Below are 288,358 nucleotides of genomic sequence, written 5' to 3'. Positions count from 1 at the left end.
TCCTGCTGATGCCTGTGTCAAAACATCTCCATAATCAGGCCACGTCCACCATGCCCATTCTGCTCAGGCCACCATCTTCCATCACCTGAAATGTTGCAGCAGACTCCTGACTGGTTTCTCCACTTCCACACTTGCCCTCCTGTTGGGGATTGCATTATGCCCCAGCCCATAAAAGACATGTTCAGGTCTTAGTCCTGGCTCCTGTGTGAACCCAGTTGTGTATACGACCTTTGAAGTTGTGGTGCTTAGTTAAAGGGTGAGCTCATTTGTGACTAGGAACTTTGAAGATGTTATTCAGGTGAGGCCGGATTGAATCAGGTGGGCCTTAATCTATAAGGCTAACGCCCTTCTAAAGAGAGGAAATCAAGACAGAGACACAGATGGCTGAGCAGAATTAGAAGCCTGGAGAAGAAGCCATGCAATAGAGGCAGAGGTACAGACCAAGGAGCCCCAAAGAAGCCGGCATCGGAATGCTACAGACTGCAGGAGCATGGATGGCCTGTTGAGACCTTGATTCTGGACTTCTAACCTCCAAAACCATGAGACAATAAAATCCCATTGTTTAAGCCAAACCATTGGGTGGTATTTGTTTCATCTATGAATAAATGAATAAAATATAACACATTAACTCGGGGATCTCAGCTATATTTTGGATAACTGAGATTGGCATATAGTGATCTCCTAATAAATAGAGTAACATTACACTACTGCTGGGATACTGTACGTTCTAGTTTGCTAGCTGCCAGAATGCAATATACCAGAAATGGAATGGCTTTAAAAAGGGAAATTTAATATGTTGCTTGTTTACAGTTCTAAGACTGAGAAAATGTCCCAGTTAAAGCAAGTCTATAGAAATGTCCAATCTGAGGCATCCAGGGAAAAATACCTTCATTCAAGAAGGCCAATGAAGTTCAGGGTTTCTTTCTCAAGTGGAAGGGTACATGGTGAACACAGTCAGGTTTCCTCTCTCATCTGGATGGGCGCATGACGAACACGGTGTCATCTGCTAGCTTTCTCTCCTGGCTTCCTGTTTCGTGAAGCTCCCTGGGAGGCGTTTTCCTTCTTCATCTTTAAAGGCCGCTGGCTCGTGGACTCTGCTTCCTTTGGCTATGTCATTCTGCTCTACTTTCTCTGAATCGCTTTCATTATCCAAAATGTTTCCTCTTTTATAGAACTCCAGAAACTTAACAAGACCCACCAGAATGGGTGGAGCCATGTTGTCACCTAATCCAGCTTAACAACCACTCTTGATTAAATCACAGCTCTAGGGAGATGATCTGATTACAGTTTCAAACATACAGTATTGAATAGGAATTATTCTGCCTTTATGAAATGGGATTTAGATTTTTAAAAAAATGGCTTTTCTAGGGGACATACATCTTTCCAAACCAGCACACTGTGATATCTTGTCAAAGTTTTGCTTGAGGAGCAAATGTGCCCAAAAATGATGTGGGGAATCACTCTGGGCTGCCTGAACAATGAGCTGGTGGGATCAAGGTGCTATATTTTTCCAGAGGAAAGAATGACACTTGTTCTAGCTGCCAAAATGCAGATACTATAAAATGGGTTGGGTTTTACAATGGGAATTTATTATTTTACAGTAAATTTACAGTTCTGAGTCCATGAAAATGTCCAAATCAAGATACCATCAAGGTGATGCTTTCTTCCCAAAGACAGGCTGCCAGTGACCCTGGAGTCCTTGCCACATGACAAGGCACATGCTGGCATCTGGTCTTTTCTCTCTTCTTTACCAATCTCATGACTTTCAGCTTCTTGGTTCTGTTGCTTTCACTTTCAGCTTCTATGTCTTTCTCTCTGTCTCTCTCTATATATATTTTCATTCCTTTTATAGAGGTTTAAAACCCACCTGGAGCATGCCTCAATTGAAATAACCTAATCAAAAGGTCCCTTCCAGAATAGGTTTACACCCATAGGAACAAATTAGCTTTAAGAACATCAGTTTTTGGAGTCCATTCAACTTCAAACCATCACAATGCTCAAGGCTAGTTTCCCTGGCATTAGTGGCTCCCATCATTTGGGTAAATCCATGATCTTCAAGGTCTCCCTGTGGTCTACAGATGGTTTTCTCAAACAACCCAGATGGGCAGGCAGCTATCCCTATAAAAAGGGAAAACTACCAGGGTGGTAACTTCTCTTCCAGGAAGCATACCCGTAATGTGTGGCCAAGCAGGGTGCCCCGCCCCTACCATTCTTTTCTTGGAAAGAAGGGAAAACTGGGGCTTTTAGTGATCCCTGGCTTTTGAGTCTCTGTTTCAATAAAGTCTGTCCTTTAACCCATGTGTTCCAGGACTCCTCAAGACCACCCTCCAGTTCAATGATTCTCCTCATGGAATCAGAAAACCTGTTATACTCATGGTTATACAGACTAAAATCAGCAAACAGGAAAAGAACAGGGGCAGAGTCTGAGAGCAAGTGTGAGCTTCTCTTTGTCTACCCCCAGTGGAGTTGTGTGGACAGCACATAATTTTCCAGCCATGATATATAACAACACAGAGCATTGCCCACCACGAAAGCTCATAGGAGACTTGATGTCCAACGTTTTCTTGGGGGGGAGGGCGGTCAAGTAGGCATGGGGGTCTCCACGTGACCAACCTTAGTTACAAAGTCTTCCAGGGGTCAAACTGATACCACATGACCCAGGACTTCCACCAAAAAATCATATTGCCAGAATAAACCTTCTGGCATGGCCCAAGTTTCCATTAAATGAGGACACTTTTATGAGGTAGGATACTCTTAGGTCTCAGGGGTTATCTCCCAGGAGCGGGTTAAGGCCAGAACTTTCTTTGTGATGTGCAGGGTTTGAACGCCCTGAGCCTACTGAGTCAGCCCTTTTCTGAATACAGGACCTGTGATTTTGTCCTCAGCCTCTGAACAAGTGACAACTAGGAAGAAATGAACTCGCAGGGCATAAAAATATGAACCTGCCCATTCTGAACCATCAGACGTGCAATTCTTTTCCTTCTTCAACTAGAGAAAAGAGCAAGCTAAAATAATATTGGTAGTGGTATATTCATTAACAAAAGCCTGGAAAGTTCATTTACAATGTGAATAACTAAACTCTTATCTTCTATAGCCAACATATTGCAGGGTCATAAGAACAAACTGAAAGTTTTCTATAGCACACATGTTAGACACATTTTTGGGAGAGTAAATAAATCTTGGAAGCTAAATACTTGATTATTTAAGATAGAAGTTTAATCATGATAATAAAAAGAGCATAAAAGATTAAAATATAAAGAAGAGTTTTATCCTATTGGTCTAGATTCTCCATTTATACTACTCCTGTATTTACAGAATGAAAATATTTCTGAACTTTCTCTTATATATCATGGCCTAGGAGAATGATACAAGAACAGCATTTTGAAATCTCAAAGCAAACATGGAAATAAGAATTTTTACCAAACACAATTGTAACCTACACTCTTATTACTAGAGTTAGTCATAAACAAATGAACATCTTTAATTTCTGATTGCCTCAATGAAAACATCATCACTTGTGACTTTGCTCAAAACAGTGAGGAGGAAAGAGGAGCAATCTTGTTAAAAATCAAAAACACAATATTTCAGTAAACTTAGACTTTCTCCAATAAAAAAAAATGGAATCAAAGAAACCAAAAGAAGAGCTGTTTTCCAGCTTCACACATCAGTTTTCAGGAATTGCTTTACAAAATTTATTGCGCAATTCGAATGTGACCCCCATGTACATGTGAAAGGAAAGCGCTGGGGAGATGTAACATTTATTACAAATACTCCTCAACTCATGCTTTGGAACACACTATTTTTTAGGGGAAATGTTTCATCTCTAAGTGCCCAAATATTATTATTGAATCCAATCCAATGAGTTGTGTTTGTTTTGTTCTGCTTTCTTTCTTTTTTTCTTTTTTTTTTTAGGGATAACAGATCATTCAGAATTCCTTCTCTTCTAAAAGCATGCAACAGAGGAGTTTTTAATCAATTGCTCAACAGCCAGCAGAAATACTCCTCTGAGCCTCCAACTCAATATAAAGTTATCGATAGAATCAGACAGATTTGGAGATCTGAAAATTTCTGGATTTGCCCTTTAAAAAGTCCTCACTCTTTTTATATTTTTGAGCTTCAACCATAAATGAAAATTATATTTTCTATGGTACTGCAAGGAGATAGTAAAACACTCACACTGATCTCAATCCATCTTCTCAATGATTTCGCTTTTCTTGAGTAGTCACCGTGATTACAAGCTTAGAGATCTATTTACCAAGGAATTAATTAAAAGGAAGACAAGTTAAAATATATGGTGTTAAAATTGCAAAGCTGAAAGGAATGTAAAATTACCTTGTTCAACTGCCTCACTTGAAAGAAAGCAGAGACCCAGAGAAGTTAAGTGGTCTGAGCATACTCATCCACTTATTCATTCATTCAATATATGGTTCTTCAGTATCCTTCCTATGCTAAGATATGAAGAGAGCCATCATCAAGGACTTCACAGTCCACTGGCCAACATAGTTAGGAATATCAGCAGAGACCAGGAAGTGACTGAGTCTAGGAGGTGGAGCTTTACCTTTCCCTGAAAGTAGGTCCAACTTCTGTGGGGTCAGGTCTTCTCCAGGCTGCCTTATGACATGGGAAACACCCAGGGCACATGTGAGAATACACCTGCCAAGCCCTGCCCCAGACCTAGCAAACCTGAAACTACAGCCAAGGGAACTGGGACACTAAATTCTTAACAAATGTCCGGATGAGCCCAGTTTGGGAACACCGGCCCTCCCCACCTCATATTGGGGTGAAAGAGGGTCAATTGACCCTCTTTCAGTTGCTCAGTTCACAGCTGCCCCATATCTGGCTGTGTAGGTCAGGACCAACTCCAGCGCTTCTCTGCCCAGGGGGAATAACACAATGACCTACGGAGCTTTTCACAAAATAAGAAGCTTGGGTCTCAACCTAAACATAATAGACCAGAATCTCTCAAGTGCAGACCCAGGACTTTCCTCCTTATTTTTTATCCTTTTCACTTTTTGAAGTTCCACAAGGGATTCTGATGAGCAGCCAGTATTAAGAATCACCTCTAAGCCGAGATTCTCTCAGAGCCACCAGGAAAGTCTCCAGTCCACACTGCAACAGAGAAGAGGCTCAGAAGTCCTTCTTGAACCCATGGCACATGCACGTCCCGCCCCAGTGGACCTGCCATTTTCCTTCCAGACAAAGCAAAAGCAAAGGCCAACCCTGGGCCTGCTCTTGTGATGTTAGAATCAACATCCAGTCACACTGTACCTCTGCCCCTTCCCAAATGCCTCATCCTTGGTTGGCACATCTAACAAAGCAGTTGTCATCACAAAATAGCTCTATGTGTGGCTGGGCCGTGCCTTCTTTCCATCACCAGCATCTGCTCTGTGCTCAGCAGATGCCCAGTGACCATCACACAGATTGGCAGTCCCAGCTTCTGAGGCTCTTCCCTGTGTGCAGGGCCTCTTCTTGTGTGTGTGCCTACGGCAGCAGACAAGGCATTGGGGAGACCAGAAAAAAACAAAGACTTCCCCCAACTGGGCATGTCCTGGCACACTGACCCTGAGGAAATGAAGCTCCTAGGGACCAAAGAACATTGGTGATTGTGTGATGGTGTCGAGCTATCAGCAGCTGCACCTCCTATCATTAAAACTCTTAGTCTTGTACTTTTTCATGCTACATATTTCTCCCAAGAGTACGAGGAAGTACACGACACTTTCGGGAGAGACACCCATTAGCTTTGGACTCTCTGTCCTGCACTGAAATAAGGCAATGAGTCTAGCAGCAGTAGGAAATAAGCTCTCTCCTTGCAAATAGGTTCCTATGGTGCTACTAAAAAATCTGCATAGCAAGCTTCATGCTAATCACTTTCAGTTATGCTTGCCTAATGACACCCGGGCTCTTACAGATTCATTAGGAGCCCTCTGTGCTCCTCCTTTTTATTACTATGCTGTACTTCTTTAAAATTAGTGATGCTTTAGACTCAGTGTGTAACTGGACAGGCAACTTAAGTGGAACACTTGTAGAAAGTTCATTTTTCAAGGTCAGGAATGTTCCTTGTACTATTTATGCTAACTTTGATGTCGCTCTGAATGCAAGGGGCTTGTATTTTGTTTGCTTTTGGATTAACTATCATTTAGCAATTATATCAAGGGTACTGGTGCTTAGTCATACATTAAACCTAGGCTGCGTGTTTCATGTTTCTCAATAAACTGACAGCCATTTTATATAACTGAAAATAATTCCATGGTAGAATAAGGAGAACAAAATTCACTTGGCCACTTTAACATTGGATGCTGATGGCATAATGGAATATTTAGTAGCTAGCATACTGGCTTCATCTGCCAGCTTGAAACTGTGGTTTTTCCATTTGTTTTTAAACCATTTGATAAAATCATCTGCAGTATTTCGCTATTTGTAACAGAATCTCAATGACTCCATCCACACAGGGATTTCTCCTAGCCTGTGTCTATCACTGAAGAAAGCACCTCTTCCAGCCTGGAGGCCTCACTCACCCCATCATCTCGGCTATTGATACGTGCAGGTGTTTCCCATGATAGAGCCCAAGTCTTTCAATTTTATTCTGCTTTTAATGCACGGCTACCAAAATGCATATTCAACATGTGCTTTGAGGCATATGAAATGGGTTTTTCAAACATAACAACCCATTGCCAAAAGAAAAGCATTTTTGGTTTAATGTAGCCCTAGAAATAATGGCAGCCTTCCCTCTTGTATCTTTCTCCCGGGTAAGCATGACCAGAGTTTCCTATCTCAAGTTCCTGCAGAACAGCTCTCTATTGAAGAAAGCTCTAGAAGGGAGTACATTGCTTCTATTAACCATTTACTAAGTTAACAAGCTAAGTGATGACTATACTTTTCTTTCTTATACAGAGCAGGTTTTATTCATTTAGCAGTATTATTCCCTGAACAGATGTGTCTTTTCAAAGTCTTCCTTTCCCAGGCACACAGGATTCCTTCTTAATTGTATGCTTGTAAGCTGCAACTGCTTCAAAAGGTGTTTCTGAACACACCACTGAGATTCCTCCATACTGAGAGCTGGTGACATGAAAACCACAACTTCATCAATAATTTCAGCCTCCAGCTCCCCACATCAAGCACCCAATTAGCTCATATTCTTTGGCTAAATTACACTCCACAGCAAGCGCTGCCATTCTCAGGGCTTTGATTTCGAATACCTTAGAAATGCCTGTGAATTATTTGAATGTGGCAATGTTAGAACTACAAAAGATAAGCAAGACACATTTCTCTGTCAGTCAGTAAACTGTTAGACTCTGACAGCAAAGACATTGAAGGTTCTATCCAATTCCCTCCATGTTTGCATTTTGGGTAACTAAGCACGTTAACCAGCTATTTTTGCTCAGCACTTCCCTTTATCAATAAAAAGAAGTGCTCACAAAGGATCAATATCTAAAGCACATCAGGCAAACTACTCTTACTTTTATGATTTCCTCAATGCTGAGTGTTAACAAAGGAAACTTTGCTACTATACATTTGAAAGGCACCAATGCAGGCTGGCCACCAAGTTCCTATCATTTTATTCTTAGAGAAAGGATATAATAAGTTCTCAGGTCACCTTCAAAATATGGTGACGTTCTTCCCCCAGAGTAGAGTTACTGTTGGATCAAACGACTAGAAAAGCTAGGAGAGGTAAGAAAATGATGGTTCGGCAGGAAAAGTGCGGTGCTGTCATTTTCACCGGTGTGGCTGCCTGGAGCAAGGTCACGGCAATTAAATTCAATTCTAAATGGTGCTTCAGCAGCAGACACTGACTGCCAGGACCCTGGCAGACCCTGGCGTTGGTGGGACAGCTGTAGGCGCTTGAGTCCAAGCTCCAGTAAGTAATCTACCCAGCCCAACAGGTCAGGCGGTGGGGGAAGGGCGTCACCCTGAAATCTCCCCAGCAAGTCACAAGGTCAAGCAAGAATTCCACTCATGTCTCTAAATAGTCTTGGCTCCGACAAGTTAACGTGGGTGAGGATTCTCAGAGTGTGCCTGTGTGTGCCTGGCAGGGATATGCGGGTCTCCAGTTGCTGGTGGGGGAGAAATTTAGAGGAGATGTCTTTCACGGCCACCAAGTGACACTGGTAAGATCTGTTTTTGGTGGTTTAACAGAGGAGCCCATGCACAAATGTGTTAATGGAACCGTGGTATCGGATGATGACCGTGGGGATTGGCTTCACTCTTTTATGGATGGGAAAATTGACTTTGGGGTCTGCTGGGAAAATCACCTGCTTTTATGAGTAAGTTACGTGAACCCCTTGGAGAATCTCTTAGAAAAAGCAAGAGGGCAGCTTCTCACAAAAACTACCCAAGCTGAGCAGAAAGCAGCCCATTTCCCAGCACAGTTCCCACGTAAGGAGCGGTATGGGAGTTGGGATGAGGGGATTGCAGTTAGTGAAGGGTTTGACTGATTCATTCCCCTTTCAGTTTTCACTTCCTGAGGCTTTGGGGCTCAGTCCAATGTAGCCCATTTATTGTGCTGTCCTTGCCTGGGCCCATTGTATACTCTCTTCAGCAGGGATCACAACTTGCCAAATATTGAAGGATACCATGGGAGTCTGTCTTAACCCCAACCTGTGAACTCCCTAGGGGAAGGAGCAAGGCCTTATTTCAGTTGTCTTCTCAGCCCAGCAGCCAGCCTACAGAAGGTGCTAATAAAGACGTGTTCAATTGAGTTAAACGAAGGGTATTAAGAAGTCAGACAAGTCTTGGTAGTGCCCCCAAACCCTAAGCCTGATATTCTTTGCTATATTCCAAAAATGAAGCAGAGTAACTTGATTCTTCATTGATTTGAAGATACTGTACTTTCTTCACTGCAAACTTTGCATATTCTAATTCTTTAAATAAATATTAATGTTGTAGAGGCGCTTGGCTGCTCTGATAGCAGGAAGAGCCAATGGCCCTCTTGGCAGGGAGACTGTTTAGGGCTTGTCCTAGTGCCCTTGTTTACTGACCACTGTGTCCTCCTCTAATTACAAGCAAAACAAACAAGATTTTTACAGAACTTTCTGTCCCAAGTGCTTTTAAATGTCACTACATTTATTTTTAAGTGTCCACATGTGAAAGCCAAGTGGCAAATATTAGTCCTCTGAATTCCAAAAAGATAACTACGTTTCGTATGTGGCTTGCCTCCTCTTTCCTACCTTTTGGCCATTTTTTTTTCTTTTCATTATTAGATCACCTCTGGGAAGAGAAACCTAGTAAGGAAAAATAAGTGACACTAGATTTGGGTGATTTTGATTATCTGTCTCTAGAAAAGAAGTTGAGGGGGTTTGCGATGGGTGGAAGCTGATTGAGAAAGAAGGTTGAAACTGCATGTCACAAATGGTTTGTGTTTATTGTCTGAAAACCTGTAACTCACCACTAGACATAAACATGAACAGCTTGATTATTACTCTATGAACATGTTAAAGGAAAAATTACTATGAATGTTTTCCCCAAGACTCGAGGGGAAATCTCTGCCTGGTTTGGTCATTCAACAGAGCAGAGGCCCCGGCTCATTCCTTGGTCCCGCAATGAATGCTTGATTAAGGCTGAATGAGATAATGCATCATGCCGTTGCCTCCTGGCTGCTAATTGCCAATTCAAAGATGGTTTCTACCATACTTTGCACATAGAAGGTGCTTAATAAAAATTTGAGTTTTAAATTCCATTGAATTTAGGTCCATTTCCCACAGTTCCAAACACAGAATCTCACTGCTCTTTCGAAGAAGCAGAGCAATAGATCCTCTTTGGAGAAAACAAAGGTCTGTTTCAGTTTATGTTCAGAAGGAAATGAACATATACTGCAGAGGTTAATCAGAACATAGAGTAAAAATCAACACCTCCCTGCAATGGGTGTACCACAATGATTTAGCAAATATTAACGAAAGCATTGACAAATACAAGTAGAAAGTTTAGACTAGAGAAGTACCCCAGTGTGGCATGAGCTGGCTTCTGCCCACACCTCCAATGCCCAAGTCAGTTGTGCTTTTTCTCCTTGAGGTAGCTGAAGAGCATTTCCAGGCCCCCCTCCACCAGCTCCGGGAGAGGCTTGGATAAAGGGTTATGGGAAATGTGCAACCCTTTGTCCATGGGGTTCCAAGCAATCTTCGCCAGCTTGCAGAGCAGGTAGAGTTCATGGGGGAGTGTCTGGATATCATTGTTGTTTAAGTTGAGCAGCTCCAGGCTAGTGACCGAGCAGAGTGACCTCGGGAAGGAATGGATATTGTTGTTCTCGGCAATGAAAATTTGCAGGTTTACGAGGCACTGGATGCTCTCCGCTATGTTTTCCAGTCGATTTGAGCCCACATGCAAGAAATCCAACTCCTTCAAGGAAAACACGCAGACAGGGATGTGAGCAAAATAATTGTTGCTGAGGTTGAGCTTCCTCAGCCTGGAGAGGTCTGCGAAGCTGGCGGGTAGCTGAGAGAGGCAATTGTGAGACAGGCTCAGGACCTGGAGGCTGGTGCAAAGGCTCAGCTCGGCCGGCACCTCCGTCAGGCAGTTCATATTCACGAACAGGACCTTCATGCTTTTCAGAAGACCCACCTCTCTGGGCAGGCTCTTGAGGCGGTTCCCACACAGGTTGAGAACCACGAGGCGAGTCAGCCTTCCGACCTCGGGGGGAAGGACCATGAGCTGATTGTGGGACAGGTTGAGTTTCTGGACCTCGGAGAGGCCCCAGAGAAAGTCAGGGACGTCTATCATTCCCTTGGTCACCAGGCTGAAGCTGACGTGGCACATGCCCCGTTTCAGCAGGGACCGAGGGTCCCTTCCCGAGAGGAGGGCGTCATCCCAGGCGGAGAGCCTCTGCCTCCTCCCCAGCAGCAGCAGCCCCTTGGGGCCCTTGTCCTTGGAGTTGACGCTTGACTGCCTGCCTCCCATTGTGCTCTGCGGCTTGGGGACTCGGTCCTCCCCCAGCTAATCCAAGCCAGACCGTTGCAACAGAGCGCGCGTGTGCAGGCTGCAGGAAGAGAATGGTGGCCAGGCGGTCCCGGGTTTGAGCAGGCTTACGGAACGTCTCCGTTGGGCCTTGCCAACATCACAGGCAGATCCTGCCGGGGCAGCCTGAGAGTGACACTGGCTTCTCGTTGAGCACCCGAACTGAAATGACACACTTGTGCTCGAGGCTGCCGAGCAGAGTGGTTCCCCTTCAAATGCCACAGGCAGCTGTCCCTGTCGCTCTGCCCGAGTTTTATTGACCGGGTGTCTGCACACAGGTCGCAGGGAGATGCATATAACTTGACCCGCTCAGCTCTTCTTGGGTAACACAGTTGAGCCGGGTAATTAAAAATCCCATCCCCCAAAAAGAAGCAAAATCAGGAAACAGCAGGCCAGGCAAGCCTGCCTGCAGGGTGAGCTAGCTCATCGGGGCTCCTTCAGTTGGAAACTGGTCTCAGCGCTGATGATAGGGTTAAATGTCTCAGCCAGTGTCCATCGGACAGTATCGTACATCCCCATTTCAGACTCCAATGAGCTGTGTATTTGTGGAAAAATAACAGAGCTGGCCCGGGCAACAGAAGCCCTCCAGGTTGCTGGCTTTTGTACTTTGCTTGTCAGAGTGATTTGGGGCCACTACAGGAGGGAAGGGATGGATGAGAGGGTCTGGCACCCCCACTCCCATTTTAACCGGAGCAGCTTTGGTTTTTTCAGTTTACCTGTTTTACAGAGTGGGCTTCTGAGTTCAGCAGGGTGCCCTTTAGACTTCTGAACAACCACCTGAGTAGCCCCTTAATAAAGTAAGCACAGCACCCCTATTTTTCTGAAAGAATAGGGTAACAAGGCCTGGCTACACTCTCTCATTCTCTCTCTGTGTCTCTCTTACTTTCATTAACTTCAGAAAGTTAACACATGCCCTAAAGATGCAGCACCAGTTTTGGGGGAGGAGGGAGGGAGACACATTTGCATAGGTAAAAGTCAAAATAACATGTGTGGAGGAAGGAGAGAGGAGGTACCAGGGTTGGTGACCTTGGTTCTGGGAGAAGGGTTTGTGGCCCATGAAGAGGCTGGGGTGTCCCAGGACGTGGGTGGCTTCTGGGGCCCCACCCCAGTAGGTGCATTCCCCTGGCACAGGAGCTGTCAGTTCTGGAGGCCAAGGGCTGCTGACCCTTGGCCTCTGAAAGTAGCCATCACTCAGCTCCGGAAGCTCTAGCTCGGGCATGCCTGGGCCCTGGCCAGAGAAGCTGCAATCCATCATGCAATCTGGCCAACCGAGGCTGAACATCTGGGCAGGAGGAGCAATGGGTTCCAAAGGAAAAAACCAATGGGAAGCCACTTCTCTTTCCACTTAGCCTTGAAGGAACCCTGACCCCTTTCAAGCAGGATTCTTGGACAAAAGCAGAGATTTGGGACTTTATCTGGGCCAGTACAGGCTATTAATTAGAAAGTGAATTGTGGCTAAATTGAAACAGACCATACCTGCATATATGTAAAGTTTTCATGACTATAGGATTCTAGTGTTAAAGAAAAAAAAAAAAGCTTGCTCTGCCTTCCTCTTTCCTTCTATGAGCGTACGAATTATGTGGGAAATGTCTGAAATGTGGGGAATAACAAGAGCAAGAATCAACAGTTTTCTTCTTTGGGGCAAGTGTCTCTCTTTCCCCTTAATAAATGTTTTGCCAATAAATTTTTTGGGAGCACTTGTCCATAGCCAACATTTATTGAATGCTTGCTATGTGACAGGCAGTGCAGTAAGCCCATGGCAGGTATGACGTTATTAAAATTTTCTCCACTTAACAGATAAAAAAACCGAGCTACAGAGAGGTCAAGTTCCTTAGCCAAGATCAAATCACAGGCTAAAGGTCAAGTAACTAGGAAATGGTGGAATAGGATTCAAACCCAGGTACCCAGCTCCGCAGCAAAGGCTGGAACTTATAAGTAGATTCTCTGCTTAGCCCTATAAAGAGATGTTAACACCACAGCTAGGGTAAGGTTTCTTGTTTTGAAGTTGCTATGGGGTATGGCTGGAGGGAAACTGGTATAGAAATAACTACATAGTGACTTGAACAGAAATAACTACATAGTTAGACATTAACCCCATTTGCTCTACCACTCACACAGCTCAGAAGAAAAAAAAAAGGTAAAAATATCATTCCAGGAAACTTGGGAATAGCATATTTAATCTCCTATAAAAATAGCCTGGTTCTCCTCTTGTGGAGGTTCTCAAATATCAAGTGGATGAGCTGTGGGGATAGCTGACTTGATTTCTTCTGATTTTTTGCAGTGTGAATATTTAGACCACTACGTTTACCCAGTTGGAATATAGTGAGAGGACATTCTTTCTCTTTAAGGTTCCTTTCCTCATCTGTGAAGTGAGCTGCTGGGATAAGATGAGTTGCGAGAAACCCTTCCTGCTCTGTGATTCTGATTCTTACTTTAAATGGCACTGTAACCGAGAAGTTAAAATTTAAGGGATGATTGTGATTACTGAATCATTATACAGACATCCTATTTGGGGGACGGGGGGGATGGTGGGATCACACCCGGGTACCCCACATGAAAGGTGAGCACTCTCCCACTGAACCACCTGTATACCCTAGATATCCTTTTTTTACTTTCTGGTATATTGGAGTAGACAGGGGGAAGGACCTGAAATCTCTAAAGTGTAATCCAGCAGCTGCCCTGACCTCTGATAATGACTGCATAGTCTTTATCTTCTGCTCTTGTGATTGTAAAAACCTTGTGGCTAATTCTCACTTGTACCCATTTTATCTGTTTTTTTTTTTTTTTTTTTTACTTTGGAGCCTTGTGATCACTAAAGACAGCCCCTAATGTTTATTAATGAAGGGCCCTGAGTCTGCCCAGAACTAACCCACCCCAAGTCCAAAGTTATCTTGATAAAAGAAACTGGATCTAAGCAAAATGGGCCCACTTGACATCAGCAGTACCTTAAAACTTTAACCTATAAATGATCTATACCTCATTGTATCCTAAAACTCACAGCCATTATCATATTAAGGCCATTTTCTTACATGCATTCTGTGACTAAGCATGTAATCATGCCCTTGCTGGATAATTAGATTATCTCTAATTACATCATCTAAAAAGCACTGTACTCATTATCTTAAAACCTGCCCATGTTTCGACACTATAAAACCACCTGAATTATTGCAGTTCAGGGAGACAGACTTTCAGGCCATCTGATCTCCTGCTTTGCACCTACCAATAAGCCCCTTCTCTCCTTGAAACCCCGGTCTCTCAGGAATTGGTCATTTGAGGGCATCAGGCGGAGAATCCACCACTTTTCACGGGTATCAATTCCAGACCCTGAGAAGGAACAGATTCCTAAGAAGGAGTTCACTGCCCAGAGTTCTGGTCCCCAACAGGACAGCTGCACAGGTAACCAAGCTTCTTGTAGCTGCTAGACTCTTTTAGTCCAGAGGCTCAGTAACTAGGTTTTTCTCTGGTTACTGTCACTTCAGACCCTCCGGGCCTTAAAAAGCTCAGAGAGAAGCTCTTCCAAGTCCAGACATCAGGCTGGGTGAGTGGGTCATCACAGTAAACGTGGGTCGGGAAGTCAGTATGGAAGTTCAGGTTCCTTGGCCTGAAGCCCTGGCTCCCGCTTCTGGAACAATTCCTCTTGCTCTGACCTCCACCCCTTTCTGTTTTCTGTGTTCCATTCTACATAGAGCTCAACACCCTGACCTGAGTTTGTCTGTTGAGTATAAGCCTGGAAAATTAATAATCCAATGATCGGTTGGTATTTAATGAGATTATGTAAGTGCATGATGCCTGCTTAACTATTGGTTGGTGTGTTACTCACTGTTACTGTAACAGTAACTATTGGTTACTGTTAGTTCAGTGTTTAATGCCTGTTTAATTGTTAATTTTGTTCAGTCTAGTTATTAATCAGTGTGATACTTAAATATTGTAAGTGTAGCTGGTGTGTTACTGCATTGTATTGTTCAAGTTTTCCTAATCAGTTACTGATTGTGGAAATACTTTAAAATGGAAAACTGTAATTCTAATAGTATTCCTAAATAAAGTCTTTTGTACTGTGTTTTGAAAAACTGGAAAGATTTTGGTTGCAAACCTATGAGAAAAATGGCAACAAAAAAATAGTTTATTTCTGTAACACAGTCTAACATCAGTATGATTTAGAATCAGGAACAACATGGTCTGAAAATGGCCCTATATAAAAGAACACAGTGTTACAGTTAGAGTTGTTCTGCAAGAGAGAGCCGAAATGGGATGAGATGATGCATATGTAATTCATTATTTGCCCCTTTCAAAAGCATTTCTGTTTCTTGTGTGACTTTTTCTTTGTGTGTCTGCTTGTTCAATGTATCCTCTTATACTCCAAATGGTAATAACAAATTAATGAAAAATTCTTAAGCATCTCTATTTGAATTGCTTACAGATAATTAAGCATATATATATAAATTGGTGCCCCTGGACTCCCAGAGAGAAGAAGAAAAAAACGAAACCCTCTAGGAACCAGGGTCCTTATAGTCACTGTAAACAACCTGGGCATTGGAAAGAAACCACCTCTGGAATTTCCCTAAGCAGGAAGAGGGATGCTAGAAGTCTGCCTCAGGAAAAACCAAAAATCTTTTCCAACTTTCCAGGTCACAGCTTTAAGTGAAATAGATCTAATAAGTGGAAACAAAAGAAGTGGATAGGAACTCTCATCAACACTAAGGCCACCTTAGGGGTCTTAAATCCCACAACCCTCATTTAGAACTTTTAAATCCAAGTTCAACAGACCAGGCCCCATTCTTTCTGTCTCACCAATCCCTGCCCTCAGAGTCTATTTAGCCTTGACCAAATAGGAATGAACAAGATAAAGCAGCTATTGGGGAAGGGCTGGGTGTAGAAATTTGGGGGAGGTGTGGGCTTAGTTTGTCATTTTTTCCACTGGGCCTGGAGATTAGAAATTGGTAAATTCAGAGAAAATCTCTGGAATAGGTCATGTTTCTTCTGAAAGAATTCCTCAATTAAAATAGTTTTTTCCTATAATCATTATTGAAAAAATAAGCAAATTGTATTAAAATATAAATAGCCTTGGGATAGGAATAATTGAATAAGATTTAATTGCTGAATCTCAGTAAATGAATTGTCCTTGAGAGAGCCATGGAAAAGTTTCCTGGATTTATACTTGGGACAAATTAAACAATTGTAGATTATTTTGCAGAGCTTGATAGTCAATATAATCTTGAGGTTGTTCATAATTTGGGGGATATTATGAAAACAAAGAGAATTTTTAATCTGCAATACAAAGAATTTAAAAAGCAAATGCAACTTCAAAAATTGTACTAATAAAATCTAGTCTTAGTCCTGTTTTTTTGTGTATGTGTGATGACTTTTTGAATCAAACAAGTACAATTTTATTCTACTTGGGTATGTTCTCCTTAAATTTATACAAGTTTATCAATAAAATTAAGCTAGTTCATAAGTACATTCTTAAGATTCCTCTTAAAAGTAGCCTAACTAGACAGGTCACATAAATTGAGCAATGTACCTGATAATGATGACATTTATAGAAAATATAATAAAAATTGAGGATATGCTGATGCTTCAAATATCTACTGTTTAAAGAGTCCGTTGATTTTAATAAGAAATACAAATGAGATTTTTGTAACCTTAGTTACCTGGTTCTCAAAGAATCTGACTTCCTAATTACTTTGCCATTTGTCGCCCTATTACATGGGAGAATTTGGATTGGTAGTGACTTTGTCAATGTCAGACAATGTATTTTTGATGAATATATTACATAATCAGGTTAGTAAGTGCTGTTGTGAATGGTGTTCTTGTTTGCTAGCTGCCAGAATGCAGTACATCAGAAATGAAATGACTTTTTAAAAGGGGAATTTAATAAGTCTGTGGACATGTCCAACATAAGGCATCCAGGGAAATATACCTGGTTCAAGAAGGCTGATGAAGTTCAGGTTTCTTTCTCAAGTGGAAGGGCACATGGTGAATATAGTCAGGGTTTCTCTCTCATCTGGAAAGGCACGTGGTGAGCATGGTGTCATCTGCTAGCTTCTCCTGGGTTCCTGCTTCATGAAACTCCCTGGGAGGCATTTTCCTTCTGCATCTCCAAAGGTCGCTGGCTGGTAAACTCTCTGCTTCTCGTGGCTATGTCATTCTCCGCCCTCTCAGAAATCTCTCAATCTCCAAAATATTTCCTGTTTTATAGGACTCCAGTAAACTAATCAAGACCCACCCAAATGGGTGGAGACACACCTCCACCTAATCCAAATAACAACCACTCTTGATTAAATCACATCTCCAGGGAGATGCTCTAATTACAGTTTCAAACATACAATGCTGAATAGGGATGAGAAGTGGCTGCCTTTACAAAATGGGATTAGGATTAAAATACGGCTTTTCTAGGGTTCATACATCATTTCAAACCAGCATAAATGGGAAAGACATAATTCTTGGCTTCAAGGACTTTATATTCTGGTTGGAATATACTTGTATCAGGGCACAGTATATAAAACAGCAGTATTTAAAGTACCTGCCAATTTTCTTAATAAAGGAGTAAACATGGTGGAAGAATTCAGAAAAAAAACCCAGCAGATAGGTAAAAAATGATCTAAGGGAAGACCTTTGAGACGAGTTGACACTTGTGAGATCTTTGAATAAAAGGGTTCCATTTGAATAGGTCGAGCTCTGAATCCATTTTTAGAAGCCAGAACTTAATTTTGTGAACTAACATATTCTTGGTATTATTTAGTACTTGGGAATAATGCTGAGAATAGTTGAGGTTTTTTTTCTGGAATTTAATTCCTTAATTACTGAAGAACTGACTGCATTTCAAACTTGGCCTCTTCTGACCTTTGAAGGTGGTGCTGGATTGGGCTGAGAAATTTTAGACATATTGTGAAGTAATCATTTGTGCATTGTGAGTACAAAGTATATAAATGCCTGGCTACATTTCAAAACCAAGCATTAATTTTTTCTTCTTCTATTATTTTGTAGTATTTTTGTGTCTTCTCCCTTCATTAATAGTGTTATCGGAAGGCAATATGCATGTTCAAAGGGCTTTGTAAATCTGTTTTCAAATTTATTTCTAGTTTTACATAGTCTGGATAAATAAAAAGTATAGGTGGGATAGGTAGAGTATTTCTTATTCTCCATGCTAAGATGATTGTATTTTCTGACTGAAGTGAATTTTGTTTGTTGTAAGTTTGTGAAAGTGAATTTTGTTTATTATAGCTAATACTAACTAAAATTTGACAAGCTTGTCTAAGGGATTATGGTTTGTCCTAAAGTAACGCTAGTTTTAATATTTGAGACAAGACCTGAATGAATATGAAAGTCGTAGAAAGTTTGTGAAGGTGAATTCTGTCTGTTGTAGTGAATGCTGACCAAAAATTTGATAAGCCTGTTTATATTTTTAAAAATAGCTTTTGTGTCAAACTATATATTCATGCAAAAATGGAGTTTATTTTTCTCTCTATTAAAATAATGTGGATTGTTGGTCTACTCATAACGAAAGTCTCTAAAAAGTTTTTCTTAACCACCTGAGTACTGTTTCTAGAAGACAAAGATTCTATATTATTTCAGAATAATATCCTTTTTGATGTTTATGTTGACCGTATCATCCTTTATTTCAGAAGACAAATCTCACTTTTAAAGGAAAACTGTTGCAAAGGATTTGTTTTCTCTTCCTGTAAAAGTGAGGTGCTAAAATAGTTTAACATATTTACATATGTAGTAGTTTACATAGTGTATTAGTTTCTTAAATGCTGCCAGAGATAGAATGGCCTTTACAATGGGAATATAGTAAGTTACAAATTTACAGTTCTAAGCCTATGGAAATGTCCAAACAAAAGCATCCATAGAAAGATAGCTTAATTCAGGAAAGTGTGATGCATCTAGAACATCTGCCAGCTGGGAAGGCAAGCTGGTCCCTTGTTCCTGGGCTCCTCACTTTGCTTCTCTGGGACTGGCTTTCATTTTTTGTTTTCTCTTGGCTCTCTCTAGATTCTAGCTTGCTTAACATCTCATGGCGATGTCTGCTGGGCTCCAAAGCATCTCCAAACGATCGTGTCTCTGTTCTTCAAATGTCGGCGTCTGTCAGCTCTGCTCTGAAGTTTCTGTTGGCTCTCTCTCTGTCAGCACTTCCTCTGTCAGCTCAGAGGTTTCTGCTGTTTCTGGCTCTCTCCAAAATGTTTCTTCTTAAAAGATTCCTGTAAACTAACCAAAACCACCTGGAATGAATGGAGTCACATCCCTGTCTAATCAAATGTCACACCCACAATTGGGTGTGTCACATCTCCATGGAGATACTGTAATCAAAAGATTCCAGCCTACAGTATTGACAGGATTAAAATGGCTACTTCCACAAGATTGGATCAGGATTAAAACATGGCTTTTCTGGGGTACATGATATTTCCAAACCAGCAATCATAGGAAGAGTTTGAGAAGTATTTCAATAATTAAAAAGAGATTTTCTATCCCTCTATCAAGTTTATTTGTACGGATGAAATGTTATTCATATATTCGTGTACAAAATTCCTAAAGACTTAACAATGTTTTCACTATCCATGTCATGTACTGACACTGATCTGTGTGATGTTAGAAAACAGTATAATGGTATTAGACATGGTTTTAGTTTTTCTTAGTAAAAGGTTACAGATCATGAAAACAGCAAGATTTACTTGTCAATTATACTACGTTGCTCAATGCTTCTCTAATAGTATGTGTCACCTATAGTCAGAACTTCATCTTCAACAAAAAGGGACTTTAAAAGAGAAGTCAGACAAGTATATAAATTATGCTCTACCCGTTAATTGACATAACCCTGGGAAATGTGTAAAGGTGAAGCAGGGCAACATTTCTGTTATGGGTTTGTGATTGATGATCCAAATATAAGTCAGCTGTGAAATGTTTTTATTTCTGAAAATAGCAACATTTAGAAAATGAAATTATATAAGAAAATTAGGGCCTACATTGTAAGCTCTTACAGCAGTGACATTTATTCCTGAGCATTAACTGTTATTTCTAAATTCTGAGGTGCATTGCTCTTTGTGATAAGCTGATAGTTCCCTGAAACTTTGGGTATCTGTGTGACACCAAAGACTCAGATTTAGAGTTCACCACCTCTGGAAGTCAATATTATTCCAAACAGTTCCTATTAAAGAAGCTGAAAACGAGTTACGACTTCTCTTAGAGATGTAAATGAACCGATCCCGCTAAGATTAAGGTAAATCAAAATGCAGGGTGGAAGATAATATTTTCTGTATTTTAGGAGCTTAATTTCTGTGTCAGACCAAAGGAAAAGATATTTATTTTATCCAAAATTTAAATTTTCTGTAGCACACTATCTAATTTAACCTGTCTTGCCAGTGTATTTAAACAACCTAATTCTGTTTTATTTGACATGGAACTTAAAATAAGGAATAAAGTCTTCATATTCTATACAGGTTAATGTTATACCCTGATGCATTTCAGAGTACTGGGGGCAGAAAATGAAAAAGTATTTACAAAGTCCCTTGAGGGACTAGAGAAAAAAGTGGACTATTAAACTTCCCCACTTGGGGAATTTCTGCTATTCTCTTAAGCCATAGGGATTCCTAATTTAAACTCTCATTATGACTTTTCAGCTAATATCTACACATCATGTCAATTTGGGAATAGAGAACTGCATATGTTTAGAAACTTTACTAAAATAAGCTTCTGACAAAAATATGAAGAAGAGAGATAATCTAGTTAACATTTTTGATGTGTAAATCTAGGTCTTTTACCAATGCATTATCGAGGTCAATCTGTTTTGTTTATATATATGACTTAGCCCTGGCTTCCTCAAAAGCAGGGTTTATGGAGCTGAAGTTTTATTGAAGAGTACAGTCCCAGGTAGGTAGGAGTAAGACAGGAAAGGAAAGTAAGACAGAAAAGGAAGGAGAGTAAATATAGACAGATGCATTGCATTCCTGGGTTGGTCATATCTTTGCAAAAAACAGCCTGTAGTGGGCACGCCACAGTAGCTCAGTGGCAGTGTACTCATCTGCCATGCTGGAGACCTGGGTTCAATTCCCAGTGCCTGCCCATGCAAAAAAAAAAAAAAAAAACCTGCAGTCTGTGGCTACATTTCACAGATATCTCTAAAGAGATCAAATTAAACCTATTATTTCTCCCAGTTGTTATCTAAAAAATGCAATGAATACCAAAATGGAACGGCCAGTGTCTATAACAAAATCCTTTAATTCACAAATATTAATGCTCTAGTGCTCTTGTACAATCATAGTATATGATAAGAACCCAGTAAATGACAGTTATTCCTTACGTGATAGCTGTTATGCACATAACCCACACCTCATGCCCCTAGAGTCATTTAATAAACCTTCTCTGTGCCTTGAATTTTTGTTTTGTCTTTGTTCATGAACTTAACGCTTTTTCCAAAGCTAATCAAACCTACATCCATGAAGCATTAATCTTCTATTCTCCTTATAATTACAGAGTATTTACCTCGTTCTGAAGCTGTTATAGATACAGATGTTGTGTATCAGATATTCTATCTATTCTCATAAGACATGTGAGGCCAGTGTTATTAAACCGATGTTCAGTACGAAGAAGCAAGCTTCCATGGGTTTAAAGAATCAAATTCCAAAACTAGTTAGCACAGAGTCAAGGCCAACAGCTAGGTCTTCTGATCCTACCTCCTGTTCTCTTTCTACAACATCAACGCCCTGCCTTCCTCTGCATGGATTTTTCCCTTAGTAAGGCAACCTGTTATTATTCTGACTTAACATATTAGAACCTCCTAGCACAGAGTCCTTCAACGAGACGCAGCAGAAATACTGGTTAATGTCATAACCTCTGGTGTTCGACTTCCTTGGGTTTTAGTCCTGGATTTATTACTTGAAGGCTGTGTGATCTCAGGCAAGTTACCTAATATGTCTGTGCCTTTGTTTCCTCATATGTAAAACAGAGATCATAAGAGCACCTATCAATCTGGGATTAGGCTGAACTGTAAAGTCTGAATCACAGACCTCCAGACTGCCAAGTCTTCCCAAGATTTCTGACACCCATTGAAAATTTGGGGGGTAAGCATGGGTGAGCAGTTATCCTAAAACTATCCTCAGGTTCCATAAATTGCTAGGAAGACTCACAGAACTCACTGAAAGCTGTTATACTCACTGCCATGTCTCATATAGAAAAGGGATACAAATTAGAGCCAGCCAAAGGAAGAGATATATAGGGCCCAGTCTGGAAGGCTTCCAAAATCAAAGCTTCCATGGCCATCGGGAATGCTTTGCCCTCCTGGCACCAGTGAGTAGCAAGGACTATCACCAACCAGAAATGCTCACCCAGGCTTCTGCGTCCAGAATGTTCTCTGGGGTTTCAATGGATAGGCAAGATGGATGGACTCATTGTCCATGTGGCTGAACTCAGCCCCCAGGCCCATCCTTCCGGGGAGTTGGGCTGGCATGAGATGGATGGAGGATCCCACCATGAGACACGTCAACAGCATGAGCTGGCAGGGGTGGTTGACATGCCCACTTTGACTCACAAAGACACTCTGATCACTTAGGAAATCCCTAGGGTTTTGAGCTTATATCCAGGAGCTGGGATAAAGGCCCGCTGAGGCCAAATTTGCTACTACACTGTCTTATAAAGCTGATATAAGAATTGGATGACTTTGTACACAGTAAACGCTCAGGAAATGACATCTATGCGAGCAGGGGGCATTTGGTCATTTTCAGTGCCTTCCCTGGAAGTGCTGGTGTCATGACAACTGCCCAGTCTAGCCTGGACCCTATCCTTTCTTATATCCTTCCTTTTAACCACATGACACCCCAGTCAGCTCTTCCCGGGGTATGATTCCCTGGAGTGCAGGAAATTTAGGGGCAGGTTTTCAGGCAGTTGCAAATTGAACTGCTTTTCTGTGTACAGCGAGCTACTCTTCCAAAATCTTTTATCCCTACTGTTTACTGTCTTATTCTTAGGCATTCAGCTCATATTTGCTGTCAACTCAGAGTTTAAGTTTCTTGTCTTCCCCCAAACCCCAAACAATTCTGAGGACACTGAAGGTACTCAATAAATGCTCATTGAAATGCGCATGTGTTTGGGTTCTGATGGATGTTTGATGTAAGAAGACAGCACATTTTTAGAAAGCCTGTGAATTTCCCGTTTGTCTTCCATTGCTTCTCTGTTGCTGCATTTTGACATTTACGAGCACCTGGGTTATGTCCACATGCCGGGTGAGATTGGGGATCACAGAGTCCCTGACTTAACCACCATTGCAATGGCTCATGGAACAAATGCTTTGTCAGGCAAGCCAAATCTGTCTCATCTTTAGACGAGTCCTTGGGGTCTTCTCGGGGCAGGCTCGGCTTCCAGGCTCTGACCTCACCCCATGACAGGGTACAGGCAGGAGGGAGGTAGCTCATCCCCTCTGTGTCTCCAAGGGTTCCTCTGTGGATGGGAGTGATTGTATCTTCCCTCACAGAGCTGGTGTGAGTATTAAATGGAGGGGCTTAAGTAGAACATCCCAAGAGAAGGACCCACACATGCACTGCCATTCTTGCAGTCCACTGTAATCCATTCTCTGCATTGCCAGAATGTTCTAGAAGTCAGTTCCTAAAGCCCCGCAGTGATGTTCCTGAGCCCACAGGCTGTCTATACAGGCCATGGCTACACACTGGCCTGCATCTCCAGTCTCAGGTCCCCTCTGTCCCCCAGTACACACGCTTGACCTCCCAAAAATATGGAGGTACAATGAATTTCCAGCTCACTCCTGTGGTTTCAGGCCATCTCTTCTTTGCTCCTCCTGGCTCACACCACTCATGTTTCCACAGGAGACATGGTGCCATCAGCTCTGAGAAGCCTTCCCTGACCAGTCCACACACCTCTAAGACTGTGTGGGCACCCTTCATCAGGTTTCTAGAGTGTTGGGTATTCCCTGGGTCAAAGCACTTACCACTGCATAGACAGCAGTCCTACCCCCAGGGACGTTTGACAATGTCTGGAGATCTTCTTGATTGTCACAACTGGGAAGGGGGCGGTGTCATGGTTAGGGACAGGTGTCAACTTGGCCAAGTTGTGGTACCTGTTCATCTGATTGGGCAAGCGCTGGCCTGTCTGTTGCAATGAGGACATTTCATAGGATTAGGTCATGATCACGTCAGCTACATCCACAGCTGATTCCATTTGTAATCAGCCAAAGGGGAGTGTCTTCTGCAATTAGTGATGCTAAATCCAATCATGGGAAGCCTTTTAAGGAGGACTCAGAGGAGACAGGTTCCATTCCTGCTTTGGCTGGTGAGCCTCTCCTGTGGAGTTCATCCAGGCCATCCATTGGAGTCATCGGCTTCACAGCCTGCCCTGTGGATTTTGGACTCTGCGTTCCTACGGTCACATGAGACACTTTCATAAATTTTATATTTGCAAGTGTTCCCTGTTGGTTCTGTTTCTCTAGAGAACCCTAACTAATACAGGCGGCTACTGGCGTCCAGTGAGTAGAAGCCAGGGATGCTGCCAAATGTCCCACAGTGCACAGGACAGCCCCCACGGCAAAGAATTATCCAGCTCAAAATGTCAGCATTACCAAGGTTGGCAGTGTGGGCATCATCAGCTTTTTCAAAGTTCTCCTCCATTAGGCTCCAAATGCATTTTTTTTTTGGAGCTGGAGTTAAATCATACTCATCACCATTTGTTCCCCTCAAGCCTAGGATGTTGCCTAAAGCCAAGTCCCTATTCACTAAGTCCTCTCTCAGCTCCACGGTGGGCTCTGATTTATCAATCGAACCCACGCTAGTGCAGAAGGTTACGGCTCTCTGTAACACAGGGAATCACATGACCAAGAAGAATGAATGAAGCCTACCTTGTTTGTCAACAGGTATCCAGTTTCTACTTATCCAGGACTACAGTGCCGACATAACTCATTCAGGAAGAGGGAACCACAGGTGAGGACCTTTACTTTGTCTCTTCAGAATCCTAGCATCTACAGCTTCCCTTAGTCACTAAGCATGAGGCAGAACCGCAGGGCTGATGGAACTCTAAGAAAATGTGGAGTCTACCCTTGCCACCCAGTCACATTTTATTGAATCCCCCTAAGAAATTGTAATTTATCCTCCAAAGAGGTTGTTTCCAGAAAGAGATTCAGTTTGTTTTTCACTATGTCTCCTCGAAGGAAATCTGCTTTGGGCTCACCCTTGTTCTCTTTCTTCAGTTTTTCCGTGTCTTCCTGTTTGTCCTCAGTGGAGCTGATAACCAGTGAAGGCTTTTACAGTTCAGCTCATTGGGGCCCAATCTGTCAAAGCACGCTTACATGCTTAACTGCAGTACAGGAAGGAGGAAATAAAAAGAAGCTTTGATTAAAAGTGGAGAGAGTAATCAAATACCAAATCAGCATTCTGCACATGCAGTCTGTATCAGAAAGCAGGGTCGTTAATTTAAAAGCAATGAAATCCCATATCATACCCTCAGACCAAAGCGACAGAGCTTTATTAAAGAACAAGTCTCCTTTTAAGAAGTTTCAAATTATTGTGACATTTTAATATAATAAATTAATAAGCAGGCAAATGGAAACAAAATGTCAAAGGCAAATGAAAAGACTGAGGTTTGTCAGGTGACCTGCGTGGCCCTTATCCAAAATCTAAACCTCTCCAACAAGAAGCTCAAAACATGAGAAATGGGGACTTCATCTGAAAATTCCTCAAACTATATATTACTGCTTTAATTTGAGATTGGGCCTGGGCTATGTTAGCAAAAAAGAAACTCCCCCTCCCTGTAGAAGTGCTGAAAGAGAGCAGAAACAAGCTGATGCTTTAGATTCAGACAGATTCCAAACCCAGCTTCAAATCCTTGTTTAAGAGCTGGCTTTTCAAAGACATCATGTTGAGGGACATAAGCCAGACGCAAAGGGACAGTATCGTAGGATCTTATCCTGAAAGTAATAGACTAAGTGAACTCTTAAAGTCAGAATCTAGAATATAGGTTACCAGGGGCCTGGTGGGTTTGGGAATGGGGAGATAATGCTTAATTGGCCCAGAGTTTCTGTCTGAGGTGATGAAAAGTTGTGGTACTGGTTGGTGCTGATGGCGGCACAATGGAGTGTGAACATAACACCACTGAATGGGATAACTGAAAGTGGATGAAATGGGAAATTTTAGGTTGTATATATGTTACCAGAATAAAATTTTGTAAAAAAAATTTAAAAATAAGAACTACAGAACACAAAGAGTGAATCCTTAGAATTACAGTTAGTAGTATATAATAGTATTAAAATAACATAATTATAATATTGTTTCATCAATTATAACAAAGAACCACACCAATGCAAAATGTTCATAATGGGGAAAACTGTGTGGGGGGGTGGGGAGTGGTATATAGGAATTCTGTACTATCTGCTTGATTTTCTCTGTAAACCTAAAGCCACTCTAATTTAAAAAAATTATAATACTCGATACTGCCCCCTCCTGGTGGGAAGTGGAAGAGCAGCTGGCAAGGAACGTGGAGGCAAGCTGGGAAGTGTGCAATGGAGAGAGAGCCCAGCCTCTTCCCAGATGGTTCCAGCGTGAAGTAGATGCACACTGGGAAAGATGAGAATAAAACACTCCTCTGGTGATTAAACTTGCCCTAGCCTGGACTTTAGACTGCTATGTGTTTGCAGTCATAACTTCTCACTTATTTCTGTGATCCAGATCTTATTGAAATATTAATAAACTGAGATTCAAAAACGATTAATCCAATTAGTAGGCCATTGTGGCTTTAAAATCCCACCCTTCAGAGAGCAGGGATGCGGAAGAGGCAAAGGGGCTTCTGACTCCTGGAACTGCCCTATTTCTTAATCTGGGTGTTGGTTACGTAGGTGTGTCGAGTTTCTGAACTCTTCTACGTACGTCTCTGCACGCACGGTCTAATCAAAAAAATGTTTTGGAGATGTGAACAAGGCAAGAGAGTTGGGTTTTGGAGTCAGACAGTGTAGGATCAATTCTCAGCGTTCCCACTTGCCAGCTGAAATGTTAGACCAAGGACTCAGCTCCAACAGCTCAGTTTTCCCCTCTGGGGCTGGGGATCATGATAAGTTGGGTTGCTGGGAGGATTGACTGGGATGAACCAATAAAACAAATGACTTCGTAATTTCTAAGTGTTAGTCATAATAAGTGCTATTAGGACTTCTATTCTACTAGATTTCTGACTTGAGGCAAGTTAGCAGCTTCAAAGAGCCTTGGCTTGTTCCGAGGGTTAGAAATAGAAACTGTAAAACTCTAGTCCAGATGTGGCACTAAATCTGTGCCGTAACTGGGAATGATAAATGATTGTTATCATCTTCAACCATCCTTCTCCTCACCATCATCAGCATCATTGTCTTAATTGGTTACTTACTTTCAAGTAATTGTCTTTTAGCAGAAAGAGCGGGAGTTAAGATGCCTTTATGCTTAAAAACATCTACATAAGCGGTACACCTATTTAGAAATGATACAGCTTCCTGGGCAAGGCCCAAAAGAAAAGAGGGAAGAAAATATATTGATTTGTTTAAGTGTCAGTCTTGTGGATAAAGTTTTATTTTTCCTTTTTCTTTTATTTCTACTAATGTTATCATTGTATGTAGTAATAATGCTTTTTGAGAATTTTTATTATACAAGTAATAGAAAGAATTTCTTTATACCTGTCAGCCACTCTCAGAAGTCAATAATGCTTTTTGGAATCATGAAGGGAAATTCAAATCGGCACTGTTGCCAATTACAATAACTTCCATAAATGAATGGGACAATAAAATCGATCTGAAAATAAAACTCTGAAATCTGTTCTATGACGAATTCTTGTGCTGTGCTTTGAAAGTTATTGCTTTTTTTGTATATTTGTATATTTGCTATTTTTCATAAAAAAAAAGAAGGGAAAAAAGTCTATTGTGATGATAAAAAATATTTAAGCCTTCTTGCCTTCTGTATTCTGGAGCCGCTAGAAGGAAAAAGTCTGAGAGGATGGTATGGTAGCCCATGACAAACTCTGGGATCTGTCCTGTATCTACTTACTGAAGAGTAATTTGAAGACTATTGCTTTTTTCTTTCTTTTCTTTGTGTATATGTTATACTATACAATTTAAAAAGTTAAAAAAGTTGATCTGGAATAAGCAGGTGAGAAGAATGGAACAGAAAATGGAAAGGTCTAGCTCAACTGAAAACATCACTCCGTAGGGTTCAAAGTAATGAGGAGCAAATTCAGGGGTGTCCATGCCACAACTTTCCTTTATTTATTCAACAGGCATTAGTTGAGCACATACTGTATACCTGATAGGTGCAAGGGCTTAGGAATGCAGACGTGAGAAAGCCACTGGGAAACAGAGCAAAAAGAAGACAACGCCTATGCCCTGAATGGATTCCTACTTTAAATCTCAACCAATTCTTCCAGTATGTGGTGATAAGTGTGATGAAGACACGTCTGAGTTGTGATGGGAATGCAAGGAAGGGAAGAAGGAGCTCAGCTTGGAGGGGGCAGTGCAGAAGGATTTGGAGGAGTTTTTAACTCCATTTAGTAGGTCACATGGGAGGTGTGGGGTGAGAATGGCGGGAGGATGAATTAGCCTGAGCAGAAATGATAGAGAAAGCACCATGGCCAAGGCCAACTGAAATAACCTTGGGAAGGCTGGAGGGTGGGCAGCAAACTGGCAAGAGGCAGCAGATGGAGCAGAGAAGGTAGACAGATTGAAGACCTTAAAAGAGAAATGGAAAATGCACTCCATCAGGGTTCCTTTTCTCAGAATAGACCTTCTCTAAGGGGCTTTTTGACTTGAGTTAGTGACTTATCTTCATAACATGGTGATTCTGCTCAACTCAAGCTTGGAGAGTATTTCACTGTTGTGGTTAATGCTTTTAGAAAGCATATGGGTTTGGCTACTGGTCCCCAAGAGTTTAATGACTACACATTTAGGCATTTGCAAGAGTTAATAATCTAATATCATAATGAATTTTAAATACCTTTTAAGAAAAAAATAGAAAACAAATTCAAATGAACATAGAATTACCATAACCTGGCAACCCCATTTCTAGATATGTACCCCACAGAATTGAAAACAGGGACTCAGATAGATACTCATGCACTGATGTTCATAACAGCATTATTCAAATTTGCCAAAAGGCAAAACAACCCAGGTCCATCAACAGATGATGGGTAAGCAAAATGTGGCAAATTCATGTAATGGAATATTATTCAGTCATAAAACTGCTGAAGTTCTAATACATGCGACACCATGGATAAACCTTGAAGACGTCACATAGAGGAACAAATATTACATAATTCCATTTATGTGAAATATCTATAATTTGGAAATTCATAGAGACAAAAGTTTACAAATTTGGAAATTTGGATAAAGTCTGTAGATTAGATAACAGTATTGCATCAATGTTAATTTTATGCTTTTGAAAATTGTACTATGGTAGCATAATAAAATGCTATTGTTTTTTTCTTTTTTAAGCAATGCACACTGAGGTATTTAGAGGTCATGGGCATTCCCTGAATGACCTTTGATAATGGTTGCTTTTTTTAAATTTTATTTAATTTTATATAGGGAGAGGTGGGGATGGGAAATGATTGATTAATTGGTACAAAATTTCTGTTTGAGGTGAGTAAAAACTAGTTCTGAGAAGGGATGGCATGCACTGCCCACCGCCCCAAAGTTCCCATGAGTGGGCCTTGCATGATGGAGTGAGAATTAATGGGTTCCCTACCACCCAGTTATCCTACTTCCTACCTGGTTTTATCCAACAAAGAGCTCAGAACCAAGCTTTTTGGTTCCAAGGAGTGGGGGAGGAGAACTTTTTAAATTCGATTGAGTTTAAACCTAAAATTACTGCAAAATCACTAAATTTGATAACTTCATCCGGATTTTACTGGGTACATTTTTAGCTATCAAGCAGCCATAAGAGCTTGAGATAGAATTTAGTAACAAGAAAACAGGAAAGTTAACTTTTTGCATGGCTCAGTTTGGCTGAAAACCATGCATGCTATATCTACAGAGCTTTTTAAAAGTCAAAAACAAAATAATGAAAACATTATGGGAAAGAAAGCAAAGTGTTGTTTTGAAAGGGAAAGAAACTTAACCTTTGCCGTGGCTTGTGGTTCTACGAAAATTTGTATATTTGGATTCAATTCGTTCTGCAGTGCAGTAAATTGGGGCCATTTGTTTTGGCTCTTGGTTCAGTTCTGAGCTACAATTAGGAAAGATATTTTGGAAAGTCTCAGTATAACAAGAAAAAAATCAGACCCCTGATTTGAATGTATCCAAAGGGGATCATCTTTTGTCATCTTCAAATGATTATGTTACTAGAAAACATAGAAAAAATTCAGGTAAAAAATTGGTGGAGGGCAGGCCACAGTGGCTCAGCAGGCAGAGTTCTCGCCTGCCATGCTGGAGACCCAGGCTCGCTTCCTGGAGCCTGCCCATGTGAAAAAAAAAAAGATTAAAAATTAATGGAATATAAAACCTTAATTGAGCATGATTCTGCCTTAGAGGTAGTCTATACTCTTCAAAAATGTAAATACCACAAAAGTAAAATAATGGCCAAAGGATCATTCCAGATTAAAGGAAACTGGCAACTGAAGAAATGTTTCAACTCAATGCAGTGTGTGCCTCTGTATTGCATCTTGAACCAGAAAACTTTTTTATTCTTACTTTACTCTAAGGATATTAGTGGGGCAATTGTGAAATTTGGATAAGGTCTGTAGATTAGATAACAGTATTGCATCAATGTTAATTGTACGCTTTTGAAAACTATACTATGGTAACATAATAAAATGTTATTGTTTTTTTCTTTTTTAAGCAATGCACACTGAAGTATTTAGAGATCATGGGCATTCCTTGAATGACCTTTGATAATGCTTGGGTTTTTTTAAATTTTCTTCTTTGAAATACTCTTAAAGAACTCAGAAAAATATATATATATAAATACGTATTTATATATGTATACATAAGGTATACAAACGTATTATGTATATCATAGAATAATAAAGCAAATGAGAAAACATTAAGTCTGGGTGAGAGGTATATATGAACTCTTTATACTATTTTGCAACTTTTTCCTAAGACTAAAATTATTTAAAGTGTTTTTTTAAAAAAGAAAAAGTCATGAATATGAATTAAAAGTGATAAAAGAAGAATTAAATAAACTAAAGTTATTTTGTCAATGAGAAGCAAATTGTTAAAACCCACAAAGTAGTGCAGAGGCAAGAGTATAAGAAATTGAAGTTTTAAATTGGAATGAACATTTTTTAATGCCTAAAATTAAGGGAAAGGTGGGGAATTTACCCAAGCAGTGTTTAAGCAATAGAAAAGAAAAGGTATAGTTGAAGGAAGCAGTTGAAGAAAAAGGAAACTATGTTACTTTTTTCTCTAAAGTCCAAATTGTTCAATACACGAGTCTCACACCTACGACCTTATCTGGATATGTAGGGAGAATCATGAAAACATAGTATAGAAAAAAGTGGGTATTAAAACTCTCTCCTCATGGGGCAGAACTCGCCTTCTTATTCTTTCCTTGAATGCCCTTTGCTATTGTTTTCCCTTTTCTTTTTGGAAAAAAAAAAATCTTTCCTTGGAGTCCTATCACCACGTTTTCATAGGAAAGCACAATGAGCTTTAGGGAAATTTGATTCTGAATTCTTCCCCCTTTTAATTACTCGACTTGCTGAATAATTTGCAGCCTTCTGCAAAGAAACCCTCAGCTCACCTCCCCTCTCTCCAGGCTTTAATCTAAGACTACCAAAGAGGAGAATTTGGGAGCTGGGCAAAGCCTGTGGACTATCTCATCTAAACCCTCCATTTTACAGCTGAAGGAGGGGGCTGGGAGGTGGAGAAATGAAGTGATGGCTCAAATCAAGCAGCAAGCTGAAGATAAAGCTGGGTCAAGAACCTGAGGCTGGGACTGCCGGAGAAGATGGCGGCTTAGTAAGACGCGCGGGTCTTAGTTCCTCCTCCAGAACAGCTACTAAGGGAGTAGAAACGATACAGAACAGCTCCCGGAGCCACGACAGAGATCAAGAAGACAGCGTACCCCATTCTGGAACACCTGACTGGCTGGGAGAACCTGCTCCGGTGAGATCGCCGAGGGGCGCGGGCTTCCCCGGGCCGAAGCAGCAGGCAGCCGGAGTCCCTCCCTCCCTCCTTCCCGGGCCGGCTGGGAGAATTGGACAGGCTGTCCCCTCAAGCTGCGGTGGCTGGCGCCCCCCCCCACATGCGACCCCCCCGGACCAGCTGGGAGAATTGGATCGGAGATCCCTAGGCCGTGGAGAACGGTGACCAGGATCCCTTCCAAACACGTGGCTTCCCGGTCCGGCTGGGAACGGTGCACTCCCCCGGGCCGCGGCGGCTGGCACCCTCCCGCCACACTTGGTGCCCCGGACCGGCTAGGAGATTCGGACGGGCACTCTCCCGGGCTGCGGCGGCTGGCGACCCTCCCCGTGTTCGGATCCCCAGGCCGGTTGGGATATTCGGATTGGCACTCTTCCAAGCCGCTTTGGCTGGCGAACCTCCCCCACGGCGAGAGTTTTCCAAAGGTAAAGGACCCACAGCACCTTTTACTGGTGGGACCCACAGAAAAACGAGTGCCACGAGCGCCACCTACTGGGCAGGATAAGAAAAACAGAACCCAGAGATTTCACAGAAAAATCTTTCAACCTCTTGGGTTCAACACCCAGGGAAATCTGACTAAATGCCCAGGGGCCAGCAGAAGATAACGGATCACGCTCAGAAAATTGAAAATATGGCCCAGTCAAAGGAACAAACCAATAGTTCAAATGAGATACAGGAGCTGAGACAACTAATGCTGAATATACAAAAAGAAATGGAAAACCTCTTCAAAAATGAAATCGATAAATTCAGGGAGGACATGAAGAAGACATGGGCTGAACAAAAAGAAGAAATAGAAAAACTGAAAAAACAAATCACAGAACTTATGGAAGTGAAGGACAAAGTAGTAAAGATGGAAAAAACAATGGATACCTACAATGATAGATTTAAAGAGACGGAAGATAGAGTTAGTGATTTGGAAGATGGAACATCTGAATTCCAAAAAAAACCAGAAACTATAGGGAAAAGAATGGAAAAATTTGAACAGGGGATCAGGGAACTGAAGGACAATATGAAGCGCACAAATATACGTGTTGTGGGTGTCCCAGAAGGAGAAGAGAAGGGAAAAGGAGGAGAAAAACTAATGGAAGAAATCATCACTGAAAATTTCCCAACTCTTATGAAAGACCTAAAATTACAGATCCAAGAAGTGCAGCACACCCCAAAGAGATTAGACCCAAATAGGCATTCCCCAAGACACTTACTAGTTAGAATGTCAGAGGTCAAAGAGAAAGAGAGGATCTTGAAAGCAGCAAGAGAAAAACAATCCATCACAGACAAGGGAAACCCAATAAGACTATGTGTAGATTTCTCAGCAGAAACCATGGAAGCTAGAAGACAGTGGGATGATATACTTAAATTACTAAAAGAGAAAAACTGCCAACCAAGACTCCTATATCCAGAAAAATTGTCCTTCAAAAATGAGGGAGAAATTAAAACATTTTAAGACAAAAAGTCACTGAGAGAATTTTTGACCAAGAGACCAGCTCTGCAAGAAATATTAAAGGGAGCACTAGAGTCAGATACGAAAAGACAGAAGAGAGAGGTATGGAGAAGAGTGTAGAAAGAAGGAAAGTCAGATATGATATATATAATACAAAAGGCAAAATGTTAGAGGAAAATATTATCCAAACAGTAATGACACTAAATGTTAATGGACTGAATTCCCCAATCAAAGGACATAGACTGGCAGAATGGATTAAAAAACAGGATCCTTCTATATGCTGTCTATAGGAAACACATCTTAGACCCAAAGATAAACATAGGTTGAAAGTGAAAGGTTGGGAAAAGATATTTCATGCAAATAACAACCAGTAAAGAGCAGGAGTGGCTATGCTAATATCCAACAAGTTAGACTTCAAATGTAAAACAGTTAAAAGAGACAAAGAAGGACACTATCTACTAATAAAAGGAACAATTAAACAAGAAGACATAACAATCATAAATATTTACACACCGAATCAGAATGCCCCAAAATACATGAGGAATACACTGCAAACACTGAAAAGGGAAACAGACACATATACCATAATAGTTGGAGACTTCAATTCACCACTCTCATCAATGGACAGAACATCTAGACAGAGGATCAATAAAGAAATAGAGAATCTGAATATTACTATAAATGAGCTAGACTTAACAGACATTTATAGGACATTACATCCCACAACAGCAGGATACACCTTTTTCTCGAGTGCTCATGGATCATTCTCAAAGATAGACCATAGGCTGGGTCACAAAGCAAGTCTTAACAAATTTAAAAAGATTGAAATCATACACAACACTTTCTTGGATCATAAAGGAATGAAGTTGGAAATCAATAATAGGCGGAGTGCCAGAAAATTCACAAATACGTGGAGGCTCAACAACATACTCTTAAACAACGAGTGGGTCAAAGAAGAAATTGCAAGAGAAATTAGCAAATACCTCGAGGTAAATGAAAACGAAAACACAACATATCAAAACTTATGGGATGCAGCAAAGGCAGTGCTAAGAGGGAAATTTATTGCCCTAAATGCCTATATCAGAAAAGAAGAAAAGGCAAAAATGCAGGAATTAACTGTCCACTTGGAAGAACTGGAGAAAGAACAGCAAACTAATCCCAAAGCAAGCAAAAGGAAAGAAATAACAAAGATTAGAGCAGAAATAAATGAAATTGAAAACATGAAAACAATAGAGAAAATCAATAAGACCAGAAGTTGGTTCTATGAGAAAATCAATAAGATTGATGGGCCCTTATCAAGATTGACAAAAAGAAGAAGAGAGAGGATGCAAATAAATAAGATCAGAAATGGAAGAGGAGACATAACTACTGACCTCACAGAAATAAAGGAGGTAATAACAGGATACTATGAACAACTTTACGCTAATAAATACAACAATTTAGATGAAATGGACAGGTTCCTGGAAAGACATGAAAACCAACTTTGACTCAAGAAGAAATAGATGACCTCAACAAACCAATCACAAGTAAAGAAATTTAATCAGTCATTCAAAAGCTTCCTAAAAAGAAAAGTCCAGGACCAGACGGCTTCACATGTGAATTGTATCAAACATTCCAGAAAGAATTAGTACCAACTCTCCTCAAACTCTTCAAAAAAATCGAAGTGGAGGGAAAACTACCTAATTCATTCTATGAAGCCAACATCACCCTCATACCAAAACCAGGCAAAGATATTACAAAAAAAGAAAACTACAGACCAATCTCTCTAATGAACATAGAAGCAAAAATCCTCAGTAAAATTCTAGCAAATCGTATCCAACAACACATTAAAAGAATTATACATCATGACCAAGTAGGATTCATCCCAGGTATGCAAGGATGGTTCAACATAAGAAAATCAATTAATGTAATACACCATATCAGCAAATCAAAGCAGAAAAATCACATGATCATCTCAATTGATGCAGAGAAAGCATTTGACAAGATTCAACATCCTTTCCTGTTGAAAACACTTCAAAAGATAGGAATACAAGGGAACTTCCTTAAAATGATAGAGGGAATATATGAAAAACCCACAGCTAATATCATCCTCAATGGGGAAAAATTGAAAACTTTCCCCCTAAGATCAGGAACAAGACAAGGATGTCCACTATCACCACTATTATTCAACACTGTGTTGGAGGTTCTAGCCAGAGCAATTAGACAAGAAAAAGAAATACAAGGCATCAAAATTGGAAAGGAAGATATAAAACTATCACTGTTTGCAGACAATATGATACTATACATCAAAAACCTGGAAAAATTCACAACAAAACTACTAGAGCTAATAAATGAGTACAGCAAAGTAGCAGGTTACAAGATCAACATTCAAAAATCTGTAGCATTTCTATACACTAGTAATGAACAAGCGGAGAGGGAAATCAAGAAACGAATCCCATTTACAATTGCAACTAAAAGAATAAAATACCTAGGAATAAATTTAACTAAAGAGACAAAAAACCTATATAAAGAAAACTACAAAAAACTGTTAAAAGAAATCACAGAAGGGGCGGGCCGCGGTGGCTCAGCGGGCAAAGTGCTTGCCTGCTATGCCGGAGGACCTCGGTTCGATTCCCGGCCCCAGCCCATGTAACAAAAACGGAGAAACAGAATACAATAAAAAAACAAGAAAATGTTTAAAGATGTTTCCCTTTCTTCCTTCCTTCCTTCCTTCTATCCTTCCTTCCTTCTCTCTGTCTTTCCTTTAAAAAAAAAAAAAAAAAAAAAAAAAAAAAAGAAATCACAGAAGACCTAAATAGATGGAAGGGCATACTGTGTTCATGGATTGGAAGACTAAATATAGTTAAGATGTCAATCCTACCTAAATTGATTTACAGATTCAATGCAATACCAATCAAAATCCCAACAACTTATTTTTCAGAAATAGAAAAACCAATAAGCAAATTTATCTGGAAGGGCAGGGTGCCCCGAATTGCTAAAAACATCTTGAGGAAAAAAAACGAAGCTGGAGGTCTCGCGCTGCCTGACTTTAAGGCATATTATGAAGCCACAGTGGTCAAAACAGCATGGTATTGGCATAAAGATAGATATATCGACCAATGGAATCAAATAGAGTGCTCAGATATAGACCCTCTCATCTATGGACATTTGATCTTTGATAAGGCAGTCAAGCCAACTCACCTGGGACAGAACAGTCTCTTCAATAAATGGTGCCTAGAGAACTGGATATCCATATGCAAAAGAATGAAAGAAGACCCGTATCTCACACCCTATACAAAAGTTAACTCAAAATGGGTCAAAGATCTAAATATTAGGTCTAAGACCATAAAACAGTTAGAGGAAAATGTAGGGAGATATATTACGAAACTTACAATTGGAGGCGGTTTTATGGACCTTAAACCTAAAGCAAGAGCACTGAAGAAGGAAATAAATAAATGGGAGCTCCTCAAAATTAAACACTTTTGTGCATCAAAGAACTTCATCAAGAAAGTAGAAAGACAGCCTACACAATGGGAGACAATATTTGGAAATGACATATCAGATAATGGTCTAGTATCCAGAATTTATAAAGAGATTGTCCAACTCAACAACAAAAAGACAGCCAACCCAATTACAAAATGGGAAAAAGACTTGAACAGACACCTCTCAGAAGAGGAAATACATAGGCCAAAAGGCACATGAAGAGATGCTCAATGTCCCTGGCCATTAGAGAAATGCAAATCAAAACCACAATGAGATATCATCTCACACCCACCAGAATGGCCATTATCAACAAAACAGGAAATGACAAGTGCTGGAGAGGATGCGGAGAAAGAGGCACACTTATCCACTGTTGGTGGGAATGTCAAATGGCGCAACCACTGTGGAAGGCAGTTTGGCAGTTCCTCAAAAGGCTGAATATAGAATTGCCATACGACCCAGCAATACCATTGCTAGGTATCTACTCAAAGGACTTAAGGGCAAAGACGCAAATGGACATTTGCACACCAATGTTCATGGCAGTGTTATTTACAATTGCAAAGAGATGGAAACAGCCAAAATGTCCATCAACAGACGAGTGGCTAAACAAACTGTGGTATATACATACGATGGAATATTATGCAGCTTTAAGACAGAATAAACTTATGAAGCATGTAATAACATGGATGGACCTAGAGAACATTATGCTGAGTGAGTCTAGCCAAAAACTAAAGGACAAATACTGTATGGTCCCACTGATGTGAACCGACATTCGAGAATAAACTTGGAATATGTCATTGGTAACAGAGTCCAGCAGGAGTTAGAAACAGGGTAAGATAATGGGTAATTGGAGCTGAAGGGATACAGACTGTGCAACAGGACTAGATACAAAAACTCAAAAATGGACAGCACAATAATACCTAATTGTAAAGTAATCATGTTAAAACACTGAATGAAGCTGCATCTGAGCTATAGGTTTTTTTTTTTTTTTTTTGGTCTGTCTGTTTGTTTGTCTTTTTTTTTTTACTATTATTATTATTTTTATTTTTTCTCTATATTAACATTCTATATCTTTTTCTGTTGTTTTGCTAGTTCTTTTCCTAAATCGATGCAAATGTACTAAGAAATGATGATCATGCATCTATGGGATGATGTGAAGAATTACTGATTGCATATGTAGAATGGAATGATTTCTAAATGCTGTGTTAATTTCTTTTTTTCTTTAATCAATAAAAAAAAAAAAAAAAAAAAGAACCTGAGGCTGCAGAGCCCTGCTCTTGCGGTTTTGCACTTGAGTGCACGCGATCTCTAAGAGCCCGGCAGGGCTGCCCCTCTGGGTCCTTGAGGGAGGGGAGAGGAGAGTGGGACGGATTTCTTGTCAGGCCCTTCCACCCTGGAGGGATATAATGCCCCTCGGCGCACTGGGTGTCCCTGGTCCGTGATCAGCCTGTTTTGCTGCTGGGGCTGCTGTTCCAAGCCAAGCACCCATGTGAAAAAGTTTGCTTCCTCTGCTTTTGTTTTATTGCTCTTTTAAGCAACGCAGCATTTCTGTCTTTTAAATATAGAACCATCAGAAGAAGAAAAAAACAAAAACAAAAACAGAGAAAAGAAAACCTAGGAAAAGATTTGGAAAGTGACTCAACGGAGTGTAGGGAAAAAAAAAAAAAAAAGAAAGAAAGCTGTTTCATGTTAGCTTCAAACTCTGAGCCACACTTTTTCCACTGTAATTTGGAGGGGGAGGTTCGGTAGGTGGGGAATGGTGTTGCTAAGTGGAAGAGTTTAGTGGTACAACCCGGGTAGGGCTGGGAAGATTCCTTAACAAACAAATTCAGCAGAGCCCACCCCGCTGGGGTATGCTGTAGTCCCGTGCTGGGTCCCAGGAAAGGGCGGTGTGGTAGAAGTTTGGTGCAGGGACAACAACTCGTATTATTTTACCACTGGTTTCTCATACCAGTTCCCACGTGACCTGCGACGAAACGGTGTGAACGTCACGTGGCCTCTGTGAGCTTTCCTTTCTCATTTACCATCTCCCTCTGCAGATATCTGTCCCCACAGGAGCGTACTGACTTCCAATATGGGCGTGGGGAAGTGGAAATGGGGAGATGGAGGATGGTGGGAGGGGGGGTGTATTTCTCATATACGTCTGAAAAGGTGTTTGTTTTTTTTAAATTCTGGGTCTTCCAAGATTTCTTCCCGTAGCTTCTTGGAAATCACATCTCTGTTTCTTTTACCTTTTTTTTTTTTTTTTTGGACCCTGATTCTTTTGAGATGCATACAAACGCTCATATTTTCCACCCTCACTTTGGAAATTATTGCTCTACAAATCAATTCCTAAATCGGAAAAGTAATCCTTTTCAGAGTGAGAGAGAAGGGCTTCGCTGCTAAGTAACTGGCCCTGATCCCTGGAGTCTTGTAAGGATTGGGTTGGATTGTCCTCAACTCTGAGTCTGGGGCATCTGATGCCTACGATAAATGCAAACTGCTCCTGTCTTCATTGTCTTACTGCCCACTTCTCATCTACAAGCACAGAGGTAACGTATCTACCTAAATGAAACCAGGGAAGGCATAACAGAAAACAGAATTTCCTGAGGTACGTCAGGGAAACAAGACAATAGGCAACAAGGAAATCAGATTTGCATTGTCTTTTCTCACATCTTCCCATTCTAATCTGTTTGTGTGCATTTACTATACTAAATACCAGGTGTTTCTATTTTCCTTTCTCTTATTCAATCTATCGTGGCTGCCAAGTAGAAGGCACTAAGGCATTTGCTATGGAAACAGCCCCAGGATATGGAAAACCCCCTTAAGCAGCAACCAGGAGGAAAGGTGGAAGACAGAATGCCAAGTAAAGATACAGCTTGAATTTAGGAGGGCTGAATAGACTTTTGCAGTGTAATGACTTTTATTAACTAATTGCAAGGCTTAGCATAATCCCAAGAATGACATCTTGCAGGTTTCATAGATTCAGCAGTTCTATCAACTCGTTAGATAGCCCCAATGACACAATAAAACTCTTATGTTTATAGAAAGTCTGTAAAACATTGAAGTTTAGGCATTATTCCAAAGGGTAGAACAGGCAGTGAAAGTGTGAAGGAAACAGAAAATACATGGAGAGAGAGAGGTGGAAAGAAGAAAAGAGAAAAAAAGCATGTGGTGGGCGGGCCACAGTGGCTCAGTGGCAGAGTTCTTGCCTGCCATGCTGGAGACCTGGGTTCGATTCCAATGCCTGCTAAAAAGAAAACATGTGGCAAATATGAAAAGAACATAGGATTTGATTACCCACTGGATATAAGAACTGGGTGGTTATCGTCTGAAAGCTGTTGAGGAGCATGACAGCATTCAGTATTAAGTTGACATAGCATCATCTTTTCTTAGAACAGCGTTCAAGAAGGATTTTGTTTTCAAAAATTTCAACAAGTCTTTTTTGAAATGGGCTAACCACAGTCATGTCCTTACATACAAAGTCCAGCCAAAAAGTTTCACAACTATCTTTTTGGAGCCAAACAAATTATTTTTAACCTGTAGACACTAAAGACTCAGTGGAGTGTGTCCTCAAACAGAAGTCTGTGTTTTTCCACGTTGATTCTAATCTCATAATTCAAAACAGTTGAAATGGCTAAACATCAGCAAGGAGCATATAGCAAAGCATAAGGAAAACCAACATGCAAAAGCTTGGAGGAACTTCAATATCTGGTTTACTGCCTCTCAATTTATAGATAAATGAATGGAGATCCAGTGTTGCTGAGAGATGTTCCCAAAGCTACACTTCCAATGGGAAAGCCAGGGCTGAGTTCAGTCCTGGCATCTAAACTCCTGCTGCAGATGTCTTTCTACTCAACCACAGGGCCATTTCCTGAAGACACCTTAAAATACTACTCTTCTCAGCAATATCTTATTTTAACAATAATCAGGTCTTCAAAAGAACGGGAATGAGTCCCCAATTGGTAGACTTCCAGGCTTCAGTCAGCAGAGAGAAATATTTTAGTCATCAGTGTGCTCTCCCTTGTGCCTCTGAAATTGCCCCACGAAGAGGGATAGTTACGTAATCTTCCCAAAATTAAGACTGGCTTTGGGGAAAACATGGACTAATTTTATTAAGAAAAGAAGTTGAGATTCATGTCCCACCCCCGGCCCCTGGAACTAACACTCAGAATTTGGTCCTGAAGGCTATTACTAAGGCAAGGTCAGATGCTTTTGAAAGAGATGTTTGCCTGAGCTGGATAAAGGCTAGAGATGGGATGACGCTCATGTGCCATTGCCCTGGGCTATTTTCAAGGCAGTGAACATAAAATTCTTCCTTCCTGTTGTGAAAGTTGCAAGAGTGAAGATACAGACCTCTGTAAGTCTTGGGGAGAATTAGGGTGGCATGCAGAATGCTGGGTGTCACTTTGAAGCCTCCTTCCCTTCACACGAATAGAAAGGGGGGCCCTAGAGAATGTTTATCACTGGGGCATTGGGTGCCTAATAGAAGGCTAGATTTACAACGGGAAACTTGGGGTTGAGACCCAGCTCTTCCATTAGCACCCTTTGTGATTTGTTTTCCCATACAACCTCTCTGCATCTCAGGTTCCTCATTATAAAATAGGGAAGTTGTCTATATCAGGAGGTAGTGGAAGTCATTAAATGGGGTACCCAATAGGATCGCTCATTATAAACCCTAATGCACAATACAGATGTAAGTTATTTTTATTACCTGGTGTGCCTTTTTCAAAATGGATCACTCCTGTGGCCTTTGTCACTTAGCAAGTTAGCAGGTGCCTAAATGGGGAACTATCCGGTTTGACCAGGTTAGTCTAAAGTACTAGTTAAGAAAAAGGACTTAGATGTTTGACGAATCTGGGTTTGAATGCTGCTGCTACCATTTCTTTTTTCCTATGGGACATCGAGCACGTTTGGGGGATGGAATCATGTACCCCACAAAAAGGCACGTCCAAGTCTTAATCTGCAACCTTGTGCATGCAAAACCATCTGTAAATAGAACTTTCATGATGTGTTGCCAGTTAAGAGTATGGACTCATTTGTGAATAAGATCTTCTAAAATCTTATTCAGGTGTGGCAAGCTGATCAGGGTGAGCCTTAATCTATGTGACTTGAGGCTTTATAAAGAGGGTATCTCTGTAGATAGTCAAAGAAGCTATAAACCAGAAGTGGATGCCAGAGAGGAGAGAGAGGATGCCATGTGCTGGGGGCCACCAGCATCAGAAGGTTAGCAACTACAGAGGAAAGCATGCGCTACCGATGCCTTGACCTCCTCCAAAATGTGAGCCAGTATATTCTCACTGTTTAAGCCAACCCTGTTCTAGTTTGCTAGCTGCTGGAATGCAATATACCAGAAACGGAATGGCTTTTAAAAGGAGAATTTAATGAATTGCTAGTTTACAGTTCTAAGACCAAGAAAATGTCCCAATTAAAACAAGTCTATAGAAATGTCCAATCAAAGGCATCCAGGGAAAGATACCTTGGTTCGAGAAGGCTGATGAAGTTCAGGGTTTCTCTCTCAGGTGAGAAGGCACATGGTGAACATGGTCAGGGTTTCTCTCTCATCCGGAAAGGCACATGGTGAGCATGGTATCATCTGCTAGCTTTCTCTCCTGGCTTCCGGTTTCATGAAGCAACCCGGGAGGCCTTTTACTTCTGCATCTCCGAAGGTCTCTGGCTGGTAGACTCTCTGCTTCTCGTGGCTATGTCATTCTCTGCTCTCTCAGAAATCTCTCAATCTCCAAAATGTTTCCTCTTTTATAGGATTCCAGTAAACTAATCAAGACCCACCCAAATGGATGGAGACACACTTCCACCTAACCCAAATAACAACCACTCTTGATTAAATCACATCTCCAGGGAGATGATCTAATTACAGTTTCAAACATACAATACTGAATAGGGAGTAGAAGAAAAGGCTGCCCTTACAAAATGGGATTAGGATTAAAACATGACTTTTCTAGGGTACATACATCATTTCAAACCAGCACAAACCCATTGTCTGGTATTTGTCATAGCAGCCCCGGCAAACTAAGACAGCAACTCCTTAAGTTATCTAAGCCTGGTGTCTGCATCTATCAAATGAGATAGTACCAGCAACTGCTTCTCAAGTCAGCATGAGGATTACTGAGTTAGCACACGTGTTTAGCTGAAGACCTGACACAGACTTACATGACTTATAAATAATAACCAATTTTATCAGTAAAATAAATTAAGGTTTTCCTTAATAATGAGAATAAATAACAGACAAAATTTGGTCCTGAAGGCTATTATTAAGGCATGATTATACACCTTTAAAAGAGACGCTTGCCTCAACTAGCTAAAAAGCAAAGCAGGCTTGAGATGGGATGACGCTCCCATGCCATTGCACTTGGCTATTTCAAAGACACTGAGTATATGACATTGTTACCATATGTGCCGTGACAGTCACAGGATTATAGACACAGACCTCCATTTAATCCAGTGTCCACTGAGAATCTCACTACTCCATCTCACAAACCAGAGTGAGTTTGCAGATTGCAAGACTTTATTCAAGACAACAAAAGTTTTGCTGTAGCAAGGAGGTCTGATCATGTGAAAATAGAAGTAGCTTCAAGCTTCTAGGCATGGCAAGTGATTTTTATAGACGTAAAAAGGAAGTCAGCACTAAAGGATAGGCCGGATGTAATTAGTTGGTAATCTTGGAAAAGCTGGTTCCCTGGGTTTCAGGATAGATCTGGCCTAGGAACTCTTGGGAAATTACAGATTCCAGGAGAGCAAACTTAGTGTATGAAATTTGTATAGAGTCTCACATCAAGCCTCAGGTGTTCTTAAAAGAGAGTTAACAAGAGTGATGTTGGTTGGGGGTTAGCAAAACATGGCAATTAACACGCTCTAACTGAGGCATGCATAATAGTAGCCACCAGCATAGTCTCTTGACTCAATCTGATCTCTCTTAGTGGATGATGCCTTATTTTATTATATTTCTTTCCCCACTTTTGGTCAGGAGGGCATTGTTGATCACATGGTGTCAGGGCCAGAATCATGCCTCGGAGTCACGCCCCATGTTGTCAGGAAGACTCACCCCTGAATGTTGTGGCCCATGTAAGGAGAAGGACAGCAATTTCCTTGCATAGTTGAGAGAAGCCACATCTGAGTAACAGCGGTTTCTGAGAAGCAACTCTTAACCTCATTATAGATAGTCTCAGCTTCTCCATTGCAGAAACAGGTCTCATAAAAACAAGCCTCAAATTCAAGGGCTTGACTCATTTTCTTAGGCCTCCCCAGTGTTTGAGAGGGTACCAGTGTTTCCCAAATAGGAAAGTGTTCTAGTTTCCTAGCTGTTGGAATGCAATATACCAGAAACAGAATGGCTTTTAAAAAGGAGAATTTAATAAGTTGCTAGTTTACAGTTCTAAGGCCAAGCAAATGTCCCAATTGAAACAAGTCTATAGAAATACCCAATCGGAGGCATCCAGGGAAAGACAGACACCTTGGTTCAAGAAGGCCAATGAAGTTCAGGGTTCCTCTCTCATCTGGAAGGGCACATGGTGAACACAGCATCATCTGCTAGCTTCTTCTCTCCTGACTTCCAGTTTCGTGAAGCTCCCCAGGAGGCATTTTCCTTCTTCATCTCCAAATGTCGCTGGCTCGTGGACTGTCTACTTCGTGGTGCTGCAGCATTCTCTGCTGTCTCCGAATCTCCTTCATTCTCCAAAATGTTTCCTCTTTTATAGGACTCCTGAAACTTATCAAGACCCACCCAAGTGGGTGGAGACATGTCGTCACCTAATCCAGTTTAACAACCACCCTTGACTAAATCACATCATCCAAGGAGATGATCTGATTATAGTTTCAAACCTACAGTATTGAATAGGCATTATTCTACCTTTATGAAATGGGATTTTGATTAAAACATGGCTTTTCTAGGGTCCATATGTCCTTTCAAACCAGCACAGAAAGTTTAACAGTTGCATTTTTTTTTCCTTTGGATCTTCAAGGAACTCTACCAATACTTTTTAATCATCAGCCCACCATAGTCTGAGATATATCCAGGCACTATGCTAAGCTACACAGAATCATAAGGCCTTGTTCCTGTTCTGGAATCCAGGAGTCTGGGTTGTTTAAACGAGCTATCCAGAGAGGTTGATTTGGATTGTGTGTTATGGAAAATTTAGGTTCCAGAGCTAATAGACCACTCTGCCTTTGGTCTCATACATAGGTGAAGGTATAGAGTACACACTGTCATCTTTCATCCTGTGCTCTGAGTCATCTTAGTCCCAACCAGATTTGCTCCATTTTTTATCTCTCATTGAAGCCTGATTTATTTTCAGTTACTTTAGCTGTTATATATAGCTACGCTAACTTTCAGGGCTTGCAGCACTCCATTTCTGGGTCTTCGTTATCCCAGAGTTATCCAAAGTTCGAGGGACATACCTGCTGATATACTTATAGCTCAGTGTCTCGAAATCCAGAAATGCACGTACAAGTTCAGATCAAGCGTGACTGAAATAAGGGTTTACAATGTAGGCTCCGTTTTCTTATAAGCATTTTCTGAAAGGGACCTTAGAATATTAGTTCTTTTGATTCTGGCTTATTTTGCACAACACACTGTCCCCAAGATTTGTTCCTTTTGTTGCATGCCTTTCCACATCTTTCCTTTGTTATCATTTTTTAATGTAAAATGGCCATAGCCCAAATACTCTTAAAGAGTGGTAGAAGGCTCAAAGGAGAAGGAGGAGTTATAACAGAGAAGATAAGATTTAAAATAAATGAGTGTGACTGTAATCACTTTATGGTTATTTCTTCTAGCCTCCAGTGTTTTGGAGCAGCTAGAAGGAAAAATCTTGAAATAGTGGCATGGTAACCCATAGCACACTCCAAAATCTGTCCCGTAACTACTTATTGAAGTGTACTTTGAAAATTATTCCTTGTTCTTTCTTTTTTTGGATATATGTCATATTTTACAATAAAAATGTTTTCATAAAAAGAAGTTAGCTTAGGTTTCAGTGATTGAACTGGGGTTTGTCCATCTTGTAGAGGTGTGTTTAGGGCAGGGTTTTTGCTTGTTTGTTTTTTGGATTGGGTCACATATAATTAACTAGATGCTCAATTGCCTATCTCGTTAGCCACCTTGGTGGGGATTTCAAATTTCTGAAGGTTTCAAGAGGAAACTGAAGAGGGAATTCAAAGAGGAAGGAGGGCATGTGTTCTCTTGGCTCTGAGGAGCCCTCTAAATAATTTTGTCACTCTTCAACACAGAGCAGCATTGAAGGGTCCCCTTACAGTATAATTGGAGAATGCATACAAAGAAATCAGAAATATACTTTAAGATGCATTTATATCATTTAGTTGGATATATTCTTTAGGCTTGGAATTTTATTACATGGTGTGTTAGTTTGCAAGCTGCCAGAATGCAATACACCTGAACTGGAATGGTCTTTAAAAAGGGGAATTTAATAAGTTACAAGTTTGCAATTCGAAACCTATAAACGTGTCCAATCTAAGGCATCCAAGGAAAGATACCTTGATTCAGGGGAGGCCAATGGGTCAGGAGCACCGCTGTCAGCTGGGCAGTCATGTGGCTGGCATCTGCTGGCCCCTTGCTCCCAGAATCCGCTACTTTCAGCCTCTGTTCCTATGAGAGTTCCTCACTTTTCTTCTCCAGGGCTGACTTTCATCTCTTGGCTTCCCTTGGCTCCCTCTAGGTTCTGGATTGCTTAACATCTCATGATAACATCTGCTGGGCTCCAAGCATCTCCAAACCTCTAGGCATCTTTCTCAGCTCTGGGCTCTGTCAGCTCGGAGGCTTCTGTCATTTCTGATGCTCTTCAAAATGCTTCCTCTTTTAAAGGATACCACTAACCTAATCAAGACCCACCTGGAACAGGTGGAATCACATCTCCATCTAATCAAAAGTTCAAACCCACAACTGGGCAAGCCACAGCTGTGTGGAGAGAATCTAATCAAAATTTCCAACCTAAAGTGTTGAATCAGGATCAAAAGAAACAGTCGCCTGACAAAATTGGATCAGGATTAAAATGACTTTCCTGGGATACATAATATTTTCAGGCGAAAAGCACACCTGGTGATTTTAATTGAAGTGGGAAAACATTTTTAAAGTTGGTTAAGGTTGCAGATATTTAAGATGAAGCATATATTCAATGATTTATTATAGAAGAGTACAACCCTAAGGGAAAGTGTCAGGAATGCAGATGTGGAATGTTCAATCCTTACTTCTGGCATGAATATTTTATCTCAAGAAGAGAATGGAATTTTTGAGAAATGTCAACGGATTGGCACCCAGTAATTTTTCGGGGCCACGTGCGTGTATGCTTTTGCGTCATGTAGAAAAGATACTGGCATTTTGCCACAAGAACCTGGGAGCAGCGGCAGTGGTGATGTGAGATGGTACTGATGGTGATAACACTGAATTGTACATCTGTACGCGGTTAAAATGGGGAATTCTGTGTTGTGTTTGCTACTACAATAATTAAACAAACAAAAAAACAAAAAATCATGAGCACAGAACTGGAGCTCAGATGCACTCATCAGAAAGCTCTCCAGCTTCCCTCTGCCCTTAGAACAAGGAGAAAAGCCCATCACCTGCCCTGCCCACCCTGATCTTTGTGTCCCCTTCCTGTCCCTCCCCTTGTTCTCTTCACTGGTTTCTTCCAACTTTTCCAGTGAGCCTGCGGTCCCCACCAGCCACCCGAAGACCCTGCCTCTCCACCCTCCCCTCTGCTTACTGACCCAGCAGGTCTGCCCTTACTCACGGATATTTGCATTTCTGTTGGGTTTCCCTGATTTTTGTCATCTTTTTAGAGACCTGAGTGGCCAAGTCAAGATTATGTATAATTAAGAAATTATCCACCATGATCTTTTCTGATTTGGATGAAAGTTAGAATGTTGAGTATAATTGGGCCTGACTACTTTTGGTATTTAATTTTCATTTGACATTATCTTTTGAAATGGTTATTGTTATTTTTTTTTATTCTTCATTGGCTTTGAAAAACAGTTAAGGGCTTTGGTGTGTGAAAAGCCATTATTTTAAAAAAATTATGAAATGAGTGGCTTAGTGGTAGAACACTCAACTGCCGTGTGGGAGACCCGGGTTCGATTCCCAGCCCATGCACCAAGAAATATGAAATAGAAATAAGGGGGAAAGGGATAAACATATATTGGCAGAAAGTGTATGGCTAGAAATATGAATGTTGGAGAAGTGACAAAGCAGTGCCAACCAAAAAAAAGTGATATGTGCATACTTAGTTGTATGGAGTTCACTGAAGTAAAGCTATACATAGAACAATAGATACTCAATACCCCAAAACAATCCCCTTTGAATAGTAGTCTCGTCTGTGCTGTTTGAACATTTTTAAGACCAGTAATTCAGGCCAGATCTGTGTATCCTTTGCTTGCTATGGGCTGCCAGTCTTTGGCCTCTTAAATCTCTGAGAATCCCTGAAGAGCAAACACGATTTATGAATCTGTGAAACTAACTGGATAAACCAAATGGAAAAGGAAGGACAAAAGGGCAGTACAGAAAAGCACTGAAAAATTATATATAGCTAGATAGGTAGCAAAGTGCATCCATCTTTTCTTTTGTGGCTTCTGTGTTTTGATCTTTGGATGTTTGGATACATTTCTAACTGTCTCCTTCTCCTGCTATAACTGTAAAAAAAATGACTCCCTTTGTACATTAGGCTTTTAATTTTAACCTTTAAACCTTTACATTTTGGGTCCACCTGAAATTTGTTTATTTCTTGTGAGGTGTTAAGTAAAGATCCAATTTAATACCTTTTTTCAAGCATCTCTCCAGTTATCCCAACACAATTTACTAAGCAAATAATATTTTCCTCTGTATCAAAAGTTTGTGCTTTTCAGTCTTGGTGTCCCTCCATGGGAGAAGTTCATTTCACGCAATTTTCAGATTGCCTGGCCTCATCTGTCTGATGTTTTTACTTGGAATGGCACGAGGGACTTTTGCCCTAATTAGACTGGAAAGATTTGGTGAAGATTTCAGGAAACTCATGCCAAAGGAAACGAGGGCACTTGCTGCTATTAATGGGTGTCCCATGCTTTGAACATGCCCCGTGTTTCTTCCACTTCTGTTCCAGTGCTGGAGGGAAATTGGTTGAGTTGGATGTATTAATGGAAACTACCTAAGTGTGAGTGTGTGTGCATATGTTTTTGTGTGTGATTTACATATTTTATATACATATATATGTATATATATATAATTTTTTCCAGGTGTGCTAACCTTAGACCCTGATTCTCAGATATGATTCTACTATAGAGAAATATGTGACATATAATAGAAGTAACTGGCATGTTTAACATGGCCTGGTAGAATTGTGGCAGCTTCTGTTGGAAGTGGTAGTCAAGCTGGGACCCATAAGATGCAAGGGCCGGGTGAGGAGTGGAGCTGAGAGTCCCTAGCATGGCCTTCTGAGAGATCTTGAAATGAGAGAACATGGCGTGCTCCAGAAAGTGGGTAAGTTCAGGACGTCTGGGACATATGTAATAATGATGATAATTATTAAAAAGAAGAACTAACATGTATTCAGTGTTTATTCTGAGCCAAATGCTTTCCACGTTTTACCTCTTTTAATTCTCACAAAGTCTTTGTTTAGGTACAATTGTCTACATTTTACCCGTGAAGAAACCCAGAGCAGTGTGTTATTCTTTTCAAAGGTGAAATTAAGAATCATTTTGCTGGAGGTGCAAGGGTAGTTCAGTGGTAGAATTCTCACCTGCCATGCGGGAGACCCAGCTTCCATTCCTGGTCCATGCACTTCCCAAAAATCAAACAAACAAACAAAAATTCAACAAATGGTGCTGCAATCACGGGATACTCCCATGAAAAAATAACGAAATGTGACCCCGCCACACAGAGTACAAAAAAAAAAAAAAAAAAAAAAAAAAGGAATCATTTTGCTAAATTTTCAAAGAAATCGTGGCCTGGTTGTTCATTCTAGTTCTGCCGCAGATGTCTTTGTCACTTTATTTCTCTGCATCCCCTTCTCCTCCTACACAGAACAAGGGCTTGGGCAAAGAAAGTGCAAACATGATGCCTCTAGCCTGCTCTATCCATGCAAATCAGAGTGCTCTCCAGCTATGTTAAGCTCTCCTCTCTTTCAGACTCAAGGCTCCCCACTGGCACTTGAATGTTTTTTGTTTGTTGGTTTGGCTTGATTTGGTCCTTCTGCTACTGTAGATACCATAGATACCATCCTGCTTTTACCTTCAGTTTCTCACTAAACCACTGGACCACTTGGCTAATAAAGCTGGCCCCAATTTGTACCAGTCACTTAAAACTCACTTTTACTTAGCCATGTTACTGAACTTCATGCCTCGATGGCCAGGCTGCCACTCTGCTCACCCAGATCAATGGTCTTTTCTTGGGGTTCATTTTCTATGGCGATCGATATTATAATTTCTTCCTTCTCCTTGACAACTTTCCTTGGCTTCCAGAACGATTTGATTGTCTTCATTCCCTGGAAATTCATTTTTCACCATCTTTTTTTCCCTCCCACCATCAAAATGTGGGGATTATTGAAACTTTCAACCCTCAGATAAGTGCTCCTCTCTCCATGTGTATTCCCTCTTCAGATTTTATTGTTCCCATTATATGCATAACTCTGAAAAGGCAAGCCTGCTTCTGACCAGGGTGACTCAAGAAAATGTGATTCAAGACCACATTTTCAGTTCTCATTTTTTTTTGGATGTCCGCTTGAATTTCACAGAAGTATTTCAAAATGAATATAGTTAATATTGATTTTTTTCCTCCTCTCTCTAAACCCAGATTTCTCTATTTTTTATTATCATTCTCCCAGGAATCGAGGCTGGCAAACTATGAGCCATTCTTAACTCTTCCTTCTCCCTCACCATCTATCAGATCAATCACCAGAACATTCTTTCTCTAAATCTTTTCTTCCTTCCTTCTTTCCTTTTTCCTTTTCTTTCCCTTCCCTTTCCTTCCTCTGCCCCATCTTTCTTCCTTTTTTCCCTTCTTCCTTTCTCTCTTTCTTTCTTTTCTTCCTTCTTTCCTTCCTTGCTTCTTTTCCTCAACAAAAACACCCTTACTATCTCATGCCTGGTCCCCTAACCAGTTCTATGGCCCCTAGTACTTGGGCCATTCAATCTGGACTTCAAGGAGTCACCAAATCTAATATGCATAAATCTCAAAAGCAGTGTGGCAAGTGAAAGAAGCCAGACCCGAAAGAGGACATACGGTTTGATTCCATTTACCTGAAAATCTAGGAAAGGCTAGACTACAATAGTGAGAGACAGGTCATTGATTGCCAAGGGTCAGGATGTTGGAAGAAGGTAGACTGTAGAGGGACACAAAGAAACTTTTTTGGTGATACAAATGCTTTACGTCACGATTGTGGTGGCAGTTACATAACTGTATACTTTCGCCAAAACTCATTGATAATTGGTGAACTTCGTGTTATTTAAACTTGATTTTTAATGTGTACGTTTGTGTGTGTGCACGTACTTGGACCACATGCCTTACATTCCCAGGAGCTATTAGTTCACTTTTCCTATGTTACATGCCTTTTAATACTAAAGTCCTGTTGTTACTGTGGTCACCACAAGCCCATGATATTTATTCTGCCTCCATGTGTTCTTTCCATGTATTCTTCTCCAAGCCCTCTCTAGAGTGCAGGACTTTTCATCTTCCTAAACTACTTGAAAATCATCACACCAATCCCTAAATGAAATATGATGGGACTACCCTGTTGCTTCTGTTGGGCTTCTATTTACAAAGAGTTAACATTTGACTAGCTTGACAGTTCAGAAAATAGCTTGAAATGGCCTGTTTTTCCCTCCCCATCTGTTCATCCTATCCATCCCTCAAGGTCCACCTCAACTTCTGCCTTCTCCTGCAGCCTTCTCTGGGCCCTCCATCTCATCGTGACACTGTGAGGCAAGGACTGAGTGAGTAACAATAGACGCCCCTCACTGCCTTCTAAGGAAATCAGGTCCTAGTGATTAAAGAGCTCTTACTTTTGTTGAGTAACAGGAAAAGTTTGCATGTGCAAGCTTGAAGGGCAGTTCTGGTACAATACTGATTATCTTTCCTTAATAAAAAGAAAAGAAATTTAACGCTACTCATGGGAAGAAATTTCATAGTGAAGGAAGAGAAGCCAGAGAGCTTAATAGGGTCTTTGGAAAAGTGAGAGACAGCACTTCAACCAGCTCTGTGGCTGAAAAGTTTGTTGGGGAGGATGTTAAATAACCTTCTCCTCCATTTCCACTATCAAATGTTCAGCAGAATTGACAGTCTTCATGACACTTTTGCCTGAATGCAAAGAAGGGCTGAGATCAGCCTCTGAGCTGGTCCAGGGCGCAGAGGCAAGAGGTATAGACAGGCACTTGGGAGATAAGGGAGGGTTGTCATCTGGGGTATTATGTCAGTTACATAAAGCTCTATATGCAAGTATGAGCCCTTGTCTCCGCCTCAGGGAAGGACAGCCAAGGAACATAAATAACAGAATGCAATTAAAGATTGAGGTCTAAACTCTCACCCAGTGAGATGGACAGGGACAGGAAGGGTTTTCTTCTTTCTATCCTTGGCAGCACTTAGCCCAAGCTCTTACCAGGTGTGATGGTCGGATTTATGGGTCAACTTGGCCAGGTGATGGTACCCAATTGTCTTACAAACAAATACTGGCCTCTCTGTTGCCGTGAGGACATTTCATGGACTTAAGTTATGAGCAGGTTGGTTGCATCCAGGGCTGATTACATCTACAGTAAGTTAAGGGGAGTGCCTTCTGCAATGAGTGATACTTAATCTAATGACCCAAAGACTTTTTAGGAGAATTCAGAAGAGAGAATCTCTCTTTCAACTTCAGCCAGCCAGCTTCTCTTGGGGAGTTTATTGAGGAACTTCATTGGAGCTACCAGCTCATGGCCTGCCATACAGACTTTGGACTTTTGTGTCCTCATGGTTGCATGAGACACTTTTGTAAATCTCATATTTACAGATCTCTCTTGTTGGTTCTGTTTCTCTAGAGAACCCTGACTAATGCATCAGGTTCTCACTAATAACAGACTGATACGTGATTTTCTCTACTTTTTCTAAACTTTCTTTTCACATGGTTGATTGGATGCCATAGCCTGCCCCAATTGGGAATGTAACCCTTTTCTTTTGCTATGCTTCTATTCAGGAGAAGTTACTATTTGATTTAGTTGGCAACTTAAAAAAAAATAGCCAAGAGTCTAAGAATTAACTCAGATCATATTTGGAGTCTGCAGAGATCACCAGTGTTCCAGTAGAAGCTGGTAGGATCCTCCAATGAAACATTTATTAGAACTGTGGTTTTGCAAATGACACATTGATTTAGAGTAATGTTTCTTCCAGTAGATGGATAATCACAGCTGAGCTTCACGCTCAGCGCAGGCTGACATTTTCTTGAACCTCCTCACTTCAGCCTTTCGTTGTGTAGCAAATGTGTGACACAAATGTAGCAGGATGGAAAGCTCCTGCAAGGGTGCAAACAGCTCTACCAAGGCCAGCACAACAACCAGTGGGCTTCGACATAAACAAAACATCATTGAAATCAGGAAAACAGGATGCCTAAAGGAATCGAGATGAGCACAAGAGTCAGGTTTTGTAAGACTGCCCCAAAGTGGATGCTGCTGATGACTTCATCATTTCTTCTCAAATCAGGGTGAATGGTTGAGTTGGTACCTTTAGGAAATCTGTATTAGAAAGGGAAGGTTACAGACTCACAGAACTTCCAAGCAGAGTGCACACACGTGGTCTTATTGGAGAAATGCCTTTTTAGGAGGCTTGGGAAATAAATGGAGAGAGAAGCAAAGGAAGGAAAAAAGAAATGGTGTGGGGATGCCCTCTGTTTCATAGAGAAATCTTGAAGCCTTAGAAAAGCTGTTTTCCATAACCATATTAGTCTAGAAACCCTATAAGGAACAATGGTTTGTGCAATTCCATAATCCCTCCTGTCATGGTTAGAAACATGTGGCAACTCGGCCAAGTTGTGGTAGCTGTTTATCTGATTGGGCAAGTACTGGCCTGTCTGTTGCAGTGAGGACATTTCATAGGATTAGATTATGATCACGTCAGCTGCATCCACAGCTGATTCCATTTGTAATCATCCAAAGGGGAGTGTCTTCTACAATTAGTGATGCTAAATCTAATGATGAGGAGCCTTTTAAGGAGGACTCAGAGGCGAGAGGCCCCATTCCTGCTTCGGCTGGTGAGACTCTCCTGTGGGGTTCATCCAGACCCTCCATCGGAGTCGTCGGCTTCACAGCCTGCCCTGTGGATTTTGGCCTCTGTGTTTCTGTGGTCACGTGAGACACTTTTATAAATTTTATATTTGCAAGTGTTCCCTGTTGATTCTGTGTCTCTAGAAAACCCTAACTAATACACCTCCCTATTACCAAGTCCAGTACTTCACACACAGAGAAAGTAAGCAGTGAGGGTGCATTGAATTATTTTTGTCTTTAACTTTACTAATCCTCTGTTCCGTATTTTCTCCAAACCCTTGGTTTTTATTTGATGTGGTTTGGGTTGAATGAAATACTAATACCTGATTAGAAGTGGAAAGGCACACAGAACCAACAGAATCATGTAAATAAAAATCAGTATAAACAGTGAATTCAAGACTTTCATTTTATTTCAAAATGGAAGAATGAAAAAAAGAACAGGACAAAACACATGAAGCGATGTTTTCAGACATTGGGCATCAGGCAAAGTAGGTGATACATGAAATAGGGGAAATGAGCACAGTGAGCCTCACAATTCCACAGCTCACAGCTTGAAGAAGAGGGGGGAGTCCTACTGGGCAGTCGCCCTGAGTTCAGAGATGATACTTGGAGAAAGGGAAAGCCAATGTGGCTAGATTTGCAGGGCAGAGTGCAGGAGAGAAGAGAGCTACCTAAGGGGCTTTGGAGATGTGCAGAGGACCCTCCTCTGTCTGGGCATGCAGATGAGAAAACTATAAAAGGCCAGAAACAAAACTCCCAAAGATGAGAGGAAACAATCACCTTGACTCACACAGGGCCAGAAATACTTTTGTGTTCCGCAGTGGAAAACCTTGTAATTCACACTACGTCAGTACAATACTCAGAGGTCATAGCCTCAGGAATGGAGAAAGTTTAGCCTTAAAATGATATCTTTTCTGACCCTATTAACAAAGCTGAAAAGCAAGCCATGAAAAGATCAAGTATTTTAAGTAACTTAGTGACATTCCAGAACAAAGTTCAAAAATATTTATAGTAACACAAAAATATCAATCACCTAAGAAGGTAAAATGCACAGTGTTATTGGTATCCAATTAAGAATAAAAGACTCATAAAAAGGAGAAAAAAATTACCAAGTATTTAAGGAAGGAATAATACCAAGTCCACACGTAAGCTTCTAAAAAATGGATATGAAAACAGCAATACCCAGATACCAAAGCCAGATGAAGAAAATTACAGACCAACATCCCTTATGAACATAGATGCAAAAATCCCTATCAAAATGTTAGCAAATGGAATCAAAGAACATACAAAAAGACAACTTATCATGTCAAAGCAGGTTTATTCTGGGAATGCAAGGTTGGTTTAACATTCAAAAATCAATCAATGTAATTCATTGCATTAACTAACTTAAAAAGGGAAATAATTGATCATATTAATGGATGCAGAAGAAATCATTTGATAAAATCCAATGTCCATTCCTGATTAAAAAAAAAAAATCCCACAACTATAAATAGAAAGAAACATCCTTGACATGTTAAAGGATATCTGTAAAAACACTGCAGCTAACATCATATTGAATGGCTAAAAACTAAATGATTTCCCACTAAATTAGAAACAAGATGTCTATTCTCACCATTCCTATTCAGTATTTTAATGCAGGTCCTAGCCAATGCAATAAGAGAAGGGAAAGAAATAAAAGTCTTCTAGATCAGAAAGAAAGGAAAAAGTGAAACAATCTTTGTTCACAAATGATACATAGAAAATCCTACAAAATATACAATAAACAGCTACAATAGCTGAGTGAGTTTAACAAGTTCCAAGATACAGTGTTAATGCACAAAAATAATTTAATTCTAGAAACCTATCAACAAATGATCATAAATTTCAACTAAACAAACAACAACATTAAAGTAGTATCAAAATTATGAAATCCCTATGGATAAATTTTATAGAGATAAGATTTTTTACATTGAAAGCTACAAAATGTTGCTGACAGAAATGAAAGAAGAGTGAAATAAATGGACATATTTTTTAAAATAGATAAATGAGATCTCATCTAAATAAAAAATTTTGTGCATCAAAGGAATTTATCATGAAAGTTAAATGACAACTTCCACAGTAGAAGAAAATATTTGGAAACTACCTATCTGATAAGCAAATATATAAGCAAATCCCACACCTCAACAACAAAAAGACTAAAAAAAACAAACAAATAAAAACTTAAGAATTGGACAAAAGATTTGAATCAACATTTCTCCAAAGACATAAAAATGGCCTGAAAGTACATGAAAAGATGCTCAACATCATTAGTCATTAAGATAATGTAAATAAAAAACCATAATGAGATACCATTTCACACCAACTAGAATTGCTACTATTAAAAAAATGGAAAACTGCAAGTGTGTAGAGGATGTGGAGAAATAGGAATGCTCATTCATCGTTGGTGTGAACGTAAAATGGTGCAGCCACTATGGAAGACAATTTGGCATCTCCTCATTTAGCAAGTAATAGAATTACCATATGACCCTACAATCCCACTCCTAGGTATATACCCAAAATTATTGGAAGCAGGGACTCAAGCAAATATTTTTGCACCAATTCTCATAATGGCATTCTCACAATTTCCAAAAGATCAAAAGCATCACAAGTGTCCATCAACAGAAGAATGGATAAACAAAAAGTGATATATCCATACAACTGAATATTGTTCAGCCGTGAAAAGGGATGAAGTTCTGATACATATGACAATATGGAGGAAACTTGAAGGCATCCTATTGAGTGAAATACGCCAGACACCAAAGGACAAACATTATATGATCTCACTGATATAAAATCATTAGAATAAGCAAATTCATAGAGTCAGAAACTAGAGTATAAGTTACCAGGGCTAGGGTGGGGGTAGGGAATGAGTAGTTAATGCTTAAAATTTATGGAGTTTCTATTTGGGATGATAGAAAAGTTTTGGTACTGGTTGGTGGTGACGGTAGCACAACATTGCAAATACAATTAATAGCTTTGAATTATATATTTAAATGTGGCTAAAAGGGGAAATTTTAGGTTATATATAAATTACTAGAATAAAAATTTAAAAACAAGAAAAAACATTGAACTGTATACACAGTAAACCCTACGGTAATCAATGGACTATAGTTAATAGTACAATGGTAAAAACATTCTTTCTCGAATTGGAGCAAGTGTACCACACTAATGCAAGGTATTAATAAAGGGTGGTATACAGGAACTCTATGTTTCATATATGATTTTCTGTAAACCTACAACTTGTCTAATTAAAAAAAAATGTTAAAAAGAAAGAGAAGCTAAAGAAATAATGACAATTAAAGGCAACATATGATGCTGGGTGGGACTTAAACATGGAGGATAAAAGGTTCAACAGGACACTACTGGAACATAACAAAATGGAAAGTAGACTGCAAGCTTTATATTCATGTTAAATTTGTATAACTTAATTACTACATTTAAAGTGATTACATAATGAATGTCTTTGTTTGTAGGCAATGTACACGGAAGTTTCATATATTCAAGCAATACTCTCTGTACAACTGCTCTCAAATGTTCAGAAAATAGATAGATAGATAAATAGAATGGCATAGTAAAGGTGGCAAAATGTAAAATTGGTATCAAAATGCAAAAATGGGTTTTGTGTTACTTTGTAACTGTCCTATAAATTTGAAATTATTTCAAAATAAAAAGGGTTATTTCAGAAGAGAAAAAGGGTAATAGAATGACATAGTAATAACATTTCTGCATATCACTGGAATTAAGCTGATAAGTAAAGATATATACTTTTAAATATATATGTATTTTATATACTTTACATATGTAATACTTATATATGTATTTATAAACATTAGAGTGACCACAATAACCCCCCAAAAAAACAACACAGTGAAAACATCATTTAAGAAACTAAAATGCTACATTGGAAAATATTCTTAATGCAAAAAAAAAAAAAAACAACAAAGGAGGAGTAGAATAGATGTCCAATAAGACATTAGACATCTAGAAAATTAAAATGGCAAACATAAACCAAAATATCATAATGATAACGTTACATTTGAATGGATTAAGCAATCCAACCAAAAGGCAGAGGTTGTTATACTGGTTACAAATAGAACAAAAGAAAACAAAACATGATTCAACTATACGCTATATACTGGAGACTACTTTCAATTCAAAGATACAAATAGATTGAAAGTAAAAGGATGGAAAAAGATTTTCATGCAAATAGCAAAGACAGGAAAGCTGGAGAGACTATATTCATAATCAGACAAAATAGACCTTAGAAAATAAATGCTACTAGAGACAAAGAGGGACTGTGGTGATGGTTGCACATATCTGTGAATAGACTAAAAACCACTGAATTGTGCATTGTAAATAGGAGAATTATATCCCAATAAAGGTGCTTTTTTCAAGTTAAACCTACGCTTATTTCACGTGATCCAGCTGTTTTACTCCCAAGTATTTACCCAAGATAAAAGAATGCATATGTCCACACAATGACTCATACATGAATGAATATTCATAGCAGATTTATTTATGATTTCCTGAACTGGAAACAACACAAAAGCTATCAACAGGTGGAAGGAAAAAAAATTATAGTGGGCCCATACAATGGCTACCCACCAATGAAATGGAACAAACTATTGATATATGCAACAAAATGGCTGAATCTCACAACAATTATACCAAGTGAAATAAACAAAAAAGAATGCCATTTACGTGAAATGCTTGAACGTGCAAAATAATCTATGGTGACAGATGACAGATGATTTGTTGCCGGGGACGTGGTGGCAGGGGGTAGGGAGAATTACCAAGGGGCACAAAGAATTTCAGGGGACCTCAGATAAATTCATTGTTGGTTGGAGTGATAGTTTCATATTTATGTAGTCAAATTGTGCATTTTAAACACACACAGTTTATTTTATGTCTCTTACACCTGAATAAAGCTGAGAAAACCTACATTTATCTCCTGAGTTGCTTAACTGGGAACAATAATATTTACATTTTTAATGGAATTTGTTTTCAAACAAATTCGTCTTTCATTTTCAAATTTTCACAGCAAACTCTTGGAGCAGGGAGGTTGAGTAGTATAAATCTCCATTTGGGGGAGAATAATATGGACCTCAGAGAGATGAAGTATCAAGCCATGGTAGAGTTAAATTCAGGTTTAAATTCAGATTTTCTGACTGCTGAAACATTTACAATACCTGCTTCGTTTCATTACAAGGCCAAAAGGAAACATCGTAACTGGCATGTTAGACATCCTGTTTCCATTAGCCCAAATTCAGTCAATAAATTCAAAAATCATTGTACTTTAATGTGTTACTAGATTTAGAATAAAACCAAAGATACAAGTGACAGTTTGAGGGGACGTTCAATCACAAAATGCAAAGTACGTTGCACTGCAGCCACTATATGATGAGTTATTGGCCAGTTCATCGATCATGTTGGGCAATCTCCGTAACTCTCTAGAAACTCTAAGACAGAGAACTTTTTAATGTAGCACATGTAGTTCCCAATAAAAGGATGAGTCTACAAAAGAAATTTTCTTTGTGCATAATAAACTCTACATATAAACTCTCAAACTCCTAGCAATGGTTTTATTGTTTCTAGGGATACATGTTTTTTCTCCACATATATTTTTGAGTTTTCCTTTATTGAAATCATGTCTAATACTCAGCAAGAAAGTATGGATTGCTCCTGGAGTTCAAGAGCTCTGAAAAATTTTTGAATGTATAAGAAGGACATAAAATTCTATTTCCTTCTTTATTCCTCACTAGCCTGGTATCTTGGAGAAGTCTTTCGCCTGAGAGATTATTTGCTCCATAGGAATATTTAAAAATGGAACTATATTGGGCTTCCGATCAGAGTTTTTCTAAATGAAGAAATATATGCAAATTATCACTCACAATTAGGGCTTTTTGTTTTCAATGTCCTATCCGAAACTGTTAGCCTCAAAATTTCTGAACTAGATCAAATTTTCTTTCTTTCTCTATGTGTTCAGCTGGGATCTTTTCTACACTAATGTTTTCCTTTCTCCACCAGACTTACTGGACTTCTCACCCTTCTCTGCTCATTCCTACATGCCATCAGGCTCAGCCCCACACTCACCCAGGTGCTCTGCTCACCAAGATTTATCCAGAATGATCCTCACCCACTTCACATGTCCAAATTGTGCTCTTCCTTCAAGCTCCATTTCAAACGCCACCTCTTTTACAAATCTTCTTTGACCACCTGATGAGTCCCACTTAGCTCTCTGTCCCATAATGTGTCCCAACATTTGATGTGCAAGTTTACTAATCGTTTATCAATTTCTACCATGTACTATAGTCATTTAGGAACATGTCTGTGTCTTCCTCTAGGCAGTACATACCTTGAAGGCAGTACTGTAATTTTCTCAACTTTATATAGCATATAAAATCTCTCTCCTAATTTTTTTCTTTTTATTTCTTTTTCTGAATTGATGCAAATGTTCTAAGAAATTATCATGGTGATGAATAGACAACTATGTGATGATATTGTGAGTTATTGATTATATACCAAGAATGCAATGATCATATGGTAAGAATGTTCGTGTTTGTATGTTGTTATGTTTTAAAAAAATTTTTTTTTAACTCTCTCAGGTAACTCAGTAATATTGAATAGGTGCAAAGATGTGTAAGGGAAAAAAATATGGATGCAATGCCCAACTGCTTACTCTCAGTTTCATTTAAGAAATGGCACATTGGATAGTGAGGGTAGCACAACATTGCAAATGTGATTAGTTCCACTGAATGGTTTGCTTGGGTTTGATTGAGATGGGGAAGTTTATGTTATATACATACATATTTCACAATAAAGCAAAGAACAACTAAGGAGACAATAGCAGTTAAATGCAATACATGATCCTGGACTGGATCTAATAATAGAGGAGGAAAAAACCCAAAAGAATATATTGGAACATGAGAAAATATTTGAATATTGACTAAAAGCTTTATATCAATGTTAAAGTTCACACAAATGTAAGGTAATTATGAAGACCTTTGTCCTTAGGAAATGTATGTGGAAATATTATGTATTCAAGGAACATGGTATATACAACCTACTCTCAAATTTTTAGAAAATTGATAAATAGATAAACAGACAGAAAGATGGGTAGATAGATAGACAGACTAATATGTCAAATGTGACAAAATGCTAAAATTAGTAGAACTGGGTACTGGAGGGAGTTGAGGGTATGTCGGAGTTCTCTGTCTGGGTTTTGTTGTATTTTTGCAACTGTCCTTTGTATTTGGAATTGTTTCAATATAAAACATTTAAGGGGAAAAAAATAGAAATGGCATGTTACCACGACCTTGAGCATCTCATGGATATCTCTCATTCATCCCAGCCCCGTCCTTCCTCCCTTAGAAGTAGCCATTAATTTACATTTTTTGGTTATCCTTTCCCTCATTTTCTACATACTTTTTACTATATATATATCACTGTTCTAGTTTGCTAGCTGCCAGAATGCAACACACCAGAGATGGATTGGCTTTTAATAAATGGGGATTTATTTTGTTGGTTCTTCAGAGGAAAGGCAGGATGGTCTCTGCTGGTCTTCTCTCCAGGCCCCTGGGTTCCAACAACTTTCCCCGGGGTAATTTCTTTCTCCATCTCCAAGGGCCCGGGCTGAGCTGCAAGTGCTAAGATGAGGAATGCCAAGCTGCTAGCAGTGCTACGTTGCAATCTCCCATTTAAGCACCAGCCAATTAAGTCAGACGTTACTCATTGCAGCAGACACGCCTCCTAGCTGACTGCAGATGTAATTGGCAACAGATGAGGTTCACGTACCATTGGCTTATGACCTCAGCAACAAGACTAGGTATGCTCACCTGGCCAAGTTGACAACTGAATCTAACTAACACAGTCACATTCCTAAATAATATAACATTTAGTTTTGCCTGTTTTTAAACTTTATATAAAAAAGCATCATACTGCATTTATTCCTGTCACTTACTTTTTTTTTTTTTTTTTTTTGGTTCGATAATCATGTTCTTGAGAACATGCAGCTGTTGTTTGCAGCACGCCCAGTCCAGGGGACAGAGCCAAGGCTCCATTGAACTGTGTGTCCCAGCTGCCGCCAGGGTGCCAGGGACCAGCAGGTCAGAAAAGGAGCCATCCTCTTCATCCCTGGTGGGGAAGGAAAGGAAAGTGTGGGGCTCAGGTGATACACATGGTACTCTCTTGCCATCGTAACTAGGAATGGAAAAGTGCAGCAACCCCAAACTGAGAACTTTGTAGTTACCAAGTACCCCTCCAAGCTGAAGTTTCTAACACACCACCAGGAAAGCCATTAAGTAATCTGAGGAGATAGTTGAAAGTGAGAGGCATTTAAATGGATGGAAGAGGATGGAGAAAATGAGAATCAAATATGGCCCCGAGATCAGCTACAGTCATAGGTGTTGTTTGGCCCACCAGCCTCCTCTTCTGTTTCTTCTCAGGAAGACAGGGCCATGCCAACCATGGAAGAACTGCTTTCCAAATCTGTGCAGATGAGGCATGGAAGGTAGAAACCAGGAGAACATGCCTCTCAGATCTCAGACATTTTTCAGTTGACCGATGGCTCCAGTGGCTGTACTGAATTCCATTGCTACCTTTGCAACGAGTTCACATGTCCTATGAACTGCTCTCAACCAATGACGGAACTCAGCAGGTCACCAAGGCAGGGACATCCCAGGGAAGAAAGGCCACCTCTAATGGGTGGCTTTGGCTTGGGGACTCCTCCAATGGCCTTCTCACATTTTCATGAGAACTATCCAGCAGTTTCCACCCAAAATTCCTTCCTTCTTTCCTCCTTCAGTTGGTATCAGACATTCATCATAGTCTGATGACTTTGCCGACCCCTTCCCCATTTTCTCTCAAAGTCATTTCCCCCAATAATTTTCTTGTAGATCTAATCCCATCTTGGCATCTGTCCTCAGAGAACCTAGACCAATATAGGCCCCTATTTATTTTCTTTCCTTCTTTTTCTGTTTTTAGTTTTTATTTTTCCTTCTTTGTTTCCTTCTTTCTCTCTTCATTAGGTAAGTTGTAGGCTTACAAAAAAAATATGAAGAAAGTAAAAAAATCCCATATACACCCCCTCACAAACACAGTTTTCCCTATTTTTGACATTGTATTCTGTGGTATATTTGTTACACCTGATTAAAAATGCTATTTATAGTGCATCATCTAATTCAACCTATCTGCAAAATTCATTTGAACAATTGAAACACAGGAAGCCCAGAATAAGAAAGAGGACCTTTAGTCTTGTATAGATTATTGTAATGCCTGGATACATCCTAGAGTATATTAAACAGATAATCAAAAAGTATTGGCAAAGTCCCCTGAGGGAGGAGAGAAAGAATATGGAACTATTAAACTTTACCATCAGGGAATCCCCTGATACTGTGTCAAACTTTAGGGACACCCAAAGGTGTCCATGCCCTCATACATGAGTCTTACTCTTATGAAGCTTATGTAGGTAGCGGAGAAGCTTAGACTACCTATAGGCATGCCTAAGAGTTACTTCTCGAGGACCTCTGTTGTTGCTCAGATGTGGCCTCACTCTCTCTAAGACCAACTCTGCAAGTGAAATCATTGCCCTCCCCCCTACATGGGACATGACATCCAGGGGTGAAAATCTCCCTGGCGACGTGGGAGAGGACTCCCAGGGATGAATCCAGACCTGGCAGTGTGGGATCAACAATTCCATCCTGACCAAAAGGGGTAAAGAAGTGTAATTAATAAAGTTTCAGTGGCAGAGAGAAACTATTTATTTATAGTCACCATCTATTTGGTGGTGACTCAAATAGAGTCGAGAGGCTACTCTGGAGGCGGTTGTTATGCAAGATTCAGGTAGGCCTCGCTACCAATCATAACCTGCCAACCAGGACCATTCCAGCCAATCCTAAAGAACACCCAGGGCAATATATAAGATTCCACAAGGGTTCCAGGCACTAGAGTAACTTTCCAGAAACCTACAACCTCCGGATGGGCCCCTGGTCCAGATAAGTCCTGAAACCTAGGCCAGCCTCTCCAGAACATTCGATAGTTCCATCCCTCTACCCCATATTAGTGATAGACCCTTCCAATATAAAAAATTTAGAATAGCCATAGTCCAAACAACCCCAGTGAGAGGTATGAAAAGATCAAAGGTAATGGTGGAATTATACATAGAAGATAGAACTTAACAAATGAATATGAATGCTGAATCATTAAATTGATATCTCTTTCAGTCTCCAGTATTTTAGGGCAGCTAGAAGTAAAAACTTAAAATTGTGGAATTGTAACCCGTGTCAAAGTCTGAAATATGTTCTACAACTAATTGTGGTGCCGTGCTTGGAAATGTATAGCTTTTTTGTATATATGTTATTGTTCACAAAAAAAGGAGGAAAAAAAAGTCAATTGTGATGATAAAAAAGTATTTAAGCCCTCTAGCCTCTTATATTCTGCAGCAGCTAGAAGGAAAAATCTGAAAGGATCATATGGTAGCCCATGACAAACTCTGGGATCTGTCCTGTAACCACTTGTTGAAGACTGCTTTGAAAACTATTGCTTTTTTATTTCTTTGTTTTGTATATACGTTATACTATACAATAAAAAAAGTTTTTAAAAAAGAGAAGAGCAGAGGGAGATTTTTTAGCTACCTTTTAGTAATTGATTTTCTAAAATAAGTGTATTGTGGTCACTGAATATGTTTTATATTATTTCAATCTTTTGAAAATATTGAAACTTTATTAGTTAGCATGAGGTCAATTTCTTGTGAATTTCTTTGTATACTTGAAAATAATTTATCTTCCACAGTTCCTGGGTTCAATTCTTTGTGCGTATATATTTAGTCAATCTTCTATATCTGCTTATCTTAGCATTTCCTGAGAGAGGTTTGCATTCTGAGTTATGTCAACTTTGCTTTACATACTTACAGTATGCTGTTAGGTGCATAAGAGTTCTAAATTGTTTTATCTTCCTAGTTAACTGAAACTTTCATAAATGAGATATCGCCCTCCTTACCATTATTTATGGGTTTTCTTGCCATAATAGCTGAATGTTCCTGCTATTAATAAAAGCAGAAATCACCAGATTTCTTCTAGTTAGTATCAGCATACTTTCTCTTTTTCCATCCTTCTATTTTCTTTCTTTCTGTATCTTATATTTTGGATGTTTCCTTTATAAACACTTTGTTTTCTTTTAGTAATTCTGCTGTAAAATTCATTTTTCTTTCTTTGGAACATTTAGGCTTCTTAATGTTTATTCTAATCGATGTCTTATTTGGATTTATTTCTACGATCTTATTGTGCTTTCTCTTTGGTGGCCCTGGTTTTTGTTTGTTTGTTTTTTCTCATTTCTTGCTTTCTTTGCATTGATTGACTATTTTTCCATTCTATTTGTCTTTCAGTTATTTTGGAAGTTAGGCATTGTATTTCTTTCTTTACTAATTTATTCCTTTATTATTTAAAAACATTAAGAGTCAACCATATACCAGTCACTGGCATAGGGACTTGGGAAGAGATTGATATGCAAAATAGAAAAATATTCCTATTCTTGTGAATCTTATATTTTAGTGTATGTGCACGTGTGTGTGTGGGAGAAACAAGATACAATAAATAAGTAAATTAAATAATATTCCATAAAGTGATAAGTGCTAAAGAAAAGGAAAAAAAGGGGGTTAATGAATTGGGAATGCAAAACAGCAGGAGTGGGGAGGAATTTACAACACTGAATAGGAAGAAAATGACATATGAAAATCACAAATACCGAGGACAGTGACAAGGACATAGCCATGTGATATCTGATAGAGCTCTTAAGGCAGAGAAAACTCTCAGGACAATACTCTGAAGTGGAAGTCTTCTTGGTACTCCAGAAACACTGAGACTAATGGAGAGCACGGCAGCTGGATTAGAGAGGCAGTGGAGGGGTCGGGAAGGGAGGTCATATGAGGGCTTTTGCAAGGACTGTTTGATCAACTACGGTGAAGACTTTGGTTTTTGCTCTGGGTGAAAAGGGAAAACATTTCAGGCTTTTGAACAGGGGAGTGAGATGTTCTCAATGAAAATGTTAAAAGGATAACCCTGGATTCTGTAAGAAAAAAAAAAAACAGAACTTTGAGGGCCATTGGTGGAAATAGAAAGATTTGGAGGCTACTGCAGCAATCCAGGCAAGAGGTGACGGTGACTTGGAAAAGGTTGGCTAGCAGTGGGAAGTGGTGAGAAGTCATCTGGAAATACGTCTCAGAATCACCCAGGCTTCTGGAGGTGGCGTGGAAGAGAAAGAGCTTTGCGCATTGAGAACTGGAAAAATGGAGATGCATCAACTGAGATGGGAAACTAGCAAGTGGAATAGGTGTTTGTTTTTTGTTGCTGTTATTTTACGAGGAGTGGGGGGTGAGAGCAGATGAAAAGCTAAGTTTTGGACATTGTAAGTTTGAATTGTCTGATAGATATCCAAGTGGAGATGTCGAGTAGGCAGATGGATATATAACTGGAGTTTAAAGCAGAGGTCTTGACTGAAGATCAAAATTTCAGAGATTTTGTCATCTAGGTGGCATGTAGTGATAACTCCAAAAATTTTAGCCTGATTATTTGACTTACCCAAGTTTCAAGTTGGTGTCTTTACAGTTTTCCTAAATGATATAAGAAATTTAGTATACTCTAACTTTGATTATTCCTTCTGTTGAAGTGCATTTTTGTTCTTCTTTGTTTTTGTTTAATCCCATAAAACTTTTTATTTTAAATAGTCAGTGCTTGAATAGATTTATCCTTCTCAGCATTCCTTCTTGCATCTTCAACCTACATTTTGAAGTTACTTTCCTTTTCATGAAATACATCTTTAAAAATTTCTTTGACAGAAATTGGGGGTTGGAAGACTCTTAGTTTTAGTTCATCTGAAAATTATTTTATTTCACACTCATTTCTGATAGATTTATTTTTTGCTAAGAATACAATTCTAGCTGGACAGCTATTTTTTCGAAGCATATTGAAAATTACTATCTTGTTACCAATGAGAAATTAGAGCTCAGACTAAATGTCATTCAATGATAATTAATCTGTTTTTTCTTTCTGGATTTTTAAAAGATTTTCTTTTGGTCTTTGGCTCACCATGACAAAACCAAATGAGATTTTTTTCCTCTTCTTTTTTTTTTAATTACACTTGGAGATTGTTGGGTCTAGTGAAATTGTGAATTGAAGACTTTCATAAGTTGGAGTGTCTACAACTTATCTCTTCAGATACTGCCTTTGACCCATTCAGAAATTAAACCTTTCACTTGAGCCTCCACATCTCCTAGCCTGTCTGTCTTATTTTCCATGAGTTTCTTTCTGGTGCTGCATTCTGGACAACTCCTTCAGTACTAGGTTTTAAATTCTCCCTTTAGGTATTTAAATTAGGTTCTTTCATGAACTAGAATAAATATGCACTAGTATAAGAGTTAATAATAGAGGGGTATATGGAAAAAATGTACCTATTGCAAAATGGACTATAGTTAAAATATTTTAATACTCTTTCATCAACAGTAACAAATGTACTACACCAGTAATATGCTTTTTAAATGGGGGGGATTGGGAGTATGGAAGGATTTGAGTTTTCTTTTTCTTTTTATTTCTTTACTGGATTAATGAAATGTTCTAAAATTGGTCATGGGGTTGTATGCACAGCTATGTGATGAAACCCTGAGCCAGTGATTGTACACTTGGGATTGTTTGTATGGTGTGTGAATGCAACTCAATTAAACTACATTTAAAAAAAATATGGTATGGGGGTGGTGGTGCAAAGGTAGTTCAGTGGTAGAATTCTCACCTGCCATGCAGGAGACCCTGGTTTGATTATTCCCAGTCCATGCACATCCCCCCTACAAAAACAACAAAAGCAAAAACCAACCAACAAACAAAAATTCAACAAATGGTGCTTCAATAAAGGGATACTCACATAGAAAAATAATGAAATGTGACCCCGCCATGCAGCGTACAAAAAATATATATGTATATATTAAGGTATGAAAAATCCTGGACCAACAAAATTAAGAGAGTTCAAGATGCAACCCTGCATAATATATGGTGGTGATAAATTTTCAAGGAAGATGTATTCTCTCCAGCCCAAGGGTTTACGCTAGGCAATTGAGCCTTGGAGACCCTGAAAGGAGGGGGCCAAATATCTTTGGTCTACTCTTAGACATGTGGGTGACCCTTTGAGGTACCAGCTTAATACAGGAGGGTGTCCTATTAGATTCTTCTTCTTGGGTGGACCTTGAAAATCAAAAGCCAAAGCCCCAGGTTTGGCAAATGCACTCAGGGCTAAAACCTGCTGCTTTTTATTTCAGGCTCTACTTTCACTTAGCTTTTGTCATCTGATTATGCCTTAATTTCTTGTTCGTTTATCAATACAATATGATTATTTTGTAAGCCAGCATGTTTAGTTGACGTGAGTGGAAGAGTTAATCAGGGTAACTAGTACCCAAGACTGTTGGAATCATATGTCCTTTACTGCTTTTTTATCTTAGTCTAAACAATAGCTATTTTATGTCAACATAGTCTCATTTATTATGATTGAAAGAGATGCTACTTTGAGAAAATATACTTCCCTTACTTGACCCCCCAGTTAAACTTCTTAGAGCAATAGTTAGGGAGAGAAAAAAAAAAGGACATAAAAGGACCAAGGTTTTAAATGAGGCACAAAAAGTTAAAAGCAGGCAAATATGGAACCGGCTATATTAACTTCAGAGATGGAGTCCTCTGAACGTTTTGCACTTCCATATATTTATATGGTCATGATGCATGCAATTAAAAGAGCGGGGGCAGAAGAGATGGGCCCAAGTAATCTGGCTGGACATGGCCAGGACTCCAAATTTGGATCGTTAGAACAGTAATTATACATATTAAGATTTCATTAACCCTTCAAATTCTGTTAATGAGAAGTAATTCTTCAAAACTCATTTTTACATATATTTTCGTCAGAAACTCTGAAACTAATCCTGGTGTGACGATTGGGTTCAGGTGTTAACCTGGCCAGGAGGTGGTGCCCAGTTGCCTAGTCAGACAAACACTGGCCTCACCATTACCGCAAGGGGATTTAGTGGCTGGTTAATAAACATAAGGCTGATTTCACTTAGCTGATTGCCTCTGTGGCTGATTACATCTATGACCAAAAGCAGAAAATCCTATCAGTTGGATGTAATCCAATCGGTTGGAGACTTTCAAGAGAAAAGAGAGAATTTTCACTTCTTCAGCCAACCTCTCCTGTGAATTTGTCAAGGACCTTCATTGGAGTCGCCAGCTTCACAACCTGCCCTGTGGGCTTTGGATTCTTGCCTTCCCACAGTTGCATGAGACACTTTTATAAGTCTCATATTTACAGATACCTCCTGTTATTTCTGTTTCTGTAGAGAACCCTGACTGGTGCCCCTAAAATGTCAGATTTGTATTTCTGCTTAAGAATTTAAACTTTGCATCTTTCACTTTCTGGCTCAAACTGGTTCTTCTCTTTGTTCATTTTATTGAATGCAGAAGTGGTGGGTTAATACTAAATGTAACCCCACCTAAACATTTTTAAATTTAGTTGGGATAATAGGTAGTTTCTAACATGTTAAATGAATGCAATAAGACTGTGAATAAGTTTCACTAACACATGTTCGCATTCATCTACTCGCAGAGTCTGAAAGAAAGGATTTCTGCTCTGTCAAGCCTTTTCCATTTTATTATCAAATTTTTATTGATATGCAATTTGTGGCGCCACATAATTTTGGCCTTTGGGTCTTTTTCAGTTTAATTTTTGAAGTCTTCTTTGAATCCTTTTTTTAAATTCTGGTCTTCCATAAACTTAGATCTATGCAGAATAATTTCCCATTTAGATGAATGAAACAACTAAGACAGTAAAGAATGCCACAAATCTCTACTAGGCATTGCTCAGACTTGGGGAATGCATTTCTTTCTTGGCATTTTCTAATTCTACCAAGATAGATTAGTGGCAGTTACTTAACCATATTTATTAATTTTCCATGAAGTTCCAATCAAAATATTTTGGTCTTACCAGTTATACAGCAATAAATCATCTTAATGACTCCTGATGATTATATTTTGATACGTTATGATGATGATATTTTGAGACCGTTAAATTCACTTTTATTTATTCTGTTTGGTAGTTAAGACTAAGTGAATGCGTGATATTATAAAGATTTTCATTTACAGAAAGAATAATGATATATAATCTAATTCCTTCTCAACTGCTAGTTAGAATTTTCTTAACTTTTTTTATTATACTTGTGGAAATCCGCAATAAAATAAGCTTTAAACCTGAATTTGTTCTTACAGCGTTCATTTAGAGTATAAATACTCATATCCATCTTATTTCAGTAGGGGGAGCTGTTGGTCCTTCATTACTCAATAAGCCCGAATGGTTGCTGTAAAGCTACTCTCTGATTAGGAGCGTTTCATTATCACTTCATTCTTGGCGCAATTATGAAAGGACTCTCAAAGAGGCAGCAGAGAAGCTATGAAAAATAAAGCTGATAAACTCCATCAGATACCTCAAAATGTTCTAAACAATGTTCAACTGGCTTCAGGCTCATCATTAAATACTAAACACTGCCATATATAAAAAAGTGAAATTACAAAAATTCCATACAAGCAACACATTTCATTAGACTTGAAAGGGAGAGTAGGTCAAGAGTTATATGACAAATGACCTCAAAATTGCTTATTAAGGAATACTCAACTTGGAAATTTTGGTCAATTAACTTGGGCTATCTTTTTTGTGTTTTTATTTTTCAATCCATTGGTGTTTCAAAACCTGGATAGTCCTACCTTCAGCAGCCTGAGGCTACAAGAGTCCATGTTAACACCATCATCAACAGTTCTGTTACCTTATTAGACCCAGTTCCAAATGGGGACAGTATCGCAGCCCCATTTCAAGGTGTTCTACCTTTTCTAGAAGCTCTAAGCTTCCTTGTGGAGTCTCTGGACAATAGATATGGCTCCATTCTTATGGTTCTACCTTTTATAAGGGTCCAACATGGTGCAACATTCATAGAGCAAGCTCTGTTAGATGTGCACAGCACCTTTTCCCCAGGACACACCGACTGCAGCCTCAGTTGGGCCCTGGTGTCCTGGATTCCCGGTGCCTCTGGAGCTGGATGCCGAGGGCTCGCTGGGACATGCCTTCCTTTTCTTGAGGCATCTTCATGCTCCCGGGTTTCCTTGTACATCTTTCAAATTCAGTTCTTTTGACAAGTTATCAGGCCTATCCAAATGTATCTTCAGCCTTCATGCAAATGTAAGGGGGATGACACGCTGAAAATACTAAACCAACATATTCCATTTTTCTCCCCTGCAAATCACTACGATGGCAGCCATTTTGCCATTTTGGAAGAGATGAAGGTAGACCAGAAAGAGGAAGAGGTAAAAATATAAAATAAAATAAAATAACATAAAATAAAATAAAATAAAAAACAAACTCCTGCCCCAGAAGGAAGAAGAAGTGGAGAGTCTGGCCTTCTGTCCCCTGGTGACTCCTGCAGAAACTAAGATGCAGGATGTGGGGGACTGTGGAGGAGGGTCTTGACTCCCCTCTCCTGGCCGAGATACTGGAGGACGGTCAGCACACGAACAGGTTAAAGGGAACCTAAGAGCAGATATCTTCTGCCTTCTCCCCATCCTGGACTCTGAGAAGGAAATACCTCAGAGTCCTCAATCCAATATGGTGGCACGGTTGGGCGTGAGGGACAGATGTTTAGCTCCTGTGAAGTCTGGAAGGTTCCCGGATGATAACTAACACTGCATGGGCATGTGGAGGCTGCTGAAGATGGCTCAGGATGCCAACAGACAACCTGAACTGGGCAGCAGAGGCAATGAGGGAAACATCTGGACTCTGAAGCCCAGAACCTCTGAGTGGAAAACCTGGGCAAGGATCAAGTGGGAGTCCCAGTTAGAATGGGGTGGGGGAATCAGTCCTTGGCAATCTGGGGTAGGGCAGGGCTGGCAGGGAGGAGCACCAGACCTAAATGAGCCAAGAGAGTTCCTCAGCAGCAGCAGATACTAGCAGATTGAGCAGGAACCAGCTGGACAAGCCCCCGCTGCTGAGAGACCCTGGATAGCAGTTCTGGGGACAGCTTGGCACACTTGCCATGAGGCACAGGAGCTCCCCAATGCCCAGATATCATTTCGAGAAGAGAAGGAAGGTGTGGGTCATGGGTGCCAAAGTGCTGAACGTTTTCCTGAAAGGAGATGGCAGAAACTGAAATCCCATTCTTCAGCAAATGTAGAGCATCCTCCTACCTAAGGGAAGAGGAGCTCAATTTGCAGCCTTCCAACACAAGAAGCATGAGGGTAGCATATTTCGCCCCGGGATGACATGTAGTTGGGCAGCGTTCCTCCTGCCACACCCACAAGGGCGCCCATGTGACATCTGCACCCCGGGCCCTTAGTACCACTCAAATTTGACTGCTTGCCCCAGTGCCACGGGCTATTGTCCCTCTGCTTCCTTTCCTTTTTCTCTTTTGTTTCCATAAACCTTGTCAGATGGTAGCTCTGTTCAAAGGCCACCAAAGCAATCTGTTGAGAAGACAATGTTGTGTTTATTCTTGGTGTGTTGAAGGAGAACTCAACAGGAGACGGCACAGTGGAGACACTTATTGAGACTTTGAAGTCTGGTTTAAGGTAAGTTTTCAATACAAAGGGCCTTGATTAAGACTGGGTAAGGACAATGACCTAACAGGTTAGGATTGTTGGACACAGCAAGACAAAGACTTTGAGGCAGAGCTTCAAAGAGTCTTGGGGCTTAAACTATCATTTAATGCTCCCTATTTAAGAGGTGATAAGTCTTCAGGAAGATTCTGGAATGACAATAAGGAAGATTATCTGCAACCTTCCCCAGCAAGAGTTTCCTGGAAGAGTAAACTTAGATTAGTGAAGACAGTGGAATAGGCAAGTCCAGTTAACATGGCCAGATGTCTGGGCACAGATGGCCCTGGTCCTCAGTTGTTGACTAACCAGTGTGGAGAGAGCCTTTGCGCTGAAGCACAATGGGGCAGTGTGGTGGGATGGTCAGGGCGTGGGTGCTGGAACTGCCCAGCTCAGACCACGGCTCGGTCACCACCATCTGTGTGATTCTAGGCGAGTCACGTAACCTCAATGCTGGAAGAGGGCCACTTTTGCTATAATGTTATCAGAATCTACCCTCAGCCCTCAAAGAACTTTGGCATTAGTGATCAGTAACACACACAAAAGGCTGGCCCAGAAAGTAGAAAGAAGCCAGGGCAGGGAGTAGGATGAGAGAAGTGGTCTGTAGCTATGATTTCTAGACACTCCAGGAGGCAGCAGCGAGGGAGCTAAGCAGTCAGGTTGTGGAGGTGAGACCATAAGGGAGGAGAACTCTCCTCTGAAGTGGTTGGGGGTTCCTCTGTCTCACTTGGGTCCTCCTTCCTTCCTCAATGCCCCGCCATCGCGGGGTGGACAAAATCTGTGAGCTCCTGATTGACACACATTTCCTCACACCCATCTCCTTCCCAGATGCTCTCATCGTGACAAAAAAGGAAGAGCAGCCAAAGGGGGCTGGGAGGCATGCACTCACGTCCTGGCAGGGCTTGGAATTGCAGCGGCGACCGGTAGGATTTGGAGCTTCCCATTTCCCATCCATACCACCTCTTGTGCATCTTTCCTGGAGTTAGTATGAGATCAAATGAAAAATATATGCAGTCAAGTCTAAAGCACTCTGCCAGTGAATGCCTCCTTCGGGAATCTCCCTTTTCTTTCTTTTTTCCCATCTCCCCCCTCACCTTTTTACCTCCCCTGACCCTGTCCTTCTTCTCCCAGCCCTCTTCCTCCCCTCCCACGCCTCTCCCACCCTACCCCATCCATCTCTGAGTATCATTGGTTACCTCCCAAGGAAAAGCTATACTGCAGGCCTCCACTGATGGAGGTTCAAATGACCACACTAAATATGCTTACCATGTGTAATAAAAACAGAGAGAGAGTTTGGCTCTGGAGCCCAGTTGTAGAGCCAAATCCCGGCCCTTTCACTTACCAGCCACGGGAACCGAGACAAAACGCTTCATGCCTCTCAATCTGTTTCCACAACTTAAAAAAATGGTTGTGATGTGTGCCGCGTGGAGATGACTTCTCGAGTCAGCCCACACGGGTAAACACACAGCTGCTTCAATCACCTTCCAAGGGCTTCTGGGACAAAGGACCACCTTCACGGACGGCCTGGGCATCTATTGGGTATAGTATTCCTTCCCTTTCACTGCTTTTAAAGAAATGGCAAGTGCAGAGCTTGAGAACACAAGGTTAAAGTCAGAACGTCTGTTCAAGTCTTGGCTCAAGCCGCCCAGAGCTGCCGGGAATAGTAAGACCTTCAGCTTGGCACAGAATTCAGCACCCCAGAACTCGGCAATCCAGATAGACAGTATTTTAATGTAATATTTAAAAAAAAAATCATTTCAGTACACCACGGCCCAACCGTTCTTGTGAATGATGTTTTATCCCAGAGCTGGAATTAGGGTGAGTCAAGTGAGGCAGCTTCTGATCCTTTTATTTAAAATTTTGTGATAAGATATTATTTGCTTTGATTACTCAATTGTTTGGCATCCCTTAAATTTTGCAGCTGAGTGTCTTCTAGCACTTTGCTGTGTGATTTTGGGTAGTTGCCTAAACTCTCTGTTTCACTTTTCTTGTGTATCAAATACAGATAATAATAGCACTATCTCACAGGACAATGGTGAAGAACAAATGAATAGGTAAATGTAAAGCATTAATACCTCTGACTGTACTTATTATTATTATTACTATTTTCTTTTTGGGGCTTCATGCACATGACATGATCTTTTCCAGTCTCCCGCATCAGCCCCTGCCATGTTCACACCTTTCATTTGTTTTCCTCCTAAACAAACATTTCACAGGTTTCTAATCTGTAAAAGACAGTGCATTAGATGCAGTACAGGATTAATAAATGCATGAGACCTAGTCGAATAAATTTATCATCTCGTTCAGAGCTATGATAGGCTGATTTCAGCTGCAAATAGTAGAACAGATGACTGAAAATTTATTTAGGGAATAAGGCTTCACTTTCTCACAGAATTGGGAGGCTAGAACTTCTCCCCACGGCAGTGCCGCCTCTACCCGGCTTCCTGCCTGTCACTCGCCAGAGCCACAGCCAAGGGTGTGTGGCTGCCCGCCTGGGGTCCACCCTGTGGCCCCCCCTAAGCGAAAGGAGGAAGAAGGAGGGAAGGGCTGTGTGGACACTCCCCACATTCCTGCTACACTAAGAAGTATGTTTCTTGGGTGGATTTTCATACTCTTGCAAAAAACACAAAGGATCAGTAGCAGCATTTTAGGCAGTATTACTTGAAGCTAAGAGAGGATTCGTTAGTTCAGCAGGTTTGAGCTTAATGGATGGATGGATTCGGCATCTCTCCCAAGCTCCTCTCCTGTCCCGTCAGGCACCCGCAATGGCTCTGCAAAGTGTCCTGAGCCGTGACCGTGTCTCCGTTGAGGGCCATTTGAGGCAGAACCGGAGGGTTGCAGGGGACTTTGTGGGAGGGACTGTGGTTGAGTCAGGCCCCCAGAGAGGAAGGATTTGGGCTCGCAGAGAGGGGAGAAAGGACGTTCTAAGTACAAAGTCAGCATCCACGGGTGCTTTTGGACACCAGAAAGCAAAGAGCATGCACAGAAAGCAGAGCTGGGAGGTTGGGGTCGGGGGGCAGATGTCTGTGAAGGGGAGTGTGGGGCTGAGGCCCTTCTCACCCTCTGCTCTGTCCCCATAACCACAGGGCAGGAGAGTTTGTATGGGGGAAGCGGAGGGGAGCAGGCGTGAGGGGAGGCAGGGAGCAGAGAAGGCAGGCAACGTTGCACCAAGAGTCCACTGCGTGGAGTCCCCCCCAGCCAGGCCCTATGCTCTCGTCTCACCCAGGCCCACCCTTGCTCCTTGCCTTATGCTGTGTGTTCCCCCTGACATCATAAGCCAGGTGCACCACACATCTTAATCTAGCTTGTGAGAGCTTCTGCTCCTTGGCTTTACTTACTTAGGGGCTCCCGTCACAACAAGGTAATTTTTGCACCAAGGTAATTTCCCATCTGAGAAGGAAATTAGCTTTACTCAGCCATATTCCATTGATCCAGAACTTTCTTGATTTCGGTGTGCCTGAATAAACAGGACAAACCCAGGGCCACCAGGGGAAAAAAAAAATAACAAAGAATGCTTTGATTCACTGTTTAAAGAAAAGGGGGGGGTGGGGGAGAAAGAGAAGCTCTGGTGCAGAAGCCAGCTTTGCATCAGTCAGGAGCACAGGGGGTCCCATCCGGGGCCAGTGTGACACGCAGGAGTGACGTGCTGGGAAGCCAAGCAAGGGATCCTCAATGGAACCACGTGCTCCAGCCCAGTGCTCCCTTGGAGGCCACCACGCCTGCGGGGCTCATTCTGTCCTGGGGACAGAGCGGGGCGGAGAAGGGAGAAGCAAAGAGCTTCCATCAGACACGTCCAGAAGGTTCTGCAGGGCCACCAGCAGCTCTCCTCAACAAGTCACTGCCATGAAGAAAATGAAAAGGAGTGGCATGGGGAATATTCTGGATTAAAAGACTTAAGGGACATGATAACTAGAGGCAATAAGTGGGCTCCAGCTGGAGCTGGGTGTGGATAAACTGACTGTAAAGAGAATTGAGGGAACTGTTAGGGGAAGCTGAATATAGAAAAAAAGGTGGAGGTGAGAATGACAAAAATTCACTGGAGAGGTGAGAGCTGTTTGTTGAAAAATGGCATGGAAAGGAGCCTCTCGTATAGGTGGAAAGATTTATGTCTGTAGCAAAGATCACAGAAAAGGATCGATGCCAAAGCATTAGCGGCGTTAAGTCTCTTACTCCCGCCTGTCTGTGTTTTCTATAACGTACACGCTGCTTTCGGTAAAATAAAAGGTTATTTTTATTTAAAGAAATAAGAAAGAGACCGATTCCTGCCCCTGCAAGTCTCCTCTGGGATGGGGTGGGATGTGGCTTTGCAGCCCCTGCCCCCCTCCTTTCCCCGCTGCAGCCCCTCTCCTCCTCCTGCTCTCGGGATTTTCCTCTTTTATGCAATCCAGAAACATCCCAAGTCCCGGCCATGTGGCACTTCTCGCAGCTCCCTCCACATTCCCCAAACCAAGAGCTGCCTTGTAGTGTTTTCTGTGGTCGAGCTGCCCTCCCTCCAGCAGCTACAGGTGAAAATGGTCTGAGAGGCGTCCCCAGGGGCCCCACGGGAACCGTGTGTGACTATTCTATTTTGTTTTTATCCCAGAGGGCGAGTCTCTAGTGGTGAAACCTCAGCCATTTGAGAAAGTAAACACACACACACAAACACACACACACACAGACGCTTCTGCTCTCAGTTGTATTGGGAGAAACCGCTGCCCAGAACAACCTATCTGAAGCCCCGGCCCCATCGACCCACCTAAGCTACCCTCGCATTTGCTGAAATGACATCTAAGGGGCTCTCCCTTCCTCCATAACAAGCAAAGCAAAGAAGTCAGCCCCTGTTAGCTCAGTTGCTGAGCCACGTGGTTCCCCAAGGCCAATCTCTGCTGCAAGAGGTATTAGCTTTTAAAACAACATGATGTTTCTAAATGCATCTTGGATGTATCTTTTCCATGCTTTCTGTTTCAGGGAAATATTAAATGGATGCATTTTGAGGTCCCCTCAAAGCATAGGTATGCTGTTTCCCACCTTCCAGAGGCTTATCCCCCAAAGGGTGAGTCTGTACTCTTGAGCAAACCTTAAGCCTGGAAAGCCGCACTGTTGTGTTGAGGCAGGATTTCGAAATCTCTCCAGCCTTTGCACAGCCTCGGAACCACCAGGGGAGTCCTCTCCCTTCATAGAAAAAGTCCTTGGGCTCCCGGCCTCCAAGGCGAGGCGGTGGGAGGGCTGGGCTGAGTGTAGATATTTGCTGGCCTCGTGAGCTGGGCAACTTCGCCGTGGCTTCTGCAGCCGTTGAATGGGGATGATATGAGAGTATCTCATGTGATATCTGTTGACGAGTCAATGAGTTAGCATTTGCAGAGAACTTCAGGTGAGAGAGGGGAAGGTCTACATTTCATCCATAAGGGACAGACAGACGAGACGTTGAGAAGAAGCAAACAGAAGTATGAATCCTGATTTCTTCACTGGGGGTAGCTCAGAAAGCCAACAGAAGAACTGGAGGGTAGTTTCAGCAAAGCTCAGATGCTAAAGCATTGGCAAAGCTCATCTCAGGACTGTGTGGAGATGGTGGCCGTTCCAGAAAAGCCTCCAGTGGCCGAGGAGACCCTGGTAGAGTATCCTGCCTGGTCCCTGATGCAGACCAGGAGACACCCCTTGGGATCTGGGGGTAGGGTGCCCAGAAGCAGGGCTCATGGAGAACCCCAGGTCCGCACAGGCAGAAGAGACCAGGACAGCAGAGGAGCTTAGAGAGGTGGCTGCGTGGGTCTCAGGGGGCATCAGGGCCCGCAGCCCCAAGCCAGGTACACACTCCCACCCACTGAGGGCAAGTGAGGGGCAGCACCCAGCAAGGACCAGCCTGAGGCCAGGGCTCCCCACTCAAGACAACGTCCCCTGAACCCAGACTGGCTCAGCTCTACCTTAGCCAGGTCTCCATAATGCCCACTGCCTCTCCAGTCCCACCCAACCAGAAGAAAGTTCTGGAAAGGGCAAGTTAGGATGGAAAGAGAGAATGCATTTAACACTTTGTTGTTAAATTATCTTAATTTTACCATGCACTAAAAATATACAACCGTGTGAACATGTCACAGGTTCCCTCACAGCCTTATAAGGGACCCCAACAAACGAGGGCCCTGGAGGCTTCATTAATTTCCAGGTACGTCTTCTCCTGGAAGGGAGTGTTTAGTATAGCACTGGCCCATGTCCAAACCAAATTACATACTACTTAATTTATTTTCCTGACAACAAGGGGCTTGGGGCTTGGAAGACAGACAAAGTAAATGCCTTCCACGTCTCATCAGACAAAATACGTGTCTCCCAACCAAAGCTACAGGCTGAGCCCCAGGCTTGGGGTTTGTTCATATGAAACTTAACCCCACAAAGGATAGGTCAAGTCTACTTAAAATCTAGGCCTAAGAGTCACCCCCAAGAGAGCCTCTTTTGTTTCTCAGATGTGGCCCCTCTCTCCAGCCAACATGAGGAGCAGTCTCACCACCCTCCCCCTCTCTGCGTGGGACATGACTCCCAGGGGTGTGGACCTTCCTGGCAACGTGGGACAAAGATCCTGGAATGAGCTGAGACTCAGCATCAAAGGACTGAGAAAAACCCTAGAATGAGCTGAAAATTAACATCAAGAGACTGAGAGAACCTTCTTGATCAAAAGGGGGAAGAGTAAAATGAAACAAAGTGTCAGTGGCTGAGAGATTCCAGAGTCGAGAGGTTATCCTGGAGGTTATTCTTACGCATTAAGTAGATATCACCTTGTTGTTCAAGATGTAGTGGAGAGGCTGGAGGGAACTGCCTGAAAATGCAGAGCTGTGTTCCAGTAGCCACGTTTCTTGATGATGATTGAACAATGATATAGCTTTCACAATGTGACTCTGTGAATGTAAAAACCTTGTGTCTCCCTTTAGCTCCCTTTAGCTACTATATCAACAGAAGAGTAGAACATATGGAATAAAAATAAATAATAGGGGGAACAAATGTTAAAATAAATTCAGTTTGAAATAGTGGTAAATGAAAGCGAGGGGTAAGGGGTACGGTACATATAGTTTTTTTCCTCTATTATGATTTTATTTCTTTTTCTGTTGTCTTTTTATTTCTTTTTCTAAATCGATGCAAATGTACTGAGAAATGATGAATATGCAACTATGTGATGATATTAAGAATTACTGATTGTATATGTAGAATGGAATGATATTTAAATGTTTTGTTTGTTAATATTTTTTAATTAATAAAAAAAAAGTTAAAAAGAAACATGTCTCCAATTTTCTCTCCACATCCAATGTATCAATTTGTGACCCGATTACATTGCTAGGTAAAAATTCACTCCTTTTTCCTTTCTCTCACCTCCTTCATTCTTCAAAAAGCACGTATGCTACCCTCTCCACCACCCACCAATTTACTGGACACTTTGTGAGCCCCTTCTCTGTGCCCCACCACTCACCCATGCGATTTGAATATAAAGAAGAAGAAAAATGTCCTTTCACTCAAGTAATTCTCTTCCAAGCTTTTGGATTTTATGGTTTTATAAATGTACAAAATAAACATAAAATATTTTAAATAAGCAATTGAGTTAGGTTCATCTTGTGAGAAGAAATTTCTCTACTAAATGGGTCAAAAGCCAGAAAAAAAAGAGAAACTGGGGAAATTATGAATTTTCCTCCCAATTACATCTCTGCCCAATTCCATTTATTAAACTTAAGCTATGGTGTTTGTTTAGAGGAAAGATTAACTCCTTTCTTTGAAAGATAAGGTAGGTGGTGAAAAGGCATATATATATATATATATATATATATATAAGGCGTATATTAATGAATTAAAGCTTGCTAATAAAAACTGCATCATCAAAAATTAGATTTGAGGCAGGTTTGAAAAATGCAATTTATCCTCAAACATTGCCTTGGAAATGATGTGTACAGATATGAGCATTAATCTCTGGGACCTGAGAGCTTTAAATTCTTAATCTTTTTGTTGCCTATTTTGTCTAATCTTTCTGACCTTTCATAGCTGAGCAGTTTATTGCAGTAAGAATTTTGCTTTACGATGTAGTTTTTAATTTTTTTTTATGCTTAACTACTCTGGGGTAGCATATAGAGAATATCTCATTATGATTGCAGAGCACAATCTTTGGCAAAATAGAGTCACTGCAGGTTAATTAGGAAATTTAGAAAATTCTTCCATAGACAACTCTGTGCCCGGAGAGGAAGGGTTATAATTAAGATAGATTTCGTGTCGTTAGGATCAATTAAAATGCCAACTCCTCAAAAGATGAAGATAATAAAGTCAGCAGAGACACAATGTTATGTATGTTTAACTGGATTATTAGATGAACTGACCTTGTCAAGAACAAGGAAAAAGGAACTTTTCCTCCCACCACTGGTTCCACGTGGGCACCTTCTGCTTTCTAATTCCAGTGCGAGAAGGACATCCCTAAGCTTTTCCTCTCACTTTCAAGGACTGGGAGTGTCCCATTCAGAAGTTAGAAAGTTGAGACCATTATGATTCAAAATTCAAAATTCTCATCCATTAAAAACACTGGTCAAGGGTCGGTTCCTCCCTGGCTTCCCCAGGGCAAGTGGGAGGGCGGGAATGGAGCTGCCAAGGGGGAAGGGGCTACTTGCAGGAAGCTGCTGCCCGTTAGCACAGGTGCCCTCCTTCCGCGGGCCGATTCTCGTCCTGTGGGTTCCTCAGGTACACACACACAGAGCTGGGGACCCCTGACATGGCCACTGCTTGGCGAGGGTGATGCCCCGTCTGCCGATCTATGAGGGCTGGCCCCCACTCTTGCTCCCACCCCCAGCTTCCCTTTCTGGGGTGTCTCCTTGCCCTGGAGGGACATCTTCTTATATAGAGGTGTCCTCCTAAGTTGGCTCCCGCTGGACTTCCCTCGGAGCCGCAGGAAGCCTACACTCTCCACTCCCCCACTCTCCACCATCAGCGGGATTGCACCCAGTTCTCTGCTCCTGGGGCAACAGGTCTCTGGCCTTCAGAGATTCAGATTTCCCAGGTGAGAAGCAGGCACCAGGCTCCAGGGGCGCTAAGTCCAAGGCATCTCCAGCACTCCCCAGACGTCTTCCACCTCCCTTTGTCCTTTACCCATGGTGCCATGGCCTGGAGACTTCCCCCTTACAGCAAAATCCCCAACAGAAGACTTCTCCATGGTGGGAGGGGAAGTGTGATTTATTCTCTCACACTGACAACCGTTCTTAAAGAACTCCTCTCTGGTGCCTTTTTTCTCGTATAGCTCTCATCTCTTTTAGCCTAAAGGTGGATGACAAATGGGTGATGGGCAGGGCTAGAGAATGCACTCCCTCTGGAGTCCTGTGCAGGAGGCCAGCACGGCTCTGCTGACCAGTCAGGGTCACTGTCACTCAACCTTGGGTCTCACGTGAAATGCTTAGACTATCTAGAAAGCCCATTTCTTTATGAAATCTATGTATTATTATGAACTTATGGAAATTCTTCAAGGTGCAAATTCTCAGAATGCAAGTTCTTTTCATCCTGAGATCACTGACTACCAATACAAATATAGGGAGGTAAAAACACCTTCAATCTGAATCATCCCCACCATTTGGGAAAGACTCTTCATTGACATCTGATCCTCTACAGACTTATGGCTTTTACAACCTCAACAACAGATAATGTCTTCCAGATGCCTGAGGCTGCCATTCTCTATGCCTCCTACTCCTTCCCTAGGTCTCTGAAATAATCTATCTACTCAGTCAAGTCAATAAATATGCTGATGATGTACCTCACCTCAAGCACATCTCCTAAATTTGGTGATGGTCTGAACAGAAGTGGCATGGGTTTCCTGAAAGCTACAGGAGGCCCCGTTCCTGAGAGCTGAAGATGAATGCAGGGGTTGCAGAGGAGAGAAGATTTGTGCCCAGGTGAGAGGACCCAGAAGGACCCAAAGAAAGAGGGAGGGTCAGGGTGGGCCTTTCTAGGTCAGCTTCACGTGACGAACAAGGAGGTAAACCAAGTAGGTTGGTAAGACCTAGAAAACCTTTGCTGACTCCTCATGGCTCAGGGTTTCAACTCTACACATCAGTAAGGCCTTCACAGGCCCTCACAGACTGTCCTCAACAATCCTTTACAACCGTCCAATATCCTACTCGCTTGGCTCTCAAACTTGGTGCAATTTCCTGGTCCATTAGCACCATCTGGTCTTTGCTCTGTGTCTTCTCTGTGCCTCCCTACTCCTTTCTGGATGAATTCTTCATCCTTCAAGCTCAATAACAGCCCCCGCATGGCACCTTCCTTCAACCTTCCCACTCTCTGGAAAAGTGGATTAAACCTATTGCATCTTCTTTAGACCCCCTCTGACAGACCCATTATGTAGTACTGCTAGCTAGTCATCACGCCTTCTTAACTCTGCCAGTTACCCTCTTTAGGTTTTGGGCTTCTTAAATAATAAGGGTTATTGGGATTGGTAGTTAGCTTCTCAGCCAGCTCTCCAAAGCCCATTTAGTCCCTAGTTTAGTTGAAGTAGTGTTGCATTTGACACCCAGCCACTCAATGTTTGGTTGCAAGAAGACATGTCATCATCTGACTTAAGATGCAGGAGTGCATCCCTGCCCCATATATTGTAGGAAAGGAATGGAACTCCTCGAGTTCCAAGTCTCAGGTGGTGGCACCCAAGGTGTAGGGCAGGTCTGGTAGGCAGCGAATCCAGGTATAGGTCCCTGTCATGAAAAGATACAGAGGGTGAAGCTTTGACTACTTTAGGACAGTAATAGGGTTTAGGAGGAAGAGGGAAGCAGAAAAGAAAGAAAGAAAGAAGGAAATTCTAGGCATCTGCTTTTGGAGAAGAAGTGGAGTCCTTTAGGTTTCTACCCCTCTGAAGGGACTCTTAGAAGGACCCCTGGTGGGAATGGGGCTGATGGCTGAGCACGTTTGGAGTGTGCTACACAATATACAAAATAAGAACATACACGCGGGAGAGAATGTTTTTTTGGTTAGTGTTAGTCAGATGGTACCCAAAGGCAAATGAAATGGTCAAGTCACTCCGAATCCAAACGGCATCTCCCAGCTGGTGCGAGCAGTTGAACGTGACCTCAGGAAACAAGAGTGCGGATATGAGCTGCTGCTGCACGGGTGAGCGACGCCATCTACTGGGCTTTGAACAAATCGTTCCTGGACCGGGACCATATCCTCTTTCTTAACATCAAAAACTTGAATTACGACATTTGTACGTGTTGAACACAATTTGTTCTAGAACAGATAAAACTTTATTTAAAGTGCAATTCGGCGTGGTTAACATGCCTTTCATTGCAAACTTTGGGGAGGAGGGAAGGAGGAAATGATCTTCAGAGCTGAAGGGGGTCGTCATTGGACAAATATTACAAAGTGGGTCCCGGGCATGAGGCTCTGCGCACACAGGGCTCAGCACAAGCACAGCCCCACCCTCAGGAGATGTGTCCTAGCAAGTTCACAGCTTTTGCACATTCCCATACGTTGGAAAATCTGCTTCAAACCACACACAGTCTGAATATAAAGGAGAGGAAAGTGTATACAATTTTCTAGGACACTGGAAAGTATGTTTTTTATATACAAGGAACTGCTTTATTTCTCATTTTTAATTTTGAAGTGATATTACATATTACCTCTGCCATGTCAATAGCAGGCTTGCTTTAGTTCCTCCAGCCTCTCCTTAACTGGAGCTGCTCCCAGGACCCTCAATGACCACCCACGTCCGCCTTGACAATTCCCACATCTGCGTCCTTCCCAGATCTCCCACTCCTCATTTCCAAATGCCTACAAATCACCTCGGCTTAAATGACCTATCAGCATCTGACCCTCAACATGTCCAAACTCAATTCTTTATCTTCCCTTCAAATCTGTTCTTCTTTTCGCCTCCTCTTCCTTGGTCAACAGCACAGCCAGCCACTGGGTCCCTGGAGCCAGAAGCCTTGGCCCAGTTCCTCCTCGGCTCCTTTCTCACCCACATCCCACGACTGTTTTATCCTTCAGGCTCAGCGCTGGCACTAGAGAGAATTCAAAGTCTTACGAAAATACTCAAAAATTCCAATCAGTGCATTTGCTGAAAAAAAGCATTAAAGATTTTTCAAAATTGAAATTAATAAATGTGCCAAAGATTCTCCAAGCTAGCGGCATGTTATATTTAGTATTCGTAGCATTTTGCTTATGTCACACATTGTTGGTTATTTTTCTTAGCATTTCCTTTATCAGAACTCCTAATTATGCGTGATTATTTGTGTGGAATTACAATCACGGATTAAAAGCATTGTTTGTAGTCTGATAGTTTCGAAAAGAAAATAAAAAATACTTCCTAAATTTCTACAGCAGAAAAATTTGCAGTGTATTTAATGTGGGATGCACTTGCATTTTACTGTATTTGATATAATGTGCAATGGGGCCCCCCAAATGACATTGCTGAGACGAAGTCTTAAAATAGCTCCAGTCACGCTTCCACATCCAAATATTTATTAAATTCTGACTAATTTGCTTTAGAAAATCAGATAAGACAGAAATTTGTATTTTGGAGGAAACAGAGGAGAAGAGAGAGATTTCAACTAGCTTACCAACTCTGAAAGCTTGGTAGAAGCTGTTTAATACTTTGTTCTGGGAAGGATTCTTGAGTACCCGCCAGAGTTGCATTGTCCATTTAGAGAGCAGATGGGGTAAGAATTTCCATACCCCGAAGTGTGCAGCACCTGGCTCATACCAGAATTTTGCAAGGCAGTTGTTGAACATGGACTTGATTTAAAATTAAATTATATAAACTCATAATTAAATATATTATAGTAAAAACAAAGATAAATATTCAAAAAGCATCATTTCCTGAAATTATTTACGACAATTTACTATCGCCTATGCTCTTTTTTTTAAGCATCAGATTTTCTATTATTATTAAAAACTCACAAATGTATTAACATGTTTCTTTCAAACAGTGCATTGTCTAATGTACACTGGAGGTCACACAAGTTTAGGTTTCTTTGAACAGTAAAGAAATATAAGAGAAATTTAATATATAAAGAAAAAAGTAGCAGCTGTTGACTACATATCTGACCATAAAATTTAAATATTTTGGATTTTTATTTTAAAGACACAAAAGTGAAACCTGTGTGGGGCTATACAAGTCGTATTAACAATTCCATGAATGTTCAAAGGAATAGCAAAGAATTTTTTTTTAATTTTTTTAAACCTTGTAACACTTCTGTTTTAACATTTTCTCAGATTGCTGGTGCCAGGCACCTTTACAGTACTTGTGCTATAATTAGTCTGTTTGGCAACTGTCTGAATATCGAATTTTCTTTTTGCCACATTTAAACACCTTTTTACATACTAGCACAGTGAGCCACAAGCCCTGCAACAAAATCTGTCAGAACATCTACAAGAAAAGAAAGGAGCAATTTTGGTTGATTGCTCAAAACATTCTGTTTTTGAACAAGAGATTTCAAAACAGGATGCATTAGTAAAACAGAACTCCTGAATTTAACGTTAATGCGTAAAGAGTTGACTGTTTTTAGTTCAATAGTCTTTTTTTTTTTTTTACTTTGTGCACATGCAGGTAGAATACTTCTCTTGTACAGCTGATGTTCAAGCCATTTTAGCCAGCTGTCTCGCCGAGATCATGCTAATGTGTCTGGGTATCATCTATGTAGGCGTGTGTGAAGCTTTGTGAAGGTAGGAAAGGTGATATTGAGGATTTTACTTTTAGAATTTTGCAATTTTGGCAAAAACAAAAACCCAGTGAATATATATTATATATATATATAATTAACTATATATATATAATATATATGTTATATTATATTATCATATCATATCCTATATTATGTTATGTTATATCATATCATATATACAGCTGCACCTGATGCACAGCAGGTCCGGGTTTGTGAAGCCCTAAGAGTTTGCTGTCGCTGTCACTGAACTGGGAGACAACACTCCTAAGGGATTTCCGGGAGCCTGAACCCTCTGGGTGTCCCCTCCCCGCCACCCACGTCCCTCCGCCGTCTGCGGGAACTTTCCACGGCTCGAGGTCCAGGTGGCAGGCGGGAGGTGGGAGGCGGGCCGAGGTCTGCGTTCCCCCCCTCGCCACCCCGGGGAGCCCCAGCTCTGCACCTTGCGGCCAGCACGCGGGTCCCAGTCCTGCCTCCAGGCGGATTTGGATCCTTTCTCGTGTCCCCCTTTGCCATCCCGTCTCCCCACGAGAATGGTCCCCAAGGCTGCAGGAAGGGGTTGGAGACTTTTTTTTTTCTTACATAAAGGTTCATTTAAGAAAAAAATATTTATTTATTCTTAAATAAACGTTCATTCTGTACAACCACGGAATCCGCGGCTGCCTCGTTCATTCCGGGAGGGGCCTGGGGGCAGGTGCGTCCCACGCAGCTCGCATTTCAGCTCCTCTGCATTGCTACCCAGCTCTGCATTTAGTGACTGCATGTGAGTAGCTTGAAATGGTTGGGGGTGGTTACACCACGGAAATTGACAAACACTACAGATTAGGGCTGTGTCCCTGGAAAACCAGCTGCTAAATGTTGACCTGCATATCACTGTTTATGTCTCGTATATGCCATCCTCAGGTGAAGGAATCATTTCCAGAAGCAGGGTCCGGCAGAGAAGAATGACAAAATAAGGGCTAATGCTTACATACATGTTTTACTATGTGTCAAGCATGATTCTAATAGCTTGAGCTATATTGGCTCATTTAATCGAATTCTTACAACTGCAAGTTAAGTACTGTTACTATTCCTGTTTTATAAAAGAGGAAACTGAGGCACAGTGGTGCTAAGAAACCTGATTAAAATTTGTGGCGGGGACAGACTACACAGAATGCTGTAACAGGAGTGGGTAGAAGGTGGACTGAGGACACATGACTCTACCTCACGGGTATTTGCGATTTGGCACGAGGACTGTCATTTGTGCTGGTGTTTGAAGGATGAGTATGAGTTTGAGTCTTCAGTCTTTCCCAGTCCTATGGGTGTGTGTCTGGGGTGCTGCTATACTTACTTTAAGCCTAAGCAGATGGTCCATCACTCAGAGTACAGTCATTATGTTGCAAAAACAAACCATTCCAAATGTCAGTGACGTGACACAATGAAGGTTTATTTTCATTCACACTGCATGTCCAGGGCAAGCCGTTTCCCAGGCACTCTAGGCAGATGGGATTCCATAAGACACATAGTTTCGCCATCCCGCAGCAAAGATAAAGTGCTGTAGTGGCTCACGCTTTGGTTCTTGAACCTCCCACCTGGAAGTGATACATGCAACTTCTGCCACCTGTCCTTGGCCAAGATTGGCTGATGACCCCATCTAACATCAAAGGAAGTGAGGCTTGTCATCCTACCATAGTCTTCAGGAAATATGTTCCTTGAAGTGGGGAGTACGTGACTGGTGCCTGACTCAAGCCCACAAACCTAAGCTACCTGAACAGCACGGTAGAGGAGACCATGCTAGAACTGTCATGCACCCCCGCAGTTTGTCAGGACAAGGAGTGATGACAGGGATTGTGGTTGTAATAAGAAGTAACTTTACAAAACTTTCGCTAATGGTACTGCTCTAAATGCCTTACATGTGTCAACTCAACCCTCCAACCTGTGCCCCCGATAATTTGAGAGCTAAAGGCACTATCAGAAGAATCCTGCTTAAATGGTTTCTGACTTGTCTCTTCTTGACCCTGTAACATCTTATCTGGATTGTTGCACAAGTTGCTGAAATTCTTCACTCCCCCAAGCAAAATGCATACACTGAGTAACCACATTCTTTTGTAGCAGGTGTCTTGTCTGGATGGGACCTGGGGGCAATGACCTTCCCTCCAATTTCCATTGACAGCACTGTTTCTAGAGAATGATGTTGGGTGGCATCCTGTGTCCTGGATGTACATTTGCATCCACTGATGCGCACAGAGGCTAAAAAGCCACCTGACCAAAAAGGTTATTGCTTATGCATTGCTGGTGTTCAATCTTAAGGAAATGTGTCGATGGACTTGAGTGGCCCTTGTTAAGAGGCCAGATTTCAAGAAAGACACTAGGATCTTGAGAGAGAGCACATGGTTAGTAACTGAGCATGATGATGGAACAACCTCAGTCATGGTTCCAGATGCAATGAAGCCCAAACTCAATATAGGTTTACCCTGGTGAACAGGGGTTCGGGGCAGGACCTGAAAATCCTTGGGACAATTGTGAGGGTTTCAGAGCTCCAACTTCAGAAAACTGCTTTGACTTGGACTCTCAGGAACAGTAGTAGGTCTCTACCATACATCACCATGATCATCTGACTGATAGACATAGAGCATTCCATAGCTCTAAGGGCTTCATATATACTGAGCATCACAACCTCATACCTCATGTTATAGAGGAAGACCCTGGTACACAGAAAGTCAAGCAAGTTATGTAGGTCACACATCTGATAAGTGGAAAAGCTGGATTCCAAGCCAGTCAACCTGGCTCCAGTGTTTCTGCCTTTAACCACCACACTGAAGTGTTTCTCCTTGGAGAGCTACAGCCTTGCTTTGAGACCTCCATATACCCTGATTCCTCTTTCTATAGCATTGCTATACAACAGCTAGTGGCTGCTCTGTCCCTTAGCACAACAAGAGTTACAAAATGGAAGCAGAGTTTCAGACTTCGAATGGCATCTCTAACTGATAGTTGGATAATTGGAAAAATGCTTAGTATAGTCTTCAGTAGCTAGAAATGCTGATTATAATCATATCACTCAAGCAGCTTTGATTCATTTCAAGCCTAAAAGTCCTTGCTGGCATAATTTTCTGCAATTAGTCTCAAATGTTTATTCCCTGTTCCTGGGTACATTAATGAAACTTTCCAGCTCTGCTTTTAGGAATAAAGATAACATCCAAGGATAAAACACCACCTGAGCTAATATCAGCACCATCCCCCCTATGAAGGACATATTAAAAAAAACTTGAATGATCAACAAACAGAAGAGAGCCTGCAAGATAACAAGATATGCTGACCTAACAAAATGAAGCAAGCGACTCAATGTCAATGAATCCTGTGACTTATACTTAGTTTTAGAAGTTCTTTTTTTCTGCTTTCTTTTAGACCTTTGCCATTCCTTTGTCTGTTTGGACAATAAAGGCTCAAATCAACTTTCTCATTTCTAACTGGTCTTGGAAAGTTTTTTTCCCTCCAGTTCCTTGTTAATACATCTTCAATGAACTTATTTTCTCACCAAAGCAAAGAGAAGTGTTTCTCTGTTTGATGCAGGTTAGACAGGCCTAACTATAAAGGACCATGTAGCATAAGGACCCGTTAGGCCACAGGCTGTGAAGTCAGATGGCGCAGCAGCAAGAGGCAAGGATGGAAGGGACTATTTTATAGATAAGACTCCATGCAGCCAGGCAAGGTTGCTGGGAGGTGGACAGGCTCAGGCTTCAATATGGCGACCTCTGAAACTCCCAGCTACTGAAGCCTGGTGGAGGGTGGAGAGGGAGAGAGAGGAAGTGCTAGCAGAGAGTCTCTCAGAAATAAACATAACCCGTTCTTGGCATTTTTATACATACAATTGAGTTTCAGAAAGTTTTATTTAATTTTATGCCACTTTCAATTTGAATAGTTTTAATGTTACATTAGAGCATTTGGAAATCAATGGTGGGACAACAAAATACAAAAAAAAGTGGATTTCGGAGAGGAAATTTTAGGATTTTTCCTTTTTTATACAAAACTTTAATTGAAAAACTCTATGTAAGTGTTTTAAAGAAAGTATTTTTAAAAAGACAGTGAATGAAAAGCAATGGATTTTTAGTCTAAAGTTGATTTTTTAAGTAAGGGCATAAGTATTCTATGATATGACCAAGTAAAGCTTTTCTGGTTTAGGATTACTTTATAGAAAATGTTTTGAGGTAACTGAAAATAATTTCTGTTATCATAATGCAGAATTTTTCTTTCCTTTATTTTTTCTTTTTAGTGGGACCTAAGCAAACATTACCTTTGATTCAGCCTTAGTTCATGAAACTCTTCACCAGCCCACATATGGTCAACTCCTTAAATGTGTATGTTTGTTTGTTTTTAATATTCTAATAAGATCCTCTGAACCTTGATAATAACTTTCATAAACTCATATGATTGTAGTTTGCCCCATGTACCGGTTTGAATCTGTTGTGGACCCCAGAAAAGCCATGTCCTTTAATCCTCATTCAGTATTGCTGGGTGGGACCTTTTTGATTATTACCATGGAAATGTGGCCCACCCAGTTGTGAGTGCAACTTTTGATTAGATGGGTTCCACGGAGATGTGTTTCCACTCATTAAGGTGGGGTCACTTACTGGAGTCCTTTAAGAGGGAACCATTTTGGAAAAAGCTTTGCAGCTCACTCAGCCAGAGACTTTTGAAGATGAAAAGGGAAACACCCCTAGGGGAGCTTCATGAAACAAGAAGCCTGGAGAGAAAGCTAGCAGACATCACATGCTTGGCATGTGCATTTCCAGTTAAGATAGGAATACTGAACTTCATTGGTCTTCTTGAACCAAGGTACCTTTCCCTGGATGCCTTAGATTGGACATTTTTATAGTCTTGCTTTAGTTTGGACATTTTCACAGCCTCAGAACATGTAAACTTGCAACTTAATAAATTCCTCTTTTTAAAAGGCATTCTGTTTCTGGTATATTGCATTCTGGCAGCTTACAAACTAGAATACCCCATTTTCCAGTTTATTTTAATTTTATTTGATGATGAAAAGCACAAGGCAAACAAGACCTCTTCATATGCGATCTTGAAAGTCAATAATTTTGCTATTTCTAACTCTCTGAAGTGTGCTATCCTTGGAGATAAAATCACTTTTTATAAACGAAAAGTAAGAGTTTAAGAAAAGATTAAAATTTTAAAAGAAACAAACTCATAAACACAGGCATCTTATAATGATAAAAGGCTGATCTATAATGGAGAAAATAATAACAAAAAGGCATTGAGTGATTATCAGATCTATGTTAACTCATTGATTCATCACAAAAATCCTATGAGATGGGCAATATTTTTAACCTGCATTTTACAGGTCAGGAAGCTGACTACTACGAGTTATGAATATTAACATAGCAGGTAACAAAGGAACAAAATTCATAAAGCAACAAACAAACAAATTGAAAACCAAAACCAAACACTATATAAAAAAATTAAAAACTAGATGGAAACAGCTCTGGTAAGAATAAAGTCCCCTCTGCCTTTTATTCATTGTTAGATGAAGTGTACAAAAATCAAGTTAAGGCTTGAAAATTAAATAGCATAACCAACAAGGTAGATCTCTTAAGCCTACAGAAAACAGTAAAATAATTGTGTGGGAAAGTTGACAGGCCTGGGTTGCTCAAACCCTGCACTTTCCCAAGAGAGGCCTGTGTCGGTTTGAAAGTATTTACGTGCCCTAGAAAAGCCATGTTTAATCCTAATTAATTTTGTGAGAACTACGGTTTCTTCTAATCGCCATTCAGTACTATGGGCTGGAAACTTGATTCGGTTACCTCCACGGAGATGTGACTCAATCAGTTGTGGGTACCCACAAAATTTTGGTTCTGTTTTTCATGAGCTCTAAGCCCTTGGACTATTCTGTATGATAGAATGCTTTTGCATGCCTGAGGCCTTGGGCCACAGGATAACAGTTTAATTAGATAGTTTATGTTAACAATTTGATTTATGGTGAGTGCCTGATTTCTCGCTGGTGGGCTGGACCCTGAAGAGCTGAAGTGAGTCAGTCAGGTGCTATGTGCTTCAGTGAGTGACCCCAATAAAAACCTGGGCACCAAGGATCAGCAGAGCCTACCTGGTTGGCAATACTTTGCCTATATTGTCACCCATAATTGCCGGGAAAATTAAGTATGTCGGTGTTATTCAAAGGAGAGGACAACTATAAGCTTGTTCCTGGTCTTTCCCAGAACTTTCCTCATGCTGATGTGAATTTGTATCTTTTCATTGTAACAACCACACCCATGAGAATAATAGCTTTTTAGGAATCCTGTGTGACCTTCTAACAAATAATCAAGCTTGGGGATAATATTAGGGACCCCTGACCCAATAAGTAATCAGGTATATATAACTCTACTCCCTGACAATTGCAACTGAACTTGGAAAATTATGAAAATTGACCACTTATGAGGCCAAAAAGTAAACCTCAACAAATTTGGAAAAGAAAACAGACAACAGTCTCCGATCTAAGTGAAATAAAATTTGACATTAATGACCCCTTCACATAGAAATATTTACTCAATGTATCTCAGATTAAAAAATCAAAATCAAAATTGCAGAACTAAATTATCTAGACCATAAATGAACCACTGGCTTCCCAAATAGATAAAACAACATTCAGAGGAAGAGTCACAGACTAAGCACTTATTAATATTTAAGAAAGATTTAACATAAATGAATTAAGCATTAAACTCAGAAGTTAGAAAAAGAACAAGAAAATTATCCCTGGGGAAAAAAATAAGGAAGAAGCAAAGAACAGACAAAAATAAATTAATCAGAACATTCTAGAAATTGTAGAAATTATATATATATATATAAATATATATATATGAGTTCAAGAAAACAAAAAAACAAAAAATATATACATATATGATTTACCTCATCTGATCTAATAATGAAAAATGATAATAAGCACAAACAAAATAAATGGAATAGAAATATAGGGATAAATACAGAAGAATTGGAAAAAATCAACACTCTGTTCAAAGGTATTTAAAACAAGGATAATGTGTAAGTTTCTAGAAAAATATGAATCCCCAATATTATCCCCAGGAGATATAGAGAATCTAAATAGAATAATTAGTATAAAAGATAATTTTTAAGTTGTGAAAGAGATTTTGGACTTTTGCTTCTAATTAAAACGTTATTGGTAGCAGCAGCTACTGCAGAGCTTTTGATGGCTGTATGAGCTGGCCCGGTGGATTTGGACTTAAAGGAGCATCATATGAATGATGTTTTTCCATTTCCTGAGTACCAGGGAAGTATGGAAGGCCGGAGGACTGAGCTAGAATGGCAGAATAAAATCTCCCACAGTCTCACTTTTTTTGGGACACAGAGTCTGCTTGAAGAAAGATTGTTGCAAAAACCGTATTGCAAGTCTCACCGCACAGACAACTGAAACCAGAGGTGCACCAGCTAACCTCAACTTCAGGCCATCTCTGCTTGAATTCTGATTTAATTAAGGAAGAAGTTTCTCATCCTATTTTCTCAAGGAAAATGCAAACCCTCTGGATGTGATACTCCAATTTTCAATATCTACAATTGTTTTACCTGCAGTGTCTGCATATGATAAAAAATGTGAAACATGTAAGAAGAAAAGAAAATGTGAGCAATACTCACAATAGAAGTAGACTCAAAGATTGGGAATTGGCAGACATGAACGTTAAGTGTAATAAATATTTTAAACAAAATAGAGGAAAATATGTTCAAACTGGAAAATCTTCAGTGGAGATTCGGGATTCTTGAGAAATTAAATGAACATTCTATAACTGGAAGATAAAATATCTGAAATTAACAACTCGTCAAGTTTAATAGCAGACTGTGAGCAGCCAAAATATAGTCTTGAATTTGAAGAAAGATTAAAAAACATCTAAACAAAAGCACAAAGAGAATAAAGAGTAGACACAACAGAACAGAGCATGAGAGATATGTGGAATATAGTCAAATGCTCTAAAATACACGTAATTATCATCCTAGAGGGAAAGAATAGAGAAATCAGGGTAGTAGAAATATTTGAAGAGATAATCGTCTGAGAATTTTCTGAAACTGATGAAAACATCAACACGCAGATTCAAGTGACTCAGCGAATCGTAAACAGAATAAATGCAAATTGGAGCAACACCTGGCAGATTATAGGAAACTGCTGAAAACCAAAGACAAAGTATTAAAAGCAGCCAGAAGAAAAAAAGGTGCATTATTTTAAAAAATGCAGTTGTAAATTGACAGCCGTCTTTTCAAAAGGAACTATGAGAACCATAACTTCAGGGAATCTTTGAAGTCCTGAAAGGAAAATAATTACCAAGCAATAATTCTATACCCAATGAAAATATCTTCATCAAAAATAAAGGCAAAATAAAAACATTTTTAGACAAATAAAATTTAAAAGAATTAACTCCCAGCAGATTTACCCTTCAAGAACTAATAAAAAGGCTTCTTCAAACTGGGAAAAAAAAACAACCCAGGTGGAAAAACAGAATTACAGGTAGGAATGGAAAGCACTAGAAATGGTTAATATGTGAGGAGTTGTAAAAACAATGTTTATGAAATTTATAACATATATAGATGGAAAATATATTACAATAATGCCACAAAAGTGGGAAGATAGTAAATGGAGTTATACTGTTGTAAAGTTTTCATGTTGTTTAAGAGACAGTAACTTGCAAGAACGGATAATTACAGACCATTATCTTTCAAGAATATGCAAGGTTGCAAGACTGAACTAATGTTTGAAAATTAATCAGTGTAATTCACATGAACAGATTAAAGGAAAAAATATATATAATAATCTTAATAGATGCAGAAAAGGATTCAAAAGAATTCAAAATCATTCATGGTAAAAAAAAAATAAGCAGCAAATATAAGCAAACTATAGCTAAAGGATATCTACAAAACTTGTAGTAATATCATTTTTAATAATTAACTTATCAATATTTACCCTCATGTTGGAAATAAGACAAAGTTGTCCCCTGTTACTCATATTTAACATTTTACTAGTATTCCTAGACAATGCAATAAGTCAGGTAGAATGAATCACAACAACAATGAAAGATTGAGGAAGAAGTAAAACCAGCTTTATTTGCAAATAACATGATTCAGATACACAATAAAACCCCCCAAAAATCTCTAGTCTACAAATAAATTAATTTAGCAACGTCTTTGAAACTACATTAATATACAGATATTAATTTAAATACTAGTAACAAAATTGGAAAATGTAAGTTAAAAAGCAATGCCATTTGCAATAGCACAAAAATCAAATATCTAGTAATACATCTAACAAAAATGTTCAAGATCTTAATGCTAAAGACTACAAATACAGATAATAGAAATCAGGGAAGACCTAAAGAAATGGAAAGACATGCCAGGTTCATGGATTCAAAGGCTCAACATTGTTAAGATATTATCATCTTAATATTGGCTCTGTTTTTCTGCAGAATCCTGTTTAATAGAGATTCATAATCCAAAACGTGCACTTAGCTCAGTCCACTTGACCACCTCTATTTTGAGGCTGTCCCACATAATCTAGACTGGGAACCCAGAGTGTCAGTGCTTCCTGATACACTGTCCTGGGACCCATGCTTGTCCATGAAATTATGGCTGAGAACTGAAATGGGGACAAAAAAGGAAGATTTAGACAGTGGGAAGTGCCTCAATGGGACCCAGAAGGCAATATCCTGTCTTTAAAGCAGTCCCAAGCCAGCAAGTCCAACAGCACCTCTCACCACCACCAGCCCGGAAGCCTGGACTCCTGCCTCCTCACTTGCCTGCGTTTCTCCCTAAATTGAGTCCCCATCTCACTCACCTTCCACACCCAACAAGTCCATTCCAGCCAGGCTTTCAGAGGAGACCCGTCAATCCACTCAGTTGCTCTTCTAAAATCGCCCCATAACTCATCCAGTTTATACTGTAGCAAGTCTGGCAAACAAGGGAACTGTCAGAACTCAGTCTCCAAAGTTGTCACCCTTTCAAGGGGTTGGAGCTCATATGTGGATGCAATGAATATTTTTAAACCTGATGAAAATACTTGAAGGAAGCAGTATGAAAACAGAGCTGGAGACATTTAGAGAAATTAGTCAAAGAAGTCAACAGCCCCAGCAATCCTGCTCTGGCCCCCTTTTGATCCAGACCATTCCTTTCGAAATGAGAAATTAAAGTGGCTGGCTTTAGTCCTGATAAAGCCTGTCTTGTTATCTTGAAGAATAAGAGAGGCTTGGTTTGCTTTGTTAAGATTTTTATGAAAAGAAAGACAGGGTAAGTCAACTTCTGTAGAGGTTGGAGTAATTGTCATTATCAGACTCATTACATCTTCATTGCTAACAAGCAATACTCTTTCCAGCCTCTCCTTCTTCATCTACAAATCAGGGGAGCATGTGTGCTTACAGATTTATTTGTATGTCACTGAAGGAGTTCCTTTTCCTCTTCCATTTTCCATCCCTCTCTTTTCAATGAGAGATGGTTCCAACATAACACTCAGAGGACAGAGGAAACTTCCCAATTTCTGGCTGAGAATGGCTCTGCCTAGCCAACACTAAGCAAAGAGTATATTCTCGGCTTCCTTGGTCTGCTTGGGAGAACCCTGAGACAGCACCATGCTAGTGCCACCCACCTTTCTAACTCCCTCCTACTCACTTTACCTTCTCCTGGAGCATATCTTCATGATTTGCTCCCTTGAAAGGTGATGATTCATAATCTGATAAATTAAGTTAATTAAATCCTAGGAAGTGGAGTCCTTTAATGGTTTATTTTCTGGCTCAATGCTCCAATTGGTCCCAAGAACATAGTTAACACAGTGGTCTATCTTGTTTGATTGTCTTTCTATTTTTCCCCCACCTAACATTAAATAGCACTGTGACCATTGAAGATCACAGATGGACATTAATTCACAGAACTGCTTACATTTCCTGAGCATGTTTGCATTTCACATCAGATCGTGGAGTAACTATGTCAGTCTTCCATGCAACACCCTATCACAGCACCCTAACCAAGTGCTTGACACCTTCTCCAGATTTTAGCCTTGGGAATGGGAAGTATCCACAGAATATTTGTCGGTACATTTATTTCTTCTGACACAACATACAAACACTAGTAGCAATCTAGCTGCAACTTCCGCGAGTCTGTCCTGGAAGCCATAAAACCTACATCCCAGTTGACATTCTTGTTGAATTTAATGTGATGGGGGGAAAATAGCAAACAGCAGTTGCATACTTAAATTTTATTTATCACCATTATATGTTGGGTTGGTTCTTCTCCATCTACTCCTGGATTCCTGGTCCTGCCTTGTTCCTCCTTGCTCCAAGCCCCAGGAGCCTGACCCAGACACAATCCATTACCCAGGCTCCATTGATGGTTCCAGCTGGATTTAGCCCTGAGAAGCACCAGCAGGGGATGGAAAGAGAGAGGAGAGAGGGGTCAGGTATTTCTTCTTTGCTTCCTCCCTGCTTTGGCACCACACGGCTCGCACTGTCCTCCCATATGACCCCTCCCACGGTGTGGCCTCTCCTTCCTGGCTCCACTGTTCACTGCATTCCTGTAACTCCACTCAAAGCTTTCCCCTTCAGACCTGGGGCTGGGAAGGGTGGGTGACTTCTCAGTGTTGCTAGACATTCTGGGTGCCTCAACATCCCTTTCTGTGCCCTTAACTTTGCAAATAGAACCTTCATTCAAACTTGTTCTACTCTCTAGAGTGAACTCTCTTTCCTTTTGACCAATACAGGCATGAGAATTTTCTGTTTTAAAAGCTCTTCAATACCTTTAATAGGAAAGTTTCTTAATTTACTAAATAGAATATAAATACTCTTGTTCTTATGTCAATAGGAGATAAGGGTGGTCTAATAATAAAATTATAGAAATAGAAGTCAGCACGTAATTTAAAATGTGACCAATATACATCTTTTAATTATTCTTATACTATATAAAAATAAAGAGATCTTCTTAATTCTTTCACAGAAATTGAAATGAACTTTAGTAGCTACCATATGCAATTCACTATGCGTGGCACTAGTACTGGAAAAGACAAGATTTCCAAGGTAATTGCTGATATCCTGATCTTTGACAAAAACATAGAAGAGCAGAAGGTTGAAAAGAGAAGGGAAGGGGGTTGAAGGGAATTTGTTTTGGGCGATGGGACAATATAATAGAGTTGCAGTGGAGACTGCTACTTGCTTGAAATTACTGTTGAGTTAAAGAATCTTGAGGATGTAAAGATGTAGGTGCTCTCAAGGAGCTCTCCATAATGAGACAAGTACAGTGCTAAGGCTTTGTTACCAAGTAGGAAGTGCAAGATGAAGATGAAGTAGGCAAATAGCCACCTCACCATAACTCTATCACACCTTCACTTCCAGCATGAGAAAAATGGCAATGGATTTTAAAGGGAAGAGTCGAAAGAGAAATGAATGCATGTATCAATCAAATCCTTATTGCATGCCTCCAATATCAAGCTTACCTAGAGAGGGACAGAACTTTGGCAAAGATTCAATGAATGGAACAATTTTATAATCGGTCTTTGAGAAAAGATGGGTAGGGTTTCACCACATGGAATTGGTAGTAGGTGACTGTGCAGGTTTGAAACTGTTGTGTACCCAGAAAAGCCATGTTCTTAAATCCTGATTCAATATTGTTGGGTGGGATCTTTTTGATTAAGTTGTTCCATGAAGATGTGACCCACTCAGTTGTGGATGGGGCCTTTTGATTAGGCGGTTTCAATAGAGATGTGTCTCCACCCACTCAAGGCAGGTCACTTACTGAAGTCTTTTAAGAAGGAAACATTTTGGAAAAAGTTTTAGAGCTGACACATACAGAGACATTTGGACATGAGAAAGAAAACACCCCAGGGAAGCCATTTGAAAGGAAAAGCTGGAGGAAAAGCTAGCAGACTCTATCTTGTGTCTTCCCACCTGAGAGAGAAACCCTAAATGTCATCGGCCCCTTCCTGACTTTATGGTATCTTTCTCTAGATGCCTTAGTTTGAACATTTTTATGGTCTTAGAAACTGTAAACTTGTAACTTAATAAATTTCCATTATAAAAGACAACCATTTCCTGTATATTGCATTTCTGGCAACGTTAACAAACTAAAACAAGGGCTTTTATGTGAAGAAAGTTTGCTAGAAAGGCAAGTATATTTGGATAAAGCCAAAAGTCCGGTTGACTAGAAAGTATCATATGCACAGAGTGGAGTCAAGAAGCAGCACTGATGGTAGGTCAGCCCTGGGCCTGGAGGGTCAGAGCCAAACCAAGAGTATGAACTAACCTGGTCAGCAATAGGAGTCCCCATGGACACTTGCATGAAATGAACCTGGAGGTAGTTGATGGAATGTGATACTAGACAAGATTTCCAAGGTAATTGCTGATATACTAATCTTCGACAAAAAACACAGAGGAGCAGAAGATTGAGAAGAGGGTTGAAGAAAAGGACAATGTAATTGTCCCAGTGTAATAGAATTGTGGTGGAGACTGCCACTTGCTTGAAATTACTGTTGAGTTAAAGAATCTTGATTTTACTTGGGGTGAAAATGTCCCCCATCTGAAAGACTACATTTTCCAGCCTCTCTTACAGCCAGGTTCTGGCCGATGAGAAGCAAAGGAAAATGCATGGGAATTCCAGGACAGCTAACGCAACAGGATCTGAATAAGGAAACTATGCCATTTTGTCTTCTTCTGCTCTTTGCTGCAGCCAGAAATGCGCACACGTACTGGACCATCAGGTGACCTTCAAAAAAGAAGTCTTAAACGAAGAATGGTGACAGCCGCTATGGAAGACAGTCTGGCGGTTCCTTAGCAAACTAAATATCAAGTTGTCCTATGAACCAGCAATAGCACTACATGGTCTATACCCAGGAGACTGAAAGCAGTGACACAAACAGACATTTTTACACCAATGTTCATAACAGCATTATTCACAATCGCCAAAATATGGAAACAATCCAAATGTCCATCAACAGATGAGTGGATTAACAAAATGTGGTATATACATATGATGGAATATTATACAGCAATAGATGAAATGATGTTTGAGCCTTGAGGATATAATGTTGCGTGAAATAAGCCAGACGCAAAAGGATAAATATTGTGTAACTCCACTTTTATGACTGTGGTATAAGTAAAATCAGGGGCTTATAATACAGAATATAGGGGACTTAGAGGTACATAGAAACTAGAGATGGTTGAACGGCTAGCTAATGAGGTTGAACTCAAATGTAAGGAAATGGGTAGAAGTGAAAGTGGTTTTCTAGTTGGTCTATAAGTAATATTACCATATTGAAGGTGATCATGATTGAAAGAGGTTGTATAAATCTATGTGTCCCACTGATGAACACTAGAAATATAAATAAATTCTTGCAAGAACTACTGCAAAGGTACGATTCGTGTACAAAGAGTGTTTAAATACAGGGCACAGGGGAAAACTGCTGTTGCATGCTATGGGCTATGTCTAACAGTAAAACATAGCAGAGGTAAATAATGGGGGGAAGGACAAGAGTTAAGGGAAGGTTTAGATTTCCTATTTGGTGAGGGTGTGTTTATTGGTTATCTTTCTCTTGAGAACAATAAAATTATCTAAATTGGAGGACGTTGATGGACTGTGAACTTTGTACATTATGCATGATGCCTATTGAACGCAGGTGGCTGAAGATGTACTGACTGAGAAGCACATTGGCAAATGATGGTGGACACATATGATTAAATATTGTGCTGCTACAAAAAAGAAAAGAAGTCGTGAGGCATGCAACAATGTGAATGTACGTGTGGGACATGTGGTGAGGCAAAATAAGCCAGAAACAAAAAAAAACAATCATTATATGGTCTCCTTTAGAAAATGCTTATAAGAAAACGGGCCTAGATTGAAAGCTGTTATAGCAGACACATTTAGTCTGGAGTGGTAATTATTATTTCTGGATTTTGGGAGCAGTTTTATATGTGTACAATCTGATATTTACAGACAAGGAAGAAGGTGATCAGGTCGGGATTAAGGTAATTCAGAACACAGGGCTAAGGAAGACGTTGTCTATATTTTAGAACTACACCTACTCTTTGAGACCAAAGGAAGAACGGTTTATTTTGTGCAGAGCTTAAATATTCTGTAGCACATAATCTAACTTGACCTGTCTGCACAGCTCATTTGAACAACTGAAACACAGGGAGCCCAGAATAAGAATAAAGGCTTTAATCCTGTGTAGCTTAATGTAATACATGGCTACATCCTAGAATATATTAAGCAGATAACCAAAAAGTATTGGCAAAGTCCCTTGAGGGATAGGGGGAAAAATATGTAACTATTAAACTTTGCCATCAGGGAATCCCTTGATACTGTCAAACTTTAGGGCCACTCAAATTAATAGGACAAGCCCTTGATCTTGAGGCTTACTCTTGTTAAGTTTATGAAGGTAGTGGAGAAGGTTAGCCTTATGTATGCCTAAAAGTTACTTCTGGAGGGCCTCTTTTAATGCTCTGATGTGGCCTCACTCTAAGTCCAACTCTGCAAGTGAAGTCACTGCTCTCTCCCCTTACATGGGACATGACATCCAGGGGTGAAAGTCTCCCTGGTGGCGTGGGAGAGGACTCCCAGGGATGAGTACAGCCTTGGCACCATAGTATCAACAATTCCATCCTGATCAAAAGGGGAAAAAGAAGTGTAACTAATAAAGTATCAGTGACTGAAAGAGTTTAAAGTTGAGAGGCTACTCTGGAGGTCACTCTTACACAAGCTTCAGTTAGACATTTCCACCTATCATAACTTGCCAAACCCCAACCTAAACCATTCCAGCCAAGCCTAAAGAACACCTAGGGCAATATATAAGATTCTACAAAGGTTCCATGCACTAAGGTAACTTTCCAGAAATCTACAACCTCCAGATGGGTCCTTTGAAATGTATTGCTTTTATATATATAAATGTTATTTTTCACAAAAATGAAAGAAAAAAAGTCAATTGTGATGATGAAAAAATATTTATTCCTTCTAGCCTCCTATATTCTGGAGCAGCTGGAAGGAAAAATCTGAGGATGGTGTGGTAGCCCTGACAAACTCTGGGATCTGTCCTGTAACTACTGTTGAAAAGCGCTTTGAAAACTATTGCTTTATTGCTTTTTTCTTTTTTTTTTTGCTTTGTATATATGTTATATTATACAACAAAAAATAAAACAGAATGGTACCAGAAAAATAGAGACATCCTTGATTCTTGAAGACTTTTCTGGAACTCCATACAAGTTCTGGACTGGCTACCCCTAGAATTCTTCTGCGTGAAAAAATAAATGCTCACAGGTTATGACCATGATTGGTTTTGGATTTCTTGTAATAGGCAGTTGAATTTAATGTTAGCCAATTATCATAGTTAACCAGGAATGCTATGACAAATGCTGCGTACTGCTTGGCGTAAATAACAGGAATTTATTGTCTTAGTTTTGGAGGCTAGAATTTCAGCATCAGGGTGTCACCAGGCCATGTTTTCTCCAAAGTCTGCAGCATTCTGGTGGTAGCTTCTTAGCAATCCTTTCCTTGACTCATAAATGCTTCTCTGTCTCGCTCACATGGCAATTTCTGCCTACTTCTCTGGCTTCCAGTTCCATGCCCAAGTTCCTTTGCTCATAAGGACTTCTGTAGTATTGGATTAAGACATACCCTCACTCAGTTTGTCCTTGCCTTATCTAATAGAATTTTCAAAGATCCTATTTGCAACCAGGTTCCCATCCACCAGACCTGAACATGTCTTTGTGGTGACCATAATTCAGTCACCAACACTGAGGCTAACAGACTAACAAACAAGGGCTGCCAGGAAGTAGGTTGGTCCACTGCAAAATGGGCAAAACAATCAAAGTATGATCAAGGTTAAAGACAAGCATAGAGGGAAATATTTTGACATACATTTCACCCAAGAGTTGACCCCATCGATGTCTTCAAACTCTTCCTCAATTTAAGATCAAACTGAAATGACTCTGTCTCCCATAATCACCCTCCCAAGCAGGAAGTCTGGGCTTCCTAACATTTCTGGCCCTTTTTCTGGTGGGTTTCCATGGTAGCCTCTTGGTCACATGGTGTTCAGGATCCCTGTTCTTGAGGGTTATCCCAGCACCCCACCAGGCAGATGGCTCTTGTTGCTCTTTCCCCTTTCTTCCCCCAACTCTGCACACTGACACCACCTCTCTTCCTCACCCCACGAAGTCCTTTAGCACAGGCTCGTGTTGAGTAGCCTTTTCTTTTTAAGAAAAGACTATGTCAGGATGGTAGTATTTTGGAATCTGATATGATGCATCGCTGTTGTACTGCTCCTACCTCAACCATGAAGAGAATTTCAGTACTCACCCCTGAACTCACCCCTGCTCCCCAACTGCCTTCCTTCCTTCAGTTCCCTGCCAAAACCCTCTCCTCTCTTTTCTCAACTCTTTTGTGTGTTCCTGGTGATCTCAAAAAATCTTCTCTTCCCGGTCTTTCCATTAAGGAAAGATTTGCAATTTGCATATTTGCTTTAAAAAAAATTATTCTCATAAGCAGGGAAATGTAGTTTTCTTTGTTGCAGCTCTCCTTCAGTTACATAGCCTTGGGGAGAATTCATCACAACGGAAAGGTCCATCTGGTGTTTTACAAAACAATAGGACTTGCCTCCCAGACCTCCATCCTGGCAACATAAAGAACTGGCAAAAGCTTTGAAATTAAAATTTTCTTTTAACTTGGGCCAGATCAAATACTTGGGCAAATTCTTTCCTCCCTATAAGTGGATGGAGTCAGTAGAAGATTTTTTTTCTCCTATGGCCAGGGCAGGGTTCCAGGACTCCTGGTGCCTATTTTTCTTCCAGATATACAAAGGACAAAGAGTTAATATCTCTAATACAATAAACTCTTACACATTATTAAATAAACAATGAATATCTTAACTAGAAAAAATATTCAAACAAGCAAATGAGAAAAGAAGAAATACTTAGAGGCAATAAACTACTTTTTAAAAATATTTTCGACATTATATAATAAAAAAATGCAAATATAACCAATAGCTATAAACGCTTTAATGTTCAGTGTCAGCAAGGATGGAAGGGGAACGGACACTCTCTTACACTGTTGGTAGCGCAGTTACTTATTTTTGCTTGTTTCCACCTGCCTCCTGGGCCCTCTGCTCTTGCTCAGTGGAAAGTTCCAGATGCTTAGGGATCACCTCTCGTGCACTGCAGGTTGCCTTGACCTTCCTGTGATGAGACCCAGCCTCTGCTGCGGCCGTCCTTGCTCCTTCAGCAGTCCTGGCACCCAGGCCCATCCCAGCTCTGCTTCCTCAGCACAGGTCCAGACTCAGATGATGCCCTTTGGGCATGGGGCCTCATGCCCCATTTGGTGCTCAGGGTTGACACTGTGTGTCAGAGCAGGGGTGTTAGCACCCTGTTATGGATTGAATGGTGTCTCCCCAAAAGACTTGCTCAGGTCCTAACGCCGTCCTATGAATGTTTTTTGGAAACAGGGTTTTTGCAGAAGTGATTAGTTAAGACGAGACCAAACTGGATTAGAATGGGCCCTGGATCAATATGATAAATATCCTCACAAGAAAGGTAAGAAGCAGAGAAGACATGAGAGGGGGGAAATGCCATGTGACGATGGGGCAGAGATTGAAGTGCTGCATCTGGGCAGGCCAAGGGACTCTCAGGGTTGCTGAAACCCAGGAGAACAGCAAAGGAGGATTCTCCCCTACGGGTTTCATAGGACGCACAGCCCTGATGGCGTCTTGATTTTGAACTTCTGGCCCCAGAACTGTGAGAGGAAAACTTGCTGTTGCCTTAAGTCACCCAGTTTATGGTACTTTGATACGGCAGCCCTAAGGAAACTAACACATGTGCCATGGGATAAACTTTGAGCAATGAGAGACAGTACTGATAGGGAATTTCTTTCCTTCATTCCTTCCAGTGGACTGTTCCAAGGCACAGTGGTTCCAGGTGACCTGTCGAGAGATGTGCCCATGGCAAAGCAACTGGCTGAGTGTTTACAAGAAGCCGTGGCCAACTGTGTTATACATCTCTTTTATTGCTTTCCTTCCTTTTCTCTTTTCTTTTCTCTTTCTTGCTTTCCTGAGATAGTATCTCCCGCCCCAATAAAAAATTAGCATTTAAGCTTTATCTCAGGCTCAATTATCTAATAAAACTAGAAAGACAGTAACGAACATAGTGTAACCTTTTCTGGAGATGAGTTTGGCAATCCACATCAGTTTGTAAAAACTGTACGTACCTTTTGACCCAGGAATTTCACTTCTGGAAACTTATCCTAAAGGAATAAGAAGCACATCTGCAAGCAGAATTCTGTCTATAACATTTTAGTACTCAAACTTCATAGATATTTCTATTTCTCAATGTGTCTTTCAGTTGATATTTATTTAGGAAAAGTTTATTTTTACTTACAAAGAACACAAAGCATTTTAAGCAAAAAATTGTATGTAGTAAAAGTTTTGAGTGACATTCCAAGTAAAATCAACAGAGCATTAGTACCATGTGAAGACCTTTCCAAAGTCAAACTGAGTGTCTGCAAAGGAGAGGTAAGTCTCAGATATTGATGGAGCCAAAAGAAATATTGCAAGCTGATCACAAAACAGCAATATTATCGATCAGAAAGTGATTTTAAAGCATTTTTACATCTTTCCATAGTTGTTTGTTACTATCATATGCACATTTATTATCTTTTAGCCATGTTTTTAGTAAGCAGTTGGGGATTGGTATTTCCATATAATGAACTGTGTTCCTGGTTAGCATTTTCATGCAAACATCTGAATTTCAGAAAATAACTTGTATTTGGAGAAGTGTATGGGTAAAAGTGTTTATCACAGACTGTTTTAAGATCCAAATTTTGGAAACAACCTAAAAGTCTATTCATGGGCGTGTAGATGAGTAAATTGCGTTTGAAGCAATGCAAATAGAAAGTATACCCTAGCTCTTCTCTGGAGGGTGCTCAACATAAAGATACATTTCCATGTAAAAAGGACATGGTTTAGAAAGTCTTGGCTCTCTTGGTAAGGGAAGAGGAGATCTTTGTCTCTCAATCTGCCTCTCCGTTTGCCTTCACTTCTCTGACAAGGAAAGGCTAATCTATAAATCAAGACCCTGATTGGGTCACCTTTGTTAGCCACAAGGTCACTGAGCAGCAAAAGTCCGCTACTCAGATCAGGCTCCCCTTGGTCTCCAGTGGAGCTGCCAGAGCTCCTACGAGGGAAAAAGAATGAAATTAGGGAAGGCCCAGCTAGCACTTTGCCTTCTTAGTCTCTTTGTCTCTTGTTTTTACCCTTTGGCCTTACACTAACTTCCCCCACTTTGAGGTCTCTGTTTACTAGACCAGTAAGCTGAACTGAGCCTGGAAGTCTTCAAAGACTGTTCATTTCTCTCTCCCCTTCTCTGCTCAATGTGAGCTAGTCATTGTCTAGAGGTCCCACATCCCAAGAACGACCCACCCTCACAACTTGTGGGTGGAACCTGGGAATATATGAAATATCACTCTTGTGACTACAATGTCAGTCCAGAGATTATCTGAGTAGACCTAATCTAATCACACAAGCCCTTTAAACATAGGCTTGTCTCAGAAAGGAAAGTCAGAGGGATCTGAAACAAAAAAGAACACAATCATGCTGATTCTGTTATCGGACAAAGTCTGTGGATTCTTCTGCCCGACGTGCTCAATAACCAGTTCCTTAGACATCGGGGTTTCAAAGAGAGAGAGAGTTTATTACTTCATGCGCAGTAGGAGAGCAGACAGCTTAACTACCCAAAATCTGTCCCCCCTAGTTTAGAGGATTCAAGGTTTTTAAGGATTTTAGTAAGGGGAGATGAGGTTATTTAGGAGAGTAAGTTCAAAGCAGAAAAGGAGACAGCGTTATCATCATTTTAGTAAGTTGAAAGGAGGGGAGGCAGAGCTATCACATCCGTACTAAAGGTGTAAGCCAAAAGGAAGGGAGACAAGTTATCTTTCAATGGCAGAATCTAGCTGATATGATTTACAAACGTCTGGGGTCTGGGGCTGAGGCTAGTTAATGGCTGACTCTGCCCTACAAGAAAATGACCAGATAAAGAGCGTAACAGCTCTTCTGGTCACAAAAGCACAAGATAAGGGCTTTTACAATCATTTCAGATATCAGGGCAGCTTAATTGTAATTTAGGGCTTTCAGGTATTCCTCTCTATCTCCTCCAATATCCCAGAAAGCAAAAAAGAATATCTATATAATTGTTCAATAATCAAAAACATCCCCTTAACTCCTGATTTCTCAAGTACAACTTGAAGATGGAACAGACAATTGGCTTGTTCCAGAGAGGTCACTTAATGAATGGATGGTGTTTAAAGCTTGAATTTGTGATAATTTGTCACACAGTAATAGAAAAGTACTACAATTATCTTACCACCCAGAGAGTATTACCTACAGGAATTCCACTGAAGCTCAGTTTCATCACCTATAAAATAAGAGCAATGACACCAGCTGGGTATTTGTGGCTTAAATGAGATGACGAATGTGAAAAAATTCTATAGATGGTTAAATGCTAAAGAAAAATGGCAAGTATTTTTGTTGACATTAATGGTATTCCTGAGCCCCAGGGGTCCACTGTCATCTTTTCTCCAATTTAGAGTGGGCAGTGTGGAGATTGTAGTTGGGTTGGGAGGACAAGGAAGAGGTTGCTGTCCCAGGAAAGGGTCTCCACAGCTGATAACGTAGGTCCCATTGCGTCACACCAGCGTCAAACGAGGTCAACCCTCCAAAGGCAAACAGTTCTGTGTATTAAAGAATTCAGATCACATCGGAGGAGGAGGAATCTTTGGGAAGGACATTGTTCTCACATGTTTTAACTGATCCTCCTCCAGAAATGTCCTGTCCCCTGGTTCTAATTGTCTGTCAGGCATGACCTTTCATGGGCATCTGCTTCTAGGTGTCCTGCTGTCATGACTGCCAAATGCTCCCTTCATACCAAACCCGGGGGCTTCTTTGGTCTCATCCTGAGGCTCTCTGGATTGCATATCTGTGATAACTCTTTCTCTTTGCCTTGGGTGTTGAGAAAGAGTTCCTTTTCGCTCGTGATTTTGGAGGGTTGCCTTTTCCTCATCCTTTAAAGCATATCCACAGACGTGTTTCGGCCAGTTATACACATGATAAGAAAAGAAGCATTGTTAGGATTAGATTTTTGGAACAAGCAAAGTTCAACTGCTTCATATTTCTTCAAGAAGAATTGTTTTTCCAAAAAAGGATGACCACTTTGCTGAATTCATTTATTACTAAAACTGTGGCAGATCTTTCAAGATTTTCTGAATACAGGATCATGTCATCTACAAATAAGGAGAGTTTTACATCTTCCTTTCCAATCTGGATGCTTTTTATTTCTTTCTCTTGCTTAATGACTCCAGCAAGAACTTCAATACAATGCTAAATTGCATTGGTATGAATTATATTTTGAAGTATCTAATAAATTAAAATAGTTTATTGTAAACCTTAGAGAAAAAAGTAAAAAGATAAACAAATAAAAAGAAGTGGTGTTAATAAGGCAATATTAGAGATAAGTTGGAATAACAAAAAATGCTTAATAATTCCAAGAAGTGTCAGAAAAGATGAAAAGAGGGGAAAAGAACAGAATGGACAAATAGAAAACAAATAGGTAAATTTAAACCTATCCTTATTGAGTAGTCAAAGCAAATTTCAAAACAAGCAATTTGAGCAGGGATGAAGGGGTACGTTTCAAAATAATAGTGGGGCTTATCATCAAGTGGCTATAATAACCATACATGTCTATCTACCTAATAATAAAGTTTCCACATACATGAAGCAAAAACTGATAGAGCTGAGCCAGAGACCCGGGTTCGATTCCTGGTGCTTGCCCATGCACCAAAAAAAAACCTAATAGAACTGAAAAAATAGACAAATCTCCAAATGTTTATGGAGGCCAACACACCCTTCCCAATAGTTAATAGAATAAGTAGACAGATAATGAATCAAGATACGAAGACATGAGTGATACAATCAACCAATTGGAAATAATGAAATACTCTGCCCAACAACAAAAGAATACACATTCCCTTTAAATGCACATATAGCATACACAAAATTAGACCATATCCTGCTCCATAAAACATCTCAATAAGTTTAAGAGTTGAAGTCACGCAAAATATGTTCTCTGAACACAACAGAATTAAACTAGAAATCAAAAACAGAAAGATACCTGGAAAATATCCAAATATTTGGAAATTGTACAACATGCTTCCAAATAGCCCCAAGGCAAAAAAAAAAACAAAAACGCTTCAAGGAAAACAAACCCAAACATATCAAGACATGTGGAATACAACTAAAGCTACGCTTAGATGGAACTTTACAGTGTTAACATGGAAATTTGTAGAAGAGAAGAAAGATTTTAAATCAATAGCCTAATATTCCACCCAAAAAGCTAGGAGAGCAAATTAAACACAAAGTAAGTGGGAGAATGAGACTAACAAAAAGCAGAAATCAGTGAAAGATACTGATTTTACTGAAAACAGTAAAACAATACAGAAAATTTATGGATCCAAAAGTTGGTTCTTTGAAAAGATCAGTGGCCACACAAAAACTCTGGGCAGACTGACCACGAAAAAAGTTAGAAAACATAAATTAATAATATCAAGAATGAGAGAGATGCTCTACGTGGGACATGATTCCCAGGGGTGTGGACCTTCCTGGCAACGTGGGACAGAAATCTTAGAATGAGTTGGAACTCAGCACTAAGGGGTTGAGAAAACCTTCTTGACTGAAAGGGGGAAGAGAAAAATGAGACAAAATAAAGTGTCAATAGCTGAGAGATTCCAGAATGTGAGAGGTTATACTGGAGGTTATTCTTACACATTATAATAGATATCACCTTTTTAGTTAATGCATAATTGAGAGGTTGGAGGGAACTGCCTGAAAATGTGGAGCTGTGTTCCAGTAGCCATGTTTCTTGAAGATGATTATATAATGCTACAGTTTTCACTGTATGGTTGTGAAAACCTTGTGTCCAATGCTCCTTTCATCTATCTTATGGGCAGATGAGTAAAATATATGGATTAAAAATAAATAAATAATAGGGGGAACAAATATTAAAATAGATTTAGTAGATTGAAATGTTGGTGATCCACCGGTGAGGGGGAGGGGTAAGGGGTATGGTATGTATGAATTTCTTTTTCTGAATTGATGCAAATGTTCTAAGAAATGATCATGATGATGAATGTACAACTATGTGATGAAAAAAAAGAATGAGAGAGGTGACATCAATTTATGCAAAAAATTCCCTACTTAAATGAAATGAACAATTTTTTTAAAAGACAGGAATTTCTCAAGAAGAAATATATCTCAATAGATCTCTATTTATTAAAGAAATTGAATTAATAGTTTAAAACTTCACAGAGAAAACCCATGCTTGTATGACTTCATTTGTGAATTATACCAAATATTTAGGTATGAAATAATACCATCTTTTTTATGCTTACCATCTTTTTTATACAAACTCTTCCAGATAATAGAAGAGGAAATACTTTGCAACTCATTTATTGTGGCCACTATTACCTCCTACCATGACCATAAAAATGCACTACAATGAAAGAAAACTTGAGATCACTCAAAAGCATAGATAGAAAACACCTTAATAAAATTTCAGCCAACTCAATCAGATGATAAATAAAAAGAACAACAAATCGTGACTAAGTGAAGTTTCCCTGAGAAATGCAACATAAGTTTAACCCATTGGAGGATGACAAAAGAAAAGAACACATGATCACCCCAATAGATGCAATGAAAATATTTGAGAATAATCAAAATCATAAATAGATAAAAATTCTCAGCTAATTAGGAAGAGAAGGAAACTTCCTCAACCCCATAAAAGGCTTCAGCAAAAACCTACAGCTAATATCACACTTTATGGCATAAGACTCAATGCTTTCCCTTTCAGATTGGCAACATGCCATTGTCCACTTTCACAGCCTCTGTTCAACATTGTGCTTGAGGTTGTAGCCAGTGAAAAAGGGCAAGAAAAAGAAGTAAAAGACATTCAGATGGAAACATGTAAGTAATACTTTTTTTATATGAAGATCATATAATTGCATATGTAGAAAATCCTATGGAAGCCCCCAAAACCCACTAGAAATAAGAGGGAAACTTAGAAAAGTTCACAAGATACAGGTCATTATACAAAAATCAATTTTATTTCTACACCCTAGCAATAAACAATTTAAAAATTGGAAAAAAAACTATTTATAACAGCATTAAAAAACATGACAGAGGGAAAAAATATAATTAAAAATTACATGCAAAACCAGCACACTAAAGCTACAAAAAATTTCTCAGTGAAATATCAGAAGACCTTTCTAAATAGAGAGATATAGGATGTCCATGGGTTGAAAGACTTAATTTTACTAATGTCAATTCTCCTACAAGTGATCTATAGATTACATGCATTCTAATCAAAATCCCAGCAGACCTTTTATGTAGTAACTGACAAACTTATTCTAAACTTTATATGGAAATGCAAAGGACTTAAAATAGCCAAAAGAATATTGAAAGATAAGAATTAATTTATGTAACATAAATTTATGTAACATATTCTAATGATACTTAATGCAAAGCTATAATAACCAAAGTGTACAAAATTTGCAAAAGGCTAAATAAACAGACCAGAACAATTAAATATTTAGATAAGGAAAGGAAAACTTGACTCTTACCTCACATCACACACAAAATGTAACTTAAAATAAATGATAGATATAAATATAAGTAGTATAACTATAAAATTCTTAGAATCCATTATAGAAGAAAAACTTCGCAACCTTGGGTTAGACATATCTCAGATAGAACATGAAAAGCTCAAACTGTAAGAGATAAAAAGGACAATTTGACCTTTGTCAAAAGTTAAAACTTGATCTTCAAGCCACCTTTATAGTCGACCCATTCTGTATGATAACACAGTGGTGGATATATGACATTATGCATTTTTCAAATACCACAGAATTGCATAACACAAAGAGTAAACCTTCGTGTATGCAAATTTTAAAAAATCACTTTGGAGGTTGGGGCATTTCAATAGTGAATGCAGACTGTGACAAGAGAAGCAAATGTATTACAAAGGTATGAAACAAGTTCACTGAAGGGCTGAGGGGAAAATGTGCTCTGGTAAGTTAGTTTGAAAATGAATGGGGTCTGTCAGACTAAAGGCAAAAGGAGCTACTCAGAAGCTCTGGCTCATAAAGTTGCTCTTCAACAGGGTATAAATTAACAATTCTGATACTGCCATGGATGTATACTGGAGCTGAACAATTAAAAATATATGGTTGATGGTGAAAGCCAGGTCTCTCCCTTTTGGAGGGAAGTTTACAAATAAGCAAAGGAAGGAGGTTAGAATGATCCCTGTGTAATGGATTAGAAATGAAGACACCAGTAGGCATTTACGTTTACCTTAATACGAATACATATGGTTACACATAGAAACAGTTACAGTTGTTCATATACGTAGATCAGGAGGGACGCATTTATTTCTTTGCCCTGTCAGTTGAGAGGAACTAAAAGCAATGACACCCAATAGCAATGAACATCTCTAACACCAGATCTCAATTTCTAATACTACACTCTAAAAAAAGGGAACCAGGTCTCCTTGGAGAAATGACCAATCCTAAGAGTGGGGCAAGAAGTACACAAGATGCACGTAGAGTCAAAAAGTAAGAAAAGCCTCAAAATGTAAATGAAATAACCTCACAATGATGGGTGTACGTCAAAGGAGCCAACTGAAAGGTCTCGCCGTCACCCACGCTGGGAAAATGTGAGCAACAAACTAAAGTAGTGCTGGATAAAGACTTCAGGAAGATGATGGAATAAAGATGGGCAGAAATCACTCCTTCCCCAAAAGCACCTAGTGAACAGGCAGGAATTATCCAAAGCAGTGGATCTGGGGCTCGAGAGACCAAGGAAGGACCACTGCAATATATAAGGAAGAGCTGGAAAAAAGAAAAAGAACACAGAAACTACAACTGAGAAATCATGGTAAGTGAACTCAACTGCAACACCTGGAGCCCCTCCTCCACCCACAAGGCCAGCAGCTGACGGATGGCGTAATTCCTGCAGGCTGGTAAGATGCAGTGCAGTCCTGGTCCAACTGTGGGCCTGGGAAGTTAATCCTCTTTGTCCCACACCCTAGAACCTTTCCACGCAGGAGCCCAGGGCACTCATAGCTGCTCTATTTCCACAAACAGAGAAGCTGCGGTGAGTGACTGAGCTCCACTGCAGCCCCAGGAGCCCACGCCCCACCCTCAAGGCCAGCAGCCACAAGTATGCCTGGTTCTTGGCTGGTGGGCTGCAGTGGTCTGGGAAAGGCGGGTAGGCTCTCCCCTTGGGAAAAGAGAGGGACTCAGAACAGAATACAGGGCGTCCACAGCACTGGTTCTTTCTGGACAGGTCGCCTTAGCACTGTGGGGCCACTGTTCCCACCTGCTGTAGAAACAGAGGGGTCAGAGGGATAAAAAAAAAAAAAAGCAATCTAGCTTTGTAGGGCTTCGGGGAATAGGGCTGCTGGGAAGGCTGGGAAAGTGCAGTCTGAAGCTGCCTTCCTGACCCTTTTCTCTGGGCCCCTTTGGAATGGGTCTGCTCCCCTGCACAGAACCTGGTCCTGGTTTGGCTGTAAAATACTGACAAACCAAGTGCGAAAGGAAACCTTCAACACAAATCCATTCAATAACAAAGTCTGATCGCTATTTTAACAGTTCATGTATGGGGTAGTGCTGACTTTCATAGCTTCAGAGTTATAACTCTGAGTATTCAAGTGTCACACAAATACCAGAAGTTTCAGGGAACAGATCACTTAGAATCTCAGAATTTTAAAACACTGGTTACAATCCCAGAACATGTGACTGCTACAGGGGCTTACCATCTGGGACACTTTCCAATAGGCCCCAACCTAACCCATGCTCTCAACTTCAATTCTCCGAGTTCATATATTACAGTTAATCCATATGAGTGAGGCATGATGATATTTGTCTTTTTGTTTCTGACATTTTATTCAATATACTATCCTCAAGGTTCACCTATCTAGTTGCATGGCTCACCACTTCATTCCTTCTTGCAGCCACTCAGTAGTCCGTTGTATGTATATGCCACAGTTATTGTACCCTTAGGCCATCTCCATCCATTATGAATTGCGAACACTGCCACCATAACACCAGTGTGCAAATGTTCATTCATGTCCCCACACTCAGTTCCTCCAGGTATATACTGAGCAACTGGGTTTCAGGATCACATGGCAACCCCACCCCTAGCGTCCTGTGGAACCCCCATCCTGCCCTCCAAGGGGATGCACCTCTCAGCTTCCCTATGGCAGTGAATAGGTACGTCTCTTAAGAGCCACATTTTAGACCCCAAGATGCAAAGAAGTTGAAAGTGAAAGGATGAAACAAGATATTCCCCCCAAGAAAAAAATCTCAGACAGCTATACTAATATGAGACAAAATAGACTTTAAATGCAAAAATGTTATGAAACAAAGAAAGACACTATATATTAATAAAAGGAGCAATTCACCAAGAAATACAAATCATAAATATTTATGCACCTAGTCAGATGCCCCAAAGTACCTGAAGCAACCACTGGCCAAACCAAAGGGAGTACTAGACATTTCCACAATAGTGGGAGACTTCAACGCACCACTCTCTCCAATAGATAGAACATCTAAACAAAAGATCAGTAAGGACGCAGAGGACATAAATAATATGCTAAATGAACTAGGACTAACAAACATAGAGAGCACTGCACCCCCAAACAGCAGGATATATATCCTTCTCAAGTGCTCGTGGAACATTCTCCAGGACGGACCCCATGCTGGGGCACAAACCAGGTCTTAATATATTTAAAAAGACTGAAAATATACAAGGCACTTTCTCCGATCATAATGGAATGAAATTGGAAATCAGTAACTACCGAAGAGCCAGAAATTTCACAAATCTTTGGAAGTTAAACAACATGCTCTTAAACAGTCAGTGGGTCAGAAAAGAAACTGCAAGAGACATAAGTAAATATCTCGAGACAAATGTAAACAAGGACACAACATATCAAAACTCTGGGATGCAGCAAAGGCAATGTTGAAAAGGAAATTTATAGGCCTAAATGCTTACATTAAAAAGGAAAAAAGAACTTAAACCAAAGACCTAACTGAACAACTGTAGAAACAAGAGAAAAAGCACTGAACTAATGCCAAAGCAAGCAGAAGGAAAGAAAACAAAGACTAGAGCACAAATAAATGACATGGAAAATAAAAAAAAAAAAAAAAAAACAATGGAAAGAATCAATAAAACCAAAAGTTATTTCTTTCTTTTTTTTTTTTTTAACATGGGCAGGCACTGGGAATTGAATTCAGGTTTCTGGCATGGCAGGCGAGAATGCTGCCACTGTGCCACCATCGCCTGCCCAGTTATTTCTTTTTTAAAAAAATATTTTTATTGATAGATCTTCACACACGTACATTCCATACATGGTGTACAATCAATAGCTCACAATTTCTTCACATAGTTGTGTATTCATCACCATGATCATTTTTTAGAGCATTTGTATCACTCCACAAAAAGAAATAAGGAAAAACTCATACATACCATACCCCTTACACTTCCCTCTCATTGACCACTAGTATTTCCATCTACCCAGTTTATTTTACCCTTTGTTTCCCCTATTTATTTATGTATCTATATTTTTGTACTCATCTGTTCATACCCTGGATAATAGGAGCATCAGACACAGGGTCCTCACAATCCCACAGTCACATTGTAAAAGCCATATTTTTGTATAATTGTGTTCAAGAATCAAGGCTACTGGAAATCAAAGCTCAACAGTTTCAGGCATTTCCCCCCAGCCACTCCAATACACCATAAACTAAAAAGGGATGTCTATATAATGCATAAGAATAACCTCCAGGATAACCCCTCGACTGATTTAAATCTCTCAGTCACTGAAAGCTAATTTTTGTTTCATTTTGCTCTTCCCCCTTTTGGTAAAGAAAGCTTTTTCAATCCCTTGATGCTGGTTCCCATCTTATCCCATGATTTCTTTTCCATGTTGCAAGGGCGTTTTGTCCCATGTAGTGGGGAGGGAAATGAGTTCACCTGCCTAGTTGGCTTAGAGAGAGAGGCCACATCTTAGCAACAAAAGAGGTTCTCTGGCAGTGACTTGTAGGCCTAATTTTAAGTAGGCTTACCTATCCTTTGTAGGAATAAGTTTCATAGGGGCAACCCCCATGGTTGAGATCTCCGCCTACTGATTTGGTTATCCCCACTGCTTGTGAGAATATCAGAAATTCTCCAAATGGGGAAGTTGGATAGTTCCCCTTTTCTCCCCTGTCCTGCAAGGGAACCTTGCAAATACTTCCTTATTCACTGTCCAAATTGCTCTGGGATATATTGAGGCATCACATTAATCTGGACAAACCAACAAGATCTCACTCCCTATTCAAGATTTTAGAGCATTTGCATCAATGCTCTATGTGCTTATGGTATTCAGCTAAACTGACCATACAAGTTGAATTAGGAAATGCACTACCCAAGATATAAATTTTAAACCAAATAAACATCTCTCCCTTTGGTCTCACACAGAAGTTGAAGTTTTAAAATACGGACCATATCATCCTTTACCCTGTATTCTGAATACCTTAGTCCTATCCAGGTCAGCTTCACTCATATCTCTCCTCGAAGTCTGATCACTTTTACAACCTTTTGAAGAGCTCCTGTGTGGGGTACTGGTGACCTTCACAGCCTCAGAGCTCTAACTTTAAATCTCAGGTAGCACATAAATACGGTCTTAAACAGTCAGTGGATCAGAAAAGAAACCACAAGAGACATCAGTAAATATCTCGAGACAAATGAAAACAAAAACACAACCTATCAAAACTTCTGGGATGCAGCGAAGGCAATGTTGAAAAGGAAATTTTATAGGCCTAAATGCTTACATTAAAAAGGAAAAAAGAACTTAAACCAAAGACCTAACTGAATCTCAGGTATCACATAAATACCTGAGGTTTCTAGGAATGACCAGGTTATAAACAAACATCTCAATATCTCAGAATTTAGAAATAACAGTTGCAAGTCTTGCATAGATGCGACTGCTGTAAAAGCTTACAATCTAGGACCCTTTCAATAGGTCCCAATCTTATAACCCACGCTCTTGACTTCAGTTCACTGATTTTTATTTTACAGTTAGTCCGTATGACTGAGGCATAATAATAGTTGTCTTTTTGTTCCTGACATTTCATTCAACGTACAGTCATCAAGGTTCATACACCTAGTTGCATGCCTCACAACCAAAAGTTTTTCTTTAAGAAGGTCAATAAAATCTATTGAGCCACCGTGGCTAATAGTCTTAGCTAGACTGAGAGAAGATGCAAGTAACCAAATCAGAAATGATAAGGGAGGCATTACCAGAGAACCCAAAGAAATAAAAAAGATCATAAGAAGATACTATGAACAACAAACAAGACAACATACATTAAATGGGCAATTTCCTAAAAACACACAACCTAAATTTATGTGAGAAGAAACAGAAAACCTCAACAAATGATTTACAAGTAAATAGATTCTATCAGTCATCAAAACCGTCCTACAAAGAAAAGCCCAAGGCCAGATGGCTACACAGGCAAACTTTACCTGTGAAGCATTCTAAGAAGAATTAACAGCATTCCTGCTCAAACCCTTCCAGAAAATTGAAGGAGAAGGAATACTAACTCATTTTATAATAAAGCCAACACCACCCTTATATCAAAGCCTGTTAAAGATACTACAAAACTATTGCTTTTTTCTTTCTTGGCTTTGTATGTATGTTATATAATTTAAAAAGCTAAAAAAAATAAAAAAGATACCATAAGAAAAGAAAACTAGAGACCAATCTCTTTAATTAATGTAGATGAAAACATCCTCCACAAAATACTTACAAATCAAATCCAACAGCAGATTAAAAGAATTACACAGCATGACAAAGAGTGTTTTATTCCAGGTATACACAAGAAAGGCAATTAATGTAATACACATCAGAAAATTGAAAGGGAACAAACAAATGATCATCTCAATTGGTACAGAAAGGCATTGACAAAATCCAGCATCCTTTCTTGATAAAGACACTCTGAAAGGCAGAAATCAAAGGAAACTCTTCAACATGATAAAGGGCATATATGAAAAATCCACAGGTAACCTTGCACTCAAAAATGAGTGCCTAAGGGCGGGCCATGGTGGCTCAGTGGGCAGAGTTCTTGTCTGCAATGCCAGAGACCCGGGTTCGGTTCCCAGGGCCTGCCCACACAAGAAAAAAAAGTGAGTGGCTGAAAGCTTTCCCTCTAAGATTGGGAATAAAACAAGGATGCCCACTGTCACCACTGCTCTTCAACATTGTGCTAGAAGTTCTAGCAAGAGTAAGCAGGCAAGAAAAAGAAATAAAGGCATCCAAATTGGAAAGGAAGGAGTAAAACTTTCACTATTTTCAGAAGACATGATCTTATATTTAAAAATCCTGAAAAAATTATGTCAAAGCTACTTGAGCTAATAAATGAGTCCAAAAAAATGGTGGGATAAAAGATCAACATGCAAAAATCAGTAAGGTTTCTATGTACTAGCAATGAGCTTTCTAAGGAGGTAATCAAGAAAAGAAAATTCCATTTGTAGTAACAACTAAAAGAATTAAATACCTAGGAATAAGCTTAACCAAGGATGCAAAGAACCTATACACAGAAACTACAAAACATTGCTAAAAGAAATAAAGGAAGACCTAAATAAATGGAAAGAGATCCGGCGTTCGTGAATTGGAAGGTTAAATGTCATTAAGATGTCAATTCTACCCAAATTGACCTAAAGATACATGAAATACCAATCAAAATTCCAGCAGCTGACTTTACAGAAATGGAAAAGATGACACCAAGTTTATTTGGAAGAAGAAGAGGCCTCAAATAGCCAAAAGCATCTTGAAAAGTATGAATGAAGTGGGAGGACTCACATTTCCTGACTTTAAAACATATTACAAAGCTATAGTGGTTAAAACAGCATGGCACTGACATAAGGATAGACATATTGATGAATGGAATTGAATTAGAGAGCTCAGAAATAGACCCTCAAATCTGTGGTCAATTTATTTTTGACAAGGTTCTCAAATCCACTTTACTGGTACACAGCAGTCTCTTTAATAAGTGGTGTTGGGAGAACTGGTTCTCCATATCCAAAAGAATGAAAAAGGACCTCTGTCTCACATCCTCTACAAAAATTAATTCAAAATGTATCAAAGATGTAAATATAAGAGCCAGTATCATAAAACTTCTAGAAGAAAATTTAGGGAAACATCTTTAAGCTCTAGTGATAGGAGGTAGTTTCTTAGACCCTATACCCAAAGCACAAGTAAGGAAAGAAAAACTAGATAAATGGGAGAGCCTCAAAACTAAATACGTCAGTGCTTTAAAGGACTTCTTCAAAAGGGTGAAAAGGCAGTTAACTCAATGGGAAGAAATATTTGGAAATCACATATCTGATAAGGGTTTGATATCCAGAATATATACAGAAATCCTTCACCTCAAAAATAAAAAGACAACCCAATTTTTTTATTAATTAAAAAAAAATTAACTAACACAACATTTAGAAATCATTCCATTCTACATATGCAATCAGTAATTCTTAATATCATCACATAGATGTATGATCATCATTTCTTAGTACATTTGCATTGATTTAGAAAAAGAAATAGCAAGACAACAGAAAAAGAAATAAAATGATAATATAGAGAAAAAAATAAAAATAAAAAATAAAAAATATATATATAAAAAAACAAACAAACAAAAAAACTATAGCTCAGATGCAGCTTCATTCAGTGTTTTAACATAATTATATTACAATTAGGTAGTATTGTGCTGTCCATTTTTGAGTTTTTGTATCTAGTCCTGTTGCACAGTCTGTATCCCTTCAGCTCCAATTACCCATTATCTTACCCTGTTTCTAACTCCTGATGGTCTCTGTTACCAATGACATATTCCAAGTTTATTCTTGAATGTCGGTTCACATCAGTGGGACCATACAGTATTTGTCCTTTAGTTTTTGGCTAGACTCACTCAGCATAATGTTCTCTAGGACCATCCATGTTATTACATGCTTCATAAGTTTATTCTGTCTTAAAGCTGCATAATATTCCATCGTATGTATATACCACAGTTTGTTTAGCCACTCATCTGTTGATGGACATTTTGGCTGTTTCCATCTCTGTGCAATTGTAAATAATGCTGCCATAAACATTGGTGTGCAAATGTCCATTTGTGTCTTTGGCCTTAAGTCCTTTGAGTAGATACCTAGCAATGGTATTGCTGGGTCGTATGGCAATTCTATATTCAGTTTTTTGAGGAACTGCCAAACTGCCTTCCACAGTGGTTGCACCATTTGACATTCCCACCAACAGTGGATAAGTGTGCCTCTTTCTTTGCATCCTCTCCAGCACTTGTCATTTTTTGTTTGGTTGATAATGGCCATTCTGGTGGGTATGAGATGATATCTCATTGTGGTTTTGATTTGCATTTCTCTAATGGCCAGGGACGTTGAGCATCTCTCTTTATGTGCCTTTTGGCCATTTGTATTTCCTCTTCTGAGAGGAAGACAACCCAATTTTAAAATTGGGCAAAATACATGAATAGACATTTTCCAAAGAGGAAATACAAATGGCTAAAAAGCACATGAAAAAATGCTCATCTTCACTAGCTATTAGGGAAATGCAAATCAAAACCACCACAAGTTATCATTCCACACCTACTAGAATGGCTACTACTAAACTAACAGGAAAACACAAATGTTGCAGAGGAAGTGGAAATAAAAGAAACACTTATTTACCGCTGGTGGGAATGCAAAACAGTACAGCTGCTATGAAAAGTGGTTTGGCGGTTGCTCAGGAAGTTAAGTATACTGTTGCCCTAAGTATACAGTTGCCCTACGATCGGCAATCTTGCTACTTGATACGGACCCAGAGGATCTGAAAGCAAGGACATGAACAGACACTTGTACACCAATGTTCATAGAAGCATTATCCACAGTTGCCAGAAGATGGAAACAACTCAAATGTCTATAACAGACGAATAGAAAAACAAAATGTGGTATATACATATGATGGAATATTATTCAGCAGGAAGAAGGAATGAAGTTGTGAAGCATGCGACAACATGGTTGCACCTTGAGGACATTATGTGGAGTGGAATAAGTCAGACACAAAACGGCAAATATTGCTCAATCTCACTAAGAGCAACTGATTATAATATGCAAACTCTGGACATAAAATCTGGAATAGAGAATGAAGTTAGAGAATGGGGAACGGTTCCTTATTATGTGTAGAATGTTTAGGTTAAACATTTGGAAACGGATGGAGGTGATGGTAGCATGTTACTGTGAGTATAATTAATATTATACTGTGAGTATAATTAATAGTGCTCAACTGTGAGTGAATGTGGTTAAAAGGGGTAGTGTAGAGTTATGTATGCCACCAGAAAGAAAGTTAGAGGGGAAAACATGGAAGTATATAATACAGTGAATCTTGTGATGGGTGATGACTGTGATTAATGAAACAAATATTAGAAAGTTCTTTCATGAACTAGAACAAATGTACAACACTATTACAAAGAGTTAATAATAGAGTGGTATAAGGGAGAATATGTACCTATTGTTATGTAACTATGGGCTATGATTAATGTAATATCTTAATATTCTTTCATCAATTGTAACAAATGTCCCACACCATATTAGGTGTGAGCAATAGCAAGGGATAAGAAGAAAGTGATATTTTGGCTTTTCTTTTATATCTTTATTTTATAATCATCATCTTATTATTGTTATTATTATTATAGAATAATGAAAGTTGGCTGTGGGTGATGATAATGTATAATGATACCAAGAGCCACTGATCACATAATTTGGATGGATTGTATGATGTGTGAGTGTATCTCAATAAAAGTGTATTAAAAATAATAAAGTAGTATTGGATTTTAACCCAAAGTATGTTACAAATATCCATAATTCCATTCTGAGATGAATAAATAATTGAATGAATAATGAAATGGAGAAGAGACGAACCTCTCTTGCAGAAAAGTTTCAAATAAATTATGTAGATATTTTACTCTAAAGAAGGAAGGGCATAATTCCCTACTCTTAAGGGTGAGCAATGCAGAGTGACTTCCTTCCAAAAAGCACCATGTGGAAAGGGGAGAAAAAGGATAAATTTACAGTGAAGAAAACTGATAAACCCTGCTTCAGCCAGGTAATCAAAAGCAAACTCAACAGTAGAGATTAGCGCCCTTGACATGACATGAATAAAATGACACATCTGTGATTTTCCTCTCTTACCCCATAGTCCCAATCCAATCATGAGGAGAGCATCAGAGAAATTTCAATAGAAGCACTTTCTCCAAAATTCTTGAACGTGTTCCTCAAAATTGCCAAGGTCATCACAAACAAGGAAAATCTAAGAAATTGTCACAGCCAAGAGGAGCCTAAGAAGACAAGGCAAGTAAATATCATATGGGATTTGGGATGAGATTTTTTTAAATATTTTTATTGAGAAATCTTCACACACACACACAGAGTCCATCCACAGTATATAATCAGTGGCTCAGAATATCATCACATAGTTGTGTATTCATCACCATGATCACTTAACAACATTTGCATCATTCCAGAAAAACAAATAAAAAGAAAAAAGAATAAACTCATGCATACCATATATCTTACCCCTCCCTCTCATTGACCACTAGTATTTCAATCTACCCAATTTTTTTTTTACCCCTTATCCACCCCCATTATTTATTTATTTATTTTTCCTTATTTTTTAACCTGGATGGGATCTTGGAACAGAAAAAGGACATTAGGTAGAAACAAAGGAAATCTGAACAAGGCCTGGGTTTTAGTTTATCAGTGAATTAATTGTAACAAATGCACCATACTAATGTAAGATGTTCATAGTAGGGTAACCTGCAGGCAAAATGGTAAGGTAGAGAGGAACTCTTTGTGCTAACTGCTCAATTTTTCTGTAAATCCAAAACTATTCTAAAAACTAAAGTCTGCTAATTTAAAAAAAATCATTACAGAAATTAAAAGACAAAAATATTTGAAACATCTGATAAAGGATTTATAACTAAGAATAACACAAAGGACTTGTACAACCCAGTATTATGACAGACAACAATTTAAAAATGGCAAAAGATTTGAACAGACACATCATGAAAGAAGATATGGCAAGGAAGCACATGAAAAGATGTTCAGTATCATATCATTTGTTATTGTTTAATGCAATTTAAACCAGTGAGGTACCACTCATAGAATAGTTGATTCAGATGTGAGGATGTGAGCCACCGGCCATCTTGGAAATCTTACATATTGCTGATGGGGAATGCTGTCTGGGAAAGCAGTTTTGCAGTTTCTTAAAGAGTGAATATAGACAGCATATGACCTAACGATCTCACTTTTATGTATTTACTCGAGAGAAATGATGACACAAGTTCCCACAAAGATTTACAATTGAATGTTCATAATGCCTTTACACATGGTAGCCAAAAAAGTTACGTCTTTCCAGTCAATAAATAAACTCTGTGCACCCAAACAGTGGAATCCACGCAGCGATAAAAAGGAATAGACTGCTGGATTCACTCAACAGGGATGATTCTCAAGAGCGTTATTTAAGCAAATGGAGATAAACACCAAAGACTACATGCTATATATTTCCATTCATAAGAACATTTAGGAAAGGCTAACCTATAGTGAGAAAAAACCTAACAGTGGTTTCCAGAAGCTGTGTGTGGGGCGGGTGGCGGGGACAGTCAGGTACTAATGGGGAAAGGGAAATGTTTTATATCGTGAATGTGGCTGTGATTATATGGCTGTTTACATTTGTCCTTTTTATAAAATTTTACACTTAAAATTGCTGACTTTTCCTAAACATAAAATAGCCCTCAATAATGCTGACAAAGGGAATTAGGTAACAAGGCTGAGTCTAAAGTAACCCATTGGCCAGCAGAAAGAATCGCGATGGCCAACTTGAACTTACCAAGATTCGCTCCCGGGGTTTGGAAAGCGCCCAGCCTTTCCTCAAGCACAAGCCGGTATTGAGTGTAGATAAAGTTGTTAGCAAGCAAGAAAGTAGGATTTCAGCCTGCAACTTCTTCTGTCAGGATCATTTATTTATAGACTCCGGGGAATACTAAAATGTCCTTATTAAAATTAATCTCCATCCTCGTCATTAAAATCCAGCCTTTTGTGGATAGTAATTAGGTACTGAACCATTTCTGATTACTAAAACTATGTGGAATGATAATGAAAAATAACTCTTCAATTTAAAGTCACACATCAAGCAAATCCTCCTGCTCAACGAGCCGGTAACTATGGGGAGAGGAGATTGACACCCCTTGGAAAGAGTTGTGACAGCCTGACCAGCACATGTGGTATATGACCTTTTCATTTCCTTTCCTTCATATGGGTTATTTTGTTTTCGATCTTGGCTACTTGGTTCACCCTTCTGGCATTGAAGGGAGGACATTTTTGGCCTAACTCTGAGAGAGGAAAGACATATGCTGCTTTGCTCTTGAAATGTGTTTGTTTTTCTGCACTACATATGTTTTGTTTCCTTCTCTAATGTCTGTACTGAAATTTAAGAAGTTTGCCCTGTACCAGTGATTCTCATTAAAATGGACCTATCTTGCTCACTGCTTGTGTATAGATTTCAGGACCATAGCTTTTTACGGCTGATTTAGAGAGCTATGCACTACTTTCGTTCGACTGTTCATGGAGGTGGGATAGAATGGCCTTCCCCACTGCAGGCCAAATTCTCTTGAAGCCAGCCCATTAGTTTCATCACAAAAATTCCTGCTGTCTCAGCAGCTGATCCCAGAGCAGAGAGAGCAAGTATAGAAATTCTGTCAAGTGTGCTGGCTTTTGAGAAACTGGATGTGGTCTTGTGTGTATGTGCTTGCAGCAATGTTTCTTTGTATGGTGTTATTTTATTTAACAACATATAATATTTGCATTACTAGTAGTCAAAGAATTCAGGCTTAAATTGACTAAAATTTGCTGCAGATTTACTTGAAGCAACTGATATTTAAGAAAGGCAATCTAATGGGGGGAAAATGGTGCATTCTTCTAGATTCTTGAGGTTCTTAAATGCTTGAGGAATTTAGATAATGAATAAAACAAGCTAGCCTGTCTCATTCCCTCAGGCTCTTTCCTTCATAACTGCTCTCTCTGCATTAAGGATGTAAAGCTATGCCTTGGGTTCTAAAGAAGGTTAATTTAAGAACCATCTGTTTGAACTGCATTGCATTTTGAAAAACGTAGTAAAAAGTTTTGTCCATTATGATGATAATTCACAAAGAATAAATTCATTCTTGAATTTATTTGTACTGAAATATTTGCAGATAAATTTCTTTTTCTTTTATTAGAAAACGAAAACCATGTGGCCCTTGGCATTTTCTTGTTTGTCTTCATTCTAAGGAGATGCAAAACCTAGACCTTTTGAAGCATTATAATGATAAGTGTAGCTCCACCAATAGAGGCCCAGGCCTCTGCCTCAAGGATAACTCCAGTTGCATCAGCTACATAAGGCCTTCCTTGCCCCAATGAAGTTCCATCCCTTGAATTGGCAATGCTTTGTCTCAAAACAGACTTGGAAGATGTCTGGATGAGAAAGGAAAAAAGAAAAAAAAAACTCCCAGCCTAAGATGGAACAGAGCTACCTGCATCCGGCAGGTGGGTGTATCTCAGGAGAACTACCAACCTGCTCCAATACTAAGACAAGCTCCCCTGACCTCAGCTCCACCAATCTGCACCCCTTCCTCTTGGGGAACTCTACTGCTTGTATTGTTGACCCTAGCTTGATTTGATCTTGTCCACCCCTCTCCTGGCTCACAACTCATCCCCGGCTCTCTTGCTCTCTATTTGACCCTTATACTTGCTCAGCTGGGATTCCTACTCATGACTTTATGCTCTTGTGTGTCTGCCCATCATGTCCGAACACAGTCTAAACGAATTTCTCTGTGATTGTCATTAGTGCTATCTCCCCAAATATTGCTAATTCTTCTCCACCTACAAGCACAGGATAGATTTCCCTCCCACACTCTCTTGAAGTTAGGTATGGTCAATTGACCCTTGGCCAATGAAATGAAAATGGAAACTTTAAGAGCTAGTGGGTGATTTGTTACTTCTTTTCCTGCCTTGGTGATTCTGAAGGCATGGGTTGAAATGAAGCCTCCATCAGACTGAAACCTTGGTGGCAATTGTGAACAGAGTCCACTGCTAACCCATGATGATCAAGAGTCAAATCTTTGTCATTTTGAGCTTCTGAGATTTAGAAGCTGCTTATTACTACATAGAACCTAGAACCATAGAACCTCTTCTGTGTTGATCTTTTTATTTTTCTGTTTCACAATGTTGCATGAACTTTTCATATCCTGTGTTTCACTGGATTTTTCAGAACTTGATCTGCATTCATTTTTTTTACACCATATTCTCCATCGATATTATTATAGATTTCAACATTCTTGTTTATTACCTTTAGCATCTTAGACTTATAGTTGTTTTTTTCTTTAACCTCTTTAACTTTTTGTTTTATATTACTCACCATCCAGCAGGATCATATACTGAAACTCATTATTATAAGGTATCCACATTGAAACTGAAATCACTAGGTCAAATTTTTCTTCCAACTTCCAAACTCTAGGATTCTCTGCCTGACTCTTCCTCATTAACCAACTTAGCCACTCTTGCCCGTTTCCTCATTGCAAACTAATGCAAATAATAGTACCTAGCACCCAAGGTTGTTGTAAGAATTAAACAAGATAGTTTATGAGACTCTTTAGAGTTTCACCTGACACTTTACTCTAATAATTATGAAATTGTTTTGTCATTGTTGTGTTGAGTGGTGATCCCTACTCTCTACCACCCCCATCAGATTTTCTCTCCATCTTTGTTATTCTGGCTAAGTTGTTTTTACCCTACTTTCTCCTTCACTGAACCTGTTAGCATCCTCTTGACTATGGTGAGCTCCTATGTTTTAGCTCCATGTATCCCAACTGTGGCTTCCCCTAAATCCACTAGTTTACCTTAGATATATGAATGGGCCAAGGGAAGGATGGCAGATAAACCACTCTGCTGAGCCAGCCCCAACTACCAGGTAACAGACAAAAACATCATGAGGAAGATATAATGATCATTGCTTTAAGCCATTAAAGCTGGGGTGATTTGTGACATAGCAAAACTAAAACACTTTTTGACTATGTTACCTTGAGCATGTTAGCTGACCTCTCCGAATCTCTATTGTTTTACCGGTAAAATGGGAGCAATATTTGTCTTGCATGTGAAGATATACAACTGCCATAGCAAACACCGCATAAAATAAGTGTCACTTGCATTCTCTTTAACTTCCTGGTGTACTCAGCATAGCCATTATTTCATTCTTTGTCCTGAGATTTCCTTTCTCCAACTCTCACCTTCAGTGGATAAATCGTGTACCCATTTTTCATTGAAGACTTCTACCGTCTTCCAGGAGCTTTCTTTCCTTGCCTTGATGTGCTGCAGTGTGTCTCGACCTCTCTGCCACAGCCTCTTTCTGTGAGATCATTCATGCCAATTGCTTTAAGATCCTACAGGGGAGATTGACACCTCTAGCTTTAGCCATGACCTTCACCTGTTTTGCACTTCCAGCTGTTTTACTGACTTCATTATTTAACTATCTGGTAATATCTAAACTACGACCCTCAAACTGTCCTCATTATCTCCTCTCCCATTGGTTCAACTTCCCAGCTAATCTGTTCATTTTTCATTCTCCAAAAGAGAATTTTAAATCCCCAATTTCCTTCATTATCTCTATGCAATGAGTTACTAAGTCTTGTTTCTTCTTTAGAAATCTTGCTTTGATTATCTTTTTTCTCAATTCCCATGCTCACATCCCTCTTCTGTCCTCATCGTCTCCACCCAGACTACAAGCACAGTCACCTACTTTTATTGTATCTTGATTTCACTCCTTTCTGTTTACCACCAACAGACAGATATTCCTAAAAAGACTTATGTCTTGTTGTCTCTCTGCTTAAGAACTTACGCTAACTTTTCATTGCCTCCGTTTCAAGCTCAGATTCCTCACCCTGGATCGCTTCCGGCACAATCGGGCACCGCTGTGCCTATCCAAGCTCATTTCTCACTTCTGGCTGACTGCTCCATTAGGAGGGTCTGTTCTTAGCCAGTAGTTCCATAAACAGAACCAGAGGCAAGGTTTAAAATGCTGATGCTTGATCTGAGAAGGGCAAATGCATGGCAACAAAGATGAGGAAAATGAGAAGTGAAGGAAGAGAGATGGGAACAAGATAAAGTGATGCCCTACAGAGCTGGCTACTGCTGTGTAATAAGCCACCAAGAAACACATTAAGTAGCATGGCAGGTGTGTCTTCCCTCTGGACTCTTCCTTGTGGACTGCAAGGAGAAGTTGGGCCTGAAGGCAGGGCGTGGTAGAGAAGAAAAGGAGGCATTTCCAGGACAGCTCCCTCTATTTTCTGCTTCCCTTTGGTCAACATTCACCCCATGGGTAGTAAATTGTCATATCTTTCTGGGTTTCATCATCTATCCGATAAAACAGCTGCCTGGTACCAGGGCTTATGCCGTTTGGGAGCATTTCACACATGCCCTGAAGTATGGGGAGGGCCAGAAATACCAGGAGTTGTTAAATGGAGCAAATGGGGGGTGGGTCCAGCAGCCCCAGGGTGGGTGCCTGGCTGGTCTCCAGCATGTAGGAGACCCATCAGGTTTGAGTCTGATGCAGCCTCCCTATGGCTTTCCCCAAGTCAAGCATCCAATTTTGCCCCTATTTCCTGGGTTTATGCTATTCTTCACAACCTTTTATTTTTTTTTGTTCTGCCTTTCCAAATCATATTCATTCTTCAATGACTATTTGGGTTTCACTTTCTTTCTAAAGCTCTTCCTGACTGCCTGTAGAAGACATTTGCTATTTTGGTCTTTGTCCAGCATCTCTCTTTGTCTCCTCAATGCTCTGTCCTCTTTCTTTTGGGGAGAATTTCCTACTGTGTGAAATAGGCTGTGCTTTCCTCTTTCCCAGTTCCTACTGCAGAAGATAAGGGGTCAAACCGTCTTCTCCCCCTCCCACCACACTTCGGGGACATGATTTCAACTCAGCCAATCAGTTACTGGTTCCCCAGACTTTGAACCTTAGCCAGTGGAACAAGATGAAGGAACATTTGAAGGTCAGCTTGAGGACAGTGCTGTGAGCTGCTCAGCCACACAGTTTTTCAAGGGTGACCTTGGTTGTGGAGCTGTTGCTAGGAATCTGTAACTCTTTTGATTTCTTTCTGCTTTCCCAGCCTCATCTCCCAAGTTCCTGTTGGTTCTGTGAGCCCCCACTCTCCCTGCCTCACAGTATGTTTTCAGTTAACTTGCCTTTTGTTTAAGATGGCCAGAGTCAGCTTTTGTTGGTGACCCAGGACTCTGTTTGATACTTAGTAACTCTCCTTAGTTTTTGTCACCTTGAGACTTTCCTAGCACTTTCTGTAACATGTTACAGATGTGTTACGATGCCCAGGACACAGTGAATTCACAGGAACTGCAATCAAACAACCTTATTCTTACATTCTACTAATATGTGTCAAGGATCAGACACTGTGAGAAGTGCTAAGATAAAAAATAAAATAAAAAGGAGCATGAATTCTTTGTTTAATGGGAGAAACTTAAATAAAACAACAGAAGTGGTACACTAGAGATTGTATTACAAAGGATGATGGTGGCACAACGGAATGGCCCGTTATTCCTGGAGCAATCACAGGAGATGACAGAGAGAAGTTACTTGACTTGGGTCTTGAAAGATGACAAGGAATTCAACTGGTGGAGAAAGAAATGGTTGGGCATCTCAGGCAGAGGGAAATATGGCTGGTCTCTTTTACCTTTGGGCCTTGGCACACGTGTGTTTGCATCACCTGGAGCAGCCCCTCCATCCACCACCAACATTGTGACACCAACAAGTCACCTCACACTGACTTGTCTTCATTGTCCTTGAGATCTTAGCTTAGCTGGTATGTTTTGTGGAAAGCCACCAAAATCCTTCAAGACACAGTGTGTGGACCTTTTGTGCTCTACCATGGCCCCCTACTAGGACTTACTGCACTGCTTTAGGTAGCTCCTTTGCTTACCTCTGTCTTCCACTTGATCAGAGATTTTCAAGAGAGTATTGTTCAGCGTTATATCTCTGACACTAGTATGTTTTGACTCATAGTAAGAGTTCGATAAATATTTACTGTATGAGTAAATGATTGGGTGAACAAGTGAGTGAATGCAAAGACACATCATTACAAAGTCATTTGAAACATTCAGGGAACCTTGAATGCAGGAGAATGAAGAGGTGGGGTAAGATTGTGGAAAGACTTAAATGCTATCTAAGGAATTTGGAATTTATTCCTAAAGAAAAGAAGGACATGAAAGGGTTTTTCTAAGGGCAGATCCATATTGAGTTTTATAGTGATCACTTAGCAACTGCATGGAGGATGGATTGGAGGGGAGAGAAACAGGAGATGGAGATACCAGATAGGAAGCTATCACCATATATGGAGGAAAGATGCCAAATGCATGACTTGAGGCATTAGCAGCGTTTGAGAGAAGGATGGAGTTGTGAGGCAGAATTGACAAGATTCAGAGACTAGCCGATGGTGGTGAAGAAAATGGAGTCATTTGGAGCAATTCCCAGACTTCTGGGTTGATTGATTGGGGAACCAGTGTTCCCATTAATAAAAAATCTAGGGAAAGTAATGGGTTTTCAGACTCTAGGGAAAGAATGGATTTTTAGAACAAAAATAAATTCACTTTGGAACTTAATCCATTTGAAGTGCTAGATGAACATGACCTACGGGTAACATCTAGAATCTAAGTCTGCTGGTGAGATTGGGGGTCGCCTGTATATAAGAAGTAATAGGCAGCTAAGTGTCTTTCATGTTCCAGAACAAACCTGGGCACCAGTAGTCAGGGATCCTGGCTTCATGAAAAGATGGGATAGAGCTTGCCTATGGATTGTAGTGCTAGAAATCAAATTGCCTTGGTGTTGAAAAGGAAATGAAAAGTCTAGAATCCAGCAGAGAAGGAAAACCTAAACACAAGCCATGAGATAGAGATGAGAGGGATCAGCGAGACTGAGATATTTAGGCATAAAAGCCTTGAGATCATCAGTGCTGGCAGTTTTGTAGAGAGCTGCTGCAGGGTAGGAGCTATAAGGAGCATGGGTCTCGATAGGTCAGGAAGAGAAACGAGGTTGGAACTCTTGAAAGCAATTCATCTACACACAGTTATTTAAAGAGGAAAAGAAGAGGAAACAGCCAGACAGGAAAAAAAGGACATCCAGGAGAAACCAGCCTCGTGGAACTCAAGTGGCCACGATTCAGGAAGAAGGGAGTGTTACCTGTTGCAGAAAGGTTGAATTAGTTAAAGATGGAAGAGCGCCTACTTGATTCAGCATTCAGGAGCTCACTGATCTTGAAGAAAAGAGTGGAGATGAATTGGGGGTTGGGGTGCATAGAGCATGGAGCGGGGGCACGTGTGCCGACGCAAGGATTCTGAGTTTACTCAAAGTGACATCAGACATGGGAAGGTTTGGAGCAAAGGAGTGACATGATCTGACTTATGTTTTAAGACATTTACTCTGAGTACTGCATTGAGAATAGAATGGGGGGTGGGAGGTGAGTCAGAAGCAGGGAGATGCATTTACAGCCTCTCCACGTGAGAGATGGCGGTGGCTTGGTCAGGGTTGTTAGCCGAGAAGGTGCTAAGACCCGGACTTTGTGTATTGTTAGAAGGCAGAGCCAACAGGACTGGGTGATGGATGAGACAGAAATCATGGATTACTTCAAGTTTTGACCTGAGCAACCAAAAAGGATGGGGTTGCCATTCACAGAGACTAAACGACTGCAGGAAGAAAGGGCTTGAGTGGATATCTGGAGTTCTTTTACAGATGCCTCTTTAAAAGTAATCAGAGGTAATGAGGAGATATTTGGAATTTCAGAAAACGGAATCAGGCTGAGGATACAAATGAAGCTGTACTTGCGTTTGGATCACGGTTATACCTAAAGTTGTGAGACTGGATGGAATCACTCAAGCAGTGAGTATAGAGAGGAAATATGTGCAATGGGTCCCAGGGCACTCTGCCTTTCAGAGGCTAGGAACATAGCAAGGAAAGTCTAAAGGAAACTGGAAGAGGTAGGAGATGAGCCTAAAGAAAGTGGCATACTGGAAGCCAAGTAAAGAACATGTTTCGTGAAGCAGGGAGTAAAGAATTAAGTCAAAGCTATTGATGCATTTTGAGTGAAGACTGAGAAATGATCATTAAATTTAGCAACATGGAGGTGAGTGGTGACTTGTTCCAGAGGAGTTCCTTTGGAGTGGTGAGGACAAGACCTGATCAAAGGGTGCTCAGGAGAGAATAAGAGGCAAGGAAATACAGACAGCAAGTAGACATAACTCTTCTCAGGAGTTTTTCAGATGGTAGTTAGATGAAAAATAAGAATCAAGAAAGATTTTTTTTTAAGATGGGAGAAATATCAGTTTGTTTGTAAGCTGACATGAATACTTTAGCATAGAAAAAACAGAGATGCAGGGGACAGGGTGGGAAATTGCTGGAATGCTGCTCTTTAGTAGCATCAGAAAATGGGATCTAGAGCACACGTCAAGGGATTTAGATGGAGACATGGACAGTCCATCCAGAGTAATAAAGTGTATGGGGACAGCGGCAGGTATAGTGCATAGATATAGAGATGGGAATTATTTTCTTGTTGCTTCTATGTTCTCAGGGAAATAAGAAACAAGGTTCTCAACAGGGAATGGGGACGGGCAAGGAAGCCTTGGAGGTTTGAGAGGTAAAGAAAAAGTGTGCAATTGTCCCCTGGAAGGATGGGATGAATTTAAGTGAGAGCAGACAGTCTGGTTCCCCAGCCACATGCACTTGCTCAGATGCAGTCCTGAAACAGATGGAAGTGCAGATTTAAGCAGAATAGCCGATGCAAAATTCACACACTAAGGTTCAGTCAACGGGAGCTATCATTATTATTGTCAATAAAGGCAGTGACCCCTCTTCTAGTAAGAGAAGTTGTCATTCAAATTTTACAGAAGAGGAAAACTGAGCCTCAGAGAAGTTGAGTAATCTGTTCAAGAGTCAAATAGTTAATAATCTCCAGAGACACAGTTTTAATCTAGGTCTTCTGAATTTCCAATCCCCACAGTTACCTCCAAGAATTAAATACTTCTTGCACCATGCAAAGGATCTTTTGATAAAAGGATGCTGTCCATTCCTGCAACAAGTTCTATTTTTTAGTGATGTCATTTTCCTAAAATGTGAATGTTTTCTTTTCCACTGAACCATTGCAAAGTTTACAAGTTGCTTTAGTATAAATTGGCTTTTTGATGAAAAGATCTGGAGAAGGTGACATGAAATGACAAAAGATAGGGTCTTGAGGCAAATGTGGAATAAAAAGAAGCTCTCAGAGAAACAAATGTGTAGAATATCTGCCTCCGTCATAAGGGAATGGAAAGAGAACTTAATAAACAGCAGAAGGGAGGCCGAATAACGAAAAGCAGCACTGTCTTTACACAACTGCTCCAGAGACACTGCAGATGAAATTGACACAACGGCAAGTAGAGTTGGAAATGATTACTTCTTACTTTTCAAACAACTGGTGTCCGGCAATAAATTTCTCATGCGCTACTACTGTTGCATACTTTGATTTCAAAGTCTGACTTTCCTGCTGAAAGTTTTTATTGTGAGAGATACACAGCAGGCAGGAGGACACCCTGCAGAGTCCAGGGGACAGATGCTGTTTACATGTCTTTATGAACATCTGTCTTCTAGACTCCCTCCAACTTGGCTTCCTCTTCCTCTACAACAGAAAAAGCATGCTCACCAAGTTCCCCACTGACCAACTCTCGGCACACACAAAGTTTTTTAAAAATCTCCTTGGTTTTTGATAGAGCCGGTAGCGATTTTCATGTAACTTCCATCTACGGGTTGGCTTTCAGTAAAATATTCTTGCCTAGCATGTCTCTTTCCTCTAGGTTACCTGTGTTTCTTCCAATATAATATGAAGGTGGATGGTTGTTTATTTCTTCCCATGTGTCCAGCTGCCTTTTATAACGTATGGCTGGCAAGTCTGCCCACCTTCAGTAGAGGCTTACGTATATAACAGTGACTTTACGATATTGCTTCCTAATCCATGTATGATGACTGGGGTAGATATGACTGTGTACCCCAAAGAGCACACACCTTAATCCACATCCCTGTGGGTGTGTACCCCTGGTGAATAGGACCTCTTGAAAATGTTATTTTTAGTTTAAGTGTGGTTCAGTTGAATGAGGGTGGGCCTTAATTGGATTACTGGTGGCCTTACAGGGAGAAGGCCATAAGGAGAAGTTGGAAGTCAGCAGGGAACAGGAACAGAAAGGGGAGAGCATTGTCATGTGATGGGAAAACCACAGAATCCAAAGATTGCTGGCCAGGCAGAAAGTTACCACACCTTGAAGGAAACAAACCTCCCTGCCTCTGAAACCCTGAGCCTACCCTTCTGCCATTGAATGCCAATCCATTGAGTGCTATTTGTCATAGCAGCCAGGAAACCAACTGATTGGTTTTTGATTATTGGATACATAAGAAGGAATTGATAATTGCATACTTATTTGATGCCAGCCACTGTGCAGAGAATATTCTGTTCATTTTGTTTTCTGTTGTAGTTTGCTAACTGCCAGCGTGTGCTATACCAGAAATGGTACAGCTTTTCAAAGGGGGAATTTATTAAGTTGCAAGTTTGCAGTTCTAAGCGTGTGAAAATGTCCAAATTAAAGCAAGGCTATAGACACGGCCAATCTAAGGCATCCAGAGAAAGATACTTTGGTTCAAGAAAGGCTGACGAAGTTCAAAGTTTCTCTCTCAACTGGATAGGCATATGGTAAACATGATGACATCTGCTAGCTTTCTCTCCAGGCTTCTTGTTTCATAAAGCTCCCCCAGGAGTGTTTTCCTTCTTCATCTCCAAAGGTTTCTGGCTACATGTGCTCTCATGGTACTTGTGGCTCACATGCTCTTTCCAAAATATTTCCTCTTTTAAAGGATTCCAGTAAACTAATCAAGACCTACCTGGAATGGGTGGAGTCACAACTTCCTCTAATCAAAAGTTAATACCCACAATTGGGGTGTCACATCTCTGTGGAGATAAGCTAATCAATTTCCAACCTACAGTACTGAATAGGGATTAAGAGAAACGACTGCCTCCACAGGACGGATCAGGATTAAAACATGGTTTTTCTGGGGAATTTCTAATCTTTTCAAGCCAGCAAATCATTTAATTCTTATCTTTGGAGGTAGGCTTTATTGCTATCCTCATTTTACTGATCAGGTAACCGAGGACAAGGAACCTACATAATTTTCCAAAGAACACCCTGCCACGTAAATGTGGGAGCTGGTATTTGGTTTTGGACAATTCGTCTCCTGAATTGCTTACCACTGCTTTCACTTGTTTGAAATTTGGATTCTATTTAAATGCTCTGTTAAGTTGGATTCTAGAAATTTAGATTCGTAACTATAAAATACTATAAACCCCACAAGAAACCTTACTGCCTGAATCCAGGTGTGATTCTCCTGGGCCCAAGGCTCTGTCTGGTATCTCCATTCTTCTAGAAGTATGGGGCAGCTTTGCTTGCACCAACCCTCCGGAGAAAAAGAGACCTTCCCCAACCTCCAGACTTCAGGGCTGGGTCCCTGGTTTGTGAGTATCAGGCCACAGAGTAGACACACTTACCCAGCAGGGCTTCCCCTTGTTTCCTGGGCCCAGACTCTTCTGAGCTGCTCCCTGAGTCTGCCCAGCCACTAAAGATCAGAACTTGGATGGACTTCCAGGCTGGAGCAGGTCAGTCCAATCGAGAGTCTGTCAAACTTTGCTGCACATTAGAATGACTGGGGCGCTTTTTCCAAACTCTTGATGCCCAGGCTGCAATCCATACCAATTTAATCAGTCTCTCTGGGGGTGGAGACTGGCAACAGCATTTTAACAAAACTCAATTGATCCCAATATGCAGGCAAGATTGAGAACAAGCAAGGAAGTCACTTGTTCCTAGAAGTGTGTTCTGCCTACCAGCATCTTATGAGAAATGCAGAAAACCAGGCTTCCAAACCAGACCTACTGAATTAGAATCTGCATTCCAACAAGATCCCCTAAGCGCTTTGCATTAGCTTTGATCCCATCCTGTCTAGGCTCTTGTTCTAGAAGTGTTCATTATCAGGCTTGTTTCTCCTTCTTATGGAAAAATAACGGTACAGGTGACTTATTATGTACATTGGCTCTTTTAAATGCTTACAGCAAACAGTTTCAGTCAAACCTTCCCTAACAGCCTGTCTATGTTTGATTTCCCCATTTTCTATCTCACGTCCTATTGTTTCTCTGATAGCACTTATTAGATTTGTCATTTTTTTCCAATTATATTTTTCTGCCTTAATTACCAGGCTGAGTGGTCCACGATGGCGGAGAACATAGATGTTTTTTATGTTTAAGGTAAAGCCTTAGTGCCCGGCTCCTGGGAGGGACTGAACAAATGCTTATTGAATGAATATAACAGGCCCTGTTATATCCCTATTTACTGAGGAGGAAACCTGCCCAAGATGTCACTGCTAGTAGGTGTCTGGCCCAAGCTCTCCACCCTGAGCCACCACCCCTGCTCCCCCTTCCTTATCAGCTGAGCACACTGTCTTCTGTTCCTCAGAGGAAAACAAAATCTGTTTCTTCTACCTTCTAGTTCCTCATTTCCTTTTTTAATATAATTGCAACCAGGATATCCAGGTTAGCTGGAATTTTGCTTTTTCTCATTGAACATATCACACATTATCTTTTCAAATTTGAGAAGTCTCATGCTTTTAAAATGGCTGCAAGCTAGCTCTTGTGCTGATGTACTATAAATCACTTAACCACTAAACTATTGCTGGGAATTTAGGCTTTTCTGATTGTTCATTATTTATAGGTGACGATGAAGCAAGGACCTCTTTTTGTGCCTAGTTGAGCCAAAGTTTTAGTTTCTCATAAAATACAAACATTCTTATACCCATTTTTACCTTGAACAGGCCACCCTGCACTTCATGATACTGCAGGTAATTTAGACATCCCTAAGTATGCCAAAGAATGGAAATTTCTGTACCACAAGGGTTTATAAGGCACGTAGTACTGTGACTTTTTCACTACCTCGTCTTATCTAAGCTGGGTCATCAAACTGGCCTCTGAAACGCTTCTTTCTCTGAAATCTCTACGCCTAATTTCAAGCAGTGAAAAATGTGGCCTTACTTGCAACTTCTGAGGCTTCTTATTTACTCGTCCAATGTACTGACCCTTGGCTTCCCCTGACTCAACTGTGAGTTCACTGTCTACAGTTCAAAGATGAAGTCTGACATCCAACTGAATTTCTAGGGACCAGGATATAGGGAGAGAGAGCACCCCTTGTGACTCCTCCTGCTGCCTCTTGGAGCTCACCCTCCATGAAATCAGCCTGGTGGTGGAGAGAACATGGAACTAGAAATCAGAAAACATGGAGGGTTAGCTCTGGCCCCTACATCTGCTGGCCTTGGGGGCTGAACCTCCTCCTCCTCACACAAGGATAAACAGCTGCCCATCTTACAGACTTGTGAAGATCATGAGACAATCTGTGTGAATGCATGTGAAAACCTCTAGAACATGAGTGTGTGTGCAGAATTATTTCATGGCAGAAGTGCTTATAATTCTCTATTTTAAATTTGGTACGGAGATGACTATCTTCTCAGGAAATTGTATGGTAATCTTTTTTAAATGGCCAAATTCGATCTTTTTTTTTGCATTTCCATAATTTAAAAAAATCACTATTATAATGGAATTTTATTCAAGTACTAAGAAGGTGTCCTTAGAAAACCTGAAATTGTTCGAGTGTCCAATTGATTCACTTAACTGGGCTAAGACGGACCCCTCACGAAGCAAAAGAGAATCAAACAGCAAAACGAGAGCATTGGACAGTAACAGGGGACTTTTATTATTTTGTATACTTATATTATGAAAACGTGAGACTGATAAAGTGTTTTTTCGACAGGAAAAAAAAAAAAAACAGAGGATATTAAAAATTCTTTAACCGAGACCAGACTTAGCTTAAAAAAAATAAACAAAAAACATTTGAAATTTCCTTTTAAGACTAAGCCTTTCAGATTCTAAAAGAGAATCTCTTTCTCCTGCAGCAAGAATATGCTAATACTAATAGTTAAAAAGTCCAAACGGCCCTGCTTGTCCTCTCTTAGGGAAACAAAGTGGGAAACAAGTTAAAACTCATTTTCAGAAATATCCTCCGCCAGCACCCGAGGGGGCAGCCTGCGCAGCTCCTAGCCGGGTTCCGAGAAGGGGCTGTGAGGTGCTCCCGGGCTCTTGCGGGCCGCGAGGGGCTGCACTGCGCGGCGGGGGCGGGACGGGTGCACCCAGCCAAAGCTTTCTCAGAAGCCACCGGCCGGCGCCGACCTCAGCAGTTTCTCGTTCTCCTCCCAACCCCCACCTACCCCCGCCCCCCACCCCCCCACTGCCCCTCGGATCCGGGCGGCCGCAGCCGGTCAACCCCCACCCCAACCCCTTCCCCGGGGAAGGTGGGCTTGCGGGACTCGGGTCCCCCTGCAGCTGGAGATGAACCCCGCCGGCCCCCGCGAGCGCCCTACCCGTGCAGGGCGTCGCGCTCGGGACCCCCGCTCCAGCTCCCGCCCCGGGGGAGGGGTCTCGCCGAGGTCGGGCGGCGGCGGGGAGGGGCTGGGGGCGCGGCGGGGACAGGCGGGGGTGTGTCCGGGGGGCCGGGGGCGGAGGCGGTCGCCTGCCGGGACCGCGCACTCGAGCGCTGGGACTGCCCCGGAGCCCACCCGGAGCCCACCCAAGGCGGAAGATGCGCGGGGACGGCGGGCGCGGCCGGCTCCTCTTGGCGGCGCTGCTCTGGGCGGCCGCGCAGGGCCAGCAGCGAGGTGAGCGGGCGGCCCCGGGGGCGGCGGCGGCGGCGGCGGCGGGACAAAGCCGCGCCGCCCTTTCCCCCTCGGCCTGCGTGCGCGTCTTCGCTCGCTCCGGCCGCGGGGAGCGCACACGTGCACCGCCCGCGCGGCCGGGGACCCGGGGGTGAGGGGCACTGGGGGACACCCCCGGCGGACGGGGCGCCGTCCTCGGAGTTCCCAGCTTTAAATCCGCCGGCCCTCCGAGGTGGTGAGCGGAGGTCCCCGGGGGTCCCCCGCTGTCTCGCTCCAGTCCAGGGGTGCGGCTAAGCGGGCACCTCTGGGACGGCGGGAGCAGGACGTTGGGGGTACGGCGCAGGGAGGGGCGCCGCCCCGCTGCACCCCCAGCTCTCCGTCCTCGGGCGTGGCGGCCGCGATTTGGTGGGTCACTGCCGGGGTGGCCAGAGGCTGACCGCGCCGGGTTGTGAAGATGTAAGGGCGCTCCCATGTCGCCCTCGTGGACCCGCGCGGGACAGCAGCCTAAGATCCCGCCGGGGACGGACAGACGCCTCGGGGCCGGGACTCGGGTGCGGAGCGCGCGCATCGCCAACTGCCCGGGGCGGGGACCCGCGGGCGACGTGTGAGGCTCAGATGCCCCTGGGAAACTTGCCCTTTGTACAGTTCCCGAAGTGGCCCAACCGGCTCGGTCCCCGGCAGGGTGAGACTGTGGTCACTCCGGCGCGAGCAACACGGCTGCGAGGACTTTGCATGCTCCTCGCGCGGGTTGCAAGATTTGAGAACGGAAACCCCAAGCGAATGTTCCAATTTCTGTCCTCGCGCAGGAAGGGAGACCCTCTTTCCTTCTCTGCGGGTAACGCCGTTCCCCACTCTACAGATCCCAGTGTTGCCTCTTTTTGGAGGGGCGGTCGCCAATTTCTTTTGCAAACGTTTTACTGCGTGCAACACAGGGCACTGGGCCTACACCCTCAAATACTCATTTTCATTAAGAAAACAATGCACGGGCCCAAAGGAGATAGGCGCGATGCGCAATACCCTGGTAGGAAAAATGTGCGTTCCTGAATCCTGCTGAGTTGGGCACGCTGGCAGAAAGTAGAGCATTTCATTCATTGACGCGTTCATGATGCAAGCGCTGGACCGGAGCTGGAAATGCAGCTTTGAATAGCTGGGCGTCTGTCTGCGCGGGGCCGGGGCTGGGATGGGGGGCGTTCACAGGATTGTCGGTGAAAGGGGCCAGCCTTCCGGGAGAGCGGGCTTCCGACCCTTTCCAAGACTAACTCGCTTCCATCCGATTGCTGATCGTGAGCAAGCCCTGGTTTCCCACAGTGTGGAGAAGGGGCAGCTCCTCTCAGCTTTGTTGTTCTGAGAAACTGAAAGTCTCAGCCTCAGGCGATGCCCCGAAGTTTCCCGTGCTCCTCGGGCTCGCCCTTGGCCTGCGGGGCTGTGAATGGTGTTTGGAGAAAGTGGGACCCCATGGTGCTTTCCTGCTTAGAGATGCTGCGGAAAACCACCCGCAGCTGGAGCCTTTGGATCTTTGCCATCGCATTTGGTCTTTTATTAGCCTCTCTCCCAGCCCCACCCCATCAACCTTTCCTACCAAGCATCCTTAAGGAGCTTTGATTGCTTTTAGAAAATAATTTTGTTCCCCTTTAATATAGCATGAATGATGAGTGAGGTGGTATAAATATGGTCATCATAAAATTCTCTTGACTTGGAGGTCATCCTGAGACTGCTCTCTGGGGCTTGTATTATTGAAAGTGATCATTAACTAATAACATGGAGATTATAGGAGTCTTCTCTCGTTTTACCAGATGGATAACCTCACAACTCATAAGATAGGACCCAGTAGCTCAATTTCCTTTGAAATGTAGCAGGTTTACAGGGAGCTATTCCTAAGTATAGAATAAGAGATGTGATGTTTCTAAAAGTATTAGGTTAAGTTCGTAACAGGCAATTAGATAGACTTATAGTCATTTCACAGATTGGCTCAACTCTTCTGTTTTAAAGCTTCCTTTATTTTTTTTCTAAGTAAAAACAGACAATTTCAAGTATAGGAAAAATTTTATTCTGTGCATAGAAAAGAAAATTCACTCATTCTCATAAATGAAACAGTATTCAAAGTTCTCCACAATAAAGGTGTGTGTGTGTGTCTTAATGGTTTTGAAGGTGCATTTTTCTTTTTAGTAGCTGGGGTATTCCTCAAGTAATGGCAAATAATAAGTATTGATTTTAGTAGCGAGAAAAGATATGTGTGATAAAAACATCACTGCCTACTTCCTGCATATCCTCCAGACTTTGACCCATTACTTTTTTCCCTTTTCCCCTTTCCCAGACATTAAATACAAGCCCTACAGGTATAGTTACTTCATAAAAAGTGGCTGAGAACTTAAATGCACCAAGGATATGAAATAAACAGGTACACTGTTGTGTAGTGCCTTGTGCCACCATTAGAATTGCATTGCTTTATGGGCCAGTTACATAAACTGTTTATATGACAACTTATTTTAAGGTAATGATCCCTGAATCAGTCTGTCACTTTATAATAATTTATCATCTACAGCAAGTTTGTATGGAGATAGAATACAGGATATACCTTCAAGCTCTGGGTGTTTTCTTCTCTGACTTCACTAGCTGTCACAAATTGGTCGAGTTACCTAACTTTCAGGCCTTTAGACTTACCATCTGTAAAATGGGAATAATGAAAGTAGCATACCTAGATACATTAATGATGAAATGAAATATTCTAAGAAAAGGGCTTAAATCAGTTTCTAGTACAGGGTTAGCCCTCAATAAGCATTGTTTACTGCCATCATTTTTACTATTTCAGATACAACTATTGGGAGCCTTCTTTTAAGCTATAGTCTCTAGGATGTGTGCATGATTGTTTAGAAATCTAGAGGCTGGAGTTTGGAATTAAATAGTTTGGGCTCAATTGCCAGACCTTTGAGTAGACTTTGATTAGCCGTGACATTGGGCACGTGACCTGACAACCTGAATATCAGTCTTCTATCTGTGAAATGAATGGGTTTGATGTTAAATAACACATGAAAAAATGAGCACAGTGTCGCCCACATCCCCAAGCATTCAGCAACTGGTGCTTTCTTGACAACCTCCTTCATTACCCACTTTCAGTTGGGCATTCAGACTTTGTGATTTGAACTCTTAAACATCTGTGCCATCCAGCTCCCATTTTTTGTCTTCCCTTGAAATGTTGTGGCTATTGTGTAATCAGCCTCCTGCCTCCACGCTTCTCCCCCGACCTCCTAACACTGCTGCCCGCGTGACCTTTCCAGCAATCCCATCCCATCTTGATAACAACTCATACCCTTGTTTAAAATTCTTCTCTTAATGCCCCATCGAATTTAGGATCAAGTAGACACTTCTGGACCTTGCCGGTGCGCTTTCCCTGTTTCTCCCCACTTCCACCCCTTCCTTGTCACCTTGCCCTGTGTTCCCTGAATAGGACTTACTCTCAGTCCTCTCTCTCGCAGGGTGACCTCTCACTTTCCTGCACCTGCTCTGTGGACTAGACTGATACTTCCTGTGCTTCCCATTTCACGCATGCACACGCAAGATGACAGTCTTGCATTGCACTGGGGGCTGGCAGGGGAGACCGTAGATCCCCAGTGCCAGAAATCACCATGCTTGGCACACATGCACCTTTCTGTAGCTCACCAGTATTTCCCTGTGCTTGGGTTGTTAAGTGCCAGACAAGTCTCCCATTTGGATTCTAAAACCTGAAAAACCTTCTCAGTGTCCGATGTGAATTATTAATAGAAGCCCTTCCCTGGCCCGCCAATGCCCTTGCACTTAATGCTATTGTTGTACTTACCTTGTGTAAATAATTGACTCCCTTGTCTGTCTCACCCGCCAGCTTGGGCTTCTTGGGGGCAGGGACCATTTAATCCATGTTCATTGCTTTATGGCGTCCCTCTTCCCCCATTACTATTTCTTCAGTATACCTAGGATGGGATAGGACTCCATCACTTAACAAATATGTGTATTTGTAAAGTCCTCAGCTTTCAATTTGTCCCTTCCAAGCAGTTCTTTGACAGAACATTATTAGAACAGCGTTTCCTAGATCTTTTGAAATTTGAAAAGTTCATCCATTGATTTTACGACCTTGCACTCCTTCTAAAAGTATTGTTTACTGTAGCAATAACAAACTATTTTTTAAGCCAGAACAAATTTTTAAAAATATATTTTAGGGCATTTATGATAGCCTTTAGGATATAGAGTAATCGGGTTTGAGAATAATTCAACGAGAAGTTGAGGTTAGTGTGTGCTGTTTGCTTTACCCATCTGTGGTTAACCACTGGAACGCTATGGCAGACAAAAACCCTTAATTTTTAAAAATAATTCCTGATGAATATAGTTTAACCTACATCTTGAATGCAGAAGTTAACTGGGGAGAACTCCAGCACTTGACCTTATCCAAAAGTTTTAGCTACATTTCCCAGAGATGTCTGCATAAACAGAATAAACGATAGTCTCCTCACCAAGCTGGGTGTCGATTATTTTCATGTTTGTAAATAATACGTTTACTTGTTTATTTCTAAAATGCTAATATGCATCCATGGACAACTGAGGATATAAATGCATTTCAAAATCAATGAGGAGTAGACAATCCTTTATAGGACTAAGTTAGTTAAGGTCATGAACTCAGGTTCTGTTGTAACATGCCTGTGAGGGAGGAATTTCAGCATAAAACCCCATGCTATTGGGCTCATTGCATTTTTAGAACCTTTGTATAGAGGGTGACAGTCCTACCTCGAGTAATCATTTAAAATCATAGACTCTTTCCAATTGAGTCTTTGTTCTCTTAAGCCTGGATCAGAGGGCGTTCTTCGGTTAACTTGTATTCAGTGATTTTGTGTTTTGCTTGGGGCAGGAGGCAGAAAATCGAGGCAGTGACATTCCAAATCAGCCTGGCGGAGGACATTCTTGTCTACGTAAGCATTTATCTGTGTTAATACAGAAAAGGCTGCGTAGAAATGCAGACGAGCTGATTTCAGTGGGTGTGTGCACCTTTTTGTATTTTTTCCATTATGAATCAACCATTTGAAGTTTGAATCTCTTCATTCCTGAAGTTATCTTTGAAGTCTGATCTGCTGGCCCAGCAGGCAGTGTGAGTTAAATGCCAGAGAAACTTTTGCATTTCTGGTGGGAATGTCAAATTTAGATCAATGAGTATTTAAGGAAAGTGCCATCTTTTCTCATTCCCTTAAGTATTTCCTGCATTTTGTTCCATTGCTCCATAATTTCCTGTCAGAACCTCAGGAAATTCTGTCTAACAATAGTGAGGTTAAAGAAGATGCTTAAGTTTAGCAGATCATTTTTAGTTAAAAGGAAACATTTAGAAAGAAAAAGAAAATTCTCCTACCAAAACGCTTACACGGGACTGTTCATCATGGACATTTAAATGCCTTCCAACCTTTCTAATGATAGAATTTTCCTCCCCTAAAGCAGTTATGTTGCTATCTTAGTCCCAGTTCCAGTAATTCTTTGCTTTTTCTAAGAGCTCCCTCTGCTGTATTTCTCCCATTTAATGGCATTCTTTCGGTTTCCCTTGGCTTCATCTTCCTCCCCCGCCTTCTTTTGTATCTCCTATCCACATTGTTCCCTGAAATTTCGTTTCTTCCTTTTAAAAATGTTCTGATTTTTTTTGTTTGTTTGTTTCTGAAGATTATTACCTTCTGTCTAAACGACTACATCCAGCAACTCTTAACAGGTCCTTCCACTTAATCCGCCACCACACAGCAGTTAAACAAATCCTGCTAAAGCTTCATTAAATTCCATCTCCTGCTTACCTGCCCTGGTCCTTAACGATGCCCCCCAGTTTGGGCTCAGCTACCTCACCTTTGTCTACAGCTCCACGTATGCACAGCTCACATTTGACCAGCCAAGTACAGCCTTGTTATCAGCGCTCCCATTTCTAAATTTGCACTTTATTTTGTGACAAATCAGAGTTCTCACCCAGCTAGAGTTGCCTCTGGTCCTCTTTTGGATGACTTGCCAAGAATGCCATCAGCCAAGATGAAAAAAGAACCACCACAAGAGAGGACAATTTCCTTAGCAGCCCCAGCAGCCCCACCCAGGCCCTGCATTGCAATCTCAGGTCTGCCCTGGCCGCCCTCTGGCTATGAGGTTCTCCAGCCTCCTAGATTTTGTTACCATCCGGTGGAGGTCTGGGTAGGTTCTAGAATCAGTTTCCGTTCCTGTTACTGTGTCTTTGGAGGGCAGTGAGGTCTTTCCTCTCAAAATTTCTACGGTCTATCCTTTCAGCCCCTTTATTCATTTCTATCTTAGTTTTTGATTCTGTTATTTCTGTCTTCATTTTTGTACAAAATATAGTTTTCACATCTCTTTACAACTCTCCCTCCTTGGCTTCCTTGGCATACTTTTGTTCATTCTAGAAGTTTTCCTGAATATGTTACATTTCTTTGGAACTTCCCAGTGCTTTTCTTTAGGAGAGTTAACATTTCAGATAACACTTTCTTGAGGAGGAGGAATAATCTTTCCTTGTGGGACTCTATCATTTCTTGCCACTGTGCTGCTCCTCCATTCATTCATTTATTCATTCACTCATTCATTCGTGCACAAGCAGATACTGGAATTGCACTGTGTCAGGTCCCGAGTCAGGAATATGCAAAGACTAGCCATGCAGCATCTGTCTTGAGAACCGCATTCTCAGCTGCCTTCCTTGCTGTGATTCCGCAACACATCTCATCATCTCCTGATGGACTTATTTCTGAGGAAGCCCAAAGAACTGGAAAATGCTTATATAGGAAGACATGTTCTTCATAAAAATTAATGGTCAAGGGAAGAGTTGGGGGAATTCAAGTCACACTGTTGGAAGGCTCTGTAAGGATGTCGCTTGCTAACACTCAGATAATGTAGTTCATGATGAAGTGAGCAGGCTGAGTGTTGGAAGGGGAGGAAGGGAGAAGAGGGGTTACAGAGGGCCCCTCGACATTAGCTGGTTGTAGACTTGTGCTGCGGGATCAGCTTTAGCCAACACCTCTTCTGGTGGCAGCGGTGGGCTCTTTCTCTCAAGCTTCCTTTCTTCTGAGTGAGGACTCATGGCTCGTCAGCTCGCCTTGCTCTTCTCTGTGCTCCACTTTCTCCTGAGGGTTCTCCATAGAGAACGTGCAAACACAGCTCACACAGATGTTGTCTCCCCTCTGTGTATTAGAGTTGGTTCACATCAATATCCAGGTCCTAGCTCTGGGGATCATCATTTTTTTGGTCTGGGGTGGTGCCTGGTCATTTGCATTTAAGGACTGCTTCTCCGATGCAGCCAGCGTTGAGAACCATCAAGTTACATGATGAACAGTGCATGCAGTTACACAACAATGCAAGGCATGCAGCAGGATGCCATACCTGGTAATGATGACTCCTGGGGTTGCCTGTGGAGGTACCAGTTGGGGCTTTGGTGACCTCTTGTCTGCTCAGCCCACAGCCTAACACTCTGTGCATAGTAGATGCCAAGTGCTTACCCCCCAGTCTTGCACTTCACATCCGTGTCATGCTGTTTATGCTGCTCGGTGGAGTGGGGAAGATCAGACACCCCTTAACGTTGCAGACAGGACCTTCCCTGGTCCTTGGATGCTTGATCCAACCTAATAAAGGCTCATCGAGTGCCACTTGATAATTCTCAAGGGTGTTCATTCATGGGCACACTCATGTTTAAATGCGCTCCGTTTCAATCTTGCTTTGCCAATTGGGCTACTCACTAAGGTCCTTCTGTCTTTTAAAAACACTCGTGACTGAATATGACACTCAGAGTCTGCCGTGCTTGCGTTATGATCTGGCGTCCCGGGGTGGAGTGGTTGATAGATCGACTGAATTATTCACTCATTCCTTAACCATTGCACATACTAGTTATTAAATGCCTTCTGTTATTTGGTGCCGCGTCACCCACTTCCCAAGCCCTTTAATGAACAAACCGTAGGTACCTCTCCTTCGGGACGGATGTGGGCCACCTCCTCGTCTGTCCCAACCTGCCAGTCATCCCTTGTAAAGTCTCAGGTTTCGCAGACTCCAAAGTCGAGCTTGTTTTATTCACTTCCCACCCCTGTCCTTCTCTCATCTTGTTTTTAATTGAGGATCATGATGCATCTCGCTTCTCATGGCGTCCTTCGGAATTCCTCTTCACTATTTGAGTTAGTATATGCCTTCCAGCATCACACAACAAAACAAGAGCCATGGTTTCCTTACACATCCCCAGCACACACGTGTACCTCACACCGTGTGCATGCATCGCCCCCACACACCACACACCCACAACACACATTGCACACTGGCACACTTTCACGCACACCCACACATGCACATTCATGCCCACAACACACGCAGACACACAACAGTGGGTCTCGCCATTCAGTCCTCAGGAGAACTGTTAGGTGGCACCTCCCTCCCCACTGAGCTGGACTTACTCAGGATCCCTCTGTGCTCTCCTGCTGCTCACCGTGTCTCGGCCCTCCAGAACCACCCACGCTCCCATCATGTGCTGTGTGGGCTGGTGCCTCTGTGTTCCGAGCACGCTGCTCTAATACCGCCAAAGCCTTTCGCTCCACCTGCAGCCCCTGCCACCCGGGGACCCAGGCAGTCCTCTTACTCACCTCCACGGCCATTTGCCTGTACACCTGGCCAGCACACCGTTTTGTGACTGTTTGTTCATTCTCCTGTCTCTTCTTGAGGGCAGAAATGTTTATCCGTAATCCTAATATCCAACACGGTGCCAGGCATATGGCGTCGACACTGTAAGTACGATGTCTGTAAGTCACTGTAAGTACAGCTGAATGAATGAAAGTCCCAATGTCGACACACAACAGGGGCTAAAAGAGGATCAATGGCTGTGATTTAGAGATGCAGACGGACAGGCAGCTGGGATTAGGGATGCCACAGATGAGAAGCAGAGAGACAATCTCCTGGGAATGGGCAGGGTGCCAGCTCAAGACGGCTGGGAGGATTTAGCCATTCACCCAGACAGGATTTGGGGACAGGAACGAGGAAGAATCCAGGTCACCAAATTTGGGACCAAGGACTTAGCTTATATTCTAAACCAGAACACACAATCGGGGACAACCTACCAGCAGAAACAAGAAGTGCAAATACCTTCTGCCTAAGCCCCCCAGCAGCGCAGCTGTGCTCACAGGTGGGGCTCAGATTCAGAGCGATAAGAGCCTCAGAGTCTGGTCACCAGGCGGGGCTCCCTAACTTTAAGGATATATTAATGTTTCATTTTTTCCATCTGCCAGTTCAGAACAAGAAAAAAGCACATTATGTTTTAGTAATTGAATTGAAGGGATACTCATGATGATTCATATTCAGTACCACCTTATCATTCAGATTCTATTTAACAAAAACTTATTTCTGTGCTTGGAGCCACTGGCTTTCTAGACATCCCAAGCCAACAGTTCATTCATTCATCTCGTCCTCAGATGTTTTCTCAGTTCCTTGCATTGTCACAGGACAAGTGGTCCTTGCACCCACGGTACTGGTTGCCTAGTGACCAGGAGAAGCACCCAAAGAATCCCAGTAAGGTTCACGGTCAGCTCAGTTTCGGGAGAGATTTTTTTTGTTTGTTTCCGAATGCCCCAGAAGCCAACAACATTCCATTTATAGCTGTAAACTAGTGTCGCCTTCAACAGAAGGGGACTTCCAGTCAAACCCTCCATTTCTTTTTAGAAGATTCCAAACTTCTGAATACTCTATTGTTTGTAACTTCAGATTACCTGCTGGCATTTGTTGACTGACTCTTGTGGTTCCAATATTTTATATAAAGAAGAGATTTTTAAGGGAGCGCTACCTGCCTGCCTTTGGGAGATGTTTTGTTTAAGTGCGGGAACAGCTGTTCTCTCCTCCGGGCATTCTGGAAGAAGACAGCCTTGACTTCTCAGGAGCAGAACAAAGACATACACAATTTATGTCACAGATGGATTTTTGTTTGATAAAAATCACTTATTGCTAAATGAAAGAATGGTCTATTCTCTTTTGGAAAAATGAGCATAACATCTCCTGTGTCTTTAGTGGTTTCTGACTCTGCTGGTTTAGTTTTCATTATTTTAATTGACTGAATTAAGATGTGTCTCATCACATGTGGTCAGCCTTTCCCTGAAAAGGTGCACATAGGACAGTTTTCTGTAAATGAAATCATGTCAAATTCAGTATTAAAGTAATTCCAAAATAATATTTGAAGGAATCAGCTTGTGAAGAAAATAAACAACCCTTTCGTTTCTGCTGTCGCTGGACCCACACCAATTTAGTTAGATAAAATGCTTACGGTTTCCTTGGTGGATAAAGAAATTTGAATCTTTCTGATTATAGATGTATAGACATTTTTATGGGTATATAGTAGTATGTCATTATGGTTTTAGTTTGCATTTTTCTAATGACCAGTGACATGGAGCATCTTTTCATGTGCTTATTTAGTCATTCATGTATCTTCTTTGGAGAATTGTCTATTCAGCTATTTTGCTCATTTTTAAATTGTTTCTTTTCTTCATAGTATTGAATTATAAGAGTTCTTAATATTTGGGGGGACCCAATTCTTTTATTGAAAATATGATTTGCAAACATTTTTCCCCAGTCTGTGGCTTGCCCTTTTGTTTTCTTAATGGTGTCTTTTGAAGTGTCAGTGCTTTTCATTTTGATGCAGTCAGTTTACCATTTTTTTCTTTCATGCATCATTCTTTTGATGTCATATCTAAGAACTCTTAGCTTAACCTGAGGTCACATCGATTTTCTTCTGTTTTCTTTTAGAAGTTTTATAAGTTAGCTTTTGCATTTAGGTCTAGGATCCAGTTTGAGTTAATTTTTCTGTATGGTAAGGAAGTAAGGGTTTAAGTTCAGTTTTTGCATTTTTAAAAAAAAATAATCTAGTGGTCTCAACACCATTTGTTGAAAAGACCATCATTTCTCTATTGAATTGCCTAGCCACCTTTGTAAAAAGTCAGTAAGGTGGGACACCGTAGCTCAGTGGCAGAGTTCTCACCTGCCATGCTGGAGACCCAGGTTGGGTTCCCGTTGCCTGCCCATGTAAAAAATAAAAAAGCAAAAAATAATCAGTTGACCATAAATGTAGGTGTATATTTCTGCACTCCATTTTGTTCTATTGAGCATATGTCTATTCATAGTATAACACTGTCTTGATTCTTTCAGCTTTATAAGTCATTCAGCTTTGTTCACTTTTTATGAATTGCTTTTAGCGTTCTGGATTCCTTTGCATTTCCATTAGCATCAGCTTGTCAGTTCTTATGAAAAAGCCTTCCAGTTTTGGTAAGAATTGCATTGAATTGTTAAGTCAGTTTCGGGAGAGTTTCCGTCTAACAATATTGAATCTTCCAATCTGTGAGTAAGAAATGTCTCTGAAATGTTTTGTAGTTTTGAGTGTATGGTCTTCCATTTTTTTTTAAAAATGTTTTCTTGAGTATATTTTATTCCATTTGAATAAGAAAGCCCGGTTGTATGAGAGCTGAGCCAGCACTTCTGTGGTGCTCCTTCTTCCAGATCTCTGTTGAAATTCTGGCTGGCCCGGTGGCCTGTCACTTGCCCTCTTAGGCCAGCAGCACTGTGAGCTTTCACCATTCATTTTCTGCTGAGTCTACTGCTTTCACTGACAGCCTCATGGGGCATTGTTTTCAAAGTCAGCCACTCTGTCTCCTGCAGTGTGGGGGTTTCATGTCTAGCCCTGCCTGAAACCACCATACCCACCCAGCCTGGGGTGTGGACAATGGCAGCCCCCACCCACGGGTCACTAGTAGCTATCCACCTCACCAGGGTTTCATAAAAACAGCTGCTCCATTTATCGTTTGTCTTTGGTGGATTTTTCAGACCCTTGAAATCGTTGGTTCTGAATATTTTATCCAGTATTCAGTTTTTTTTTTGGAGGTGGGGGGAGTTTTGGCCAGTCTCCTTAGCCAGAAGTTGTCTAAAGTATTTTAATTTGGATAGATAGCTTCACTACCCTGAATTTCTCCAATGAGAACCTATTTCCGTGACTCACTGGGCTACTGACAAGCCACTGATTTTGCTAATAACCCATTTCTGATCATCTCCAGGCTAAATTAATAAAGTTCCAGTGTCCATGTTGCACTCTGAGGGCTTCTGGAATATGGACAGTATTTCTCATTGGAATCCCAGTGGCCCACCCCCAGGCGGTGCATCCTGAAATTGACTAATACTAGCTGCTATCGGTAGGATAACCTAAGAAACAGACACATGCATACACACATACCGTATCACCTGATGTATCTTCAAGTGAATTTCAGATATTATTCCAGTTATCATTTGTGTTTAAGTGGATGTCCACCTTGAATCAAAGCTCAGTTTACGTCCTCAGTTTGCGTATTTGTCAACAAACTCAAGTGAAGAAGAAGACCTTCATGGGAAACTGCATGATTTAAAAAGGAGGACCAGAGTCAAAAGTCCTGCCTGGCTGCTTGGGAGCCCCGTCCCAGAAATTGAAAGGAGGGCTGAGATTCTCCTGTAAGCAAATAAGGCACCTAAACTCATCAAGCTTCTTCATGGCTAAAGCCAAGGGGGGTTGGAGACGTCAGCAGAGGACGGAGGTCAGTGGTAATGGGGCAGGGGGTGGGGGTGGCCGGGAGGAAAAAGGAGTCAGCATGGAAAGGACAACTTTGGACTTCAACTGAAAAGAATACATTGAATAGACACTCCCCGTTTGACGGTATATCAGTTACAGGTTTACCGTTTGCTCAAAATTGGAACGCTGTACGTGACTCTCAATGGACTATGAAGTAGATCAACCATTTGGTCTTTAGTGGTTTGTTTTCAAAGAAAATGTACTCAAGAAGATGTGTATAAATATTGTTTATTCACAAGTCATCTATTAATGTCGTCCAGCCTGTGTCCTGATTTCTTTCTCAGCAACATGTGGAAATAAAGTAATTTTTCCCTGCCAGTATTATCATGATAAACCTATAGCTTTATAGCTTTAAAAATAAAGGGAAAACACATTTACAATCTCCTTTCAATAAGAGCAAAAAGAGAAAGAGACAAGCCCTGGGAGTCCCTGCTGATGAGGTGTGGAACGTTGGAGAAGGCAGGGAAGCGTCTTTCCAGGTGGTGGAGGAAGGTACCTCCCTTGCTTGTCTTTTAGGCTGTTTGGTTCACTAGAGTGAGAAGACTGTCCCACCTTGCGTGAATGAGGTCCTCTTTGAAAGCCCTTCCTTCTGCTTCTGTCACATAGACCTCGAGTCCCCAGAAGCTCAGACTTGGGGTTCTGCCTCCTGAAATGTTCAGGAGGCACATTTCATGCTGGGCTCTGGACCCCACCTCTTGGCCTGTCCAGAGGCTCCCTGCAAGCCCTGCTACTTCCCCTCTTGCCGCATCGGCCTGGCCTCAGTACCAGTAGCAGGTAGTTCATGGACAGAGAGGGGAGACCCTTTGACAGAATTTGTGATGGTGCTACTTAGGCGTACTTCTTAAATTTTAACATTCTATTTATAAGCGTTCCCCCCTGTCAAAATCATCCTTTTCAATGGTTACACGATAATGCATTGTATGGATGAAACAGGCCAGTGGCAGCTGGGACCTCCACGGTGCAGGGATCGAGCCCCACCTTTGTCCTTGGGGCCTGACCCCTACTGGTTTACCTTAACAGGCTTTCCTGGCCCATGCTCGGTTGACCTTGTTCATATGTTCGAGCTTTTGCTTTGGAGCCATCGAGGATTTTTCTCTTAAGAACAAGCCACCAACTTATGTTTTAACCGCAGCACTGCATTGTTTCTAAAAATATTGGTCAGTGGTCTCCAACCCTTGAGTGCGGGAGGTGGAATCTGGGGCTGTGGTTAAATAGTAACAGAAAACTGCTGAAGCATGACCACTGTTTTAGTAATCAGTCTGATGGTCATTGCACCAAGCTTGGCTGAACCGGCCAAACCTGGAGTATTGGAGCTGGGGAAAAAAAACCCACAAGTCGATCCGATTTCTTGATACTCAAAGTGACATCACCTGGGAGTTTGTGAGACATGGGGAATCTCAACCCCGACGCGGACCTACTGAGTCAGAATCTGCTTTTTAACAAGATCCCTGGGTGATTTGTGCCTAGTAAAGTTTGAGGAGTATTGATCTAATTCCCCACTTTCTTGGCACAGTCGAGACCCAAAGGAACGTTTGGATATTTTGAGTTAAATGAGAACTGTCAGATTTGTGGGTGCTAAGTGCTGTCTTCCTCTAACGGTTTGATCTTTTTAATTCAATCTTAGCTCATTAACTTTTTTGGTAGCACTGGTCTTGTATTGTGCAGACCCATCACAGCATCTGTTCTACTTTTGCCAGGAATGTACTGCTGAGCTTAGAGTTGGATTTGGGGATCAAAGTGAAGGGTCCCTTATTTATCCTATTCAACTTACTTTCATTTGATTTTAACCGCTGCTGAGATTCCACCAATTCCATGGTCCACTGTATTCACTTCTTTTCACATTTGATGCCTCATTATCCAAGTTAAGGTTGGAAGTATTGAACAAGGAAGTGTTGCACACACAGAGGAAAAACCCTAAGTCGCTGTCCCTCAATCCAGTATATTTTATGGTGCTTTTGGAGACAACTTCTTTTGGGGAAAGGAGGCTCCTTGCTAATTTCCTCCATGAGAAGGTGCCCATGGGTGAATGAGAAGTCTTCTGCTTTGCAGAGGAGACCCTGCAGATGGCCACCTGTAGGCGGACCAGCAAAGGAGAGCTTACTACAAGTTGCTGTGACCTAGGAGGAAAAAAAGCTGCCTGTGATTTTATGGAACCCAGAAAAGATAGAGCTTTACGAAAGAGAGAAAGGTCATTTTTGGCAAAAGCTGCTGTGAGGTCAAGTCAGATGAAGGTGAACGGGTGGTGGATTCAGAAAGATGGAAGTCATTGGAGACCTTGAAAAGGACATTTTTAATGATTCAAAGGAATAGAATCCAAATTGAAGTGAGTAAAGAGAGAAGTTGAGGCAGAGACTTGGAGACAGTGAATATATATACAATTCTTAAAGACATTCTTGATTTTTGAAGGTTTTTTGAAAAACTTTTTAAAAATTATGAAAACTACCACATTAAATGTATATGCTTATATCAAGAGGCAGCCCTTGGTCAAGGTGTCAGGGGAAAAAAAATGATGCTAGAAGTGAGAAAATACAGTATTTTCAGTCCCAGTGGGAATGACACCAATGTAATTGAACTCTGTGTGCTTTTGATTGGAGTGTTTACTCTAGTTGTTAAATGTATTTGCCTACAATTGGCTCACAAGCTGAAAGGTATTTAAATGATTTCGTTTCTAAGGTACCAAATAAAGAAGAACCCCCGCCTAGATTTCTACTGGAATAAAAGTACCTGTGGTGCACTGTTATCCAGCCCGGCTTGGGGTCATTGTATTGTGCTCAATCAGGGGTGGTGGCACTTGTGGCCTCCCCAGTGTCAACTGATTTGACCAGAGGCCATGGCCCATGGCCATTTGTGAGGACAATTCCTGACTGAAGCCACTGCTGGGAACACCTAGGGCCAGTCGCAGAATTTGAGGAGCCCTGTGTGAAATGGCAATGTGGGGTCTTGTTTAAAAATTATTAAGAAATTCAAGAGAGGGACAGCAGAACCTTAAATCGAGAGTAACTGTCCCAGCCACATGCCTGTGAAGCGGGTCTGAGGATATTCCTGAGCAAGGATGCTGTGAGGTTCTAAGCGTAAGCAAGTGAAATGACATACTAAGTGGCAGAAGAAGGGGAAGAAATTAACTAAGACCTTGAAGAGTTTATAGAAGGGTTCGTGATTTGTTTGAGAATTGTTGAGCTGGTTAGGAAACGCTGAGTTAATTAAACAGACCATATAAACATGGCAAACACTATAAATTAGATAGGTAAACTATGATATAACTGTGTTTTAATCAAATGGTGCTATCATTGTCCAACCTAAAGGTTACACTTGATTTTGACCTTCCTTTAAGCTGAGCTCACACTGCAAGATGTGGAAGGAAGAAGAACAGTGACTTTCGAGGAAAATGGAAATGATACGAAACTGAAAAATATAATGTGCACCTCTGTAAGTGTATGTTGTAGTGCTTTTATATTCAGCCTATGTGCAATGATGACTTAAATTGGAAGGATATTTAAATTGTTGTCCTTGACCACAAAAGAGAAAGCAATTTGTTGATGCATGAATTATATTTTTTTCTTGGCAACTTATCTGTGCTACCGAAGCAAAAGCCTCAGTGTCATCAAATACAAGTTTTAAAGCAACTGTTCTGGGGCAAGTTGGCTGATGCTGATAACACAGTATTTTTCTACAGCCAGTCTTTGTGTCTTAACATGTTCTTCCCACTTATTTATCAGACAGTAAAAACCTTCTCTCATTTTCAAGGGCACTTTGAATGCATTGCTATGGAAATGGAACTCTTAGCAAAACCCTGCTAAGTCCCTTTGCTCCACTCCCTCCTTGTTTTTCTTGAGATTAAACTTCTCTTCATCTTTGCATGTGAGAAAAAAAGTCAGCTTTCTTAAATGACAGATTCCCAGGAGTTCGAATTTGACTTTTCCCTTACCCACTGTGTAGGAACCTATCTTTCTTCCCCCCACCCCCCCACCCCCGCCACCCCCGTCCCTTCCTCTCCCTCTCTTTTAACCCCTTTTATTATGCTGGGAACAGTCCTGGTGCTTACCAAATGGAATTTGTAGACTATTTTAAAGCTTTTCTTTTACTAACAGCCATCAATGATTAAGTTGATTGAATCTAAAAACCCACTATTTGTTTTTGTGAACTGGGGAAGGGTGGTGAGCAGAGCCATTCTTGAGTCAGCACTTTTATCTCTAGTCGGAAAAGTTTCCTTCATGGAAAAAATTCAGGATACCTTCATTTAAAAATGCTTCCAGGTATTAGATATTTGGATGCTAAAAATAACTAGTAACTTTTGAGTAATTCTCATTGGAAATGAAAGTTCTGTTTTAAATTAAGTAAGCAAGATTCTTATATATTTAAATATAGCTTTAATATTATATGATTTGAACATTCTGAGCTGCTGGTATCTGAGAATTTGAATCAAGATCATTTAACAGTAATTGGAAATAGTTTTAATTTATAATAAATAACTTGAAACAGAATTTCTTTAAGTGGTGTGCCCCTATTAGGAGAAAATATTTGCTCACAGATTACTCACCAAGGGAACAAAGGAGAAATGTGAGGAATTGCTGTTGATCGCTGCCCAATCAGAAGTAATGATATAGCCTCTTGGAAATGTGTAGTATCAGAAATGTATGTAGTAGTTTAGTTTATGCTTAATTTTCAAATATACCTACTTCACAATGTCCAGGTATATTTGTATTATTTTCTGAGAAAAAAATAAATTTAGGGTAAGATGAATTTTTGCAATGGTTTGCAAATAGCCTTCTGAACATGTATTAATGGTTGGAGATGTGCTGCTGTAAATAATTTAGATTTAAGCCTTTCTCCTGCTTGACCCCTCCCTCTTTTTGAATATTCCCATAGCCCCTAATGTTCATAAATAATGGAAACTGGAAAATATGCTTGAATATCGAATGTAAGAAACCAAATAATAATTTATATTTTACGAAATTGATTTACTTGGGGTGTAATGAATTTCTTTTACCTAAAGGTAGATACTTTTCATACTCTAGAACTCCTAAAAGCAAATCAACCAGTTCATCTAAAATTTAAGCAGAGAAACAGAGATTTGAGCTCTTTGTGCACTCTAAGTAGCTTCGAGGAAGTTTGTATCAGCAGTGGAAATCATAATACAGCTATTTGTTGAATAGTTAATACATTGCATTATGCCCTATACCCCCATTATCTCAGTAAATACTCACAAAACACCCAGGTGCTGTTATTCTCATTGCACAAGATAGGTCGCACAGCTGGCAACTGGTCGACCTAGAATTCCACCCCAGGTCTGTCAGACTCAAGAGCCAATGTTCTTGATCCTTACCCGTTACTGCCTTTGATAATGTTCTAGTTTGCTAGCTGCTGAAATGCAATATACCAGAAATGGAATGGCTTTTAAAAAGGAGAATTTAATAAGTTGTTAGTTTACAGTTCTAAGGCTGATAGAAATGTCCAATCAAAGGCATCCAGGGAAAGATACCTTGGTTCAAGAAGGCCGATGAAGTTCAGGGTTTCTCTCTCATCTGGAAAGGCACATGGCGAACACAGTCACAGTTTCTCTCTCATCTGGAAGGGAACCTGGTGAGCAAGGCGTCATCTGCTACTTTCTCTGCTGGTTTCCTGTTTCATGAGCTCCCCAGGAGGCGTTTTCTTTCTTCATCTCAAAGGTCCCTGGCGTGTGGGCTCTCTGCTCTCATGGCTATGTCATTCTTCTCTGCTCTCTCTGAATCTCCATTCTCCAAAGTCTTTCCTCTTTTATAGAACTCCGGAAATCTATCAAGACCCACCCAAATGGGTGGAGATATGTTGTCACCTAATCCAGTTTAACAACCACTCTTGACTAAATCACACCATTCAGGGAGATGATCTGATTACAGTTTCAAACATACAGTATTGAATAGGGATTATTCTACCTTTATGAAATGGGATTTTCATTAAAACATGGCTTTTCTAGGGTCCATACATCCTTTCAAACCAGCACAGATAGGCACTGAGTGATTCTGATCGAGTTGATATAAAATGGATCAGAATTAACATTCCATTTTAAGCCTGGACACGATCAAGTTGGATAGTAAATATACAGCATATTAAACAAATCTTACTGTTTTGAAATAATTGTACACTGTGTAGATTTATACACTTACTGGGGATCAGGCAAGGGTCAAGAAAGAGCTATTGTCACAGGCAAACACTGAAAGCAAAACTCACTTCTGCATTGTCCTGGTGGTGTTAAACCAAGGTTGTGAAACATCATTTGTTTCTCCTCCAACACCTCCTAAGTTTGGTGTTCCCAAGAGTGACTTTCCTGTTTGTTATTCCACAAATGATTGGTCAATTTCTATGCTGAATGTAGTGATAAAATATGAGTCTCCAGAATGAGAAGTTCAAATGTCAAACTGATGGATTTAAAGACTTGATGAACTTGAACTTCACCTGAGCACCCTCAACCATGAAATACTCCACTAACCCTCCACTCATTATGCATGTTTGTCATCCTCTGGGCAGAAAACAAAACATTTTATGGACAATTTTTTTTTTAAATAAAGGAGTGAACTTCAAAATGAAGTGCACAGAATAACAATGCCATTACATATTTCTATCTGCTTCTTTGATCCAAGAGGATCAAATTACTTCTCTTTACTTTTCTGTACCCTGTATGGATAAAAAGCTTTTCTTGCCTCATTTTCCAAATAGTAAGAGTGGAAATGATGAGCAAATTTACCTGAGAGTCTTCTGTATTAGTCAAGGTTCTCTAGAGAAACAGAATCAGCAGGAAATATCTGTAGATATAAAATTTATAAAAGTGTCTCACGTAACCATGGAAACATAGAGTCCGATGGAGGGTCTGGATGAACTCCACAGGAGAGACTCACCAGGTGAAGCAGAAAGAGAGCCTGTGTCTTCTGAATCCTCCTTAAAAGCCTTCTGGTTATTAGCTTAAGCATCACTCATTGCAAAAGACACTCCCCTTGGCTGATTACAAATGCAATCAGCTGTGGATGCAGCTGACGTGCTGCATGATCTAATTCTATGAAATGTTCTCATTGCAACAGACAGGCCAGCACTTGCCCAACCAGACAAACAGGTACCACCACCTGGCCAAGTTGACACATGAACCTGACCATGACATCTTCTAAAGTAAAATTCTAAAATCACAGTGATTTTTTTAAAAACAGAATTCATAGAGCTACTCATTTAATAGATTGTGGAGATAGAGACTCTGAGATGTTGACTTGCCCGAGGACATATAATTGGTTTGTGGTGGAGCCAGGATGAGAATCTGGATTTTTCATCTTCTGCTCTGTGTACTTTCCATGAGTGAAAGAACATTCTTTCATTCATTTATTCATTCTTTCCAACAGGCTTTATTAGACCTTCACATAGGTCAGATACTGACCTACCTCAAGTAAGTCATGGCTCCTGTCCTAGAGGAACCTACAGATTAATCAAGGGTTGTGTTTAATTTTTGGAGAAATGGTAGCAAGAGGAGAAGTTTTGGGGGCAAGCAATAAATTAATCTCTGTACAAATGGTAAATACAGGTCTGAGTGTGCTGACTTCAAGGAGAGCAAAAGCAGCACGTTTATTTTAGGGGTTCAGGAAAGACCTGGTTCAGCTAGAAGGATAAGTAGGGAATGGATGTATTATATACGGTGTGGAGGGGAGAAAATTGAAATTAATTTGAAGGGCAATGAAAGGAACCATTAAAGGATTTTAGACACTCCAAAAAGTCCGTGCCCTCATGGTTTGCCCAAATGCCTCCCAATGGCTTTCTTGCTTTGGATTCCCTTCTAATGTATTTTAAATATTGCCACATTTTTCATATTAGACTTAAATTCTGTGAGCAGGCGCCTCTCTTCCCTTCCTGGTTATGACAGCCTTGGTGTCAAGAAAAGCTCATTCATCCTAGCCTAATGCTTTGCATCTGCCAGTTCTCACTTAGCATTTATTGAATTTACTCAGGTATTCTCACCTGCTCTTCTGACTCATAAGTGTAAATCACAGATGATGAGTCCCTAAATATTAATTCACAAATCATCCTAAAAGTTGTATCATTAGATACCTTGATCGATCTGGAATATTATGTTATTAGAATATTTTGATATTGTTGACCTGGGATGCTAGGAAGAGCTTCCAGGATTTTTCACTGAATAAGGCCATTTGTTCTTGATAGAGGGGCTCTTTTATTGTCTAATGATGCGACTGCCATGTTTCCAAGAATGAGTTTTGAGAAACACAATAGTTTATTTCTAATACCACGTCTCTAATCAATTTATAGATGATTAAGGAAGTGTATTTCATTATGTGTGAAAGCTCGGTAAATGAAGAACAAGATGGACTTAAATGTAAAGAAAAAATCATGATGCTCAACTTAGAAACTTAAATTCCTATTTTTCCAGATTTCTCCATAGACTGAATAAGCCGGTATGATTGCTTTTCAAAATAAAACCCCCTGACATCAGAAACCATTTTGATTATTCAGCTAAACATGCATACCCTTTACTTTATTCTAGAAAAAAAATCTGAAAATATTGAAACAGACCCTTTAGCTAAAATTTGCATATCATTTTTTCCCAGAGTATCAAATTGATTTTGAGTATGGATTAAACAAATATAATATTTTCTAGGATTTAAAAACTCTTCTTTGCAAATGGGAAAAACATGCATTAGAAAACAATGCTTACTTCCTTCACACACAAATGCAGTAAGGCTCTGAGCCCTTGACTTTGAATCATTTGAAAAATATTGATGAACTGGTTGCAGTGAGCCTCAGGTCTAGTCCACACTTTTGATACTTTATTTTTGGAATCTGTGAAAATATTCTTTGCTGGGAAAAAGCCAAGGAACCTCTAAATATGAATTATTAAACTATCTGGGATTCCCTCAGCTAAAAACTTTTAGCACTTGTATGGTAAGCATGGTTGTCTGGCAGCTCAATGGCAATTTTTCACCTAATGTTAATAAGGGAACTTTCCAGTAGACTAATGTGGTTCTGAAATGCATTTTAGAAGGCCCAGTGAGTTTTCAGGATGTGACAAAAAAGGGGATTAAAAAAGAAAGAAAAGATCGCGGGTGAATGAGAAGGAATTTATTTCATGCTTGATAGAGTTTGCTATTCTCTAGTCTTTAGCTGATGGTTAAATACACTGATAGAGAAATGATTCCATTGTGGAGACTGAATAAGGGTGAAGCTACAAGTTAGTATTACAGTAACAGTAACTAAAACAAAGAAACAATCTCAACAAAAATATATAGTCTAACTTATTAAGTACATAACTAAGTAAAGGAGAGCTGTGTTCCATATGCGTCCTGCTAAATCTTGAATTCTGCCTTTGATTTTTACATATAAAGTCAAACTTTTGTTCTTGGTAACTCCTTGATCCCAAAGCCTTTCCTAGCTCTTTTTACTTTCTAACCCTCCTCCTACTTGATTCTAACGTAGTTTCACTTTATTATTTCAGTAGTATTTGAAATGAGTCAGCATTGGGGACTTAAAAAACATCTTTTTAAAGCATGCTTTCTTCCATATGTATTTTCATCTTTTATCTTCTAACCCATTATAATATGCAAGAAGGAATAATAATTATTTTGTAACTGTAATGCAGTGATAGTAAATGCAACATATAAGACATAAGCTTTAATGAATACTTTTTTCAAATCTTAGCTTATCTGAGAATATGTAGTTTTAGTGAGGCATGCCTGCGACGTACAGCCAGACCGGACATGTTAGCATTGTGGGTTAAAAGATCACAGTTTAAAAGCATATAGTATCTTAAATTATTAGTTTTCAAAATATATTTGAACTGGATTACTAGAAAATTATGGTCCTAAAGGATGGAAGAAACTTCTATTTGCCTTACTACCCAAAAGAATAAATATCAGCTCTTGCCGCTAGTTAAGACTCACCCCCAGGAATTTACCTGTCACTTTTAGGAACCAGATCATTGTATAATAATTAGGGGTTGATAAAATAATAACAATAATAATAATTTGGCAGACTGCAAAATTAAACTAAATAATTCATCTAATTCCCTCATTATGGGCTTTTACTACTTTTAATTTTAAAAAAGATATCCCTTTAAAGTAGTGTGATGAAAATAATGATCAACTTTAAATTAAAAATGAAATTAAATGTAATACAGTGAACACAGGATATGATGAGAGTCTGTGTTATGTTTCAAAATGAAGACAGCAAGTATTCAGTAATGTGTATTAAAAGGCTAAGAGTCTATTGACTTGAACAGGTGAGTTTTATTAGGGCAATATATGTCATTATTTTATGTGGAAGGTCTTTGAAAGACTACCATTAAGTTTTTTTGTTTGTTTGTTTCTTTTTTGCATGGGTAGGCACCGGGAATCAGACCTGGGTCTCGGGTATGGCAGGTGAGAGCTCTGCCTGCTGAGTCGCCGTGGCCCACCCTACCATTAAGTTTTTTATAAAAAAAGAAAGATGCATGGTACATTTTTTAATGTAGCAGCTCTTACAAAAAAAAATAGCTGTTTATTTTATCATTTAAATTGTCAAAAGTTTTTACAATAGAAAAGATCTTGGGAAATGTCAGGCAGTACCTAAAAATACAAAAGTTTAAGATCCATATTCCTTCTGTATTACTAAAATTATACTGTGCTGTTTCAAATTTCACTGGAAAGAAAATATTTTCTGAATAGTACTGACTGTGTGTTCTTTGAAAGGAAAAGATTGTCTTCTGTCCTGAGCTCTTTATGGAATCTTCATTCCTATTATCCTATTTTGCCAAGATAAAGTTAAGTCCCTATCATCCTAAAATTGTTTTCTGAATTGTTTGGTTCTGGTCCTGTTCCCAGCTGCTAAAAGATAAAAATCAGTTGTGACAAAGGGACTGTACAAAGGCAAAGGTTCATGCTAAATTGAGGGAAATTTTGAAAACTGGATCTTTGTGTTCTGACGTTAATGCACCAAAGAAAAGAGACAATAAAGAAAAAGAAGAGAAAGGGGGAAAATCCTAATAGTAACTGGAAAGGCCTTGTGAACACGGACAGGAGCATCTGAATAATGTAGGTGCAGATTGGGTGCCCTTTTTTTAAGTCAAAGGTATTTGAATTTCAAGAGCAAATGCATGTTTTGATCAACTTGTCTCAAAACCTATTTTCCCAACATTTTATTATGAAAATTTTTAATCAGGAAAATTGGAAGAACTGGCAGTCAACACCTATACTCCCATCGAGAGACTGTAATTACCATTTGACGGTACTTGCTTTATCATATCTGCATGCATCCATCACTCTCTCCATCCATCAATCCGGCTTAATTTTGGATGCATTTCAAAGTGAGACAAAGTCATAGTTACACTTCATTCCTAAGCATTTCAGCATGCACATCAATAATTTTTTTATGATTTTTAAAAATATTTAGAGGTAGAATGTATGTACAATGGAGTATCAGAATCTGTGCAAATCTCAGATATAACCATTCTGTGGTTTTTGACAACTGCATATGCCTGGATAGTCCAAACGTTTATCAGTCTAGAACCTCACATTATTCCAGAAAGTTCCCTTGCTTCCCTATCAGTTCCCACCTTCTGTTCCACTGTCCTGATTTTTTTCCCCTCATAGGTTAGTTTTATTTGTCCTAGAATGTCATATATCTGAAACCATACTATATGTACTGCTTTTGTGTAAGGCTTTATTTGCTTGTCTCAGAGACCTGTTTTGGTTTGCTACAGCTGCCAGAAGGCAATATACCAGAAATGGATTGGCTTTTACAAAGGGGATTTATTAGGTTACTAACGTATAGTTCTAAGACTATGAAAATGTTCAAATTAAGGCATCATCAGGAGGATACCTTCTGTATCTGTATCTGGATGGAGAGAGCGATGGATGCATGCAGATATGTGATAAAGCAAGTACAGTCAAATGTTAATTACAGACTCGAGATGGAAGTATAGGTGTTCACTGCCAATTCTTCCAATATTCCTGATTGAAAATTTTCATGATAAATGTTGGGAAAATAGGTTTTGAGAGTTGACTGAAAGCATGCATTTGCTCTTGAAAGTCAAAGAAAGGACAATTGTGTCCAGGGTTTTTCTGTCATATGGTGTACTAGTTTGCTAGCCACCGGAATGCAATATACCAGAGACAGAATGGCTTTTAAAAAATCTATAGAAATGTCCAATCTAAGGCATCCAGGAAAAGATACCTTCATTCAAGAAGGCTGATGAAGTTCAGGGTTTCTCTCTCGAGTGAGAAGGCCCATGGCAAACAAGGTTAGGGTTTCTCTCTCATCTGGAATGACGCATGATGAACACGGCATCATTTGCTACTTTTCTCTCCTGGCTTCCTGTTTCATAAAGCTCCCCGGGAGACGTTTTCCTTCTTCTTCTCCAAAGGTCGCTGGCTGGTGGACTCTCTGATTCTCGTGGCTACGTCGTTCTGCTCTCAGAATCTCTTGGCTTTCTCTCTTGATGTTCTCTGTTGTGGCTTTCTCATGGCTCTGTTCTCTGCTCTCTCTGAATCTCCCCCTGTCTCCACAATGTTTCCTCTCTTATACGGTTCCAGTAAACTAAGCAAGACCCACCTAGAATGGGTGGAGACACATCTCCACCTCATCCAGCTTAACAACCACTCTTGATTGAATTACATCTCCAGGGAAATAATCTAATTAAAGTTTCAAACATACCCTACTGAATAGGGATTAGAAGAAATGGCTGCCTTTACAAAATGGGATTAGGATTAAAACGTGGTTTTTCTAGAGTACATACATCTTTTCAAACTGGCACACATGCAAAGGCACGTGGCAGCATCTACTGGCCTTTTTCCCCTGGGTTGGTTTCCAAAATGTCTCTCAGCTCCTGTGGGTCCTTTTGGCCTCTCCTGGTGCAATTTCCCTCTAAGCATCTGTAGATCCTCTCTCTCTCTCTCTCTCTCTCTCTCTCTCTCTTTAGTGATTTTAAAAGAAAACTTTTTCTTTTTTTTTTAATTTAAAAAATTTTTTTAAACATACAAATGTGAACATTCTTACCATATGATCATTCCATTCTTGGTATATGATCAGTAACTCACAATATCAGCACATAGTTGTATATTCATCACCATGATCATTTCTTAGAAGATTTGTATCAATTCGGAAAAAGAAATAAACAGAAAAAAACCTCATATATACCATACTCCTTACCCCTCCCTCTCATTGACTGCTAATATTTCCACTTACCTAATATATTTTAGCCTTTGTTTCCCCTATTTTTTCTATACTTCTTACTTCTCCCTTTCATTGATCACTAGCATTTCAGTCTACTAAATTTATTTCAACCTTTGTTCCCCCTATTATTTATTTATTTTTAATCCATATGTTTTACTCATCTGTTGATAACGTATATAAAAGGAGCATCAGACACAAGGTTCTCACAATCACACAGCCGTATTGTGAAAGCTATATCGTTATACAATCATCATCAAGAAACATGGCTACTGGAACACAGCTCTACATTTTCAGGTAGTTCCCTCCAGCCTCTCCAATATACCTTAACTGAAAAGGTGATATCTGTATAATGCGTAAGAATAACCTCCAGGATAACCTCTCGACTCTGTTTGGAATCTCTCAGCCATTGCCACTGTGTCTCATTTCACTCTTCCCCCTTTTGGTCGAGAAGATTTTCTCAATCCCTTGATGCTGAGTCCCAGCTCATTCTAGGATTTCTGTCCCATGTTACCAGGAAGGTCCACACCCCTGGGAGTCGTGTCTGTGGGTCCTCTCTTAGCTTCTCTGGGGCAAAAATTGGACTTCATCTCGTAGCTTAGCATCTCCTGAGGCATTTTCTGTCTCCAAGTGTCTACATTCTGATTTCCAAAATATTCCCACTTCAAGGACTCCAGTAAGCAGACTAAAACCCACCTTGAATGGGCGGGGCCACACCTCCATAGAAACAACCTAATCAAAAGGTCCCCCTACCAATGGAAATTTACCTTGTGTTTTGTTCTCCCTTGGGGAAAAAAAAAAGGTCCCGCCCAGCAATGGGTCCGTTCCCCCCCCCCCCCCCCGCAGGACTGGATTAAAAGAACATGGCTTTTCCAGGGTGCATAACAGTTTCAAACTAGCGCACCCACCATCTGTTTTTTATTTGCCTTCAGCGTGAAGTGGCTATCATCTCATCTTTTGGATTTCAGGTAGCTTAGCTGACGTGGTGAATTTTTGACTTCCAGGCTTGTTCCCTGCCATCCTCAACCTCGCCAGCAATGCCCACATCAGCACCAACGCGACGTGCGGCGAGCGGGGGCCCGAGATGTACTGCAAGCTGGTGGAGCACGTGCCCGGGAGGCCCATTCGGAACGCCCAGTGCCGCGTCTGTGACAGCAGCAGCGCCAATCCCAAAGGCAAGTGCTGCTGCTGCTCTTCCACAGTCCCGATGGGAATTTGTGCTTTTTGAAACGATGCCTGAAGACTTGGATTAAGGAGCCATCAACTTTGTGCTATTCACTTTTTACTGCTATTCATTTCCACTAGCCTCACTGTTTGGAAATATTAAAAAAAAAAATTCTAAGGCAAGAACTGAGAGGGATGCGTGTTTTGTTTTCTTTTGGCAGAACGCCATCCGATATCAAATGCAATAGACGGCACCAATAACTGGTGGCAAAGCCCTAGCATTCAGAACGGGAGAGAATATCACTGGGTCACGATCACTCTGGACTTAAGACAGGTAAGTGAAGCCAGAGCAGGGAAGAATGTCTAATTGCTACGGAACTATACTCCTCTGATGACTTTTGCGAAAACCTGGGTCTTGTTTCTTAACACATTTGCATTCTCATCTCGTTGTTTTGCAACCAGGTTAAGCCAAATGATGAATGGATGTAGTCCATTGTACCATTTTTTGTTGTATTTATCTTTGTAGGTGTTTTAGTTTGACAGGGTGCTACGACAAATGCCAGACAACGGGTTGGCTTAAATGAGGAATTTTTTGGTTCATAGTTTTGTGGCTAGAAGAAGTCCAAAGTCAAGATATGGAGCAGACTTGCTTTGCTTCCCAAAGACTATAGCATGCTTGGGTTGCCTACCTTCAAACCTCCTGGTTCTTTGGCCTGAATCTCTGTCTCCTGTCACAGGGCAATGTCCTCTCCTTTCTGCTTTTCTGGTTTCTCTTGACTTTTGGCTTTTTCCTGTGTGGTCTTCTCCAACTTCTGCCTCTTGGTTTCTTCTCTTTATAGGGCCTCCAGTAATTCAGATCAAAGCCCACCCCATTCAATTGGGCCAGGCCTTGACTAAAAATAACATCTCCAAGAGGTCTTCTTTACAGTAGGTTCACACCCAAAGGAATGCAGCTTAAGTTTAAGTACATGTCTAAATTGGATACATAATTCAGTTGACCACCCTAGGTGTCTTTGAGAAATGAGTGAAGTTGTTTCCCTGTGTTTGATGTTCTAGAAGCTGTATCAGTAGGACACATTTATCCATTCAGGACAGTGTGCCAAGCTGGGTGCTGGGTGCTCACGATTGCCCTTGGGACAGAAACAAGCAGCACCTGCCTTTCGGGCTTCCTGTCTTGTTAGCTCATGCAGGGTTGGATGTAGAAGATAAGCTTAGGAAAGTAACAGGTATAATGTGAAGCCTCTTGCCCATCTCTCACCTCTGTCAGATGCCGTCTCTCAGAGCCACGTGGAAGCTGGCTTTGGCCAGGATTTGCATGAGCAAAGCCTTTGGCCTGAATTGGGAAAGTCAAGGTGCTCTGCCAAATGTACAGCCTCTAACACCTCTTTACGGCCACATAGAGAATGGAGAGAATATGATGTATGTCCTGGTTGCCCCAATATTTCTGGGAAAAGGAAGGAAGGGGAAAAGAATCTGGGTGGAAGGGATGAAAAAGAGAGATGACAAGTATTTTGGAGCTATTTCCACAATTTATAATTTGAGTCCTCTGGAAAGATACCAAATAATGTTCTCCTGTTTATTTCCATTCCACGTTCTCTTGTGTAAGAACTCAGAAATTTCATGTGAAATATTTAGAATAATTGAAAATGACAGATAGTTGAAATGTGCCCTGAATGAGTAAAATATGTAGTTGGGAAATGTAATGGTAAATATTCATAATTCTTTGTATAAGTAATAGTTCAAAAAATATTCATGGTGGGCCATGGTGGCTCAGCAGGCAGAGTTCTCGCCCGCCATACTGGAGACCTGGGTTCAATTCCCGGTGCCTGCCCATGCAAAAAAAAAAAAAAATATATATATATATATATATATATATATATATATATATATATATATATATATATATATATTCAGGAATGAGCAAGTGGTTATCTCTAGGAATAGGGCTTGATAGGAATTAACTGGAAAGAAAAGCATCGGAACTTTCTGGGTTGACAGAAATATTTTATACTGTAATTTGGGTGTGGACACACAGATGTACACAATTATAAAAACTAATCAAACTTGAGGTCTGTGCATTTGCTTTGCATGTTAATTGTATCTTAAAAATATTAAAACAGGGGTGATGCAAGGCTAGTTCAGTGGTAAAATTCTTGCCTGCCATGCGGGAGACCCAAGTTCAATTCCCAACCCATGCATTTACCCCTCCATTCCCAAAAGAAGTTCAACCAGTGGTGTTGAAGTAATGGGATAGTCACGTTGAAAAAGAATGAAATGTGACCCTCACAATACAGCATACAAAAATAAATAAATAAAAGTAAAAATAATATATTTAAAGCAAAAAAAAAAGTTCAGGGTTGTTAAGTAGAAGACAAGATAATGCATGCGTAACCTCATGCAAGGAAACTTTGATTTCTAATAATTACATTGAATAAGGTAGCACCGTGTGAAGCTCAAGAGATATTTTTCCAAGTCGAGACCCAGGTTTTACGGAAATAAAATAACACTTTCAGTAGTTTTTAGCTGAAAGTCTTGAATTCGTATGATTCTCTGCTAGAGCCCCAGAAGGCCGAAATCTTGATTTTAGCTCTGTGGCACCCATTTTTGGAATCCTGACCTCCAGGTCCACAAGACAATAAATTGATGTTGTTTCAAGCCACCGAGTGTCAGCAGCAGTGGGAAACTAACACAGCGGGGAGTGTGGCACGGCTGTGCCTCGAGATTTAGGTAACAGGCAGGATCCGTGTCACTGAGTGACACTGACATGTGTTTGCTGGTTTCCCTTCTCGCTTGCCTTCGTTTGGCAGGCCTACTTCCCCCACCCCACCCCTTCGATTTCTTACCTCCTTTCTTCTCCCACACCCCACTTTGTTGCTTACGTGTCACTGATGCTCAGATCTGGAACGAGACTACACCGCCTGGTAACGTTTTTTCCATTGCCAAAATTTGTGCGTTTTCTTGTGGAGCTGGCCATCGGGCAGGAGCTAGTTAATTTCTAGAATATGTTCTCCATAAGGACAGGAGCTGTAGCTGTCCCCTTCTTCTCTCTCTTCCCTTTTCTTTCCATGTCAGCATTTATGGAGGTTTTGTTCACTCCCCCATGCCCAGATGTAGGGGAGATGTTTAGGCACTGAGTGAATAAATGCTCTTTTCTTTTACCTTCCCTCTCCTTCTTCTCCTGTAGCCTTATAAAATATGACAATGAGTAAAGAAGGCTTTTGACTACTTCATTTCAGGCCTATAAAAATGTAAAATTTAAAGTATATAATCTTAAAGTAAAATGGAGGACAGGCCTTAGTGTTATTAAGAGTTGTGACAATATAATATTGTAAATGTGTCCATATAACTTAATAAATGTCAGCTCCTGACGTTTTATGATCAAATCAGTCAGCTTTGTTTGGTGGTGGCAAATGCCAAAGATGTTAATCCCATTCTTGATTCTCTAATTGATGACAGCTATTGAAATTACTGCGTTTTCAGCCTCTGTGTATTTGTTTGGCTCCTTGGCAGATAAACTAGAGAAAAGATAAAAAGCACCATTATTGGAAAACCCATACATTGTGCGTGGTTTGCAGTAAGATTCAACTACAGACTGTTTGTTTTAGTAGCATATTACAAGAGGAGTGATTCTATTTATTTTGTTACTTTTTAAAAATAATGTCTGCTATTTATTCCTTCCATTGATTCAGGGTATTTTAGGAGATACACTGTTAAATGTTTCGTAATATTTTCCTTGGGGGATGGGGAGACAATCCATGGGAATTGAACGAGTGTGGTATTTTTGGTTTAAGAATAAAAAAACTGAAGATTCAACTTAACAAATGTAAAATTAACAAATATATATATGTGATTACTCACTGTAAGTAAATGCTCTTCATGTCAAACAATTTAAGAGCTCATTCTTTAGGACCACAACTGAATTGAGTCCATGATCTCTTTTTGTCAACTTCAGATTTTGAATAAATTGTTCAGAGAGAGTGAAAGAGAGAGCACGCAAATTTCACAATCTTGACTTTTAAGATTGCCAAAGTCCTCTTGGGCTGCACTAATTATATTAAAATGTATTCCCCGTGGTAGAATTTCTCAGAAGAACCGCAGAGTTTCCAGTTTGAGCAACACTGCATTAAAAGTGAATGCACTGTGAAATGCCTGTGTCCTGTATTCTATCAGCCAGGGTCCAATCAGGAAAACAAAACACACTGGTTATGTAAAGGAACATATTTCCGGTAAGTGTGGGAGAACTGGAAAAGGGAGTGCAGAGATGGCAGTGGCAGAGAGGGAACCAAAGAGGACGTCAGGATTATCCGCACCCTTGGAGTGTTAGTTCAGCAGCAGCTGGGGACTGCAGTGAACAGCTGCCACCTGGGTGAAAGACTAGCTGGGGCCACCCCGACAGGAACAGCCAGGAGTCCGAGAAGGAGCGAGTTGCTTCCAGCCTCGATGTAGAGCCTCCCCTAACAGATCCAAACAGGGAGCAGCTGGCATGGCAGGGATGTGGTTTACAGAGCCCAATGCCAGTTCTTCCAGCAGAGCAGAGCAAAGTGTGTTTGCAGGGGAGAGCTGAGAGCTCAGCAGCGGGCACCCATACTGCTTTGGTTGTCGATTGCACTTGGTGCCGGTGGCGTGGCCTCCACGCGAAGGTACGGCCATCCGAATCCCAGGGACCGTCGCGTGTCATAAGGTGGTCGGCCAGATGGTCGTGAACGTGCCTAGATTAACATCGGGACTGAAGGGCAAAATGTACAGTTCTGGTGGCGAAATCGTGGGCTGCCTTCTCTACACCCACAGCCGAGGTGTCCTGGGTGCTTAGCTGAAGGTACGACCTCGGTACTGAGGAGAGTGACGGAGGAAACGCTGGGGCAGTTCTAGCTATTTATGTACTTATTTGTGACCTGGTTGTGCAATGTGGATGGAGAAGCGTGAAGTGTACAGAGTGACGTGCTTTAGTACAGTCTACAAGGTAAAATGCAGTCGCCCTAAGAATGAAGGGAAGTAGAGGATCTGGCATATTTCTCACTCCAGTTACACACGAGTCTTCTTTCTCTCTGTCATATTTATAGCCCATAAATGTCTTTCAGATTTCCAAAGATCTTTAGATATCACGGTGGAAAACATCAGACAAGATGTTCCTGTGATCTAATTAGAGTTAGCTAATTAGGCATGGTTAAGCAGTGTAATCATGCAGATTTTGCAAAAATTAAACTCAGAACTCAATAATTCTATTTTTTTTTTTTTTTTTGGTGAGAAAAGTTACATGGGTTCATTATAGAAAACTTGGAAGGGGGGATAAGAGTAAGGAGGCAGAAAAATTTACTCATAATACCTTTGCTCTGAGACACCCATCAATTATGTCTTGGCATATTTACTCTTACACCTCTGCAAGCATTTTTCTGTATATAAGGCTATAAGAATGCTGCTATTTACCACGTGGTAAGAACCAGGGTTCTTACCACGGACCGGAACCTGTGCTAAGTGCTTTCTCTGGATTTTGTCGTTGGACCGGAACCTGTGCTAAGCGCTTTCTCTGGATTTTGTCGTTGAATCTTCATAATCACCTATGGGTTTGGTCCTATTATTGTCCCCTTTTCAGATGCGGAAAAGAGACTTCTGTGCGACTAGCTCCAGGGTAGGAATCACTGAGGTTCAGGAGCTTGGGTTCAGAATCCTTGGATCGCATAGTCCTGCCAGCTGAGATTGCATTATATCATTTGTGTCCTGACGTTTTATTTAACTTTATAGCATTAGTATTCCCCAGTAAACCAAAACTCAGTATTGGTCGTGTTTTAAGCAGCGTTCATTGTCTACTATATGGCTTACCCATAATTTGCATGATGGCTCCCACGCCTGGCCTTTTTAGATCATTTTTCCAGTAATAACTTGAGTTTTCAGTGCAAAAGTCTCCATCGCTGTATATCCCTGTGGGGTACTCAGTCTTCAGAATCCTCCATCTCAAGTTTGAAGTCTTCAAAATCTCAGTGTTGAAGATTCATTATTACAAGTTTGTGGTCAGTTTTGCTTTGAGCATCTCTTTCGAAGGGATGTTTACTGCCTTGTGCATGTGTGAGAACTTCCAGGTGCAGGTATAGGCCATACGGTGTCTGTTTTCTCATCCACCATCTCATCTGCTCTTCCTCTCCATCTTGAATCACAGATGGCCTCTTCTTTGCAGGTAGGAAAATTGAAGCAGAGAGCTGCTCAGCCACTGGCCCAGGGACACGTGACTGGCTGTGCTGCAGCTAAGACTGGGAACCGGAAGTTCTAGTTCCTGATCTCCTAACCTGTCCCCATGTCCCCTCACCCCCTCCTGGTCTCACTCCATTGTTTTCCTTTCTGTTATGATTTTAAAGGGAGACTGGCAGGAAGCTTTTCCGTCTTCCTCCTGATTTGGAATGTTGGCCATCTCCCGAAGTCCCTACCCTGTCTCTTTTCCTGCCTTATTGCTTCTCAGGGAATCACAGAATATTTCCACTCCTTTCACGCTTTGCAATGATGGACGGAATTGGGTGCCACCTAATGTATGATTTGGGGCCAGGAAGCAGGAAACATGAATCCACATTTTGTATTATCCTATTAAAATTTGCAAGCCTGGAAGTTTTGCTGGGAATGGCCAGACTGGTTGCATTAAAAATTTATGACGTTAAGAAGATAAAATCTGTTTCGTAAAAAAGAAAATGTTTCCTATGGCACTGAAAATAATGCTGCCTTTTGAAGCTGTGCTTTATTTTCTGTGTAAGTTTAATTAGGAAGTAGCACTTTGTTGTGGGAACATGACTACAGAAGGTCCTTTGTTTTATGCAGACCTTTAGACAAGAGCCGCTTGTGTACTGGTTTTGTAAAACCTCATTAATTTGGAAGTCTGGTGTTTTGTTTTGTTTCCAGAATTTCTGAAATATTGTCCCAAACTGGGTTGAGGTTTATTGTTGGATCATCCAAATATGAAGTATTTGCTAAGCTCACTGACAGGCTAAATAAGAAGAGATGGGGCAGATTTAATAATCTTTGGACAACAAATCCGTAAAGATTTTTAGAACAAGAGCTGCATGTGTATTGGAGTTTCTCATTACAAATGAGTTTCGACTGTTCATTAAATGAGGGCAGTCAGAGACCTTTCTTGGATAGGCTATGTTAGAAATTACTGTCACTGTGTGCTTGTAGTTATTCAAAATGACTCCATTTCAATTTTTTGTTATTTCATACTGGCCTCAACTAACTTCAGATATGTTTTCCTGAATTTATTTGGCAAAATGAACAGATTGGAAGAAATCTTAAACTCTTGGTTATTACCTGGAAGTAAGCCACACTCAATCCTTGTGCTTCAGAATTCTCTGTCTTTTTCTTCATGGTCTCTGTGATGCTGCTGTTGCCATAAAAATGTTTTTCTTTGGTTTTTAAATTTTATTTTCTTATGTCCAGCCTCCACTCCAGTTACCCATTGCTGTGTAAGAAACCACAGCAAAACTTTAAGGCATAAAATGACATTCTCTAGATCTTTTACGTCTCTGTGGGTCGAGATCTCTGGCAGGGCTTGACTTCATGGTCATGTCTGATGGTCACTCATTGGTTGGGCTCAAATGATGGTGGCTCTGCAACAACATGGGGAGGGGACCTTGTAGCCACGGGGGGCTTGCCCAGGTGTCTCCATGGACTCTCAGGCTTCCTAACAGCATGGCAGTCTACAGGCAGATGGCATCTGTGCCACTTGAAGCTCCAGCAGGCATGTTCCAGAAAACGTGTTAAAGTTGTGCCACCTCTTAGGCAGAGCCCCCAGAGCTAGGCAGTGCCACTTTCCCCATGAGCTCTTGGCCATCTGACGAAAGTTGACTGAGGTTCAAGTCAGCTCCAACCTCTCCAGGGCAGGAGTGCAGATCTGCTCTGTTTTAAAGCCTCTTGCTTCTGAAAAAGTAACTTTCTTAGTGATGGTTTTCTTTACCAGCTGCCAATTTCTCATCTTGTAGGTGCCACATCCTTGTCCCTAGGAGATGTAAATAGCTACGCGGTTTTCAAATGGGGATACAAATATTTTATTTTAAATTGCTCACTGTTAAAGACATAAGCTGAAGAAGTCAGAGTAATTCAGGCCCACAGAACTACGTAGAGTTTTGTTTCTTGAGATTTCTTTCTGAGCTGTGTCCCTTGAGTACGAGTCAATGAAGAATTGCCGAACAGTCAATTTTAACCATTTTATTATTTAGCAATTTAGTTAACCGATCCTCTAGCCTCCCTGCCATTTTCTTTCTTTTTTTAAATGGCCGAATATTGGGGCTATTACAGAGCATCTTATTAAAGCAGGACTTCTTAGGTTGGCCTTGGGAAAGAGTCTGGAAATTGAAGAGGACAGGTTTGTAGGAATCTGTCACAATATATTTGCATATCCCCAGCTGCTTTGATTCCAAAAGAGAAGTTTTTGTATATTTAGGGAATTAAAGGGTATTCTGTTCTGAACTCATTATGTCTTCCTGTTACACTGAGGCTGAAAAAAATTGTAATTTCTGAAAAAAAAATATTTCTTTGAAAAATATGGGGCAGCTTGGATTCCATTCTAGTGATTGCTTTTGGTGTAGTGGAGTGGAATATCTGTCTGTTGGGTGCTGGGGTCCAGGGATTCACTGATCATTAAGACGAATCTCACCCCCCTAAAGCCTTCAGCACAGAAGATGTTCCCAGCAAACGGCATATTCCCTATATGTGTCGGTTATTGTTACTGTCACTATAATTTTTAGTTTAAGACAGACCTGGCCCTCAGTGAGCGTCTGGTCTAGTGGAGGGTGCAGGGAAGTAAACAGACCTCTTCCATTCAGTGGTGCAGGGTTCAGGGCTGCATGGAGAACACAGAGGAAGAGCAGTTTAGGGGGGCGGGAACACAGCCCAAGGAAGGACCAGGTAAAGGAAGCCAGGAGGCAATGAAGAGGGAGAGAAGGCAGCAAGAAAGGTCTGCCAAGGAGAAAACCTGACATCTCGGTGGTTCCAAGTCCTTTAATGGATTTTCTGTCCCTTTTTCCCCCCCTTTTATCAAAATATACAGTAATTTACACCCATTGGGACACAGAGAACTTCAGTGCATAGATGCATGAGTTTTGACAAACACCACACATGTAAGCCACACCCTTAGGGAGACAAAGAGCTGCCATCACCCCAGAATCTTCCCTTGTGCTCTTTGTAGTCAGTTCTTCCTCTCTCCATCGTTCAGGATTGTTTTCACTTTAGCTTCGTCTTGCCTGTGACAGAACTTGACATAAATGGAATCATATAGTGCATATTCTTTCATGTTTGGCTTCTCGCTCTTAGCATCACGTCTGTGTGATTCTTCAGTTGTAGCCTGGATTAATGATTTGTCCGTTTTATTGCTGAGTAAGATTTCACTTTATGAGTATACCAAAGTTTGTTTATCCGTTCTCTCGCTGATGGACATTTGGGTTCTTTCCATTTTCCATTTTGGCTCTTTGAAGCAAGCTGTGGTGAACATTCTCATGCTTTCATTTCTCTAGGAGTGGAATTGCTTGGTCAAGAGAACTGTACATTTGACCTTAGGGGACACTGATAAAGTACAGTCAAGAAAGTGCCTCCAGGCAGAAAGAAAACCAACACAATCCCTGCTCCTCTCACAGGACTCCTGTCCTGAGCTGCCTGTTGTCCAGTGTTTGAAAACCATTCTTTTATATATTTTTTCCAGTTTGCTGGATATTTATTGCAAGAGGGCCGGTCTGATACCAGTGTCTTCTCCATAGCCGGAGGCTAAATTCCTGAAATAATTTTTAATGGCGTAATAATATTTCATCATCTGGGTTCACGCTAATTTATTGTACCTGCTCCCCACTCTTGGGCATGTAAGATGTTTCCAATTTTTGGCTAAATCATGATGCAAAAAACATTTGGAGTACTTTTGTGGCTGCGACGTTGACCATTTTCTTAGATTCCAAGAAGTGGATTAAAGGGCTTAAGCTTTTTCAGACATGATCTTTATTGCCTTTTTTTTATTCAGGAACATTGCTCAATTTATATGCTCTTTAACATCGAATGGAAATGTGTATCTCATCTCTGTCCCCTGGACAGAACAGAGATTAGATTCTTTTTGTTGTTGCGCTCTGCTAATTGTCTAGCAAAGAATCTAATTCTTTATTTCTTTCTTTATGTACTTAGAATGTGCTGTTGCACTGAGGCATCGCACTGGGCAGATTTTGGGGAGCAGTGGGCTGAAGTCTGCTTATACAATGTTTGGTCTTAGATCAGGATTATTAGTGCCTATTGAGGTGGCCAATTTGCTTTCTAACATAGTGGTGATATTTTTAGATATTTGAGATTAGTATAAGAGGTTGGGCCGAATTTGCAAAAATGCATTATAATGAAAGAGATAAAAATGGAATTAACTCTAATCATCATTTTGACAGGTCCCAGTTGTCAAGGGCATATAAATATTGAACTTGGAGAAAGTCATCGCAAATCTGATCGTGATACCTTAACATCTGTATCATGCATTTTGTAAAGTGTTTTTTTTTAACCATTGTTTCATCTTATATTTACAATATGAAAAATCTGGAGACTGTCTGGATTTGTTTTCCCATCTTTGGATGAAGAAGCTGAGACCCAGAACTGTGCATCCCATTGTAAATAATACAGTGGGTGTAGAAAAAAAATATCCTCTGCACTTATCACTGAATGCTTGATCATGGACAACAGTTTTATGATTCTCTAGATTGAAAAGGAATTAAAAACATAATCAGTCGCATTTTGCTACCTTTTTTGGAGGAAGGTGTGGTTCTGTAAATCTCCTTCTGTAAACACGAATGTCAGAGAGGTGGCAAAGCTGCAGAAACCATGATAAACGTAGAAGCCCTTTAAACACTGTGCTTAGGTCAATACATTTTCACAGACCTGTGATCTCTTTGCAATTTGTGCACAGATACTTGGAGAGCACTCGCTCCCCGTGGTCTGCCCTTTATCTTTTTAAGGTAAGGAAATGAAGCCTGGGAAAGCTGTGTGATCAAATTAAAATGTGCAAATAATTAGCTGGGGTGGCACAACTGCACAAACCCAGATATCCTGAGAAATTTGGTGGGGACTTAAAACTACTTACGAGAATCTGTTCAGCCAAGTGAAGTGGTTTAAACTGTCTTAGACTTACTGATGATTGCTAGAGTATGTATGTAATAACAGTCAAAGGTGGGCTATTCTGAATTAATTGTCGGGATAATAATTTTTAAAGGAAATAATGTAATTTTAAAATGATATATTTAAAGTAATTTTTTAAAGTAGATGATAAAGTGATTGATCTAATGCAGTTCCAGTACTCTCCTCAGAGTATTTAGAAGGTGACATGAGAATTGTCAGTCACGAATTTAAACATCTTTTTCCCTCCTATTTTATGGCATGTAGTCAGAGGACATTTACTTCTGTTCTACATATGACAGCAGCACAAATCAGTAGAAAAGCTGGTTAGGAGGGACCCTTCCAGATGGCCACCACTGTAGGATTATTTACAACTTTCATGCTAGACTTATATACTGGACTAGGCAAGAAATTGGGATGAAGTCAACTTGTTGTTTAGTAAACGGCACCAAGAAGAAAGGAATTCTGTCTGGAACTCTGAGTCTTCCACTAAATCAGTTCCAAGGCCTTTTTTTACTTATCACAACAGGTTTATACTTCGTGATGTTTTATGAGGTCTTGCTAAAGCTTAGAAAGAACATGACAGAAATCAGACCACAGGAGAGGAGAGATTTCCTATGTCCCCTCTGGACTCTGTCTCTTTGATCTCCTGTGACATCATTGGCTTCTCCAGAGTTGGCCCCTGCCTATGAACATTGCATTGCTACTCATTTCAGTATTTTTTACAAAAAGTTGAGTCTTCATCCCATTCACTTCTCCCTATTTTCACAGCTTCTTTTTAAAAAAAGAGTAAAAGTTCCTATTTGGCAATATGTTTTTTAATGCTCTGAACGTGATGAATTGTCAGTTCAATATCTGACAAATGATAGCTGTGCAATGAAGTTAGATGCATCAAAAGGAAAAGGAAAAGCCTCAAACAGGATATAGGATAACGTTCATGAAAAGTGAAATCTTGCAAAAAAAATACTTCTAATTGCTACAGTGCTAAAACTGCAAACGATTCAGTTAGAATTAGTGACTGAAGGAAAGAAAACCTAATTATTGTTTCTAAGTGTTGTAAATGTATAACCAATATGTTAATGTTTAATCTGAGTCAGGTACAGATTTGCACAACCTTTTTAAGGCTAAAGTGTCTCCAGTAGGACTTGAAAGGCTTTGGTGATCGGGGGTCCCTTGTATTCTCATAGGATGTGGTGATGTGTTTTCTCATGATAGAGGGTAGGGAGAAGGGATGCGGAACTCTAAACTCTTAACATTGCAGGGTCAACTGGGGCAAAAACGAATCCAGGTGAGGAACAGGAGATAAAGTGAGAAAAAAACAAGTTCCCCTGTTTCCAGCTAGAAATTCCTGGGCGGGGGCAGGCTTTGGGGCCACGTTAGAGAAAACTCTTCTATCTTCCTGCAGGGAGTGAGAGATTTGGCTGAAGGTGGAGATCCCTGCTTGGCTGCTTTGGTTGTTTCTTTCCTCTCAATCACACTTTGACCTTTTAGAAAAATCTAAAGACTTGCTTGCTTTTGTTTCTTTTTCCCTGCTGTAGTCTGTTAGTTTTACTTTGTCAAAGCTGCCTCATGATTTCCAGGCACCAACATCCGTTCCATGACTTCTGCATCCCTGAAGGACACATGACTCCCTGGCTTAAGGTCCTCCAAGGGTGTGAAATGTTTAGCATGGTCCTTGGAGACCTGTGGAGATGGGGGGCCTGAAACACCTTTCTCAGCCTCCCTCGAGCTTTCTGCACCCAAGCCAGCCAGCGCTCCTTGCAGCTTCTGTGCTACTCCACGCTCTGGCATCAAGGTTTGCACATTCTGTTCCTCTGTCCCAAACACTGTGCCCTCTACTCTCTTCACCTAGATCCCTGCTTTCCTTCTGAGATACTTTCCCTGATTCCCCTCCTCCCTCGAGACGAAGCCGCAATCCCTCCACCTTCTTGGCTTCTCCTGGTGGCGTGCTCAGCCTTTGTCTTTCCCAGTAGGGGACAAGCCCACACAGAGGTGGTCTCTACTCCAGTGGGTAGCACCTACCACAGCCCCTGTGACAAAGCAGATGCTCAACAAATGTTTCCAGAATGAACTTTAAGTGGAAAAATGATCAGGGACATTGCTTGTTCCAGCCTCAGGTCTCCTGTGGTGGTCCTTCTCTTGAGACCACCATCTCTGCTTCTCTCTACCCATCCCTCCTTGACCCCATAGTGCAGGAGCAGGCATTTCTCTCACCGGGAAAAGAAGCAGATTCTGCTCCCCAGGGGCCCCGGGGGGGGGATCTGTGCTTTTCTTTGACCGAGCTTGTTCCCAGGACACAGGTGTTTGTTCTTGACCCGCGGGCTCCGTCCTGGGAGTAGGTAGGAGGTGATGGCCCCTGTGAACCAGGGCATGAGTGCACGCTAGGGGTGAGGCCACCCAGCGTTGACACAGGAATGATTGCCCTCCAGGGCTGAAGCGTTAGCCAGAGTTCACATCACAGCCCCCGATGGGCCTTCGGCTGGAATCTGGCTGACTTTTTAAATCTCCCTGAGAAATTCTTGAGCCTGCTTCCAAAGTCAGGAAGGGCTGGAAGAGACATACCTTCTACCTCCCACCAGGAACAAATGGCTCTGCCTTTATCAGAAAAGCCCATGCAATTTCAGAGGCGAAGACAGTCACATGTGAAAACCTGACCATGCTGGGCCGCGGGGCAGGGGCAGGCTCTGGGGGTGGGCAAGGTACTTTCTGCATTTCTCAGGTTGTACAGTGATACAGCAGCGAGTGACTGAGTCTCCCAGCCAGGCTGTCCTGGGAACTCTACCAGAGGGAGGACAAAGCGAAGACGCTCACCAGGGGCATTTGGTGACATGCCTGCTTGTGCTGGAAGGTCGTTCCACCTAACCTTCCAGGGACTTGGGAAGACCACTCCAGAATCCTCAGTGGGATTTAGCCGTGGGGCCCACCATACGGAGAAATCATTTAGCCTGTGACTAGAAACCAATCCTTGACTTTCCAGTTTTGACTTTTTTAGGTCAAGTGGTTCAGCGCTCTCCCTTTGAAAAACTACTATGAGTCATCTTCAAATGTAAATAGTGAACCCTGGACGCCTGGTGAAACTGACTTTTTTGCAACGGCTTTGCTGTTTGGTGGAAAACAGAACCACCTCTGACAGGTGCTTTAAACATGCCTTTCCTACCTTCAGATTACTGATAACAGATGACCACTTACTTCTTAAATGGGCTCGTACCTCTGTGCCATGATCTTACTTACTTTGGCTTTTCCTAAATGTCTACTTTAAGGAGCTGAGCATCATTCAGAACTGTTTGCTATAAATTTATCACTACTGATAACTAACCTTTCCCCCCAATAAAAAGCAAAAAGAACAGAAAGAAAGAAGAGTTACTGAGCTTCGACATATCCATTTTGCCCTTCTTTTTTGCTCTTCTGTTTTGCACCAATTTTTTTAAATCAAGTTTTATTTCAAAATTCTTTCTCATTCATGAGGCTGTTTATTTTTGTCTATTAATTTCGTATATCAGTCCTAGTTTTAAGACATAAGAGTAAAGCATCCAACTAAATTATAATAGAAATGACATTTTAAGGTAATTGTCCATAGCATAGTTAATTAAAATGTGTCTGGCATACATCTGGGCTGCCCAAGTAAATGTCTAAGCCTCCTCACTTATCTTGCGGCTCCTAGTTTTTAATGCTACTTCACATGCTTATCAATTGAGTATTAACTATACTGAATGATTGATATTTTATAAAACTGAAATAATTCATGCCTGGATTAGTAAGTAGCCTTCTATTAAATAATTCCTTCTTTATTCTGGAGTAATAAATATTCATTCAAATGATCATTTTAAATTTTATTTACTAAGAAATATTACTCCAAGTGATCATTTTACATTTTATTTTCCAAGGTTAATTCAAATGATCATTTTAAATTTTATTTTCTAATAATTTTACAAGAAATAGAGCTTCCGAAGCACATATTCTCTATTTTTTGAGCATTGTTAAGCAATACTATAAAAATACGTATATGTATAATTATTATTATATATATATATATTTTTTTTTATTATTATTATTTTTTTTTGCATGGGCAGGCACCGGGAATCAAACTTGGGACTCCAGCATGGCAGGCGAGAACTCTGCCATTGAGCCACCGTTGCCAGTCCTGATTCCTCTGCAGATAGGGCCATTTGCTGCTCGCCTCCTTTTTTGAGGGGACACGGTTTCTGTGCACACCAATGATCCCTAGCAAAGGCTGAAAGGGGATTTACAAGTGGCCGCATCAGCTGCAGTGCTGACAGGCTGCAGGGGCTAGACCAAGTGAGAACCCCTGTGTCATCCACTCGTGTTCAGCCAACCTTAGGGCGAGAACAGAGGCAGCTTAGTCAACTATGCACCAAAATGGCCAGAGAGATATCATGGACTGCATTTGGAGAAATGTCAAAATTCTGTGTATTAACGGAGAATCTGTAACTCACTCTAAATTGTATAGGAGACCTGCTTGTCAGTGGGCAATTGGTGAATTAGGACTTCAGTGAAGACAAACCGTGTTTAAACTCTTCAGAACCTCCTTTTCCTCTTTCACCTGCTTACAGCCTGTCCTTGTGTCTGCTGGACCCAAGTTTGGAGACCCTCAGGGACTATTACGAGACGTTAAAGGAGTGGTTAGCTTTGGAGCTGCATGTCCTGATGATGGTGGAATTAAACCAGTGCTCACGTGAAGGGTTGTCCTCAAGTTTCTCCACTGGAGTTGGGCTCTCATTTGGCCTGTTTCTTAAGGATGGCTAGGCTGTCAGCATAAAAGCTGAAACTTTCGTGAAAGTTCTAGAACAAACAGGGTCCTGAAATAATGGGCGCTGGTTGAAGTAAGAAGTGGGGAAAGTGGGTTAGTTCTCACCACTTTCCTACCCTGGCATTTCGCTCCCCCTTTTCCTTCCAGTCTGCACAGGTGATGGAGTCCAGAACTAAGAATTCCGACAGCCTGCGCTCACAGCCTGTGGTGTACAGCTCTGTACCTGTGGGATACTGAGAAGATGGTTTACGCTTTCTGTTTCTCAGTTTCATCAGCTGTAAAATGGGGCACATAGTACTTCCTTCCTAAGAATAGCATGGTTGTAAGGATCTGAAGAGTTAATAATTTTGTTAGAGCCCTTAGCACTCTCTCTGGCCATGGGGTGCTACTTAGGCATTAGAAGTCACTCATGTGTGCCTCTCTCATGCTCTCCATCCCTCTCCACTGCTAACTCTGGGCTGTCATGACAGAAAGCGTCAGAGTGAACTGAATGCTGCCACTGCACTTGGTTAGGTGTGAGCCAGGTGTCAAAGTGAAGTAGGAGTCCTTCTGATACTACAGAGTTCAGCACCTGGAGTTGTGTGCTCAAGCAGGCGGTATGCATCGTGACTAAGGACTCGGGATGAGACCAACTGGTTTCTTTAGGGGATGCCACAGCTCAGTAGCTTGTCACTCAGCCTCTCTCTATATCACTTTCCAAACATGTAAAATGGGGACAATCACAATTTGAAACTCATGGAAGTGTTTGGAGGACCAATGGAGATGATAAAGGTGTTAACAATGTCCTTTTGAGCCTTTTTCCCTCTATTCTTAGATTCCATCCAGTGTCATATAATCGGCATTATCTCTTTAATTTCTCTTTTTTTTCTTTAATTGTGGGAACATATTTACGACATAAACCATCCCATCCCAGCCCCACCCAAGTATAACATCTAGTGAAATTACTTACATTCACAGTGGTGCAGCACCCTCACTACCCTCTATTCCTGGAACTTTTCCTTCACCCCAAACAGAAACCCTACACTCATTTTGCATTGACTCCACTGCCCTTGCCCCCCACCCCTAGTAACTTGTACTCTATATACTGTCTCTGTGAGTTTGCATATTCTCTGATATTTTCTTTGTTGTTACCATGGGGCTTAAATTTCACATCCTAAGTGTATAACAGCCTTGTTTGCTTTTATACCAACTTAACAAGCTCAATATCAAATGTAATCTGGGTTCCCATACTCTTCCACCACCCATCTTTATGTAGTTATCACAAATTACATAGTAAAACCTTATGAGTCCAAAACCACTTATCATTGCATTTTGTGCATTTTGGATCCTGTAGGAAATAAAAAGTGGAATTACAAATCAGAGATTCAGTAGTATTGGCATTAAAAATTTTTTTTTGGAAATGAGCTGTATAATTTATTCATGCTTTCTTAAAGAGTTCATAGCATAACAGAATATTTTAAAATATAAAATATATTGATTTATATTTTAACATAAAGTCCCTCAGCTTTTGTTTATCTGGAAATGTCTTAATCCTTCCCTCCTTTTGGAAAGACAGTTTTACAGATATGGAATGCCTGGTTGGCAATTTCTTGCTTCTAACACTTTAAATATGTCATCCCACTGTCTTCTTGCCGCTATGGTTTCCAATGAGAAATCAGCAATCTTATTAGGCTCCCGTGCATGTGACACTTTTCTCTTGTGGCTTTCAGAATTCTCTCTATCTTTGGCATTTGAGAGACTGATAATAACATGATGCTGTTATCATCATGTGGGGCTATTTGGGTTTATCCTGTTGAGAGTTTGTTGAAGATCTTGGTCGTGTATATTCATGTCTTTCATCAAATCTGGGAAGTTTTCAGCCATTATTTCTTTGAATATCCTCTCTGCTCCTTTCTCTCTTCTCCCTCTGAGAGTTCCCCAATGTGTATAGTGGTATGTTTGATGGTGTCCCACAGGCCCCTAAGGCTCTGTTCATTTTCTTCATTCTTTCTTCTTTCTCTTCCTCAGACTGGATGATTTCAATGACCTTATCTTCAAGTTCTCTGATTCTTTCTTCTGCCAGCTTCAGTCTGCTGTTGAACCCCTCCTCAAAGGAATTTTTAATTTCAGTTACTGTGGTCTTCAGTCCTGTTTGGTTCCTTTTCATAATTTCCATCTCTCTATTGATACTCTCTTTCTGTTAATCTGTTGTTTTCCTTTAGTTCTTTGTCCATGTTTCTCCTTAGCTCTTTGAACATATTTAGAAACATTTCTTTTTTCAGTGTTTGCTTGGAATATCCCAGGTCTGGTCTGCCTCTTTGATGGCTTCTAATACTTTAATTTCTCCTCTGCCTGGGCTGTTGCTTCCTGTTTCTTTGCATGTTTTGTAATCTTTGTTTGAAAGCTGCACATTTTGATATTTTAATGTGTTCTTACTGGTGTTTAGATTCTGAGGTGTCTGTTCCATGAGATTTTATCCAGCTAATGCTGACAGAGCTCTCCTTGAATGCCAGGAGGTAGCAAGAAAAAAGAGGGAAAGAAAATAAAAAACCTCTATCAGTCATTGAAGATTGACCTGTCTGAGTACTCTCCTTCAGAGCTTATCCATATGATGAGTTTAGAGAACAGCTCCAGGCCAAAGCATAGGGGCCTCCCTAATTCTTTTTGTGTACGTGACTTGCCTTGGGCATGGGAGTTTAGCTCTATGAATTCCCACATTTGCAGGGATACCAGTGTCCGCTGTTTCCTAGAAAAGAGTTTCTTCACAGTCCTACAGCCACCAATTTCTTGCCCCAGGCAGCCAACTGACTGCTTTCCCACAGCATTCTGTAGGAGAGCTTGGTGAACTGCCTTCTCCATGCAGGGCATGTTCTGGGATGGTGAGTCCCTCGGGCTATCACCAGACAGATTGGGCCAGACATATATGCTCCCAGTACGTGTTTGAAGGTTATGCTGCTCCCTCTAGAACTGGGACCAGGGATCTACATGGGTCTGTGTGGAACAGTGAGGGGTGAGGAGGGACCAGCCAGAGCATCACAAGATCATAACACTTTCAAATGCCCTTTTTCTTGATTCAACACTTGCTCTCTTACTGCAGTCCTTTAACTTTTCTGGAGCTTTGAGAAAGCTGTTTCTGCCATTTCTTGCTGGTTGCTCAAAGTTTCTCCTGGAGTCACAGCCTTGAAGCACTACCTACCTCCATCTAGACTCAGTGGTACTTCAGTAACATGAAAATATAATTAATCACAGAAATGCATATATAAATATGGAACTTGTGAATTATAAAATAATAAACTCTAGTAAGTAAATTCTCAAACAAAATTCCCAAGTAATTATGTCCAGGGGAGAATCTGCTGGTGATTTGCATGCTAGGACTAACTAACCTTTGCATTATTTTAATTTTTCAAAGTGATTTTAATTGATAAATGAAGTTCTAGTTTCTTAAGCAGTGGGCATTCAGCCCCAGTTCGAAGCAGAAATAACAGATGCATAGCTTCCTAACCGTCTTCATCATTGAAACCTTGCAAACATTATTTTCCTTCTAATGTGCTTTAGAAACAGTGATGGCCTTCTAGAGGAAAGTGGTACGTGTACTTCGTAACCAGAATATCAGGCTCACTTTTATCACTCACATTAAATTTAGTACAGGAAAATTTCTAATAGCTGAAAAGAATTATTATAATGAAATATAACTATCCTTCCTAGCGAGTAATTCAGGAGAGGAATATGAAATAATTTGGTTTGTGGTGGATTAATTTTAAGGAGGTCTTGTGTTCCTGGACTTGATGTGTGTATGTGGGTGGGGAGGAACTAAAAACAAACAGTGCCAGAGGCAGTAAAACTCAGAGTAAGTGACTGGCTTCCTTCCCAACACATACACAGATATACTCACAAGAGCACACATAGCTACATATATATACACATACGCATATACAATATACATGTATTACACATATATTTTAAAGTAAAAAGTACTGGATTTGAGTTTAAAAATCACCTACATCTATCCAAGTTAGAGGAAATCTAGAGTAAATAGCAGTTGACTTGGAAAAAAGCATTTTTTGTTGTTTTCAACAAATCTGAGTTAGTATTCTAAATCCACTATCAGACAGTGAATGCTTGCCAAGTCTGAATTACTAAACCAAGGGACATAAAATTTTCACTTTGTCCCAATTCAGAAAGCATTTGGAGTTGTGTATTCAGTTCCTATGAACTGCTTTTTAAAATATGGTTCTGTCCAGAGCATTCTCTCCAGGTTTTGAGGTCTTGTTAAATGATGACTATCCCCAGGAAATCAAGATGTTGAGGCTGAAGAAGAGAAAACTTTGTGGAGGATAGATATATGATAACTATACTCTAAAATTCAGGAGGGGCAAGGGTAGTTCAGCGTTGGAATTCTCACCTGCCATGCGGGAGACCCGGGTTCAATTTCCGGCCCATGTGCTTCCTCCAAAAAATATTCAACAGATGGTGCTGCAATAACAGAATAGTCACATGAAAAGAGAATGAAGTAAGACCCCCACCATACAGCATTTAAAAAAAAAATGCAAAGGACAGTTACATGAAAGTGGAATCCAACATCTTTTCTGTAGCTCCAGATTCTCGAATTTATGGCAGACCATGGATAAATGTAAGAAAAGAAACTTTGATTGGATTTGTCATAAAATGAAGTGGGCCACGAGGGGCTGGGCTGTTAGGGAGATGACCCTTTCTGTCATGAACTGAACAAAGTTATGTTCAAGTCCCACCCTCGGTCCTGTGGATGTGACCCCACTTGTTAATAGGATCTTTGATGATGTTATTGGTGAAGTGGAGGCCAAATGGAATCAGGTGGCCCTTCATTCAATGAGGCTGGAATCCTTATAAGCAGAAGAAATTTGGACACAGTCAGGAAATTAAAATGGTGGGGGGTGGGGGAAATAGACAGCCGTGTGACAGAGCCAAGATTGAATTATGGATCCCTAGCAAGCCAGCACCAGAAAGCTACAGACTTTAGAGAAAGCACCATCCTGCCAACACTTTGATTTTGAACTTCCTAGCCTCCAAAACTCAGATGTATTGAGACAATAGATTCCCGCTGTTTAAGTTGACCGGCCATCGTGCTTTGCTACAGCAGACTGGCAAACTCTTTTACCTTCTTCGAGCTGGATGTTCAACCAATATCCACTTGGGTCTCCTCCAAGTTCAAGGTTGTCACTGGCTAATTTCCTCGTATTGCTAATTGTTGCCCATGACAGTTTCTTCTTTGCCATACTTGCCTTCTCCCTAATCTCTGACTCTTTTCTCCTATTTCTGTCTTACCTCCAAATCTCTGTGAGAAAATACATTCAGTATAACAATGAATGCACTTTAACGTTACTGCTATTGAGAATCCAGACAGAAGGGCATTGAAAACAAGAGAACAAGCTCCTATGTTGCTGTTATTACTTTTGAGGGTCATAATAATAATAATGTGGATTTAAGTGAGTCCTCCTTGAGTCTGACCCTGAAAACAGATGCCACCAGGAGACCCAGTTCTGACTAATGGTCACAGACAGTCATGGTCAGAGGGATTAGCGAGGTTGGTGACCCTCGTGTCGGAACCCTCGCGGGCACTGGGTGGTGGAACCGCTGCTGCTGGTTCTCCACTGAGGTGCCAGCGTCCTTGTTTCAGGTTTTCCAGGTCGCGTATGTCATTGTCAAAGCTGCGAACGCCCCTCGGCCTGGAAACTGGATTCTGGAGCGTTCTCTGGATGGTGCCACGTTCACCCCCTGGCAGTACTATGCAGTCAGTGACACGGAGTGTTTGACGCGCTACAACATAACTCCGAGATGGGGCCCTCCCACGTACAGGGCGGACGACGAAGTGATCTGCACGTCGTATTATTCCAGGCTGGTCCCACTTGAGCATGGAGAGGTACTGGGCCTGCTGCAAACATGTCTGGGTTTTTTCCCATCAGAGCCTCCTTCCCCCCAAAAGTCAAGCCAGTCATTGTAAGTAAGATCCACATCAAACACTCCAAGGGGTTTTGATATCTCTCAATACCCGTTACACCGGCCCTTAATTATTTAAAGCATCATTGAATGGGGCAGGCCACGGTGGCGCAGCAGGCAAGAAGGCTTGTCTGCCATGCCCAAGGACCCAGGTTCGATTCTCGGTGCCTGCCCATGTTAAAAAAATAATAATGAATAAATAAAGCATCATTGAATGGAGTCTGCTGGTGATTAATCTCACAACCAGTATGTTCTGTCTTCATGATTCCTTTCCTTCAAGGAGGCTTTCAGTCTTCACTCTGCTGTGATTTCATAAATAACCACATCGGGTCCTCCTTCACAAGAGTTCTTTCCATAACAGCATGGCAAAATCTTTTGTTGAAACATTGCAGAGAGAACAGAAATGCTCCTACAAGATACCGTCCTCCGTTTTCTTTGTGAGGTCCTCTTTCCCTTTGGTGGGTGTTGAGGATTGGGAAATAGCTTGTGAAGGATTTACAACTCAGTGCTCGATACACAGATAGTGCACACTTTGTAGTAGTCCGAGTATAATTAAAAATGATGCATCTTTGGTAGCTCCTGGCTTGATACGAGAATGCTATAAAAACTCTGAAAGGCTTTCTGCAGCAGAAGCTCTGCAGCCATAGATTGAAGATGCCTTAATCACGATTGGGTATGCAGTTAGCAAGTTTGCCAGATCTTAGCAAGGACTTAGGCTTTATTTTGATTTTCGATGATAACTTTGGAAGGCTATGTCCTGAGAGTAAACAACCAGGGCCATGTTTGCACACTTAAAACAGATACGTTTTTATTCCCATGTCATTATCGTCAGATTCATACGTCGCTAATCAATGGCAGACCCAATGCAGATGATCTTTCACCTGAGTTGCTGGAGTTTACTTCTGCACGATACGTCCGCCTCCGCTTACAGCGCATCCGGACTCTAAACGCGGACCTCATGACTCTCAGCCACCGCGAGCCCAGTGACCTCGACCCTATTGTCACCAGACGCGTGAGTATTCATTCATCAGCTCTCCCAGCAGCAATGAAACATTCATCTGTTGAAGGGAAATACACTTTTATTTTCAGATTGACCTTTAGCCTCCTAAACTGTTCCAACATTATTTTTGGGTGAAGGTCCATCATATGTGATTTGTTAAAAGTGGCACCGTTAAACCAGACAATGGAGCTGACATCATGTTCTCAACCCCCACCCAAATGTCTTAGTGCTGTGAATATGCTAGTGTTGGGACTTTACATTCTAGTCCAGTAATTCATGTTTCCCTGTTTTGGGAAACATTTTTCTAGAAGTTTCTGTGTACACAGTCATGTCATCTATGAATAATGACTATTTATCCTACCTTATGCCTTCAATTTATTTTTTCTTGTGTTATTGCACTGGCTGGTAATGCCCATAGACTTGAATAGAAAGGTTGAGAGTAGATCCTAGGAGGAAAGCACTTAACCTTTTAATTGCTTGCTGTGGGTTTTTCAGAGATGCCCTTTATTAGCCTGTGGAAGTTCTCTTACATTTCTCCTTTGCTGAGATTTTTTTGTGTGCGTGTGAATGGTGTTGAATTCTGTAAAATGCTTTTTGGGTATCTATTGAAATGACCACATGATTTTTCTCCTTAAATCTGTTAATGTGATGATTTACATTTGCTGATAATGTATGTTAAGCTAGCTCTACATTCCTGAGGTCAATACAGTAATACAATAATAATATGTATTATCCTTTTTACATATTGCTGTATTCAATTGGCCATGTTTTTCTAAGGTTTTTCAATAGCAAGGGTGTTTTTTTTTTTTTTTTTTTTTAGAAATCATACCATTCTACATATGCAATCAGTAATTCTTAACATCATCACATAGATGCATGATCATCGTTTCTTAGTACATTTGCATCGGTTTAGAAGAACTAGCAACACAACCGAAAAAGATATAGAATGTTAATATAGAGAAAAAAAATAAAAGTAATAATAGTAAGAACAGAACAAAACAAAAACCTTTAGCTCTGATGCAGCTTCATTCAGTGTTTTAACATGATTACTTTACAATTAGGTATTATTGTGCTGTCCATTTTTGAGTTTTTGTATCTAGTCCTGTTGCACAGTCTGTATCCCATCAGCTCCAATTACCCATTATCTTACCCTGTTTCTCACTCCTGCTGAACTCTGTTACCAATGACATATTCCAAGTTTATTCTTGAATGTCGATTCACATCATTGGGACCATACAGTATTTGTCTTTTAGTTTTTGGCTAGACTCACTCAGCATAATGTTCTCTAGGTCCATCCATGTTATTACATGCTTCATAAGTTTATCCTGTCTTAAAGCTGCATAATATTCCATCGTATGTATATACCACAGTTTGTTTAGCCACTCGTCTGTTGATGGACATTTTGGCTGTTTCCATCTCTTTGCAATTGTAAATAACGCTGCTATAAACATTGGTGTGCAAATGTCCGTTTGTGTCTTTGCCCTTAAGTCCTTTGAGTAGATACCTAGCAATGGTATTGCTGGGTCGTATGGCAATTCTATATTCAGCTTTTTGAGGAACCACCAAACTGCCTTCCACAGTGGTTGCACCCTTTGACATTCCCACCAACAGTGGATAAGTGTGCCTCTTTCTCCGCATCCTCTCCAGCACTTGTCATTTTCTGTTTTGTTGATAATGGCCATTCTGGTGGGTGTGAGATGATATCTCATTGTGGTTTTGATTTGCATTTCTCTAATGGCCAATAGCAAGGGTTTTGAAGATGTCTACTTTGGTTTGAGATGTAATCAAGTTGGGAAACACTTTTGATCCTTTTGACTTCTATTGACGAGCTAATTTGAACAGTATTTGTTTTAATCAAGTGCAAGTATTCTTTAAGCAAGAAATAAAGTTTAAAAATACATATGCAATTATAGCTTAGATGACCAATAACTTTTAAACCACCAGAGATATTTGTTGGAATGACGAGATTTTCTTTTCATTGAAATATGAGAAGTTTAACTTTTGTTTGTAACTTCTTTTTTCCTTAGTATTACTATTCAATAAAAGACATTTCCATTGGAGGAATGTGTATTTGTTATGGTCATGCTAGTAGCTGCCCATGGGATGAAACTACAAAGGTGAGTGCTAGAATTTTACGTTTTACTAAAACTTCAAAATGTTGAAAGGTATGAAATCATTCTACAAAAAGATTTCCAAGTAATTTAACTGGTTTCATTTTTCTTTGCTTTGTTTTGAGGATACATTTCTAATTAAATCCCAAGCTTGACATTCTTTGTATAAGACAGTCATTCAAAAAACATGAGCAGTTATAAATTACATTTTGATTTTTTGAGAGGTTTCCTCTCCTCCTAGTTTCTCCTTCTTCCATTTTGTGGTACTAAATCAAGATAAAATAATGTTGATCTGTTTTGGCATAATACTAAGTGAACCATCTGACACTATCTTTTAACCCCTTACATGAACTTTTTTGGTTTTTTGTCCCTATCTTTGTAATTTGTTGCTTCTTGAAGAGGATTATTCTCTTATTGATGCTGAAATATATAAACATTAAGAAAATTATGAAAAGGCACTTTCCGACCCTTAAATTCAATGTACTTTTTTCCTTTACTTTGTCACTTAGCACATGTTTCAGCTTTCCTTTTTCTTTCTCACTTCTGTTTGTACGCAGGCTGTGTATACATATTTTTCTCTAAAAGTTAAATGCCAATTTGCTTTGATATAGCTTGTGAAGAGTGTGAAGTCTTGCCATATATTTAGCTATGAGAGGTTCTGGTTTTTGTTTTCATCTTGCCGGGCAAGCATCAAAGATGATTGCTTATATAGATTTATACATGAAAAGCAACAAAGTCTCTGGGCTGTCTATATAGCAGAGAAGCATGGTTGGCCAGGCTGAGCTGGGAACAATGGGAAATGGCTCTGTTGTAACTAAAGAAATATATGCCAGTAAAGTTTTCTGATCACATTTTCATTCCTTATGGTTTAGAAACTGCAGTGTCAATGTGAACATAATACTTGTGGAGAGAACTGTGACGCATGCTGTCCCGGATTCCATCAGCAGCCCTGGAGGCCTGGAACCATTTCTTCTGGTAACACATGTGAAGGTAAACTGTGCTTAGAATTTAAAGGCTGTAGGTTTTCGTGTTCGTTTGTATTTTCTGCCTAGTATGTTGATGTTTATGGTGACTTAGCAGCTTTCTAATAAGGAGATAACTTTTATGCAATATTCAAATAGTTCCTAGAGCTGCTTACTGATTGCTTACGTTACTAATGAGGTCTAAATGCAGAATTATAGTGCTGCGTCTTATCTGAGGCACCTCTTCTCATTCATTTGCTCTTTTTTTCTTTATTATTTTGGATTTAATTTTTTAGGTGATATAGTCACAGGATTCCTAACAATATATAAAAGCGTAGAGTGAAAACCATTGATTCCATCTCCACGTCTGTCCTTTTCACTTTTCATTACTTCTTAGTACAGTCTTCCGGAAAGTTTTATACAAATAAAGCATATATTAGCACATACTCCTACCCCTCCAACATATTTTTTTGCATAGAAGGCGATATATACCATTCTACGCAACCCTGTTTATACTTAACAGTATATCTTAAAAACCTTTCCTTATTAGCAATATGAAATGCTGTTTTTGTGGGTGTAATGTAATTTATTTAAACAGTTCCCAAGTAATGCCTGTTTTGATGGTTACCAGTCCTTTATTATCACAAACAGTAGTACAATAATTAATCCATACATTGCATTCAAAGTGTATAAGGATTGCTGAAAAATACAAGCACAGAAGACAGATTCCTAGGTCAAATGGGGACTCACATTTATAATTTTGCTAGCTATTCCCAATTGTCCTTCATAAAGTTGTCCATATCATATTCAAATTATTTATTCTAGAATTTTAATTTAATTTATAGTCATAGAAATGTACTTAGGGAAGCATGGGTTTTCTTTCTATAGAACATAGTATGTATATTAATTCAGTTGTTAAAATATTCTCCTAGAGTGCAACTGTCACAATAAAGCCGAAGACTGTTACTACGATGAAAACGTTGCAAACCAGAAGAGAAGTTTGAACGTTGCTGGACAGCTCGAAGGAGGAGGTGTTTGTATAAACTGCCAGCAGCACACCATGGGAATCAACTGTGAAACCTGCATCGATGGATATTACAGACCACACAAAGTAAGCATATTTCTTCGCCCTAGCTCAGTTTCATTGTCTCCCCAGAGGTCAAAAAGAGACTTCACCTATTCTCCACCTCAGCATTAGAAACACTTCTTTTTGTAATATTTCACTTTATTTTCTAAGCTAATGGTGTGCTTCAGAAGTCTGTTTCCTACTCAGTCTGTACTATTTCCTTGATCAAAGTAGGTTGCACACTCATGATTATTAAACGTGAATCTGAGAACACATTAGCTGTGCCATCTCGGGTTTTTGTGCTAAGTGTAGATGTGAAGACTGAACCCATCATTGGTGTGGCTGTATCTTGCCCGTGGGAGGTGCTCAGTACATCCTCAGTTGAATTGATATGTGGTTGTTATGGAGATACCTGTGGTCTGATTACAGGTGGCGTTTAATGTGTGGCTCTGGCAGGTAGCAGAGTAAGGTGGGCCAGGTAGCCATGGTAACGGGAAAGGATGCCGCATCACTAAGGATGCTAAGTGTTGTCAAACATCAAGGAGATGCTTGGAGCAACCTGGCTGGAGATTACCGCATCTTCCCGAAACCCACACAAAGTCGTACCTGGAACTAATAAAATGTATACCTTGTCATTAATAGTGTTACCGCTGTGATTGCTAATATTGCATTATTTCTAGTAACATAATCGAGGACAACCTCTCTGCCTCCCAGGTTTCTCCCTATGAGGATGACCCCTGCCAGCCCTGTGACTGTGACCCTCTGGGGTCCCTCAGCCCCGTCTGCATTAGGGACGGCCTCCACTCTGACTTACACAGTGGTAAGTGCTTCAGCCACTTTCATGCTTGTAGTTGATTCTTTTTTTTAAAGATTAGTAATTAGTGGAAACATTACCATGGGCTAGCAGTTAGGCAATAGGATTCTTTACTGATTCATCTCTTATGTGTCAGGCAGTTTTCTAGGACCCGGGAATATACATAGTTGAGTAAGATGATCGGGGCTCCTGCTGAAGGTCAGACTCTCCCCCAGGTACACAGGTAACAAGATGAGTGGCAGGCATGAGTGCCAATGAGTGCAAAGCGAAATTGGCCCTCACGACTGGAGGGGGCAGGGTGTGGCCGTGGCAGCGTCAGGGTGTTGGGATGACATTTAAGCAGATAATCGGGCATTTAGTGACCGAAGCAGTAAGGCTCATTTTAAAGCCTTATATGGAGCACAGTAAATAGCAGTTACACTAGGTGGCTCTTAGGAGAATCCCTGAAGGCTTTTGCATACCTCATCACCCAGAGCAAGCAAATCCTCTCCTTAACTTTGTAAATGTCAGCATTCTTTCCATTTCAAAAACTACCACATGGACTTGCAGATACCAGTCTCCTGAATGCATGCGTTGCATCTGTTCAAAGATTTCTGTGACCCCCTGGAGTTCTCAGTCGCTGGCAGTTCAGATGTTTGTTGACTCATAGGAGATTGCCCCTTGAGCAGTTAAGAAACTTGGGAAACGTTACACAACTAGCAAGTTTTAAAGTGGTAAAACAATCAAAGGCAGTGCTTATTCCAATCATTTGCCCCTGTGCTTTTTTAAACAGCTTTATTTTGTGTTGTAATTTACCTAACCATACAGTTCATCCACAAAAAAAACGGACAATGCAATGTTTTTTAGTATATTCACGGGTCACCATAATCTAATATTAGAACATTTTCGCCAATCCATAAAGAAACCTCTTACACATTAGCAGTACCTCCTCATTTCCTTCCACTGCTCCCCGAGTTTGAAGCAAACACTAATATAATTTCTGTCTGGAAATTTCTTATCAATGGACCCAGACAACATGAGGGCTTGTGACTTGCTTCTTTCACTTAGCATAAAGGTCATTCCTTTTCATTGTTGAATACTATCCCATTATATCGATATACTACATCTCAGTTATCCATTTATCACCTGATGGATGTTTGAGTTGTTTTCAGTTTTTGGCTTTTATGAATGAAGCTGCTATGCACATTCATGCACAAGCTTTTACGTGAACATATGTTTTTAACTTTCTTGGATATAACCCTTGGAGTGGAATTGCTGACTCATGTGGAATTGCTGAGTCATGGACTCATGACAGGGTGGTAACTCAATGCTTCAAATCTGAAGAGCTACCAAACTGGTTTCTAAAGTCCCTGCACCATTCTACATGTGCATTCCACATTCCCACCAGCCTCTGTGCTTGCCATCTCTTTTTTCTTTCTTTAAGGGTTGGCAAACTAGGGTCCCTGGGCCAAATCTGGCCCTCCTGCCTTTTCTCATAGCAGGTTTTTATTGGAACAGATATGCTTGTCTGTTTATGTGTTATTGATAATGCTTTGATCAACAGCAGCTGCGTCAAGTGGTAGCAACAGAGCTTCGCCTGGCCCCCAACGCCTAATACAGTTACCATCTGGCCTTTTACAGAAGAGCCGACCCCTGCTCTTAATCTCTTACTTCCTGTTTGCTCATTGCCATTCTTTTCTTTCCAGGGAAGTGGCCAGGTCAGTGCCCGTGTAAGGAAGGATATGCAGGGGAAAAATGCGATCACTGCCAGTTTGGCTATAAGGGGTACCCGGCCTGTGCTCGTTGTAACTGCAGCCCAGCTGGAAGCATCAACGATGACCCATGCTCGGAGCCCTGTCTTTGTAAGGTAGGGGTGAAGCCAAGGCTAAGGATGCCCAGAAGTTTCTTCTGGAGTTTTCTGGAAAAGGGAAGTATGCCATTGGCTGTCACAGCGAGTCGGCCGTATCATATGTCCTTGGGCCTTAGATGGGCATCTGGTTGTCTCTCATGGTAGCCTCTGGGCTCTGGTCCGACATTCCAGAGGTATTTCTGAGACTTCTGGGAAACCGCACATTGCATACCATTTCTTAGGCTCTGCCTTGCAGCTCCTCTCTTCCCTGACATTCTTTCATAGCTTTTTTTTTTAGGGGAGAACCAGGTAAATGCTTAATTTCTAAGAACGTTAATTAAAGGAATTATATGTTTTTGGATTCCTCTTAAAAAGGAATTGAGTAGTTCTAAGAAATGTGTTAATATGACACCAGTCGGGTGGTTTTGCTTTTTTCTTTGCTATTTAATATTAATAACAATTTCCTCCTGTAATTCCTAGAATTTGCTGTTGTATGTTATGTGCTTATTTCCATGTAAACAGAGTGTTAGGTATATTTTATACATAACCGAAAATAATCTTTCATATTTAGTGAAAAGACCAGCAATTATATAGCCTTTCACAGATTTTATAATGCTTGAAAGATTACCAAGAAGATGGAAGATTTAAAGCAAAAGAAGAGAACAAGCGATTTAAATAAAATGACCAAGCCCTGAGGTTCCTTGCCTTATTCTTAACTACAAAATCCGATAATAAATATTTCCAAATATCTCTTTTGGGGTTACTGACTTCTAAAGACGTCACATTTACTTTAAACATTTATTTGCCTGTTTTGCTGACTCTCCAAAGACCTTTCTTGCTAGTGTCGCCTTAATGCCCTTCTGTTCTGTCTCTGCCGACACATTGGTCTCCAAAGCTAATCTTTCACCTCAACTTGCAGGAGAATGTTGAGGGGAAAACTTGTGATCGATGCAAGCCGGGCTTCTACAACCTGGAGGAGAGGAGTCCCCAGGGCTGCACGGAATGCTTCTGCTTTGGGGTTTCCGACGTCTGCGACAGCCTCTCCTGGCCCGTCAGTCAGGTGGGAAACCCTGTGCACCGGCCAGGACACTATATGCCCATCACTTCCGTGAGTTCCCTGTCAGGAAGCAGCGAGGCTGACCGCCCGTGGCTTTTATACCCTCTCTCACCCATTCAGGGTGACAGTGGCACAGTCAGAGTCAGCCTTTTTGTGTCTGTCAGGGTTCTCCAGGGAAACAGACCTCTCAAAGGAGCTGGGGGGAAGGGGGCTGCTCCAGTGGCAAGGTGGGAGCAGCAGCAGGTGGCGCAGGGATTCTGAGGGGCGGGCAAGGTGTCCCCAGGTGTTTGGGGAAGGAATTGTTCCGGGAAGATGAGTTTGCGGATGGCGCTTGGGTGGGTGAGTGGGGAAGGATGGAGCAGGCGGAGGGCTTGGGAGCAGCTGGCAGGATCAGGTCTCAGCGCTGGAAGGGTAGGTGGTGGAGAGCTGCTCCTTGACTCCCCTTCTTCTCCCTCTCTCCCTGACTCCCCTGCTCTCCCCTGGCAGAGGCCAGGTAAGGAGAGAGAGCAGCCTTGGGCAGGGAGGGGGTGTTCTTATCAGTGTCTGAGAAGGAAGGTGGGCCCCTGTAGCCTTCAAGCTGGGTGACCATTGTCCTCTGTATGCAGCTGACAAGTTGGGAGTATAGAATCTGGAGGTTATTTTCATATGTTTTCAGTATGTGGGTAAAAGGCGGTGTTTTCATTTCCTTAGCTGTTCAAGCTAATGCCATAGCCATGCATTGGGTTGGTTTAAGCAGTGGGAATGTGTTTGCTCATAGTTGCTTTTGAGGGCAGGGAAAAGTCCAAGTCGAGGCATCATCCAGGTGATGCTTTCTCCTAAAGACTGGCATTCTGGGGCTGGCAACGTGTGACCCTTGGTCCTGGGCTCCTCTGTCACACGACAAGGCACACGGTGGCCTCTCCTGGTCTCTCCCTTCTCTTCTGGGTTCCCCTGATGTTCAGCTTCTTGGCTGCTCCTTCCTATGAAGGATTCCAGTAATAGGGTGAAGACCATCCTGTTACTAACTGAAGTACCACCCTCGAAAAGTCCTACTTACAATGAGTTCCCACCCTTAGAAATGGATTAAGTTTAAGAACATGTTTTCTGGGGTGCATAAGCAACTCCAAACCACCACAGGCAGAGAACAGCAAAGAAAAGGAGAGGGTCACAGTTGGCAATGGACATTTTCTCCAATGCATTTAAATGCTTTGCTACTGCTTAATAGGATTTTTCATTGAAAATATCTAACTGTAGCCTTTATGGTTTTACCTGCTACTTTACTTATACTTGACCTGGATTTGGCGGCTGCGTCTGACTCGTTCTCGTATTTCCCTCATCCTTTGGCCTTGGGGGCCATGGGTTGTGCAGCCACATTTGTGTTCATTCCATCCCTAACCAAGCTCTCTGGTCTCTTTCTTCATTTTGAAAATATTAGCGTTGGACTTAAATTGAAGGTCACTTCCGTTCTGTGTTCCATGAGTCTTGATTTTTCTCTCTAAGGTGAATGACATGTCCGGGTGGCTGGTCACTGACTTGGTCAGTACAGACAAGGTCCAGTCCCAGCAGAATGTGCACTGGGCAGCCCATGAGATGAGAATTGACAATGCCACCGGCCTGCAGAGGCTGACATCCAAGTATTACTGGTCCGCTCCGAAGGCCTACCTAGGAAATAAGGTGCGTGCAGAGCTGGGGAGTGACAGCGTCTTGGACAGAAATCTGGGTCTACCGTTTGCATTTTAAATAGCCTTATTGGTCACTGAGTGCTTACGGAAAATCCCATGACATTTGTTTATATCAGAGTCACAGTATCCTTTTTTTTTTTTGTCTTTGTTTGACTTTTTATTACTTCCTTAAACTATGTACTTTTGTTGTAAGCAGTCTGCAATATGAAGTCTTGTCCCCTCCTGTGACAGACTTTCTGTTTCCCCTCCTTTGGGTTCTTGGAGTCCCTGGACCTTTGATGAAGTCTTCATTGCTTTCCTGCTTGGTTTGCAGTTAGCTGTGTGCTCACCTTAGCGTCCCCGTGATGTCGTAGGGAGTCTGGAATCTGGGGCCATTGTACGGTTCCCTCAGTTTTCTCATCACGGCAGACTGTTACTCCTAGAAAGTTCACCTTTAGGAACAGAGAGAATACTTTCCATTGTAAGAACAGATGAAACAGCAATTTTACGAGATAGAGTTGGTTTATATGATTTAACCTTTTCCTTTCATGATGCATTTCTACTCTTCCTCATCAGTTATGTCATTTCTGTCCAGAATCTGACGGAACTGAAATTGCCTTTGTTGGGCTCTGTCTCAATAACTATAGCTCCCCCACTTGTTTCAACAGTGCCTGTAGCTTGTTTGAAAGCAATACCTTGCTTTCACAGTGATGTAGGGCTGTTAGCTGGGTGTTTCTAGTTAATGTAAATATTTTATTTTAATCTTAGAACTTGTTTTATGTATTTTAAGTAGCGCTTATTTTTGAAAGTAACCATTTTTCCCATCAAATTATCATCCTAGAAGATGCACTCTATGTTGAACTGTGATCTTATCACCGGAGATGAATTTTTTCCCCTTCGTTTCATCTCTCCAATTTTGCAGTGCTAAGATGAGATGGCTCTTGTCACACACTTGGCAGAGAAAAAAATCTCTTTTCTACATTAAAGGATGTCTGATCAGGAATGCCTTTATTTGTCCTTAAACCAGAGTAATAATATAGCAGATCAAGTATGCTCCTCATTTTTCTTTTTAAGGGGGACATTGAGATCAAAATGTCCCAGTCACGGACCAAACTTTCCACCCACTAAAATACTGAAGTGAAAAATGACTATGTGTAATTAACAGAGGTTTCTAGTAATTTACCTTGAAGAAGTACGTATTTCTTCTGTGCTTGTAAGCAATATCCTGTGTTTCAGTCGTATTTATTAATAAAATGATCATATAGCGTACTTCCCATTCATTGCCTTAATATAAACCTGGCAGGAAGCTTGCCGCACATTTGTTTTCAGATAAATGCTGGTGACCCCTTCTTCTCACTTGGGTGCTCTGATTACTTTCCACCTGATGTTCACTCTTACTTCCAACATTTCAGCTGACCTCATTTGGTGGATACCTCAAATACTCAGTGTCTTACGATATTCCCATGGAAACGGTGGACAGTGACCTAATGTCACACGCAGATGTCATCATTAAGGTAATCCTTTTGACATTGCTTTTTGCTCAAGAGCTGTAGGGCTTACCAGATGGATATTTTATGAGTAAAGGAGGCAAAGAATTCTGTCTTCAGACCCATTTCTGGAGTTGCCCCAGAACAGCATGTAATTCCTCTCCCCTTGTTCTCTGCAGCTTTTCACACCTAAAAAGAAAGTGAGTTTTTGCAGTGACTTTGAAACTACCCTTTCAGCCCTCTAAACCCCTGTTTTCTCCTGCTTTGTTTTCCCACTGCATCAGGCAGTGCCTGGCAGTCTGGGGACAAGAGGTACCTTGCCATTTTTTGTAGGTTCTCCTCTCCTGTCCTCAATCTATATCCTTGTTTCCCCCACTTCACTAAAAAGGTCCCTCCCTTCGGTGCTTCCTCACCAGAGAATTCTCAAATTGGCAGTACCCTGAGGCCCCGGCACATTTGGGCAGAACTTTTTCAGATTCCTGTCTCCGTTTCTGCTTGCTTTAATGCTCTGTTATCTCTTTCTCCAACCTGCTGCCGTTGGAAACCGTGTCAGGTAAATAATTTGTGTTAACGGCGATTTTCCAAAAAGCTGGCAGTATGTTTATATACTTTTTCTACTTAAAATCTTTTGTCAGTGGATGGGGATGCCACATTGGCTTCTTCTGTCAAAACTGTGGGCAAATGCGTGACCGTTTCTTTTCCAAGATCGGGGCAAAGTCTGCGCTCGTTAGATTTATTTTTCGACTCTCTCTTCGAGGAATAACAATGAAACAACTTTTTTATCAGAGAACCCCGCGCCAGGAATTAGAGACATCACAGTTCCTGACGCGAGAAGCTAGGCATGAATGAAACGCTGTGTTTCTGACTGCAGAATTTGATTTTGCTTTTTGCTCATTACATTGAACTCTAAATAGGTTTCCTCTTGGTTTTAAATGTTAGGGAAATGGAGTCACCGTGAGCACACAGGCCGAGGGCCTGTCCTTGCAGCCCCACAAGGAGCACTCTGGCGTGGTCAGGCTGGTGCCCGAGAACTTCCGAGATTTTAATAACAGAAGGAAGATTGATCGGGATCAGCTGATGGCTGTCCTTGCCAACGTGACACATCTCTTGATCAGAGCCGACTACAATTCTGCAAAAATGGCTCTTTATAGGTATGTGCCGAAAAGGAAGGGAAAACTTGATGATGGGGGTACTTCTAGCTTGTCTGTATTCAGTATTTTATCATTTAAGCTTAATCTAGTTCACATTTATTATTTTCAGGACATCCCTAATGAAACTGGCTGTCTTAAAATTATTTTTATTAATATGATTTTACTGAGGGTGTAAGAATAGTTGTCTGGGGCAAGTATATCTAGTAGGAAACGGACTTGATTTCAGAGGTAGGGTGGGGGTGGGGGGGTTCTAAAAACTGCCTGCTGGAGTGCCAGCTGTCTGTACCATGCACACCAAACGTCAGAGGCATTTAGGGGAACAGATGTGGTTCCCAGAGACGCACGGTTGAGAAAATCTGTAGTTACTTTCAAAAAGCGTGACGCCACTCTGTTTGAATTAAATCTTTTAAGGGCTTTGTCTCCACGGAGGCATCGCTTGGCCTTGGCCAGTGTGTAAGTCCTGCAGTGATCCCTTCCTGTCTGTAGGTTGGAGTCTGTCTCTCTGGACACCGCGAGCCCTAACGTCATAGACCTGGTCCCCGTCCCCGTCCCCAAGGTGGAGCGCTGTGAATGTCCCCAGGGCTATTCGGGGATCTCCTGCGAGGTACCGTTTCTCCTCTGCTGTGGCTCTGACGCCATTCTTTCTAAGGGGAAAGGAATGCATCAGAGGTGATGTGCGTGGGTAGTGTGACATTGGCTCAGGGGCAGAGTTCTCGCCTGCCAGACCAGAGACCCGGGTTCGATCCCCGGAGCCTGCCCATACCAGAATAAAAAAAAAGGTGATGTGATGATGCCCAGTCAAATGTTCATCTTAGAAACCTCATCTTCGGTTCAGACCTTTTGGGGCTGTAGGCAAACTTGAAACATTGGTAGGGATACTGGAAGTTGCATTGCTTAAAGACGTTTGATTCGTCTGCCAGGTGTGAGGCCCAGGCACCTGGAAATCATTCTTCTTTGCGTTGGTCTCTGGCCATAGTCAATGGGAAAGCCCGCCTTCCCACCCCAGATCATATCCCATATTTTGCATTTCGAGGTGGATTGATCCTGATGAATCTTGAGCTTTTGCAAATCACCAGCATGCATCCTGGACGGCTGTTTTACTCTGGCAGGCTTCACATCACAGCTTATCAAGAATATACAAACACACTCACAGACATCGTACCAATAATTTGTTACTAAAAATTTTGAAATTTGTTTTGAAATTATTTGGACCCAAGTGTTGATGATTAATGCTGCTCCTGAGAACTTTCTAGGGATTTGGTGCTAATCTAAGCCTGGCAACCATGGGATCCACGCATACATTCTGTTAGGCAGAGTAGGAAACTGAGGCACAGAGAGGTCAAGTAACTTGACCAAGGTCACACAGCTAGGAAGTGGTGACACCAGGATTTGAGCTTAGTTCCTGTGTTCACCACTCCAGACTGCCTCCCCCAGGTTCACAATTGACCTGGATTACAGCTGTGATTTCTTGGCAGTCATTTTTACAAAGTGAAAACATTTCACCTGTGGTTTGTTTTTAAGAATAATAAACCTCGTGAAGTTAATAATAAACTTGGGTTTACTGTTTCGTGGTAGAGATATGGAATTGAATATGATCATTTCTATTTTAAATATTTTTGCAGGGTTCTTTTTATTATTATTATTATTTTTCCATTTTGTTACCAACCAGCTCTCTTGATAGGTCTCAAGCAATTAATTTTAGGCCCAGGAGATGTTGGTAGGACCTAAGCACGTGAACACAGTGCCTGATAGATAAATGACCCCAAAATAAAAGATAGATAAGTGGCAGCTGTGGCATGCATCAAGGCTCCGTGATGGAGAACGCGCCTTCTCCGGTTAGACCAGGAGGGGGCAGCAGCGAGCAGCGGCTGCTGGAGAACTCCAGCTCCTGCAGACCTTGAAAGGAAGGGGTGCTGCTGTGTTGCTATTGAGAAGCTTCAGACACGTTTTCAAGAGTTTCTTTTAAACAGAAAAAGAACCCGTTCTCTCCTCAAATTCTTACTTGGAGGATGACTTACAGAAACAGGCAGGCCCAAGAGGGAATGGAATTCTAAGTGCTGCCCTCTACAGAGACCCCCAGGCAGTGTATTAGGGTCCGGCATGGGGAAGGTAAAAGGACTTGCTCATATATTAATTTATAATTAAAATAAATGTTTAAAACCCTACCCCTCCTCCTCGCATACCCCCATGGGAGTGGACTGGCCTCCAAACTAGTCATTCTCAGTTCTGCAGTCTGCAGGCAGAGTCACCCCGGATGCGGGGCAGGCATGGCTTGGAGTCATCTTCCCACACTGGGCACATCGTCTCATGCCTATTGTTCCAGATTCCATACCTACGAAAGAGAGATAATAGCTCACATGCTTGTCATGGGAGTTAAATCGATAGCTGTGTGTCGGGTGGGTCTCTCCTCTTTAGGGTAAGAAATGGGTCCTTGGACAGCACATTGCCTGTCCAGAGCTTTGTCCGCAGAACGCTCACCTGGGAAGTTTACTGAATTTGAACCAATGTCATTTGACAAATATATCCACTTCAACAGCTTGTTTGATGGCACCCTTTAAGGAATTTTTAAGCAAAGGAAAAAAATACATTGATGGAGTCCAGAGACAAAATCCTTTCGTTTGAAACCCTGCGTAAATGGCTGAGTGTTACACAATTTCTAGTGTAAGAATACAGCAGTGGGATACACTGAAGAAGACTGCCTGACTGATTCCACGACCATTGTGTTTGTGTGTCCGTGCTTCTACCTTTGAAAAGAAATATGGCACTGGGTGCTGGGGGGATTTGCCCGATTCAGTCAATTTAATAAAAGTTATTGGATTGTGCATGTAAAATGGGTGAATTTTAAGGCATGATGCTTCCAGATATAGTTGTTTAGGGGAAAAAAACATGTTTCTCTACTCATGGAAAGCTGAGCAGTTTGTTTTCCTAGTGTGTTGGAAAGAAGGTGATTTATATACTGTAGAGTGCATCCTTCCTGAGTGCAGCTCCCCTATCCTTCTTTTGCAGTCTTGTCTCTCTGGCTATTACCGCGTGGATGGAATCCTCTTCGGGGGAATTTGCCAACCCTGCGAATGCCACGGCCATGCGAGCGAGTGTGATATTCACGGCGTTTGTTCTGTGAGTTTAGTGCAGAAACCTGGAACACCCCCTCCTGGTCACCCCAAAACCATTTGCTGTGCAGACGTGATTGTCCAAAAAAAGGTGTCTCCCACACAGAGGCTTATCTCTGAGCTTGCAGACCCCCAAAGAAATCACACATCCAAGTTCATGTCGTGAAATGTTTCCTGCTTTTATTTTTTCTCTTTCAAAAAATAAATTTACTTTGGTAGACGTGAAAGTGGGACATATACTTACATTGCAGTGTTTTAATTAGAGTAATGACCCGAATGGAAGACCCTCTCCCCCATAAAAAAACTTTTGTGAAGTGTCTTAGCTGACCTGAAATAATTTTTCTTTGGTTGGGATTATTGTTTCTTTGATTTAAGATTTGTTTTTTGTTTTAAATTCTTTAGCTCCAAGTACATTTTGCTTGAAGAAAAGCAATTAAGAAAGTTATGAAACAATATAAAGGTAGAAAATACTCACTAACTAAATAAAAAGGATTGGATCTTTTAAATGAAAGTGCTTGCATTTTACACATTACAGGGTGTAGTGTAACCTAAGAGGATTAATAAAACTTCTAATAATCACTCTCATTTGTACAATACATAAGGCTTTGAGGTTGCTTGTTCGGGCAAACTCTTCACACAAGTACCTTGTTCGTGCAGTGTAAGGAATTCTTTTAAACCCTTATGCCTTGAAGCCGGGCCACGCTCCTGGATTCTCCTGGGCACTTGTAGACGGAGAGAGAGTGTTTGCCGACCACTTATTCCCCATGCACTGTAAAGGGATAGGGCCACACTCTTTCCACAAGAGAGTGATTGAGTCACAGGGTCAGGGAAATGAACCATCAGCCCCGTGGAGAGACTCTGGGCGTGGTGCCATGTCTTGTTTATTCTTTCCAGAGCCTAGTTTTTCTTTGTCTTGTAAGTAAAGCTTTTCCTTGAGTCTGCATGAATCGGGTGAAATGATGGATTGCACACCAACCCTGTCCCTTGAGGTTCAGTTTCCTGAGACACAGCTTCCAACGACATGATGAGGTGGCTCCTTTTCTCAGGCCTCCTTCCCGTTACCATGTAGGTTTGCCAAGCCAGCCCTTCCGAGGTCTCCCGCCTACATCTGGGGAATGGTTAGCAGGTCACGGGGTATGCCCAGGGCTTTAGTGACAACCTGGCTGGAAGAGTTTGATTCCACATGTTGCTATTAATGCACATTTATAAAAACAAATATTTGTATTAAGGTGAAAATCCTAAATAGCAATTGGTGTTGAAGCTCTCATTGTAAAAAAAAAATGAGAATTTTTATAGTTACAAACTTTAGACTTAGAGAAGTTGCAAAAGTAGCCGAGTTCCCATGGCACCGTCCCCGAGCCTCCCCTAATGGAATATCTTGGGTAAGTATGGCACCGTTACTGCAACTAAGATGTTAGCAGTGGTGAAATTCCATTAACTAAATTCCAGTCGTTAAGTCAGATGTCAGCAGCTTTTTCACTCTTGTCCCTTTTCTGGCCCAGGAATGATCCCAGCCTCATCCCATCTTGCATTAATGGTCTTTTCTCCACTAACCTAGCACAGCTCCTCAACCTCTCCTTAATTTTCGGGACTAGAGCATTTTTTAAAATTCATTTATGAAACACAGCCATATACAAACACAAACATTCTTACCATATGATCATTCCATCCTTGATATGTAATCAGTAACTCACACTAGCATCACATAGTTGTATAGTCATCATCATGCTCATTTCTTAGAACATTTGCGTCAATTCAGAAAAAGAGATTGAAAGAAAACAGAAAAAAATTCGTACCTACCCTACCCTTACCCCTCCCTTTCGTTGATCACCAGCGTTTCAGCCTCCTCAATTTATTTTCACATTGTTCCCCCTATTATTTATTTATTTTTAATCCATATGTTTTACTAGTCTGTCTATAGGGGAGATGGAAGGAGCATCAGACACAAAGTTTTCACAATCACACAGTCACGTTGCGAAAGCGACTATAGCATTTTTTCAGACATTCTGAGGAATGTCCCTCAGTTAGGATTGGCTGATGATTTCTGATGATTAGACCAAGGTGATGCATTTTGGCAGAATAACAAGCCCTCCTGGGGCACTTGTTGTCGATGCCTTAGTCCCGATGATATCGTCCTTTGGCCACTAGTATAAAGTGGTGTCAACCAGATTTTCCCATTTTCCCTTTTTAAATAACAAGTATTTGGGGGATAGATAATAAAAATTTAGATTGGGATTTAAGGAGATTGTAAAAACAGGGTAGTATCATCTGTTTAACCAAACGTTGCTTTCTTCTATTCTACTTTAAGAGAAACTTTTTATTCTTCCTTCTGGGCAGCTGTCCACAGCCTTTGGCCTCATGCCTGGCTATCTAGCTTTCCCATTTAGTATTGCCCCTATTCCTTTTCTGAGATCTGCCTGCTCTTTATTTCAAGGAGAACCCAATTTCTTTTTCTTTGCATCTTAACATGCATTAGGAATGAGCAGGGCATAAGATGTCATGTGGACACTTAGGGCCCTCCTGTCTTTATTTTTCTCACCCAGAAAAGATGCTTTTTCTCTCCAAGGAGATGAGCAGTCTCATCCCTTCAAATACCAGCTCGACCAACAGGGGCAGTCAGGTTAAAGCATGGTCACACATGCCCGAGACAGCCTTTAGAGGACCCTCAGTAGGTTTTTCAGTGGAACTGCAAATAGTTTCCCCAAAGAGAATGAAGACACAATCTGGCTCTTTGATCAAAGGAAACATATCATAGACATTTTGCAAACATGCATAGTCAAATCTTTTAAAGATGCAATTGTAATTATTTTGCAAATTACTTTTAGCTCCACAATGAACAAAGTAGATTGCTTTCAGCAACAAGCAAAGTCTCATCTCATCAGTTGGAGGCCTTAAAGGGATAACTGATTATTTCAGCAGTCAGAAAAAGAATTTCTTTCTCTCTATCTGCCAGCCAGCTTGTCCTGAGGAATTCAGTGAAGCCTTCAGCGGAGTTGCTAACTTTGGGCCTGCCCTATGGAATTCCAACTTGCCAATCCCCACAGAAGTTCAATGCACTTTTGTAATAAATCTCATAATATTTGCAAACACATTATAGACTGTTGGTTCTGTTTCTCTGGAGAACCCTCACGAATACATATGTAGTCTGAGGGAGACCCTTCAAGACTATTCAAATATCCTATTCTTAATTGAAATGTCCCCCGAGATTTAGCAATAATTGACATTCTTGCCTGAACCAAGAATCAACCAAATTGATTCTTCAACTCCAGCATTTTCTCCAAACTGATCAGTTGAAGTTCAGCATTCTTCTGTATGCATGAAACCTCCCTTCTCCCTATGTGCTTATTTGTTTCCCTTTTTGTTGTCTGTCTGGGTTCATGGATTCCGAAAGTTTCCCTGATTTTGCCAATGGGAATATATCCAGTAGCTTTTGATTGCATGATGAATATCATGGTTGTTACACTTGTTGAGTTTCTGGATTTTGTTGCTTCTTTTAAAGAACTGCTTTCCTGTAAGGAACATGGAGTTAATGATTGCAGGTCAGCTTGATTGTTTCAAGGTTTGGTTTGACGCTTTCTTAGGGCAGGTCTAATATAGCCCTTACTACTAAAGAATTTTCCTTCTGGGGTCTTTACTGAGTTCCCTGGAAAATTTAACAGGATCTCTCCATATAGATGGTCAGACTTTGAATGTCTCTCAGCCCTGTGTGAGTCCTGAACTTTTCAACTTACAGCTCACAAGAATTTCTTTCCCTGGCTTCATAGAATGTAACACTATACACAAACCGCTTAGTATTCAGTAGTTAATTAAAAGGGACCCCTTGGTATGTTTCTGGAGGTCTTACTCTATGTAGCCCCTGCACTCTGCCCCAAATTCCAGTGGCTTCCGCCTCCCCAAACTCTGACCTGTATCTCCTCAGCTCAGCAAGACCCCCATATTCTCCTGAGGTCCCCTGCCTATATGCAGTCAGGCAAGTGTCTCCAGGCAGGAATCAAGGATGGTAGAACTTGCCTCATTGGTTTTCCATCTTTCAGGAGTCAAAGAGCTGCATTCTCTGTTCCCCAGTGTCTGAAAGCAGTTGTTGGATATATTTCTGTTTTCTAGTTCTTTCCTACAGGAGGGCCAGTCTAGTATCAGTGACTCCCATTAGAGTTAGAAGTGAAAGTTCTTACCTTCCCCTTTTACATGAATTATTATTATTTTTTAGTTCATTTGAAAACAGGGAACATTTCCTCATATAATGGGATGTTTGGTGACTTGTTTTAGCATTTTGTCTTTTCTTTTTCTTTTCACATGGATTTCAGGTTGTCTATAGATGTATCTGAGAATCCTTAAACTGTGTCTTCCTTCTGTGTGTCCCAGAACTGTGAGCACAACACCACCGGGAGACACTGTGAACGCTGCCTTCCTGGCTTCTATGGGATGCCTTCCCAGGGGACGCCGGGGGACTGCCAGCCCTGCGCCTGCCCCCTCTTCACAGCCTCCAACAAGTAAGGCTCGCCACTGCTCCAGTTGCCCAGGGTGCCTCTGGTGGGACACATCCTTTCTGTCTGTGAACTAAGCTTTCTGTTTTTCAGTATTTCCATTTGAGATGTGCAGTGATACAGTCAGTACTCGGTGTTCATGGATTCTGTACCTGCAAATTCACCCACTCACTAAAAGTTATTTGTAACCTTCAGATCAGCGTTTGCAGTGCTTTCACAGTCATTCACAGACACATGCAGAGAGATGTAAAATCTGAACTGTCCAACACACGTGTTCCCAGATGATATCAAACAAGGCGTTCTGCTTTCTTGTTTTGGCCCTTACACTGTAAATGGGTGTCCTTTCCATGTTATATGCAAGACCAGGTTTTTCACTTTTTTTTTTTTGCTTTTTGGTGACTTCATTGTTTAAAATGGCCCCAAGAGTAGTGCCGAAGTGCTGTCTAGTGTTCCTAAGTGCAAGAAGGCTGTGATATGCCTTTTGGAGAAAACACGTGTGTTGGATAAGCTTCACTAGTATGAGTTATAACACTACTGGCTGTGAGTTCAGGGTTAATGAATCAATAATGTATATCAAGTAAGGGGACTCTAAACAGTCACACACTTAAAACTGATTAATTGGGGTGTGAAGGAACCCAGCCTGGAATTTTCCCCAGGAGCAGTGGTCAGGTTTTCACTGATTCGATGTTCATGGCTTCTTTATAGAATATAACTACAGTGAATAATGAGAATTGGCTATATTTAAGCAAGTCTTTGTATGAAATTAGAATACGAGTTTTGAGTATTAGAATATTAGAGTAAATGGTACTTAGGAGTAAAGATGGAGAGGTGGATTATGTTTAAAAAACAAAGTTTGGTATAGTAAAATGTGCAAGAACAGGTACATGAGAGCAAAAACATTTGGAAATGTTTTCCCCTTCTTGGTCTTATGTTGGCATCATGTGCCTACCCCTGAGCAGAGACAGGGTATGCCAAGATGAATAAAACCCTATTCCTGGCATAGAATTTTTTTTTTTTTCAATCTGATGACAAGAACATGTAAGTTTGAGGATAAATGAGAGTGCGCCAAAGGCATTTATTAATTCCACACGTTTATTGAGTGCCTGCTGTATACCAGGCAGTTGCTCTGAGTTTAGAGTACCTCTGGCTTCTGGCCCTCAGGAGTTCACAGTGTGGTCCCAGCTCGTAGAAGCCGTGGGAAAGCAATGCCTGAACCAACCTGGGGAGTGAGGAAGGATTCTCTGGGGCAGCTCTTGGTCTGAGACTTGAAGGAAAGAAGGAACTTGATAGGCAAAGCTAAGAGGGTGTTCCAGCAGAAGGAACTGAGCATGCCAAGAGCACAAAGCATGTCCTGCTTGAGGAATGGCAGGTAGGCTGGAGCACAAAGCCTGAAGGGAAGAGGAAAGAGATAATGTGGAGCGAGGCTTTGGAATGCACTCGCTCATGCCTGCGGGCCAGTGGTTTAAAAGCCTCTTTTTCTCTCATTTTGTTTATCCTTTCAAAATCTTCCTCTACCCACTCCCAAAGAATCATCCCCGATGAGAATCTTTATTTGCAACCCCAGTGTTTAAAATAGATGCAGCTAGGGCTGTTCTTGAGAAAACCTTACTGTACTCTCACTGCCTCTCAGAGACCCAGAGATGGGGTTTGGAAAGGACCTCAGCCTGCAGGGGGTCCTTCTGGGGACATGGGGACCTGCAGTGCAGGCGACCTGGACCAGATGTATAGGTGAGCCAGCTCACTCTTGAGCCCGTGGAGGGCAAGCTTCCGAGGCAGGAGGGTCAACGCACCTTGGCCTGGAGTATCACAGCGGGCTTCCTGGAGGAAGGAACACCTGAATTGGGCCTGACGGATGGGCCGAATTCCTCCAGCCGGGTGGGGAGCACAGAAGCCAGCTCGGGGACGGGCAGGGTGGAGCTGGAGCAGAGCACGAAGTGATGTCCATTCTTAATGTCTTGACAGCTTCAGCCCCACCTGCCACCTGGACGACAGGGATGACGTGGTCTGTGACGCCTGCGCGGTGGGATACTCCGGGACTTGGTGCGAGAGGTACTCCGCTGGGCGCTGCTGCTTCCAGGCGCTGCCCAACGTCTCTTCATTTAAATACAAATCCCACGTTTATTTATATTTTACATCGACAATGCTTCCTTGCCTTTATTATTTAAAGTACAGAAACTGGGCAATTGAAAATGGGGACTAAATTCTACAAAAGCACAAAAAATGCCATTAAAATGAACCAGCCAAATTAGACATTAATTTTTTTAAGGTGTAGTAAAGTGTGTTCTGGGGGTGTCATTATTAGTTCAAATAATCATGGGGGGACCAGTGTCCCCATTAAAAAATTAGCTGTCAGACGTCCTGGGGATGTTCAGAGAACTGTCTTCTGATGTCTTTGACCATCTGGGTTTTCGTCAACGGCGACAGTAAATGCTGAGGCGGCTCCCACGTTTAGGTATGGCATCACTCCGGATAATCCCACCTGTGCTGGGTGGGTTGGTTTGAGAGTTTTCCCCTGGCACCTGCAGGCGAGTGTCATTGGTCCCCGCGTGTGGGTCTGCACCCAGCTCAGCCGGGGTCCCAGGGGTGCCGCGTGAGCTCCCGCGTGCCTAGAGCCGCGGCCTGAGCACATGCCTCCCCGGCTCGCTGCAGGTGCTCATTTTACTAAACGGGGGCGAGGGGTGTCTGGGGGTGCCTGAGCTTGGCGCTGCCCCCCTTTGCCAGGATATCATCAGTAAAGCAGTCTGATGGACTCACCGTTGGGAGTCCTCCCTGGGCGGGGTGGTAATTTCTTGAGTCCCCTCGCGGATGTCGCTTTCCATCCTTTGTGCAGATGTGCAGACGGCTACTACGGGAACCCCACGGTCCCGGGAGAGTCCTGTGCCCCGTGTAATTGCAGCGGCAACGCGGACCCTGGGGACACACGTGTCTGCGACCCTGTCACCGGGGAGTGCCTGAGGTGCCTGGGGAACACGGGCGGCGCCCACTGCGAGCGGTGCGCCCTGGGCTTCTATGGTGATGCCCTGGTGGCCAAGAACTGCAGCGGTGAGTGCGCGGGGTGGGAGGTTGGGGGTGGGGTGGGGGGCTGGAGGTGAGGGGCTGGAGGTGGGGGTGGGGATTGGAGGGTGGGGGGCTGGGAGTGGGGACCTGGGGCTGGAGGTGGGTGGCTGGGGTTGGGGGACTGCGGGGGTTTGGAGGGGGTGCGCCCGAGGTCCGGCCCTGGGAGATTTGCCTCCTTCCACCTACTGTTGTCCAGATGGGCTCTGGGAGACCGTGTCTTGAGCGGCTCCTTGTGTTAATGCAGGGTCTCTAGCTGATCCCACACAGAACGGCTCGCAGACTGCCGCCTCTCTACCTTACACCCTTAGGGGTAAATGGAGGGAAAATGTTCCATGCTAAGAAAAAGTGTTTTTTGAAAGTCCTCGCCCATCTGCAGGGACTGGAAACAGTGGACAATGACTCTCAAAGCGTGTGTCACTGTTGGGAGGGAGGTGCCAAGTGGTTGTGTGAGGCAGAGGGGATTTCATCATGTAGGTGGGGAGATGGTCAGACTCTCAGCCCAGAAATCGGGTAATGGGCCTGGCAAACCTAGGGGGGCCCTGCCTGTCCTCCCCTCCCCATGCCACTCGCAGGCCTCTGTTTCCATCCTTGACCTTAAGGAAAGCAGATTGTCATCACCCTGGGATGACAAGCCCGGGGCCTTAGGACTGCCACAGCTCTGAGAGTTTTGCCCTGTTCTTGGAAAAGTCTTGAAGAAATAAAAATGGCAGTTACCAGTGTTTTTTGATAATATCCTATAAATGCTCAAGTCCCACTATGATATTATAGCATGGAGACACAAGAGGGTGCTAGCAACACAGAAAAGAAGTTATTTTCCTAGGCTTTTATGAGATTGAGAACATTTTCGTAGCCTGGGGACCACCAACCTAATCTTCAGCAGCTGGGATGCCGTGTTTGGTTCCCGAGAATGACAATTATAACAACTATGTTTGTATATTGCTTCCAAGTGTATGGAGTGCTTTTTTGCAACTCCATGCATGCTATTTCCTTTTATTCTTAACTGCAAACCTCGGTGAGTCCTTCCTTCCTTCCTTCATAATATATTAAGTGACTACTACTTCCAAGGCACTATACTAAATTCTTTGGTCCAAGTCTGTTGGGGAGCTGGAAAAAGCACACATGTGAATCCCAGGCTTTGCAATTTCATGAACATGGGTTGCTGGCAGGGTTAGTCTCTGCCCAGCTGCTTATGAGCCTCTTCTGAGAGCCACATTTTCCCCTAAATGAAATGGACGTAATTATACCTGTGTCTTAGAGCCTTTCTGAGAATTCAGTGGGATAATAAACTTAGAGTTGCAGACTAAACTTAGAGTTTAGACTAAATTTTGAGTTCCAGACATAAATAAATGTCAGCTATTAGAATTACTAGTAATAACAGCAATCTTTTTTTTATCACTTTTCTAGACCTGTCTCCTCCCATCAAAATAAAATGCAAATAATAATAATAATAAAATAAGATGCAAGCCCCATATATACTTTTAAATTTTCTGATAGCCATATTTTAAAAAGTAAAAAGAAACAAGTGACATTTATTTTAATGACGTATCTCATTTAACCTGATATATCAAAACTATTATCATTTTCTCATACAATCAAGTTTTAAAAAATAATAAGATATTCATTTTCCTTTTTTTTTCATATTGAGCCTTCAAAATTCAGTGTATATTTTGTAGCCTTTCTCTGCTAGGAGGGTGAATTTTCTTCGGAAATACTTGTATGTGTTTAGACTTCATAAAACTTACTGTTGAAAAAGTGGATTAATATACCCAAGGTACTCAAACGTACTTAAAGACTTGCCATCATGTCCCCAAAATTGCGTTCCTTTAATTTTTGTGTCCGCATTGATAAAACTGCTTCAGTATTTAGGCTGAAGTTAAATACCGTTGGAAATCCAGTTCCTCGGTTGCATTAGCTGCATTCCAAGCGCTCAGGAGATGCGTGTGTTCCCTGGCTACCGTTTTATTTGGGACTGCTCTAGGGTAATGGGGAACTTCCCCTGGGGTGGGCATGGAGCATTGTGGGGGCAAGGGAGGGGCGGACAGTCCGGTACTGCCCCATGGAAGAAGGTCATACTTGTTCTCAGGCTCGAGGATGGGCTGGAGATACCAAGGCGGGCTGAGTGGTGGGGAGATGTCTTCCAGGTAGGAAGACAGGCCCTGCCTGGGGCACGGAGGGCAGAGAGCGGGGTTAGAAACTAAAGGTGCAGATGGGGAATGGCAGGGGTGCTGACTGATCAGTGGGAAGCAGGTCGTGTTGAAGGGACTCACGTGCAAGGCTGAGGATGCACCGTCCATCCTGTCTCGCCCTCATGGAACATGCTCAGGGGTGCCAGGCCAGGCCGGGTGAATGCAAATCTGTGTGTTTGCACATCCACCCTGGCCCCCGTGTTGGATACAGTACACTGATCAGGGACTCTTGGGACAGGGGACAAGACCCGTAAAGAGTCTTGCTGGTGAGAGTTAATAAGAGCTTCGGTAGGAGCTTTGCAGTGGTAAAAAGAGGGAGGATATGAAATGTGAGGTCTCGGCGACTACCTGGAAGGTAGAGAGAGCTGCTCGGGAGCCTGGTAGCTGGCCCAGGCAGCTGGACTGGGTTTGGAACAGAGGCCACCCAGATTTCTCTAGTTTCTGAACGCTTGCTCTTCTTATTCTTTTCCCAGCTCCTCCCTCCCATTCCCTAGCTTTGATATTTCACTAGAAATCCTTCCTGAATTTCCCTCTTACAACTTCACCTAAGTCCCCAGACGCTTATATAATGCTGGAGTTTATTAAGTTAAGCCAAGTGAAAAATGCCAGTATTCCGTATTATTGAACTAAGAAAACTAAACACACCAAGCACTTTCGTGCGGCTTGACCGGATAGTTACCTATTTACTCACCTGTGTCCCTGACTCACCTGGAGTTTGGTGAGAGCAGGGACAGTGCAGTCATGTCCACCTGTCTTTGGCCCTGGTGCTTGACCCTGGCCAGCTCCAGTTCAGCCCTGGCAGGAGGTTGGGGACGTGTGAGGAGGGGGCAGGTGGGGTCCCACAGGGCGGGTAGCAGGTGGGGCCGGGGTGGGGGTGGTGGGGTGGACACTGAGCTCCATTTGGCCGTGTGTCGTGTGGGAAATCTGCTGTGATCGAGAAGGCGTTTGGAGCTTCAGGAGTGCAGGAAAGCCTGGAGACCAGGGTTGAGTGTGGTCAACTCGGGTATGGGTCTGGGGGAGAAAAAGAGGTTCGGAACCCCCCACCCAGCTCTAATATGAAAGGAAGGAACCTCATGGAATAAGTTAAATGGGCATAATTTTTATACTGCTGAGATCTAAGGAGAACTAAAATATATGTAGAACATCTGGTAGTCAATAACTGGCAACTGTTCTTAATTAATATTATTTATAACTGATAATATTTTATCGATAATAACTATTATTAGAGAAGGATAATTGTACTAAAAGCTATGACCTGACGCCAGTAACTTCATCTTTCCAAGTTTTAGATTTTGCATCTAACAATAGAGAATTATAGTATTTCCCCCCTAAGTTTGTCCTGATGTTGAAACAAAATGTTGACTACAGGGACACAAGCAAACACTGACAGGCACATAACAATAAATCTTATTTATCATCATCAATATCTTGGGATTATCATACTCATATTGTGCTTTGAATTTTCCCCAGAGGAGGCGGAGGCTTTACATGTGACACAGCAGGCTATGAGAGAAAGAGGAAGAAATCCAGAAGTGCATATGTCAGGAAAACCCCAGTGAAGACAGAGAAAAGGAGAAGGGAGCAGTCAGGGGGTCACATCCCCCCAAAAGATGCAGTAAGGTGTAGGCTGGAAATACACTCACGAATTTGGCAACTAAGATGCAACTGCAGAGGTGCAAAGAGCAGTTACGGCAGAAAAGGGGGCAGGAGGGCATGAGGCAAACGTCGAATTGGACAGGCATGCCCCAGGAAAGTGAGACAAGAGAGAGCAGATGCTGGCAGAGGTTTCATCCTTAATAGAGAGTTAAAGGTAGATGTGCGTGCACGCGCATGTGTGCACGTGTGCACGTGTGTGTTTTCTGTGTGTGCATATGTGTGCACGTGTGTGTTTTTTCTGTGTGTGCATATGTGTGCGTGTGCATATCTGTGTGTGTGCATGTGCGTGAGTGTCTTATTTTTGCTGACAGAGAGTTTGAGAGTGGCTGTCTGCCGGAGAATCAGTAGAGTGAGCCGTGTGAAGCTACGGAAATGGGGGGAGCCAAGGACCCTGAGGGACAGCAGAGCTTGGGGGCCAGGGCACCCCTGGTTTCCCACAGGGGTTAACATCACTCACTTCCACCTGAGCAAATGAACCCTGAGACAGAGGTCCAGTGACTTGGCAAGCTTAGCCATGGCCAGTGAAGGATTCCAGCACCTTTCTTTTGACTATCGACCTGCCAGTTTCTAACCTCCACCAGCCTGGACCCTCTCCTCCTCTCCGGATGCCCTGTGCTGCCCTCCAAACTGCTTCGGAAGTTTTTTCTTTTCTTCTGCTCTAAATATGCATTGTCTCCTTCCAGTTCAATAGATGTAACAAGTTGTACCTGTTCAGAGTCCAGACCTTCATAAACTGTCTGTGCCTGGGATATTTTGTCAATGAACACGTTAACTATTTTAATTGGCTAGCATAACGACAGTTATGATCTGAACAGTAATGAAATGGGGCTTGGATCCATTAAATCGCATCTCTTTAAAGAGCTTTAGGACTGTGCAGCTTTAAACATCAGTGCTGTTAATATAGATAAAATGCAAAAAGCTGGCCTGAAGGTAAATGTATTAGAAAGACATTCATGACTTAAAAGTAGGAAATATTTTTCATTAAATTATGAAATATAATATTGATATAGACATTACCTAGATTATATTATAACTGAGCGTTATAAATGTTAAAGTTATACATGATTAGAATAAGAGGGAATGGTTAAATTGACTTTGAAATTGCTATTGCATGCTTTTTCTTATGAAGATTTGTTGCTATACTCTAGTAACTTATTTTTAAAATTTTCAAGGAATTCACGAAATTGTCAAGTCATTTTGCTAATTATTTATCTTTAGTAGCTCCAATAGTTTATTGTCTGTAATGGTTTCTTCCACCAACCCTGTTTGGGCTTACTCTTCAGAAAAACACTATATTTTGAAAGTCATTACATGTAATTTTTTTTTTTTTACTTTGATCATTTAAAACATAAAGGATTTACAACATTAAAATCTTTTTCCTTTGGGTATTAAAGGATCTTACTATGACCATACAATGAATGCTGGTCTGTCTTTCCTTTGTGTGTTAGCCTGCGAGTGCCACGAGAAAGGTTCCCTTTCTCTCGTTTGCCACCTTGAGACGGGGCTCTGTGCTTGCAGACCTCATGTGACCCGGCGGCGGTGTGACCAGTGCGTGGTAAGACACTTCCCAGCCATTGGATAAAAATTAAAAACCTGTTTATATGGGCTGCTTAACTTTGGTTCAAATTGAACTGACCTGGCGATGCGTGACCAGAGAATGCAGTTTGCCCCAGCGTAGAAAGGGTCATTTTCTTTACAGAAGAGTGGAATTGGGCTTTAATACTTTATGATGCAAAAGAAAAAAAAAAAGGTGGGCCACGGTGGCTCAGCAGGCAGAGTTGTCGCCTGGCCAGCTGGAGACCTGGGTTCGAGTCCCGGTGCCTGCCCATGTGAAACAAACAAACAAAACTTTTCCCGTTGGGTGTCAATCCCATGTTAAAGCATTTGGGTCCTCTATGATTCTCCTCCCCTTGTGAAATAGCATGGATTTTACGGGCTGGAAATGGGGCTTGGCTGCCTGCCCTGCAACTGCAGCGTCACGGGCTCCACGTCGGACGCCTGCTCGGGCGATGGCCAGTGTCACTGTGTCCCTGGAGTGGCCGGAAGAAGGTGCGACAGGTGTGCGCATGGCTTCTACGCATACCGGGACGGCAGCTGCACACGTAAGCTCTCCGTACCGTTAGTCGGCTTCAAACTAGCTCCCGGGTTTTCCTTTGGGAGACCTCTTTTTGACTCCCAACAAAATTAGATTAAGTTCTCCTACTAGTTCTGTCTTTAAATATCGAATTTCATACTTTTTTTTTTTTTCTGTTTTCTTCCTGTTTCCTGATCCCTAACCCGGTTGCAAGCACATAAGCTTTAGGACGTGAGGGTCCATCGACTAAACGTGGGAACTTAGATTAATTGCTGAACTTCCCTTAGCCTAAGTTCCCTCGTCTGTAAAATGGAGATAAGGACAATTCACATCGAGAAGTTATCGCTGAGGGTTGACTTCTAGTGCTTCATAGCATTGGGCACACAATAAATGCTCATTAAATATCCTTTCCCTGGATCCTCCGTCGAGGTCTCTTCCACCCTTTTCTCATTTCTCCTGCTGGCTCCCTATCGCCTGTCTTCCAGAAGCATCTCCTGACACGGAGGACCAGTGACCCCCCAGCAGAGATGAGGGATCTTGGGAATCCTGAGGTCTCCCCAGGAGCTCAAACAGTGGTTTAGGTTATTAATAACGGGGAGATAACTCGTAACATCAGCTCTTACTCTTTCAACTCCAGCGGCCATGCCCGATGTGTAGTGAAACCATGTGTCTCTATTCCAGCCTGTGACTGTGCTCACACTCAGAACACGTGTGACCCGGTATCTGGAGAGTGTGTGTGCCCTCCTCACACGCGGGGCTTCAGATGTGAGGAATGCGAGGTTGGCTTCTGGGGTCACGAGGCGGAGCGTGGCTGCAAGGTAACCCTTGTCTTCTGTGCATTGTCTTGCCTGAGAATTATTGGGCCATAGCAAGTTCCATCCCTTGCCTTTCCTCCATGCACTTGATTTGAACTTGCTGGATCATTCTGTGGTTTATACCTGAAGCTCAGTGTGGACTGTTAAGAATGAAAATGAAAGGTGTGACATCCTAGAAATACATGATTCTGGGGTTTCTTCAAGAACCTGGCCATGGAACTGACAGTCAGAAGATCAACATTTTGATTTAGTGCCTTTTGAATATATTCTGCCATGTACATAATCAAGCAGAAGAAAATCATAAATAATTTTACTGTGGGGTTATCTTTAGTCTTTGAAGGCTCTAGTTTTCTTTGTAGATTTCTTCAGTTACATTTACATGTGTTTTTTTGATTTGTTTTGAAAACAAAGTAAAATTATTTGACTTCTAAAATAATGTTGCTGGACTGCTTGGTTCTATTGAGCGACTTGATTTCAATTTTCAGTTTTGGCCCAATGTGCACGTGTCAGACAGAGGTCCTGGGGCCGGTGACACCCTCCCCAGCTCCTGTTGCCACTTAGCAAAATGAATCCATAGAATGACTGTAAGACAGTGAGAGAGTGCAAGAGGGAGAGAAGGAGTGAGAGAGAGAGAGGGTGAGAAAGGGAGGGAGACGCAGAGAGGGAGGGAGCAAGCAAGAGGGGAAGGGAGAGCAGGAGAGAGAAAGAAAGCAAGAGAGAAAGAGAGGGAGATAGCAAGAGCCAGAGAGAGAGAAAGCAAAAAGGGAAAACAGAGAGAGCAAGAGAGACTGGCTCGTTTGTATCATTTCCCCACACTTCAAAACTTAGCAGCTGCCTTTTTATTTATTCCATGTCATTTTAGGCCTGCAACTGCAGTGGCGTGGGGTCAGCCAGTGGTCAGTGCGATGTGCTGACCGGCCGCTGCCTGTGCAAGCCTGAATTTGGTGGGCCGAGCTGCACTCAGTGCTCCCTGGGTCACAGAGGCTTTCCAGACTGTTCTCCCTGTGACTGCGACCTCAGAGGGACCCTGGAACACACCTGTGACCCGGAGCTGGGCCTCTGCAGCTGTGAAGAGCGGACGGGAGCCTGTTCTTGCAAGGTGCTTGCTGTTGACACGCCATGTCCTTCCGCCCTCCCTCTCGCCTGTGTGACGTCTCTGTTTTTAACTCTTTGAATGGACTGTCTTCTGAGTGGTTCCTGACTAAATGAGTTCACACTACCTTCCACGTCCGGGTTTAAATTCTGCGTATGCCTTTCTTTGCGTGGAGTTTTTCCTGTTTGCTGCCAGTTTCAGATAATGGAACTGATTTGAAAAACATGCTGAGTTTTCTGCCCTGTGTTTTGTGGGCTGAGTAAGCCAGTCTGTCTTGAATATGCAGGTTAGATAGCTGGAGCATGGGGCTCCAAGAGCATTTGTGATTTTGTAGCCGTTCAGTCATTTTTCTCTTGTATGTGCTGGCCAGACTAAAGGAAGTGAATGTTTGTTATTTTCCCAGAAAGGGAAGATGTCAGGGTCATTTTGGCTTACCACATCCTATGATAGCAAATCTCATTACAGACAATCAGAATAAGTGGGGACCTGACTTCATAACCTGTAGCTGATAGTTTCCCACACTTACTGGTCCTTCCAATCACCTGAGAGCTCAAGGAAGCTTCCTGGGCCTCACGCCAGGAGATTATCATCCAGCTGGTGTGAGTTTGGGCAAAAGAATCTTCATTTTCAAAGAGCTTCCAAGATAACTCTGATCATCAGCTGTATTTTGGAATCTCTGATTGAGCCTTTGAGAAAACCAATGCCCAGGGAAGTGAGAAATAATCAGTGCAATAATGTTTGTTGAGCCGAAAAGACTTCTGTGTTTGATCTTGTTTCTATTTGTTCATGAGTCACGACTCTTATTTTCAGATAAAAATGTAAATCATTTTTTCCCTCTTAGGAAAACGTGTTTGGCCTCCGATGCAGTGAGTGTAAAGCTGGCACCTATGCATTGCATGCTGACAACCCTTCGGGATGTGCTACGTGTTTCTGTTTTGGCCTGTCAGAGTCCTGTTCAGAGCTGGAGGGGTTTGTGAGGATACCAGTAAGTGGCTCCTGCCGTTAAAACGCTGTACTTTTGCCACCAACCCCCTTGGGTGTCGAGCGCTGGGTAGGGGAGGCAGACAGGTATTTCCATGAAACCCTCTTATGTCAGCAGCAGAATTTGGGGGATCTGTTTTAGGGTAGCATGTTTGAATCAGGGCTCTGCTTCTTCTGTCGGGGAAACAAGTGGAGCTTAAACCAAAGGCGCGTAGTGGCGCCCCTTAGCTAATCCAGCAAACAGCTTAGTTGGAGAGAAAATAAAGCTGCAACATGTCAGCGTTCTCCTTTATGTAAATGAAAATCCACTCCATGGAGCGATCGTTTGACCCTACATGCAGAAGCTTAAAGCATGCTTGGTTTGTTTTAATCTGGATGCTTCCATGCAAAGGGAGAGCCTTGAATAATTTTAATTTTTGAATTATTTTAATAATAAAATTGAGTAATCTGACTGATGAGGCTGTTTTGTCTGTGAAATGGTAGTGGCGTCTGAAAAGCCACCGTGTGTGGGTGAGTGGATGTTCTGAAGCGCTTGTCTCCTCCCTCCACTGACCAGGTCACGCTGGCCTTGGACAGGCCTCTCCTGCGCGTGGTTTCTCAGAGTGACCTGTGGGGCACGATGGTGGGGGTGTACCACCAGCCCCCTGATGTCTTCCTGGACGCCGGGACCGTCAGGCAGCACGTCCGTGCAGAGCCCTTTTACTGGCGGCTGCCGGAGCTGTTCCAGGGGGACCAGGTAAGGCCCACACATCCGGCCGGGGGCAGCAGACACACCCTCGGGGGCACAGATGCCACTTCAGATAGGCATAGGCTGTGCCAGCCTGTCACAAACCGGCGTGGTTATTTCCTCTGCTAAGAGTGGATGGAGACATTTAATTCTTATCAAAACCCCTTAGACAGGGCGGTGCAATGGTCACTCAGTGGCAAATTCTGGCCTGCCATGCCAGAGACCTGGGTTCGAGTCCCAGAGCCTGCCCATGTCCCCCACCGCACCCACCCCCCAAAAAACACGTGCTTTTTCTCCTGCCTAAAGGAGTCATTTAACAAACGTTGATGGTATTTGCTAATATAAGCTCAATACAAGTCTTGGTACTGTACCAGGAGGTCTTACTTAAGCAATCTTGATTCATTTTTTTTTTTGAGGGGGGACTATAAGATAGTCTTGAAAGACATGACTTGTATTTTTGCTTGAATAAGCATCAGCTTCTTGTGTATGAATTCACCTTGATCTTTAAAGTGCACAAACATGTATCCAGCAATCCTACAAATATAGATAATTCTTAAGCCAAAAGGGCTTGAAATTAGGATCATTACCCCATTGATTTGTTATTTTAAAGCTTACCCTTGTCGGTATCAAGAACTTTAGTTTGGATAATTTAATAATCCATGTTCTAGTTTGCTAGCTACCGGAATGCAGTATACCAGGAACGGAATGGCTTTTTAAAAAGGGGAATTTAATAAATTACAAGTTTTCAGCTCTAAAGCCATAAAAATGTCCCAATTAAAGCAAGTCTGTAGAAGTGTCCAATCTAAGGCATCCAGGGAAAGATACCTCGATTCAAGAAGGCCGATGAAGTTCAGGGTTTCTCTCTCAAGTGGAAAAGCACATGGCGAGCACAGTCAGGGTTTCTCGCTCGTCTGGAAAGGCACATGGCAAACACGGCATCTGCTGGCTTCCTCTCCAGGCTTCCTTCTTTATGAAGCTCCCCCAGGGGGTTTTCCTTCTTCATCGCCAAAGGTCATTGACTGGCAGACTCTGTGGTTCTCTCAGCCTCATGGCACTGCAGTGACTTTCTCATGGCTCTGTCATTCTCTACTCTCTCAGAATCTCATGGCTTTCTCTCTTGTTCTCTAGCTTTTTCCAAAGTGCTTCTTCTTTTAAAAGATTCCAGTAAAACCAATGAAGACCCACCTAGAATGGGTGGAGACACGTCTCCACCTAATCAAGTTTAATACCTGCCTTTGATTGAGTCACATCTCCATAGAGATAAACTAGTTAAAGTTTTCAATACACAGTACTGAATAGGGAGTAAAAGAAACCGTTGCTCCCACAAGGTTGATTAGGAGTAAAACATGGCTTTTCTAGGGTACATAAACCTTTTCAAATAGGCACAATCCATGCATTTCAAGTTAGAGGGAAGCAAATCCTGAACAATATATTTCACTCCAGTGATATATTTTTTAAATTGCATATTTGAGCCAGATTTCTTCCCAGTGGCAGCAGGCTTGTAAAAAACAAAAAAAGAAAAAATTGCTATTAAACCATTGCTATGCCGGAGAAATACATACCCATTTATTGTTTGAATAGCTCATGGCCTACGGTGGTAAACTAAAATACAGTGTGACCTTCTACTCTTCTGACGGCTTGGGCACTTCCAACTTTGAGCCTCAAGTTCTCATCAAAGGAGGTTGGACCAGAAAGCACGTCATTTACATGGACGCACCTGCCCCTGAGAATGGAGTGAGACAGGAGCGGGAAGTAGGCATGAAAGAGGTGAGCTTTTCACATAAGTGCCCTTAAAAGTGTGAACCTGGCTCTCGAGGTAGTGAAACTGTGAAGCTGTCCGTAAGAGAGTGAGCAAGAGAAACCTGGGATCCACATTGCACTGGGTTTTCATGTTCTCAGGAAATGTATATTAGGCTTCTATTAACTCAATTCAATGGGAAATGCATCTTGTATACTTTGTCTCGGTTCCTGAGTCCCAGCTCTGTGGTTATGATGGTTTGGACGTCTTTGGACTTGCTCGAACAGGGGAAATGCATATCGATTCACTCTGCAGATAATTTCTGAGTGTTTGTTTTGTGGCTGGCACTGTCTTGGGAAACATGTATCTGTTGACTAATGAACTTCACTGTCTGGTCCTGTCGGGGATTACAGGAGATCTTTCTTAGTTAAACCTGGTGACAGGCATAGAACTGGGCTCATTTCTGGAGAAATTTGTAAAAGAAACACCTTTTTTATGTTTATGTGCTTTTGAGGATTTGAACTCTGAATTTAATTGTGTTTCTCATCCGCAGAATTTTTGGAAATATTTTAATTCTGTCTCTGAAAAACCTGTAACCCGCTCAGACTTTATGTCTGTTCTTAGCAGCATTGAGTACATTCTCATCAAAGCTTCCTACGGTCAGGGATTACAGCAGAGCAGGTACGTGGAGATCTCTTTAGGATCTCGGATACTTTTATTCCTCGAGATCTAACTGAAAGGGTCCCGTTCGCCCCTTATCTACTCTCTTTATCATTCCATGTATCTCCCTTCCTCACTGACACCTTGTTAAATATTACTGTCGTTGCCCAGTGTGACATCTGACACGAATTAAGCACATCCCATGCTAAGGGTGCCTAACAGATAACTACCCAAGAACATGATCACTCGGGTTAAAATAAAATGTTGAAAAAGCACACAAAGAATCCGATATTCTCTGCTCTTAAAAACAGCAATGTCCTATTTCTTTGTAGAGATCAAAATAGAAAATGAAATGCTGTCGTACTTTAGCCCATAGAGCAAGCCACCGAGTTTTTGCCAAACCTGTACTTCTGGAAGTCCTGCGGATGTCACTCTCCGTAGCAGTCTCTCGAAGTTCTAAAATGTTGTCTGAGGACCTTCTTGTGCAGTGACATTACTAATGCACTTTAACACATTTCATTTGTAATCTGGGAGAAAAGCCCTGGTTTAATATATCAGCAAATGTTCATTATGTTACACGCTATGCCTCTAGAAATGTCTTTCTAAATATTAGCGATTATGCCTCACTTCCTAACACAATGGTTTCACAGAATCTCCAATATTTCCATGGAGGTGAGCAGAAAGGCTGCAGAGCTGCCCCCCGGGAGAGAGGGGGCCACCCTCTTAGAGAACTGTGTCTGTCCCCTTGGCACAGCTGGATTTTCCTGCCAGGTAGGAAAGCTGCAGAGGGTGAGGGGGGTAGTAGGGATAGGGAAACAAAGCATTGCCTGGTTCTGAGATGAAATATGCTCGTGACTGCAACTCCAAGGGATGACCAAAACTTGGGTGTGTCTTTTGCATCAATTCAGGATTGCGCCCCTGGGTACCACAGAGGGAAACTTCCAGAAGGTGGTGGCAGAGGACCCCGTCCTCTGATTGCACCGTGTGTGCCTTGCAGTTGCAACAATCACAGCGAAGCATGTGACCCCGAAACCGGAAAGTGTCTGGTATGCTCATTGTGTGGGTGCTTGCCTGAAGTTTGGAGCCAGAGTGGGGGCAAAGTTCGATACGAAATATCGTAAATATATTTCCTTCAGAAAGGCTCAGTTAAGCGTTCTGACGTTGTTGGTGGATGTTTTTTTTTTTTATGAATTTTACTTCCTTGCTGAATCTGATAGTTTCTGGGTGTCGATTTGGGAATTAGTGAATGTCCCTTGCTTTTACTTGCAGTGCTGGTGGTCGCAGTTGAAGCAGGTACCTTTATGTTTGTAATCTGAAAAGTTACCTGCAGGTGTTTAAATGAGTTCATGCCAATGTTGAAAATGCATTTATTTGTGTAAAATATTGACCTCTCTTTGCCTTTAAAAAAGTGTGTATTCTCCTGGGGGATGAGAACACGACAAATTATTAATATCTCAGGAGGCGTTTGCATCTCAGCCACCTTCCCCTAGATCTCCAGGGGGCGAGTTGAGCACAAATAACCGAAAAAGACCCAGATAGAAAAACCTTGAGCAAACACCAAAGTTGATGGACCTTACGGATAACTTGAAATACTCTGAAGTTCTCTCCCTCCTCCTGAAATCTCCTTCTTTACAATAACTGCTGGAAGCCAGGGTTATTTGTCTACAGTGGGCCACACCTAACCAGCTGTACTCACTGCTGGGAAATGAGCTGCTTGCCCACCAGAACAGAGAGGCCAAAGGTTTAGCCAGCCTTGGTGTCACCCAAGTCACAAGGGGACACATCAGAACCAGAATAGGGGAATTAGGAAAAAGAGTCCCACCCAGAACCCAATCTGCGGGGCCTCCTCTCAGCTCAGTCAGGAGGCTTTCATTCATGGTGTTGAAAACGCGCCCTCCGTTGAGTAACCTGTGATGATGGCACTGCACAGGTGCATTTAGAAACTGCAACGTCACGTGGTTGTCCATAATGAAAACACTCCACATTGGCCCTTTCTAACCCCGTTTTACACATCTGGCGTGGTAGAAGGAGTCCAGTTTCACCAGGCTTCATGGAGATGCAAGGAGCTGCAACAGTATTAAAAAAAAAAAAAGAAAGGTTTGTTCGTTCCAGTCAGCTCATACTCCAGGCAAAAGCAAAATAGGAAAAATGAGAAAACCTCATTTAAGGATTTAAGGAGAATTGATTTCAGGCATACTAAAGTGAGATGTAATTAGGTGGAAGATATATTGGTCAGTCCTGAGGGAAAAAGTCCAATGGATAAGTTTCGAGAAGTTGGTCAGTTCTTTCACGCTTCATCTTTATTGGGTACAGCGCACTATTTTAACAAGATCAGGTATTCCTGGGGCATTAAATTATTCTCCTGCCTTTCCTGACCCAAATCCGCCTGAATGGTGTTGTAGGAGCAGCAGCGAACCTGCTGTTTTGTTCCCCTGAAACAATATGGCCAACTTAGCCCAGCTCAACCCATGACAAAGAACCACCTTCTGTCATGGAGAAGAGTCTCCCTAGAATTAACAGCGACTGATTCAGGATGTGTTTGCATCTCAGCCACCTTCCCCTAGATCTCCCGGGGGCAAGTTGAGCACAGATAACCAAAAAAGACCCAGATAGTTCCCTACACTGGGACGGGGATGGTTAGGCAGCTGTTACCTGGAACCCATAGGAAGGCCTCGGAGGGGCTTCCTGGGCCCCTTAATCCAATGTGATGGTACAAAAACAACAGGTGTGCGTCCTACCAAGGGTCCGCACAGAGGTTGGAACTCTGGAGTCCTCTCCTGCCATCTCATGAGATTGAGCAGAACACATTTGGTTCAGGCATATCCCCCCTTTTTCAGAAGATGTAAATTCTCTGTTCATCCCGGCAACTTATTCATTCACTCATCGACAATCCCTGTACCCAAAGCCCTGCAGGTACCAAATCTCTTAGCCCCTGAACAGAAGATCGAGCCTGGGTTTAAAGGACAGAATTTCAGGTTTGCGACGGACCTTCCATTCTTGTCAAAGCCCCTTCAGTTCTGTGTGCATTTTCTTTAAAAACAACATTCTGGTCATTTCTAGGCTGTGTTGGATGAATGCAGCCTTATAATGAATGAAGGACATACAGTTGGAAATTATTTTAGGATTAAAATATATATAAATGAAGAAAAATGCCCCTCACACCCCCACCCCCACTTAAGAATTTTTTTTTAAAAATTCAGATAGGAAATGTGGGTGAGCTTAGCTGTCTGTGGCCAGGTGAGAACGAGTTCTAATACTGTCTCTTCTTTTGAAACATGGGATGCCAGAACTGCAGCCATAACACTGCCGGTGATCACTGCGAGGTGTGTGCTCCAGGGCACCACGGGCGGGTGACCGGCTCGGCTGGAGACTGTGCCCTGTGCACCTGTCCTCACGCCCCCCCTGACAGGTAAGCCTGCTCAGGTGCGGCCGGTCACACCTGCTCCCCTACAGCTGGGGCCGCCTCCACGTTCAGCCTCATCTTCCAGTGGCCTCCTTTAATTTCTATTCTCCCTGTATTTTAAGAAAAATGTCTGTTCTTTCTACTAGCATTTGAAAAGTATCTTTTCAAAAACAAATTATCCATGTCGGTATTCGGTGTTAGAAAGGCACCAATTAAAAACAGGACTTCTGGGTTTTGCTTTTGTAAGATTAATTTTAGCCCCCAGTCTAGGTATCCAGAATGCAGAGAGCTGAATTGTTATTAATTTTGTTAGTAATGATACAAAAGACTTCAGCACATATTTAATTTAAGGGACTGCGGTTAGATTTTATATATGCCGGTGGTCGATTAAGTACTGAAATGCTACACAGAAATGATAAAATTCAGACTAGGCCCTACCTTATGCTCATGAAGCGTGCATAGAATCAGTCTGAATTTAAAAAAGAAGTCGAGATTTGAAGTGGGAGTTGGAAAATCTATGGGTTCTTTTTGGTTTAAATGAAAGTTAGAATTCGTAAGTAAGGTTTTATTATTGCTCAGAATACTTAGCAAAGTTTTCACCACATGTGGATCAGACGCCAACTTTTGGTATACTAAAATGCAATTCACTTTGTAATATTTGTTTGACTCTTCTACCTTTTATTGTCTCCAAATAAATGATGCTCGATGGTGAGTACCAAGTGACACCTCTGTGTAAGCTTCCCTTGTAAATGATCGAGCCTCTAAGATTGCTTGTTTCTGTTACTTTATTTTTGTATTAATTTTGCATATAAATTTTGACTCATCATTTCCACTTCCGTAATCTGAGCTATAGAAATACTTGTATATGTGTTTAGAATGAATATATTTTACCTCCTCAATCAAAAAATTGGAAGTTATACTTTAAGCCTGAGATAGTGAGCATGTAAATGTCCTAAGTATGCTGTGAATCCCAGAGGCTTTGCTTTTGTTTTTTTTCTTAATTAGGGAAATTGTGAGTTTACACAACAGTCACGCATAAAAAACAGGATTCCCACATATCACCCTGTTAACACCTTGCATTGGTTGTGGAGCTTTTGCTGCATTGATGATAGCACATTTTAATAATCGTACTATTAGCTGAAGTCCATGGTTTAACTTAGAATCCACTGTGTAATGTAAGTCCAGTGGATTCTTTAAAAATTTTTACTCTGTTATTGTAAATATAATCCAACATTTCCCCCTTTTAATCGTGTTCAGCTATTTCAGTGTTAATTACATTTACAATGTTGTGCTACCCTCACCATCCATTGCCAAAAGTTTTCTATCATTCCGGATAAGAATGCTGTGTGTTTTTACATGCTTCATCTCCACTGAATTGTTTCCCTTACTGGTAAACGAAGGAAGGAAGGAAGTGCTGTAATGCATACTGGAAGTGTCATCCTACTGGCTAAAAAGGAAGCAGACACTGGCCTTTCTTTACAGTTTGAAGAAACCCATCAGAGCATGATGGTACAGTGGTTATTGAAAATGTGGAGGCAGAGCCTTAGAAATAAAGAAATCAGAAGTTGAAACTCATGAATGAAGCGGTTGACACCCGAACCCATGATTCAATTGTGAGTGCTCTGTCATTCTGCTTCTAAGAACCCACCAAATGATGCGCTGCCTTTAGGTCCATTCATTTTCAGTCTCTCTTTTCAATGCTTTTCTTTCCCCCTTTCTTCTCCTCCTTGCCTTTCATTGCAGTCTGCTAAGTTATTTTATTACCATTTGCTCAGCTGTCTTCTCCATGGCTGTGACCATGCCTGCCGCTGATCATTCACAACTCTGTGTTATCCCTTTATCACCCAGTAAGGCAAATTCTCCACCTAAATCTCAGAACAAGACCCTTTTCACCCGGAAGCATTCTCTTCTGGTGCCTAAGGAGTTGTTACCCATGAATTGATTCTTCCTTTGCTTAGATTCCCAGGATTGTCACTGGGCCCGTTTCTAAACAATGCCTTGCCGACACAAGATAGCTACACACTTGTACTGATAGCATGTTTATTTCTCTTCTTTTTTGCCCAGAAGATTGCAATCCTGACAAAAGTTTGTCCGATTGTCCTTTAGGACCAGGTCATGTATCCTGGTTGTAGTGAGTACATTGCTTAAGGAAGACGTGATGCTGCAACAAGATGGACCCGAATACATCATGTTGAGTGAAATAAGCCAGACACAGAGCACAGATATTGTGTGATTCCGCTTACAAGAAATAATTAAATATGCAAATTAGTAGAACCAGAAAGTAGAGTACACATTACCAAGGGGTGCTGGGTGGGGGAAGGGGGACTTAAAGCATCGTGGGTGCCGGATTTCTTTCCGAGTGATGGAAAGGTTTTGGTAATGGATGGTGGTGACGTCTGCACAACTTGTGAATGTGATTAATGCTACTGAACTGTATGCTTAGGAGTGGTGGATATGGGGAATTTTAGGTTGTATATATGCTACCAAAATTGAAAAAAATAAAGGGAGGCTAGAGACAATGACAATTAAATGCAATACATAATCCTAGACTGGATCTAATGATAGAGGAGAAAGAGCCCAAAAGCACATTATTGGTATAACTGGAAAATTGGAATATAAACTATAATCTTTAAATCGATGTTAAATTTCTTGAACTTGATAACTATACCTAAGGAGGTTACATAAGTGCAAATCCTTGTTCTTAGGAAGTGTGCCTGCAAGTATTATGTGTTAAAGGACAGTGATGCATACGTTTACTCTCAAATGTTTACAAAGTCGAGAGGTGATGGGTAGATACAGATGGAAGGTGGGGGGATGGTGATAAAATAATATAGCAAGTGTGGGAGAATATTAAATGTTTGTGGATCTGGGTATCTGGGTGGGGGTATACAATCTTTGTATTGTTTGTGTATTATTTTGCACCTTTTCTATAAATTTGAAATTATTGCAAACTAAGAATTTTTTTTAAAAAAAAGAAAAAGTCAAGGTGCTGTATAAGTAAAAAAAAAATTTTTTTTGAATCTTTTCTTCCAGTTTTAGTCCGACTTGTGTCTCAGAAGGGGACCGCGGGTTCCGCTGCGATGCCTGCCTCCTGGGATACGAGGGGCCGCACTGCGAAAGGTATGTCACAGCGGGAGTCGTGATCCGTCCACGCCGTCTGTGACTCAGGGGGCGGATCTGCCAGGGTAAGGGTCACGATCCATTTGGACGTGCGTTGTTGGCGTGCGACCTTATAACTTCCCCAGAGCAAGTTCCCGCAAGTATTAAGTAAGGGCGCCTCCTGTCGCCAGCTCATCATCCTTTTAGGAGCTAGAATGCAGAACCGGGGAATGGACCTGGAACGCTTTGCGTTTCATTGGGAGGAATGACGTCTGTACATGTGCTTCCAGGTGCGTGTTTCTCTGCACTCACCTGCATGTCTCCCTCTCCTAGGTGCTCCCGAGGCTACCACGGGCACCCTCGGACGCCGGGCGGCCGGTGCCAGCAGTGCGAGTGCAGTCCCAGGGGCTCTGTCCACGGCGACTGCGACCCCGCTTCCGGCCAGTGCGTCTGCAAGCCTGGGGCGATGGGGCTCCGCTGCGGGGAGTGCCAGCCCAGGCACATCCTGGGGGACAGCCACTGCGTTTGTGTGTACCCCGCCTCTGTATGCCCAAACCCTGCTTCTCCTCTTCCGTGTTTCTCTTTGGGAGGGAAGGGGCATCACGCTTCCCGATGGTGTCAGTGGGATGGAGAAAAGACCGTTGTCTGTCGCTGAGCAGAGATTGCCATGGCACTTGCCAACTTGAACTGTTGGCCTTTGCATTGTCATGTGGGGGCAGGAGGTTCCAGGTTAATTGCCTTCATTTCTCTGGCACGGAAAGCGGCACAGTAATTTCTGCCATTTGTGTTTCCTTTAGTGTAGCAAGAGCCAGTCAGTTGAGGAGACAGAAGACCTTTGTGGGATTGTCATTTTACCAAGTTTCACTGGGGCTCCAGCAATTTGCTGCCATGGATTCCCCCCCCCCCCCCCCAGTTGTGATTGGTTTTACAGGAAGTGCATGGGGTGGTAATCCTGGAATGTCTCCTCGGTGGTTTGCAGGGAAGAGGGGGAGGAAGTAATGTCAGGAGTATGACATTCGGGGGTTTTCTTTTGGTTGGAAGCAAAAGCTCCCTCGTTATTTTCTCCAAACTATTGCACTTGTACTTGCTGAAGGTGTGGCTGCAAACTCTCCAATGAATGGTGGGCCAGGCTTCCAAAGGAGATGTAGCAAATGCCCAGGAGAGGTCAGGGCAGGACGAGGAGACTTTGCCTGCCCTGGGATGGAGCCTGGGGTCCAGCTGTCTCTCTCCATGTGCCCAGGGAAAGCACTTATGGGATCTGAGTCCCAGGGCTGACGTGTGATTATAATAGCTTAGGGCTTCCTGCCATATGTCCCAAGGCACAGCCGATGTGAGGCCGAAATCCCATGTGGCACATGGAAGGGCTGTGTAACGTATACTATCAGTGTATGTTTTTATAATAAATGGCTCACCTGAACGCATGTGAGAAGGTGCAGCTAGGTTTGCACACACCTGATCACTGTTTCCTCCGGCAGCATGTGATGACGCCTGTGTCGGGGTGCTGTTGGACGGCCTGGAGGATGGCGGCGCAGCCATTCTTTCTGTGAATCTCACTGGCATCACCCTGGCCCCTTATCGAGTTTTATCACACCTGGAAAATGCGACTGAATATTTCAGGGTAGGTGCTGACTGGCCTCATAGATAGGAATAGAAACGTATACCGTTAAGTCTTAGAGTTGGTAGGGACCAGAGAAGTCCTTCTGTCTGTCCTGCCTCCAGTGGGCTCCTTTTCAGCATCCATGGCTGATGAGTTTCCAGGCTCTCTTTGAACTGGGACCTCATCATCGCACAAGCCAACGTGGATGGCTGTAATTGTGTGAAGTTGTTCCCTAGACGCCCTCTTACACTTTCCACCCCATGCTCGGCACCAATACAAAGTCCAGTCTCTCCTCTTTACGAGTGACCTTTAAATATTTGCAAACAACTGTCTTAAAACAAACATAGCAAATAAATCTGAACAGTATCTTTTTTTTTAAGCCTATTGATCTATAACTCTCCGTTTTCTCTCCTGGCATCCACTTTCTTTCTTTATGAATTTGCTTATTCTAAATGTGTCATGTAAGTGGAATCATACAATAGCCATCCTTTTGGACAGTGTCTTCTTTAATGTTCAGATATGCCAAAGATGAACTATTTTCTATGAATGTATTATTCTTAACGGGATCTGTAAGGCACAAAGTCCCTCCTCTCTGGAAGACCATATAAAATCTCTCGGGGTAAATTATAGTATTATGTTTAGTCCAACAAGGTATGGGCCCCAAAAAGGGTGTGCAGTTCAGAAACTGGCTTGGTAGACAGCATTTTCCTCTAGGAGTTTTGAGTCTAATTGGAAAAAAATTATGATCCTTAATTTTTGCTTTTTACCAATACATTAGAATTTGAGATAATTTATTCAGTGTGTCTTGTCTTTGTAAGAGTATTTGTGTGTGTGAGAGTTAAATACCTGATTTAAAATTTTTAATTGGTACTACTTTTGAATGCTTTTGCTCTCCCCTAAATCACTTGTCCATTCCTTTAAATTACTTTTTAGAGGTATGCCCAGGATGTGGGAGGTTGTCATGTGGTCTCTGGACACTGGTGCTGACTAAAGTGTCATTATTTATCTATACTGCATTCTCGGGCAAATTACTCAACGCTCTTCACCCTAAATTTCCTAGATACAAAATGAGAAAAATAATACAACCATTTCCCAGGGTTGTTGTAAGGTCTCAATAAAATCACAAGAGGTGAAATAGAAGAGTGCTGGCGTGAATTAGGCATTTAATAATTGCTGGCATTATAAAGGCTTTTATTTAAGTATGTTATATTTTAGCCTAGTGTGTTTTTTTTTAATGTTCTTGGCCATTATAATTAAGCATTAAATGAGTCTGATAGAGAAATAAAGCCAGATTTTGTATAAGCAGTATCAGATTCTACTTAACACACCACCGACATTTAAATTCTAAATTTAATCAAGCAAATTTATCTGACATTATATTAGTAGCTAAACTTTAGTATTGTTTAATTTTCTTCTATTAAAAATAAAATAATGAAATGATAGACTTTTTAAAATTAAAATAATTAAAAGATGGACTGTCTTTTAAAAATATGTAATTGGGCGGGCCGCGGTGGCTCAGCGGGCAAGAGTGCTTGCCTGCTATGCCGGAGGACCCCGGTTCGATTCCCGGCCCCAGCCCATGTAAAAAACAAACAAACAAACAAAATATAATAAAACAAGATGTTTCCCTTTCTTCCTTCCTTCCTTCCTTCCATCCTTCCTTCCTTCTCTGTCTTTCCTTCCCTTCCTCCCTCTCTCTTTAAAAAAAAAAAAAAAAAAAAAAAAAATATGTAATAGCTGATTATCTACCTAAAGAATGTGCATGTGTTTTAATGTTTCTTTCTTTAAAGACAACACCTTACATTAGTTTTTTTTAATAATTAATGGAAAAAAAGAAATTAACCCAACATTTAGAAATCATACCATTCTACATATGCACTCAGTAATTCTTAACATCATCACATAGATGCATGATCATCGTTTCTTAGTACATTTGCATCGGTTTAGAAGAACTAACAACACAACAGAAAAAGATATAGAATGTTAATATACAGAAAAAAAATAAAAGTAATAATAATAGTAAAAAAAAAAACTTATAGCTCAGATGCAGCTTCATTCAGTGTTTTAACATGATTACTTTACAATTAGGTATTATTGTGCTGTCCATTTTTGAGTTTTTGTATCTAGTCCTGTTGCACAGTCTGTATCCCTTCAGCTCCAATGACCCATTATCTTACCTTGTTTCTAACTCCTGCTGGACTCTGTTATCAATGACATATTCCAAGTTTATTCTCGAATGTCGGTTCACATCAGTGGGACCATACAGTATTTGTCTTTTAGTTTTTGGCTAGGCTCACTCAGCATAATGTTCTCTAGGTTCATCCATGTTATTACATGCTTCATAAGTTTATCCTGTCTTAAAGCTGCATAATATTCCATTGTATGTATATACCACAGTTTGTTTAGCCACTCGTCTATTAATGGACATTTTGGTTGTTTCCATCTCTTTGCAATTGTAAATAACGCTGCTATAAACATTGGTGTGCAAATGTCCGTTTGTGTCTTTGCCCTTAAGTCCTTTGAGTAGATACCCAGCAATGGTATTGCTGGGTCGTATGGCAATTCTATATTCAGCTTTTTGAGGAACCACCAAACTGCCTTCCACAGTGGTTGCACCATTTGACATTCCCACCAACAGTGGATAACTCTGCCTCTTTCTCTGCATCCTCTCCAGCACTTGTCATTTTCTGTTTTGTTGATAATGGCCGTTCTGGTGGGTGTGAGATGATATCTCATTGTGGTTTTGATTTGCATTTCTCTAATGGCCAGGGACATTGAGCATCTCTTCATGTGCCTTTTGGCCATTTGTATTTCCTCTTCTGAGAGGTGTCTGTTCAAGTCTTTTCCCCATTTTGTAATTGGGTTGGCTGTCTTTTTGTTGTTGAGTTGAACAATCTCTTTATAAATTCTGGATACTAGACCTTTATCTGATATGTCATTTCCAAATATTGTCTCCCATTGTGTAGGCTGTCTTTCTACTTTCTTGATGAAGTTCTTTGATGCACAAAAGTGTTTAATTTTGAGGAGTTCCCATTTATTTATTTCCTTCTTCAGTGCTCTTGCTTTAGGTTTAAGGTCCATAAAACCGCCTCCAATTGTAAGTTTCAAAAGATATCTCCCAACATTTTCCTCTAACTGTTTTATGGTCTTAGACATAATGTTTAGATCTTTGATCCATTTTGAGTTAACTTTTGTATAGGGTGTGAGATATGGGTCTTCCTTCATTCTTTTGCATATGGATATCCAGTTCTCTAGGCACCATTTATTGAAGAGACTGTTCTGTCCCAGGTGAGTTGGCTTGACTGCCTTATCAAAGATCAAATGTCCATAGATGAGAGGGTCTATATCTGAGCACTCTATTCGATTCCATTGGTCGATATATCTATCTTTATGCCAATACCATGCTGTTTTGACCACTGTGGCTTCATAATATGCCTTAAAGTCCGGCAGCGCGAGACCTCCAGCTTCGTTTTTTTTCCTCAAGATGTTTTTAGCAATTCGGGGCACCCTGCCCTTCCAGATAAATTTGCTTATTGGTTTTTCTATTTCTGAAAAATAAGTTGTTGGGATCTTGATTGGTATTGCATTGAATCTGTAGATCAATTTAGGTAGGATTGACATCTTAACTATATTTAGTCTTCCAATCCATGAACACGGTATGCCCTTCCATCTATTTAGGTCTTCTGTGATTTCTTTTAACAGTTTTTGTAGTTTTCTTTGTATAGGTTTTTTGTCTCTTTAGTTAAATTTATTCCTAGGTATTTTATTCTTTTAGTTGCAATTGTAGATGGGATTCGTTTCTTGATTTCCCCCTCAGCTTGTTCATTACTAGTGTATAGAAATGCTACAGATTTTTGAATGTTGATCTTGTAACCTGCTACTTTGCTGTACTCATTTATTAGCTCTAGTAGTTTTGTTGTGGATTTTTCTGGGTTTTCGACGTATAGTATCATATCATCTGCAAACAGTGATAGTTTTACTTCTTCCTTTCCAATTCTAATGCCTTGTATTTCTTTTTCTTGTCTAATTGCTCTGGCTAGAACCTCCAACACAATGCTGAATAATAGTGGTGATAGTGGACATCCTTGTCTTGTTCCTGATCTTAGGGGGAAAGTTTTCAATTTTTCCCCATTGAGGATGATATTAGCTGTGGGTTTTTCATATATTCCCTCTATCATTTTAAGGAAGTTCCCTTGTATTCCTATCTTTTGAAGTGTTTTTCAACAGGAAAGGATGTTGAATCTTGTCAAATGCCTTCTCTGCATCAATTGAGATGATCATGTGATTTTTCTGCTTTGATTTGTTGATATGGTGTATTACATTAATTGATTTTCTTATGTTGAACCATCCTTGCATACCTGGGATGAATCCTACTTGGTCATGATGTATAATTCTTTTAATGTGTTGTTGGATACGATTTGCTAGAATTTTATTGAGGATTTTTGCATCTATATTCATTAGAGAGATTGGCCTGTAGTTTTCTTTTTTTTGTAATATCTTTGCCTGGTTTTGGTATGAGGGTGATGTTGGCTTCATAGAATGAATTAGGTAGTTTTCCCTCCACTTCGATTTTTTTGAAGAGTTTGAGGAGAGTTGGTACTAATTCTTTCTGGAATGTTTGATAGAATTCACATGTGAAGCCGTCTGGTCCTGGACTTTTCTTTTTAGGAAGCTTTTGAATGACTAATTCAATTCCTTTACTTGTGATTGGTTTGTTGAGGTCATCTATTTCTTCTTGAGTCAAAGTTGGTTGTTCATGTCTTTCCAGGAACCCGTCCATTTCATCTAAATTGTTGTATTTATTAGCGTAAAGTTGTTCATAGTATCCTGTTATTACCTCCTTTATTTCTGTGAGGTCAGTAGTTATGTCTCCTCTTCCATTTCTGATCTTATTTATTTGCATCCTCTCTCTTCTTCTTTTTGTCAATGTTGCTAAGGGCCCATCAATCTTATTGATTTTCTCATAGAACCAACTTCTGGTCTTATTGATTTGCTCTATTGTTTTCATGTTTTCAATTTCATATATTTCTGCTCTAATCTTTGTTATTTCTTTCCTTTTGCTTACTTTGGGATTAGTTTGCTGTTCTTTCTCCATTTCTTCCAAGTGGACAGTTAATTCCTGCATTTTTGCCTTTTCTTCTTTTCTGATAAAGGCATTTAGGGCTATAAATTTCCCTCTTAGCACTGCCTTTGCTGCGTCCCATAAGTTTTGATATGTTGTGTTTTCATTTTCATTCGCCTCAAGATATTTACTAATTTCTCTTGCAATTTCTTCTTTGCCCACTCGTTGTTTAAGAGTGTGTTGTTGAGCCTCCATGTATTTGTGAATTTTCTGGCACTCCGCCTATTATTGATTTCGAATTTCATTCCTTTATGATCCAAGAAAGTGTTGTGTATGATTTCAATCTTTTTAAATTTGTTAAGACTTGCTTTGTGACCCAGCATATGGTCTATCTTTGAGAATGATCCATGAGCACTTGAGAAAAAGGTGTATCCTGCTGTTGTGGGATGTAATGTCCTATAAATGTCTGTTAAGTCTAGCTCATTTATAGTAATATTCAGATTCTCTATTTCTTTATTGATCCTCTGTCTAGATGTTCTGTCCATTGATGAGAGTGGTGAATTGAAGTCTCCAACTATTATGGTATATGAGTCTATTTCCCTTTTCAGTGTTTGCAGTGTATTCCTCACGTATTTTGGGGCATTCTGGTTCGGTGCGTAAATATTTATGATTGTTATGTCTTCTTGTTTAATTGTTCCTTTTATTAGTATATAGTGTCCTTCTTTGTCTCTTTTAACTGTTTTACATTTGAAGTCTAATTTGTTGGATATTAATATAGCCACTCCTGCTCTTTTCTGGTTGTTATTTGCATGAAATATCTTTTCCCAACCTTTCACTTTCAACCTATGTTTATCTTTGGGTCTAAGATGTGTTTCCTCTAGACAGCATACAGACGATCCTGCTTTTTAATCCATTCTGCCAGTCTATGTCTTTTGATTGGGGAATTCAGTCCATTAACATTTAGTGTTATTACTGTTTGGATAATATTTTCCTCTAACATTTTGCTTTTTGTATTATATATATCATATCTGACTTTCCTTCTTTCTACACTCTTCTCCATACCTCTCTCTTCTGTCTTTTCATATCTGACTCTAGTGCTCCCTTTAGTATTTCTTGCAGAGCTGGTCTCTTGGTCACAAATTCTCTCAGTGACTTTTTGTCTGAGAATGTTTTAATTTCTCCCTCATTTTTGAAGGACATTTTTGCTGGATATAGGAATCTTGGTTGGCAGTTTTTCTCTTTTAGTAATTTAAATATATCATCCCACTCTCTTCTAGTTTCCATGGTTTCTGCTGAGAAATCTACACATAGTCTTATTGGGTTTCCCTTGTATATGACGGATTGTTTTTCTCTTGCTGCTTTCAAGATCCTCTCTTTCTCTTTGACCTCTGACATTCTAACTAGTAAGTGTCTTGGAGAACACCTATTTGGGTCTAATCTCTTTGGGGTGCGCTGCACTTCTTGGATCTGTAATTTTAGGTCTTTCATAACAGTTGGGAAATTTTCAGTGAAAATTTCTTCCCTTAATTTTTCTCCACCTTTTCCCTTCTTTTCTCCTTCTGGGACACCCACAACACGTATATTGTGCCGTTCATATTGTCCTTGAATTCCCTGATCCCCTGTTCAAATTTTTCCATTCTTTTCCTGATAGTTTCTGTTTCTTTTTGGAATTCAGATGTTCCATCCTCCAAATCACTAATTCTATCTTCTGTCTCTTTAAATCTATCATTGTAGGTATCCATTGTTTTTTCCATCTTTTCTACTTTATCCTTCACTTCCATAAGTTCTGTGATTTGTTTTTTCAGTTTTTCTATTTCTTCTTTTTGTTCAGCCCATGTCTTTTTCATGTCCTCCCTCAATTTATCGATTTCGTTTTTGAAGAGGTTTTCCATTTCTGTTCGTATATTCAGCATTAGTTGTCTCAGTTCCTGTATCTCATTTGAACTCTTGGTTTGTTCCTTTGACTGGGCCATATTCTCAATTTTCTGAGCGTGATCCGTTATCTTCTGCTGGCATCTGGGCATTTAGTCAGATTTCCCTGGGTGTCGGACCCAACAAGGTTGTAAGATTTTTCTGTGAAATCTCTGGGTTCTGTTTTTCTTATCCTGCCCAGAGGTGGCACTCGTGGCATACGTTTGTCTGCGGGTTCCACCAGTAAAAGGTGGTGTGGGTCCTTTAACTTTGGAAAACTCTCGCCGTGAGGGAGGTTCGCCAGCCGAAGCGGCTTGGAAGAGTGCCAGCCAGCCCGGGGGTCCACATGCAGGGAGGGTCGCCGGCCGCCGCAGCCTGGGAGAGCGCCCGTCCGAATTTCCTAGTCGGCCCGGGGCGCCAAAAGTGGCGGGAGGGTGCCAGCTGCCGCGGCCCGGGAGAGTGCACTGTTCCCATCCAGACCGGGGAGTCATGTGTTTGGAAGGGACCCCCCCGTCACCGTTCTCCATGGCCTGGGAATTTCCGATCCAATTCTCTCTGTTGGTCCGGGGCGCCGCGCGTGGTGGGGGCGCCAGCCGCCGCGGCTTGAGGGGACCGCCTGCCCAATTCTGCCAGCTGGCCCGGGAAGGAGGAAGGGAGGGACTCCGGCCGCTTGCCGCTCCGCCTGGGGACGCCCGCGCCCCTCAGTGATCTCACCGGAGGGGGTTCTCTCAGCCAGTCAGCCGTTCCAGGATGGGGTACGCTGTCTTTTTTATCTCTGTCATGGCTCCGGGAGCTGTTCTGTATCGTTTCTACTCCCCTAGTAGCTGTTCTGGAGGAGGAACTAAGATCCGCGCGTCTTACTAAGCCGCCATCTTCTCCGGGAGTCTCCACTATGACAGCTGTGCCCACCGTCGCTGTGTCGCGTCCATTCCAGTCGCCCTGATAGCCCAAAGTTGCAGCTCCATTTGAGGTCTCACAGGACCCGGGCACTACTTTAAGAGCTCCACCTTACATTATTTATATCTTTATGTTGAACGTATAGTATGGCACTGTGGGATCACGTTGACACAATCAAAACTTAAGTAAAAGCTGGCAAAATATGATTCATCTTATTTTTTATGATTTATATAAGAAGAATTCCTGTGAGCAGAAACGGAACTAAAAAGTGATTCTCTTTTAGGAAACAGCATTTCATTTTGAAGCCTCATAATCTGTTTCCTTCATTCTCCTTAGGAATCTTTGTTAAAAGACAATGCACAAAAGACACTGGCAAAAATTCAACTCGAAGATGTGGCGGAACAAACTGATGCTTTGCAAAAGGAGGTAAATTCCGAGCCTGCTTCGCAGCCGGCCCCTGGCAGCAGCTCGAGAGCCGGTGCTCCGGGGTTCTGATGAGAGCCCGGCCGCCTCCTTGGACCTGGCAGCTGGGCTCCGGGAGCTCCGCCATCACACTGGTTTCCATGCTGCCGGTTTCTGAGGCTTGGTAGAAATGTCCCTAGGCAGCACTGCTAAGGGAAGAGTTGGGCAAGTTAGCCCAGTATTTGACTTCACTGTTCTCTGAACTAGGGGGTGAGGCGTGGAAGTAAAAGATGCCTGAGGTTTCTTCCTTCTCTTAAACTCGCTCCGTAACTGAGCACATGGTGGGCGCTGGGTCTGCTCGGAGACCCTCCCTGAAATCCAACAAGGCTTTTGACACCTTCCTGTGCTGAGCTAGTCTCACGGAAATGGCATCTCTGGTATCCGTCCAGCACTCAGGGGTGGTTCTGTTTTTTCTTGATTTTGAATGATAGGAGTATTAGTTTTTACATCAGCAGGAAATTATGTATTCTGTTTAACACATGTCAGGTGAAGGGTTTTTAATGACCGCCCCCCCCAAAAAAGAATCTTCTCATTTGAAGGTGGTGAGGGAAGCCTATTTTCAAATTTAAAATGTTTCACTTCTGAATTTTGCGTGTGTGCATGCATGCATGTATGAATCTATATATACCTGTATATATTAATATGATAATTTCTATATACATATATGTATTTAATCTCTGGCTCTCAACAAACATACACAATGCTCCCCCAAAAATTATTAGCTTGGCTTCTGGAAAAGTAAAATTTACGATGATTTGGGATGAGTTTAAAGACTTTTAAGTGAGGGCTTTTAAGTACCTCAGAGAGTAAACGTTTGATAGGCGATGATAAAGTTATTAAAATAATTTCTATTAAAGAAGATTCTCTTTGGGCCTTGACTAGAAAACACTTTTAGATCTAGATTGAGTTACTTTTCATCTGTGGATATTACAAGCTTTCCTTTTGCGACTTATAAAATTCCTAATAAACATGACAGCTGAAGGCAGCTAATCCCAGCATCTGGGCTTCCCACTTTGCAGATATCAGCACATAAATCCTCAAACAGCCCCAGGAGATCAATTTTATTATTACCCTGGTTTTATAGATAGGACCTTGGGGACATTATATAATTGGTGTACAACGTAGTCAAGCAGTCTGAACTGCTAGACTTTAAGTTCTCAGGGTCAATACAAATTACTAAGACTTTCCTTTGCTTGGTCTGTGTATTTGGGTCCTAAAGTGAATCAGGGCCTTTGCAGTATAGAGAGACTTTGGATTTGATGGGCTGCTTTTAAAAATACAGCATCTTTTCTCACATGAGTCAGTAATAAACTCATTCATTAATCACTTACTCTGTTTCCAACCCCAGAATTGTATTACCTTGCTTTACACAAAAGTATACAAATATAATATACATCCTTAATCTATAACTGGGAATATATTGTGTTGCTTAAAAGAAGCAGCACTAACTGAGAATACCTAAGCTTGCATATTCTTTAAAGTCAAACTCACCTGAGATTTTTTTTTCTCTCTCAGCTCACTAGAGTGTTAACAAGTAGCCAACAAGTGAACCAGGCAACAGAGAATATCCTCAACCAGAGTCAGGAGCTCACGGCATTTATGGAGAAGCTGCAGAGAAGCATCACAGGTAGTGTGATCAGGGTATGGTTTGGGGAGTGTGTGCCTATTTGGTAGAGAATAAAAAACACATTGATTCTATTAAGCGTATCAGCAAATATAGAATAGGATTCAGTGTCCAAATCTTTCACTGAATTTCTTAGAGCCAAAGGACCGGAATATTTTGAAGTTTGGGGATTCTGAACTGTCTAGTCTGTAGTCCTTTGAAGAGAGATTTATCTTCCAAAAAATGCATTTCTTTTTTCATTTTCTTTATCATGTCTTAAACACTTCAGTTCTAACTGTCAGTCCCCGCAAGAGTAGAAATGAAACTTTCCATCCTATTGGCCAGAATAGGCACTGATGGAAGTTATGGCTGCGGTTGGATGCCAAAGTAATATCTGTGATATTAGAGTACTTTTTCACAACTCAGTTGGCATGTCCTATCTGATCTGGTTTTTTGAAGTGCCATTTTCAGACTGGCTAGAATGCCATTTCAGACTATCATACATAGCCTTGCTTTTCTTTTCTGAAAGAATAATGTAAGATCATAAAAAGTGCAGAGCCCAGTTGCAAATCAGACTTGTGAAACAAAAGGTAAGGAAATTATCAGGACAAATAAATATGTTAACAAGAAAGAGTGGTATCAAGTATTGGGTTCAGCCATGCAGCAGCTTATTTGTTGAGCAGATTCTTTGTGCTGATGTGCCGGAAAATGCAGAAGTAAACATGGCAGATCTTGCTCTGCCCTTATGGAGTTTATGGGTACAAGGGAAGGCAAGCATTAAATAAACCAGTAATCCAAAGTCCCTGAGTGTTTTGTTAGGGGATTTCTGGAGTACACTGGGCCAACCTGGGCTGGCCTAGTCTGAGATAGGATCCAATCCAACCTAACAGACCAGAGTAGGCTTCACTGAAGAAGGTTCTACTTTTCTCCATCTAGTACTGTCAACTTTTTATATATTTATTAAATGATTGATGAATTTTCTCCATAGAAATTATTGAAAAGGCGACAACTCTGAATGAGACCTTGGATGAAAATTTCCAGTTGCCCAACTCTGTCATCCAGAATATGCAAGAGAACATTACATCTTTGCTGGAAATCATACAGAAAAGGCACTTCATGCAGTTATACCAAAATGCCACTCGTGAACTCAAGTAAGTTGCTAAGTATTCTTCAAGTTATAACCAACTAGAGATAGGAACTTGAATGCTGAGTGAGGAGGGGGTGGGAAGAGAGCTCCCACTGAGGGTGAGACATAATAAAAGATGAGAGAGTCCCTGTTGTTAAATAAATCAAGAGTTGGGTTCTAGCCCCTCCGAAGAGAGAAAGGTGTAATCCAAGTGACTGTATTTCTGTGCAATTATGCAATAGGTTTTGTTTTATTCTGCAACTCCAGAACAGCATATCCATCTTGCACAAATAGTAGAACCTCTTGATTACTGCATTAATCATGGATGAAGTATAACGCAATACATTCATAGAAGAAAAAACGTAGTCATGGAGTTCCCCTGCAGTAAGCTGTGAGACAGGTCTGCATTGCAGCAGAATAATTTTGCTCAGTTAGACACACCCTCGTTGAAAAGCGTGAAGTGAAAATACAAAGCAGTGTCAGTGCTTTGGAGATCAGAAAGACTTGGACAGTCACAGGCATCAAGGAGTTTCTAATTTCCTTTCAGGCTTTTTGCTTAGTATTTCTTAGTATGCACAGTTATTACTTGTTATGATAGCCTGAGCTATTTTTATTGCTGTTTCTGTGATAAATGCCTTAGTTCTTATTTCAAATGGTTACATAGTACTGCAACAAATCTCCATTCTCTATAATAAGGTATTTAAACTATTTAAAATATTTTTTTGCTATTTAAAATAATGTGATGGGCATCTTTATGCAAAAAAAAATGTTTTCTTTATTTCAAATGATTGTCTTATTAGGGTAGATACAAAGAATTGGAAGCAGTTAGTCAAAAGGATTGCATTTGGAGAATCCCTGACATGCATTTCCAAATTATTTTCTAAAAGATTGTTTTTAACCATGTACGCGTCCACCAGCAATACAGTAGAGGGCTGTCGGTACGTCTTTTCCCATTGCATTGTTTAGTATGATTTTTAATGTCATTGTTTGGATGGAGTTTCTGAGAGGGGACTAATGAGACCTAGTTCTAGGACAGGAGATAGGACCTGGGCCCACATGCCCTGAGAAGGCAGTGCCCTAAGGCCGGGAGGGGTGTCAGCAGAGGCCACGGGGGAAGGGTAGGAGAGCTGCCATCTATGGGGCAGGGCGCCCTACTTATATCATGGACTGTGATCTTCTTATCAAACTTTGAGGTTGATAAGAATCCAGGTGAAGAATCTGAGGCCCAGAGAATATATGTAACTCTTTCCATGCGAAACCTCCAGGATAATAGGCAACTTGGCCACATTCCCTAATCTGATTCCAAAATCTGGTTCCTTTCCAACCCAGAATCAAGGAAGTGCCATGTTAGACTCAATCCATAAAGCACAAGTGGGTGGAATTTTGACCATCAGAGACAGCAGACGTTGAAGACATTTAAGGTGAAGGGAGGGTGCAAACAGAAGGTCAGGGCAGGGAAATGTGGGATGTGACCTAGGAGAGGTGAAGAGGGGACGGACGATAACCCTGGAAGGGCAGAGGGCAAAGAGGTCGGCTGACGTTTGTACAGGATTCAGGCACAATGGGTAATTTATCTTTGTAAATCATGTTTGCAGCCTTAACACCGACGTGGAGGCCTTCATCCGTGCTCCTCTGCATTCGCTTCTTTCCAGGTCTTCCCTCGGTCCCGCCATTCTTGGGCCACCCATCCCAGGTCCAGTTGGCTCTGCTCTGCTCCCTGATCCTCCTTAGCTCCCCCACTGCCTCCAGCATCATAGGCCCATGTCATGTATTTGATTCCACACTTACCCTCCTGCCTGCTGTGGTTCCTTCTAGTGCTTTCCTGCCACTGTGGTTGGGTTGTCAGCTCATGCTTAGTCCTTTATTGGCTACAACTCAGGGTCAACTGGGCTCAACTTGTTAAAAAAACAAAAGAGAGAAATTCCCTGGACCCAACCTGAAGATTCTAAGGAATCATTTGCGGGGAGCTATCCCCTCCAACCATTACCCTTTCCCAGTCCATTCATTCATTCATTCAACAAAATTGATAGAGCTCCCAAGTGGCACGCTTTGTACTACAAGTTGGAGGACATAAAGGAGACTAGCAGAGCCTTTTTCCCCATTAGAAGCTTATAGTCCAATGGGGAAAGGTTTATTTTCCAAATAATCATTTGGGTAGAAGGGGAGAGGGCAAGTGGGTTCCCTGACTCCCCACTCCCATCCCCCTCAGGGCTCCTGCTCCTACCCCCAGCACCTGCCACCACAGCCTTGCTCCTTCTCGATCGTTGCAGCTCTTCTGTTTGTATTTGGATTAAGTTACTAGTAATATTGTTGATCTCTCTCTTTAATTTATAAGTAAAATGATTAATGAAGAGACCTTTAATTCAAAAGAAATAACTTCACACACCAAAAACAGAATACACATTCTTCTTGAATGTGGATGGATAATTCTCTAGGATAGACCGTATGTCAGGTCACCAGACAAGACTCAATAAATTCAAAACTATTGAAATCGTACAATTTATATTCTCAACCAAACAGAATGAAGGTAGAAATCAGTAACAGGGTGAAATGGAGAGTTGACTAATAGGCGGACATTAAACAGCATACTTATACACAACCAATAGGTTAAAAAGGAAATCACAAATGAAATTAGGAAATATCTTCAGGTGATTGGAAATGAAAACACAACACACCAAAATTTATGGGATGCAGAGCAAAGGCAGTGCTAAGAGGGAAAGTTCTAACTCCAAATGCTTGCATTAAAAAAGCACACTTCACGGTGCACGGGTGGTTCCGTGGTAGAATGCTCGCCTTGCATGCAGGAGACCCGGGTTCAAGTCCCAGCCCATGCACCCAAAAAAAGAATGCTTTAAATCAGAGGCCTAACCTCAAAATCAGAAGAACTAGAACAAGAAGAGAAAACTAAACCCAGAGCGAGCAGAAGGAAGGAAGTAGCAAAGATTAGAGTAGAGATAAAATAGAAAACAAAAAACAAAAGTTCGTTCTTAGGAAAGATCAGTAACATTAACAAACCTTTAGCTAGACACACAAATTTTAAAAACTCATAGAAGACGATGGAGGGAAGCAGATTCCAGACCTTGTGCGAAGTAGTGCTTTCTTAAATTCTACACCCAAAGCACGAGCAGCTAAACTAAAAGTAGATCAATGGAACCTCATCAAGATTAATAACTTTTGCATCTCAAAGGACTCATTCATGAATGTAAAATGGCAACACACAGAATGGGAGAAAATATTTGGAAACCACATATATGATAAAGGTTTAATATCCAGAATATATAAAGAAATCTTTAAACTTAAAAAAAAAAACAGTTTAAAAAATGGTCAAAAGACTTGGATAAACAAATGGCTAGAAAGCAGGTGAACAAATGTTCAACATCATTAGCCATCAGGGAAATGCAAATCAAAACTACAGTGAGATATTTCACACTCATTAGTATGGCTGCTATTTTTTAAAAAATGGAAAATAAATGAGAGAGAGAATGCAGAGAAATAGGATCACTCATTCATGCTGGTAGCAATGTAAAATGGTGTAGCAGCTGTAGAAGACAGTTTGGCCGTTCATCAGAAAGCTAAATACGGAGCTACCATATATTCTGGCAATTCCACAACTTGATATATACCCCAAAGAATTGAAAGCTGGGACTCAAACCAATACTTGCACATTGATGTTTATAGCAGCATTATTCATAGTCGCCAAGAGGTGGAAGCAATCCAAGTGACCACCAGCCTACAAATGATTAAATAAAGTGTGGTGTGGATATACAATGGAACGGTATTCAGCCATGAAAAGAAACGAAGAGAAAAAAAATAAAAAGTTTTAAAAAAGGAGTGAAGTCCTGATACACGAGATAACATGGCTAAACCTTGAGGGCACCAACCAAGACATACTGCCTTGATCTCACTGATTTGAAACAGTTAGATTAGGCAAACCCATAGAGTCAGAATCTGGAATGTAGGCCATCAGAGGACAGCGTGGACATAGGAAATGGAAGGTTAAGGCATACAGGGTTCCCATTTGGAATGATGGAAATGTTGTGCTAATGGATGGTGGTGATGGTGATACAACACTGAGAATGTGATTGACAGCACTGGAATACATATCTGAGTGTGATTGAAAGTGAAATATTAATTTATATGTGTGGCAACAAAATTAAAACATTTTAAATATCCATACAACTCCACTCCACAAACAGTGGACTCCAAGTAAGCTAAACCAGGGAATTTAATTAATAATGCAATTATGAAAATGTGCTACCACCCATTGTAACAACTCTTCATGCCCTGCAAGTTGTTGGTGGGAGGGTTGTCTGGGGGTAGCCTCAATTTTATGTATGATTGTTCTGTAGACTTATTTTTAAAACACCATTTTGAAATGAAGAACATCAATGTTTATCCCCCTGAAAAAGAAGAAAAGAAAAGCTAGAGTTTCACCGCATGTTCTCTGGTCTCCCCTTTCCCATTTCCATGGCTGATGCCTGCGGTCATACACTGTTACAGATCACGTGGATTATTTAGAGAATTACATATCAGCCTTTCTCATTATAATTCTCAGAAAGTGGGTAATCGATACCAAAGTGTGGTGATCCTAAAAGGGAGAAAAGTTAGCACAGAAAACAGTTGTTCCTCATGCTCCTGTCTGGGTTTCTGCGCCCACTCCTGCACTCACAGTCAGTGGAAGGGCTCACAGACCTCAGTGTCCCCTTGTACTCACAGCCTGGAGTGGTTTCGGTGACGTGGCAAGGATGCACAGCTGGACCGTAAGGGAGAAAGACTCAGAGTCTGGAGGAATCCATGTGCAGCCTGCCCTTGGCTCTCCCATGCCATGATGGGGCGCCCAGCGTGCATGCGTCCCCCAGCAGTGCGCATGTGATGTGTCTGGCCAGGGAAGCCCATTAGAAGCTCAGCATAGAAGGGTTTTCCTAGGGCTGGTTGCATGGGCACCCACTGCCCACGATGTGTGCAAAGTCCAGACTCTCAGAAGAAAAGCAGGCATTCAGCATAATGATGTCACAGCCCATATATGCAGCCTGGTTGCTACGCCTTAACCCAGTGATTTGATATTGTAGAAGCTGAGAGTGTTTTACAAGGCAATTCCCATGACATTTTGCAAAGTTCTCCTGACAAATTGAAGCAGAGAGTTAATGGGATATAGTCAACCAATGAAGAGATTTATAGTGTGAACAGTTTATTGTTCTATGAAGCTGCAAATTCAAAATTGCTTTAAGTAAGCAATTTGATAGCATATCTATAAAAAAGAATAGGAAAAATGTTCTTTGATTTCCTAAAGCTTGCATTTCATTTATCAGTGGCACAAGTTATATCTTTCTGGTAATTTGAATTAGAAAGTATGATAAAATCTATTAACTAGCTACAGAAAAACCTTTATAATGTATAAATACATTGGTAAATTCATAGCAAATCACTGAATAGTCTTCTTTCAGTTTCTTACCATATTATGATGAAAGATTGTTGTTTCCATCATTAATATAGACTGCCATTCCAGTTTTCTTGATTCAGATCTACTGAGATGTTTTGTTTTTATTCCGTGACTGAATGCATTAAGAAGTTTGTGAATAAAGGTAATTTGTTTCTGGGGAAAGTATAAATCTACCAGACCTGTAGGTGTCTCAGAAAAATTGTTTCTATTTTTAATAGGTTATGCTTTATCACTTATGATTTCAAGAAGAAATAAAGTAGGTGTAAATATGTAAGGGTTCCTTCCACTCCCATTTCAGAGACACAAGCACAGTTGTTCATTTACTCACTGTGTAAACCATTTTCCTTCCCAGGGCTGCTGAAGATTTATTATCACAAATTCAGGAAAATTACCAGAAGCCGCAGGAAGAGCTGACGGCTTTAAAGGAAGCAGCAAGAAGCCTCCTTTCCAAACACAGCCAGGAGCTGCAGGCCGCAGAAAACCTAGTGAGTGAAGCAGATGCGAAGACCGAAGAAAGCAACGGCCTGCTGCTTGTAATCGGTGCCAACTTGAGAGAATTCAATGTGAGTCTTAGCATGGTTCTCTCCTTCTCCATTCGGACTGGTAGCCAGATTCTCCAGTGTAACTAACACCATTTGTAGTCCCTTAACAACGAGCCAGCACATAGCATTAGGCGTTCACGTTATGAAGGTGACTTCCTTTTATGAAGCATCCTTAACAGGTGTTTTTTTCGCTGCAGGATAAAAAGCTGCGTGTTCAAAAAGAGCAAAACTTGACCTCAAAGCTAATCACCAAAGCAAGAGGACTGATAGATGCTGCCATTTCACGTGCAAATGCTACACAAAATACATTAGCAGTAAGTTACTATTCAGCCTGGCTGCGAATACGGTTTTGAAAGAATCTGCAGTCACCTCCTATACATACACACAGGCATGCCATTAAATGGCTGCATACATATTAAAAATATTAATTTATCCCTGTAGCAATTAGAGCATCACCGGGACGAGCTGCTTTTATGGAATGCCAAAATCAGGCATCACGTCGATGATTTGGTCATGCAGATGTCCAAAAGAAGAGTGCTTGACCTTGTCTATGGAGCAGAGGATCATGCAGCTGAGCTCAAAAGACTGGCAGGTGTGCTGGACAGGTGAGGCTGTGTCCTTGCGGGAATTGGAGAGGTTGCAATCCGCTGATCGCAGGGAATAAGAATGGCTGTTTTGTTCATAATGTTGAGCCACTCTTCCCACTTGGTCTAAAACTGAGGCCTCCTGTTTTATTTTATGTGACAAGTAGGATTTCCTCCCTTGTCTGGTAATGTAGTTTGCCATCAGCTTAAATGTCTGCTTGAAAAAATGCAGACTGAAGTGGAAAGGATTGAAAACAAATATGCTACAATTACAAGCCATCAGGATTTTGTTTAGCACCTACTAAGTGCTGGGTGCTTTATTAGGTTGTGTGTGCATGAGTAAGGCTGTTCTAGGTATTCATTTATTTACATGCCTTACCTTTGCGGAGCTTGTTCTCTGGGTGGCTTATGAATGGATGGAAGATGCACTTGCTTTCACTTCACTTATAAAAGTCTTGGGAGTCTCTTTCCCAATTCCTGTAAAACCCCACCCCCAGTTATATTCTGCTGCCTTAATGTCTACCACTTTAATACAATTATTTTAACTTCCCTCTTTGTTTATTTTTAACTGTGTCTTCAAATTGCTAAAAATGCTTTTAAACATGAAACGTAACTTTAGGCCAGTGATTCCCAAACTCACCTATATATTGTAAAAACCTGGGAAACTGGGTTGTTCAAATCCCTTTGTCCCTTTGTGTCCACCATTCAAAGATTGTGATTTAATTGTCCTGGAATATGTCTTGGGCTTTGGAATTTTTAAAAGGTGCTTCTGATGTGCAGCAGATGTGGGAACCGCTATTTTATCAGTGACTCATACACTATTGTGAGTTAATTGATAAATTTAATTCTTTGAAATTTGGTATAAAATATGGATAGAAAGAGCCCAAAGACCCTGGGAACATTGTTATTTTTGTTGTGTGGGTGTTTTCTGTAAATTTCTTTCCAAATTGAGAAATGCTGGCCATAAAAGATTAGATCACACAATGAAAGCAATTAAAAATGATATAAGATAAAATTTTCTGGAAATTATCTGCTCAATTAAGGCCCATGGTCTCCTAATGCCGGAGGAACCAGTCATGGAATATGGCATTGGATTCTCAGTTAATTTGTGCCTTTTCATCTCCTTTCATCATTTTCTAAAAGAGAGAAAGAAATAAAGCCAAAATAAAATAGCTACTCAGTATAAAACAGTAAAAGTAACTTGATATAATACACAACATTAAATAGCATGATCTTTTTTTACCTATAAATCACTGAATTTTCCCAGTGAAACAATAACCAGCAATAATTGCTCATGCATGGCTTGGGAATTCACCCAACCTTATAACTTTGGGAAGAAAATCAAGTGAGTTCCTCAGCAGGCAAAAATGCATCAATTGTCAGATTTCATTTTCTAGATAGAGAGAGCTGGATGAAATTGCACAGTTACCAGCTGGCAAGTTCGTAAGTGATTTGCTCACTTGTAAGAATGAAGTTCATCTGATTGAAACAGTATCTGGTGGTCCTCCAAAATCTCTAGTGAATTTCATCAAATTGGTATGCACCATTTGGATGATAAGATTCAGCATCCTTCTCTATGCTTAGAAAGGTTTTTGAAATTAACAGAGTCATTGAAGGCGAGATTATAATGAATGCAAACATGCACCAGTGCTCCAGGCATCCACAGGGGGTTTGACCAGAGATAAAGAGATGTTCTTGGGGGGGGGTGAAGTGTGGATAGAAATTGATAAATGGACCAAAAGGTGGGAAACAGCAATAGTCTGTACTTTCAGTATTAACAGCAGTTCTGAGTGATATCACAACAATGTGACTCCAGCTTCTTCTCAAAGATTCCTTTTAGAATTAGAGGGAAATATCTACATTGTTCTTCCTTGATGATGGCATTTTGCTAAGGGGAAACTGGGAGGCTTTCAAGACTAGTGGACACTTATAATTTTAGTGCATGAGTCTGCAAGTTTGGTTTAGTTTATCCCAACATCTGTAAATGTGCTTGTTTGTTAGTGGCCTTGAAGATGTCAGATACGTATCCCTGAATGCAACCAGTGCTGTCCATGTCCACTCCAACATCCAAAGCGTGATCCAAGAATCCGAGGAACTGGCCAGTGATGCTCTCAAGATGGCGGCGAAGTCTGGCCTGGTAGGAAATACCCCGCAGGCTTTAGCATGTATCTTTTCCTAGGCTCTGTTGGAAGATGTTTCCGTAAGGTGCTTGAGTTGAGGAAAGATTCTGTGACTCCAGTGGATGCCTGTCAACTTCTTGTTCTTGTGCAGTCTGTTTGTGGCTTCTGTCATGGTGCAATAAAGTTCTGCTGTCTTAAGATAATACATATGAGGACTTGGTACTAGTGAGATAGAGATGAGGAAATTCTTGAAATTTCTTATAATAAAAATGATCATGCTGTTTGAGAGCTACCTGAGACATCTTTCTCTACCTGTGGTATAAACCTTCATTTAATGGCTGATTTCCTTCTGTATTTACCTAAAGATCTCTTTGGGTCTTTGCTCCTCAGTCCTTTTAAGTTGTCTCTACTGGTTATCTAGTTTCCTTTCTTTTTTGGAACTTAACCGCAGATTATTCTCAGGGCATTGCTTGCTCTGTCGCCAGCAGGCTGTCACCCTCCCTTCTAGTCACTCGGATTAAGTTTTTCTATTTTTCAGCTCTCAGAATCCCTTGTTTCTAACGGGAAAGAGACTCTCCAGCGGAGTTCCACGCTTCTAAAGGAAGGTGACAGCCTGAATAGAAAGCACCAAGGTCAGTTCCTTAGCACAGACTGTTCATGAGCAGAGTGGATGTAAACATACCTCCCTGGGCATCCTGTGGTAATGTGCTTCTTTCCTCGGAGCAGTTTGACGCTTTCCATTTCCTTGTCACATTAGCGTTCGAATTCTCTCTTATGTAAATATATGATTTTAAATTTCATTCTAGTTGTGTCTCTTATGCTAACATGTCGTCACCTCTTATCTTTGTAGACTCTTTCAGCCTTCTTGATAACTGACTCCTGTGCTCACTGCTTTGGCCTGTAGAGTTGCAGGTTCTCCAATCCAGGTGTCTTTGACTGCATGTCATCCTCCATTTGCTTCTCGTTTTGCAGTTCCGTGCAGATATTTATCAAGTCTGCTATTTCTTTTACCTTCCTCACATGGTTAATATAATACTAGACTCATGGCAGGTTCTCACTAAATAAATATAAGATTAAATCATAATTGATTTTTCAATTAAAAAAAATACCTATGCAGTTTAGTAAGAATTTCAATAAGCAATTACTCGGCATATGCTAAAGCCACCTGATAAATGTAGTGCAGCATGGCAGCAGGAGCCTCTTCTGCAAGATACTTAAAAGGAAAACTATATAAGCATAAGCATACAAATTTTTATAGCCTACAGTGTAGTTCTCACCTTATATTCTAATATACAAAAAGTCTTGGGGTTTAGAAAGAGATTTGTTCATACATAGAGCTCCTATCCCTCTCAAACTAGTCCCACAGCTGTCTGAACCAAGGGCTTGAATACGTGTGTGTTTTTGTTTCACTGTGAGTGACACAATTTAGAAATCATGGTGTCTGCTCAAATTAGAGGAAGTGCATAAAGCTCAATCATAAAGGATTCAGCAGAAATTCTAGCATCCAGGTTGAGGGCTATGATATAACTTTCAGACCACCATCAAAGGTATTTCATAGACTGTGGAATAGTTGAACCTTCTAGTAGTTAAAATTTTAGGCAAAGCCATCATGTTCCTCAAAGATTTTGTCAGTAGTTTATCTTCTTAGCCATGTGTTCAGAATCCAAAGGCAGTTGCCTGTCATGAGCAGAAACTTTAAAAGTAAAAGCTTTGATCAAATTTGGCGAAGGTGGACTTGGGTCCCCATTGAATGGTCAGAAAATTCCAGAAGGAGTAGGAACCATGGTTGGGGAAGCAGTGGGAGGCTGTGAGAAGGCATTGTAGGCAGGAGTCCATATTTGGGGTTTGCAACCTAGAGGAAACAGGCAACCAGGATTTGATGAAGATAAATGAGCGGGTTTGATTAAAGACCATGTGATTGAAACATAGTTCTTCCCGCGAGCTCTCTTTAGATTGAACATGAAATTTTAGGAGAAATATCAGTGAGAGGGGCAACAAAAAAGTTTGAAAATGATTTGTCATACTATGAACACACTTTTTGTTTGTATAATGAGTGTGCTCGCCTAAGTGTTGCTGGAAAAACTCATTCAGTACTAAGGGTCTCTGTGGAAAGCTATTGCTTCTTGTGGATGGGGTCAGGAGTGATGGGAAAGAAAGTTGCTGTCTGAGTGACTTTTTAGTAGGCTAATCTTAAAGAGGAAACTTCTTTCCCCTTTTAAGTAGGTATTACATTGGAACTGAGTGAACTGAAAAACTCCATGAACAAATTTCAAGCAAATGCTGATAAAATTACCGGGCAAATCGATGAATCACTCTTGATACTTAAAGAACTTCCTGAAGGTAAGTGGAAAGGAGCTTCTTGATTTCATTCCTGGCTTCTGTTGTCAAACCATTACATGTGAGTATGATGAAATCCTGTCTCAAGCCTAATGAAGAGCCCTATCTCTAAATGGGACCAAGATAGATGAAGTTTTTACTTGCAAACTTATCTTATTTGGGAGTGAACTAGCTATGTTTAAATAACTTTTTAAAACTTGCATTGAAATGCTAAAATTAGAAGCTTTACAACAAAAGCCTTGGAGACTTATGCTGCTATATTAATTGCTTACTTTTAAAACAGACAATACACTTCGCATAGATGAAAGAAGATAATTCAAAGAGGTCAGCGAGTAAAGATGCTGAAATGCCCTTTACTGGCCTTAAGGGAGAATGCTAGATTCATTGTAAATTAGGGAAATTAAAGAGTTCTTGCTTGGTAATCTTCCTTCATGAGGTAATAAAGTCTAAAATTGGCTCATGGATCACTTTAATATTGATGGTTTGGAAAAGCAATGTTAATTAATAGTTTAAATAGGATAACTTTTTAAACATATAATTCAAATGGGTTGTGCTGTGGTCCATTATTTACACTCCTTCAAACCTCTCTTTGGTTCTTAATGAACCTTCTTTTAAAAAGCTTTACAAGATGCTCAAACTCATCTTCAAAATTCTTATCTCCCTCTTACCCTCATGAGGATGATAATTACTGAATGGAGATGTGCATGGAGAGGCCTCTGCCCTTTAAATCACTGGAGCATTTTTCTGATCTCGAAATTTCTTTTTCCTTTTTTAAGGACAGTATGGGATATATTGATAAAATACTTAAAAATAACTTTAATTAGCAATGACTTCCAACTTTCAGAGACGATGTAAGGAGAGTAAAAACAACACTTATATATCCTTTACTCAGATTCTCCTTGTGTTAGTTTGTCTATCCCCTTTGTGACAGAGCACTTTTAAAATGAATAATAAGGCCTAATAGTCATCTCCCAGATTTGGCAGAGTAATTCTGAACTGCAGTTTATCTTTGGTAAGCATTTAGCTGGCACTCTACCATCAAGCCTGGAAACTGGTTGATTTTGTACGCAAGCACCAATTCCTCTAGCCTAGTGGGCGTCCATCTTACCTACAAATGTTTCCAAACCTTGTCATCCAGATATGGAAGAATTTGAAAAAAATGTTTAATGAAGATGTGCAAGAGTGATAGGAATCAGACCAAAGGAACAAATTCAGCTTATTAACATGTTAAGAAACTGAGCACGTGGCAATTGGCAGTTGTCATTGTGATTGCATTATGTATCAAAGCCATGTTCCAGAATATTGTTACCAAAATTATTTCATTTGTCTCTAAAAGGGAGCAGCAGGGCATATGATATGCAGCCTTAATATTTGCCACTGAAAACAAACAAAATGTGCTTTGTGTTCAACAACCGATAAGAAATATTAACGTATCTTTATGTAAAATACGTGTTCTGGTTTTATGTTTCTCTTTGTACATAACCACCAACATATCTGCTCGCATCTAAATGTATTTCAGATGTCAGAGACAAAGGCGCCCAAACCGCAGAGCTGGCTGCATCTGCAAACCGGAGTGCAGTGGGCACGCTAAAAGCTGTTGTGGGTTTGAGTCAAATGCTCCTGAATACATCAGCTGTGCTGAACGGGATCAATGCTACACTGCGAGCAACGAGTGAACTCCTGCGCGACTCCTCGGAAGCCAGTATGTCCCTGGTCTTCCTCCCGTCATGAAAATCTGCCCCCCTGCAGATACTGAGCCTGCAAAACACAAAACTGTGGCTCCACAAACTGTTGGCAAGCAGCATTCTTAAAAAAAAAAAAAAAAACTGCGCTAACAGCTGGATTTGCATTGATAAAGAAAGAGAAAGGTCTGGCTAATGCCTGTCGCTGGTGCATTTTCCCATCTATTTCCCAAAATGTCAAGGATTTGATTATTGAGAATGTTCTGTTTCATCTGGTGCTTTACTAATCAACAATCCCTTTGTCTTGTCTTCCTCTCCCCAACTTTCTCGCCATCACTCATCTCCTTGAATTTGTTAGCTCTGTTAGTTGGAAGAAAAGTTAAAGATGTGGAAACACAAGTCAACCTTTTGTTTGGTCGGCTGAAGCCTTTGAGGACGTTAGAAGAGAATCTGAGCAGAAACCTATCAGAAATTAAACTGCTGATCAGCCAGGCCCGCAAACAAGCAGCTTCTGTGAGTGTGGGGCTCCTGTAGACAAGCACTGCTTTAGCTGGGGTTCCCAGGAACATGGAATTCCCATAGACAGGAGCCCAGTAACGCTGAGCCCCCTAGAACTTCCCCAGACCCAGCTCAGGGACACGAGGTCCCAAATAGCTCCTTCAGGCACAGCTCACAGTCAGACCTCTCTTCCTCATAGCCTTTAAGTATTCCTTATTCCTTCAGTATTCCTTAAGTATTCCTCATTCCTTTAAGTATTCTTAAAGCCGGGAATGAGCCGCACTTCTTTGATTTCTGCTTGTATTCAGTGTGTTTCACCATGTTTTCAGCAAGGAAATCTCCATGTTTTTCTGGAGATTTTATAATCACTTGTAATTATCGCCTGGACTTATAGATTTCTGATTATTAGCCTAGAGGGTATAGAATGCGTTCTGTGCTTCTGTGGTTGCGTATGGTGTTGCATCATCATTTTGCCGACTTAATTTTATGAATCCAAGGACTCAGCAGAATGTTCTTGAAGTGTGGGCCTCATCTCCTAGGAACTTACAGACTGAAAAAAACATTTGTACCCGCACAAATGTCCACATGCTTGACTCTCAGAGAAGCCCCCGCTGGAGAGAATGTTTTAGATCCATCCACGGCTTGTAACACTAGCTGTGCTCTAAGGGGCAGGGGGAGGCAGTGGTGACCTCTGTTCTTAATTTTTACCCGCCTTCCTCCTAGCCAAGGAAAAGCAGTTCCAGGCTTTTTCATTCTGCCCCATCCCTTCCCCCGCCTCCCTGACCTCTCTGTTGGAAAAAGGGATGCAGTTTTACTAAGCTCTGGCTTCTGTCGTATTTTCAGTCACTAAATCCACACAAGCCCAAGGGATGTTTCCAAATACGATTATAGGTACAGCTTTATAATCTTTAAGGTTAATATAATATATACACGCAGATAGCTATCAATCCAGAAATGTGTAGTAATGCGTTAAGTCCCCTAGAAACATTTGCTGGATGAATAAGTACAGTAACCCCCATGAAGTCACTGAATGAGCATGGCATAGCCTCTGTTGGGTGTGAGGATTCCCAGGTGATTTGGATGTGATCCTTGCCTTTAAGGAAGTAAAACTCACATGGGCAAGACACTTTCCTATATAAAATACTCTTTAAAGACCCAAATCTGACCTTCCCACGTCTAAAATCATTTTCATCATGCTCTGATTTCTCACTTTATGAAACCCAAAGCGTTACGTATTATCAGTGGGGGAAACTCGCCTAACGGTGCAACTCTTGTCGAGGAACCACACTTTGAAATCTTGGTGAGCTGCCAGCGTTTGCTGTGGAATGAATGGGACACTCCCCTTTATCTCCTACAGATTAGAGTAGCCGTGTCTGCAGACAGAGACTGTGTCCGGGCCTACCAGCCTCCGATTTCTTCAACCAACTATAACACCTTAACACTGTATGTTAAGACAAGCGAACCCGATAACCTTCTCTTCTACCTGGGTAGCAGCACCAGCGTAAGTTACAGACCTGCAGAGAATGGCAATGATTCTCACTCTTAAGAATGTACACACATTCTCTGAATTGACACTTTCTTTGGATGAGAGAAAACAACAGGGCCTTGGCGAAATCATTAATTCTCCTAAGGGAACTAACTTTTTGCTGTCCTGGTAGCATTGGGTTACAAATATAAGTAAACTTTAAAAGTAAATCCCTGCAAGGAGGAGAATGGCATTTCTGAAAGGTGCGTCTCTTTGCCTGGAGAAGAGAACTTTGCCTGCTCCCTCTGACCTCAGAAGCCAGCCCATTCAGGTTTGGTTCTGTAGAGTCGGTCTTGGTGGTTGTCCCCAGGAGTTGGGGGCCTTTTCCCTAGAAAGCATGTCAGGATGCTCAGGCTTCATCGAGGCTCTGCCATCCAAGGAGACTCGGGTGGTTTCCAGAGGGCATGTTTCCAAGGGCACAGCTCTCCTGGAAGACATCAGCCGCCCCTAGCTCTGCTGGTAGAAACAGGTCAGAACCCTTGTGTTGTGTTATGAAGCACATATGTTCCCTCCCTGAAATGCCTTCTTAGGAGAGCAGGTGCAAGCCACAGGTGAGTTCAGGATGTGGGATTCAGGCTCCCTTTCCACTTCTTATTTCACATTAAAGTGACCAGGCATTGTGAGCCACGGATTGTACACCGTGTAGGGACTGTATGTGTGTGAAGATTTGTCAATTAAAAAAAAAAAGTACATGAAATCAACTTTGCAAACTGTGTAATATAAGTTTACTTATCTTATAAATGCAATGCAATAGAGAGCATGACACCAACATTTAACCTAAAAGCCAATGATTGCCAAGTTCAAACTCCTACAATTCTGTGTATTCGGTGTTCATGGAAAAAAGGCTGGAAAGAATGTCAACTCTGCTCGTCTCTTAGAGGTGAAATTAGGGATAATCTCGATGTTCACCTTTATACTTTTTCCTATTTTCTACACAAAACTAATGCCACATTTTGTAATTGCATGGGCTGGGGTCTGCAAAATTAAAACATGGGGGCGAAAAATGGCTGGCAAAGAAACAGCTGCAGAGCCTTCCCTGAGCTCTCTGTGGGTCGTTAGTGATGCCCGGATTTTCAATGGGGAGCTTCTTGAGGGCAGCCCGGGGTTTCAGTGTTCAATGGCGGCCACCTTTCCCAGGAGCTGAGTCACGCTCCAGCTCCAAGGATGGGGGGTGTTTAAAGACACAAAGACAAAAGCGAGAGTGCTTTTTGCTTTTTCACTCTTTAAAAAAAAAAAAAGAACAGAGAACATGCCATGAGAAAGTGCATTCTCTAAAGGGTTTTGGGTTGCCAGAATGACAGACGGTTGTGGTACAAATTCATTCCCACCTGGATCTCCTGCCCTGCAGGTGGACTTCCTGGCCGTGGAGATGCGGCGGGGAAAGGTGACCTTCCTGTGGGACATGGGCTCCGGGCCCGTGCGACTGGAGTTCCCAGACTTCCCAATTAACGACAACAATTGGCACAAGATCTCTGTAGCCAGGTAATAATACATTCTCTTCTGGCAACTCTCTCTCTTTTTTTTTTTTTTTAACTATATTTGCCCAATATTTCATAAGTGATTGCATGCTTTTAGCATCAGATTTGAAGCTTCAAAACCTCTAAGAAGTCAGGTTATTATCAAGGAATAGTTGATTTAGGTTAACTATGGAAATGAAGGCTGTCGTTTTTTTCTTACTGAAGAAATTTTTTTTTTCCGATATCCATAGTCAAAAGAAGAAACAAACGAAAAGCTTAGGTTATCTGTAGAATGCGAGGGCTTAGTCTGAGCCAGTAAAAAAGTATTAACAGAAGATAAAGGCCTACTTGGAGAGGGCAGAGTTCTCACCTGCCATGCCAGAGACTGGGGTTCGATTCCCAGAGCCTACCCATGTAAAGGAAAATAAATAAATAAATAAGGCCTACCCGGTAGAAACTTGAGGGGCTGGCAGGAGTAAACACGTAGAAGAGGACGGAAGCGAAATCTACAAGCTGGGAATGTATTTCCCTGAAATTCAGACACAAAGGAAAATGATTCCTGAAAATCCTCCCCAGAGGTAACTACTTTTAAGCAGCCTCAGATCTAGATTTCTTTTCACTGTTCTGTAGCATGGTGGTTTGCTGTTGATGATTTATTGTGGTTGTAAATTTTTTTGCTTTGCCTTCGTACAGATACAGGGTAATAGGGAAGGCAGCAAGCTGCCTTCATATACCGTTTAACTCATTAACTGTGGCCGTGGTAAGCAGAGCGATAACGTGCTGAGACTTATGTTTTAAAAGAATTATTCTACAAGATTTTGGAGAGTAATTGGGATGGCAGGGTGGAAGTGTGGACTGGAAGCAGGAGAAGAGTTGGGGGTTGTTGTAGATGGAGAAAAGTATATGGAGGCTGTGTGTGAACCAGCTGTATATGGAGATGTGGGTCGATGCGAAATCCTCGGTGTTTCTTTTGCAATCCTTTGTGTTCCTTAGATTCGGAAATGCCGGTTCACTGAGTGTCAAGGAGATGAGTTCGACTCAAGAGCAGCCAACAAAAACAAGTAAATCCCCAGGAACAGCTAATGTTCTGGACATAAACAATTCAACACTAATGTTTGTGGGAGGACTTGGAGGACAAATCAAGGTAAAATTCTGAAAATTCATCCCAACAGGACTGATTGACTGACTTTACCTATACATTAAACTTACATGTTGAAATTGTTGACTATATCCTAGACAGATAAAGATTTTTTTTGTTCCTCTTATTTTACTTAATTATAGTTCATCTGCTTGGTTGGATGGATCTTTAGGGCAAAGAGCATGCTTAATAAAAAAAGCCTGTAAATGGAGAAAAAGCCATTGGATCATTTTGCTTGGTTGGGTTTCTTTCCCAGTGATGAAACAGGAAATTCAGTATTTCACATTAATTTCTGTTAAGTTCCTATATGTCTCTACTCTAAGTCTAGTGATAGACTAATATGAATTGGTGTTTAGCAGAAGAACCAATTGTATTTACTTTATTACATCAGTTATCATCTCACCGAATGTTCTCATATTGTCAAATGAGAAAGGTGTCTCAGTCCTAATTGGGTCTCCTATCCCTAACTCCATTCGTTGTGGGGATGTCCATTTTCTTCTCCTGTAAAAGGGACTTCACTCCAGGGACCTTCGTAACTGAGATGAGCTTTAAGATCCTCTCCAGATGACACTCCTGAGATTCCATTTCACAACTGGAAGGACAACCAGTGATTCCCAACTGGCCGTCTTTCTGAATATTACCTTCTCCCATTTTGGCTTTGTCAGATTTGTGCTTCCAGGGAGAAGCTGCACACACTTGAGTTTATCTCTTTTCACTAAATATGTGTGGGTCTTGTTTCCTTTGTGTGTTTATGTTAGAAATCTCCTGCTGTGAAAGTTACTCATTTTAGAGGCTGCATGGGACCAGCGACCTTGAATGGAAAATCTATTGGCCTGTGGAACTATATTGAAAGGGAGGGCAAATGCCACGGATGCTTTGGAAGGTAACATTTTCCCACTATTTAACACTTGGTGTGTTATTCTATTAACTTTGAAAAACTGCTTAAAGAAATGACATGCATATCAAAAGGATTGATAAAATTTGTTGTTATTGGTCTTATGATTGAAAAGGATATGATCTAGAATTTTCTAATACAAGCATGGGTATCTTCAACCTTTAAAAAGAAATGTTCTTTTTCCTGTCTTGCATCATATGCTTTGATCATGGGTGATAAATTCTTAAGCTTCAGACATCCCATTTAACCTTCCGTCTCAGAGAACCACAATTAAGATATCTTGGGTAAACTGCGGTACACATTTATTTTGAATCTACTTCTACAGATGAGAATATTTTCTTGTGCAGTCAGTTTTATAGATTAATACCTAGCAATTCCTAACCAAGTTCTATGATTTTCTAAGTAAAATGCATGGGGAAATGGAGAACGACTAACACCTTTTTGTTTGTATTGATATAATAGAAGACATTTATAACTTAATCCCACCCTCTCCACTATTTTCCAACAAAAATCACTGTAACCCCATAGTAAATAAGACCTACTTTCTAGCACTTGAGTAATTAAGACAATAGATTGACTTTTGCCATTTGAGAAATGTAACATCTGATAAAATTTCTCCCAGCTAATGGCTTGCTGCTATCCAGATAGATATCTCTAATTAACAGTAAAGACATGACAAGGTCAGATAGAAACAACTTTGCAATACATTTAGAAAGTCAGAGGTGAGTTTTTGTTTTGCCCTTGTCAGGTCTGCTTTCTCATGTGTTTGAAGTGTGGAGGTTTCTAGTTTAAGCCTTTGTTACATTCCCCCTTCCTTTGCTTACTTAAAAAGTATGATCAGAGACTTGGTCATTGGGGCCTTAGGATTATAAAAGAATGTTGGATTTGGGGACTAAGTGTCTCAGGCTCCAATCCCAGCTTTCCTACCCAATCTCTCTCTTTGTGACTTTGGGTAAGTCATTTACACTTTTGGGTCAACTCTCTCTGAGCTTTGCTTTCTGCTTCCGGAAAAGGAAAACAATAGTCACCCTAGTCTTACCCACCTCCAGAAGTGATCGTGATGGAAAGATAACGTGATGTATGTGAGGATACCTTATGAATTTGGAACATTGCAACAATATTTATCATTGATCTTCCCATAGTGGTGTCCACTTGCTCCCTACATACATGCTCAGGATTATTTTCTTGACAATAAGTGTGTCAGTTTGCAAGCTACCAGAATGTGAGATACCAGAACTGGAAAGGCTTTTAAAGGGGGAATTTAGTAAGTTGCAAGTTTATAGTTCCAAACCTATGAAAATGTCAAACTAAGATGTCCAGGGAAAGATAACTTAATTCAAGGAAGGCCGATGGAGCTAGAACACCTCTGTCTGCTGGGAAATCACATGGCTGGCATCTGCTGGTCCCGTGCTCCTGGGCTCTGTTGCTTTCAGCTTCTGTGCCTATGAGGGTTCCTCACGTAGCTTCTCTGGGGCTGGCTTTCATCTCTTGGGTCCCCTTGGCTCTCTCTGGGTTCCGGCTTGCTTACTATCTCATGGTGACATCTGCTGGGCTCCAAGCATCTCCAAACATCTTTGTCTCCGTTCTCTGAAGCAAATGTTCTCCAAGCATCTGTATCTACTCTCTGTCAGTCTGAGGCTTCTGTCATTTCTGTAGGCTCTGCCATTTCTTTCAGCTCTGAAGAGTCTCTCCAAAATGTTTCCTCTTTTAAAGGATTTCAGTAAATTAATCAAGACCCACATGGAATGGGTGGAGTCACATTGTGTAATCAAAAGCTCATGCCCACAGCTGTGTGTGTCACATCTCCATGGAGATAATCTAATCAAAATTTCCCAGCCTGCAGTATTCAATCAGGATGAAAAGAAACAGTTGCTCCCGCAAGATTGGATCAGGATTAAAACATGGCTTTTCTGGGGTACATGAAACTTTCAAACTGGCACAATAAGCATGTGAAAAGTCAGGGTTTTGTGATTGGCAAAAATGCTCAAAAATGATATTACTTATAAAGTCATTCCTTCACTCTAGAAGTCATGAAAATAGACATATATATTTAGGCTCTCTGAACTGCTGCATTTTCCCTATGCTAGTTTCTTAGCAAGAAAGTCTTCTCAGCAGTTTTATAATTTCTAACATGAAAAATGCCCCTATCTCTGGTCTCTACCCCCTACGTGACTCCAGACCACTAACCCTACTTTTAGAAAAGGGAAATCTTACCGGAAATGGAATATTTCTAATATGAAAATCATCCCCCTACTTTAGCTGTTAAAGTACCTCCTATTTCATCAGTCATTTTCAAGGTTATTTTTAAAACCATTGGCCTCAAGCTGCAGCCTTGAGTGGGTTTCATTATTTTTTCGTTGGGTTGAGGGAGTCAGTTTTCCATGCTACCACCTGTTTGTTCCTTGTGAGACACCTGCCACCCCACCAGTTCTCCTCTTCCCTGGATGTCTGATGGAAAGGGCAGTGTGTTCCTGGGAGGGGACGACCAGTGGGCGCTGCCATTTCTTGATGCTGGCCCAGGAGTTGGCTTTTTTGAAAAAGAGAGGGCTGGCCACCTAGCTGAGCTTTTTGAACAAATTGACTCATTGGCTCAATGACACTGGGATGTGATTAAATAAGTTTTCCTGGTCATTGAACAGATCTGCTGGCTATTGTTGTATTACATTGATTGGCATTTCAAAAAAAAGTATGATTTTGTAAGTAATATTAGCTTGGTAGGATATTTATAGATATTTCTTTAATTTAAAAATGGAGAGGCAGAGGGTATGTCCTCGTCGTAAATATTTGAGAAACACTGGATTGCAAAACTGAATGCATCTTCGCCGTGTGACTTCTCAGAGCCATTGCCATGTTAACTGCCCAGTAGTCCTCTCCTGGGAAAGGACTGATATTTGTGGCATTTCCCAAATTCATTTGTCCCCCACGCTCTTGAGAAAGAGCATCTGAAAGAACTCATATTCCATGGCACCCACTCTGGAGTATGCAGATAGAGACACAAACCCACGCCCTGTGTTTGTGTTTGTCGACTGATCTGCTCCACCTATTAGAAAAAAGATTTCTTGCTAATAAACTGATTGTGGGAATTGAATCCACTTCGGTGGACCAATGATTAGAACTCATTGTGCCATGATTAAATCATTAGTGTGGTCCACTGACATCCTTGAGATTTTCCTCTCTGATTTCTTAATATGAGCAGTTACCTTAACTTTGAGTCAGCTAATTGATATTTGTGTTATTTTTTTAATTCCCCTTGGAATATAAGTATAGTACGTTTGTCTACATTGTGTCAGCATATTTCTCTATTTATGAACAATCTCAAATCCTTTAAAGATATTACAAAATTACCCACTGATTCTAACAATTCTCATCTAGATGTAGGAAACTTTTAATTTAATTGGTTCTAATTAGCCAATTAAATGGCAAAAGAATGGCTCTTGTACTAGAGCACCAGCGATGGGGCTGACTCTTGAGCTGGAACAGTCATTATCTTTAGATCCTCCCATGTCCCAGGCCCCTGCTAGGTACTGGAGAGGCTGACATGAGTCACGTAAGCTTGTCTCATAGTCTAGGGCAGAAGCACAAAAAAGTGCCACACCCTCCGGCAGGCGAGCACAGGAGTGGGAGAAGCAGCTCCAGGGTCTGGGGCTAAGGCGCCTTCTCACCTCCTTGCTCCGCAGCTGCATAACCTATGGTAGGTGTTTTGGTTTGTTAAAGCTGCCAGAAATGGGTTGGTATTTACAATGGGGATTACTTAGCTTACAAACTTAAAGTGCTAAGGCCATGAAAATATCCAAATTAAGGCATCAGTAGGGCGATACCTTCTCTGAAGAAAGACCGCCAACATCTGGGATACCTCTCGCACACGGGAAGGCATATGGCCAGCGTCTGCTTGTCCTTCTCTCTTGGTTCTGTTGATTTCAGCTTCTGGTTTCAGTAGCTCCCTCTCTCCTCTTGTGTGTGTGTGTCCTTGTCTCTCAGCTTCTCTGGACTCTTTAGGCTTTTTCTGTCTTTTATTCTCTCATAAAGAACTCCGGTAAAAGGACTTAGACCCACCTTGAATGGGATGATTCACAACTCAATTGAAATAACCTAACCCAAAGGTCCCACATATAATAGGTTTGCACCCATGGGATGGATTAAAAGAGCATGGCCTGGGCGGGCCGCGGTGGCTCAGCGGGCAAAGTGCTTGCCTGCTATGCCGGAGGACCTCGGTTCGATTCCCGGCCCCAGCCCATGTAACAAAAACGGAGAAACAGAATACAATAAAACAAGAAAATGTTTAAAAATGTTTCCCTTTCTTCCTTCTATCCTTCCTTCCTTCTCTCTGTCTTTAAAAAAAAAAAAGAGCATGGCCTTCTCTGGGGTGCATAACAGCTCCCAACTACACAGTAGGTAAGCGTTGATAGCTCTCATGATCTCATGAAGAAACTCTCATGAAGAATCAGAGTGGACTAGTAGTTTTTCCAGGCTCACAGGGCTCAAGAGCTGGAGAGGGTAGATTCCAGCCCAGTCTTGCCTATCTCCAGAGCTTGTACTTTAACCCTGGGGTATAGTGCTTTACCAAGTGCTAGGACAGTTCTACAAATGAAGGGCAGAGTCTTCATTTTGTCCTTTGCCTCTTGCTGAGGCAGGATCCCAGAGCTGCCTTCGTGTGCCTTCCTGGGGAGCTGAGGTCCTGGATGAGTGCAGGGACGTGTGAGCCTCTGGTTGTAGAAAGAAGATTGTGGTGGCTTCAGAGAAGGGCAGGGCAGTGGCCAACCTGGGGACCAGCCCAGCAGCTGCTGCTGACTCCAGACACAGAGGTTTCTCAGGAGAATCATTTTCAGTCATAGTTTTTTCCTGAACTCGTCGCTGTCCTTACTGCCTCACTTGCACGTACTCTGTTGAGGGAGGGAAGTCAGAAGCAAGGACCCTGGGCTCCTCAGAGCGAAGAACTAGTGAACTCGAGGGCATGCCCAGTGGGACAAGACAGATTTCTCCAGTTGTGTTTGAAACTTGGCTTCACTGTTTTCCTGAGGAGTGTTCTTGGGCAAGGCACTTAATCCTTGGGGTTCATATTTCTAATAGGCAAAATGGGGATTATCCCACCTACTATGTAGGGCAGTTGTGGGACTAGAGAGAACATAAATGGCAGCAGGTGAGAAATGGTTATAGGAGAGAAAATGCACATCTGAAAAGTGCTACAGTCCACATTATATAACTCTGTTGTAAGCCACGTAGTTTGTCTCAAAATATAACAGGAGTCTTTGCACTCATCCCGCAGGTGTCTGAGGATGTCAGTGATTTTTAGTGAAATGATCTTTCTGGTACACTGATGAATATTTGTTTTCCATTGAATCTCCAGCTTTCCTAATGTATTAGTTAAAACCAGCAGAGGGTGATAAATGTCAATATTAAAGCTATTCTGACACAGTAGAATGAAGAAAAGACGGCCACAGTCAAGGAAATCCAACAAAGAAAATATCTGATTGGGAGGCAGAACTCTTTATAGCAGTTATCCGTCTGGTGGAGAAATTTCTTTTTTTACTACCATGAGAAATGCCCACACCAGCTTTCTTTTCTTCATAAAGCAAGTGGTCATCTATTTATCTTGCATAATCTCACGACAAGCATATTTTTCAATATTTATGAATTATTGTTACTGTCAAATTATGGAAGTGACAGCTCTGCAAAGGTTTTTCTTTTTCTTTTTTGGTGGTGAGTGGGGAAATAGTATAACTCAGTGAAAGCATCATTTGTTCTCTTCAACTACCTTTCTGAGAATGGATTCCGCTTCACCTGCTCTGCCTTGCAGCCCCCAGAATGAAGATTCTTCCTTCCATTTTGATGGAAATGGGTACGCCATTGTGGAAAAAACACTCCGGACCACTGTGACACAGATAATAATGCTCTTTAGCACATTTTCACCTAATGGGCTGCTTCTCTACCTTGCTTCCAATGGCACCGTAAGCATCTTCATCAGCCCCCGGCCCTACTGTGTCTGTATATTTACACTGCTCTGAGGATATTTAGGTTGGATGACTGCTTTATGAGTGTATACTAGTGTAATATATACCAGTATGTATGATTATATTATATGCATATGTGCATGTGTAATATATATTTATACCACACTATTTCCCATTTTAAATGATTCATTTATTATATTAACACAAATGTATTGAAGAAGCTTTGGAAAACACAGAAGACCACAAAATAGAAAATAGACTTCTAATCATTATGGAGATCAATTAAACCTTTTTTTTGTCCAAGTTTGAGTTTCAATAGCATTTGTTCGCACTGAGCAGAGTGACCTCATTTGACCTCCAACCACAGGGAATTTTGTCTTCCCGTTTTTATCTCAGGTGGCTAATTTAGGACTGGTGATTTCGGTCTCTCAGTTTTCTAGTTTTCTGCTTTTTAACGCTGGCCCATTTGTCTTTCAAAATGAAAAAGATACAAAGAATTCCAATTCTTTTACTAAATGGTGGATTTAGGTAACAATGAATAGTGAGTCACTGATTTTTTTTGTAGCATTCTAGAGGTAACAATGAATAGTGAGTCACTGATATTTTTTTATAGCATTCTAGAAATCCTTTGTGGTCTCATAGCGAAGGGCTCTGGTTGCTGGGTAAAATCCAGTTTCCTTGGTTTGATTTTAGAAGGTTTCTGCCATCCCTCTCTTGAAGGGAAAGGGAGTCTGGTGATAAAGCTATAACTACAGGTGACCTTGTTCTGTTCTTTATAGAAAGACTTTTTATCCATTGAGCTGGTCCACGGAAGAGTTAAGCTGACAGTTGACCTGGGTTCCGGACCACTCGCTCTTATTACAGACAGACGTTATAATAATGGAACCTGGTACAAAATCGCATTCCAGAGAAACCGAAAGCAAGGTAAGAGCCCAGAAGGGTAACGTGGCATTGGTCACCCTCAGAGGTAAGAATTCTTTCCAAAATCAGCGATCTTTATTCTGTTTTACTCCCCTGGGTATTACTGAGTGATACTCTAATTGGAAACTGTACTAGTTTGCTAAAGCTGCCTGAATGCAATATACCAGAAATGGAACGGCTTTTAAAAGGGGAATTTATTACAAATTTCCAGTTTTAGTGCCAAGAAAAATAACTGAACTAAGGTGCCAACAATAGGCTACCTTCATTCAAGAAAGGCTCATGCTGTCCGGAACACCTGTGATGCTGGGAAGGCACGCAACTGGCATCTGCTGGTCCCTTGCTCCTGGGCACCATTGTTTTCAGCCTCTGTTTTCTGATGGGTTCCTCACTTGGCATCTGTGGGCCTTCTCTTGGCTCGATTCTGGGTTCTGGCTTGCTTAGCATCTCCTGGGATGGCACAGGTGACGTCTGCTGGGCCCTCCAACTCCAAACATCTGGGTCTCATGTTGGCTCTGTCAGCTCTGAAGCAACTGCTCTCCAAGCATCTGCATCGGCTCTCCCAAACATCTGTGTCTGTGTCTGTGTCTGCACCTGAGATTTCTTCAAAATGTTTCCCCCTTTAAAGGACCCTAGTAAACTAATCAAGACCCACCCTAAATGGGCAGAGTCACATCTCTATCTAATCAAAAGGTCACACCCACACTTGGGTGTGCCACAACTCCGTGGAAATAATCTAATCAAAAGTTTACACTCTACAATGATGAATCAGGGTTAAAAGAAATGGCTGCCCGCACAAGAATGGCGTTTCTAGTGCATATAATGTTTTCAAACTGGCACAAAAACCATTGTTATCTTTGGAATATTAAGTGATTGGGTTGGCATTCTGCTGGAGGAAAACCACAGTTCCATTTTTCTGTGGTTTCCAAGAATGTCACTTAACATTTACAGCCAAATTGGAATCAGGGATCAAATCCATTCTACTTTTTTCTGCACACAAACACACTGCTGTCACTTAGTAATGTCCATTCTGGATTTATCGACTTTTGTCAAGGTCACTTGCCTGTGATCATTAAGAACATTAGCTGGCCAAGTTTGCAGAATTTAAAATAGCATGTCTTTGTAAACAAACTCTGTTTGATAGAGACTTGCTGTAGAAAAGGCATAAGGTTGAGTTTCACTTTAATGCAAGAAGTGATTTTTGTTTCCTTATCTCTTATTTTCTCTCTCTTCTTTTAGGGCTCCTAGCAGTTATCAATGCTTATAACACTAGTTATAGAGAAACCAAGCAAGGTGAAACGCCAGGTGCATCTTCCGACCTCAATCGCCGAGATAAGGATCCCATTTATGTTGGTGGATTACCTAGGTCCAGAGCTGTAAGGTGTGGTATTAAACTGCAGAATTTGGGGGGTTCCTAATTAGTAGCTTTTATTCAAACCACTATATGCATATTAACTGGGCCATAAAGCAAACCTTCTGCAGTAACAGTTAATGCTTTTATATTGAATGCCTCTAGAACTTCTAGAAATTGGTCGATGCCATATTTAGAGACCCCACGCTCTGTCACAGGCCATCTTTGTAGAGTAGTGGAACAGCTTTGAAGGCAAAAGAACGCATGCTCTCTGCAGACTTATCCGGACCCAGCTCCCCTTAGGATGATTGGAATGAATGATGTATGTGGACATTGAAAGGTCAGCATGAGGGAGTCGGAGGAAAGAAGGCAGAGGGAGAGGCAGCAGGACTGTTTTAAAACACTGACTCATCTTCAGCTTTGTAACTTTAATAATGTATGTGAAATTTCTGCATCTCATTGTCCTCGGTCTTGTACTTTGGGAGTGGACAGATTAACCTCTGTGGTTCTTTCATCCCATTAAAAAAAGTCATTTGTGACACAAGGTCTGGCCATCGAGGCGCCTCTCAGAGAGCACGCAGCTTCCAAGGAGTCAGGTCATCAGATGTCCTGGCTGGGTCACCTGGTCCAGAGCTCTCCAGTGTAGATTTGTAGCTGTGCTGCATCTCCACTCCGAGTCTCCTACTGAATCCTGAGCTGTGGTACAGAAGGGCAGCCACTCTGGCTGCTGTGGCTGGGATCCGTTCCCCACCCCCTTTCCCCCTTTCCAGAAATTTCTGGAAGTGCTGGGGAACTTAGTTTACAGCCATGACTCTGGCCATTGCCTGGACTCAGAAAGGAATAAAATTAAACCTCAGGGAAGTTGTTCACTTGCCAAGAAAGGTAGGACTGGAGTCCTGTCTCCTACTGTCAGCCCCAGAGATTACTCCCGGGCCTGGTGGAACCAGGTGTTCCTGTAGACACTGGCTGTGCTGTTAATCTGCACTCTGCCCAAAGGGCATGCAGTGTAGACACTGGAGCAGGGGGCAGAGGAAGATGTCCAAGAGTCACAGTCTTGTGCTGGGAAGGACTTGGGTCTCGTCAGGATCAGTCCCAGGGTGTCCTTACTGTGGGAGAAACAGATCCAGAGAGGTTGACATTTGTCCTAAAACAGTCCACAGCTCATTGCTCAATGCAGAGAAGAAAATGAATAATGTGTGGCTCTGCCAAGAAGCCAAGTTACAGGAAAGCTCTCCCATGACTGGCCGATGCCCAGAGCCCAGTTTGGAGATGGTCAGGAGGCTGCACATTTTGGATATGAGAGCCTGACCACAGCCAGGATTTGGCAGTGTTTCATATGAAAATTGAGGTATAGAATGGGAGGCTGAAAAATGTGGTTTTGAGCAGTGCCAAGCTTCTCGAATTACGGTGCACGAGCGTGCAGTGTGGCCAACAGCCAGGGGCCTCGCTGGCTTTTCGCTCCCAGGAGAAGACATTGCCTACACTGCCCCTTGGGGGCCAGCAGCCTGCTCTTCTTGGGGACTGCATTTTAGTCATGCGTGGGTCTTCCTTATGACAACCCACTGCCTTGCTTCTAACTGGCCTCCGAGTAAGTGAGTCTAGATTGCAACGACTATAAGTGTTACCCTCTCTGTAAACAGATTTCTGTGTAGGTAGGCGTCTGAGACACCAGACTCACCAAGTTCGGTCCCTTTCTCGAGTCCAAAGGGAAGTATTTGATTTACTGTAAAGTTCTCAGTGTAAATGCTCTTCTTAGAGGCCGGGCCATTTCTGCAGGATGACTCGTGGAAACAGGTCTTCCCTTCTTATTCCTTCTTTCAAAACTGGAATTATGAAATCCGCATCTGTTGGTGCTGTTCTCATTTCCTTCCCTGCAGGAAAGGTCTTACCAGCAGGAGCTACGTGGGCTGTATCAAAAACCTGGAGATATCCAGATCTACCTTTGATTTACTCCGAAATTCTTATGGAGTGAGCAAAGGCTGTGTACTGGAGGTAGGAAGCATTTTATTCCTTTTGGAATGCATTTCTGTAAATGCCCATCGATTTCTCCATAGCATAGTTAAAGATAAAGCAGTGGCACTGATGGAAGAGCTGCTGGGGAAACGCAGCAGTCGCCTCCACCACGGGAGACTGAGCACACACATGCCAGCTGACGTGCTTGCTTTCTTGTCTCCTCTGGGACCAGCCCATCCGCAGCGTGAGCTTCTTGAAGGGCGGCTACGTGGCACTGCCACCCAAGCCTTTGTCACCGGAATCAGAGCTGCTGGTGACATTCGCCACCGGGAATGGCAGTGGCATCATCCTGGTTGCCCTGGGCAAGGACGGGGAGAAGCAGAGCCTCCGGCAGACACACGTGGTGAGTCCGTGGCTCAGAGGCTCAGGCCCCAGGGGCTCAGGGAGGAAAGGACTTGGGGAAACGCTGGACAGAAAGTCATGTCTTCGTAAGCATGGATCACGGCTGCGTCCCCGGCTGTGTCTGGATTCGCGTTCTTGCTAAGTAGAAGTGGTTGTTGTGAGATGTCTTTCCCTTATGAATCGGTGATTTCTCCAATCCCTGTCTAGGTGCTAAGGAAAGAGATGCGTTGTCGGCCTCCCATTGTTTTTCACTCATTTAGCACATACTGCATTTTCTTCCCCATTTCATGGTGGCTCGTCTTCATTCCGCTGCTAAATGAGCACGTCTTTAAATTCTGTGGAGTTCTTCGGTTTTCCCCATGATGCAGGATTTTCTTTGTCTGTTGCTGGATTCAAAAGAATCAGAGAGAGAAATTGGGCCATTTATAAGCTTGGTGATCCAGGGGCAAGAGAAAGATGGCATTTCTCTGTCTTTATATGTCATTGCAGCAATGTAGGCGATATTTGCTCTTTCCTTGCTCACACTTGCATGAGTCTCATGATTTAAGGAGATTTTCATGAAGCTGAGGGCATGCACCGGCCATCCACAGAGCTCAGCCAGCCTCCGAGCAGGACGCTTGGCCGACATCATTGCTTTGTGACTGTCACGACCATGCTGCCAGCTGAATGCTGCTTCCCAAATTTCCCTGAGGAAGAAAGGGTTTCCCAGATTCTGTTTAGCCTGCTGAGTCACAGGACAGCTGCTGTCAGCGCAGGACTAAAACTCTCACCTGCCCACCCCAAACGTGGCACCGGTGGAAAGGGTTGATAATGACAGAGATTGGTTTCGGGGCTCCACCCAACGTCCTAGGGCTACTTATAAATCAAAGTTTGCTCCCAAACCAGCAGAAAGAAATGAAACCATCCAGCACTGGCAGAGGCTTTGTGAAACACTCCCGTTCCAACACTTCTTATGGCATTCAAAATTGCTACTCTGGCTTTTCAGTGTGGCAAAAATTTTTAAATGCTTTAAACATTTCCAAGCCCTTTGGCTCTTTAATCCCACTTTCAGAAACATTCGAAAGGATTTCTTAAGCAAAAAAAAAAAAAAAAATGCATTTAGTGTTCCCTATGATTGATATTCGAAAATCAGAAACTGCTTAAATTTTCAACAATAAAAATGGAAAAATGAATCGCATGGGCTCTGCTTGTTGGAACACAATGCAGCAATCAATAGCGAGTGTGAAGTCGATGGCGAAATGGAAATTCTCCACATTTGGTGATAACAGCATACTGCAGACTATAATTCATGTGAACAGAAATTATAAAAATGCAACAACAAAGTAGTTGCACCCGGATGGTGAAACCCTTACCCTTATATGCCATTGCTATTCCCACGTTATCTTTATAAGATGAAAAATTTAGAAGTCGTATAGTAATGATTTTTCTCTGGGGGATTTAATTCCCAGCCCTTCTTTTCCATCGCACTGGTTGAAGGTCACATTGAAGTGCATGTCAATTTGGAGGATGGAACAAGCCTGAAAAGAGTTCTCCTGCATTCTCCCACGGGCTCTTACAGCGATGCACAGGAGCATTCCATCTCTTTGATCAGGAACAGGAGGTACTGTGCGTGGCGAGGCCGGGACACTGGTGGAATGATAGTGTGGGGGCTGCACAAAAGCTCCCCCTCTAGGAACTTTGTTATAGGCTCTTGGAAGTGAAATAACTGGATATGGGCATCACTGGGATCCAGGGTTTTCATAGTTTCAGAATAACTCCAAACCATGCTAGTAGGACACCTCCCTGGAAATCGGGTTCACCTGCTTTGTGATAAGATATTTGCAGAAGTTTTGTAATTGAACTGCCTCAACCCTGTCCTTTTCTGGGGCCCACTGTAAACCGTCTTTGCTTTGCATGCCATTCTGGAGCAAACAGCACTAAATCAAGAGTCCAGTAGATTTCCCTCCAAAGTGTCGACCAAATGTTTTCAAAGCACATTGGCCACTTTGTTCTTTAGGGAAAGAGGTAAAAGAATAAGATTTCCACCCCCCACCCCATCCCCAAGCACCATGACATTCAATGACACTTGATAACGTTCCATTCATTTTGGAGCATGCTTAATTGTAACTTTAAATTTTCAGGATTCACCTTTTTATCCATGCACAATGTCACTTTAAAATGTATCTTTTGGGATTTATATTATTCAGTAAAACTGGCTGACATAATGTATGAACATGAACAAATTCCTAGCTATTGTTTCATTATATTTTAAAGATTTTTTTTTATTATTTTCTCCTTCGACCTTTTAGAATTATCACTGTTCAAGTGGATGAGACCAGTTCTGCGGAAATGAAGTTGAGTCCATTTGCAGAAAGCAGGACAGTGAATGTATCTAACTTGTACATAGGGGGAATTCCAGAGGGCAAGGGGACTTCTCTGCTTAAAATGAGGAGATCCTTCCATGGCTGTATCAGGAACCTGGCATTTAACGCAGAGTAAGTTAACTTACTCTCTTACTCGGCCCTCTCTGGCCCTCTCTGATCTGATCTCATAATGGTGAATGTTAACACCAAGCTACACTCTAATTCTGCTGTTTGGGATTGCCAGATCTCCTCAGGTTCCCAAATCATAGGCAAACCTCATTGCTGTATCATGAAAGTTCCCCCAAATGAATTTTATGCATTAGAATAGTGGACAGATATCACACTGAAGAAAAAAAAATCATCATCCAAGAGTAGTTCTGTGGGTCATCAATAAATAGCAGAGGTTAAAATACATTTTTGGCAAACATTTCAAAGAACACGGCGATGTCCTCATGCACAGCCCTTTTGACCTCATTACTCAAAAGCAAACTGGAAATCTCCATGTCCCGTGTGCCACAACTCACGCTGAGGAGCCTGTGGGTGGCTCACAGGTGGAAAGATTTGCCATGTGCAATGGGCCATCCGGCTCTCCTCGTGGCCCTCTGCCTTGTTGGGAAGGTGTCAATGGGACGGGATTGTGGTTTCACCGGGCAGGTCACATGCTCTGGGCATCAGGAAACCCGGGATCCCCTCAGGGCTGGCCTGCTCACTTGCTGGGATCTCTCCTGCCTCAGTGTCTTTAGTGAAATTTACCTCTTAGTACCACTCGGAAATCTGCAAGAATAAAATGGCAGCGATGGCTCGGTGGTAAAATTCGCACCTGCCGCAATGCTGGAGACCCAGGTTTGATTCCCGGAGCCTGCCCATGCCAAAAATAAAAGGGCACATGAGATTCGAGCATGTAACAGTTGCCCCTGGGTTCCCTTAGTTGCACAGTTGACTTGATATAGTTATTTACTCAAGTGTCTGTTCGTCGATTAGCTGATTGATGAGGCATCTTGATGCTTCTGAAAGCCATGAAACATGGAACTATAGGACAGAAACTTCCAGGCTGGGCACAGCCAGGCACTTGATCCAAAGAGCTCAGCTTAAGACTGGAACATGCCCCTTGAGCTGGGTACAGGCCTCAGCCACTTAGCCCCCGTCACATCACAGGGGTGGGGAAGTAAACGGACTCATGGCATCTGTAGCCCCCGACTCCTGGAGAAGGTAGGGCCCCAAACAAGGAACCGCAGTGTTTCGTAGAGGCGGCCGGGTGGAGCTGTGGGACCCCAGACCCAGAATCTGTCCCTGGGGCCACCCTCTGAGGCTGCAGGAGGAGGGAACAGCTTCTGAACTGGCTCTTGAGGGAAGCTCAGGCGTTTGTCTGGGGGCCAAAAAAGGTTTCAGAGAAGGATGCCATTTTAGGCAGAAGGACAAAATAGGAGAATATGCAAGATATTCTATGGAGACACTTAGCCACTGGGAAAACTGGTTAATTTAGTCACTAGGAAAGTCATAACATTGGTATATAAAATAATGGCTTTCAGTGGGTTCTAATTTTTCTGCAGTCAAGCAACATCAGTTCCTGTATCGGCGTGTGGTGTTTGAAACCCTTTTTGTTTGCACCTAGACTTCTGGACTTCAGTAGCGCGGTGGCCTTCGAGCATGTCGACGTGGACACCTGCTGGTTTTCGGAGCGGTCGAGGCGCACCCCTCAGGGAGAGGACCCCCAGCCTCCGCCAGGGCCGCAGCCTCTTCCGAGCCCCGTAAGAACACTTCCTTGGTTATATCTGTCAGGGCCCTTCAGAAAAAGACAATCTACCACCGAAGGTACTAGAAGGGGGAACAAGTTACAAAGGTGTTGGAGAAGCCGAGAGCGCAAAGGGGGCGGGGGGGGGGGGGGAGGCACATGAGGTCAGGGGCCGGGGGAGGGTCACGGGGCCAGGAGCAAGGGCTGCAGGGCGAGGAGGCCAGGCCGAGAGTGTCGTCCAGGGGGACCGAGACCCCCAGAGCAGTGGCTGGAACCCAGAGAGAGGCAGAGAGCCTGGCTACTTCTTTCCCAGCCCCCAGTTCTCCCAGCGGTACCATTTGTGGTTCACAGAAAGCAGGGAAGGGGTGTGGGGTGTTTCTCAGGACAGACTGGCAGGTGGCCCGGCCCAGCGTTTGAGGAATCTACACGCCGTAAGTTTTTTATGGCATTCCTCCAAAGACACCCTAATACTTTGGATTAAGTCTGAAGAACATAAAAATAACGGGTATTTAATGTAAGTCATTGTACATGTCTCACTGGCTTTAAAAAAAAAACAAACAGATCGTGCTCATGTAGTAAAAGTCAGCTTTGACCAGATACCTCCAGTGGCAGTCATGGTCATTTTCCTCATTCTCTTCCTTCCCTTCTGATTTCCACATTTCCTTGACGGAAAGCACGTGCCGTGGTAATTTTGGCCCTATGCTGTGCCTCCAGCAGGGCCAATCCTTGAGTCCAGAACCAAGGACTCTGCTCTTGGTGGACTCTGCTCTCTCCCATTCAGATCATGGGGGAGAGGCTTTGGCTTCCTGCGTCTGTGTGGCCAGCATGCAGAGGGGGCTGTCGGGGCGACCTTCCCCGAGCTCCCCAGCCCTCTGCCTGTGATAAGTCCTGGCCAGCCTGGCTCCCGTCCCTGCGGAATCACAGCTGTTCCACTCGGAGCCCTGCTAACCTGTACTCGGTGGACACATCAGTTTCCGAGGGGGGCTGGGTGCAGGGCTGGTGCTGCAGCACCCTGCAACCTGCAGTGTTGTGGGGGCCGTCCAGGAATGCCCCTTGGCCCCTCTGGCCTGGTGAAGACTTGGCAGGAGGGCCTCCAAGTGCCCCTGTAAATTTACATGCCTCTGAGCTAGGGGTCAGGTGGAAGGAAGAAGCTCAGATTGCCCTCACAGAGAGGTTGAGGGCTGACTCAGGTCAATTACTTAAACTGAAGCAGATTAAGTTGGGGTGCTTATTTGGGTTGCTGGTGTTCTGATGTGATTGCCTCTGAGCCGATTCATCAGGGAACAGCATGTGTTATCAGTAGGGCCCTGGCCAGCACGGCTGAGTGCCCACTCTGTTCCTTACAGGTACAGTGCGCAGTGGACCCCGCTCCGGGCTACCTCCCCGACGCTCACCAGTTTGGCCTGGCACCAAGCAGCCACGCGGCGCTGCCTTTCAACCAGTCTGCCGTCAGAAGGAAGTGGGTGTTGTTGCCAAGTTGAGGATCTGCCTAAGGGCGGGATGGTGTTCTTCAACAACAGTGTCTTTTCCAGAAGAAACTTCTGGTGGCCTTCTTTACCGTGGCGCACAGACTCGCAACCTGACGGTAGCGACGGGAAGGCAAAGACGGGGGAACGTGGCCTCTGTGCAAATCAGACAGCAGCTCCCATGGGTTCCCGATGTTATCCTTCCCTCTTCTTGGCAGTGGCCAGCTGCTGCCTCCTTTCTGTGCGTAGGAAAGCACCTAGGTGTAAATAGTCTGGGCTCCAGAATCTGAAGGCCTTCAGGTTTTTTCGTCAATTGGACCCTCACCCCCTTCTATTTTTTTTTTTTTTTTTTTTTTTGGCATGGGAATTTCCGAACCCTCATGGAAGGCGAGCATTCTACCACTGAACCACCCATACACCCAAGCCCTTTATTTTAATTTATACTTGATGGCCCTAAAAGAGAATGAATGCTTTTCTCACTGAGCTCTGGGTGGCTTCTCCTTGACATTCACATCTCAGCATAAGTCTCACCTTCTCAGAGGTGCCTGCCCTGACAACTTAATCTGGCCACCAGTTAGCCCCTGGATGGCCGCATTTTAACTCTGCCCAGCACTTTCTACTCTGATATATTTCTGATACTAGTTTTGTAAGAGAAGGAACCTTCCTCCTTTGTTAAGTGCTTTCTCTTCAGCTCCTAAAGCACAGGTAACCATTCATTGAATGAATGAATGACTTTTTCTTCCCCCTTCCTCGATTTGGACCTTTTCAATAGAAATGTTGAAACAGTGATTGGGTCCTCTCTTTGAGGTTATTTTTTAAGGTAAAAGTAAACTTAAGAGTAAACTCTTACTGCTTTCGGTATACTTGAGCTTTGTATTTTCCGCCAGGCTTTCAGTGCAGCTAAGCATCCGGACGTTTGCCTCGAGCGGGCTGATTTACTACATGGCTCACCAGAACCACATTGATTTCGCTGCCCTCCAGCTGCACGGGGGCCGCCTCCACTTCACGTTTGATCTTGGTAAAGGCAGGACAAGGGTTTTCCACCCTGCGATGCTCAGTGATGGCCAGTGGCACACGGTGCGTTCTAGCTACTTTGTATCTGCCATCTCCCCCACAGAGCTTAAACCCCGTGGAGACAGAGCCTTTTTCTGCCTCCTGAAATATCCCCAGGGCCTGGAACACTGCCTGACCCCCAGTTGGCTCTCAGTTCAAATTGGTGGAAGGAGTGAAGGGTACCACAAAATGCTCTGTACTTGACAAAAAGTAGATGAAGTCCATCCTGCATGTGAACCAGTGAAAACTTAGGTCATGGCATTTGCTTTGCCGTAACTGGGACTCAGGAATGCTTTCTGTTCTAAATCATGCCTTATCTTTGCACCTCGTTTCCATGCATCTGCCTGGCGTAGCCCCTTCTCAACAATAACTGTGTGCAAATCTGACCCAGCCTTTAGAATTTAATTCAGGTTCCTAAAGCTGTAACCTAACAGATGTTGCAAACTGTTTTCTCAAATTCCTTCAAAATCATGGATGTTTTCATTTTGCTTTAGATCAAGACAGAGTATGTTAAAAGAAAGGGTTTCATGACAGTTGATGGTCAAGAGTCCCCAGTGGTTTCCATCGTGGGAGATGGAACCACTTTGGATGTGGAAGGAAAGCTGTACCTGGGAGGCCTTCCTGCTGAGTACAGGGCCAAGAACATTGGAAATGTAAGCATTATTGCCTGTACGGAGCCCACTGGTGTAAGTTGTGGTTCTGTTTGTTTTGAGGAGGGAAGTTCTTGATCACATGTTATGTTTAAATTACCATGTTTAAGCCCGGGACCCAGCTGCAGGACGCATATCCTTTCAAGCCATGCCCATGGATTGTGTGTTGTGGCTTCCCCTTAAAGCCCAATCAGTCTGTCTTGCCTCATAGTTAATGGACATTTCCATTTCTACTGCCGTGTAGCCCCAGTACAAATCAGGCAAGTCCATCGGATTTGTAATTACAGATAAGTAAGCCTAGCGTTCTTGATTTCCACAATATTTAATTGAAATAATAGAAGACCTTTTTTACATATTACTAGCAAAAATAACAGGAGCTCTGGGTGAATTTTAAGAAAAATATATGTATTTTTATGAGGTCAACTTTGATGGCATAGGACCCATTCTCCTTGCCCTTTGTGTCGTAATCACCACTGTTCATCTCCTGCCGCTTGGTCTAGACCACCCACAGCGTCCCAGCCTGCATCAGGGAGGTGACAGTGAACAGCGAACGGCTGGACAAGGAACGCCCTGCGTCCACCCATGCAGTGACCAAGTGCTACACAGAGGCCCAGGAAGGAACTTTCTTTGAAGGGAGTGGATACGCTGCTCTCGGTATGTGTCAGCGACAACCTCAGAAGGAACCTTCGGGATGAGACTGCCTCTACACTGCTGTGGCTCTGAGAATTATATGTGATAGGAGCTCTGGATGAGGCTTGGACAAGGCTGGACAAGACCACATTTAGGCCCACCTTCCCAGTTATTTCTAACATTTGACTTTTAAGGGAAAAGCCTTGGGCCCTGCAGAGGTGTGTCAGCAGCTTTCTCCTCCCAGGTGTGGTGTGACTCCTGACCCAGGGCAGACACGTGATGCTCATTCGCCGTGTTTCCCCCAAACTTACACACGACCCAGGGTTGCTGCCCACGTTGATAGAGGCCTTTGAAATAAAAACTAGCAGCATGAAGTATATATTCGACCAGCCAGCCCACCCGATGCCAGGCAGATTTGAAGAGGAAGTTAATGCCATTGAGATGGCCGAAAATATTCATCAATTATAAGTAGAGGAACTTAAATCCTTAGAGTATAAAATCCTCAAGGTGGAGAACAAGCCTTTGTAACGTAACTGATCATTCCCTCCTATCCTAGGTAGTTTATTTGCCCATTAACCCCCAGTTTGCACTCAGAACTGTGCTCTTCTCTGCCTTCCTTTCTATCATTGGGAACTATGTTCCTCTGGCTTCCTTAGCGTCTGGAGGCTCTGGGGGCAGGTGGAGGGCGGGAGGAGGGGAAAGCTTAGCTCCCTCTCCTCCTTAGCCCTGCTGGGGAAGGGGTCCCTCCAGGGTCTCAGCTCCGCTTGCACCGTCCTGGCATCTGCTAGCACCATCTTTCCCCATTTTCCCTCCAGTCCTAGGGTAGGAATAGCTGCTTGCTATTGCTGATATCTCCAGTTTGACTGCACAGCTTTTTCGTCCCCTGAATTAAAAATTCTCTCAATTTAGTTCCCACTTTTGAAAACCCGGGTGTGGATTTTGGCTCAGTAAGGTACGATAACTAGTGTGTAGGTATTGGCAAAAGAAAAGAAAGACTCTTCCTGGGCCTATGAGGAAAGGAGGATATGGCTCAAATCCTTCTGATTTTTTTCCCAGCAGGACACAGGAAATGTCGCTAAGGATGGCGGGGACTGTAGACAAGGCGGAATGGGTACCTGCCAAATGCAGAGGTTCGCAGGTGGCAGCTGCCCGTGCGGCTGGGGATGGAAGAACGAGCCTGTCCCAGCCGCTGCCTGTGACTCTTTTAAAAGCCCCGCTAGGTCTAAGCGCTGCGGGAGCCCAGGCTCCCAGGGTGAAATGCCTGCGGGTGGCCGGGGCGCTGCATCCCGAGGGAGAGCTGCCCCAGACCCGTCAGCACCTGGGCCGGGAACCACCCCGCGCAGCTGCCCCGGGAGCCAGACCCCTGACCCGCTGTGTCCTTGTGTTTTTAGTGAAAGAAGGCTACAAAGTCCGATCAGATGTGAACATCACACTCGAGTTTCGAACCTCCTCCTTGAACGGCGTGCTCCTGGGGATCAGCAGCGCCAAAGTGGATGCCCTCGGCTTGGAGCTCGTAAATGGCAGGGTAGGTACTGGGCGTCTGTGGGGTCCCCGGCCCCTCTCCCCAGTGTCACACCCAGAACTGGAGAAACTGTAGTGATACCTCGATCACAGTTTCCAAAAGTTCACTTTAACGGAGTGGAGAAAAAATCCAATTAATGTTTCAAACCAGATTGTCTTTAAAAGCTTTTTTAAAAAACTTCTAAGTGTGAAATTAAACTCACAGCAAACTTGCAACCGCAGTATGAAGAACTTATTCCCAAAGCAACTAAGGATAACTTACTGGCCTGATGTCCCATCTCCCCCTAGTAATTTTTTTAGCTTTTTATTCAGAAATGATTATAGATGCATGAGAGGTTATAAGGAAATGTGCAGGGAGGTTTCCGCACACCCGTTGCCCAGCCCCCCACCTCCCCCAGCGTCAGCTTCTTGCATGGAAGTGGCGTTGATGCCACCCACAGAGTTTATTCTGGGTCCACCCGTCATAATTCCTTTGTGTTTGTGGGGGGGGGGGGGCGCTATACAACTGTATCACAGGTGTAGCTTCCTGTGACCACCATCGCAATCAAGATACTTGATTGTACCTTCACCATCAGGGCCCCTGTGTCCCCCTTCAAGCCACACCCACTCCCCCCCTCCCGGCAGCCCTCACCCCTGTCCCCCTTCTCTGCAACTGTGTTATTTCACTGATGTTATGTAAATGAAGTCACACAGTGTGTACCCTTTGGGGTTGGCTTTTTTCACCCCAGATTATTGCATAGGTTGATAGTCTGCTTGCATGCACCACGGTCTAATATCTCTTCTCCCGATGTAAATTTTTCCTGGAACTCTTCTGTTCAGCCTCTGCCCCTCTCCTGTTGGGAACAAAATGAACTCAACCAACTAACAGCACTTTAGTTTCTTCTGCCTTAAAACTGCCTCTTGCAGGGTTTCTCCCAGTTTCAATTCTCTTCCCTCTCCCTCTGGTCGTCAGCTGGCAGCCTCTGTCCTTTCAGCTCTTGGTCCAGGAAGTGTTCCCAGCTGTTCATAATGAGGGGTCTGAGGTCTCAGCACCCCAGTGCACCGTGCAGAGGTGGGCCACCTTCCTTTGTCCATGGGCACTACGGACCTGTCATCTTTGGCCACCCTGCACACCTGCCCGGGGCAGGGATGGTGTGTCCCCTCTCCCCAACTGCATTAGCCACCATTTCCCCTGCAGTATGGTCAACCCTTGCTGTGGGAGTAAGATGCTTGGAATGTTCTGAGCTCCTGCCTCCAGGAACCCAACGGCCAAGTCTCTAAATCTTATATCCCTCAGTCTTCACAGTTGTTTCTAGCACTTTCCTGCTGCTCCCTGCTGGGTTTTTTCACCCTTCGGTCATCCTAGAATGGGGACGGGGGGGATGTGGGACATTGACACCTCATCTCTCACCCTTCGCTTCATCTACACTTCATTTTCATGTCTAACCAAAACTGCCTCTGGGTCATGTTGTTGCCTCTCTACAGTGTGGCTTAGAGCCAGCTTCTTTCCTCATCTACACCCTAAAAGAAGTGCGAGAAACTTCGTGTACATTTGCACATTTTTATGGGATAGCCAAGATATTTTATCATACGTATGTTAGTTGCAAAAATGCAATTTCTGGCATATTGTTCATTTTGCCTCCACTATTGGCTTATTAGTTACAGTTCTTCTAACAAAGAATAAGTGTAATGGTTGCCCAAGGGTTTGCTAAATACATCCTTAATTTGTCACGGTCTACCTTCAAATAATACTAAGTCATTTCACTTAGCACAAGAAGTTGACAACAGTAGACCAGCAGTTCTTTCCTCCCGTCTTTTGGAAGGCTTAGATTTGTTGTGTGGTACCTCTCCCTGCGGCATCTGTAGTTTGTCAGAGAGTTGGTGAGGGCTTTTCCACAGATGCTAGTCAACTAGTTCCAACAGACACCTTCCGTGAAGCCCTCGGCTCCTGCTGCCCTGAAGGGGAGGTGCTGATTTGAGGAGCTCCTGCCCGGTGGGTGCCGCAGGCCCGTTCCCCTGGAGGTCAGGCCTGTTCCCCTGGAGGTCGGCATCCGCATTTTCTGAAATTCCGAGGAATCGATTTCATCTGAGTCCTTCCAGAGGCTATTTTTCAAAGCCAGTTCTTTTCCTAATTAGCCCTTCCCCTTACCTGGATCCTGCAGCTGTATCCACTCCAAGCGCATTGCGCAGACGGGATGGGTGTCCTGAACACGGAGATACTCACCCGGATGCGTCCTCGTGTCTGTTGTCCGTTCAGCTTCTGTTTCACGCCAACAACGGTGCGGGCAGGATAACGGCCACCTATCGGCCCCGGACCACGCACGCTCTCTGCGACGGGAGGTGGCACACGCTGCTGGCCGCCAAAAGCAAGCACCGCCTGGCGCTGACCGTCGACGGCAATGTGGTTCGAGCTGAGAGTCCCCACACGCAGTCCACCTCGACCGACACCGACAACCCCGTCTACGTGGGCGGCTACCCGGGTACGCAGGCGCACCTGCCGGCAGGGCGGTCCCCCGGGGCGTCGGCCTAGGGGACGCTCGGCTCACCTGGGTGTTAGTCGGGGGGTGGAGAAAGACACAGAGTTTGAGCGGCAGCTTGCTTACCATTTTAGAAGGGGTATCTCAGGTACCAAAGAATGCTCAGACAGTTCAAAATTACCTGCACTCCAAGGCGGTGCGAGGGTGGTTCAGGGGTGGAGTTCTCGCCTGCCACCTGGGAGACCCGGGTTCGATTCCCGGCCCATGCACTTCCCAAACAAACAAAAATTCAACAAATGGTGTTGCATTAACGGGATACTCACATGGAAAAATAATGCAGTGACCCTGCAGTGCAGCATGTAAAAATAGCTAAATAACCTGCATGCATATGACAACCATTAGGTAAGACTGAGGAAACAGGATCTGACCTCAAGCTGGCAGCTTGATGAAATCCATCCTGTTGGAAGAGGCCCAGAGTGCCGGAGTGGGGCCACAGTGGGCCCTCACCTGAGGGTGCAAGCCCCTCCCATCAGTTCACATCGCTTTTGAATTAGAATTATGCATTCAGACCTTCCGTGTAACTGTTGCAAGTGATGATAATATAAATGCCCTTTTAAAAAACTTTTATTGAGATATCTTCACGTGCATAGAGTCCATCCAAATATACAGTTGGTGGCTCACAACATCATCACATAGTTGTGTATTCGTTACTATGAGCATCTTTAGGATATTGGCATCACTCCAGAAAAAGAAATAAAGAGAAAAAAGAAAACTCATACATCCCATACCCCTTAGCCCTCCCTTTCATTGACCACTAGTATTTCAATCTACCCGATTTTTTTTTTATCCCTTATCCCCTCCCCCATTATTTGTTTTTTGTCCTTATTTTTCTACTCATCTATCCAGGGTATGGATAAAAGAAGCATCAGACACAAGGTTTTCACACTCACACAGCCACATTATAAAAATCTAAATAGTTATACAGTTGTCTTCAAGAATCAAGGCGACTGGATATAAATGCCGTTTGCATGACTTTAGAGTGACAAAGTTTCACAACCATACCTTGACATTAATTATATATAAACGTTTTCTGTGAATTCTGCAATTCACTGAAACCACAAACGTGGAAAAAATTACTGTGGTTTTGAGCTAGAAACCATTTGAGATTATGTTTGTGCTTATGTAGTTTCAACGAAACTAAGCAGGATTTATCTTCTCTTCTTTCTTAATCAGCTGCTGTGAAGCAAAACTGCCTGAGCACACGGAACTCATTCCGGGGCTGTCTGAGAAATCTCGCTTTCATTAAGGGTCCGCAAGTGCAATCCTTTGACTTCAGCAAAGCTTTTCACTTAGAAGGAGTTTTCCCTCATTCCTGTCCTGGGACTGAGCCTTGAACTTGAGGAAAACTCTCCAGCTGGGAACCATTGCTTATGTTTTGAAGAGAATTATTTTTGCTTCAGTCCAGATTTCATTTCCAACTCAGGTTAAATGTTTCCAGAGAGAAATTTTGTACTTGTGTTCAAACGAAAACCGTGTGTACAACAGATACCTCTATTAAATAGTTTAAAATATAAACGGAATGGCTCACCTGTCTTTTCACAGTGTTTCTAAACTAATGTTTGTCAACATTGTTCCATTGATTATTTGGCCGTATTCCGTGTTTTGAGCTTTTCAAACAGAAAAATACCAATAGATGATATGGATTACAGCAGGGTACGAATATTTTCATTTCTTTAATAAAATTGTAAGCTCTAATTTCTTCAACAGGAAAGCATTGCCATTGGTTAGATTCCAGCAGAGGTGCAGCTGTTTTCCACGGAAGCTTTTCTAGAAGGCAAAGAGAGCAAAGGAAGGAGAAGGTGCCTTCTCCTGCCAAATCCTAACTCTGCCAGGACCTTCCCTAACTCAGCGGTTTTACAGGACACACACAACTAGTTAGCTGTTCCTTTACTTCAACTTCATTTTTTCACTCTTGGAGTGAGACAGTTTTCCTTACATCAGCTACTTTTTTCAGTGAGAACGTGGGTGATCTTTAAAGAGGGGAATTGAAAAGTCCCTTGGGTGTGTGTTTTTCCTGGACTAAATAAGCAGTTTTAAATTCAGACTCTGGAACATATCCCAGTTCTGCTCTGTGGCATGGCTGGCTTCAAAGTGGCTGCCATGTGGGATGCTTCCAGAAAATGGTTTCTTTATTCAGTTGCTTACTTGGAGCGGGGTCCCTCCCACTTTTAGAGATGACCCACTTTCCCGAGAGGGAGGGTGCTAGAGTGGGTCTCCCTGTCGGTAGGGATTTCAGTTTGATGAACACAGAAGGCCTCTGTGCCTCTGATCCCTCTCCCGTCCTGTGTGCCATGCTAGGGTCTCTGACTCTTGTGGGGAGCTGCAACTTTTGGCTGAGTACTCAAATTTCACAACTACTCTCCATTAAATATCCGTGTGAAGACATTTGCTAGAGAAAGGTGCAGGCAGCGGTGGATGTGCTGATTGCAGGAAGCAGCTGGCCAATTCAGGAATGCAGAGTCCTGCAGGCTACAGGCAGCCCATGAGGATATTTGTCTCAGCCAAAAGCGGCTGGGCAAATGCCCAAGGGGCTCCCTGGGCTATGGGGGTGCTTTCTGTTCAGGTTCTGAGGGCGGGGGAAGATGAGGGCTTGGATTTCTAAGCCATGGACCACCACTTTGAGTGAGGAAATCATCCAACCAGGATCAAACCATAGAGATGGGGCAGAGAGCACAGACTGGGCAGATGCCTTGCCCTTGGCCCCTCTCCCTCCCCCACTGCCTCACCCCCACCCCACCTTCCCACCCTGCCCTCCAGCTCGACACAGCTAAAACAGAGTTTGGGCCTTTTGTGGTTATAACTTCACAAAGCTCTCTTAAAGATGCTCCCCCAAGGGCCGTGCATTGGAGGCGCAGTGGCAGAATTCTTGCTGCAATGCCAGAGACCCAGGTTTGATTCCCAAAGCCTGTTCATGCTAAAAAAAAAAAAAAAAAAGATAAGATGCCCCCCAGGGACAATCCACTCCCTCCCTTTAGCCTCTTCCAGAGCCCTGTGTAGAGTGTCCTGGGCACGCAGGGTCCCCCTCAGCCCTGACACTCATGGGCCCCTTACCTGGTGCATCCTCTCTCAGCAAGGCTGGACTCAGGCCTTTACAGGAGGGTTGCCAGGTAATATACAGGGCGCCCAGGTAAACTGTAATTTCAGATAAACAGCAAACGTGTCCTAAATAATACTCTGCATCCTGCATGTTTATTTGCTAAATCTTGCAATTTTGCCCTGGAGGCCTCCGAGGGCCTGAAAAGATTAAATTGTTTCCCTGATTGCCAAGTGATTAGAAATAAATATAAATATAAGCCTCAAAGTACATAGAACAAAGCCCATTGAAAAATCACATTTTTCCCATGAAGCTTTAAATGAAAACAAGTTTTCCAGAATCTGTTTTTGGTGTCCCAAGTCTTTTCTCAGTCTATCTATTAATCTACTACTGTTTTTGAGCCTCATTTTTTTCATCTCTAAAATGGATTATACTATCAACCTCTCAGAGGTGTATATTTAGGGAATGTTATTAAAACGTACTAAAAAAACAGAAAGAACACCCGATAAACCAATAGCTATTATCTTAATGAGATTTAATCCTCAGTCATACCTACCTGCAAAGAAAAGTCCAAAGACCTGATAGATTTATAGGCAAGCTGTCCTGAACATCAGAAACAGGAAAAAGTAAAATAACTAATCAACTCATTTCATACAGCTGGCATAGCCTCTACACCAAACTAGACAAGAAAAGTATGAAAACAACCCAAGACCAATGTTATTTATCAATGTTAGATCTAAATAATTGGCATACAATAAAATTCAATTCAACTTTGACGGAAAAATCATGCCTAATTAAATTTGCAAACCCATACATTCTTCCTTCTCTTCGCACACATGGTGTATTTCTAACTGGTTCCCTTTTTTTTTTCATGCAGGGACTTTATTATGAACCTGACTTCACATACCAAAGTTAGACAGAATGGCACATACATTTAAAATTCTCTCCTTAGGAAGTTTATCATATCAAGTGTGTACCATCCAAACCTCTAGATGACAGCAGATATGGCAATCCATCTTTGAACAGATACAGGCATCCCATTGCTGAAACTGGCTCCCAGACCAGGGAGTACCACCTGCTCTTATGTTTAAGGAAAGAGAGGAAGTAGTAAAGCAGGCACTGTTGATGGAGTGATTATTGGATGGGTGTTCCTTAGTGCTGCTGACATCAGGCTGGTGTGTTTTATTTTGTTACTCAGCTGACTATTGTTGCCCTTCTGCTGTTTTTGGACAAGTGCCACTCAAAGAAGTGGCATCATACCCATTCATTCATTCCAAAGGCACCGCAGGTGGTGATATAAGCCTCTTCACAAAACTCAGCACCTCACACGCCTAGGTGGTGTCCAGCAGTGGTCTATAATTGATCTCAGATAACATGAGCACATCATTCCCTGGGAATGCAGTTTTCTTGATAGTACAATTAATAATAGGATAAGAAACCTTGTAGTTCAATGACAGCACCCTTGTTGCAGAACAGTTATTTCCCAGGTAGATGTCACCCGTTCTCACTTCTGCGTCATCTTCAAATGGCCTTCTTTTCACTCTGGCTGCTAACCAATCAGCAGAACGTCACTGCAGGTTCAAACCTTTCTGCAGGTTCAAGTTTTCCCTCCATTTTCCCTCAAGTTGTAACCTAG

General features: G+C 41.6%; 2 protein-coding genes across 3 annotated transcripts; one reads left to right on the top strand and one right to left on the bottom strand.

The window, feature by feature from the left end:
* Window positions 1–9,339: 9,339 nt before the first annotated feature.
* Window positions 9,340–11,108, bottom strand: LRRC30 (leucine rich repeat containing 30). The gene has a single exon (XM_077136141.1). The coding sequence runs from the start codon at window positions 10,885–10,887 to the stop codon at window positions 9,982–9,984; it is 906 nt and encodes a 301-aa protein (XP_076992256.1). The 5' UTR covers window positions 10,888–11,108; the 3' UTR covers window positions 9,340–9,981.
* A 128,176-nt stretch (window positions 11,109–139,284) lies between these two features.
* Window positions 139,285–285,203, top strand: LAMA1 (laminin subunit alpha 1). Of its 2 annotated transcripts, none has more exons than XM_077135944.1 (63): window positions 139,285–139,385; window positions 166,149–166,319; window positions 166,530–166,642; window positions 187,812–188,054; window positions 188,964–189,143; window positions 191,159–191,248; window positions 192,115–192,232; window positions 193,137–193,315; window positions 193,985–194,090; window positions 195,770–195,930; window positions 196,832–196,972; window positions 198,449–198,622; window positions 200,022–200,123; window positions 201,036–201,247; window positions 201,734–201,851; window positions 204,254–204,364; window positions 208,720–208,847; window positions 210,804–210,890; window positions 211,672–211,883; window positions 217,189–217,295; window positions 217,662–217,842; window positions 218,496–218,632; window positions 219,492–219,728; window positions 220,564–220,707; window positions 221,260–221,439; window positions 223,012–223,197; window positions 223,722–223,849; window positions 224,479–224,599; window positions 224,737–224,874; window positions 227,116–227,237; window positions 230,265–230,351; window positions 230,664–230,857; window positions 231,806–231,948; window positions 240,134–240,223; window positions 241,775–241,886; window positions 242,851–243,013; window positions 248,781–248,991; window positions 249,168–249,284; window positions 249,412–249,575; window positions 251,556–251,691; window positions 252,213–252,306; window positions 253,898–254,014; window positions 255,531–255,713; window positions 256,052–256,206; window positions 257,549–257,692; window positions 259,065–259,198; window positions 260,167–260,317; window positions 261,070–261,194; window positions 267,001–267,151; window positions 267,934–268,078; window positions 269,312–269,453; window positions 271,301–271,415; window positions 271,609–271,779; window positions 273,227–273,378; window positions 274,067–274,252; window positions 275,733–275,868; window positions 277,199–277,311; window positions 278,206–278,395; window positions 278,866–279,024; window positions 279,522–279,675; window positions 281,043–281,176; window positions 283,409–283,631; window positions 284,862–285,203. In XM_077135944.1, exons 1-63 carry the CDS (start codon window positions 139,310–139,312, stop codon window positions 285,020–285,022), a joined length of 9,255 nt encoding a protein of 3,084 aa, XP_076992059.1. In that variant the 5' UTR covers window positions 139,285–139,309; the 3' UTR covers window positions 285,023–285,203. The 2 variants fall into 2 exon arrangements, with proteins under 2 accessions (XP_076992059.1, XP_076992058.1); XM_077135943.1 differs by having other exon boundaries at window positions 253,895–254,014.
* Window positions 285,204–288,358: the final 3,155 nt, after the last annotated feature.

Source organism: Tamandua tetradactyla, chromosome 18, assembly GCF_023851605.1.
Source record: "Tamandua tetradactyla isolate mTamTet1 chromosome 18, mTamTet1.pri, whole genome shotgun sequence".
Taxonomy (NCBI): domain Eukaryota; kingdom Metazoa; phylum Chordata; class Mammalia; order Pilosa; family Myrmecophagidae; genus Tamandua; species Tamandua tetradactyla.
Note: the sequence above shows the minus strand (reverse complement) of the source record. Positions and strands in the feature narration are given on the sequence as shown.

Coding starts and splice junctions, on each gene's coding strand:
- LRRC30 (XM_077136141.1), bottom strand. CDS start 10,887: ATGGGAGGCAGGCAGTCAAGCGTCAACTCCAAGGACAAGGGCCCCAAG.
- LAMA1 (XM_077135943.1), top strand. CDS start 139,310: ATGCGCGGGGACGGCGGGCGCGGCCGGCTCCTCTTGGCGGCGCTGCTC. Junction 139,386..166,148: donor CGCGCAGGGCCAGCAGCGAG/GTGAGCGGGCGG, acceptor TTTGACTTCCAG/GCTTGTTCCCTGCCATCCTC. Junction 240,224..241,774: donor CTGATGCTTTGCAAAAGGAG/GTAAATTCCGAG, acceptor TTTCTCTCTCAG/CTCACTAGAGTGTTAACAAG.